This window comes from Lepidothrix coronata, unplaced genomic scaffold, assembly GCF_001604755.1.
Source record: "Lepidothrix coronata isolate B3197 unplaced genomic scaffold, Lepidothrix_coronata-1.0 Scaffold61, whole genome shotgun sequence".
NCBI classification, from domain to species: Eukaryota; Metazoa; Chordata; class Aves; order Passeriformes; family Pipridae; genus Lepidothrix; species Lepidothrix coronata.
This window is the reverse complement of record NW_016690241.1, coordinates 418,479-706,836: the sequence shown is the minus strand read 5'-3', so window position 1 is coordinate 706,836 and position 288,358 is coordinate 418,479. Positions and strand designations below refer to the sequence as shown.

The following is a 288,358-nucleotide window of genomic DNA, read 5'->3' as shown; positions in this document are numbered from 1 at the left end:
TCTACAGTGCAGAGAAGGGCAGAAAACCTACCAACAAGCCCCTGAAAAAGCTAAGCAGCGACTGCCTGACTCCATTGACATCCATGGGAATTTTGACATTATCGTGAGAGAAGACACAATTTCACAAAAGATGTTTATGAAGCGTCATACATGGAGGTCATAAACTAAGAGCATACCATAACATCCAACCCTATAAATGTCATGAATCTGCATCCACATTCTTTTAATGTTCTCTCAGATGTGGGTCAAAGTCAGAGCTGATCTGAGTACTAAAAAAAAATGAATCTTTATTTGTATTCAGTGACCTGCTTTCGATTTCTAACACCGAGGAAATCTCAGCTCCTCAGAAACTATAATAAACAGATAAGAAGAAAATCACAACACGTTTCCTTTAAATTCAACTGAGAGTTTGTAGAATTTCAAGGCAAGCATGAGGCTATTTGAACACAACCACCCACCTAAACAAAAAGAAGTTTCCAGGACCTGAGCTGCTTTAATTTTGTGGGGTTTGTTCAGACTACAAAAGTGGCAATCAAAAAGACTACTTAGTTCCTCAATCTGGCTTTTGTGATAAAAGGTCAGAGCTGAAAATGGCCAGACCACAGGCTATTCTAAGCGGTGAGCTGGGTATATGTTGATAAAACTAGAAATGAGTTACCTGATGAATCTAGGAAGTCTATTTACAACATAAATGTAAACAAAAATAATTTACAATTTTATTCAAAATGGTCAAGAAATAATACAATCTTAATTGTATACAGGCTGCAGGGACCTGAAGCATTTTTTTGTTTTTTTTCTTAGTTAAATTTTGCCTGGGGGCATCTGATTTCAGAATAAAAATGGTCATTGTAGAAAATACGGAAGGAAAGTCAGTGATCCTTGTTAAAGCAATGATCCTTGCAATGATTCCTCTTTTAGCTGAAGTATTTTGATGTGTGCTTCATTTACTTCAGTTTTGCACATAAAGAAGAAAGAAATCTGAGTCGGGATAGCAGGGGGGAAAAATCACTGGAGTGAAAATAAAAATAGAATCTTTTGTAACTTTCATGCTGACTTTTATTTTAGCAGTGTGCCAAAAACAGGGACTTCTGAAGATATTCCAGAAGAATGGCTTTTTAATTATCCTACTGTTATACTGTTCAGTTATGAATCTTTTTGACAGACTAAGTGCAAAAAGCTAAGAAAATGTATTTATAATCTGCACTCTTTTCCTTCTCTCATGCATATTTTTTTCCCATATTGGAGTAATAAATACTGGCATTATAACAGAAAGACACATTGAATTGTTCACTAATGAGCTGAAAGAGCTGAAGGCAGAGACTTGATCCAGAAGAAAGGGTGTCTGTGATGGATGAGACAACAACAGTGACTTGAAAGCAGGAGCAGGACTAAACACACTTAGGGTTTTTGGTTTTTTTGTCACTGCGTAATCTCTTCTGTCTCCAGGGACAGTTATTTCAATGGGATTCAATCACTTGTCCAGGTCCTTTGGAAAAACCTGGCTGTGGCATCACCTCCAGCAGGGCTTCTTGACATCCCACAGCCCCAACAAATGAAGTCTCTATAGTCAGGGAACTACTGTATGCACACAGTGAGTTCCGCACAAGCGGAAGGTACTGCTCTTGCCACACTTCATCAGCAAATCCACCTTGCACACCCATTCAGATCATCTGTATGGGACAAGGCTGGAACAGAGCACAAAGAATAAAGAAGGCTGGGTATGCCCCAGTACCGCTGCTGTACTCACCACATACCAGGGACATTTCTCCTGCTGTACATAGCTGAGCTATGCAGAGTCAGAATTGGCAATGGACTGCATGATGCTTACTGCAGGGACTTGATGAGTGTATTATGGCACCACAGACAAAGATGAAGTTCAGGTTAGTACACACATACTTCCCATTTATTTGTGATGAAGGGGACAAAATACCCTCACACTCTTCTAATAGGATTCTTTATAACCTTGTTCATGTTTGATTTCTACAGATGAATAGATATTATGTTTGATAACAAGCCTATTGACCATAACGCTACCTGATAAAATAATTTGAAAATTCTTTTGAAATTTCCTTTGCATGATTTATATGGGTATTTAAACAGTCAATGGTTTTCATCTTAAACATTGCAATTGCTTTTGAAAACATCCTTACCTCAATCTAAATCACATCAGACTGCTAAAGTTATTTTAGAGAGAATAAAAAGACTACAGAAGGAAAAACTCTCATCACTGATAAGATGTATCCACATTAATGAATTCTCACTCTTTTTCTGGGAGATACCATTTTATTTCTGTCAGTCAGCAAAGTATCGATCAAGTGCATTCAAGCAGTTATTACCAAAAAAGTAAAAAGCACTTACATCAAACATGAGGGCTCGTCATCTTACCAAAGGCTTCCGCGCATTTAATCAGGAGCAGCAGATAAAATACTGGTGTTTCTCATTCAGAATTTTTTTTTAACTTTCTGTTGGAATGGGGCCATGGGTTTAGGCTCATATATATGTACATATCTAATGAAAATTAGAATAAATACATATAAAATATTAAATTGAAAAAGAAATCAAGTAAATGTGCATTTATATCCTGTATTTATATTGTTCACATTATTGTAGATTTTACAAAAGGAGTATTTGTAACTTCAGCATTTTTTTTAATCAACCTGGACTTAGAAAGAAATCTGAAAAGGATATTACTTAATATTTATGTAACAATAATTAAATATATCTGTAGCTGCTGTTCCAACTGTTCTAAGGATGGAAATCCAACGTATTATTCCTTGAATATCTTTCATTCAGTGAACTCCCTTGAACTTCAAAATGTCTAATGACCTTGCAAATATTTAAAAATAAGTATGATCTTGACAGTAGTTGTTTGTATCCTGTCTTATGTGTCAGTACAGTAAGGTGCAGAATAAAAAATAACACCTTTCCCCCAAAATCTGTTCTTTAGAAAAGGTGACCTTGTTTTTCTCCAGTAACAGAGAAATTTTTTTCCTGTTTTCTTTTATGGTTAGAAAACATTATTTTTCATTCTGTTTTCATAAGAATGATTGGAATGAGTTCATCTATGCAGTCTGAGATAGGCCCTGTATTTTAGGTATTTATCAGCCCAGGAAATACTTTTTCCAGCCTGCCTGCCAGCAACTTACATTCAAACTTATCAGTGAAATAGACTACAAGGCAGTGAATAACTTTAGAGATCCTGACCAGGTTCTGTCCTTGCCTTATGTTCTGTCCTTGTATTACAGATAGGATTTGCCTTATGTTCTGTCCTTGTCTCACAGATAGGATCTAGGAAAATTTAAGCATTTTTGGCAAAAGCTAAAATACCTTTGCTACAAAGAAGTTTGGGCATTTTTTATTTTTTTTTTTAGACCCCACTGAATACCTGATGGGACCTGGGTCACTGCCTGTTTCGTCTTGTAGTTCACAGTGGCTTTAGCTGTAGTTTTTTTCCTAATTATATCAGATAGGAGTTTTGACCTGTGAGCTGGGCATTCAAACGTTTGTGACCCTTCAGGTCCCTTTTTCCAGGAAGTCCTTAAGGAACCCTAGACTTGAGTTTCTGGTTTTGCCTTTCTATTAAGGTTATCAAAGTGTGAAGCTTTGGATAAAGGTTTGTATGTAAGGCTTATTTTCTTCAGCCTTTGTTTTGCTTAAATAATTATGTATTGAACCTTCTGTAAACATTTTCATATAGTTTCCCAAGACTTAAGTCTTGATATTTTATCTTTTTCAGTATGTGTTTTATTGGCAAAATATATGCCTGATAAAAATTTACAGAAGTTTTCTGGTTTTGGTTTAAAAGACTGTTCAAGGCACTAATAAATTTGACAAGTGACTTTGAAAGTTTCTGTAGGTGTTAAAAGTCTGGAAATAAAGATACAGTGTCTCTCTGAGAATCTTGTAGGAATAATTGCTAAACCTAGTGTTTGTTTTGTTTCACACACCTCTTCATATCATCTTTGATAGGCACTATTAGGCACCCTGAATACTTTTTTGAAGCAGGCTCAGAAACCTACACAAGCCTTAAAAAAATTAATTTCCTAAAATCTTATTAAATTATGCATATCTCATCACAGAGCTGGTTTTACTTTAATGCTGAGATTCCAAAGGGGAAAATAAGGAAGCAGTAGAAATTTCAGAAATTCTTGGGATATTTTAATTTCAGCACCATGAAAACTGGAAAAGCAACCATGGTTTAGCAAGACCAAATCTCTGGCTTTTTTTGCAATGATTTCTCTATGTCTCCATTTCAGAAAATTCTTGCTCTGATGAAGAAAGTTGTACCACAGATAATAGTACCCTTTAACATTTAGGTGTTGTAACATAGTAAGGGTGGGTATTGACAGTGTTATCTTTGGATGGTGGCTTGGGGAAATATAACAGCAGCATCCGAGTACCCACAAGGAGGCCACTGATGAGATGGACCCACCAGTACATAGTGGAAGGATGAGAAATAACAGGCATAAGCTGAAATGAGAGATTCAGGCTGGATTTAAAAAAAAAACCAAACTTTTTTTTTAAAGATGCCTTGCTATCTCTGTCCTTAGAGATTTTTGATACCCAACTGGCAGCTGGCAAGATCCAAAGTAATCTGATCTGACTTGATGCCTGACCATGCTTTGAGAAGGAGTTTGAACTAGAGATCTTCTGAGGTCCTTTCCAACACAGATCAGCCTATGATCCTACAAAGACTCTCTGTGAGGTAAGTTAAAGATCATCTGGTCCAGTCTGTCCTATGGAATAATGTTGCAAATATGAAATGTGTTTCATTCTCTTCTTATGATCCAGAAACACAGTACAGCTGGTAACCACTGTGCTGGCAGGTCGAATGTAAATGTGTTGCAGTACACAATACACTGAAATTAAACCCAGAGAAAATAGTGCCTTCTGGCACCATTTCCTATTAGTCTGTCCAGGTATCTTCCCTCTTCTTCAGCAGGGTGAGAGGGCTCACCCTTCTGCCACCTCTTTCCCTCCAGCTACAGTCCTTTCCATCAACCCCTGACCAAAGCAGATTCCTTTCAAGGAAAGAATTCCACTTTTGAATTCTATTACTTTCCTCTTTCAAGTAATTGTAGTATTGTCTTTTCTTCCCTCAGTGTTCTCCCTTAGGGGAATTTGTCTAGCTTTAATTCTCATACCACCCTCTTTCAAATAGCTTAAGATTTAATGCAAAAAACCTGTTTGTCAGCTTATGTTTCCAGCTACAGTTTTTTCTAGCCAGGGTGTTTAGGAAGTCTTATGCCTTCCTTTGCAGATTGTAAAGTTTTGGGTTTGGCCTCCATGAAATATTCTTAATGTAATTTCTGCTTTGCCTAGAGCTACCCTCTATCAATTCCCTATGCATTTATCCTGGAAAACACAAAACCGTATTTCACACCTCTGAATACCTATAGTTCTCTGAAGAAATAAGTTTTAAGATCATCATCCTGAACTATTTAATAATCTTGGGTTTGGGTCTTCCATTCTTCAATCCTTTTTTCATTGGACCCTTCATACATTTTTTCCCAGTTTTTCTCCAGCCTAACTTTGTAGGAATTGCCATGTGATATATGCTTTCCCAGTGTGCAAGAAGGAGGTTTCTGCCTAAGCCTTTACACTGTGATAAAAACAAGTGAAAATATTGAATGAAAATATTATTGGGATGTATTCAGAGAGCAAACTAGCAATTGCAGTAGTCTTGCACCATCACCTATTTTCAGTTTACAAGTTCTCTGCTTTAGAATTTCTGTTAAACATCTATGAAGTTTTGTCTGCTTGCTTCTGCTGTAAACTGGACTTCAAACTATAGTTCAAATAACCCCATAAAATTTTGAGTTAGTTTTCATGGTCCATGTTTTTCAAGCGAACTTGATGAAATGAGACAAACAGTTCCCATCAAGTACCAAATGCATACTTTGAGCCTCAATACAAACTTNTCTGGGAAATGGCATGGAAGGCTATAGAATACACAGTTTTGGGTTATACCCATACCATGATGAACTGATCTCAGCTGTCCTAACTAGGACACAGGCATAAGCTGAAATGAGAGATTCAGGCTGGATTTAAAAAAAAAACAACTTTTTTTTTAAAGATGCCTTGCTATCTCTGTCCTTAGAGATTTTTGATACCCAACTGGCAGCTGGCAAGATCCAAAGTAATCTGATCTGACTTGATGCCTGACCATGCTTTGAGAAGGAGTTTGAACTAGAGATCTTCTGAGGTCCTTTCCAACACAGATCAGCCTATGATCCTACAAACACTCTCTGTGAGGTAAGTTAAAGATCATCTGGTCCAGTCTGTCCTATGGAATAATGTTGCAAATATGAAATGTGTTTCATTCTCTTCTTATGATCCAGAAACACAGTACAGCTGGTAACCACTGTGCTGGCAGGTCGAATGTAAATGTGTTGCAGTACACAATACACTGAAATTAAACCCAGAGAAAATAGTGCCTTCTGGCACCATTTCCTATTAGTCTGTCCAGGTATCTTCCCTCTTCTTCAGCAGGGTGAGAGGGCTCACCCTTCTGCCACCTCTTTCCCTCCAGCTACAGTCCTTTCCATCAATCCCTGACCAAAGCAGATTCCTTTCAAGGAAAGAATTCCACTTTTGAATTCTATTACTTTCCTCTTTCAAGTAATTGTAGTATTGTCTTTTCTTCCCTCAGTGTTCTCCCTTAGGGGAATTTGTCTAGCTTTAATTCTCATACCACCCTCTTTCAAATAGCTTAAGATTTAATGCAAAAAACCTGTTTGTCAGCTTATGTTTCCAGCTACAGTTTTTTCTAGCCAGGGTGTTTAGGAAGTCTTATGCCTTCCTTTGCAGATTGTAAAGTTTTGGGTTTGGCCTCCATGAAATATTCTTAATGTAATTTCTGCTTTGCCTAGAGCTACCCTCTATCAATTCCCTATGCATTTATCCTGGAAAACACAAAACCGTATTTCACACCTCTGAATACCTATAGTTCTCTGAAGAAATAAGTTTTAAGATCATCATCCTGAACTATTTAATAATCTTGGGTTTGGGTCTTCCATTCTTCAATCCTTTTTTCATTGGACCCTTCATACCTTTTTTCCCAGTTTTTCTCCAGCCTAACTTTGTAGGAATTGCCATGTGATATATGCTTTCCCAGTGTGCAAGAAGGAGGTTTCTGCCTAAGCCTTTACACTGTGATAAAAACAAGTGAAAATATTGAATGAAAATATTATTGGGATGTATTCAGAGAGCAAACTAGCAATTGCAGTAGTCTTGCACCATCACCTATTTTCAGTTTACAAGTTCTCTGCTTTAGAATTTCTGTTAAACATCTATGAAGTTTTGTCTGCTTGCTTCTGCTGTAAACTGGACTTCAAACTATAGTTCAAATAACCCCATAAAATTTTGAGTTAGTTTTCATGGTCCATGTTTTTCAAGCGAACTTGATGAAATGAGACAAACAGTTCCCATCAAGTACCAAATGCATACTTTGAGCCTCAATACAAACTTGAGATGGTACAAATGAAATTGCTACCAGGATAACTTTGCCTTAGCTGCTGAATTCTGGCTGCCATCAGACAATACTGAAGTACTGAGTTCCAGAATAGTCTCTCATAAACCAGTTAGTATAAGACTTGCTTAAAAATCAGTCCTCACATGCACTGAAAAAGCTGAAGGATTTTGAATATGTTGGAGCAATTTTCTTCATTTTAGGCTAAAGTCTTCCTTCATGTCTCATGCTTTGTGACTGAGCTATTGGTAACATTGTGTTGTTTCTGGATGATCCCACTTGCAGAGGGAGCAAAACCTCTATATGTACTTCTGTATAGCCATGTACTGCTGCTCAGCTTGTGTATGCGCAAACTTCCAGAGAGTCAAGGTGGCTATTCCTGCTGCCAGCCAGGCATCAGTGTGCAAAGATGTCCTCTCTGAAGCAGGCATCAATTGCCAGCACTGCCTCATAGTTCTCTGGTAGAAAGCATACCTAGTCCAGACTCCAGCTCTGTTCTTTCACTCTCGCTCTTTTCAGCAGATCAGCTGCAAAGAGACTCCATCATTTATCATCAGGACAGGATACTGCAGCCTTGTCTGCCATGGCCTTACACTCACATTAGTAAACAAATTTTTAAAGTAAGGAAGGGTCAGAACAGTCATCTTTCTTGTTTTCTGATGCAACACAGATAATGCCACTTCACAGAACAATTCCTAGATTCAAAATATCTTTATGATTCTTCATATTTGTGAGTCTAGAGATGCAGATGCACAAAAGGGAAACACCTGCTAAATTATTTTTGTCAGGAGACACCTACATTTGACCTCAGTAACTTCCCATTAATATCTTCTTGCAAACACCCAAAACTGTCTGCACTAATGAGGAAGCAGATTAGAAACACTATTTGGCACCTGTATCATGATCAGTCTGTAGCAGTTGTACGTGTGTCAGTGTGAAGGTACTACTGAAAGTGCAGTGCGGTACAGCTCCGAGCATACAGTAGAAATGGAAAATGTGTATCTCCTGTAGAAGGAATCCTTTATTATCTGATGCAGCAGAATGGAAAGTTATCACCTGGAATAAACTCACTCAAACATAAAAAAAAGGTCTTACCTAAATTTACTCTGAATATCACAGAGAAAAGTGGTGGATGAAAGAAAATGTGGGAAACTGGACAAAGTAAGGGATCTGATGCCTATTTGCAAAACTGATCAAGGTGAACATGAATCAGCAACGTGCCTTTGCAGCAAAGAAGGCTAATGGTATCTTGGGCTGCATTAACAGGAGTGTTATTAGTGGGCTAAGTGTTCTCTGAATACTCAGTACTGGTGAGGTCACCTCTGGAGTTTTGAGTCCGTTTCTGGGTTCTTTAGTACAAAAGAGATATGGACATACTGAAGAAAGTCCAGCAAATGACCACTAAGCTGGTAAAATGGCTGCAACATCTCTCATATGACAAAATGCTGAGAGAGCTGGGACTATTTAGCCTGGAGAAGGCTCAAAGACATCTCATCAATGAATTAAATATCCTAAGGGAAAGTAAAGATGGAGCCAGGTTATTTCCAGTGGTGCCCAGTGTCAGGAACACTGGTAGTGGGCACAAACTGAAACATGGAAGGCTTCACTCATGAGCAAACGCTTTTGTACTGTGAAGGTGACAGCAGTGGAACAAGTTACCTAAAGAGGTTGTGGAGTCTCCACTCTTGAAGATATTAAAAAATCATCTAGACCTGATCCTGGGCAACCAGCTCTAGGTGATCCTGCTTGAGCAGGAGAGTTGGGCTGGGTAACCTTCACATGTCCCTTCCAACTTCAATCATTTTGTGATTCTGTAATTGCTGAGTACAATTAGAGTAAGTTACAGTAAATTAATACTGCACTTTGAAAGTGGCTTGGCTAAGACAACTTCAAGCTCAGTCACTGCACTGACACAAAATATTTTTGATTTATCTACTATGTAGGGGGGTGATCAAAACAAAAATTGTCCCTCTGGTGACAGAAGAGAAGTCTTTTGGTTTTTTCACTGTTCATATTATCCTGTACTGCGCTATCAAAACCAGATGCATTTTGCATCTGTTGCTGGAAGTTGACTTGAACAAAAATGAAATTCCAATAGATTTATCAAAGGAAAAGAGCATTGTTATTTCTCTGAAATTTGTTCAATTCTTTCTTTCTGTCCGTGCATAACCATAAATCTACCTGGTGTATTGACAACCAAATGTTTTCTGACCTATGCCAAACACAGTCAAATAAATTTTAACTCCTTTGATGCACTGCTTTACCAAAAGTGAAGCCAGATGTTTCACAGGTGACCTGACAGAATACCATTACTTCCCAATTACCATAAATAAAAGACAAAGCTGTCACAAAGAGTGTGCAAAGATATATCATTCTAACATTCCTGAAGATTTAACCCTTCCTGACCAGTCACAAATTGAACATCTGAAGGATGTTCCTGGACTTAGTAATTAGACATAAGGATCTTGACATTATCAGTTCTCACTTTTCTCCATATTTAGATGCTTTGAAATTATGTGTTTGGGGGGATTTCAGTCATTTCAGAAGCTACAGCTGTCACAGACAGACAGGCAAACAGATCTTCAGCAGCACTTCAGAGTTATGCAGAAAGTACAATTTTGCCTCCTATTAGGCTCAATGAGAAAATAAATTGGTAAAATAGTGTGCCCCTTGATACACTAGCAATAATCCAGTAGTCCTTTCTAGTACAGATTTTTGCTAAGTCAGTGAGTTAGTGAACATAACAAAAGCTCTAAGGGTTCATATTTTGTATTTCTCTTTGTGACATAAGCTGGGATCTACAAGTGTTTTCCAAAATTATAGTTTTAGCTTCAGGCATGGGTCCATTTATCTAATTATACTGTGCTCATGGCATATACATTGCTGCAAAGTAGGTGATCTCAGTGGTGATGGGATAATACATAAAAATAAGCATAAGAATACTAGAAACGTTTATGTATTTTGGAAAACGCAACTCTTACTCTAGGGTGATAGACAGAAGAAATATTTTCCAGATTCCACTAAATTCATGGATTTATTCTGACTTTCATGGACTTTTGACTAGACCCAGTGCACACAAAATATTGAAGGAATATCAGATCCTAAAAGTGATTTAGAGTGATTACAGTGAAAAAAATAGATGCAAAGACAGATGCTTTGAAGGATGAGTTCTGTATAAATATTTACATAATCAAGAGCTGGGTAATAAGACAATGCAATTATGTATCACTCTAGCAATTCAGTTTAAGCTGTAAAGAAGCAGGTCAAGAAAATTTCCAACCAGTATCTGCGGTTAGTGTTTGAGATCCAGATGAAATTATCTGCTGACTAATGTAGCATAAGTGGTGAAAAGTCACCTATTATTTCAGTTGATGCCAGCTGGAATACAATTTGTAGCGGATTTTTCAGCTCAGATTCCCAAGGGGAAAAGGGTCATAATAGCCACTTCATGCTCATGTGCCCAGTGTGCTGTTCCACCAAGGAAAAGAAAAAATTTCTTCCTTACTCTGAAGTATCAAAGTTCACAAGGCCAAGGATGTACCGTTCACATCTGTACTTTTCCCAAGCAAAGTCTCTGGTTAGATAGTGGTCCTGGGGAGAAAAGGGTGATACCACCATTACTACTTCTGATCAGGAGCAATTTGTTCAACCTTTCATTTTTATATTAGATGAAAGAGCACAGCAAGAGGAGAAAGCAGATCTTGACTATCACATCTGTCCTCAGCATTTCTTACCATTTTTTTGACTTCCCACTTTCTGTGCTTCCTTTTGGTGTTTCTTTTTCTGTAGCACTTTCTGCCTCTTTGCAGTTTTTAGAATACTTGGGTGAATAAAATCAATGCAGTGGTCAATAGTGTACAGACATCTTGAACTCAGGCACATCTTCAGTGACTTCAGCCCTGTATTTCACTGTAGCTACCCCTTATAAATGCTTACTCTGACTGCTGGACAGATCTGTACTGTTGTGAATTAACATACTCATTTCCTATACTTTTTAGTTAGCTTTTAATAAGCAGCTAAGAATAACTGGGGTTTCAGCAAGAGGATGCAATAGAACTACACCATGGAAAAGGTCTGATACCCTTCATCCTCCTCCTGAATCTTAATGTGAACAGGCACAAAGTGCCATGCCACTCTGTACCCCACAAACACACACGTGTGAGTGTGAACACAGACAGAACTGTCTTTGAAAAAGCATCTCTATGACTTTGAAATCCCAATATCTGCTGCCCTCATAATCCAAGAAAAGGCTATTTGGAGCAAATCATTTAGCCACATGAAACGGATTCTGCCTGCTTCTGCCTCCATTAAGGCCTATTAGGCACAGAAGACAACTCACATCTAGAAATGCTCTGTGATTAGGTTTATCAGGCATAATTCATGAAATAGGAGGCTCATGTATGGCTTGTTAGCAGTGAAGCAGCAAGAATAGTCCAGAATTAGTTGCACTTGTCTGGATTTAAAATAAAATAGATGTAATAGCAACAACAATGACAACTGCCTTCCTTTTCAGCCTAAATACTTCACAGATCTCTGTAGCTTTGCAGTCACCACAGAGGAGCAAAGACTAATAATGCTGAAGACTTGATTATGTTTTAATTTGCCTAAATCCACAAACCTTTCATTTCCCTGTCTTCTCAGATCCTGGCTCACATTCATGCTCTTTTCTTTTATGATTTGGTATGCCCTTTTAGTTGCTGTAACACAGAGATGTATCCTAGATTTCAGAAGTGCATAAAGCCAACAAAATTCAACCCTCATGAAGGAATAAGAGATTGAGGTTTCCTTATATTTCTCTCACTAACACCACTCCTTATGATTTTGTCTTTCTAGACGGACATATTGCTATCCAAGTGATCTTACAACTCACTCATGGCTTCCTGCTACAACCATTGGCATTTCATGAAAAGTTTAGATATTGCCAAAGAAAGATTTCCCTAAGCTTTACTGAGCTCTTTCAGTACGGTTGTTCTTTACCTGACTTTTGTTTTACAGTATTGAATTATTAAGGTGGTCTTCTTCCCTTATTTAACTTTTCTGTGCAAAAAAATTATTTTGACCAGTTGGGACCATTGGGCTGTATATTAGGGTCATGAAGCAAAGAGTACATGATGATCCATTAGTACCTTCTCGTGGAGGTTCAAGGAGGAGAAACTGTTATTGGAAAACTCTAATGCAAGGAAAACATTCTTCTCATGCAGAAAAGTATGAAGTGTATATATTAATTTATGATTTGCAATTTTATAGCTCCCGTGAATACAGATTTGATGGAAACAGAGCTTCACCCTTCAGAAGTGCGCTGCTGTTTCTTCTTCTTTTTCTTCTTTTTATTTCCCCCCCCCCTTCAATGTACAGGGTTCAGCTTCCCTCCCATTCTCATTCCCTTTTCTTCAAAGGAATGACACACGCAGACAGCTTGAGCTTCTAGAAGACACTGGAAATGCCCATGTCCAACCAAGTTTTGCTTTTCTTCATGAGTATAAAAGGACAAAAGCAACAACCTGTAATTTTTCCTTGGAAAGGTGTTTATCCCATAAAACAAAAACCTTACTTGCAGACTTTTTCCTCTAGATTAAAGCTTGCGATTATCTTTTTTTTGGGTATCATTCTCACATCACATGAGGGTAAAGCTTGCCAGGTGTATTTTTCTCTTAGTATGCACTTACCAGAAGAAGGAAAGTATCATAATTGTGTCACATGCTATCTTCAGACCTATATCACCCCTGCTGCATAGTCTGGTATTTAGTATACTACATCATGAATCATTTGCTATCTCTTTTATTTGTATGTCATTACTTAAAATATATGTATTAAATTCTCAGTGCGTTTCAGACTCTCAAAGATGCAATTTCATGCCTGACAACTCCATAAAATATATTAGATATTTTCATTTGTTTTAAATTTAAACCAGAAACCTGGCTTCAGTGGATGTTTCAATTGGTTTTTTAAATCTCTCCAAGCTTGTGACATTTGTAACTGCTCAGATGTTAACCCAAACCATTCACCCATTCACCTTGGTAACAGCATACTTTTGGTTTTTATGCACTGGGCTGGACATCAAAGACATGTTTTTATTGCAGAGATTTTACTAGCCAAATCTGCATTCGTAACAGAGCCCATTCAGTAACAGCTGAATTGTGTAGACAGTTCTTCTTTGGGATAAAAACAGGTGAACTGCGATCAATCAAGTTCCAAATTGAAATCTTCCCTCCATCTCTGTTTCACTCCACCACCCCACTCAGATTTTGGCTGGGATGGGACATATTCTGGAAAGAAATACTTTATTTGCTGTGCTTCTTACCACAGGAAGGCTCAGTCTTCCTACCGGAAGACCAACACATACACACACACACACATCTTACCTGACTTGTTTGTGGAGACACTCAGGACCTCTACAGCTATGTTATCCAAAAGGAACCTTATTAATGATGGATGTCTTGAACAATTTTTTTTTTTTTTCTGAGAGAAACAGATGCCTTTAACACCTTGTATACACTGCCTTCCCAACACTGTTCATATTGAGTTTCTGGCAGTTCATATGTATAGTGCTGGCTTACCCTGTACTTACTCAAACCATTACCTCCTACTTCATTCCTTCCAGAAAGAAACAGCTGGCAAAATAATGGTTTCTCCCTTGGTATAGTCAAACCCTTTTTATCCACAATACATACTCACAAGGTCTCTACACAAATGTTTAAATATTCAGGTGACTGCATGAGTAAGACTGAATATGTTGCCTGATCTATGTAGGCATTACCTGAAATGCTTGTTCTGATACAATCAAGAGCTCTTGATGACCAGTAAGATGTGAGACAGGGATTCAAAAATTCTTTTGACAAAATATGGCTAAACTACATGTTCAGAAACATAAGCAATGTTCATTGTCATTTTCATTTGTCAAGCTTCATATAAGAACCCACTTCTGTCAAACAAGTCAGGATACCAGCTGTTTCAGTAGATGTTATCAACCAGCTTTTATGGTGAATATTATTTCCATATTATCTCTAAGAGAAAGAAATTAATAGAGGATGCTGTTGAATGACAGTTTAATAGTAATGATATCTTCAATTTATATAGTGCCTGCCATCCCAGAGCAATTTAAAAATAATATTCGTAAAAGAGTTACTCTGCCCATCCTTGAAGTACCTCCATGTCTCAGCTGGAGGTTGAGATACAAGCTGACAGCTGGCAAAGAACAGAAAGGAATCAGCAGGGGAAGGGCAATTTTGGCTGAAAATTCATGGGCTTGGGAAACAACATCTCTTATGGAAAAAAAACAAAACAAAACACAAAAAACCAACACCATGGAATCATTGAACTCCCCATAGAACAGAGTATTTTGGTCTTGTAAAAAGAAAGTTTGGTCATGCAGAAAGCTTCTTGGGAGTTAATTGTCTGCCACTAAAAGATGAAAGTGTATCCAAACTGACACTCGCATGCTGGAACATCAGAACCATGCTTAATACTGCAGATAGTGGTTGTCCTGAGCGTCATTCTGCTCTAATTGCCCACGAACTGTCATGTCTCAACATCGACATAGCTGCTCTCAGTGAAGTTCGTCTCCATGAGGAAGGCAGCCTTAGAGAACATGGTGCTGGTTATACACTCTATTGGTCAGGTAAACCCAGAACTGAAAGGCATCTCTCAGGAGCTGGCTTCATGATTAAAAACTCTGTTGTTCCTAAACCTGAAAATCTGCCAACAGGTCATTCTGATCACATTATCTCCTTATGCCTTCCACTACACAAAAAGCAATATGTTGTCCTCTTTAGTACATATGCCCCAACTCTCCAAGCTGATTCTGCTGAAAAAGATAAATTTTACATTGACCTGCGCCCCTCTAACCAAAAGGTTCTTGCAGATGATAAGATCATTATCCTTGGTGATTTCAACACCAGAGTAGGAAAGAACTCTGAAGCTTGGAAAGGAGTATTAGGCAAGCATGGTGTTGGAAATTGCAATGATAATGGTCAACTTCTGCTAGATCTTTGTGTGGAACAGCAGCTCGCCATCACTAACACTATCTTTCAGCAGAAAAATAGTCGGAAGACAACCTGGATGCATCCTAAATCCAAGCATTGTCATCTCATTGATTACGTCTTGGTGCAACAGAGAGACGTTCACGATGTTCATCATACCCGCGCGATGCCTAGTGCAGAATGCCAAACATATCATTGACTTGTGCGTTATAAACTTAACTTCAACCTCAAGTTCAAACCTAAAAGGGGCAGTATCCCAAGGAGGAGGCTCCAAATTAACAATCTTCAAACAGCTATAGTGAGAGACGGCTTCCAGGCAAATCTTCAAACCAGGCTTGAAGATCATTCCATAGATCCCTCTTCTGGAACACTTTGGCAACATATTAAAAATAGCATCCTGCAGTCCTCTGAAGAATCCTTAGAGTTCTCCTTCAAGAAGAATTGGGACTGGTTTGATGAAAACAATCAAGAGACCCAGGAACTGTTGAGGAAAAAGAGAACTGCTCACCAGGCACACCTTGGTCAACCATCTTGTCATGTAAGAAAAGCAGCCTTTCATCTTGCATGCAGCAAGCTCCAACAGAAACTTCGTGACATACAGAACAAATAGTGGATCAATCTAGCAGAAAAGATTCAATTATGCACAGATTCGGGTGATTACAGAGGATTTTATGAGACTTTGAAAACAGCGTATGGGCCTACATACTAGATCCAAAGCCCTCTACTCAGCGCTGATGGTCAAATGCTTCTGACAGATAAAACTTCCATTCTGAATCGATGATCTGAACACTTTCAGACTCTTCAGTACTAGCCGTGTAGTTCAAGACTCAGCAATTCAGTACAATACACAAGAACTGGTGAAAAAATGAATTGGATATTGCCCCTACTATGGGAGAAACTCTTAAGGCCGTACAGCACGTGAAAACTGGCAAGGCAGCTGGATTTGATGGAATTCCACCTGAAGTCTGGAAGCATGGAGGCCAAGCACTCCATGCTAAATTTCACGAGTTTGTGATGCGCTGTTGGGAACTAGGCGAACTACCATCAGACCTTCGTGATGCAGTCATCATCACTTTGTATAAGAAGAAAGGAGTTAAATCAGACTGTTCAAATTACTGTGGTATCACTCTGCTCTCCATTGCTGGCAAAATCCTTGTAAGAATACTTTTGAATAGACTAGTATCTGCTATAGCAGAAGAACTTCTACCGGAAAGCCAATGTGGTTTCAGAGCCAACAGGAGTACCACAGACGCAGTATTTGTTCTCAGACAATTGCAAGAGAAGTGTAGGGAATAGAACAAAGGTCTCTATGTAACCTTTGTTGATCTCACCAAGGCTTTCAATACTGTGAGCAGAAAAGGTCTATGGCAGATTTTGGAATGTTTAGGATGTTCCCCCAAGTTCCTCAAAATGATTATCTTACTTCATGAGGATCAAAACAGCCAAGTCAGATATGGTAATGCACTTTCTGAGCCCTTTCTAATAACCAATGGTGTGAAACAAGGTTGCATTCTTGCACCAACCCTATTCACAATCTTTTTCAGCATGATGCTCCAAAGTGCCACGGCAGACCTCGATAATCAGGATGGCATCTACATTCGATATCGTACTGATGGAAGCCTATTCAACCTAGGGCGGCTGAAGGCCCACACTAAGACCTTAAACCATCTTGTCCGTGAGCTGCTCTACACTGATGCTGCCACCCTTATTGCCCACGCAGAATTAGCTCTGCAGCGTTTAACATCCTGCTTTGCAGATGCTGCTGAGCTTTTGGGGCTGGAAGTCAGCTTGAAGAAGGCAGAAGTTTTCTATCAACCTGCACCTCAGGAAGTCTTCCATCATCCCCATATCACCATTGGCAAATCAGAGCTCAAATCAGTTCAGCAGTTTAATTACCTAGGTAACCTCATCTCCTCAGAGGATAAGATTGATGGAGAGATAGACAACAGGCTAGCAAAGGCATATAGAGCTTTCAGAAAACTCCATAAAAGAGTTTGGCGAAATAAACACTTGAAGAAAAGTACAAAGATCAGTGTGTACAGAGCCATTGTGCTGTCTACTCTTTTATATGGGTCCAAACCATGGGTAATTTACTGCTACCATCTGCGACTCTTAGAATGCTTCCATCAACGCTGTCTCCGTACAACCCTAAACATCCAATGGTCAGATTATGTGACTAATACATCTGTTCTAGAATAAGCAGAAATCATAAGTATTGAGGCCCTGTTGCTGAGAACACAGCTGTGTTGGGCAGGACACGTCTCCAGGATGAAGGACCACCGCCTCCCTAAGATTGTGCTCTATGGTGAACTTGCCACTGGCTGCTGCAAGAAAGGAGCCCCGAAGAGGAGATACAAGGACACCCTGAAACAACATCTCAGCCTTGGCCATATTGATCATCATCACTGGTCTACTCTGTCCTCCAGTCAGGAGGTCTGGAGACACACTATCTTTAACGCTGCTGCTTCTTTTGAGAACACACACAGGATCACTCTCGAGGAGAGAAGACAACACAGAAAGAACCGTGTCTTGTCAATATCACCTAAGGAGTCTTTCCACTGTGCCTTTTGCAACCGGACTTGTCTATCTTGCCTTGGCCTTTTTAGCCACCAGCGCGCTTGTAGCAAATGTGGGTAGAGTCCTTCCCAAATCTTCGTTCACGAAGCCTAGCCATGATGAAAAGATGAAACACCAAATTCTGCTAGATTGTGAGAATATGTTGTCAAGGAATATTCATAAGTCAAACATAAGACATGCCTTCTAGGTTAAAGTACAAATGAACATGTACTTCAGAAGGCTAGTCATTGATGTTTATGAATCTACTTTTACTTGCTTGTATTCTCAGTGCAGCACACACAGTTGTGTACCACACTCCCTTCTACTATGACTATAGCCAATTACAACGTATGCAAACATGCTGCAGTGCCTGATCTGAAAGCTGTGATGGAAGCTCTCTAAAACATACCTCCTCCAGCATTTGGGTCTATTGTTTGAAAGGAAAAACAAGAACTATACTCTACTGCTATGACAGCTGTACTCCATCATTGTTTTGGTGACTCAAGTCAGCTTTGGGTTGTTTGCAACAGAGCAATCACCTACCAAGGAGTTGGGGGAATCCTTTTTGTCACCTTCATGTTTCCCATGAGCAAATTGAAGGCAAACAAGTACATCCTTGATCTACTCAAAGTTATGGGAAGTACAGACGGAGTTTGGACATCCTATTCCTTCAGCAGTCAGGTAAACCATTTAGAATGTGTGCTCTATACCACCTTTCTGTGATGTTCCACTCTTAAGGGGAATGGAGCACCCAAGATTTGTAGATACTTGTGGTTTACAAGAAATAACAAAAGTCAGAGGGCTTGCAATAGCTTGCAAAGTTCTTTTAGTAAATTACACACCTGGCATGGAAATTGATATATTAGTCCCTGACCTCCTAGTATAAACATGTAACAGTGGGCTTTGGATAGAAAAGTAGGCTGAAAGGGAAGAGAGAAAAAGAGAGATAAATTAAAGAGGGGGAGAGAGAAAGAAAGAAAGAAAGAGAGAAAGAAAGAGAGATCACCAGACCTGGCTGCAGTGTTGATCCAGTTGGGGGTTGGATGGGGCTCCATGGGGCTACCTTTTTATCAATAAGTTTTCCCCATCCTGGAGCTAAGTTTCTTCCTTCCTATGCAAATTATGCGCAGTCCATTCTTCTAGATGTTTCTGGAAATGTGTTGGAGGGCTTTAAAGGGGTCCTTGGTCGATACAATCCTCACCCCAGTCCATGCCTACTTCTCAATCTCATTCATGAGCTAGCACTGTACTGTGTTGTGTTTATCTCCAGGAACTAGAACAATGACATTTGTCCCCAAAAAGTGCTGCCCTACCTCTATATAGCCCCCTTCTCCAGCCACATACCGTTCTTTCTCACAGCATGTTATTACCAACAATCCTTGGCTGTTTTTACGAACAGTCCTTGGCTGGCTCCATAGCTATCTGGCTATCAGTGTTTGAGACATACACATTAGCCCCTTATCTTCTGGGCTTCTACACCTTCTCAGTTTCTCACCTTTGAGAAGAGTAGCTTAACCACCGTTTTATGTGATTCTATCTGAAAGATTTAAACACGCTAATCTGAAGATGAAGCGTAGTACACAACCATCTGAACTACATTATAGTTTAATGAAAAATTACAACAGTAATAAAAAGATGCTAGTAAGTGTCTGAATCCAAAACGTTAAGCTATGAAAGTATTTTGATTCTTTTTCAAATCTGACTCTTTCCCCTCCTTCACCCATTAGTAGTTTTCCCAATGTAAAATTTTCCCACTAGCCATTAGTCTCTGGGAAAGAATTTGAGAAAGAGAGGTGATAAGGGAAGAATGATTTGAGAATAAAATGTCTGCAGCAGAGAGAGAAAATTAGCTGGTTTAGTGCTTAGTATGTAAACTAGCTTGGGCTTTGAAGTAAATTCATTAGCACAGGTTGACACTGTCCAAATGACAAGTGAGGGAACTCCTCATGGTAACATTTCTCATGGCTAGAAGAGAGCAGCAGGTTAACTTGTTACTGAAGGATTAACTGTTCATCAGTTACGTGCTGACATGTCTAAAAAACGTTTGGCCCCTTTGTCTGTGATTCACTTTAATTCTGCCAGCCCTTTATAACCCTAAAACGCCTAAGTTTCTGTGCTCTCTGAGCTCGCCTGACATGACAGTCGTTATGAGAAACACTGTGACAGTATATTTCATTTCAGAATTTAATGTGGGTTTTAAGAGAACACCAGCCTGAAAAGTAAACTTTGTCTCAGTTTGTAAAATAACTCATTTTGCTTTCTTATTCTCAAATATTCTTGGAGACATTACTTTGAAGAAGACATGCCAGAGTCATCATGAACTAATAGACTTGTTAAGGAATTCAGCCATTTGTACGCTGAGTTCTCATACTGAAAAGAGTACATAATTCTCTCTGATCTAAACTGGTATTAGAATTTGGTGATTAGAGTTCCCATTCCTCCTCAACCATGCCATGAAGACAAAGGCAGATGGGAAAGAGGTACTGTATAGAGTGTTTTGGCCAGTTGTGAGTAGCTACTAGTAGAGATAATTTTCTCTTCTTCCTCTTTCCGTCTCTAGTTTAATTTATTGGCACACCCATCTTTCATTTCTTGTTGTTTGTTGGTGTTTTTTTTGTTGTGGTGGGGTTTTTTTTGGTTGGTTGATTTAGTCTTTTGTTTGGTGGGGTGGGTTGTAGACTTCTTTTTAAAGGTGAAATATAAGACAAAATATAAGAAATACAAATCAAATAATGAACTTTACCAAAAGTTGACTCCAAAAAAGACTGCAAAACAGGCAGGATTTATGAAAACCACAAGCTAAGAGTTCTTACTTATCAGGAGCTGAAGCCTTCACAGATCTGTGTGCTGAAATGGAGCTTGAAAGAACTCAGACCACAACTCAATTAGTTAAGGAATTTCTCCATTACATGGACTTTTTAATCAGGTATCTACAGTGTCATTCCCCTATATCCTGAAAAATTTTCTTGCATTTTGCTGTGTTTAGAAATCAGTACTGTATGGACAGTACTGAGATACTGAGATACAAATCTGACCAGAAAGGTAGCTATCACTTCTTGTCTAGTTTTTACTGATACTCTTGCAGATATTTTTATCAGACAAATAAAAGTAGCAGTGCAAGACAAGTAGCTGAGACACATTCTGCTGCTGCTTTAGGACTATGAACAAGGTTGCCCGGCATATTTACAGTTTCTGGGTATGGGATGATGCAGTCAGAGTGTAAATTCAGTTAGTTTTGAGATGTTTCACTGGAAAAAAGATTTTCTGCCCTAACTTTGAAAAGATCAGAGGGATTATGTACTGAAGAAGATATTTTCTGAGTTATGCAAACCTACAGGGCTGCTATTATCTAGCAGGGAGGTCACTTCAGTAGAGATAACAAACTTTATCTGAACTCAAGCACATTTCCTGATAAAGTGCACTCTAGAGCTGCTAGGTGATACTTACAACAGATAGATTTAATAAGAAAGAGAAAAGACACTTTTTGTGTGTTATTACTAGGTGGGCTAGAAAACTAAGAATGACTTCAAGCCAAAAGACTCCCATCTTCTTGGTATATTTAACTCAAACCATGAATTTCCACTAATATTATCCTCTACTATTATCTCCAGATTCCCAGTATACTAGTTTATCAATTCAATTAAAATACTTGCACATTCTGATTTCAGTCTTATATTTGCTAGGACATTGACCAGTTTGGGTTTGTTTTTTTGTTAAAGGGAAAAATCAAATTATTTTCTGCAATATTTACTACACTGCTCTTATAAGGAACTTGAGATACATTTGTTTCAAAATATTGCCTCCTAGAGTTACTGCCTTTCCAAGTGTATACCCTAAAGAAAAATGAGTGTGATAACACCTTTAAAGATGTTATACTCCTGCATCAAGAACACCTGCTCTTACTATATATCCTTATCAAAGGCTCCCTTCCTTTCTTGATGACAGGGAGAGGTATTGTAAACTAATGTAATTTAGTGTCAGAACTCAGATTTACAGCTATCTACATTCAATCTGTATAATGGCAATGACATCCTCCACAGCAACGGAATGTAAGCAAAAGCAGTAAGTTATCTATTGCTCCTGGACAATTTCCATGTACTAAACAACATCAAATCTGGTCACTGAAAGGTAATAGTCCTTCATTGGTTGCTACATATTTCAGGTAAACCTCTGGATTAGAAATAGAACATTTATCCTAAATCTTCATCATCGATAGAATCATTACTCTTATTAAATCACTAGTAAATTCAAAACAATGTAATTCCTTTAATGATGACGACCTCCAACAGGCTAGAGTAGTACAGACTTAAAAAGACTACTGCAAAACTACTTCAGAAACAATTAAGGATATGGAACCATGGTTGTATGAAAAAAAAAAAGAAAGCAGAGGCTGTGGAGATGTTCATGAAGAGAAGTTATTTTCCCTCACTAAGTATATGATCAGACTTCACAAATATATGCATCTGTAAATGGAAAGCAAAGACTAAGACTCAAAATTAGGTTAAATGGGCAAACAGGAACCCTCAATGATACAATTATCCAGGCTAGTAAGTTATTCTGAAGAGATTAAAATCTTTTTTTGTTTATTTTTTTCAGTGTCCAAGTAGCTCTTTGTCTATTTGTATTAAGGTAAGTTCCACATTATTTGCATTATGATACCTCTACCTACTGTGCTTTTTTTATACTTCTGTTTTAGGCAGCTGGGACTTGTGGCTCCCAGAAGCTGTTCACAGCTTTTGCTGTGAGCTTGAAGGTGCTGGTAGAACTTGGACTTCCTCTCTTTCTCCTACCTGCCATCTTCAAGGGATAAAGGACTCATATTCTTTCCTGGTCTTTTCTTTCTACACCCTGATGTCCACTAGCAGGTTGACCTCTAAGTAAAAAGGTGAAAGGAGTTGTTTACATTAGACCCTTATCTATTATTCTTCCTCACAGACACAGTTCTCCAATAAGCAGCATACGGTTCCGCTAACAAGCTTTTATTCAACAGGAAGTTGGAGCCTCTGGCACTTTGAAGGAGATTTCACCGGATTCCTGAAGTACTGAGACCAGCTATAGATGGAATTTCTAAACTTACATGGTTAGTGCTAAAGAAGAGTTTTTGAGGTGACACTGAACTACCTTTTTCACAAAAAACATGTAGTTCTTTCAGTTTCATTTATTTTTACAGTGGTTTGGTTTTGTCTGTGTTTTTATTTTTTTCTTTTTACACTCTATGCCTTTGCAAAACATAACACCACAACTCTTTCCATTCAGGTCCTAAATTATTTTGTGTCTTCTCCATTTCTTCCCAGAATATAAGTTTTCTGTATTATTCTTGCTCTTTCCCCTTGCAAATTGATGCTAGCCATGTGAATTTGCATAGAATTATCTAGTCTTTTCTCACTCCCACCATCTCTTGGAATGTCTAAATCTTTTTGGGTTTTTTTTCATGATTGATCCCCAACATGATTATATACCAGAGGGTTCATTTTTCTTTTCTATTTCTGGGACTCTCCAAAAGGTACTTTAAAATACAGTTTACATCTCAACTCTAGAAATATATATCTACATTTTAGAATTCCTATAAATCATCTATACATACTTAGGCCAATGTTTATGCTAAGCCTTTCATTTCTGTAATATATTGGTAGGAAGAAAATAAACGCAGAGAAGATATCTCAAAATGATCTGAGCAATTCATCAAAATAGAGTTTTCTTGAAGACCTAAGTAATGAAAATCATAAACAGCTTCTGTGCACTAAACAACACCAAATGCTAGTCCTGAAGCTCTAAAGAATCATGGAAACAGTTCTTCAGTGCATTTCCCAGTATTGATCCATACGAATTTTCATGCTTTTAATTTTGCATAATTCTCAGGTTGAAATTAACTCAGAGCATGCAATATGAAACTCAGCCAAGAATTTTGCTTCCCATAATTCCAGCTCAAAACCATATATCAGCCTAACTTCTCTCAAAGCAGTTTTCACAAAAGGCATGAAAGAGTTGACCAAGCCCATGCTGGATTCCAAATTTGTAATATGGTTTGGGTTTCATTGTAAACATTTTGCATAACTTTGGTTTTCTATATTAAAATATTTTATTCAGCCTTCAGAGGGATCTAAAGAGAAAAAAACCGAAATGAACTCCATTGCCAAAAAGTCCATGACTTCCTTCAGTATGGACCTTGAACTCACACTGGCTCCATGGCTCAATTCAGATACTAAGGAATAGTTTTTGAGAAATTCGCGGATGATCTTCCAGGTTTTGCAGCAGACACTGCACTTCTTTTCCAGAACAAATGATCTTTTGTCATTTCCACATAATTACCTACCTCACAAGTAGTTCTGCATGGTCCTATCACTGCAGTGCAGAGCCTGTAGCTGCCTGAGTATTCATGCAGAAAACATCCAGAGGGTACCTTCCTCCTGAGTTGAGGATCTCTCAAAAGAAATCCTGGTACACAGACTGTATGAATGTAGAAAGAGCAGCATCACTCTTTAGTTCAGAAATTTATAACTGAAATGTCATCAGAGAGGCTATACCTTTCCTACTGTTTTAGCTAAGCTGCTTAACAGCTTGCAGCTGTATCTTCAAGTATCCTACAGAGCTCAAAGCTCCCTAAATTACCTTAGCTATATCTGCTCTTTCTAACACTTAGAAAGAGAAAGAAAGAAACAATACATTAAACCCAATAATTTTCATGGATGAATAACAGGACATTCAAATATCAGTTAAGCGGCTTTTCTCAGCTGTATTTAAAAACATCCGTACATTTTTGAGAGCAAATCAAAAAGGTTTGCTTGACCTCCTATTCATTTAAACTGACTTATTTCACTTTACAGTGAAAAGAATGAACAATAAAGTCTCAGATAAAACTATGACTTGGCCTGAGAGGCTACTATATCTCAACTATTAGATATAACCTTCCATGAAATGGTAGTGCTGTACTGTGATATATTTGCAGGATCATCAAAGTGAACTTCAGACCAGGGCTTACATATATGTATTTGTGTGGATACTTTTGCTACATTCATTGCTGGAACAGGTGAGTAGAAGCACACGTCAGTATGAAACCCATGAACAATTGCAGCTCATGAATTTTGTGTTCTGATATCCAAGGCTCTAGTGATAGCTTTGAGAAAATGACTACTAGTATTTGAAGAGGGAGGAAGAGGAGTTAGAGCATATTGATATAGAAGGACCATGGATAACTTATTAAGCCACAGATGGCATGTTGGAACACAGTCCTTACCCCCTCAATGGGCACTTGTGAAGCCTTAAATGCATTCAGGATCTGCTGCCTCTAAAGAAAGATGATTTTAGCAATCCTCAACCTAGAGTTTAGCTCACAGATTTTGCTAGAAGGTCAGTATCTAATTCTCCATCCTATACTATCTCACTGTGTAAGTGCTGACACATTTTTCAGCTGGGCTTTGCTGCAATTCTTCCTTCTGTAGAACGTACATTAAGTTCTTCAGTGGAAAAGGGATGTCGTGAAGCCAAATGAAATTTGTCCCAGTGTTTTACTATTGATAAGTAGTGTCAAAAGAGTGTGAAGTGGAGCTAGATATGCCTCTTACTCACCTCTTCAGAGCTGGAGAGGTGTTTGGGGCTTAGTGTCTCTAGCTATCTATTCACTCTTCAGTATTTATTGAAGACAGAATTAATGATTTAAAGTTTTAAAACAAAATTTAGATGAGGAAGTTGGACTAAGGCAAATAAATGAACACGTTTAAAATTCCCAGAGTGAAGGTATTAAGGAGAAAAAAACTGCTGAGAAGGAAGTCTTTCTTCCAGCTGTGCTTTCTCATGTCAGGTGAATTCACACCCTGGTTTGACTTTAAATGATTATAAAACATCTTCAACATAAACAGTATATTTAACAAAGATAGAAGTGGCCTCATTTAGAAGTGCAGTAGTTTCTCACACCTCGTCTGCTTTCAGGGAATGACTGGTAACTCTTCTCAGTGGATGTGCTACAGACACGTTCCAACTCTCTGATGTCAGCAGCAGCCATGCACGAAGACCTTCATATTGCCAATTTGCCAGAGCTTGTCAGATAAGAAAATAAACTTATTTCAGCAACTGTGAGTTATTCCACCTAAAGAAAATCCTCTTGGGCTCTGGTGTAAGGATTCTGTGAAAATCTCATTTCATTATTCTCTTTCCAAAAGTTAGGCTGACATTTCTTCAGATTTTTTGAGGCACTGACAGTAACTGAGGACAATTTTGAGGCTTATGTAACTGAGGACAATTTAGCCTAGAAGACTTCACTCTATTTATCAATTTTACTTTAAGAACTTACTACTTCAGTGGCTTGCACAATTGCAGACCAAGCTGTCTTCTGTTCTCAGACCAACTTTACATACATGTTGGTACTAAATATTTTCAGACTCTTCACTGTTCAATTATGTATTTACAGTACTTTCACATGTAAAAGTACAGTAAATTTAAATGCTTCCTGTCAGACTCCCTGAGATACTGAAAGTCTTTTAAGTTGAAGACCTCCTTTCCTGTTGGTTGTTCTGAGTTTTCTTGAGACACCATCTTCTCTTCCACTGAAGTCAGAATTAGTCTTCTTGAGACTTTAACAGAATTATAAAACAGTTAATGTTCGAAGACACCTTAAAAATCATCTAGTTCCAAGAGCTCTGCCTTGGGCAGGGAACACTCCACTAGAGAAGTCTACGCAGAGGCACATCCAGCCTGGTCTTGAACACCTCCAGGGATGGGTAGTCCACAATCTCTCTGGGCAACCTGTTCCAGTGCCTTACCACTCTCACAGTAAATTTCTTCCTAATATCTAATCTAATCCTACCCTTCTTCAGCTTAAGACCATTCCTGCTTGTTCTATCGCTACATGCCCTTGTAAAAAGTCTCTCTCCAACTCTCTTGTACCTCTGTTCAGGTACTGGAATGTTGCTGTAATGTCTTCCCAGAGCCTTCTCTTCTCCAGACTGAACAGCCCCAACTGCCTCAGCCTGTCTTCATAGAAGAGGTGTTCAAGCCCTGTGATCATCTTCCTGACATCCATTTTCTTCTTTCTAATGTGTTAGACTTGTGAATAGTCATCTATCCTCTACCTTTGTAATTGCTCCCTGATACTTCTCCGTTAGCTCCTACTCAAAACTGCTTAGTCTTGAGGGGCCAGACTCACCAGAGTCCTTATCTGAAGCTCAAAAACTTTAAGAGTCTAGGTATATTTTGAATTTTGCAGATGGACTATAGGAACTCCGCTACTAGTCCTGAAAATCATATCTGTTTTTTTCCTTTGCCTCTGCACTGTTGCAAATGTAATATTTTCGTTATCCAGAGTCAAGAGACTCAGTAGCAAACATGGGATTTATACCCAACCCCTGTATGAACTAAGGCAGATCCCAAAGTTATGTGATGCATAAATGACTATACATGTAAATACCAAGTGAAGCTTGGTATTCCTAAATTCATGAACAGAAATAAAAGAAGGTTTGTTAAAAAAAAAGAAAAAAAAATCTGTTTAACCAGATCAGCAAATATTGCCACTCTTCTATCCATCTTAGTTGCTCTGAACAGAGCAAGTCTTTACAGCCGAGTTTTGTCGGTGTGAAGCATGCTACTTACTCAGCAGAACAATTAAAATTGATGTATCCCTTCTAGCATTAGGTGTGTTGAAAGAGAAGGACTTTATTGCACAAAGAGAGAAGTTCAGGATTTCAACTTAAAGGGGAAGGTTGTGCAGATACCCTGATATGTTCAATTAAGATTCGCTAACCAATTTACAGAGCACTGGGAAAAGCAGGATATTTTGAAGTAAATGATACTAGAATTTGAGCAGATGCTTTGTAATTAAGACTACTACTATTATAACTTGTGATTATGATAAGATAAAATTCAATTTAAACTGTGCAGGTAGGAAATAAATCTTATTGTAGCCTAATGTTATATTGAGGTTGCCTTAGGGAATGTATATGTAGCCTGGAAAGAAAAAGACTGAGATTTTACTTTCTCTTCTTAGTTATTTAGCACTGAACTACCCTGTGATTTTAGAACTCTTGTACCATTATAAAAAAACAAAAGAACAAAACCAAAAACCAAACCAAACCAACAAAAAACAAAACAAACACAAAAAACCAACAAAGACCCAAACAAAAAAGTAGCAGATCCTTTCCAGAGTACTTGCGGCTTCTGACATGCATGATCCACAGTGATAATCCACTTCAAACTGACAATGTCAAACTTTTCATTACCTACACTTGCAGGTATTGTTTTAATTTCAACCAGTTATTTTGCAGGAATTTAATTCTTAAGCTTAAAGAAAATTCCAGTTTTTATGAGTTATTTGAATATTATTGTTGGAAAACTTTTCTGTTGCATTCTGAACTCACCGATACATTAAAAAGGAGCTTTCTTTGCTACTGTGCTCCTCTAGAAACCTTTAGGAGTCTGACAGCTAACTTTTGCCCTCCATATAAACTGAGTTGCTGGAGGCATCACATATAAAGTTTGCTGTAGTACATGCTGGAGAGGTTTCCTATGCTGCTTAAATGGTAACTATGGATTTTTAATACAAAAGAGGGGAATTTTTTTCTGTTGCATCAGCAAATATCAGATGAAAAATATGACAAAGGCCATCTATTTTATGTAAAAATAAGCTGAGCGTTAAATTTTGTTTAAAGGAGACTTAATAGTAATTCTGGGACCTGACATAGTGTGATTACATGCTTTCATATCTAGAAAGAGGTGGCCACTGCCAGAAAGGCTAGTGTCGATGAGAATACATGAAACAGAAGATATAGGGAACAACGGCAGGGAAATGTAAAATTTATATGAGCCAGCAGGAAGCAGTGCCTTCTTGAAAATCCAGTCATGAAGCTCCAAGAATTTAGACAGAAACAGTGGTGTTCCCTCACTTCTTTCATGATGAAATCAACATAATCACAGCTTATTATTCTTTAGCAGAAAAAAAATAAAGAAAGAAAAACAAAGAAAAAACAAAGAAAAAAGAAAAAAAAGAAGAAGAAAAAAAGGAAAAGGTCATTTTTGGAAAGAGATATAGAGAAGTATGAAATCCCTGTGGTGCAGTGTGGTAAGTGGTACCAAATGGCGAAACTTCCTTTTTCTGAGGCCTGTGTTAATTAGAATCAACTTTAAAATATATTTAGCTCTTTTGTATTTTTTTTTAATTTTTCTATTAGATGTGTTAAGAATACATACTTTTAGATATATTTACTCTTTAATTTTTGTATCTCCATCACTTCCATTTCTTTTAAATTTATACTCTCAAAACATGGAGTTCTCATCATTTCTTTCTGTATATTTTTATTGTCCATAAAGTGGAGATGTTTCAAAGAATTAGAATTAAAGGAGAACAAAAAACCACAACTGAAAACAGTTGAAAACACAACAGAAAATGTTTCAGTCAATTTTAATCCCAGTATAATAGATCCATGATAAAAACAACCTGAACTCACAGACTTCAACCTGCAAACTCTACTTGCTTGAGACATATTTATCTCAAGGGCCCCAGTTCTCCAGCAGGTATGTTCTAGCAGGCTAAACCCTTAGCTGATCCATTGCTAGACTTCTGGTAAACATGTTGTCTAAGTGCAAAGATCCGAGAGTACTTTGATATCGAAGTTAACATACAGTTTGACTCAGGCCATAGTATATCTTATTTTATATAAAAAAAAAAATATGGAGGGGAGAAATAGTGACTGCTGGGACTGGTTCTAGCCCATTTGAACTAAAATTAACAGAAAATCCTCTGTGTGATGAATGTTTCATTTGCTGTGATTGCTTCCCTATGCCTGTTCAGGTGTGCAGTCTTGGGGCAGAGGAAAACGTTGATCTCAGACACTTGATTGTTACCAGAGTTCAGGGAAGAAGCGGGGTACTTGTATCAGTAGCATCCCTCTGGCCTGAGACTTTAAATCCTCCTGCCTCACTCACATTGGAGAGTTGGAAATGTCAGAAAGAGAAGGAGGGAAGTCCTGGTGTTGGGAAGGTATCTGAAGAGTGGATTCCCACCCTGGGGAGTGGCTGACATGAACTTGTAAGATGCCTAGCTGTAGGCTTTTTGAGTCTGAAAATTAGTTTCTTGTACCTGTAGCCCAAATAAGACCAACCTACCACTGCAGGAGCTGACTTGCCTCTTTGTTTTACTACTGGAGTTCTTCTTGGCCAGAGGTCTCACCTGTAACTACTGAAGAGACCACAGAGAGTGGTTGGGATGCTGGAATGCCCAAATCCACTGAGCATAAAAGAGCTCCAAATTTACCCTGCTGTAGGCTCGGCCAGGACAATGTCTCACTGTCTGAGGTCGAACAAACACTTGAAAAACAGCCCAACTTTGCAAAGCAAGATCTTCAGGACACAAGAATCAGTGACAAGTTCAGCTGACATTTTATTTCAGCTGTTATTTCTTTTCTGCTTTCTGTCACTCCAGTAGCCCCTGCTGACCAGGCTTAAAAATAAACTTTTTGTCTCTGGAAAAATTAATGACATTCCCATAGAAAGCAGGTTAGTTGAAAGAAGCACTATGAAGTCCAAAAAATAAACAGGAAAGTATTATTAAGAGAAAAATAATCTTTAAGAGAAACTGATATAATTATTAACAGCTCTACTTTACTGCAGGCAGAATTCCTGAGGTGATATATGGAAACCCTCTGGGACTCTCAATTTTTACTAGACAATCCAGATTGAATGCTAAAAGACTACTCTATCCCCAGCGCACCACCTTTTAAACTATACAGGCATTTTACTAATTGACCTCAAGAATAGCTCTGGCCGAGACTGTCTGAGGGACATGACTGCCTGGCTTTCAACAGTAAAATAAAAATTTGGGGATTTTGTGGGATTGTTTTGAAAGTTTTTTTTTTAGTTTATCTTGCAAGCCTTACTTGAAAAAAATAAAAACAAAAACAAAAAACACACAAGCACACAAATGAGCAAAAACAAATAAAAAAATAAAAAAGCTAAAAAAAAACCAAAACAAAAAAATCCAAAACCAACCAACCAACCAAAAAAAACCAGAAGAGAGAGAGCAAGACAGAGAAACCCTGATAATCAATATCTACGGACCATGCATATTCTGTTTCTCCTAACTGTGATATTGCCCATTGCATTGTGCATTTGTTTGGTCACATAATTACCATTTATTCACAGTGCATTCAGTGCAGAAGAATCAAAGGAAAACCCTTTGGCATTTTAAATAAAATGAATTTTTATTTTTTATAGAACTTCTTATATAGTCAAGGAAAGAACATCCTATACCCATCTTTTAGAAGACACTTACAATGGGCAGACTAAAATAACTGCAGCCATGAAAGAACTTTAGTTCTTGTTATTCTTTGCATAGCTCTCTAAGTGTTTCTTAACAGAAGGAAAAAGCTATGTAGGTTCACTTTTAAGTTACTTGAATTGGCACCAAATTAGGCACAGGAGAAAGGCTGTGAAATGGGTGTCAATACCTATAAAAGCAATTGTTCTACTAAAGAGATATATCACAGTCCTGGAACCTGTTGGGAAGGGAAAAGATGTCCTATTCCCTTCCCTTCTAGAAAGGTGGGAATAAAATTCTGACTAATTAAAGCCAAATTAGGGCAGATAGCCTGCCCCGTGTATAGCTCCAGTCAGCATTTGCACAGGCGAAGTTATTCACTCCTAGATTAACCATGGGCCAAACCTGGGCCAACCACTCTAGAGACAAAGAAGGAGGGAGCCTCTGCCTGAAAGACTTTGAGGAAGAAAGTATAGGAAAACAAAGAATGAAGAATAATCCCAACATCCTTTAATTTTTCCGTTTATAATTCAGGTACAAAAGAAGTCAGCACTATCAATCAAATCTGCATCCAGTTTTAGAAATCTCAATCATAACAGAAAGCTACCACCAAACTTCCTTACTTCATTTCTTTGCTTCTTTCCTACTTTTAATTCTTTAATTTTTTATTTCTTTTTCACTCTTCAAAATACATCTTTCTGGAGGTATGCAAATAAACCATAACTACATGATGACACCATGGCACATAGTAGGTTTATGTACAACCTAATAGGCCATGGTTGAACAGAACTGGCCAGGCAGTGAGACAGTTCAGGGTTGGTCAGCACTACTAAGTCACACAACATACACATTTTTCTGTAGCCTATTATTTCTGATTTTCATCTTGCGGATTATAAAGACACAATATGAAAAATGTAGGCTGGATAGGCTGGATAGTATTACTGCTAAATCTTTGTCACATTTAGATTTCCGGAGTTCACATTTAACGTGTAGGCTGTCTTCTAAATTCCCATCAGACCTCTTCTGGTGACCCTGCTTCCTGTTTGTTTGCTTTTTTTTAATTCTGAACTCCCTGGAGGAAGAGACTGCCACTGCACAGAAAAGCGAAGAAATCAGCATGAGTATGTCAAAGCTATCTTGTATGCAGTAGAGCAAGTGGATACAGTCAGGATGTGACCTGAAGAGATTTCATAACTTATACTTTTCCCCGAAGGTTGGAGAAGGGTAATGTGACACCTGAGGGGTGGCTGACATGAAAAATCAAGGATGTTTCTAATGGCAAAGTGCCAGAAAAGTCAACAGCTCTTTGCATAAGTACTCTTTAAAGTACCAGCAAAATACTGATTTGGGCTGACCTTTACTCTTCAAGAGTGATCTAGAGATGGGGTGTTTAGCCTGAGATCTTGATACTAAAAGAGAGGAGTAAAGGAGCTGTTTAGCATGTCTCTAATCCCACATGGCAAAGGACAGAAATACAGAGGAGCTTGCTGCTTGTTTAGAAGAGCTCTTACCTCTACGTATGCTTACAGGGACAAGAAAAACCTGTAAGACCCAACTGCAGCAAATTTTATCCTGCCTGGGAAAAGATCTGGGAGTGTGGGAAGAGAAAGGGAGGTTACAGAGGGAAGGCATTTTCTCAGTTTAATGAGTGTCCTTCACCACAGTGCCTGCATAGCACCAAGCTGTTCATGGCAGAACACGTTGATCCTCAGGAGGGACATAATCATTTCACGCACCGCATTTTAAAATGTTTTTATTAGGACACTGACAGCTCCTGAGCCTTGGCTGTTGTTTTGTGGCTTACAGATTTATGTGTACGTGCATACCTGCATGTCTGCCCACCCATCCATGCTTCTACTGAGCTACTAACCTGTCAAAGAGAAATCCGTCTGATTGCTAATCCTCATGGACAATTTCCTCTCATTTCTGCCGCATACTTCTTGTCTATTTTGGGGTGTATTTCCTTCCCAGAAGGTGACACAGGCTGTGATCAGAGCTGTCTTCTTCACAACACAGCAGCTCTTGCAGTATACCCTTTCTTTGTTTTTTTTTACTTTTGTCCATTCATTCTAACTGCTTGATGAAATACACTGCAATCTTGTGCTGGGTGGCTTCATTTTCTGATTCAAACCAAACCACATTTTGAGTGTCCTGTGCAGGGGGTTGCATTTCAGTTGATCATACAAGGCACTGCAGAGGCAGTAACCTCACTCTGTGGAGCTGTGGTCTTCTCCATCCTAATCTGTGCTGGTTGAGCAGGCTGCTGCCCTAAGCTCCCCCAAGAGCTGTGCACTACCCCTAACTCTAGATTTCTGCTTCCTGCTATCTGCCTAGCAAGCTCTTTGCATGAGTGCTCTCTGACATGCCTAAGTCCAAAAATGTCAGCACAACTTTCAGATTAGATCATCTACTGTTGGCTACGGCAGGTTAGGGAATGCTGATGTGGCAATATCAACTGAATGGGGGTGATTGTTTCCAAGGCAGAAGAATAAGTAGAGAAAGATAGATTAATTCATCACCTAACATAGTCAGTCCTGAGGCTGGCTTCATGTTCTTCAGGAGTAAGAAAGTTCTGTGATTTAACAGTAATTTTTATTGTTCATTTAAACTGACTATTCAATGTTTCCTAGACAAAGCTACAAGATCACACTGCCTGGGGCATGTAATTAGATGTGCATTCCTCCACACATGTGTAATGACTGCATATTTGGTATGGAAAGCCTTCAGCATGTAACCACAGATGTATGGTTTCTAACAAAAACTCCATCAAGCCTCTGACTCTGTTAGAGGACATGTATGTACTCTACTCCCAGCAGCCATATGATATGACATCCTCTTCTCCTTGCTGTGATCCTCTATGCCAGGTAAACCCAAACTGGTGTCTCGCAGCTAGATCCTTAGTCCTGCCTCTAATCTCAGATCATGAAAGAGGCTCAGGTGTTACAGTGTCTAGTGTGATAAAGTTTAGGCTAATGTGAGGTGTTTCTGTAGAGCACGAGTTTTGATAAATCTGCTTACTGATCCTAATGCGTTAGTCTGAGTTTTCACCATCCATAGGAGAAAAATATCAGTGGTTTTCTGTGTTGGTGCTTCATTAACCATCAAACTTTTAGATGTATTAGTGTAAATGACGCCCTGACAGAAGGACATGTCATAAGAGGCATACAAAAAGATCTTAGACATCATAGAAAAAGATTAAGGATGCAGTTTCCCTTTTCGACTAGATACAGAAAGTCCTGTCTGTTACTAACAGACAATAGTGAGCAAATTCTTCCTGTCTGAAGGGAGTCTCAGTAGAAACTCATGGGGCAAATTGAGGCTAACTACAAAGGCATGAAAAAAACGAATTTACAGCAATTACAAGGGAGTATGTTTGACTGTCTGTGTCAGTGACTTCTGAATTATTCTTTTAAAGTGTTAAGTAAAAGAGAAACCCTACTAGGCATACACTGACTTGGCCAAAATACAGATCATGTGAAAAACTATTCAATATCTTTTGAAAAGAAAAAGCAGGCTGTGAACAAGTTGCTTCTTTCAAACTGAGAACTGAGCTACTAAGTCAAAACAAATTGCTTTCTCAGAGAAACAGGACAAAATTACTTCAGGATCCAAGTCATCCTACATGTTACTACATAATCCAAGTCATGTAATTCTGATCCAGACTTGAATCTTCAATTGGCTAGAGCATTCAGATCTGTGATATTTGTTATGGAGATACTAACATATACAAGAACTCTGTCAACTTGCACCTTAAAATATTGAGATTACATATGTGACAAGGGCTTGATGTATCACTTTTGACAGAGCTTAAATACTTCATTCAGTTTGGCATATCAGGTTCAAGAAAACTCAGACAGGAAGTTCCTCATATGACCCATTTTCCAATCATCAGAATCTTACATTTACTGTGAGCTATTTTTTTTTTTTTAGGTTGGGACTAGTGACTGGGCACATTGTGATTAAAAAAGCCAAAATATTATTCCGCGTTACTGAATCTGTTGAATTCTTTAATGCAAGCTAAGCAACTATACCTAAAAGAGAAGAATTTCAGTTAGAAGTTCAAGGATATAGAGGGATTTAAAATGTCTATACACCCTGTAAAATGCTAAATCAAATGGAACAATCTTATGTATATATACTTTACAACCCACAACAGCTTTCTGATCTCTTTCAGGATAAAGCCATAAAGCAAACAAAAGTTTCTTTCTCATCAGAGACACTTTTGTGTTTAAAGAGTTTCAACTCTGAATTCTTTTAAACACCTATCTCCTTCCCCTGCAGTTATTTATACCTCGAAGGTAGAAATTTACTCGCTGAAAAGTTCTGAGCAAACAATAAAATATTAGAGGACTGTAAATGATACTAAAATCTTATAGGAGGAGGAAGTTGGATAGAAAGTATGTTTGTGTTCCTTTCTATATTCTTTAATGCATAAATGCAGAAAAGATTTAATTATATCTATAATCTATATATTTATGTATGCAGCACTTCTATGTAAAGAAAATACCCACATTTGCCTTCTGACTCATGAAGAGCCATCATTAGAACTTACCCCATAAAGACAACTCATTGCTCAGGTATCTCAACCTAACATTTATTTATATCCCAAATCTACTTCTTGTACCCTGTTATAAACTATATGCTTAGAGACTGGTTTTCTATTTCATTTGTGTTTAGCTCGGGTACGGTATGGCTTTCAATACATGTGAGGATAAAGTCTCTACTATCAGCCGGTACCACTAATCATGATTTTGTTAACCGCCACGGAAGGAACAGCCCCCGCAGATGAGTTCATGAATGGAATAAGGGCAGGTCACCAAAAAACTTTCTTGACTGAAGTGAGAAGTTTTGATTACTGTATACGGCACTCTTGGGCGTCCTTCCTTCAGGCACTGATGCTTTCCCACCCTGCTACTGTAGAGGGGCAATGCAGGGACCCCTCTCAATCAACTGAGTGTTCACCCTGCTTAGGTGGCCTTATTATCTCCCTGTGTGCTCTGGTCATTGCATGGGATTATGGGAACACTTCAGTTTGTGCCAATATAAGCTGTTATGAGATATTGCTACCCACACAGGCATGAGCTGCAGGGCTGCAAGTCTGCAGTAGGCCTTGGGAGAATACAGAACATCTCCAGACCACCTGTCCTTACCTCAGCCGCAGGGTGATCTTAACACTCTATAATGTATGTATTAGCTTAAGCAGTCAGTATTTATTTAAGTGATATTTATAATATATACTTTCCTGTCCCCAGTGTTTTCTTTTCAGATCTTAGTGAGTTTTAAGACTGTGAGTATAAAGAAAATATAAATATGACACTCAGCCTTGACTACAGAATTATGACCAGTGATTTTGTAATATCCTACATCAAATTTTGGATTAATTTGGAGTTAATGTGATGTGTCACACTGACATTTGGCTGTACCATCAATGAAAGCTGGAATCTCTTCCACTCTGTGGGAGGTTTTGCTCTTTTGGAGGCCATTTCCACTCATATATCACCTGTGTTAAAATCTAAATGGCTTAAACATAATTCAAACACAGAATGTACTGTGACAGAAAAGAAAAATTGTTTTGATCAGCATAAAGCAGCAATTCTGCAAAACTGAAATGAAAGATTTCTACAGCTATGTTTTGTTACAAAATCATGCATCATGCAATCCCACTACTCTTGACATGTCTTTTTAAATAATAAAGAAATAATACTGGCTGGAAAAATCCACCAGATTCCAAATTAATAGCCAAATAACAAAATTTAGAAGTAATTTTTCTGATTTTAAAAATGGTCCTTTGGGATTTTCAATGATGTTAATTGAACTTCATGACAAAGATGTTCCAATAAAATAGATTTTTTTCTCAGGGGTAAAAAACCCTAAATACTATTTTCCTGTTGAATGTACACTTTACCCCAAGAGGAGAATTAAACAGTATACAATTGAAAATGCCGTATGTAAAGCAGTAATAATTTGTTACTCTCAGCCTCTCACACCTTGTAATTATTAAATATTTTTTAAGCAGGGCAGCCTTAACATTGTGTATGTGTATTAATTTGAGGTACTTTGGCAATGCAAACACTGATTTTTTTTTTAATTAAATTTACTGAAAAATTAATACTCTGCTTTTACTTAAACACTCAAAATATTATTTTTTCCAAAACATTCAAAGAGACTTCTTTTACTGAGTTTTTGCTAGTTTTTTCTCTGTCTTCTTTTACTTTAGTAAATATTATTGAACTGGTTTATGAACCTTTTCATATAAACTTATCCATGGATTTATTTGATTTACCAGAAAACAAAAGACTTAAATTTTTCATACCACATATATAAAAAAATATATCATTGGCTATTTAATGATCTTTTGGTCATGTAATATATGTGTGAAGGGCAACATTGTTATGAAAATGGGACTTTTGAGAAATAATGTCAATATTCTTTATCTTTGGAAGGGTCCTCTTAGTCCTTTCCACTTCTGCAAAATAAAAAAAAAAAAATTAATCTGTAATCCAAACATTTCATACAAAATTTACCTGTAATATTTTTCACTAGATGGGAAAAAAAATCTGTTTCTCTTTGGACTATCTCTATTCAATTAGAGAAAAGTCAACATATGTGAGAAAAGGTGACAGAATTATAAAAGATGGCCTAATTTATAAAGTTATATACAAAAACATTGCAAAGAAATACATAGAATTATATATAATACATTAAATGTAAAGATAAATTACATTTGAAAATGTAAGAGAGAGGTGTTAAATCTCATTTTACTGTAACTGCAATTATCAGGTTGTCACTTAAAAGACAGTGCACCCTCTAGTAGAAGGATAAGAGGTAGTGTTTGACTTCTAAGGGGATGCTTTTCACTCATTAAATAAAGTGGAAAGACTAAACTGATTTGCATTACATACATGATATTCATAAAATGCTCATCTAGGAAATTGTATGTCTGGTCTTGTAATGATGCATGGGCACATGCGAATAAGCAGTTGTTGAAGTCATTTGTCTGTTGCCTACTCCCAGAGAAAGGTGGAACAGGACCATTGCACTGCTGTTGCAAGTGACAGGGATGCTCTTCCAGGTTGTGAGAGACAAAGGAGAGATACAGGGAAAATTTTAAGGGAGAAGGAGGGAGAGGTTGTTATTATTTATTATGATGATGATGATTGATGATGATGATGATGATGATGATGATGACTTTGATTTTGGTTAAGAAAGCAAGACTTGTGACATTTCTTTTTTTGAGCGTGAAAGAGAAGCAGTAAACTTCACACTACAAACTAACACACTAAATCAAAACTGAGCTGTCATAAACTGTTGGAGGTATCTCAGTCAGGCTTTATTTGTGGGTGGTTTTTATATACCCACAGAGAACAAAGGAGGCATAGAAAGATATATGGAAAGATACACAAAGCAGAACACCATCTATTGCAGATGTATCTCATTAGTCACAGGTACTGATAGTTGAAATTAATTAACTAGGATTAAAAAATTGAAATCAGTCTTCTACTTGAACCTCAAACCAAATGAGAACAGTGGTCACATTTGAGTAAATCTACTGACTTCAATGGAATTGTGCTGATAAACACAAGTTGACTAGTTGACTTCTAACTCCACAGTTTTTTTGGGGTTTTTTTGTTTGTTTTGTTTTGTTTGTGTGTTTTTGGTTTTGTTTTGGGTTTTTTTGTTTTTATTTTGTTGGTTTTGTTGGTTTTGTTGTTTTTTTTTGTTTTTGTTTTGTTTTTTTATTTAGTTTTGGTGTTGGTTTTTTTTTAGGCATGGTAATAAATGGGCTACATTTCATGTGTATTTCTTTTTGTAAGGGCTATTGAAATGCATATTCTACAGGTTTCAGTGACTTGTAACAAACTTCTATAAAATCATGCAAGAAAATCTTCCATTCTCCTGAACTCCACATTGTCTTTTACGCCCCTATGGCACAAATATAATTTTATCATAAATACCCACTAAATCAAAACACTATCTGCTTTTTATGCTTATGTTTTTATATGTACAAAGATCATTTAGATGAAGAACAAGTTTCCTATTGAAAAAAAAAAGAATTAAAACATGGCAATTTCTAAACAATTTTGAAGACATGAAACGTGAAATGTCTGTGAATAGGTGCCTGGCAGCTAAATTGTCAGTGTCCCATTTAGGTACAGATGGCTGCTAACAATCAGATGATATTTTATGGTGAAAGCTCCTTCTGTCTACATGCTTAAAGGCACCAGAGATACTGCAGAGCACTAGCAAGAGGAACAAGAAAATCAACAGTGAGGTGGCTTCAAGTTGGTGTCTCAGCACAGGGGAGAAAACTCAATCTCAGCCACTTACACTTTTAGGCTGACAGGACATGATTAATTAGCTGAATTTGAAATATTTAGCCTAAGCTAGTCAACTAGGCTCTCTTAATAACAGACGAGACACAAAGAGGCGTTTTGTCAGGACCCACCCATTTAAATGTAAGAAAGCCTAAAAATCACCCTTGGCAGATGTCCACCTCTCTCTTTCACCTTAGGAGTGCAAGGAAGTGGCTTTGACTTGAGGCCTATGTTTTCAGTCAATGAAAGTTGAGTGAGCTGGATGTCATCATCACTCATGTTTGTCATGTGCCATAAAGAAAAGTGAGAACACTATAGCTGCCGAGAAAGATGAGGAATGTTACCTGAAGGACGGCAAACGGTTGATGTGTTTACAAAACAAAAAGAGATGGTTCTAATATGTTTAGGGTTTATTTCTTTTTTGAAAACGTGGAGACTATTACTCCCAAAATTTACTGCATACTGTTTAGTTCTACAGAAGGATTCTCTTAAATCAAATACAAAGACTTTTTTACTGATGTAGATTTTTTTTGTGCTCTTTTTATTTGAGAGGTTCTTTCCATAGTGAATATCATAGGAAAATGAAGAAAGACAAATCCTACAATATTTCAAAAAATGCAGGCAAAATTCCCATTGAATTCAGCCAGTGTGGAGAATAGACTGTGATATCTGGATGCAAATAGTGCTCATTCAAGCATCTGATGCTACTGATAAAAGTATTTGCCAACACCTTCCCAGTGGCTTGATCTACTTGGTTTTGTATATTGTTTTTGGGTTTGCATCTGTTTTTTGCAAATTTTAGCCATCGCAATGAGCAACTTGCTAACCAAAGAAAAGCCATGGGTTGTCAGCTGCCTCACAGAAAGGTACATACAGTTTACTGCAGAAGTGTTTGCTAGTCATCCAAATGGCACCTATTTCAATGCAAGTGATAGTATTTCAGAAAGATAACCCTATTTTTATCTTGCAGACTCTTTTCACTCCCTTACAGATATAATGGTCATCTGCTTTCCCTAGAAATTCCATTATTAATTAATTATTATTACTGTTTCATTCTCAGGGATAAGAAAATTGAAGGAAACAACCATAAACTCTAAGTGTATTTATATCCAAGTAGACGTATTCAGGCCGAAATGTACTTTCTTGTTTTCAAACCATTACTAGAGGATGGACATTTTCCATTTCACAGTTGAAGTGTACAAAATACTGAAAAAAAATCTGCAAATCATTAAACTACCCCAAGAGACTAAGCCACCCATCAGGCTTATATTTTCATCTGCACTCTCCTGTAAAAGGTAATGCAGATATGAAAATGACTATAGTTGTCACTTCATGTGTGAATTCAAGAACTAGTGTTGGAGCTGAAAAATGCTCAGTTATATATATCAAACAGGGATGAAGTGTCTATGCAAATCAGCTTTTTAACGTATCCAAGTACAACATTTTTCCATGCCTTTAATTACGTGCCATTAGTTACCTTATTTAGATTCCATATAGATCAGAAAAAAATACAGTTTTTGTCTTCTTTTTTTTTTCCTTTTAATTGAGTTTGAATATTTGAACGGTATGTGAATAAGGGATTAGAGCTACCAATTCATGAAATCTTTTCCAAGAGCAATGTGACAGTTCAATGCTTTTAAAAATAGTGGTATTCTCCTGACATGAATGTTTCTGGTGCTGCAATAACATTCTTTTTCATATAATTGTACCTCTGAGAACTTTGGCAGTTTCACATCCACAGGGTTCAATATATTTTTCTTTTTTTTCTTTTTGTTTCAGGTACTGGGGTTCACACACTTACTGAGTTTAACTTTAGATTTCTGGGCTCATGCAAGCCCTAAAACGCAAAGCAATACCCTATCATCATCATGAGTTTTCCATAGTTTGGAACAAAACAGTAAACTTTCTGTGTAGCTTAGAGACGAGATTAACTTGACAGTCAGTCTATACTTAATGAATTCAGACTAAGCTCTTTTCAAGGATCGGCAAAACTTGGAAAATCTTTCTGACAAATATGAAACAAATTGAAGATTATGAAGACAATTCAAAACACACTCATCTCAAAAATAAAGGCAAGTAATCCTTCCTGTGTCTCCTTTATCCTCCATACCAGTTACTACAGAAAAAAAGGAATTTCACATGACTGTGAACTTCATAAAAAGATGCACACAATTCATTCATATGAGAAAGGGTTAATTATTTGTATGCTCTTTATAGTTCAGCTGTTGCATTTGTTCCACATTCAGCTGAAATACTTTTAAATTATGCTTACTTTAAAGAAATTCAGGCCTATAATTCAATGTCAATCAAAGTGTATTAAATCCCTCTCAAACAAGTGAGTCTTTATTTTTTTCATATCTGAAGGCAGCTACCTACATATGAACGCATTCCATTTACATTTAAGTCCAGATCTCAAAGAAATTTACCTAAGTTTAAAAAAAAACAAAAACAAAACTGAAAGAGAAATGTTCAGTCTTTCATTATTTACATACTTAATGTTGTTTGATTCAGAAACCACAATATAAATATTTTCTTTTAAAAAAATCTATAAGCATCAAGATGTATATAAATATTCTACAAAACGATCAGTGTGCTCTCACCAAAACCAGATGCTTTGAAAATATTTGGCTTGTTTTAAAGAAAAACACTTAAGTCATTTTTTTAGGTCTAACCATTCAAAGAGCAAGTGCTTTTAGAAGAAATACTTCTAAAATATATATTTATACATTTTTCATATGTCTATATGAAATAGAAAGTCTTTACTTAATTTTAAGAAAATCCACTGTGGTGCAGGTGTACAGGACTTTTCAAAAATTACTTGGGAAGGAGATGAATTTACCCAAATGGCCCCTGTTACAGCAAAATTTATTCTGCTCTTCACAGCATCCCAGCAGCACAGTGAATGCCTTCAAGTTCCCAGCTTCTTCCAAGTAAAAAAATGTCTCCAAGCCCGCATTTCTGGATGCTCCCATAGCTTCAGTGCACTTGTGCTGCCATAGGAGCAGGATCCCAGGGGACTGCCAGTAGTGTAGCCTTTCAGCACAGGGTACAATGTTCAGACTGCCTGTCTGGGCTCACCACCACCCTGGGCTGCTGGGCATGGAGGTCAGCTCAAATCACAGCTGGTCCTTCCAAATCTGAGGTAGAAGCTGGCTTTGTTACAGTGCTTGGCCAAAGCAGCAAGTGCTCTAAAGGAAAAAAAAGATATGTACAAGCAAGCCTTCTGCTTGCTAGTTGTTTATCTCGGTCAGCTGCTCACTGAGGAGTACAGACTTGCTGCTGGCACATGTCCTCAGAGCAGTGTGAGTCTGCCCCATGCAGCTTTGCTTTTTACTGGGATAAAACATAGTTCCAGTATGGCAATAATTTAAGCACATGAGTTTAAGCTTTCATTACTTTCCCAAGTTTTCTTTTCTTTGTTTTTGTAGCACTCACTGATCTACACTGGAACATGGTCTTTTCTTTTTATTGTTTATCTATTTTCAAGGCAGCCATTTCAGGTCTCCTGTTAAGAAGCTAAAGCACAACTAACAGGGCCTTAGCCAGAAACACTCATTGACTGTGTTAGGAAGAAAGGGCAAAAATCACAACTAATTGTAAACAGATGGGACAGGATCCATCCCTCCTTAATCTGACAGCCTAAAATTTAGGTGTCTGGTCTAAATTAGTCAATCTTAACCCCTTCTCTCATCAAAGGAAAGACTTTGCTTTCTGCAAATAACTGTTTCACAATAAGCTGAACAGCTAAAATACATGGTCCTTAAAACGTCCCTATGTCTCTCCTTAATTTTTAGGGGAATTCTACACAACTAATGGAAACTGGAAGCCCCTTTTGGGTGAAGCCCACCATTGGTATCTGCATCTCACATAAACATGGCACACTGAAAAGTTATTTCACTGAAGGATTTCTTAATAGCTCTGCAAGGAGCAAATAGTCTGAGCTGGCTAACAGCAAGCAGCTCCCACTACATAGAGATTTTCAGTATAGTTTTAGTTATGCATCTCCTCAGCTGTTATGAAATATATGTCTATACAACAGAGCAATTATAAATGGCTTTCACACACAAATACAAATGTGTAAAAAAGATATGTTAAAAGCAAAGACAAATGAATACATAATGAAACAATTAGAAACAGATCACACTATATTGCTGTTTGAAAGGAATGTTTTTCACTTGGTTCTATTAATGTACAGACACCCACAAAGCACTTAAACATGGAAGAAATTTTCTAACACATAGTAAATTGTAGAAAAGAAACAAATAATTAAAAAAATTCTTCCATTGCTGTTTCAATAATGTACAAATGTTTCATGTACAGTGTTCTTTTTCTGTACTTCTCCTAACTTAAATCACATCACAAAGCATAAACAATACATTTTACATAAAAACATAATGCATATGCAGAATTGTTTTTACTGTGCAGGCAACATGCCAGTGCTTTCCATGTAAGTTTCAAAAGCGTTCTCTTCTAGTTTTGTTGGCAAAAGTGGTATTAGACACATACCAAGATTTAACCCTGTTAAGTCAAAACACTCTTTAGCCCAACTGCACTGAAGTCAATGGAGATTATACTTGGGGCTCCTTTATTTTCAAGGTCCTTTGATATTTCAGAAGATAGTTTACTGTTCAGAACTTCTCTTCCAGAAAATCAAAATCATGTTTTGCTATTTTCTTCTCTAACATGATAATAATCCCATATCCCCCTTTGTTAACACCCAAGGATATGTGAGGCAGAAGCCCCTGCAAGTGGGTTTGTCTATAGCTAATTTTTGCCCACTAAGATATCAATTTCTAAACATTACACAAAAATGTACATTTTATTGCAGCTTTTGTGTGGAAGACAAGCATGAGAGAGTTTCATGACCAGAAAGTCAGAAAACAGGCACAATAATTTCCTGGCAGAATAATGTTGTTTGGTTTTATATTTTAAGTTCATAATATGGAAACTCTTCAGCAATCTTAATTATATTCTTAGCAAGGAAAGAAAACAATCTCAGATACTTGGGTTAAATACTAGAGATAGACAGTTCTACTAATAAGTTATATAATCTCCCAAAAGTGGGGGAACTGTCAAACAGAACAGTGTAAGGAATATTACTGGGTTTTTGGCCACAGTCCTTTACCAGAATTTGTGATGTGTTACATGGAAAGCCCAAACCGCATGGCACACACAATCATTTGTAGAAAACTTTCCACTTCTTTATGCTTGAGATTAACGTTGGGATCAATTCTCATGGATTTCAGGAGAAAGAGACAGCTGACCGCAGATTTGGCTCAGAAATCAACTCTGTTTTTATATCAGGGGCCATTCTTTTCCAGAGGAAAAGTAAATATTTTCACAGAAATGAATGGAACTGGACACAAGAAGATCTGGGTCATCATTTAAAACCAAATTACTTCTTAAGCGAGATGCAGAAAGAAGATAAGACTATTTTGCTAATTGCTAATATTATGATGTGTTCTTGTAGAGCTGAAAGGACCTCATAACACCCCAGAAAGACTATCCTGCAGAGAACTTACAACCTAAGAGATAAAAAAGACTAAATGCAGAAAAACTCCCTAATATCAACTGCAACAGGACAAGGAATGATGGTCTGTCAAGAGTAAAGCATTTATACCATAGGCAACTCAGGTGAAGTTATCAAGTCATTTTCTTCATAAAAATTTAAAAAAGGTCTTCTTCTTTCCTGACCCCAATGTTTTCCACCCATCGTGAAAAAAAAAAAAACTGCTGTAATCAGAAACTGGAGGTAAAATACCAAGAGCATTAGGGTTTATAAATCTTTAAGAGGTTTGTGAACATCAACCTATTTCAAAACAACAGTTTTTGAAATTATGCAGATAGGTCACTATACTGAAACCTAAGATCAACAAAGTTATAAACAATAAGCTGAATTACTTTTAAACTGTTAACTCAGCATTTGTATCACCATTTTGTACTATGTACATATACTTGCTTTGTACTTCCATGCCTCTTTTGACAAGCCTGGTAATACAAAATCAGTTCTGACGTTCCTATTGGGCTGCCATTTACATTTCCAGACTCAGACATGGTCAGAAGATGTGCTTCACTGCATCATATTAAGTGTTGACCATTCATTTACCAAATGAGAGAAAGGCAGCTATCAATCATGACAGAAGATTCCGATACTGCAACCCTTATCTAGAAAATTTTACATATAAATTAGAGTTAATTTTGGGCTTGCATCTCTAATGAGAAGAAATGAGAACTTTGTCTAACACTTGTAAAGCGTAGTATTAAAACATTAATAAATTGCGAAATGTAATCATTCTATCTTCTTTTTAACTCAAATTCATATCAGAAAAAAAGTATTTCATGGTTGTGTATGTGTATAAGTGCATCAGTCTTAAAAGCTTCTAACACATAGAATAGCTTCATATCTTGAAAAATCTGCTTGCTGATTTCAATTAATTTTGTCAGGTTATAGGCTATCCAGAGGCTAATACAATCCTCAGGTCCCATGAAAGCAGATGTCTTCACAAATATTTAAGGAACCATTCATATAGCCAAAAGAGAAATAGAAGATAGAAAATAAGAATTATGTAATGATAGTGATCCCCAGATGTTATATAGGTGTTGAATGGCTTGAAGACTACAAAAATGGCTGAGGTTCATTTGGCCTGTCATGTGTAAGTTGAAAGCCAAGATGTGGCTTTACATAGTCAGTTCTTTGATTCCAGGATTCTGACTTTACTGATGCCTGTCACTCAGCATCATGCTTGAATCTGTTGCTTCTTGTCCAAACAGTGTAAGGCTGTTTAAATGGGCATTCTTGATCTTAGCAAAATGGAGAGAAGTCATTCCAGACCTAACATTTCTGTAGGCTGGCTGGTTTTGTCACTGTATGCTCACTTTATGCTAAGCATAAGGAATTTTGCCTAACCTGTATTTTCCTTGAAGGTACTCCATCTTCTGTGAGCATAAAGCTACAGTGTTACCTAGAAAATTCTCAATCACTGAGGTCAAATTTGCAGGATTTACAGTTGCTAGGAACCACCATATTGAAGATGTGTACTTAAAACACTGGGGAAAATGTCCTCTTCTTATACTACAAAGTTTATACCATTTCCCTCCCCCCTTGTTTGTATGATTCATACTCAGTTGCTGCTGTTACCAACTGCCTTTATGGGTGACATATTCAAGCACTGTGTGGGAAACAATCCCATGCAAGCAGAAGCAGAAGATAAACAAGATGACCTAGGCCTTTTTGTTCTAGCTGTGCTAGCTGACATTATTTGTTGTATGTCTCTGAATTCCAAACTCTCTATATGTGAGAGATCAATGAGTACACAAAACACAAAATCTAACAATAGCTGAAGTCTGCATCCTTAGGCTCTCTAAGTAGTCCATGGAGAAGGAGAAAGGTTCCTATGGGGGTTATTTGAAGTAGACAGCTGTCCTCCTGAACTTTACTGCCCTTAGGGAGTAAACCTAGGGAGAAAAGGTTCCCAGGGTGAGAATTCATAGAATCAGAATATCCTGAGTTGGAAGGGACCCACAAGGATCATTGAGTTCAACTCTGATGGCTAAAATGAATTGTTGTTTTCAGTTGTTGTGATTCACAGGAATATTTCAGTCCAAAGAAAACCACAGGTGTCTAGCCTTCAAAAAGCTACTGATTTAAGGACTCTAGATGGGTGCAACCTGTGTGACCTAAGGTTAGAGAGTGACTCTCTAGCAGACAAATGCTGTAAATCCCATGGAAATTCCAAGAGCAGCGTGCAGGAAATACACTCGTCATAAATATCCAAAAAATATATTTCCTTTTAAATCATTAAAATGTTAGTTATGTTCATTGTTTAAAAGAAATGAAAACCAAAATATGCTGATGCAAAGATTAACTTGTTAAACATAGCTTCTGGACGAGCAGGTGTAAAGGGCTATAATTCAGAAACTTTGAGGCCCATTGTGACAGTGCAACCTAGTTGTTGATAATAAGGCCCTTCTACACAAAACTGTGAAAGGTAGGGAATTAAGTCGTCTCCAGTCTCATGGGCAACTTACTGTTTCAGCTCAGGTGTATCCTATGCTAGGTTGGTCAGCCTGGAGCCAGACAGCAACATCAGTCATAACTGTCTGTAAAAGCAAACTGAGTTCACCAATTTTTTTTTCCAGTTGGTGCATGCAGAGAACTTGCAACACAATATTTAAGTCCAATTACCATAAAATGAGACTCTGGGCATTCTGAATGACACTCTCCATCTTTAACTTATTCTTTCACAACTGTGTGTTCGGTAGGTCTGCCACTGTCTCAGCAAGTGTGAAACCAGACACCCACAGAGGCATATACCTGGAGTGTCTCTCGTGCCCATGCCTGTAAATTGAGCAACACAATATTAAAGCTAATGGAGTAATGCATATATAAAATTCCTCTCTCCTGAAATAGGAAGGGAATTCAGCCTTGTATAAATGTTCCAATTTTAATGTATGTGTGAAACGTAATCTAATTCATAGAGCTGCATCTGAATGTGTAATTACCTGAGCTTGTTTATCATGTGCAATTTTGTGTTATCAGAGTGCAAAGCTCAGGAGAACAAACTGTGTTAAATAATATTTATTCTAAACAATATTTATTCTATCTCCTTCCATTTTGGGTAGAGTATTGGTGGAGTATGATGATAGGAACTTAGCACATCTGAGCTCTACAGGGCTGGAAATAACAAAAATAAGAGTTCTCAACCGTTAAAAAATACAGTATTATTTTGGAGGAAAAGTGAATTTTTTTGGAGTGTTGTTGGACGAAAATGTGCTTCCTTTTTTAACTTTATCTAAATCTATCTCTAGCAAAAATCAGTGCAAATGGAAGCATTAAAATGTATTTTATTTTCTGAGCGTTTTTGTTTTACATTTTGTATGTATTTCTCTGTACTGGAGCTAGCTTGAACAAGTACTTTTCCTTGTAAACACTTTCGATTGTTTAGACAAACTAAATGTCAACTAGTGCTAAATGTATTTGCAACAAGAAATATACCAAATCAAAATAATGGCAGATGTATCTCAGGCAGCACTAAAGGGCTTTAAACTACAGTGTATCCAAAACAAAAAATCTACATCAAACATAGAAACACATGGTTAATCCGTCACATCTGTTTAGTTAAGTGATGGCCTTAATTACTTTTAGTCACCCATGACTCTCATGAACAGACTCCACTTTAAATTTAGATTCAGACATTTTTCCATTTCTCTAATTAGAATTTATTCATGTGTAAACAAGTTCAACTTTGGTTTACCCACACGAATTTAAGTTTTTTGTCTGTGTGGCCTTGCAGACCAATTCCTGCATGTTTTAGGCCTATTCGTGTAGTTGGCCTCCTTGTTCCACATGTAAACCACAGCAATAGCTGGTTTACCAATGATTTTGATTTTTTTTCCCATAAATAGGCTTTGAAAGACACATCCGTAACTGAAACCTTGATTTGCAGAACCATCTTTATGGTAAGCAGAAAACTGTGCTTTCTCATGCATCCCTCATCCGAGTATCCAGAACAGATATATATCTGGGTTATTTTTTCCCTCCTCCTCTTTTCTGCATTATACTAGTAGTGGTTGGAGCATGTAGATATTTCAGCAGGCAAATGAAACTTCCTAATAAAATCTCCCACGTGACTGTGGCTGGCTGCTGACATAATGATCAGCATGAATTTCACAAAGGTTCTAGCCCATGTTAAATAATATCTCCTCCCTTCTGTCTTTCAAATATAATCTTTATGGACTACCTGTGATTATACTTTAGCCAGGTGATATCTGCTACAAGCCATTTTAACAAAATTAGAACTGTTCAAAACTAATTCTATTGACAATAACTGTATTATATGCATGTCAAATTGATACAATCAGTTTAAGACAGTTTTCTATATAAACTGCATTTATTTGTATCTGGACTTACACAGTACTTAGAAAGTTGAAATCTGCAATTTAGATTCAGCTATTATGCTATTTTTGAACTATTGATAGCAAATAATCCTTTCTATGCCATTACCACCTATTGATGTAGCTCAAATTTTACCTAGTCTTTCAGTCTGTACTAAGAATTTTCAAATCCAGATGTACGTATCCAGCTTGAGCAAACTATGACTATTGTTATTCTCTGAAATACCACTGACAGAAGGTAGCCTTAATTTATGAGATCAGAAAGAAGTCAGGTTATAAAAAACTTACACATCCATATGCTGGGCATTTTAACTGAGTACCATCTCTTTAAAGTTTGTTTAAGGAATAGAAATTAAGTGTTAATTCTAGCTCTGCTAAAAGTATTACTGCAAGACTCTTGGTAAGAGAAAGGGAGAAGCAAGGATAGTGTTTGTGGTTGTGGTTATCTTAGCATCGGAATCTGTAATGGGAGCACTTAGCATGCAAGATGGCAAAGTTGAGGAGGGCTTCTAAAAACATAAAATTCGAAAGTGTGGCTTGCAAATTAACATCTTTGTATTTGTACACGACTGGAGCCTTTTTAACCCATGTAGAAAATAGCACTCACAAACAGCAACTGCTCAAAACGGGCATTGGAAGGAACAGAAAGCAAATGCTCAGGTTTTGACCACAGGAGAAAGTAAGTTTAAATATTGTTGGAAAATCACTTAACAAATAAGTGAATAAATTTATTTTTTTAAATCCATTTGGATATTTTTTTGTCCTCCAGGTACAGTTAATACTGGCCTCCTATTTCAAAACAGAAGAAAAACTCCTTTCTCCACCCAATGTGTATGACCACATTAATCTTCTATATCCAAGAGCAAAGATGCCCTATTTTTGCTAGCACCTTCCACACATTCACTTTGCTTTCCAATTTTGACCATATTTTTGATGAAGACTGTGTCAAAATCCACTTTTGAGTGAAGAAGTCACAACTATACTTGTTGGTGAATGATTAACAATGATGCCTTAAGCCCCTAATGGTTTTTATTTTTCTAATATTTGTAAGACTTATGAGTTTTATAAGTAGGTTTAAAAGCAGAAACCCCTTCCTTCTTTGTCCCTTGTCCCTTTCCCTTTCTCCAGTACCCTTGTTTATGCATTCCCTAACCCTCTTACCCCATTCTGTGCTCCCCATATCAATCCTGCTTCTGAATACAGCAGAATTGTTTAGTCTTTTGTCAAGGCAAGGCCTAGACAGTTGACAGAACAGCATATCTGGGCCTAAACCACAGAATAGGTCAAGAATTAGGTAAATATGTACCCTTTGTGCTCTGATGAAGTTGAAGATGATGAAGTAAGTGGTCCCAAAAAGACCCCAGACCCAATTCTCAGGGGGTGGACCCGGGGCGGACCAGAGTAAAGGCCGCGGGGTGGACACATCTGGGATTGGATGGTGTTATAAAATGTAACCTCTCGGGCACGGCCGGCGCGCGCGTCGTATACCATCTACTGCCTTGGCAAATAAACCCTTTCTTATCTCACCCCTAATTAACTGCTCCGGAGATTTTTTTCAGCACCAAAATACACCGGCAACAACAAGCTATTCTATTGTGCAATTTCTTCTTCAGATTTTCATGTGTCTGCACAAGATAGTTTTGCCGATTAGCTCTCAGATGGCTGGTTTCTTCCATGTGTCCTAATAGAGCTATGTGATGATACTTTTAAAACAAGTGTGATTTTTCTATGCATGTAAACTTTTTTTCCCCAGGTGCTTTCTTTCTCTGATGTGACATTTATACTATGGGGGTTTCATTTGTTTGTTTTAGATCAGAAGTCTGGCTCCTCCAGAAGTGGTTCAGAGCATCTGGCCTCACTTTGGTACCATTTTTCTCCTGATCAAATCATCGTGTGTGTAGACCTGAGTGTATTCTATACAATCAGAAATGTGTTTCATTTTCTGGTGAATCACTGTGGCTGCCAAATACAACCCAAATGGCAGTTTGAAGAATAGTGACTTCTCACAGGAATAGAGAATGCAGAAATGTTTCCTTAAAGCACCTGCCAGAAACCTGCTGATGCACCATGTGTAGGAAAATAGGTGGCAATTGTAATTTCACAGATAGTGAGAAATGTTGCCTTTACAGAGAGCTCCATAATTTCTTTTGTCTGTCCATAAAAAAAGTCTTAGTCTTCTCTTTCTACCATGACCATTTAGTGTGCCTATTTGGCTAAGTATTCCAGTCGTTTTAATGACTCTTGGACAAAGTGTACTCGTTTCTTTTGCTTCAGCTTAAAACCAAAATAATTTTATTCAAGGCAGGAGTCATGTGCTCCTAGTAAAAATTGGCTCAGTAAACACTTTGCTGAAAGTTTCCTTGGTGACACAAAGACACCCTGTAATTTGTAGGGGGTTTTTCTCCTTCCCCTTTCAGGGAGTGTATCTTTAGATTAAATCATCAGATGAACATATTTTTAGCTTATTAATGGATACTTTTATAATATTACAATGGACATTGCAAATAACTAGCAGTGGAAACAAAATACCAGATGCAGCAGAATGCTTCTTCAGGTGAGAGCTGTCTATCCTGATTAGGCATGACTTATCAACAAATGTACAGAAGACCATCTCAGCACTCTTGGAACTACCTGCTCACCTAACTGGTTAAATGTGCTGATAGTATCTGTGAGGTTATGGTTATCTAATGCAACTTCCAGACAGGAGCTAACAGCTAACCTGGCCCAACATCTTCTCCCACTTACCCCTCAGCCATAATGGAATGTGACAAGGGTGGCTGACAGCAGAATCAGAATCATTTAGGTTGGAAAAGGCATGCAAGATTCATTGAGTCAACCTTTGACCAATCATCACCTTGTCAACTATACTGTGGCATTACATGCTATGTCCAGCTTTTTTTTTAACACCTCCAGGGATGGTAAGTCAACCACCTGCCTTGGCAGTCTGTTCCAATACTTAACAACCCTTTTCATGAAGAAAATCTTCCTAATGTCCAGCCTGAACCTCCCTTGGTGCAGCTTGAGGATATGTCCTTTCATCCTGTCACAGTTGCCTGGGAGAAGAGTTTAACCCCTCACCTGGCTACAACCTCCTTTCAGGTAGTTGTAGAGAGCAATAAAGATGCCCCCTGAACCCCCTTTTCTCCAGGCTAAAAAACCCCAGCTCCCTCAGCTGCTCCTCAGGGGACTTACCTTCACCAGCTTTGCTGCCCTTCTCTGAACTCACTCTAGCACCTCAATGTCCTTCCTGAACTGAAGAGCCCAAAAAGCTGGATATAATACTTAAGATGTGGCCTCACCAGTGCTGAGACGGGGACAATCACTGCCCTGGTCCTGCTGGCCACGCTATTTCTGATACCGGCCGGGATGCCATTGGCCTTCTTGCCCACCTGGGCACACTGCTGGCTTGTGTTTATCTACTGTCGACCAGTATCCCCAGGTCCTTCTCCACTGGGCCACTTTCCAACCACTCTTTCCCCAGTCTTCAGCGTTGCATGAAATTGTTGTGACTGAAGTGCAGGACCTGGTGCTTTGCCTTATTGAACCTCATACAGTTGGCCCACCAATCCAGACTGTCCAGATCCCTCTGCCCAGCCTTCCAAACCTCCAGCAGATCAACACTCCAGCCCACCCTACTGTTGTCCACAAACTTACTGAAGGTGCACTCAATCCTCTCATTCAGATCACCAATAAAGATATTAGGATATTAATAAAGATATTAAATGCATTAATCTGAGTGAAATGTAGGTAGGAACAGCAGCCAAATGATTGCATAACTCATCATCTTAGTTACTATTTCTCTGCAGATAAATTTAGTTTCACACCAAGATAGAATCTACTTGGTGCATGGTAGGATATGTCTAGGATGTGTTTCTAAAATGGTGTGACATCTTCTGCCATTTAAGGCCACAGATTAGTACAAGGAAAAGCACTGAGGAATCTTCAGAGCAGAATTACCCATTGATCTGAATAAGAATGGCATCTGCAATTATTCATGCTGGGACAAAAGTCACAAAAACCATTAATCCTCACGCTTCAGGACATAATTGAGCAACAACTGGAGTCAGAAATAATTTTCCTCTATGACAGAGCATTGCACAATTTTTTGTATTAGAGGGTTTTATGTCTACATTTGAGATGGCTGGCACCAGCACAGTTGAAGACAGAAGGTCAAATTAGATGGTCCTCTGGTTTGTTCTGTAGCACTTATTATGTTTGTACACTGATACAATCACTGTAAAAATTCCAAGCTGTCTTGGGCATCATGTAGGTGATAATGGCTGCTTCTTCATTCTCTTTTTTGCATCTGCTTTGGATAACCTGGAAATTAATACCAGTTTAGTCTGTGGTTAAGTCTTATACCAACAAGTAGCAAAATAAGGATATGGAAGTTCAAGAGACCATGAAACAAATAAACATCTTCCATATCAGCTTTACTTTTACATTATTCATTTTCAGCAAATATCCTCTATTAGGAAGACTCCTCTCAGTTAAAAAAAAAAAGTTCCAGTGGATTTAGCATCACTTCAGTGTCTCACAGTGAATAGTATCTCTACGACTAGCTCTCAGGTAAACTGCTTGCCAGATTTCCACGAACCACAAAATGGAAATGATGGGACTGAAAATTCAGATAATAATAAGTAATCTAAATATAACAGTTATGGAGGTTCAGTACTGCACTCTGCTCATCCTAAAAGAAAACCTTGATGATGTTAGTTGTTTGGCTAATTCAGTACACAACTTTATATGAGTTAGAAAGGCAAATTCAGAGCTAGATTATTTGATTCATACTTATAATGCAAGGAAATAATGAGAAAAAAGAAACAACAAAACAATCTCCCCCTGATATTTCCAATCTTGCAAACTGTGTAAGGTTTTAGGATTTACATTGCTGCTGTTATTGAGACAAGGAAGTTACAACTTGTTCTGAACACTACCACAGTAGGTAAATTCTTAAATTCTGTTCCACTTTGTGCTCATAACTGAACACTTCTTTTAACTTAAGCCTGACTTTTTCTCTGTCTTGCCTTGATGTTAGCAACCAGGTTCACTTGCTGCCCAGCATAAGTACAAAAAGGTGAATGAAGTCAGAGGAAAGCTCTGTAATCATCTAGTATAATTTCAATTTGACTGTTTTAGTCTCTACAGTTGCTTATTCAACTGTTACTTGGCTTTCGTTCTGCTTCTTAAGGGTAAAATTCAAATCTGTGTAGATCATAGAATTTTTCTAATAAGAAAGAATACCTCTGAAAATATTTATTCTTTGGAATATATATAATAATATATTATGGTATATTAACGCAGGGGATGTCTTTGCTTTTTCTGAACAGGGGAATTTTAATCCACAGAAAATGCCTATAGTTATGCGAAATGTACATCCTATTATCATAGTAATAGATATGAAAGAAAATTTATACTATAGAAAGTTATTTACTAAGGAGTTTCTGAGTAGCTTGAAGTGATAGAAGAACAGGGTAAAGTGAAGCAACATGAATTTAAAGATATTTATTAAGTCTTCTTGTATTTGACTATCTCTTTTCAGTGGTTGAAATGAATAGAAATAGAAGCAAAGAAATAAAGAATATTGCAAATAACATAGATGGTTCAGTCATAAATCAAGTTACTTTACATTTATATAAGAGACTATGTTCAAAGTATTTCCAGGAAAGCTACTCTGAAGGTCTAGAAATTGAGACTTAATTTGTATACTACTCTTCACATTTCCAGGTTTATGTTTTTCAGAATTGAATAGTTGATTGCTGGAGGAAAGACATTGAAAATTTAATTTTAGTAACCTTTAAAATAACCCATAGAGGGCATGTAATATAGATTATAAAAATATTTATACTATAAATTACAATTTCCAAACAAGTAATCTGCAGAGAAAGACTGACTAAATATAATAATATTTAAACAAAAATATCTTCCCCATTTCTTTCTTTTTATCAGAGAAAATTAAAATTAAGGCAGAGAAAAGGAAAATTAAGGGGAATAAAACTCGATAGTAATTTTTCTTTTTGTGTCCCCTATCCTCCTTTTTTTTTGGCCATTTGTGGGTATTCATGTCATCTGTTTTACATTAGATTGATATCTCTTAATATGTTCTCTAACCAGTTCTTATGAGAAATAAAGGGAGATTGCAAGTAATTGAGAAACATAAAGTCATTGGAAAGGGCATTATGTGGAAGGCAGGCACATTGTAAATCAAAAATTATAAGAAGTTTTGAAGATGTGGAAGAGCAAATCTAAAATGTTGGAAGTTCATTCTAAATGAAGTTTGGCTGTTTAATATCTGCATTATCTTCCTCAAAAAGTAGCAAAAGAAGTAAAGTCAAGTTTAATGAAATTGAAAGAAGTCTAATTTATGCCCAATAATTTATTTTATTTTTGCTTATGCTTTGGTACTTACCTATGCTGACTTCGCAACACCACAATGCATAACCCTCCATACTTTCCATAGTTCTTTTTTTGCTCCAGGAATATTTTTTGCTTCTATGTAGTTTCTAATTATAAGCTTTTAATTATAAGGTTAAGTTGCATCTCCTTAAAATGAGTTCTGGTGCATAACTAACTGCATTAAGTGATATCAGCTGGTTTGATTTAATTTATCTATCATAGACTTACTTCAGGGTTAAAAGGAGACTTAAGCAGCTTGTGTAGAAAAAGTCTGGAGTTTTCAAGGGGGGAAATTTAAAAATTTGACATTGAAACAGATTCTCAGGCTTTTTAGAATACTTCAAAAAAACAATTTCCCAAAATATTCTGAAACCCAAGCCAGAGAGAGAGATATACTAATGCTTGAGTGCCAGTTTCTCAAACTGACCAAGACTAGCTTATTATACCCATAGTTTATAACTTTAACTACTTGCATCATATTATTGATGCTAGCTGGAAGATTTCCTAACTACCTCAAATAAGCACGTACCTTTAAAAAATCAAAGATACACTTTATGTGCAAATAAATATTTGAATTTAACATTTAAATAAAATGAAAAAAGTAAACAAAGTAACAAATGATTTAGGCGTCTTTTTTTAATTCGGTTCTAATTATTTTCAGCATTAATAACTCCATTGTACTGAAAACGTAACTTTATTGAGTCCGACACTGAAATAAGTCTCTTGAAAATACTTTCTAATTATGAAGAAGCAGCCCTATAGAAATAGGGATGGCATCCTTTATTTAGCCTTGATTTAGCCTTGATCAGTAACACATTCCCCACAAGGCTGACTCTTACCTAAACCTGTACTAAAGTTCCAATTTGTAGTTCTTCCACTCTTAGTCTGTAACTCTTCAATGTGGTAACCCATGTCAGTCACATTCACTGGGAAAATCAATCTGGCTTTAGCACCTGAAAATCATTCCTTCAGGAAATTGGATTAGTTTTGTACTAAGGCCAGACAATAGTCTTAGAATTATAAAATCATGAAATGGCTTGAGTTGGAAGCAACCTGGATAAAGATCATTGAGTTCCAACTGCCCTGCCATGGGCGGGGACATCTTCCACTTGACCAGGTTGCTCAAAAGCCCATCCAATCTGGCCCTGTAAAAAATGTCTTGAATGAATGTAGTGAATAAATTTAAAATATTAGTTCCAATATATCTAAGGCTTTACATATCTACCTTCCTTCTTTTCCTAGGTCACTCCTACCTTGCCTCTCCCTATTCTGTAGTTCGACTTATCCTTAACCCCATGATTTGTATTCTGTATGTAAGAGATAGTATTTCATTGCTAAAATCAGACAGTTCTCTTTTGCCTTCAAACCTGCTTGAACTGGTTTGAGTAGACCACTGATGACTGCGAGCTAGAGTATAAACCAGTTGAGATGGTATTCTTTAGCTTCCTGCATACCAAACCCTTCTTGAATTAATCTTAATTGTAAAAAAAAAATAAATCCTAAACTGAACAAAAATGTCATAAAAACATATGGAGCACATGATATTGCTAACTCAGAGCAGATTCAGAACTAACCCAATACACATAAACAAGATGTCTTTTGGAACATGGTAAATAAATATTCCATTATATGGAAATTATTTAATCATGTGACATTAAACAACAGCCTTTTATGGAGTGGCTAATAGATGTGACAGTCATGCTAGGCCTCATTCAGATTATAGAAAACCAGTCAATAAAAAATGTAGACTATTCACAAGACAGATGATTTGGTTTCCTGTGTCAGAAAGTCAGAGATGTGCTTCAGAAGACTTCTGCTTGTCCTTGCTTGAATTAACACATGTAAGCCACACTAAGAAAAGACCTAAAATTAATTAATTATGACTCTAACTCTATGACCTTCTTTACAAAAGATGTTGTGCATATCTGAAAGAAGTATGTAAAGACAGCTTAATGAACTCTGTTATTTTACGTCTTGCTGTATCTCTGTAGTCATGTCCATGCTGAGCATCTTGTATAAGAGTTTTGTCATTGAAACAGCACTTCTACAACTGCTATGCTATTAGCCACATTGGTATATCAAAGGCAACTAGACTTTCATCATCTCTTCGTCTCATCCTTCTTGGAACCGGACTGGATGACACAGTGGGAAGGAGGAACAAAGATCACAGTTTTTATGTTCTTGACAGTATTTCCACAATTGTTTCTGCAGAGAGTGTTGTATTTCTAAATTGGGTAGAGAACTAAAAGCAGACAAGGATGTTCAGGTATAAGGGCCATATCATTTGCTGGACCTCTGAGCTGGCTGAACATGCACCTTTCTAAACTGGGAGATATATAGCCTCATCACTATGACACTGTTACTCTGAGCCATCCTGCAGTCAGGCACTTTCACAGCACTGGGGCTGGTGGTTGCATGTGTCTCTACTGACTTTGTAGGAGGTTTAGCATAAAGATCCAAATTTTGTGACAGAGTAACTTGCTTTGGTTTTAACCAAATTCTTGTCTCTGAATGTATTTGTTCAGAGAAAATGAAACCTGGACTCGTGTCTTAATTTTTCTGCATGTCCCATTTCTAATCTTTGCAAAAGGGACAGAATAGAGTAGGATTTTGATGAAGGAAAGGATGTTCATATAATTTCTTGGTCTCAGCTCTTAAGATTAGCATGCATTGTAAGGAGGATGAAAATTGTTCACACATTGATTCTAAACTGCAGGACAAGAGGAAAAAAAAAATGAAAACTGTGCTCTATTTTACAACCAACTGGCATAAATTTAACAGTTTCCAAATGTAATATAAGTTACCGATGCACAAACACATTGAGATTAGTCTGAGCTCTGTTTATTTCTGGTGGAATGATGAAAACCATTGAGTGAAGGCCAAGTATCAATCTTAGTCAGCCACACTGTGGAGAAATAATTGCAGCTTCATTGATCCAACTCAATCCATCAGTCACGTGTACTGTCCTGGTAATTAAACATTTAACAACCTTTGTTCTTCTGCCACAAAAGACTGTGGCAAAGCAAAGTTTGGATTAGGCTTCCTTGAAACAGAATAGAAAACTCGTTTTATGATTATTTGCAAAAATTAATTCCTTATTTTTGCAAAACGCGGTGAAGCAATTATGTTTTTCTGTGCCACTGCCAAAAATGCAGCACTTCATTTTCCTCTGTTTTTTCTATGTAGGCATTTTTAAGTGAGAATATCTCCATAAGGGTTCTTTGTGCCTGTTGTGTCAATGATTTTTAAAAAAATGTAGAGTATGTGGGGTGGGATGATTATTGTAACAAGGACATCTATTGGACAGATAGACTCAGAGAAATTATAGAATTCCCAGCATTCATGGTTATAAAACTAAAATGGACATATTCAAATATTCATATTTGAATATTCAAATATTCATATTTGAATGAAAGCAATCCTTCTTTCCAGGTATATGGGGTAGAGACACAGTTATACAGGGATTTTGTTTTAATGAAATTTTTCATGAACTCCTTCTGAAAATATTCTAATTGAAAAGAGCTACTATAACCTCAGCAGAAAAACATTTGTTTGTTTGTTTGTTTCTGTTGTCATTTCTGTCTTTACTTGCTTCCATTTCTATTAGAGAAAACAAAAAAAAAACAAAATAAAATGAAATTGTGAAGATCTACTTCAAATGCACTCCTATCTCCTGAAGATGGAAGGAGTGGAAGATTTCCATCCATGTATGAGTGCCGTGTTTATTCAAACCATTTTTTTCTTTGTGTTTCAGGTCAGTGCCTTCAATCAGACAGTTCTAACAGAGTTTGCATATGAGTCATTCTAAAAACTGGTGGCTTGGAAACATGAATATGGCTTGATTTTTCAAATAATGTCACATCATTCCTTTTCATAAAATCAGCAATGTGTGCGTCTCTCCCTTTTTTTATTTTTTTTATTATTATTTTGGTCAGGGAGGGGATGTTTCTTCATTTTTGTCGAAACAAAGAAGTGTGTGTTCAAAATATCATTCTGTAAAAAAGACCTTGTCTCTGTGAAGGAAAAAGACCTGGATGACCAAGCCAGTTTAGGTAGACTGGAAAGCTGAAAAGAATTGGGAAGAAACTACACATCAGATTTCATGAAACAAAGAAGCCAGGAAAAGGCTACAAAACCTGATGTAGCCATAGAAGGAGAAGGAAAGCTGGAAACTGACTGCTTGCTTTAAAAGGGTTACAATACTGAGACATAAAGACATACTGCATTTTAGTTTTTTCACGCTGTGGAAGAGCTGTGATGGTATAAATGCTCTGTCTCTGGCTAAGTGAGGATCCCCTTGCCAAAGAAGATGTGAGCCAGGGACTGAGTCGCTGAATGACAAACCTGGGGAGGTGAGAGCAAGCATGATCTGGAGAAGCATGAAACCAGGCATACACAGCAAATCTCAGCAACATGTGGGATGACATAACCCCAGAAGGAGGTTTCAGCTCAGTTGGCCTGGCTGAGAGATCAGGAACCAGGGATCACAGGGAGGATCTAAAGTTATTTTTCATTCCACTGGCCTGGTCTGCAAGCTCCTTGCAGTACAGTACAGAAGTACAGGATGAAGTATTTGCATAATTATGTTAACTAAATATATTTGTCAAATCCTGTTGATTCAGTAGGGTTTTCCCTGAACTGAGATAACAAAACACATTTTATTAGGGAGACACAATTTTTCTCTTGTTTTTTCGTTAGTGACAAGTCTATGCTAATGTTTGGAAAGCAATGAGTTTCCTTATGATTAATTTGCTTTGGAAATATGTAAAAGAGTATGCTGTTCCATTAGTGCAGAGGAATATTGTGTCAGTTGCAAATTCACTGATACTCTAGATATTTGCTACTGCTCTACTCCCCTGATAGTCAGAAAGAACCTACAGTAATACAAGCCTCCTCCAGAATCTGTGAGATAAATGAATATAAGCAACCAAAATACTTAGTCAACGGGCTTCATTTTTTTGACAAAGTATGGGTAGGTAGGGGTCTTCAACTCTGATGCTCAGCTTCAATGAAACACACAGTCATCTCCATTTCCATTTTATGCAAAGAGAGTTAATTGCTTCATTCCTTTCTCTAGATCACAGCCAGGGTTGTTTTCCTGGAATTGCTGAGTTGTAATGTTCTCTTCTGTCTAAGAGCAAGACCAAGGGCAATAGTTCTAGCATAATGATACTCTATTCTGTGGGAAAGAAATATGGAAAACACATTTAATTAGGATATTTTTAACTTGCTGTATCTAATACAGGATATGTGGCAGTATGTTAGTTCTCAGTTGCTGTCTATAAAACACTCTAAATAAATGTTCATAAAAGTTTTCTTCTTCCCCATGTCATCATAATCTGTCTACATATTTTATTGATATGAATGGATGTGTGTATGTACTTATGTATTCCAATGCTTTCAGCAATTGACCAGTACATTATCAAATAACTACTTATTTGGGGGAGTTTAATTTATGACACTTTCCACATACCTCATTTTCAGAAAATGCTGAGCATTCACTGTTCAAGGCTGTATGGCAATGTAATAAATTCAGTGCTGAGAATTGTCAGTCACCTCTAAATGTCTTAGCCATACATTTCCAAAAGAAAGTCTTTTTTGTTGGTGGTTTGTTTTGTTTTTTTTTTTCTGACTGAGTGCAAATAAATTGTGTCAGCTGTAAAAACCGACTGCAGAATGATTACAAGGAGGAAATGGGCACATTTGCTTATGTTTTGAAAACATAAGGGTATGAAAACTGATATTTGTGAGGGGTTTCTTGCAAAGGACTGAAATTTAGAAAATAATTGGAGTATCTCTTACATAGTAAGGAAAGAAGCTTTTTTGAGGGCTGGGATCTTTTTTCAGAATGTGTAAACGTAGAATGAAAAAGACTGACACACTGATTCACATGTCCTGTTGTACAGCAGTCACTATTTTTTTTCAGATATATTTCTTGCTGGAGGAATAAAGGGTTTGAGCTGATACTTATACATATGTCCAGAGAAGACTTGCACACTATCTCTCTCTTTCTCCTGTCTTTGGACTTTAGATTGGTCTTAAGTTTGTTGTGGCCCCTCTGTTGCAAAGTATTTCAGTGAAGTCATGCATCTTGCTGGGAAGACACAATCTAGAGTTCAAGCCCACCTCTCGTGTTTACCTCTCTCTACATTAGAGATTAAATCATACCTATACTTTTATGAGGCCAGTCAGGCTTTGGTGACATTCTGGTTTATAATTTTTCTCTTTCTTGGAGAATTTTAAACAAATTAGGCATTTCCCTTTTCTCCCCACTCCCCCCCTCCGATCTGGGTTCTTTCAAATATAACATATTTAAAAAAAAAATTGGAGCCAAATCATATCACTAGGCAGATGGGCTCCCTCTGGGTCACAGACCCCCACAGCCTTCCTGGCATTGAGGGCTCAGACTGAGTCATACCCCTTCTGTCTGGTACTGGAGTTTAGGTCAATCATTGCGTAGCTACAGAGTAAAAATTTTCCAAAAATATGCAAAAAAAGAAATAATTAGCTGCTTCTGAGCCCTTGAACAATAGGATTAAAAATTACCCATGGTTCATTCTCCCTGTATTGTATGTGTATCCTGGCAATAACTGTAGTACTGTAACTGTTTTGATGGCTGAATGCGGTATTGCAACAACTACAAGGTAGACTTAAAATCTTTGCATGACTCTATTACAATAACTATTAAATAGTTGACAGCATCTGTAGGAACAGTCTGTATTGGGGCAAATGTTCCAGCATGCAGAGGAGAAAGTATGTAACTATGCTCATTCTTACACTTAATTTATATATAACTGCTTTCAGGACTATCAGAGGCTTTCCACTTTGAATTTAATTTCTGATCCACACATGACATTACTAACATATTAGTGTGTTGTGAACTACAGTCAGAATTTCTTCAAGAAGCAATACCAGTGCATTCAGGTGGCTTCCTCTAGACTCTGTGTCTAAAGTCTCTGCAGTTGCATGTGTACTGGATTAGAGGAACAACCTCAATTTCTGTTGTTTTCCTGTCTGGCCACGGTGTTCTTGCCTTCTTCTCTTCAGTAAAATGTAGTGTAACCTGGGGGTCATTTTGATGCTGCTCTCACCACACATTCACTAGTGACATTTCCACAGTGTGACTCTGGATTCTGGTTCTCTACTTTGCAATGGAACTTGTTTACTTCAATCATTTGCAGTCCCTGTTGCCCAAAGAATATATTTTCTATTGATACCAATGCTTTAAGGACAAATAGGTACTGTGTAGGAAAAAGAGATCATAATTAAAATGAGAGTGTAATTAAAATGAGAGTATAATTAAAAGGAGGAGGAAGGTCTTTGGTTTGAGCCAAGTGAAATTGCTCATGCAGCTATTAAAAAATTGTCTTTAGAATGTTCCACCAGCACCTATAACAATTCTCAGGTCAAAGTTCTGGATAAAAAACCAGAAATAAATTATTACAGTACTTTAAAACGTTGTGCTAACCCAAGCACCCAGTATCTCATAGACACAAACAGATAAGGCTTTTGCAGTACTAAGAAGAGCAGGATTATTTCCTATGTCTTGTCTAGTTTATACATCCCACTGTGATGTTAGCCTTTCCACAACATCAGAACATTTCTGACTTATGTTCAATAATGTTTCAGTCAAATCTCAAGATAGGCTTCGAAAAAATGGCTACTTTCTTGTTTTATTTGATGCGGTTTTTTTCCATCCTGTACCTGTGTGGCTGATTTTCTTAAACTTACAACTACTGAATGCCATCCAGACTTTTTGTCAGATCATTTCTTCAGGTGGCTAAGGTAATTTTGATTTCTCTTCCTACTCTTCTTGTCTCCAGTCAACTGTAAATTTGATCAACACAATCTCTCTTCCCTTCTGAGGGTCAGTCAGTCATGAAAATATTAAACACACCTAGATCCAGGGCAGCATGCAAATGGGTATGTTCGGTCACTGACTGTGGACCATTGCTAGCAACTCTCTGGAACTGCTATATATTTGATTTTGCATGTAGTTTATAGTCCACACAAGATTTCCTTAGAATCCTCAAAAGGAGATCAAAAACTTCATTAAAACAAGAATATACAATGTCATCAGTGTATTTGTTACTCAGTTATTGTGTTAGAGAAATAAATTAAGCATGATTTGTTCTCGGCAGATTTCTATTAGATCTCAGTCTGGTGAAATAGTTTCCACTTTGACAGAAGATACTAAACAAAAACTACTAAAACTTGACATTTTAACCAGTGAATAAAGGTTAACTTGCATCAAGATTTTAAAAAGAGCTGGTTGAGTGTCTGTTAAAATTGTGAATATTATTTTCCAGTAAGTTTGGAAAGAGTAGGGAAGTTTGAATAAAACAGAAAAATCCTAATGTCATGCCAATATTCATAAAAGATAAATAAAATGAACCGGTTATAATCCTTGCCTTCCTAAACACTAGTCTGCCTATCTAAACAACTGATGAAGAAGTTCATTAAGAAAGAGCAGGAGAAAGTGATAGAATAGAAGTCAATTAAGATGGTCTTTACAGCAAATTGTATTGTCACAAAAGACTTTGCATTTCGATGGATTAAAATGCAAGAATTCATACAATATTGCCAAACTTTTGTGAAATGTTTGTCATGCTAATAGTTCCACTTCATAAAAATACCCAACAAATAAACAACATCAAAAAAAAAAAAAACATAATAGAAAACTAGTTAAATGACCAGTAATTGAAATGTTCACAGGAAGTCACCTCTGAGTTGGCAGGTTTCTGAGGAGGTCCAGAGAGGAAGCTCTAGCACTAAATTTTTTTCCATTTGTATTGCCTTTCTGAGGAAATATGTGAAGTTATTTCTGACAATTTTTAAGGTAACAAAATGATAATGGAAATACTGATAAGAAAGAGAAATTTACTATAAGCTGGGTACAAAGAAACCATAACATCTTTTAAAGATATAACCTATAAAATATTATATTTGAAAGCAAAAATACATGTCTCAGAATTATACCTATATGTCAAAAGTCATAAATCCCTGACTTTGACTACCAGCAAGCCGTGATGGTAAATGGATCATATTGCAAGACTATGGATAAAGAATGGCATGTTCCATAACTGCATGAATAAGAATATATTGAACTGAAATAAGGAGGTTATTATTTCTGTTAAATGAATTCCTGAATTTGACACAGTTCTAAAAATAGAAAGTCTGATTCTGGTCATTACAAGCTTGGTTAAAACATGGGGAAGCATGCCTTGTTCTTAAAGTCTCAAGATTTATTTTTACAAAGAGATAGCTAAGAAGTCACTTGACTGGAGCAAAATGTTAAAAAAAAGTCCTCACCTGTATACAGTGGGGATTTTAAGATGACGACAATGATGATGATGACGATTATTTGGACAGCTTTGTCATATTTCAAGGGTTGCAAATGGCAGAAGGAAAAATGAAAATGTGTAAGCATCTAAAATGTAAATATGTAAATAGTGTGTCTACATACTAAGGGGAAACTTTTTCTTTGGTTTAGAAAACTGGAAGAAAGTGAGGAAAATTAAAAAATAATTACATTTATATTTCTTCAACTTTCATATTTTGTTAGACAATGTGTAATAAAAAATGTCCGGATTTCAGTCTCTGTAAACTCTGAAAATAACCTTTAATTTCCACCATTTTTCTTCATATGGCCTTCCCTTTTTTCAATTAGTTTTGCTACAGATTCTTACCTGCTTTCTGGTATTCTCTTTTACTTTTCACATAAATAAATTAACACAGATTCTTTTGTTTTGTTTTGTTGTTTTTTCTTTAGTTTCTCAGATGGGCTCAGAGAAGTAATAAAACCAGCCAGGACACAAACTCATTGAGCATATAATTTGTATGTGACTAACATATGTATTGCGCAATCTCATACAGGGTGACCAATCACTCTTAAGTTGACTTCTGAGGTCCCTCAGGAACTAACTTCATACCTACCCATGAGAAAATAACTATACGGATGAATAGAGTTGGTATTTTTGCTCAGCCTGTTGGATCTTCCAGACAAGAATGAACAATAACACCATCTCTGATGAAACCATAATTAGTGCAGCCCATTTATTTAAATACACCACAATAAGTCATGCAGAAAAGTACATTCTTTGGAATCAAAAATGAACCTGCAGTGGTTTTTTTCTAAACTTTTTCAGACATAAACATTAGTCACTTTCTGAGATTTTCCTGTGATCTGTCATAATTATATATGTACAGCATGCTTTCATCATTAAGGTGAACTAAATTAGTGTAGAGGGATTTTTAAACTGCCAGTATCGAAAAAATCCCACATTGATATACAGTTTGATGTTCTGCTCATGCAAGGCTTATTTTTAAGGCTTATTTTTATAAACACTTACAACACGCATAGGATTTTTGAGACTTTTGATAATTTTAGAAATCAGTTTTTATGGCTTTCATCTCATCAGTGTACTTATAAGACATTAGATACCCAAAAGATACTTTTCTCAGTTACAAAGAGCTTTAAAACCAAAAGACTAGAGGCACTGGTTCTTTAAGAACTCTCAAAGGCTTCTGAGTCAGCTGTAGCTCTGGGAACAGGAGATATCATTTAATGATTAATCCAAAAGACCAATGATACTTTTTTCTACAATAGAAATAATACATTTCTGTGAATCATGGACAGCTGCAAAGGAGATGAAAGGAAAATGCAGGGTTGGACTATTGACAAATGACAAAATTTCCTATGCTGCTTGAATAGTATCCCATAGCTGTAATGTTAACCTTGGGATGCCTCTAGTAATATGTTTGTAGTATAAATGAAAACAGAGTGCCAAATACATGCCTTGAGTTAGGCAAATCCTGCTGCAGCTAGTACTTTATGGAGTCTGTTCTTAACAAATGATCATCCATTTAAAAACTGAAATCCGTCAGCACAAAAGCCCTAGAACACACTAGAGGATTTCACAGGAGATCTCTTAATTTTTATCCAGGAGCTAAAATTCACCACTAAAAATACGCTTAAAAATCTGTGGTCTAACCTTTGGTACATTTGAGATGTTCCAAATATTTAAAGTGAATGAACATGCACTCAGGTCATTTAAATTTACATTTATATCGTGGTATGCCCTGTTTGGTTACTCCCAAAAGCCTGACTGCTTTAGCAGATGAGAGGTCTCATTATATGTCTGTTGTTTGGGGAAATAGTGCATATACATGCCTATGCTGGAACAGCCAATGTATACTGTATTAGATTTTTTTTAAAAAAATATAGCTAGTAGCTTACAACTTGGATTGAAAAGTTAAATGCTAGGAAGCCAAGAAAAACAAAATTTACACATATCCATAGGACTTAATCACTTTTAATTGCATGTGAGGCATATAAATGTGTTTCCATGCAATTAAAATCAATACGTAACATGTATGTCCACAGTAATACCACTAACTTGACCATGTTGCTTTTGGTCCCTAGGGTCATACCTTCACAATATGTCATGTGGATATATCACTTGCAGCTGTTGTCAGTCTGTGGCATTCCTTAGTACTCTCCATTCAATTTAATATTTTTGGATTCTCATTCTTTTGCTGCTGCTGCCTTGAAGTTTTGTAAAACACAAATCTGTTACCGTGTTTTGTCTCTGGAAGGGATCAGAAAAGAAGTTAGCTTTGAGAGTTAAAGCTTGGTCTTATACTTAACAAGAAGGAGGTTAACAAATGTCAGCAGTAAGAGCGATACAGTCCACTTTTACTTCACACACAACTAATGACCTTAACCTGATCAGAAAGGTTTCCCCCAGTCCAGTGTTCATCAGTCTCCAAGCCTCACTAATGTCAGACTGCAGGTCACCCAGCTGTGCAATGGGTTTATTACCCACACCCATCCCTTTGAGACCTTCCACTTTTATGAGAATTTTTTCTTTTTTTTAAGAGAACTTAGTTTGTTCAGCTTTGCTGAGCTGTCTCTGCAGACAACAGAACAACTTACAAAGAGAACAGAGAGACAACGCAGGTGGCAGATGACTCCCACTGCAACTGCCATGCCCTCCTGCAAGCAGAACATTTGAATTTCTGCTGTTTACTTAGTTTACATGGCACCCCAGTTTGGTTTGTCCCCTTTAGATTGCATAGTTATTAATTCCGTTCCTCCCCTCCCCTCCTCTCCCCTTCCCTTCCCTCTTTTCCCCTCCTCTCCTCCCCTCCTCTCCTTTTACAGCAGCAGTTCTCTACTATCCTCTCTCATAAACAACAACAAAATAAGACAAAGTTTTGCCTTGTGAGGAGAGAAAACATTTGCCTTTAGTTGTGCCACCCTTTTTATTTCTGGAAGATTTTTTCTAAACCAGAGCAAAAAATTAACAGATTTTGCAAAAAGCCATTTCATGCCTACAGAGAGTGGTAGAAAGCTAGAATGAATTTGTCAGCATCGTATTGTAAAGTGCATTCCTGGAAGCTGCTGGGCCCCTAATATCACCATTTAAAAGTACCAAACTACAAGGGTGAAAGACTTCAATTAGATAGTTTAAAGCCGCAAGGTTTTTAACTGCTACAAACTAAAGTCTAACAACTGAAGAGAAAAACAATAATCCAAACCCCCTTGTGTTCACATCCTTTGTTATGCCAATCTATGACTCTCAGCCACTGCAATCTCACATTGGTTGAAAAGGTTTTCTGAAAATGTCTGCAATGAATGACTTTTTACTGTAGGAATACATTGAAAGATTTTTCTGATTTGAGCTAACCATATATACAAACATTTTTTGGAATGAACTTAAATATTAGTTGTCAAAATATTTCTGTTAAATTTTTGTTTTCCAGATTGTTTTTTTTATGCAAGACAGCCTTTATTTTATTTTCTACAAATAATTACAGTTTCAATATCTTCTCTCCTCAGAATTATAAAAGTTTAGAACTACTGGATCAATTTAATTTGCAACTAATAAATGTTCTTTTGTTAAATAAAAAGGGGATTGGAGAGGGTCAGGGTCAGTACGAAGACCTGAGGCGGGCGTAGAGGGAAAAAGAGGATGCAAGTTTGAGATCACCCCTGATTATTTTCCTTTACTTGCATTTGAATACTTTAAGATTTTGATTGGGAAAGAAGTGTTGAAATGCCATGATCAAAACTGAAATTGTAGCATTTTTTGACAGAGTGGAAACAGGAAGGATTAATAACCTCACAAAACAGTCTTTTCTCCTGGGACTTCCAGCTTAATTTTGTAGCTTCAAATTGCTATATTCTTTCCAACTTGAAGATATACAACAAGACTATCAAAAGGTTACTTCGTATTGCAAGGTAAAGCAATGCAGTTTTGCATAAGAACAATGCAAATGTGTATGTTCATACGTGTCAAGGGAAATGTGGCTGTTATATGGTAAAGCTCTGAGAGGTCACATCTCAGATCTTTAATTTGAGAGCAGATGCCTGCAGAAAATATTCAGGACTGCAAAAAGATGATCAAGTTTCACAGGGTCCTAAATGAATTGCAACTAAAAGATGAACTCTGCAGAAATTTTTCATCCTCGAGAATGGAAGAGATTTGGAACTTCTTTTTCTGCAAAAATACTTATTTGACCCAATTGTTTCTTTTAATCCCTGGGTCATACCTGTACCATGCAGCACTCAGTTGTTGGAAAACATCAAGAACCGTGTGGAAAAGAATGAATTTCAAGGGCATATGGATAAAAGTTTTCCTGAGCACATCTCTTCCTAAGATGTGTTGAAATCCAGAACTGAAGTTCTAATTTTCATACACTTCTTTTCTTCCTCTGGTCTTAATTTCTTGATTAGCATTGTCATTACAGCACTTGAGGGCATAGCTCAGCCTTTTTGTCCAGAGCCCTGCCTGGTTTGACACAGCCTATTTTGAGATGTTTATACATCTAGATGACAGAGATTTGAAGAGCTTCCTCTTTCCTGGACTCACAAAACTTTTGTAGCTACGTGTGCATTAAAAATTTAAAACCAGCTAGGTCCCATTCTTTGGCCCTGAGAGCAATTATGTTAGACAACCCACTCCTACTTCCCAAAATAGGCTGGCCACATCCAGCCTGGTTGTTTCTAGTGGTTGCTGATCTGTGCTTGCTCCTGATTGTGCCTAGTTATATCCCAGGAGCTGTTCTAACAATTTCTCAGGACAGATGATCAAGGTTCGTAGCTTGTGCCCATCCTTGTCTATGCCTTCCTTATATATCCGCAGTTAAGGAGACTCGGGTTGATCTTTCTGTGTTCTGTAAATCAAGAAGAGTGATAATTTTTAATCCAGGTTTGTCACGTGACAGTAGAGAGCCTTTATCCCAGGCTGTTGAAGCTATTCCACTTATATACAGCATTGAGATGTCTTGTTTAGGTCAAGGTGACTACGAGCAACTGTGTTCTGGTTGTTAGAATAGACTGCTGTTAAGAAGGCCCAGTTTGGAGTCTTTGTTCTAGATGGATATACAGAAATCTGAAATAGTTATTTTTACAGGTGTAAGCCCTTTAAAAATGGATTACTAATAATACTTTAATGCAAAAATTTTGCATTTACATGAAATGCTTTTCTAGATTTAATACATTTCTTCTTATTCCAATTTCTTCTGAAGATAGCATGAGCAATAAAAATCCTCCAGCATGCCATCTTAGAGACCATTTCTCTTCACTTTCCTGGTCACACAACATCGCTGAAGCCACTAGAACACTTGTTCTTGTGAGAACTAGTATGCCTTTACTGTGGTGTAAGAAAGAAGTGTTACAGGTCCAGGTGTCAAGTTATCAACATAGTGCAATTTGGCAGGTGGCCCCGGTTGGTTTCATGGACTGGGGTTCCTGTCTGCTATTCTGCATCACTGAATTGAACAGATATGTAGCTGTCATCAGCAGTGCACCAGTGGTAAACATGGGTCTTCAACAGTATGAGGCAACAGCTTTCTGCAGACCACTCCTGGGGCATGGGCTATAGTTTGGGAAGCACTGAACTAGCCAATGGTTACAAAGGACCAGGAGAGGTAATTGCAATGTCAGTGCTAAGCATTATTATTATTTTGCTAGCTAGAAAAACCCAAAAGATAATGATATGATACACAATACATCATACTATTGCGGAAGACATACTTGTCCTTGGTTATGGTTACAATTTTGTGGAATTGAAAATGGAGAGGAGCCAGATCTTTCACTGCCCATAAAATGAGAACAGCAGAAAGAGGGTTCAGATCTATTATACAACTGGTAAAGAAAAACACATGAAAATGTCAGAGAAAAGAATGCTTGTGAACAGTTATTTGGCCAAGATTTGGATCCAATTGACCCTGACTTGTCCTCCAACAGCACAGGATCTGGGGCATCTCCGACTTCCTTACATGCAGAAGCACTTGCAGAAAAATGCCATCCTTTGGTAAACATGGAATCTCTGCCTCCTCACATGACTGCTCCTCACCCTGGAGACAGTGACCTTCACTTTTACCAGCATATACTGACAGTGACCTTTACATTTACAAGCATATACTGGTGAACACATTTTTGCCAATTAAGTTAATAAACTTTGGATATAATTTCCATATAATATCCATAATTTGCATATAATTTCTATTACCAGAGAGGATTCCTGCACTGCTAGGCTTCATACCTAAACCTTTCCCAAACTATGTGAAACATGAATGGCCCGGAATCCTCACTTTGCAGAAAAAGAATTGCATCCCAGAAACAAAGCCCAGATTTTGAAACTGGATTAGGTGTCTCATTCCATTGGCTGTTAGGTGCTTATATATATCTGAAACTTGAGTGATGGGCTGGGAATCACACAGAAAGCTACTGGGACACCTTGGAACAGTTCCTAGATTTTCCAAGTCCAGATGGAACAATCTAAGCAGTGGGATATGTTCATTGTTCCCAGCTTCTGATCTTTCAAATTCATATTAGCAAGCTTTTATTTGCAAATGAACTCGCTGGTTTTAAGGCTGACAGCAACAATTTTACTGTAATCACAGAGCTGCATGCCCCAATGCTATAAGAAATACATAAAAAGGTATGACCTGTGATGAAATTATTAGTGTTGGCTCTGTAGTAGATATACAGGGCAATATCAGAAACGCTGGTTAAATATTGTTTTGTACACTGCACCCCTTCCTTAAGCACCAGCCTCTAATAATATATCACAAGACAGCAAGTCAGCATGCGGATGTCTAATAATCAGTTATTTCCTGGGTAGTGTAGGGCCTTGCTGAAAATGGGTCCAATCCCACGCAGGCAATACTAATCCTTGCAAATACTGTCCGAAGCTATTTGTAGATAAGGGCAGGAGCAGTCAGGACCAGTTCAGGCTTTTATGGTTATTTAAATACTCAGTAAAGAATCCGTAATCCCAGTCCCGCAATTTCCACCACATGAATGGAACTCAGTAATAAGGTCTCATTCTTAAAGCATACTTTTCAGCAGTGCATCTTGAGTGGCTTTAAAAAGGGAGACCCATATCTTCACCCTTTTTTACAATGTGGGAAACCAATGTACACTGAGATGTAATAGTACAAAATGAAAAGTCAGTAGTCTATTGAGGAATAAACCCCAGGCAACCTGAGCCTGATGTGCTCTTCTCCAGTGCATTGGGGGAGCTTTGAAAAACTATTCAGGTGTGAAGTCATAGCTTCTGCCTTCAAATATACCATAAAACTCATTGCAGTCATAATAATTTCATTCTGTGCATCATAGAGACTCATTTATGTCACCAGAATTGCTTTCAATCAGCAGTTGTGAATGTGTTTTACTTATTTTTTTCAAAATCTGTGTGTGAAAGAAAACAGCTACAGAGACACTGAAAGTGGAGAGACCCAAGTTATACCTTTCCTTACTCTTAGGCCCTGATTCTTAGATTATTATGAATAATCTAATACATGAGGAGTCATAAAGACTTTATTAGGGTGTTTCATGCTTCAAGCTAAGTCAGTGTGTAAATGAGGAATATTATTCTTGTAGCTGTGCTTACAATGGCATTCAAGTATTTCTGAAGTGACTCAGAAAGTGAGATGTGAAAGATCTACTGGAATTTGAAAGCTGTCCTCATAAACGCTTTTCTGCCATTTGAGTGCAGAAAAGCCAAACATGATTGAGTATGAGGTGGAAGAGCATGAATCATTTATTGCAATTACGTTGTTTTGGGTGAGTAGTGTAGATATGATTTGTTTTTTCAGAGGTACTAAATAGTGATTTCTGAAAAACCACATTACCCTTCCCCACCCCACCCCAGTGTTATTAGGATTTATTCCAACTGTCGTTGTAATGTCTGAGTGTTCAGTCTGGCAAAAAAAAAATCCATTTAGCTTTGGCTAGGGTTTTCAGTGGGAGCTGCGTGGCTCAGACTCCAGGGGAAATCTAAGCTCTTATTAAAGTACTTAAATTGTAATCTTTTCTAGGACTTGAAAGCGTTAGCTCTGACCCACTTCCCATGAAACTAGGATGAAGAGTCAGCTTTGTCTTGCACTTTTGCAGTAGCATCTAGTCATCCCATGTCTCTTCTCTGCCCAGTACTGCAGATAGGATATTTTGGTGATGGCCATCCTTCTGCATCTGGCTGCATCTATATTACCTACATGAGTTGACTTATCCTACTCACAGGTGTCAGCTCACTCCATTCCTTCAGTGCTTCCCATACCACATACTCCCAGCTAGAGGTTACTGCTACATCTGACTGTTCTCTTGAACTGTTTCAACAAGTAGTGACCTTTCCAAGGAAAATGAGCAGTTCTGGTTTAGGAGTTGTACACAGCTGTTCTTTGCTAGTCCCTGGCTCAAACAAGGAACAGAGCATTTACAACCATGCTGTCGACACAATGGTGGAATAATGGACTGGAAGCAGTAATTTTTATGGTTTGCACAAAATCAGCTGCAGGTCACCTTTCCCTTTATACTTCCCTAGCCTGGTTGTCTGTGGTTTTCAAATGTATATAATTTACATAGAATCATAGAATACGTGTAGGTATTTTCCACATATATATGGTGTGTATCATATATATAAGGTATTCGTGTGTGTTTATATATATATTTTATATATATGTATATTATTGTTTTTTTCAGTACAATAGTCAGGAAAGTTAGCCACAACAGAATGGTCTTTGCTTGATGAAAAGGAAAAAAAATTGAAAGATATTAAAATTACCAAGCAGAATGGAAAATCCTTTCAAAAGACAACAATAGTATAAGCCCCCAAATAAAAGGTTGTGTTGCCAGGAAAAATTACCTTTGAGCCAATGTAACAATAATAACAACATGAAGAAACCATTAAGAAGAAAAATACAGAGAGAGTAAAAGAAAGGGTCTAAAGACTCAGAAAGAGTAAGGGCACAAATAGAACTGACAAGCTAACTGCTGTTTTGTAAATCTCTGCACCTAATAATTCAAATGTAGAACTGCTGAAAAACTGCAAACATTTTAGCGTGGTTTTGTTAACCCTTACTTCTGCACTCTGTTACAAAAGATGCATAACTGAACCTGACTCCCTAAATTACCTGTATATTATCAGCTGCAGGGAAGATACAAAGAACAACTGTCTTCTCTGCAGGTTAGAGGTAGCTAGAGGGACTTTACACCAGTGTCACCTTGCAGTGACACTTGTCTACCCTTTGAAAGAAGGGTAGACAATATTCAAAGCTCCAGACTGAAGGGATTCATTGAATAAGGGGAGAAGTTCCTACAAGTCCCATTGACCTTGTACCCAGTTGGACACTGAAGACATATCTCCACAGGCATCTGAATTTCAGTCCCAGTTGGCACCGAGGATTTTGTCTGGTAGCTGGGAAAAAAGTGGCAACATTGGCAAAAAAATTAAGAGCGCCTTTTAGCATGGTGAGCTCCCTTCTTGCAAACAGGCTGCAGAGAGTTTGCCAAGCATCCCTATTGGCATGCTAACCTGATCAACATGCTCAGGCCTGCAAGATTCTGTGTGTGCTGGAGGGTATGTTTAAGCCTCTCCCTGTACAGACTATGAGTGTTATGCTGACCTATCCCTGGAATACTCTTTTTGTGTGTGTCTGTGTGTCGGTGAGTGTGTGTGTGCTGCCTTCCCTGAGAGGCCACAAAGGGGCACAAAAAAGGGTGCAAAAATACTGAGGGAATGTCCTGAAGGGACAGAGAGTTTCAAAGGAAGAATATGTTCCTCAATCACCAGACAGAGCTGGTGAGGCTCAGCAGCTGGTGTCTATCTCCATGCATTTCTGAGAGCCAGCAATAACTCTTCCAGAATTTTTGGCTTCTTCCATGTTAGAGCAAATATCAGCTTCCAAAGACAATGAGGAAAAAGACAGCTGTTGAAACTCCCTTATAGAAGAGAATACAAGATTTGGTATTCATCTGAAGAACTGTATTCCTATCTGAAACTCTTCTGAAGGGTCTAACACTTTTGTGTCTGCAAAACTGGTGTGGAAAGCTAATAATACCTTTTTTTTTCTTTAAATTCTTGGGGATTCTTGCTTCCCACAGGTCTGCATATAACATGATGTTGCCTCAAAAAACACTACTCTTGCATGTGTCAAATGCCTCCAAACCTCAGTAGCTCATATTGGTTTGGGGAAAAATTCATAGGGAGAGAGGACAAAAAACCTACAGATTTCAACCTAAATTATCTACTCGATGAATCCTAACTTCCCACTGTCTTCAGCCATTCATCATTTTGGTAAGCACAACTTGTCTGCATCAATGCCCAGTTCATTCAGATTAATGTTATTTTCTGTTTGCTTTTTTTCCAAGCTGTTCTAGATTCTCCCCTGCTCCACTATCTTAACCATACAAGTGGACACTTTTTCCTTCATGTTTTGGTTGGCAAGTAGTATGGAAATCTTACACATCCAACTGCTCCTGAATAAGCCTCCAGGATAGGCTGTCATTGCCATTGGTATTTAACTCTCAGTGGCAAGAAATGTGGAGGTACTTGAGGGACAGTAATACTTAATTTGACATAAAACTTTACTCCAGTAAGATGCTTGACATTCTGGTCCCTGCTAAATGCCTGTTTGTGCTCTAGTAGATGAAGGCCTTGCAGAAGTCTGCTTTTAACTTGGAGTCAGATTTAGGAGGGATGTCTGGCTCATAGGTTTGTTTTCCAGACTCATCCAGGCTTGTTTTCCAAAGTTAACTTCATGTCATTTGGAATGTGTTATTCAAACTATCACTAGTCTGAAAGAAAGGGAGTCTGAGAATGCTTAAATATTTTAAATAAAAGAAGACAAGTAATGTGAGAAACTACCAGTAGCCTGAATTTTACTATCCACTAAATTTCATGTTGGATGATTTAATTAATGAACTTGTCTGCAGTTAGTTCCATACAGAAAACATCATGTGTTTCATTATTTTTTGTTCATTGGTGTGGTTTCTTTGTTTTGATTTTTTGTTTTGTTTAATTTTCTTCTGTACCCCCAGCCCATGGAAGACAAAGCAGGATGTTCAAAAGGCTGTTTATATTAAAAAACAACAAAGCAACAGACCAAAACCACAGTCCTGTGCTCATCTATAGTTAACAGTTAATAATAGATAAACAAGGTCTAATAAAATAAATGCCTACATGACCACTTACTCAAAGTACAGAATAAGTCAGATTTGGAGGTCTGGAAAAGCTGAGCTGTTTCTTCTCCAAAGCACACCTCTGGAGCTAATGTAGTTACTAAGAAAGAGAAGTCACAGATCAAGCTTTGTAAAGAAGATTATCCCACAGGATTCCTGAATCAACCAGGCAAATGCAGGACTGATTACCAAGCAAAAAAAAAAAAAAAAGGAAAAAAAAAAAGAGAGAGTTGCTATATATTCCTGCTAAGAGATTTTATATTTATTCTTAAAATAAAAAATATTTTCAGAATTGGCTAAGTGATGTCCTAATTACAAATAGACAATCTGTTAAAATAAATGAAAGGTGAAATAGAAATACATAAAGACTAAAATGTCCTGGGCAATATAACCTAGTCAGTCCATTTTTTTTTTCCAGAATACATTATATTTTCAGAATAGAAGTCTGGGATTTGGCATACATAAAGTTTGAATACTGATTTAACTCATTCAGTCTAGAGTTTGTATGAGAAAAGTGAATCAAACAGATGCTGTGTGAAAACCTATTCTGGAATAATTTCCATTAGAAATGCTATTCTGAAATAAAAGCCTCTTTATTCCACAATCATTTGGATGCTATTGAAATGGAGCATTCTAGTCACATTCCTCAGTGACAAAAAGCACCTGAAAACCTTACTTTGTAACGTGCAAGAGATGTGAATGGAGAGGAGTGGTTTATTGCTGAAGATTCAAGACAAATTGCAAATATCAATCTTTATATGCTTGTTAACATCTAATTGTGTATAAAAGTATCACAGTCATTAAAAATATGCTATATTTTAATAGCTGTGGCTATATGGAATTGATGTTGAGATGGAAATGTGCACTTCTTAGTTTCTAGTACTGAGCCTAAACTACTTTCCTTCTAACATATAAAATTATGACAAGAGTCAGAGAAATTCACATCCATAACAGGGAACAGCTTAAACTAACACCACCAAAGGAATTAAACCAGTTCTGCAAATGTGCATAGGACTGTGTTAGGAAATATCTCACTGTTCCTATTCTGCTCTTGCTACTTCAGCTGATTTGTTCTTCAACCTTGGACTTCATATCTCAATATTCCTGTTTCATAAGAATGAACTTAACTGTATGCAGTAGTTTAAAGTTACTATAGGAAAAATATTGCAATAGGACAAGGTAGTCCATATTATAAAATCTTCTCTTAGTTATAGCCTAGGCAAATATCCTGAGAGTTCTGTGATTGCTTCTTATTATTACACAGGGGTGTTGGGAGGGAGCAAAAAATTTCTTAGCCCTGCTTTTCTCAGCATTTCTGTTTCAATGTTACCTTGAAACAAAACAAAGGAGGCTGTGAGCCAGGGTTAAACAAAGCCAGGCACAGACAATGGACTGTAGGTCAAGTCATGTCAAAGACCAGATAATAATAAATGCAGGAGAGGAGGAAAAGAATTTAACCTGGTCTAAAATACCTTATAACATAACACTGGGCATATACATGTTTGTCTCTGCTATGTGAACCACTAGGACCCATGTTCACATCACCTCTATACACAGTTTCCTGTAATTGATGTATTTATGGAGATGGGTTCTGAATTATAAAAACCACCAAGAAATTAGAGGAAAGAAGAAAAAGGACATGCCCTGTCCTTCCCCATCAGATAACCTTTCCACTATCATTTTATGGAGGTACTGCCTTTCTGTTAATTCACTTATTTTTTTGTGTATAGATGTCAAAGAAAATATTTTTGCAGACAGGAATGTGCTGAATTCACCAAAAAGTGATGCTGTGTAATGCAGAGCCTGAATTTAAAACTGCAAGGTCTAGGCTGTACCTGAAGGACAAATATCTTGTGTGTAGGTTTTGGAACAAATATTTGCTGCACCCTTGTGTCCCAAGACTTCAAAGTAATTAAAAATAACAGTCAAAAAGACTACTGACATCTTTTGCAGCGGGAGCAGAACTATCCAGGGAAATGCAATGAAATAATATAGTTCTAGTGAAAGATTGGAATATATTGTGCTGATAAACTACCAGATGATGACAGAAAGCAAAAAATCCAAAAGGAAGAGACAGAGGAGCCTATCTTGTGCCCTCTTCAGTATATCATGATAAAAAGAATACTCAGAGACCAGCATAGGTAATCTATTATTATTCATCCCTAAGAAGAGAAACCACTTAGAAAAATAAGAGGGAAATGACCATCTTTTGGACAAACAACACTAATTTTGGCTATATTGAAATTAATAGCAAAACTCTTATTGTCTTCCATGGGCTTGCATTTCATCCAAAGCACTCTTCCCCATCTTCTAAAGTGCAAATCACTTGGGCATGTAAGGAATACTTGAATAAAAAGCCTGTCTTTTCACATTACAAAACTTATAGTCTTGCTGAAAATAGAAGGAGGGTAAGATGAGAAGAAATGGGAAGTAAATTTTGAGGAGACATAGTTAGAAGCAAGTAAGGAGAAGAAAATGCAAGGTGGAAGAGGAATATTTAGTTATTATTAATGACAATACCCTAAGTAGATAAGCAGGTGCTGGTGATGGAAAAAAAAAAAAGTGGTTGGTAGAAATTTTAAGTGTTCAAGTGAGCTATTAATGAAAGTGGTAGAAGTCAGCACCTATGGTATCTGGTAGTTATGGTTTTAACTAATTTATCTGTGGTATTTCTTTCATTATATGATATATAATTATAACAGTAGTTGGAATGAACTTAATCTTCCCAGCATTTTTCCCATCATAGAATAATAGAATGCTTTATGTTGGGAGAAACCTTAAAGATCATCTAGCTCCAACCCCTCTACCACGGGCAGGAACTCCTTCCACTAGATCAGGTTGCTCAGTCCCCCATCCAACCTGGCCTTGAACATTTCCAGGGATGGGGCATCCACGGCTACTCTGGGCAACCTGTGCCAGTGTCTCACCACCCTCACAGTAAAGAGTCTCTTCCTAATATCTAATCTAAATCTATCCTCCTTCAACTTAAGGCTGTTTTCCTTGTCCTATTGCCACATGCCTTTATAAAAAAAAATCATTACTACTGATGGTTCAGCTCCTCTGATAGGAGCTCTGGAAAGGGTATAATGCCAGGTTACACTATATGCAACATTATCTAGTTACACTTGGAGGAAAAAAAAAAAATATAAAGATGTTAAAGTTCCAGCCCCAACCGGTGCTGCATCTACACTAGCACTCTAATGGAAGCTCTATGATAGGAAAGAGAAAAAATTATTGGCATAAAACCCCCTTTGTTTACACAAACCTTTGGTGAGTTCTGCAATGGTGACATTTATTTGTTATTCAGGAGACAAAATCAGCAGTGCCATTCTGGAACAAGATTATATACCAATAAGCAATAAGTACCAGGACCTAGAGACTGCGGTTGGAACTAGATATGCTTGTTTGGGAGATAGGGTGGAGAAATAAAAATTTTAGCAGGCCTCAGAAGTTAAAGTCTAACAGTCTGAAAGCTTGAAGAAAAAAGATTCATAAAGTGGTAGAAAAAGAGGATAAAAGGGAACATGAGATGATGTTTGCTACATCCCCTTGCCCAGTTGAGAATCACTCATGACTGACTTTGTCTACAATATGTACAATCTGCTCATTAAGACCCTCTGCACTAGCCTCTTCTGCAATCTTTAGCACTTAACTGTCCGTGCTAATGGAGAGGCTTTTGTGGTGTCAAACCTGAATCTTTCCTGCTACAGATCCAGTTCATCATTTCTGTCCCTTTCCTTGGTAGAAGGCAAAACCATTATTTTTCTCCATGGTAACATTTTAAGAATGTGAACATCATTACAGGGTTTCCCTTCAGGTTTTTTTCTAGTCTCACAGACAATAAATACGCACAATTCTAACAACCTTGCAGTCAATGTGCAACCTATTCATTTTCATTTAATGAGCTATAAGTAATTTCAGGTACTACATAGATACAGTATGACAGGTTTTTATCTGCTGGTTTTACATTCACATTTTCTATACTAAAAATAATATAAAAATAACAAACTCCTCTATCCTTGCAGTTTGACAGACCCACACAAATAAAAGAGGCAACTAACTGATTATTCACCAAAAAAAAAAAAGTTCAGCTGACTCATTCTGTACTGTTGAGATGTTGAAACTGGGAAAACTCTCTAAAAGCCTTTTACATCATTAAATTGTTTTAAGTGGGCTTCAAGTAGTGACTTCCCAGGTCTCTCATGCACAAGCCTGGACAGCTGTAGCCCTGTTGCCTCCAAGACTGGCTGTGTTGCAATGGGCAGCTTTGTTGCTGCCAGGCACAGCAGATGAAGGTGTTCTTTCATGCCCCTTTGACAGTTCAAGCTAGAAATGCCCAGGGCAACAGCATGAAATTTTGAACTTTGCAGATAGGCAGAGTCTCTGGGCCATGGGAAAAATATGCTACCACTGTGGTATTTAAACTGTCTGGGTCTCATATGTTACTCTGGTACCATATGAATTACAAAATTCTCCATTTCAGGCCTTTAAGAACCTATTTTTCAAAACCTGCTTTCTCCCTCAGGGTCCATATGTACCAGCACAGCAGAGCAAGTAAGTTTGTGGCTTTTTATGCCATTTTATGATTCTATTTCAAACATCATCAATCCCAGGTCTTTGCAGGGTTTTGCCAACAATCTTCTGTTTCCTTTTAGAAACAATTATTGAACAACTCAGGATAGAAAGAACCTCAAAAGCTTATCTGGTCCAACGCTTAAACAGCATGTCCTATTCCTCCTATTACCTTTCACAAGTATCTACCTACCATTTTGCAAATTGTCAAATGATTATGCAAATCCTAAAAACTCCCAAAATTAATTCTGAAGCCATTGTAGCATTTCAAAATAGATGTTAACAGTAGTGGAAGTTTTGTAGTAAAGCAACAATTTACCATAGTGCAAAAGGCAGTGATAATTCCAACTTTCCTGACTGCTACCGAAAGACTGGCCAGAAAGCTTTCAAATCCTCCAGCTCCTGGTCCCATTAACCCAGTTGGCAGTCTGCTAACACAGAAGTCAGTTGAAGAGCAGCTTCTGGCAAGTGCCAGGGACCTTGCTGCAGTACAGTAATTGTGCTTACCAGCTCTCAAAAATACTTGGCTTCATAAGCAACTGCTTTATTAAGTGCCTATAATTTCTCTATCCAAGCTTGGGCAGAAACGCACACAAATTGTGACATCATGACAAGTCAGAGCCCTACATCATATTGAAGAGAGTTTCATTTGGAAAAAGTCTTTTCCGCTGTATCACCTTGTGATCCTGGTCAAGAGGTTCAGTGGTCAAGAGGAAGCTCCTCTGTTAATCTCCCTAACTCCTATTCCCCTTTGAGCCAGACCTCCTACAGGCAACTGCTAAGTGCTGTTGCTTGATTTCCTTCATCAGGCTGTTCAAATGAAGCACACAAACAAAGGTCATGATGTCTTTACTTGGCACTTGAGGAAAAATGGTATTAGAAGATACTACGTGTTAATTTAGGGTTTTCTGATCTGATACCATGGTCAGGACTATATCTGAAAATATCCTAAATTCAGGTGAAAGCCCAAACATAAGCCAATAGATTCACAAAAATTTACTTGGATTTAGTTTTACTTAGGTAACTGTCCATACAGACTTGTTACCAAGAGAAGATATCATTTATTTGTTTCTGATACAGGGAAGGCCTGACAGATTTCACCAAGCCTGACAGATTTCAAGAAGCATTTGGACAATACTCTCAGGCACATGATGTGACTCTTGAGGATGGTCCTGTGCAGGGCCAGGAGTTGAACTCCATGATCAGCGTGGGCCCCTTCCAACTTGGCATATTCTGTGATATTCTATGATATTGTATTGTTTACTTCTCTCCTTGCATGGTAATTTTGTAAGCATTCATCTCAAACCTTTTTCTACACCTTCTCTCATTCTGGAAAATCTTTTCAAAGCTGTGAATACTCGTGCACAGCCCTGCTTTCCTACAAACTGTGTTCATATCAGAAAAAGAGGTAGTATTACCTCTCTGTTTGTCTTCACAGAAAAGAAGCCAAAGGTCCTTTTCAAAATTACTTTAACAAATATAAGAGGCTTATATTTGCCTGTTAGACAGATATACTGAAAGCCTACCCTGTGGCATTCGTATATGTTTGAGCAATGTGGTTTGAAACCCATATTTTCGCTTTAAAAAGGTGAATTTTGCAGTGGATACAAGGTCCAGAGTTCAATTTTTGAGTCCCTTTTATTCTGATGATGCTGTTACTATTTTAATGGTGACAGCCTGAGGCTTCTAGACCTGGCAAACATGAACAGCTTTTCATCTTTGTAAAAATAAGCTGAGATTGTTCACTGAGTTTTCCATTGTTTATCAGCCCTAGTAAATATTTGTGGGTGCCTCTATTCATTAGCTGTTTCAGATTTGCAAAGAAATATTTCCAAAATAAAAGAGAGAGGGAAAAATGGGGGGAAATATCTGGAATGCCAGCAGCAGGAGCAGCCGGTGTAGTGGATGCCAAGGCAACTGTAACCTTCCCTGTGCCCTGGGTCTGTTGCACCTTCCCCTGGGTCTGTTGCTTCTTGCTATTCCATTCACATTGTCTTTTCTGCATCCTGGACAACACTGCCAATTAAAACAAAACCTTTACCTTGCAGCCTACTTGCAAACAGTGTTGACTGAGGTTTATTACTGGAACAGTTTAAAGTAGCCAAGAAACATACCTCCAATCCCAACTGTAGCAGATAGCGTTTAAAGAAAGGCTCAGAGTCATTTTTTCTTGGTCATGACCTTCCCACCCTGTAAAGAAGAGCTGAACTGCTTCAAGAACATGCTTTTGTCCTATATAGAGTTTCCTGAGCATCTCATTTATAGTCTTCCAGTATCTGACAGAAGTTTGAAAGCACTGATGTTGCCTTTACTGAGAAAGTATCAAAGGACTCCCTCAAGTCTGTGCTCATTTCTGGGGCCTTTCAGACACAAGTGTTATGTTGTAGGTGAAAAGAGAAAAAAAAAGTGTTGCTCAAAGCTTTGATGCTCATTCTAGTTGAAAAACCCCTTAATGGACCTGTATATTGGGTTTTTTGGGGAAATTTCATCTTGATGTATTACTTTCGATATTTCATTTGCTTTCATCTTTAGTGGCTAGATTAGATCTCTCAAAACATAAGTGGTATGCTTCATACAGGGTCCATCTCTCATGCTGCAAACCTAATGTTGGCCAGAAAATACAGAAGTAGCTGAACCACACCACCTACATGGTGACAACTCCAAATCTAATCTTATAAGATTTTTTTTTACTAGAAAATTCATTTTTCCATTAAAAACAGATGCTTTTGCTTCATCTGCTCCAGATCACCTTTTCTCCCCTCAATTAATTCAAACAGAACATTTTCAGATAGCCTCTACATTTTGCAAAAGCTTTAAAAATACTTAATCTTACTCTTTTCTGGTAAATACAGTGAATAAATTTTTTCCCATTCCCTTTTGTCTGTTAAAATTTATGTGCTATTTCTTTTAATTTCCTTTTCTAATTTTTTATTCTGCATTCCTACTTATAATATTGTTCCAATGGGGGGTCTAACAAGAATTTATTAAGCTAAATGAATTATTACAGTTATCTTAGATCTTGGGTAGTTAAACTATTATTACTGAAATTTCTTTTAATTCATTTCAATAAAAATTATTCCCACTTATGAAAAGAAAACCACTAAAACAAAACAAAACAGAATGAGCTAGAAAGATACTTCAAGAGGTGAGAATAGAAACTATTATTACTTTTTGACTCTTCTGTTGTTTAACAAAATCCCCAGGTTGTGCTGTCCAGTAGTGGTCCATGCTGTAAGTATTAACACACCACTTCTACCAACTGCTTAATAGTTCAAGTGGTTCCAGTTTATGCTACAGATTTAAAGGTCTTACATTCTTTCTTCTAATACTGTTCAAGTTGGATTCAGCAAATTTTTTCCCAAGTGGAAGTGCTGTTTTCCACTCATTTTTTACTGACTAAAAAGACAAAGCAAGAGATCCATTTGGAAAAAAAAAAAAGGTATTCAATGGGTATTGTAAATTAGAATTAATTACTCTCATGTCTTGACTGTGGGACCAAAACATGTACTTGTGCGCACACATGCGCAATAATGTAATGAGACACATTTGCCTCTTGGAAAACTGGTATTATCCACTGCACAGACATAGGGCAGAGGAGAACGTAATAAAATTATTATTTTATATAGCATATAAATATTACTATTTTAAAACATAGCTTTAATACTCAGATGAATTGTGCTCTCTTTCTGGCACTCCCACAAAAGCCCTGTTTAGCAAGGCTATAAGAAGGCCATCGTTTGAGGATATCAAAGTAACAGGTTGAGTACCAACCTCAACCACAGTATTTCCCTGTTTTGGCAATCTGTACATGATACCAATGCTTGGCATTTTTGCATGATTTTGGGGAAGGTGGGAAGGAGGAAGGAATTTTGGGAGACAGAATTTTGGCAATAGGTGTGCAAATTCAAATTCAGAAACGTAAAAATGAGAAGTTCTGAGTCCCACTGCAGGTCAGAATGGAAATAAAATACATGCATCTTAATCATCCTGTCCCTTTTCTATTTATGAAACAAATGTAAGTCTCACTTCTAGCTGCATACTCTGTCTACTTGGGAATATAAATTATTGTCACAGCTTATGTTGGCTTAATATATTTAGGTTGTTCCTGATGTAAAGGGTCCTTTTATAGAAGGCTAGGTAATATTACTTTTGTTCATTATGTTCTCCTCCAACCTGTTTCCCAAGTTGATAGTATTTGTAGTAGAACAGTTGTCATTCTGAGCTTTTCATTACTTCCCTTGAGATACCTGTCAATGCAAACAGCCAAAATCATGTAGCAGAAACTGTGCTGCTGTTCTCCAAGAGATCCCAAGTCACCAGCATGTGGTTCTCATTTGGAAAGATTGAGAAGGAGTAGTGTTCTCATAATAGCTCCAAACAAAAAACATTTACTTGAAACTGAAGAGTACAGTGAGAGGTGATATCCTGAGGAATACATTTTTCATATTTAAGCCAAAAATGGTACAAAAAGTACATTCATTTGTCAGTCTCACTAACTGCCAAGATGTAGAGAAAGGTCACCTATATAATCCCAATTAACTGAAGAAGCACAACTGAAAATGGGAGCATTTGCATCAGTGCATCAGGGTGTCAGGTTCGACTCCCATCCCGAGTGAAACTGAAGTTTATTTAAAGATTGATGAAAGCATAATATAAGTCAAATGTTTTCCAGGCTGCTGCAACACACAGTGACATTAAAACTATACTCATCTAATTACCTTACCTACAGCCATGGAACCACTTACAACATCTAAACATGATGAAAAAATCATAATAAATTTTACCATTCCAATACAATGGCTTCTTTCTGTTGTACTGTTCTGGTTGTACATAAAACAATAATCATAAATCTGAAACTTCCTCAGCATTACTGTTTAGTATAAATGTAAATTCTATCAAATACGACTCTGCTACAGAATATCACAATACAAGTTATATGTGACTAATCCTTTTCTAGAATAACAAATATACCAGGTCTGAGTGAAGAGGAATTTATTGGCTAGTTTCAACATCTGAAAATATTCAAGTCACAGACCTAATTTATGTTTGGTTTCTTCCTAAGATATAGAACTCAGAAATCAGAAATTATATGACAAAGTAAGAAGACAGAGAAGTTTATATCACAGGTAGCTTACCCTTAATAGAAAAAAAAATTTCAAAGGATACAAAGTCTCTTAAAAAAGTTTGGCTAAATAAGAGGAACTGTAGAACAGGACAGAAATCATGGGAATTAGGTCTAGGACATGGTATTGTCTTAAGCTTACAGCACTGAAATGGTTGAAAGAGATTGACTTGATAGACAAGAGATTGACTTGTTAGATTAACTATGATTTTCTGATAGCCAAAGACAGAATTAGGGAAATATTTGTGGAGTAAAAGGAATGATTTATAATACAAGGCAAACAACTGAGCACCTTATGGAAAAAAAGAAAAAGACTGTCCTGAGGTAAGTAGAAGCAAGTCATATTATTCTTCATGATGCCTTAGAGTCTTTTTGATTTTTCTAATTTTTATAAGTTTTATAAGTAGCTATGTAGAAAATGTAGGTTTTAGAAGCAGAAGCATTTATTCCTTTACCCTTAACACAGTAACTACACACATATCCCAACCCTTTTACCCCAATTCTCCATATCAGTTCTCCTAAATTCCATTAGAATATTTAGTCTTCTGTTACAGATAGGCCTATTCTACTTAAGAACACTTGTACTCTGACCTAAACCGCAAGATACAGCCAAGAACTGGGTGAACATGTGCCCTTTGTGCTCCGAGGAAGATGAAGATGATGAAGAAAATGACCCCAGACCCAATTGCCAAGGGGTGGATTGGGGGTGGACCAGGGCAAAAGCCAGAGGGTGGAAAAACCTGGGATTGGACAAACAGTATTATAAATTGTAAGCACCTGAGGCAGAGGGGCACGTGCATTTTGTAACTTCTGTGCTTTGGAGGCATGATTAAATCCTTTTCTTATTTCACCTCTAATTAAATTGCTCTGGAGTTTTTTTCCTCAGCTCCTTAAGGCATCATTCAAAAGAGACAAGTTTTCTGCTTTAAACAATTTAGAAACTCAAATAAGTCTAACTTTTTTAAAGAAAAATTGTATTTCTTAGTAGATGCCTCCTTCTGCAGTGAAATTAAGTTCAGCTTTAAGGAATTATTTAATAAAAAAAACTGCCAAGGGTATTTGAAAAATTTATATTTTTTTCCACAAAGAGAAATTGTTTTCCATACTTTGTCCTCGTCCATGGTTTTTGTCTAACTGGAGTATTTTTAATTCTCTGATTATTCTGAAAAGGAAAGACTTTGAGCTTGCACAGAGATCAGAGTTTGAAGTGATCATATTATCAATATTGTTGATTATTCAATTGATTAATTCTTTTTGGCACTAGTACAGGTTATTTGCCAGGGCCATAGCTTGAGATGGGGAGTCAGAGCACATCATATATGCCAGCAAGAAACATATTTTTATTGCATGAAGTTCCTAAGAGAGGGGACAAAAAATAGTTCCCAAAACCTTTCCTGAACATGCTGAGATTGTCTAGTCAACCACCCAGAGCTCAACTTTCAAACATCTTTTAGAGGTTTATGGAGAGTTAGGCACAGGCAAGGGAAATAAGGCAGGTGGTGCAAATTAAAGAAGATTTGTAGGTACTCTGTCTACTCTGTGTTTGAATTAACTAAAACAAATTTCTAAACACTACAGAACAGCTGTGCAAAAAAATGAATTATATTAGCTATGAGAAAGTCCAGGATTTCCCCCTTTAGATGGATTCAGTAAAGTATTTCTTGTTCATCCCATTAATTTTGCTGTTTGGGACTGTTATAAACTACAATGCACGTGCTAATACAGCATGTTTTTATTATTGATTTTTCTCTCAATGTCTCAATGCAATGTACAGTCATGACTTTATTATGTTTCTGCCCCCCCACGAGACAGTATAAATGCAATCATCTCAGTGGTATAAAAGAATGGGCACAGAAAGCACCTTTGGACTAGTAAACATGTATTCAGAGGAGAAATCTGGACAGGGGGAGGAAGTTCATATTACTGATTACAGTAATGATGATAAGAAAACAACCCTCCACATAGGTTCTATGGGAACGTAAAAAAGGATGTGGTAGAAGAGACTTCTGCCAGATGTGGAAAGCAGAGAGAGGACAATGCTGGCTCATGGCAGGATGCCTGTTTTCCTCCTACCAGTTTTGAATGACTTCCAGAAAAAGAGTACACTATAGAATATTTCTCCCTTGAGTGCCTGTGCTCCTGACAAGTATGAAATATAGGCAGGAGGGCTTGGCTATATCTTCAGAATGTGAAGCAGAATTAGTCAAAAAGCTCAAGTGTGATCTTTGTGCTAGTAAAGGGGATTTTGTCCAACAGTTACCATGAAAAATTGCCTTGTTATATTTTTAAGGGCTCCAGCAGAAAAACAAAACACCAAATTAACTCACATAGACACCAAAAGTAGAAGTTGTTTTGGTTTGGTAGGATTGACTTTTTTTATTGTTTAGTTGTTCAGTAAAATGCTTGAGGGTTTTTTTCCCTATCCTGTACTTTATTTTTTCCTTCAGTGTGATTCCCCCTTTCTTGCGTTCTAATAGTTAAAACAAAAAAAAGGAGAATAATTCTTTAGAGTCAGAAAGACTTTTTACGTCACCTCCACTCCCAAAGAACTTCAGATTAGAAAAAAAATGCTCCATTTTATTATTTGTAACGTTTCAAGCTGAGAAAAAACAACTCCCTAAGAAAGCAATGCTGTGACTAGAACAAGAGGAGACAGTTTGTCTGCTTCTTCGTAACATGAAGAGAGCTCTTATAGGCTACCGATGCTCTTGTGCCATTGCCTTGCAAGAGAGACGAGGAAAGTGACTGCAGCCTTCACCCCCTCTCACACTCCTGCCACCCATGGTGCAGAGTTAAGTTATGCATCTTCAAAGACAAAAGGTTCAGAGAGAGGGACAATAAATCTCTCTGAAGTTGTTCTTGTGGTGGTAGGTTGTTAGCTTACTGGCACGACACTGTGTTTGGCTTTGTCTAACAGCTTGGCATTCTACAAAAAAAAAAAAATCAGGTCTTTAACTTCAACTCTAACTTTATGCCTTCAAGTTTTGATATTTTCATCCAAGGCATTTAGAATGTACCCATTATTTTTGCAGATCACATAATCAGATAGTATTAATAACAATAATACCTAATTGGCTTTTTTTTTTGACTAGAGTATATTTCTCTCATCCTAATTGTTATAATAAAATATAATATGTGTTGATTGTTACACAAGAATTAAAGAATCTTATTACTACAATAGAGTTTTGTTCCTGTTTAAGTATGAAATTACTTATTCTGACAAAAGTTTGTGGAGCTGGAGTTCAGTATTGTCCCAGTTAAAATAAACCTGCCAGAACTTCAGCAGAGAATTGTTTGCAAGTGACAGGCTTTTCTCCTTTGAGAACAAACATGAAGCAGTATTTGTCTCATACTCAAAGTCTGTATTCGGCTCCATACACATTTGGTTTCTGTGATTATTGTACCAAACCCGAACCTGACTGAAGTGGAAATTGTCAATTTCTGTGCTAGATCTGAACCACAGGTCTCAGATTAGACTGGCACTCTGTTCCTCATATATGTATATTGTATCCCCACAACAACATAAAAATTCTTTGCAGACTAGTAATAAAAAAAACACACTGTGCAGGAATACTTCTTTAAATGTGTCTTGGGAGAAGATCTGGTAGTTAGAGGCAAACACACAGGAGGAAAAGATTACTATCACTATAATACCAATGTAGATGGTATCATTCCTTTGAGAAAATACTATGCTCCTCATGGTAGCATGAAATGAAAAAAGGCTCCTAAGCAGTTAATTCACTGCATTTCTAAAATTTATCTTACAAAATTCCAAACAGAACAGCAACAGAAGAATCGGGGCAACTGTTCAAAACAAGATATGAAAGAAAATATGAAGATCTTAGAAAGAATCCTTTTGTTCAACAACAGTCTGTCCCATCAGAAGAAGGCTAGCATGAAATTTCTTGAAGCTTGTTTTGTCTGGGAAAGAATAATTGTAGTGTGTTCTCCATAGTCTGATTATGCTTTCAAATTAGTTTTCATGTGTTTACTGCTCCCTAAGCAAATCTATTTACAGAAATTAAGCAAACTACATACAAAATCTATAAATTAGAATTTTCCAAGAATAAAGATGATGTTTTCTAGCTCCACTTAATTATTGAAGTGCAGGTGGGGAGGAATTCAAAGTGGACAAAAGAAAACCAGGCTTCCATTTTATGGTGTTGGGCAAATTCCATGACTACTTATTCTTTCCTTCTATGCAGAATGTAGCTTAGCTGTGATTTTCACTTAATTCTGCTGAGGTGCTGCAGAGAATAATTTGTTTCAAAATGCATTCAGATTTGCTGATGATATTGCAGAATGGCATGCATTAAACTTGGTTTGGAAGTGCACATAAATACATGCTTTCAGCTTGTTCTCAAGTGCCTTAAGACTGAGCAAAGACCGGAAGTGAGGTAGACCCACCTCCTGGCAGACTCCAGTTAAGTTGTGCCTGTTAATGTCATGTCTGAATGTGGTCAGATATGCAGAGACCTTTGGTACACTTGGCTAATTATATTACAAAATCATAAGAACAGCACCCTACCTGTAATGCAGAATACACTCACCTTTTCCATGTTATGGGTTGATGAGCCATGCCATCAAATTTTGTTTGAGGTCTGGCCAGACACATCTAACACAGATAAACAGGTCTCACTGTGAACTAAAATCTCATTCTTCCTTTCCTCTGGGTCGATCTTGTTCCCCTTCTCTTACTCTTAAACCTGGAAGCTTTGTGGTATAAGTTTTCCTTAGTGTTCAGTGATGAAATGAAGCTTGGAAAAGAAAATGAGAGTCACAAGTATGATTTATTTGTAGCAAGGAAACCACTCATTGACCAAGTCAAGCATTAAAGTTTGTTCCAAATTGTTATAAAATACTCACCTTTGGAGCCCAAATTGACACTTCCTTGTCCAGAAAGTCATTCTATGAATTGACTTGAAATTCCTAATTCTGTCTAGCTCCCTTTTCTTCTCAAGCAACTATGTTCTCGGATAGTCCTTACTGAAGGGACATATATAAAGTGCAGACACCATCATTTAAAGAAAATTACTTATTGTTATGTAGAGGCTTCTCTTCACTGGAACAAACATATTGCTAGAGTGGATACCAGGCATAGGATCTGTCCTTAGTAGTCATGGAGGGTTGAGATTTTTTTCTTCACGAATAGAATTAGATACAGAAGAATGATCAGGCATTCAAATTAAACCTAAGGTAAAGCTTAGCTGAACAGCAGAGTTCTGCTGTTTTCCAGAGAGTAGAAGACAAAGGACCATTTCAAGTTAAAAAGTTTCTCGCGTCACTGGCTCAGTACCTTTAACCAAAACTATAGTGGCATTGTGATGTTTCTTATAATTTAGCTGAGCAGATTCCCTTCACTCTGGTTTGACAAACTTCTCATAAGCTGTTAGGAAAGGTAACAGTGGCAGTGATCTTCTATATATCTTTTATAGTCTAAATGCTTGCTGATTTTTCACACCTGTGGGGTGGTAGGAAAACAGTCATTTCCACCAGTTTAACAAGATTTAAGAAGAGATTTGTTATCTGGAACTGTTTACAGATTAGTATACCAGATGTAAACATGGAATCTGTTCGTGAGGTGCTATAGTTGAAGCACAAAAATGCTGCATCCAGCCAACTCCTTGATTAGTTGACTTCATAGTTAACACAAGCAGGATTAGAAACTAGATCTTACTCCTGCTGAAAGTAGTGAACCTTTTCTCTACTGAGCAAGATGAATAGTCCAAGATCGAGGCATTTAGCACACAAGCTGAAACTCAGTTCTCTGCTTGGACAGGTAAAAGCTGTGTTTAAGCCCTCATTAAACCCTTATGGATTTTCATGAGATCAAAGTTGTTCATATACCTCCTGTCAGTCCTGAAATCCTTAAGCCTCAGACAGAGAACAATTTTGACTCTCCTGGGTGTAACACAGCATAAATTTGTAGATATGAGCCAGACACGGCTACATGAAATTTAGGAAAATTAACCATCTCATGCTCCTCATGTAATTCACAGTGTTCTTCACAGCTTCTCAATAAAGTCCTGTGCCATGGCTCCACTGCTGTCATGGGAAGAGAATGGGATATTCCATCAAACATCTGGATATAAGGATGTCCCTTCTGGTTATGTATATAGAAAGTACACATCTTTTACACACTCATGTTTGGAGTTTTAACACTGAAGAAACCCATACTAGTGACAGTTTCTCTATTTTTAAGGGTAAAAAAAGAGAAACATGAATGTTCCAAAATAACCGTGTAATAATTTTGCAGATAATGCATTGAACAGAGCAGGAATGCATGTTTTACTAACCTAAACTCATCACTGTATGTCAAAATGAGGAAGGAAAAGAGAAATACAGAAAAGATAATAGTTTTCTATTTTATTTTTCTTTTTTAGTTGAAAGGTACCTTTCAACTAAATTGTGTAATTATATGTTAGTATTGGTTAGGAAAAATATGTAGGCACTTCAAAAGTATATGATTGCTCCTAGCCAGAGAAAAATAATAAAGTTTTACTTTAGAACAACATATTTCTTCCACCAGAGTTGCTAAGTAATCATTACAAACACCTCTGCAATGCTGGTTTTTTACTCTAATAAGATCCTAAGCAGTTTGAACCAAGTGAATTTTGAAGAACTGTTGTGTTACTGTTCCCCTACAGCACTAAAGTAAGCTCAAATATAATACACAAGCTAGTTCTCATTTATTAGCCTGTTTGAGAAATTTTACTTAATATTAATAAGTGAAACAATAACCTAACCTAAACAGACTTCTGGTTTCATTTAACACAATAAAAATCATTTGTGAGCTAGTGATAGTGTATTTTATAGACACTGGCACACCAGCAGGAGGACAGATGCTTCATCTGGAGGAAAGCTTTGAAAGACGCTATTATCAGCATTCTCTGGCAAGCTGAGCTTTGATATTTTTCTATAAAATCAATCTGTGAATGTGATTTATGCTTTGGGACAAAGATTTCATATTCGTGGTGGTAGGCACCACAAGAGGAGATCTATTTTTTTCAGAGTACTCAATCATGCCTTCATGTACAAACGGTTAGAGCATCAGAGCATGTTTTTAGACAGATATTTTAAAGTGTCTAAGTCTGAAACTTTTTGTCCCTTCCTATGTGTTGTTACCCAGGACTCCTAAGCAAGTGTGATGTCTTTATGTGTATTTCTAATAAACTTTGAACTCTCTAGACAATTTCAGAACAAAGGAGTGAGGATCTTCAAGATATTGTTTCCACAAGTCTATTGTATCTTATTAGATAACAGGAAATTAAATCATATATATCAAACCATCAGAAATCAATTCCCATCCACTGCTCATAGAAATATTTTTTTTTTATGCCTGCTTCCAGTACTTACTTCTCTCTATGTCTATTTATATTAGCTTCATGAAACTTGTTTAAACTTCTCCATCAAATGTCAGGACCTCTTTGCATTCCTGGAAAATGCTTAAATAAGTTAATGTAACATGAAGGTTGAGATTCCCAGCTAGACACACTTGGGTGAGTCAAGATCTAGGCTCTCTACTGTTTGAACCTGCAAGACTTTCCCAAGAGTGTCTTGCGTAGAAAGTGCTTCAATAAATTTCTGTTTGGTTTGGTGAGTTTCATTGATAGGTAACTCTCAGTAGGATCAAGGGGAAGTTTGACTTCTTACGGATAGGGAGCAAGGGGACAAGCAAAGTTTCTTTGGCCAACTCAATTTCTGCAAGACAGTGGGTCCCAGGACAGTCTCTCAAAGCTTTCATCCCAACACAGTTACATTTCATTGTGCAAAGACAGATAAAATGAGAAACAGACTTAAGATTCCCAGTAACAGTCAAAACAAGAGTGCTAGTATTTTTTTCCCCCACTTCTACTTTTTAATGAACAAGAAAGAAAAGTGCTATTGGGCTTTGGTAACAACCAAATGGCTCAATGTTGTGCAAACTTTTAATCTTTATTTACTTTAAAGAGAGGATAGAAGAAACTTGAAATCTAAAGTAGCATGCCTGAAATTAGATATTGGAGCCAGTGTTTCCTCCTGGAAAACAAGCATCAGTAAAGTTTGACAGATTCGAGTACTACAAGTTAATCTCAACTCTAATTAAATGTTATGTGGAACAGTTCTTTTAAATGAGTGGCATTAAAGGTACTTCAACTTTCTTTCTCTGTATTGCACATCTATTTTGAAATTCACAAGCTGTGAAAGCTAAGAAGAGCCACATAATCCACAGTCTGATTTCCTGTCACAGGCATCTATCTACATAGACCCTCACTCAGTCACTATTCCTTCAGGCTCAGAATTCTGTATGAGTCAGTGAATATCTTCAGGGATGCACCAACCATGATTTAAGAAGCGAAATTCTGTCCCCACAGAAGCACATGGAAGGTCTTCCCTACATCCCACCTATATAATTACCAGCTAAACATTTGGATATGATAAACTTTCAGTGAATATGGAGAAAAATCACCCGAGGGACCTGGTGATATTTGCTTTGCACATCTCTGTGTTTGGGATCTGCAGTAATGTTATTTGATGAAGCGGTTGGTCTCTAGAGCTCTGAGGAATTCTTCAATTCATTACATGTGACCAGAGACAGATTCAAAAGGACATACAAACACACTGTAATCCAGGCAATCAGCAGCACTGCTACAGATACCAAAACACAAACGAACAAATTTGCCAGGCTGTAATATCGGTTGCAAACCGGGAGAAATCAGATTTTCCAGTTGACCTCATTGCAGAACTGATTTTTTCCCAAGGTGCAAGAACAAGTATTAGCAGATGAAACTAAGTGGTAGTGGATTCATATGTAATATTATACATACTATCAATATTCTCTCACTACAGTGATAGCCTCAAACTGTGAACTGTATCTTCTGATGGTCCATGGACTGTTTCTAAGAAATCTGCAAAACATGGTCAAGAAAGATCTACTGATAGTACCTTGTATTTACTCAACAAGAGAAATCAACTGCTTTGAGAAAAAAATAGATTTACAAACTGAAAAAGGTTAGGAACTACTCCTTTAGGAGTCTCTTATCCTGTTCCCTGCATTAGCAAATTGATAGGACAGTTGATTTCTGAAAGAGAAGACAAGCTGAGAAAAAAGAAAGAGTAATTGATGTTGTTCTAATAAAGACATTTCAAAAATACTCCCATAAAAAGATTATGAAAAAATAGCATTTCTCCTAAGAATGGTACAGTGAAATTAAATTTCATTCCCTATGTTTTCAGGAAAACTGGTACTGCCTGAATCCATATTTAAGTTACCAGCCTGATGAAGCATATGGAATTGTTATCAAGTCACAAGTCTATAACATTTTTTGACACCTGCTGGTGCCAAGACATTTGACTCCAATCTAGTGAAGGGTTTGTGTAATGTTGAAAGTGTTGGAATTAACTATATTATTTCCCATGCTTGGTGGCCCTAGTGACCAAGGTAGGTGGGAGTTTCTATACACTTTTGAAATACAGATTATAGCCTTAAATTAGAAGAACAATAGATTAACACTGAGGGTGCCAGTATGTTTCCCAGAGCAATAGAAATGGTAGGTGTAACTTCTAAACCTGCAAAGAAAATGCATTTTCACTGCAATGGCTTGGCTTTGCTTCTCTTTTTACATGTCTTGACTACACTCATAATCCTGTTTGAAATAATTTCTGGTGTTTTGCACACCACTTCAGGTTTCACACCCCTTTGCAACCTGGAAAGTTACTGAGAACTTGCTGCTATACATCTTGTATTTCAGTTTTTACCAGACCACAAAAAGAGAATATAACCAAATATGAATCTTCTGTGTGATGCATATGCTTGTCAGGCAGGCAACAAGTTGCTTCAAGTTAGCTGAGACTTAAGTTAGTGATCCACTTTTGTTTTCTATCTTCTGGTGGCCAACAAGCTTTGTCAAACACGACCAGAACTTTTGCACAGAACTATTCACAACAAACTTCACCATCACTCTATGCAGTCAATAAGCTTTATGGTAAGACTTCAGTCTCTCCGCTTTTGCTGAGAATTTAATTAAGTTTCTGTTTTCAGAGTAACTAACTAAATTAAACCTGTAAATCATTCTAAAACAATCCATATTAATTTTTTTTTCAGAGTCAGTGCTCAAGACTTTCTAGAACATGTGCAATCCAGTTTGTGATGCAAACTACAGATTTGCCACGCTCTTGGAAGCAGATGTGTGAATAGTCTGGGCTGCCAAACTTGTTCTATTACTGAAAATAGGTTCTCAGAAGACTTGTACAAGGATGGTGAAACTCAACTAGCATATAATCATTGCATATAACTTCTGTGATTCTGTTTAGCAGGACAGATTTTATCCACTATTAGAAACAGTGCATAAAGCTAATTTCCTGATTAACTGCTAAATTTTATATTATGCACTTGTTCCTAACTCAACTTTCTTTAGATCCCTCACTGTAAAACTTATAATTTGCTGACTTTTCTCAATATGTGGACAATGTTTTTTTCCTTCTGATGATGGTCTAAACCATTACATCAGTACAGATGTCTGTATTACACATTAGGTACTTTGATCCCAGCTTCACCCATGAGAAAAAATAAAATTAAACTTAACAAAATATATCTGGTCCATAAAACCAGCATTGCCTTGTTCTTGAAATCCCTATCTTGGATTCATGCTACTAATTACTCAAAGTCAGCCAACAAGCACAGATATATTCCTTTGCATCTGGGGCTAACTATGCCCTTGTCTGATGTCTTATTGTGAATTAAATTCGAACTACTGGTTGCCCTAACTTAGTCCTGGCAAATGATCATTTCTCCTCTCCACTCATGAAAGCCAACCCTTAAGCACTTCTGCAATTCCGAGTGTGTCCCATCTGTTTCATCTGTTTATTTATGCCTATACTTATTAAGCGTAATGGGAAGGCTGCTCTGAGCCAGGCACCATTTGTAGGAATGGCTCATGCTGGGGCTTGTCTGGAGTCTCACTCCATGTCTGAGCCCACAAAGCCATGATCTGAAGGGATGGTGCTGGAGCCCTGCTTTGAAAGCACCACACTTAAACCTAGCACCTAACCAGATATGCATTTAGTCCATCTAGCAGCACCCTCCTGACAGGTTTTTAAGACAAAGAGCATGAGAAACTCCACAGTGAATGGAGTATCAGAGCGTAACACACTCACCATGCTGTAGGCTGAGGTGGAAAGGGAAATTGCAGCAGCACTTTCCAAGCAGGTTAGCTCCCAGCCTGCACTCACTTCACTGGCAGCCCCTGGTTCCTGGGCATACTTTTATTTCAGAATATCTTAACTCACTTGTGAGAACATTTGTATGTTGGCTCTCATAGGAACAGGATGTGATAAAGTGATGCTTCCATTACCCTCTCAAATCTGGCTTACTCTTTAAATCCACGCTGTGCTCATTAGAGATCCAGGCTCTGATCCTGAATACTGCTTTAACGTTCCCAGGGAACCAGAGCACAGCTGGTCTGCACAATGTTTTAGAGAAAGGTAGGTTTCTTTATGTGGGAATAGAAATCTGCCTGAATGTTAGGTTGTCTGAATAAACAAAAGTTTTGCTATTAACTACAAGACTGTTTATTGGAGGCAATTCTCAAAGGCTATTAGACAGAGGACATTATCTTTATATGCAGAAACATCTGTACACATTTTCCTGTAGCAAACATATCCTACTTTGCTACCTATTAAGTATTGTTTTTCAAAAACTGAGTCAAAAATTCACTAAAAGGCAAGCTAACAAATACTCCAAAAAGGCATTTTACAAGTTTCCACATGTAGTTTTGCCTTTGCACTTCCACTTCAATCATTTTCATTCCACCTCTTGCTGACTTTGAAACAAAGGTTGTCAGCCACATATATCTCTCATGATTTTATGATAGACTACAAACACAGGGGGTTTAGGACAAAAATAGTCAACTCCCTTATATTTATGGCAGACACTCAAACAATGCAGAACTCTTCTGTGAAATCCTGTAGCATGATGAAAACAAGTAGTAGATCAACACGAGCTGAATTTTGCTAATGGAAATGTGTGTAAATGATGACAAACTTTAATAAATTTCAGAAACAATGAATTTCCTGGCAGAATTTAATTTTGGTTTTCCTAATGTTGCCTAAAACATAACCTAGATTTTAAGGCATCACTAAAATAGGTGATTTTTGGACTCTTTTCATTGTTTCTTATTTAAAAAGTAGTGATTAAACAAATTATAATGAAAGATAATTATAATCTAAATTCACAAAGAGCAAAATGTGAAAATACCATCAGCAAAGCATTGTCACCAATATTGTCACCATGTTGCATGATCTGTCCTCTTAGTTTTCTTTCAGCTGTGTTTTCTATTGTCCAGAAGAAGATTAACAACACTACACAGTATAGAGATCAACTGGTACAGATGTGGTGTTTCATGATGCAAAAGACTGTTTCAAGCCCCAAAGGAAAAAACACAATAAAATAATAAAATAAAATACACACTAACAGTTGTAATTGACCAAAGTTGCTAAAGTACCCATTACTGACTTCTTTCCTGTGATAGGGCCTATATACCAACAATACAAACTAAAGCAAGACTTATCAGGGAAAATTAATCTGAAATTTACTGTTTCATTTCTATGGTTCAGGCTGTAATAAACAATTTCTTAAGCAAAATCCATCAAAAGTGATGTTGAAAATTAAAAGGAAGAAAGGGGGGGGAGGGGACAGGGTATATGATGATTGAGTCTCTATGCTCTAGTATTCATTTATACATTTAGCTTCTAATTAAAAGCAATGTTCAATGTTTCTGACTAAAACGCCATAGCATTTGGACCATCTCTTTTCAAAGACATCTTACTTATAGTGCTGTCATGATCCCTGTTTCTCACTGTGAAGACGACACTTAATCCTGGGAAATTGCATCTCATGGATTTCAGAAGAGAATGAAACTTTCTATATTTAAAAGTAGACATACTAGAGTCTAAAGCAATCTTTCTGTCACTCCACCCTCTTCCCATCTGTGAACACTGAAAGTAACATGAAATCTGTGCCCATTGTCATTGTCTTCCATTTTTCAGTTGTAATGCCTGCTTCATGTGAAAACCTTCCAGCCAGAAATCAATAGAGACTGGCTATGCTACCTGCTGCTCAGCCATAGGTTCTGTACAGTTAAAAGACTCTGGGCTTTAAGTGGTGCAGCAGACGCTGGTTGTAAGACAGGATTCTGGCCATACTTAGAGCCTCCTCTTCTTCACCTGGTCCTTTTTCTCTATCCTCCTCAAAGCTGTTTGTGGGCATGTAGCTGGGTCTCTCCCTCAATCCCAGCTGCACCAGCCTTCCCAGCCTCTCCCTAGAGCCCTCCCAGGCTATGCCAATTTGCTATTTGCATTAGGACACTGTGTGACTTGTTCCTCCACCTTCTTCACTGCACTGCTGAAAATCTGAAGTGTGAGATATTTCGTGTCATTAGCTATTTTCCAAGTAATTTTCCAGATGACTATTCAAAGCTAATTAAGTTAAACTCCTTGTCATCAGGTCATGGAAACATTTGGTACCATGATAGTACTTTTAATCTGAACCTGTGATATTTTCTGTGGGCTCCAAAATTTTCTTGAGCATCTTTCTTGCACTCTGTTTGTCTGCCTTTTCCTCTCTCACAAAGACACGCACCTTTAAAGATTTTGAGAAATATTTAAATAATTAGCTTTTAGCCACCCCAAGATTGAACATAAAGGCAACCACAAAAAAAAAGAGAAGCCAGAACTCTATTGCAATCCTTTGCCACCAATGTGTTGATTAAAGAAAATGTTAAACTGTAGGGTATCATCCAAGCCTGTAGGAGATCTACTGATACAATGAATGAAATAAAAAGAAAAAAAAAAAAATTATCTGATTACCCTTTCCTTGCATCTTTACTGAATAAGAAATAAAAAAGGAAATTTATCTTTGTTGTGGTTCAGATTTCCTCATCCTGCTCAAATCTGCTCTTAATTTAGAAATATGCTTGTTTCCTCTTTCACATTTTCATTAAATGTTGCTCAGACTTCCTGGATCTAAAGGAAGCCTTGAGACATGAAAAAAATGTCTTTTAGAACAAAGCACTGGAGTCACTGCGATACTGAGGACCAAATTCAGACCTTGTGAATGGACAGGGAAACAATCCAAAGGCAATATGGACCTCTTGTACTGGTCAGAAAATGATGCTGTGAGAGAGATGCTGTACCCAGGAAGAGGAAATCTGCAGTCTCTGTTTCATCTGTGTCCCTTCTCTTCTTTTTCTCCCGTGGACCACTCTGACTTCTCCTCCTCATGGAGGCCTTATTGAACATTCTATTTCTTTCTATCTTTGCCATTTTTCTCCTTGCTTTGTTTCCATTCCACCCATTTCTACCTGCTATTTCTCCTTCCTTACTTGTTCTCTCTCTTTGTCTGCTCCTCCTTCATTCCCACATCTGGCTTCAGCAAAGAGTTATGGCCATCTTCCTCAGTTCACCACTCTGTGGTGTCTCCATGATCCTCCTTTCACTTCTCTCTTCTCTCTCTTCCTTTGCTTATTTTTTTTTCTTCTCTCTCCTTTTTTTTTATTTTTTAATTATCCTTTTTAAAATTGCATATTCTTTTTTTTTCACTTCAGCACCTCTTTCGTCCCGTATTTTGTGTTGCAAAACATTTCTTGAAACCTCTACAAAGCAGCAATGATGCAATTCAGGTTCCTGGGATAACAGCAAGAGACAAATATAGAACAAACTTCCTTCCTCAATGCTGAGCATTCAACACAAAGAAATATGCTACAGAAGGAGAAGCACACCTCTCATCTCCAGAGCACTAAAGAATGGATGTGTGCAGGCACTGCTCCATCATATGGTGCTGAGCAGAAAGAGGAATTGGTCAGTGGGAGTTAACTGAGCACATGAAACCATTGAGAGGCCACAGTATTTCTCGAATGCCCTTCAGCTAAGACTGACATTGACTCTCAGTTGAAGCATGACGTTCTGTCACTCTGAGTATGGATTTGATGGAATAAGAAGCAAGTTCTTAAAGTTTGTCGTTTATGATACAGGGCAGGAATTTTCAGTGGAACACAGCCAACCAGGGCAAAAAATCTGAGCTATGGAGTAATATACTGTAATTTACAGTATCTCTCATCATGGTTTTTCTTGTGTCCTTTGTTCTGGGTCTTGGTCCCACTAGCATCACAGCCTGAGGGTCTCAGAAGACTGTACCTGAGCTGTGGATCAGGAAGACTACCTGGGAAACTGCACACCAACAGAGCTAGAGGTGTTCCTTGGGTAGTGCTGAAAGTGGAGTGTGGTTCACATCGGCCTTTGAGTGAAATGAGATATGCTAGATTATTTTAGGTTTGAGGGTGTTTGCAATCAGACCCATGGCAGGCTTATTTTGCAAGTTGGAAAAAAAGTTTGTCTTTTATATTTCTAAGGGTCACTAATCCACACTTCTTCAACTGTGCTGTATAGATACAAACTAATATAAGTACCCTTACCCATACTGAAGTTATCTTCATGTTTCTTGTGCATACAGTGCTAAATCCATCAGTTCATCAAGCCCCAGTCCTGCTAAATGAAAATTTAGCATTTCTTTGCCTCATACAGGTATAGCGAGGTACTCAAAAACTCAGATGAAGCATGGCAAATTAATGTTTGGAGACCTGACTTCTTTTAAATAAATATGATTTTTTTTTTAAATTTGTGGAGAAGCAAGAATGCTGCTGCTTTTCAAAATACCTAATTTTGGGACAAAACTGGTGTTCAAATGTGCCTTTTCTGTGTTGACACTTCATGCTTGTTAGACAACGGAAAAGAAGTTTCAACATAAAAATAACCATCAAAAATCCTTTAAAAGTGAAGTTTCACAGAAAACCTCAATTACATGAGATTAGTCAGTCATGGTTTAGTGAAACAATCTTTCTCAATGGAAACTTCATTCACCACTTTTTTCATTTTTTTTTCCTGATTGAATATAGGCATCTTCATGGATGTACTTCACATACTGAGTGGGCTTTGTAAATCTTTATAAACTGTTTTTTTGGCTTAATAAAAACTTACAGCTGTCCACCTGCAGTCTCATAGACTGTGCTGATCATTTATGAGTGATTTTCTTCTACTCATTTAGACATGAGTAGATTCCATGCCTGTGCAGAGAAGGATTCTGTATCTGATATGAAGCAAGCAATCCTATGCATTGAATTGATAATGAGTAAAGAGAGTATCTAGGGAAAGGATGACTCAGATGACTCTATTTTATGGAAAAGATTATACACATGCACAGAATGGACTCTCATTTCACTATCTTCCCTTCCAAAAAGCTTTGTATACCAGCAGTGAGAGGACAAAGTGCATGATGAAAAAGGGAAAGTGGACGTATACACATACACTTCTATTGTTAACCGAGATAAAAATAGAATTGTCTTCCTGTTATCCCCCTCATTGGATGTTCTAGAGAAATGTGTTTTTCTGAATGCTTTCTACATGAGTTTTTGATTAAAGAAAAAAAATAAAATGTATTATTTATGCCTTTTAAACAAAGGGCATATTTTCACTTATAAAACTTGAACTGGAACAATTAAATGGGACAAAGAGTACGGTTTGTATCAATAATTTATTACAATCATTCTAATGTTTAAGACATCATTAAACTTAGTTGGTTCCCATTTAATGTCAAAGTAATTACCCCAAAATTACATCAATTTGCCATCCTAAAGAAACAAAAGTAATAAGCGTTTCACTTATTGTACTAAAGACTCTTCCCATTAGTTTCTATAACTTAGCTATGTAATACACTAGTGTAAATATTTAAAAGGGACAACTGCGTTATCTTTGTGAGCAAAGATTTCTTAACTTCCATTAATCCATCTTTTATTACTACTATTAAAGGAAAATATTAGTTAAATATATCAAATCTTGGACACAGTTTTTAATGATTTAATTTATATTTTTGTTTTCCTTCCAGCTTTCTAGGAATGCCTCCTTTCTCCATAGCTTATGGCACTTGTGAAGGGCAAAAGCCTGGTTCAAATAAAAAAACTACAGCGTATTCCTCTATTTATATGCAGTGAGTATTGTTAAAGTCTTCTCTCTTTCACTCTTTTAATATCTGAAATGACATTAGCAAGAAAAATTTTTATTCAGAGCCATCATCTAGGTCCCAGTTCTACAAAATGAGTATCTGAAAGCTAGGCATTTTGTTAGACTGGAAGAAGACTGAGAATTAAGTAGTTTTGGTAAAACTTGCACTATGAAATTGGCCTATATTTGGGGATGGAAACAAAATGAGAAAGTTTTTCAAAGTGTTGACAAAACACAGAACATTTCTCGCTGTGTGGCCTGTTAACTAATGGATGTTGCAACAGGCTGGACAAATCACTGAATAAATACATATTTTTCAAACCTTATAGTCTTCTATTTACAACCTTATAAAAGCTCTAAACAAATATGCTCAGCAATAGCTGGAACTAGAACAAATATTGGTCAATGAGAAGCAGAATATAATTTGTGTTTTCAATAAGAACATAATTAAAATTGAAACTAAACTGTTGCACATGGAATAGGATAAAAACTAGAACTAATTAATTACTGTGTAACTAAATAAACACTGGTACTGCAGTGTGAGCCTAAAGGCCTATTCACATGGATTCCTTTTTCGTATCAAGGCCATGCTTGGTTACAACTAGAAAACCAAATTTATGCAAGTTTAACTTTCCTGTGGATATATGGAAGATACAGGAACCCAAAGTGAATTTAGCAGGCTTTCAAGTGTGATCTCATCAGGGATATGGCCTCTAACTGGAACTATGAGAATCAGTACTACTTATATTCAAGTGGCGTAATTGCTGGTAATTGAAATAAACTATAAAAGTGATGAGACAGAAATATGTAAGAAAAGGAAACACCTCATGTTTCAGTCATTGTAGAGTTATTAAATGACTCTGTGCTATAGAAGTCTTTGAATACCTAAGAGTGCCTTTAGCATTTATCTGTGTTTCCATCAGTATTTGAGGCTACTCATTATATAATCACATGGCTACTCCAAATCTGCCATCCCACCCACCCTCTTAGTTTAAATGGGGTGCATTTTCAAACCATGAACATGGCAAAATATTTGTTAACCTACATTTATATTGTCTCCAATAGACCACAGTGGTGGAATTAGATTCTTCTTACAAAATGATGCTGCTGTTAACCATACTGTGACCACCTAACCAGGCGCTGAGAATTCTCAGGGTTTGCCTCTCTCTCACTGTTTCAAGCCAGGCTGAATGTTGCCCAGCAGCTCACAGTCTCATCAAGGGGAAAAGGTGTCATCACTCACTTTGCTGAGAAAAGGCAAGAGGCTAAACTGAAGCTATATGGAGACAGTACCATCAAAGGGTATGGCCTCAAAATTACTATTTTGAGAAAGCAATGGTATGAATAAGGCATGAAGAGAATTCCACAAAGGGACAAAGAAAGAAAAGAAGATTGACACAATGTGCACTCAGGAGGTTTCTTGTAAGCTCGATGCAGTGGTGAAGTCACCACTGTGTATTTGTTTCCCAACATGGCTCGCTACGTTGCAAAATAAAAATCACCAGCATAGTTTGATAGCATACTGACCTTTAATCTATAAAGAAGATTAAATTCAAAGTTTAACAGTATCAAAGAATAACAAATACTTTTTAAAACAAAAATACAAGATAACACACAGGTGCATCTTGGTTTCTCCTGCTGCCAAAGCTTAGAGTACATAATTTCTGGGGTAGGATTCCATTTCTTACAGTGTTTCCTGTCACTTCAGTACATGTCGGAATTGAAATGAAACATTTTTATTAGCAAAAAAAAAAGCTTCACCAGGTACAAGTTCAAGCCAGGGTGCTATTATGATTATCTAGTCACATGTGAGATCCCATACATTGTTTAAACAAACCAGAATGAAATCGCTGCTTGTTGCAACATTCCTGCCTTCCCTTGTCAGCTCTTAGATGCCAGCAGTCCTTCTACCGCTGCATTGATCAATTCAGCTACTTGTAACTTACAATTGTTCAAAAGCAGTGCCTTTTTTCACTTGGGTACCCTGCCCTAAATTTATATCTGCCAGTTCTTATTCCCCTCAGACACAAATACAAAAAAAAAAAAGCATCGGGGGAAAAAATGACAGAGAAGGTATGAGAACTTGTGAGAACTTCTTTCAGACAGCAAGGAAAAAGTCTCAGGCAGGGATGATGTGAGTAGCCCCTCCTGAGGGTAACTGCTGTTCAGCTTTACCTCTAGTGGACTCTGAGGCAAGCTAAAGAGTTGATAGGGTATAGGGTGAAAAAAGGTTGAACCATCTGCTTGACATTCCCCATCTCTATAGCAAGATTTAAATTCTGACCCATATAAACTCTGCTGCTGCTTTGCACTGACCACAGAAACATGCTTTTAGGCCCATGCTGAACCAGACAGGAGTGACATTACAATCCAATTCACTTTACTCCTTTTTGATTTGCTGTACTAATAACCCAAGTGAAAGCAAACAGGAGAAAAATCCTACTAAAATTTATAATAAAAGGAATTTTTAAAATGGATAAAAGGATACATTTTTCTATAAACATCCCAAGTAGAATAACTGTTTTTTTAATCCATTAGTGGTAGTATTCTCATTGCATGATCTTTGGAAAGCCTAATAATTACGATAAAAACAAAACAAAATAAAATATTGCCACTGATGAAAAAACTGCAAAACTAAGTAAACAGCAATTTACATAATTCTCTCAGTCCTACAAACCTGAAATTTTCAACACCGCTTGGAAAAAATTGAGAATACAGTAGACTTTTCAGCATAACTCTACTTAAATGACATTTTTAAGAAAAACGAGGCATACTATTGAAATCAAAATACATAGAATCAGGTTTCTAGGCTACTTTTTACCAAAAAGTTATTTTCTAAAAAATGATTTAAATGCAAACTTTTACATCTCCAACATGTTTTACATATTTCAGACAACAAAAGAATACACATACATTGTATGTGATAATTTTTCAAAACTATTCATTACATTTTCACAGATTAAAAAAAAGTCTGCTTAAATATTTCATTTCTACAAAGTGAATTTACATTTTTAAGTACAAAGTGCAAATACTACAGTTGTTTTTATTGCCTTTTGGTGAGGAAATCTCCCACATGTCAAAGAGATCTGCCTTGGATGGGTAAGGTGTTCACCCTTGCTTCTTAGAAACTTGCTGAAAGAAGTCAGAAAAATTTGTGTCATTAATGATATTTTTCATTAATACAGTATAACTATCTATCTCTGTTTCTCAACAGTGTCCACATGACGCTATCAGAAGGCGAGTTCTGCACAAATATATATGGGGAATAAAAAAAAATCCCTTCCCTTCATGGCATCTATGAGCAAGGGTATGAGCAACATCTTTACTGTTTCTTACCTATGGTCCCTTTAAATCTATTACTGTTGAACACACAGTTTTAGCAACTGCCTGGGCTAGTCCCTGGTCCGATATACCTTTCTATAGCATGTGATGTATATGGAATGGGCTGCTGGCCAAAGTCTCCTGAACAACCTATAGTTTCCTTGTAAACTTTTTGCTAGGCTGCAAAACACCCTCTGGGTCTCACTGACAGCGTGTGCATGTATGTGTATGTTTGTTGCACAGGGCGGAGCTGAGCAAGGGAAACATACCTGGCTGCTACCTTAGTTCTGTCAGACCCATCACGTTGTTCTTTTGGAACAACCCCAGCTGATGTTCAGTTAGCATATTAGTATATGTTTCTCTATCTGCTTTCTTTCAGTAAGCTTGTATGTGCCTGTACGCACACAGATGTGCATATAGCAAAAAAATATATTCAGGAATACACCCCTAAGCACACATAAGCACATATATAACTAAACTGCTGCAATAAACTAGTAGAAAATGAGCTTTTGAGTGTGTGTCTCCTGAGTGGTGCAAATCTTATCATGCCCTCAGATGGGTGGTTTCCTTTGAGTGGTTCCTATGTTCTTCAATAACTTCTTTTCAAGTGAGAACTTCTGTGATGAAAACTACCTTCTGCATTTGCAGTCATGTATTGTTCAAGTATGAAACTGCCAACAGATGGTTTGCTTAGCCAGCCTTAATTTAAGGCTATCATTTGTCAGCAACAGCTCTTAAAACAATTGATGCTGAGTCAGCAAAATTATTGGTCAAAATTAAAAACCATAGCTGTTCTAAGGATACATTTATTACAGATTCTGCAACTCAGGATCAGATTACAAGAAAGGGGAGAGGGCTTGTCATGCTTCAAGTGAAATGCACGTGTGCCAGTAATATAATTAAAATAACCCCTTTGCATGTTTTTGAGTTCTGGCAGGATAATATTTTTCAGGCTGCCTTGTTTAAAGGCATAAGTAATTTGTGGGGAAAGCTGGAAAAATTAAGACCACAAATATTTGTTTAAACAAACAGAAACTTATCACATCCTTGTAGCTGTGAGAATATTTTATATTCCATCAAAGTTTTGTAGGAGGTCTCTGGTAAAACCCACAACCAGTGTTGAGCTTGCCTTAGGAAGTGTGAACCTAACATCAAACAAATGAGAGATGAAAAATGGAACAAACTGATGAGCAACGATGAGAGGAAGATTTCTCTTGGCTTGTGGGGAGGTTCACCTTGAGTTTAATTTCTAACAAACTAATCTAGCTTTACAATAGATGGGACAACATTTACCACAGCTATGATTTTGGGATATTTTTAGTCAAGTTCCTATTTTTACGGGTGCAGGATTACCTGAGCTGTTCTTATAATATGTTTTCATGAGTGTTTTTTAAACCAGTTCATAATTTACTGATGCTTTCATGGGAATTAATAATTCAATTCCTCTAACTAATACAATGGTGAGGTAAGATCAATGTGAAGATGACTCTTTTACTAGACCATTCAAATAACTTACAAGTCTTTCTTCAGAAAGATGCAAAAGTACTAGGAAGGTATGCCTATGTAGCCCAGAAAATTGAATCTTTAGAACTAATGATTCTAAAAATAGACACATACAAATGAGAAACCCATTTTTAACCTATTTTCGTGAACTTTCACTTCAGTCCCTCCTTTTCAAAATGTACCCGTCCTTCATTTAAAAACTCCACTTTTGTGACTTTTGCAGCTCTGAATGCCTTGACTAGCCAAACCTCCAAGGATGACATACACTGGTGCTATGTATACACAATCAAGTATTTGCAGAAAATTGATACAAACCCAAATCACAGATTATGTTGTCAGGGCATCTCACATTTTATTTGCTCCAATCATTCTGCAGATCAAGCCAATTTTAGTTTAAATGTACACTAGCAGACTGATAAAAATCCTAGTTCTTCAGCATTCTTTTGCACAGGTAGCAAAGGCATTTGAAAGTGACAGCTCTTTTCTCTGCCCTAAGATTTTAAAAGGTGTTTAAAGTCACCATTTAGTAATTCGGTGGGGTTTGTGAAATGTACAGATTTTCACAGGGCACGCGAAATCCACGGCTTTGTTCACAAACAGTAATTTCAGTGAACGTACGTTTGTGTCTACAGTGTGACACAAAGAAAAATTGACAAAATTCAGTTAAAGCAAAAGATAAATGGAGACAAAGCAGTGCCCTTTTAAAAGTGTATTGGAATGCTGTCATTCAGGAATGCAGAAGACTCACGAGGGCTCAGTTACAGTCATCAAATTATCATAACCTATATGTCAATTTACACTTTCCTAGGAGCTTTCAAATGCAAGCCTAATCCACTGTGCACATTATGTACATTTACTTGCACCTGGAATTGACTGATTCAGCTTTCCCCGGATAGAACTTAAGCCAAAACTTGTTAATTGGGATGCTGGTCTACATTTTTCTGGCAAGTCTGCAGAATAGCAGATTAATGTAGTTTGAAGCTGAAATGCTAACTGCTAAAACACCAAGAAAGTCAGCTGGTCAAGGCAGAAATGGAGATCTTTCTCTCCCCAGTACTCACCTGCCTGCTGGATGAAGTGCTCTCAGTGTTGGTTTTAGGGGCCGCTAAAGGAGGGAAAATAAAACATTGTAAGTGTGGTTTGCAAGTTGTATGCAACATCCCCAAGAACTTAAGGTCTCATTATGAAAAGGTATTTTTTAAGAGTAGCTTTCAATAAATGAAATAAAATATTTCAGATCTTTCTTTGAAATGTCTACCTTTTTCTTTCCTCATACAGGTGTTGCTTCTTTCATGGAGTTATATGAAAGTTAAATGACAACATCTCTTGCCAGGTAATATGTGACATTTGCTTAGGAGATTGCATCTAGTCATTGCTGAGCATTTCAAACTTGTTAAATCTTTAGTAGTAAATACAGTCTATTATCCCTGGTGAGAAAGAAGCGTTGACAAGCAGACTGTCTGGAAAGCATTCATTTTGCTTAAAGATAGTGTAAAGAAACAGTTCTATAAGCCAAAGATATTGTTCATATTTAAACTGCAAAACTACAAGATTATCACTGGGTTTTTTAAGTTTCTTAGTGTTAAAGTCCAAGACAGTACTCAAAATGGGGAAAAAAAATCCAATAAGCTTCATGAATCTGTTGGCCCATTCGACTTCACAAGCAAATTTGAGAGGCTAGGGAGGAGCTCGCACTTTTGGTTTTCCACGTCAGTTTGCGAGTCAATCAAGCTGTAGTGGGACAAGGGGGAACAACACTGGACCTTGAGAAATACTGCAGCAACTAGTACTCCACTCAGAAGGCATGCTTTGCAACTGCATGGGTTTTATATTGCTTCAAATGGTTCTCATACCAGACACCTGGGATTCAAACAAAATGATACAGAACCACCTCCTTGTCTGAGCTCTCACACCTCAGAAAACGAGGGTCTCATCTTTTCCTAGAAATGTAACTGTAGCTGCAGTGAAGTGCCAGTTGATTTCTTTTTGTGCAAGTGAAAGGATTATCAGAAAGGAAATTTTAATTATCAAGTAAGGAGAAACAAAACAGAATAATGATATTCCAACAACAGTAATTTTTATTGTCTTGTCCTTAAAACTATGTATTTCCAGTAAAGCAACCCAATGATTTTTAGAACTTTTTTCCAGCTGAATGCCATTAGTTTTTCAATGTAAAAGTTCTGAGATATTTTTTTCATTCCAAAGTTGAATGTTCTCATTATTGAATGGATTTTTTTGGAGAAGATCTGTTAAAAAACTCCTGTTATAGTGAATATAATTTTTACTTGAGCCAAATCTCTGTGTAATCTTTATATGATTTCATGCATCTTACAACTTTCCTTTCCAAAACAAGCAGTTTATCCTAATCTTTGAGGTTTTTTTCACTGGAATGTGCACCAAAAAGACTGGGGTTTGCCTTCAGTCTTGCTATGGCTTTCCTTTACCTTCTGGGCAGTGATTTTGGACCCAAATTTTATTTAAAATTAGCCCAAGGAGTGCCTGTTGCAGCAGGACAGAAGCATTTTACTTTCCACATTTTTAGCATAAAGATAACAACAGTAATCCACTTCATATGCTTTTTTTTACCTCCATCATCTAAGTGAAAATTGCAAGGTATTATGATTAGGTCCTCAAAAAAAAAGGCATCAGAAAAAAACTTCTGGATTTGATTGATACTTGTTTTGAGAGATCTGTTTCTGTGAGTCATGGACAATTTATTAGTAAAATGTAGAGCTCTTCTGTCTTTCTGCAGTATTCCCTTTCTGGACTTGAGTAAAACCAATGACACCTTTGTTTTACTGTCCTCCATTCATTTTAAGGTACCAGACAAACCAATTTGCCTATATTAATTGTTCTACAACTTCTTAAACTATGGGGATCTACTGCTGTTGTTTACAATTTTTTTTAGATTCTTCTTCGTTTTCAGGAATTGCATGATTAAACTCTGCAGAGCCTATTATACTCTGTAGTTAGTTGTTCCCCTTTCTACCACTTTGGCAGCAAGGTAAGGTGGCTATGTATCAGCAGTTGTTCCACCTGTTTGGCAGATGACTGCATTCCTTGCTTTATCTCTAAACCACATTTGAGAAATGAGAAGTCATTAGAAAGTTCAGCGATATGCTTCCTTCCAGGAATCCAAAAAGCACAGGTGTGATACTTCCATTCATTCAGAACATAGTACTGTAATAACATTAAACTGGCTTTTTGATGACTGTTAATGTTATCATATCCTCTGAGGTTTCCTACTGTAATACATTTAATGGTCAGAATCAACAGGAAGTTTTTGATTCTGCTGGAGCAAAGTGATGATTTGCCTACACAGAAGCAACTTTCCTGCCATCTGCCCTTAGCAACAGCTGCATTAGCTACAGAGAGGTGTATTCTTTTATTTTGTATGATTCTGGCACTTATAAATATCAGGCTCCATCAGCTTTGAAGTATTTAGTGAAAAAGACAGATAGAAAAGTTTCTTACTATGGCGTTTCTTTGTTTCTGTTTTACCTTCTTCTTTTGTTACTCCCAAGCAGCCCATTAATTCTTGAACTGACAGGGACTTATCGTTGTTCACATCACAGTATTCCACAAACTTCTTCACACACTTTTTGGGCTTTGATTTCTTTCTCAGGAATCTCTTAAAGGGCTTGATTTCTTTCTTGCCAATATCCCCACTGGAATTTTTATCTAGCTGTTTGAAATACCAGTGGACCACTCTCTCTTCCAGAGTATGATTTGGATCAGGCTCTGAAACCCTGAAACAGGAAAAAAAGAGAGTTTAGTCTTAATTCTAAGATACATAAACCTCAGTTTGTGCCTTTATTTCAGAATAATTACATCACCATCAGATGTATTGTTACACAAACTTCCCTGCTTTTGGACACTAACTTCTTGTAGTAAATCCCTCTTTTTTCTCTTTGGCCAACTGTACCCTAAATTTTACACTAAGGGCTGGAATATTAGTTAACTCTCTGAAACCCTGTTGAGATCAGCACCACATTGGCAAACAGTGCTTTCCCCTTTAATTTCCTGAAAAAGAGAAAAATGAAGAGAGAAATAAAAAAAGAAAAAGACAGTTGCATAGACAGCAGATGCATTAAATGTGTAAAGTAATCAACTGAAGTAGATCAACAATCAGCATCGCCAAATACCTAGGCTCCAATTACAACCCATGATGGATACTCTTAGAGATGAAACACCTGAAGGTACTGAATTACAGGATAAGTTATAACAATAAATGCCATCTCCTCTTCAGATGATAAACACCTGACCTGCAGATGCCCAAATTTTGACAGTACTTATGCGTTTTTAATGATACCTGTGACTGTTGATAGCATTGGCTTGTTTTGCAAACAACTAGGCAAAATACAAATCAGGAAAGTAAAACATATTCCTCAAATAAAGCCTAAGAGGAGAAAAAAACCTGACAGACAGTTGCACCAGCAGCTACAGATAAACCCTAATCTGTGCTGCTGAGAATTCATCTATCAAGTGCATCTCTGTTTAGTGGATATAGTCTACAATGATAACTTTGAAGTAAAGTCTCCTAGTTCTTGGAAATTTACCCTTTGTGAAGGCTTCTCAAGCCCATCAACAATTCATTCACCACTGCCAGAATCCTTTTAAAGACACATAAAAAGGATCTGAAACCCACCGGCTAGAAGACAAGGATGGATCAGAGACTGCGTGCACCATATCTGTGGACAATGCATCCAAAACACTAGTCAGGAACTCATTCTTCTTGGCCCCAGGACAACCTAGAAAACCAGATTTTTTTTATTTTCTTGTTAACTGTTTTTACAAGATTCATATTCCAAGAATATTTCAAACTTAAAGATAGATGTGACTCCATGTACACAAATTTCCATAAATTGTGGACAAGTTCATGATTCAAATACACATATCTAAATTCAGGTATATATCTGTAACAGAGCAGGAATAAACAACCAACCATTTGAACTCAAGCAAGTGGGAGTCTATTTTGCATACCTGGAGTTCCTTTCTTTAAATTTTGGCCATTATTTTTCCTTTTATTGAGATATCTTTAACATGGGTGTCATTTTGAAAATAAAAGCTTTGAAACAACAGAGGTTTGTACCTAACACAGACTGTTTGAAAGATGGTCTAGAAACTGTTTGAAACATGGTCTAGAAGCTCACAGCACAAGACTTCTTTCAGATTTCTACTTTTGCTCCTCTGAATTTGCACTGGCTTTCTCAACACGCATTCTTTCAGTGCATTGTTTTTCCTCTCTGTAAAATGACAGTTAACTCCTTGCCTCATTCCCTTTTCTCTTAGACAAGGGTTAACTACCACTACATGGCACCTAGCCCAATCAGCTGTGCTACTTTGGTTAATACCGAGGGATCTTATGGTGATGCTTGATCATCCTCATGACTACATTCCCAATGCTACAAAGTTTTCTCTGAAAGAAACTGCCAGCATGTTTCAGATACCTAATACATCAGATAAATATATACTGAAAGATCCCCTCTTCGAGCAGCACAGCTGGAGCACATAAATTCCTCTGACAAGTGCATGAATGTTGACACATGGAGGTTTGCTTATACAATACACCTGTTTCCTCTTCCCTAGAGCCCTGAGCCAAACACCAGGTCTTCCCCTAGCCCTCTATTAGCTGAGTTAAACTCTAGGATGATCCATGATCAGCGACATAGAGATTAGAAACTTGAAACTGGAGTCCATGGCAGGACTTTCAGAGACAATTCTATGCTGGCAGCCACTTACCCACAGTTCTGTTCTAAAGCAAAAAAGGGAAATACTTTGAAGTGTTGTGGATAAAGATTAGTCAGCCAGTAGGGATTTGTTATTTTATTACACTTCTCAGAAACCTCTGGAGCAGGCAGCAGGACTATATGAGCCTGAAAAGCCTCCTTGGCCAGAAAATTATTTTTTAATATATCCCATGTTAATCCAAGGAAATAAACCTGTTTTATATTAGCCCTTAGTTGTGTTGCAGTAAGAATAGCTCAGCTGTTATGTACAGCAGGAGCACCCACTACATATTATTGTCTAGCACATTCATGTAGTTATGAGTTCCCTGTCTCTTATGTGTTTGCTTTTCACATCAGAGACATTTTATTCCAATAACTGTAAAAGGTGTATGGAATTTACTAAGGCAAGTTTCACTGCACTAAAAGTACACACACAAAACTAGTTGTCCTTCTCTTAGATATGTTCCTCTTCCCTTTGTCTTTAACCAGTGTGGGTTTTTTTCCTGTCACAACTGGAAAAAAGAGAAAAAAGAAAGGAAAAAACCAAACCAAAACAAAAAATCCAACAGCTATGACTTTGAGTTCAAGTTCAGTGAGGCAAGCACTTGATCTTTGTAAGGAAGAAAAATGAGAAGGGTGGCAAGAGATTAATAGGTAAGGACAAAAGACTATAGCAACAGGTTCCTGGCAGCATTCAGTGCATAATTTAAAAGCATATTCTCTACTGCAAAGAGCTTGCTGTTAAATAAGGTTCAGGCACTACAACCGCGTAAATAAATTGTGCATTATGATTTAAATGAGGTCGCATAGCTTTGCAAGCCACAAAAGCACATTTGTGCAGAGACAAGCAGGCAGATGCCAAGAAGTTCCAAAGCAGAAGGCACATTCAGTTGTGTTAGCTTGCATGAAACAAGAAACTAAGTCTCTGAGCAACCTACTGAGCGCAGTGCTACATCTTGCTACCAAGGATAGCACTGTGGACCAGAGCTGGTTCTCTTCAAAAGACAGGTAAAAAGAAGTCTGTCGGAGGCTCTCCCATATAGACCTATCTTGAATGATATAAGTTTTGTCCATTTCATATTGGAGCTGTGTTACCATCATCAGTCAGAAGCCTGAATTCTGCCACAAACATTAGTTGTGAATTAATACAGGATTCATGGAAAATGCAGGAAATAAGACCTCAGCATGTAACAATGCAGCACAACACTGAGAAAAGGAAATTTGAGTTTTTTCTTTCTCTTTTTTTTTGATAGATAATAATATTAATACCCTATTTGATTTAGGAGCTCCATATGAATTTTTCATGTTATTTATGACTGTATTTCTGACACATCTGGAAGAAAGAAGAACCTATGCTTTAGGTAGTTTCTACTGCTCTCCAGGGAGCTGCTGAGTGTACATATGGTACAGATGTAGAGATCAAAATCCTGACTTAGCTTGCTCTTTATGAGATACAGCTAGGTAGGGGAAAGTATCAACTTCTAAATTCACAAGAAATCACGGGGAGAAAATTCCACAGTTTAAAGCCCGTCTCTGACAATTTTCCCTAAGAAAGGTTTCTAAACGTGTATTTCATAAAGTTGCAAAAGCAGCTAACAGTAATAGAAATCTTCTCATAGAAAAGAAAAATTTCTGTTAAAATAAACACAATCAGTTGCTGTGAAACATTCTAAATTATAACTGTACTACTTAATGTAAAATGACACCCCGCAAAATCCTCATCAGTTAAATACAGAGAAAATACTCAGTTTCTCCCAATTACAATTTTTGCTGATGTGTGGGCAATCACACAGCAATTTACCTCACAGTGAAATCTCTGTTCTTTACAGGTGTTATTAACTCAGACTAATTCTCTGGAGGCTTCACACTGAGCTTTAATTTTCAACAAATCTGTGGATGAACTGGTAAGACTGGAGGGGCTTTAGCTTGATTGTAATGAATAATTCACTCTTGCTGGGCTAAATACAGAAAATGAAAGACTAGTCTCTTGTGGGAGCCTTATGCTTCTCTCTATGGTTTATACACTTCAGTTTCTTCTGCGGCTGGCTGTCCCATGTGGATTTGACAGCTTACATAAATAGTAATTTGTTGTTAAAGGATGGAAGTTGAAATCACATGGAGTTAACCTGCAGGTTCAGAGATGTAGAGCTGAGTGTTTGCTCTAAGGATAGTTTTACCCAGAGTAAACCTTAGACCAACAAACACATACAACACATGACAGGAACACACAAACATCTCATTTAAACTATAATATAAAGGAAATCAAAGAATCATCATTATGCATTATATATCTCAAATGTACACATCTCACTATACATATGACTACTTTTAGTACTAAGAATGGACTTTTAAAGTTAAATCTGCGGGGAGGCTTTCCATAAACCTTTTAAAATATGCACCCAAGTGCCTTGGAGCTCCCTGCTTTGTCCATAAAAATCTATTACTGTCAGTCTTGGAAGATTATCTTTTACAGCACATCTGAAGCCATGGTTAGAAGAGCATTTAGTTCATTTCTGTAAAAATGGGAATACAATAGATAAGATTAAGCACTTTAAAAGGGATTTTACATCAATCTTCCTGCAAGAGAAGAAATTGTCTTCAATCAGTTACTCAAGTTACTAAAGACATGACAACTTCCAATTAGCAAATCTAAAGCTTCTTTTTTATTCCCCATTTGTTAATATGAACATGAGGCTTAGCAGTGATCTTAAATACAATGACCACTGAAATACCTCTGAAAACTGTAAATAAGCTTTTGGTTTGCTAAAAAACTGAATGATCAGAACTATTCATATTCATGCTTCTTTTGTACCTTTGACTTCACTGAAAAATAGTGGTATACAGAAAAAAAAGAATTTAACTAGGTGTTTCAGTGCTACTGGTTATCCTGGGAGAATAGACAATACATGGAAAATATTTTTTCTTGAACTTTTATTCTATATGCTCATATAGGTACAGTTCATGAGTTTATTCCTGTTGATCCATATGAACCACAAGTTTGTGTTTGTCTAGACATGTTGAGAGGTCTCTTCATTTTTTGGAGGACTTCCTGAGCTTTTCCTGACTCCCTTTCCAGGAAAAAAAAAAAACAAAACTCAACAGATGAGCCTGGGAAGTGAAATTTGTAACTGATGATGACTAAAAATCATGGTTTCAACAGTCAGCGCTTTTATAGTTTTATTTAATGATTAGCCTCCATGACCTTAGAGGTCTTTTCCAGTCTTAACAATTCTATGATTCTATGGTTCTATGGCTCGTTGCAATTTTCCGCTCACTACAGCTCCTGGTAACCTCTCACAGACAAAACCTCTTAGTCTCCATTCTAAAAGGGTTGAGGACATAATCATTTCTCTGTGTACTCAGATATTACCTATTTTTAAAAAAAATTATTTTATTTTTTCTCTTAAATATTCTTACTATTTGAAATAAATACGCTCAGAACCAAATTCTCTTTTATATGTCCTTACCCCAGTTCCAGAAATAATGAAATGGAATAGAACAGATATTAGCTGTAGAGGAGCTACAGATCCATGCCTTGTAGCCCCTGACCTCTATATCTTACAGGGAAGTACTATTTCTTGAGAAGGGCAGAAAGCAGATTTCAGTTCCTAACATATATTTAACTTCATTTTTGTTAACATTTTAAAATTTTCTGTTCCAATGTCAGGACATGCGCGCACACACACACACACACACTAAAGAGTTAACAAAAGTGTGCTCTCCCTAGGCCCTACCCTTCAATCCAAGGCATTTATATCATACCAAAGTGCATTGAGTGGGATTTGTTGAACTTGAGCCTGCTGAAATGAGATGTCTCACCCATAATAGTTATTTAAGCTCAGTATAAAGGAAACCATTCAGAAGGCATTATCCCAACTACCTGAGATCTGTTTTCTAGGAATAGAATAGGATCTCCCTTTAAATGTTTCTCTTCTTCGCCATTAACAAAGGAAGCCCAGATAGCTAATTTATATTCCCAATTAGTGTAAAACCACTTGTGATTAATTCTATATGTGTATGTTCTATAAATACATTTAGGCATAAACTACTCTTTTATTCTTTGGGTAAATGTGGAGGAAAGAAGGGATAATATTCATAGCAGAAACACATGACCCTACAAACAGTTTTTGCTGGCAACTGAGTGACAAAGTTAGATTAGGGCATTTGTTCATAGGAAAAGCAATCCGTTACATTTATTTCTGTTCCAGTAATATTACTGCTAAACAAGAAAAGGAAAATCAGAACATCAAAGTAAAAGATAGGCAATGTGAAATGGCTAACTTCTGATTACCACTTCTTAGTTTGGTTTTCCCTCAATGAGAGTTTGAAAGGCTTTTGAGAAGTGAAAGTCTTGCTACTAACAGCTCAGAGATGTCACTGTGAGAACAGGCAGGGATGAACCAGCTAGAACACTGTAACCCTTTCAGGGGCCATCCAAAAATCAAAACTGAACTTGAGAAAGTCTTTGGACCTTACTTGACATTCTTAAACATTCTCTTGTAGACCTTTACCATTCTAGTTTTGAGTGGGAACAGGAAAAAGGTCTAAAAACTGAGATGATAAGGTCTTGCCTCTTTGCTGTCCAATGGACACAAGGCAGCTGATGTTTTTATCAGTCAGTCAGTACCTACGCAATATTTAATCCACTTTTGGAAGCCAGAGACATTTCAGTATGTTGAGAAGGATCTGAAATTCTGAGCATTTATGTTCAGTCTGTGCCAATGCAAACTTCTAACCTTCAGAGGCTTGTAGCCTTATGTTTACCATGACCTACAATACAGTCATGTGGGTCCAACTCCAGTGAAAGAAACACAATATATTTGACTGAAGTGTTGGCCCAGTGACAGAAGTCAATCATCCGACTGATTAGGACACAGAGACAAGAGTTTCAAAATTAGAAAGGGGCCCAAAAATGTCTAGAAGAGAAAAGCAACTGGGTCTGATTTTCAAAAGGTTATACATCTGCTTTAGATATCATATTTCATGACTGCCTGACCCTGAGATATACAGCTGGTACTTCTGACTGCAGTAACACTTTCAACAATAGCTTATTAAACTGAAATATTTTCGAATCCAGCTTTATACTCTATTACAAGCATCTGAATCTCCACATTATCACTCTGAGAGTCTTAACAATTAGCAAGCAGTCCTGCTTAAGGAGTAAAAATGCATTTATTTTTAGTAGACATTTATTACTTCCCATTTACTTTTATTTTCATCATGTTGTTATGTTTCCTCCCAGGAGATGGGTATGAAAAAAAACCATATTTAATTACCTCCATTTAAATATCCATTAAAAAGGAAAAGCTATTAAAAAAATGTATGTTGTTGCAATTATGGAAATGACCTCAGAAATAAGGTGCATAATTCTGGTCTCCTGATGGAAAAATTGAACTGTGGGGACTTGCCTTAGTGGGGATGTTTTTTACATTATTTAATTAATCTAAGCAGCCTGGTCCTTGGAAATGTTCATGAAAAACAGCCTCTTCTACAAACTGATGTTGATTTTAACCTTTCTGGATATCTCTTACTGAGCCTTTTTACCAATGGAAGTATCAGCTGAAAATCCCAAAAGCATCCACTTCATCTAAAGCCACAAAAAAAGTCTCTATTTAGACGTGAAGAACCAATGGTCATTAAATCAAAAAGATGAAGGAAATTCAGAGCTATTGGGCCAACAGCACATATTTATGTGAGGGCAATTTTCGAAGAGTTCCTGTGCACAGTGTTACCTTCATGCTAGTCCACAGTCATAACACAGGACGGATGGAAATCTAAGGCCAGCACCCCTTAAAGATACCTTTCAGTACCTCAAAGAGCATTATATACATGATGGATTTTTTCAAATACATCTTTGAAACACTGCATATTTGTTGATTTTTTTGTTTAAATATAGATGGTACAGAGCAACCTCAAACTGTGGCACACAAATGGAGCATTCTATAGATGCAGTGACTTGGTGTCTCTTGATCTTGGGAATAAAAGCAGTGGCAGAATCACCAACTGCAAATCTATGTCACTGCTACCAGGGCCCAAAGCATGTTGTTGGATGGTAAAGGATGAGATGGAAAAAAAAGATGGGGGGGAAGGAAGGAGGAGAAAGGAAGTAGAAGATCTAGCTACACCCGAAGCAGTCAGGTGAAGTATCAGAATCTTTACCCATGCTTTTGTTTTGTTTATACAGATACCTATAAATTGTGAACTTGAATTAGGAGACACATTTTCATCATTTTTATCTGATTTTTTTTTCTTCCTCCCTTTCATAACTGGCAAGTGAATGATTTGGAAATTGGATTTCCAACACAGAGGGAAGTTAGAATTAATGCCAGGCAGGCATGTCTATTTCTTGGAACATAAACTGTATACTAAATTTTAACTCAGAATGGATTTTTACAACAGTGATTGAAAGTTTATAAAATGTAAATTTTGGAAGTAACTGAAGTGAAACAAGAATCAGAAAGAACCACTAAAACATTATTTGAACACTATGGAATGAACCAGTCCTTGGAAACCTGGCATGACAGAAATCTCCCTTTCTCTTTATGCAGTATTTAATCTGGGATCTGCAGTTGTTTTGCCTTCCAGGACACTTTCCACTATACATGATAGATTTCCTCTGCAAATAGCATTTCAAATCTCACTGACTCATCCTCTGCTAATTAAAAAAGCTGTAAAATGACTAATATAAAAACATAAATACAGCCTTACAATTGCTCAGTATCAAAGTCTTACAAGGTATGACATATGTAAGAATTAAATGCCCTTAGTTCCTGCTGAAGGAGCATACTATGACAGACTGATAAGGCGCAGGCCTTAATAATTAGATACTATTCATTTAAATTAAAGATGAAGGTCCATTCCTAATTGACCATTACCCAGCTCACTTTCCCAGAGTCGACAGAGATCTCTGTAGCTACAGCAGGTTCTCAAACCAACTTTCTTTGCAAATAGAACAGATGCCCCAAGCCAAATATAGTACTGTGTTTCTCATTAAACCACAATAAACTAATGTTCAATTAATTATGAGTTTGACTTAATCCCACAAAAAACAGGGCAATTGAGAGTTAATCATGTCACCCTTAATTTGCAATTTACAGTAAGCACTGAAGAAATGAACACATCTCTCTTGGTAGCAAAGATCCTGCAATGACAGAAGAACAATGGAGCAAATTAAAGATGGAGATTAATGTAATTATGGTTGTACAGTGTCTGCCAGGAAGGATGCAATGCAGCTGACTTCCTGTAATGCAGTTTACAGTGTGAGGTTTGATTACAAAGTACCTTGGGTTGTTTTACAGTAGGGAGATCCAATTCCATGATAGCACTCCATTAAGGATTATGAGGGCAGTTTCCTCACTGGATCACTACACTGTATGCTAGTTTCATTGTGTTCAGTGTGCTCTGTTTCCCTTGTGTGCTGCACATCCAGCATTTGGTCAGGGACCCAATAAGAACATCCTGCAGCCATGCAGAGGCCTGGATTTCCTTGCATTTGTGCAGACATCATGTCAACTTCAGCAGACATCATGAAGTTAAATGCTAACCAGATTCCGCAGAGTCAGTCACTTGGTATTAATAGGTGACATCAGAAAGGGCTGAGAGGCTATTGAAATATGAAAACCATCTCAAGCTTACTGACCATGGGACTTGAGAGGAAATAAAGAGACAGAGAAATACCCTAACATACTTCTCCAGAAGTCTGGCATGGTATGCAAAAAAACATGACCCCATTTTATACACAGGCTGACATGACATGCCATGCTACAAGACTGAGCACGTGTACGCAATTATGGGAGTGTGTGCATGAGTACAATTTCTGGAGCAGGCCATGGAATCTCATTTGTTGATAACACAGCAACGCAAACACGAGGGAAGTTCTCATGCATCTTACTCTGTGCTGCTGAGTGAATGGAGGGAGATGGGAAGAAGACATCACATTTTATCTTTGTGCCCTGGGTATTGCAGGGGATAGGGAAAAATGCAATCTGAGTGTACAACAGCAGCATCCCAACTGCTCATATCCAGCAAAACTGAGTCCATCTTGGGCACGTATAATAACCTGATTTCCAGGCACGCGTTTTGCAACAGTGCTTGCTTGTTGGTGAATGGAACTGAAATAATGACTCTGATTATAATTCATACACCCCACATTTCCACTCTAACTCTACTGTGAATAATTCTTTGGTATAAATATGCACATTTTAATGATTTAGCAAACAGTGGTCATTTTCCATTACAAGTTAATGAATGTAAAAGACTCTTATTCTGAAGTAGAAGTCCACACTTCATACCTGGAGATACTCAACACTGCAAATTCCAACAGACACAGACTTTCAATCCATGAGCTTCACATGACTGAAGTAAACAAGCCCTCTGCAAATGGCTATAAAAGGGTTCACATGCTAGATTGTCAAAAATCAATAGGTGGTCTACTGCTAGCTAAAATCAGGAGGCGAAAGAGAAGGTAATGAGCAAAGAAATCCACTTAAACCTTTAAAAATGCCTGGGATTAGATTAAGAAATTCAACATATGTGTGTGGATTACAAAGACAAGATAAACAGCTAAAACCCATTCGTTTCTGTCAACTGATATAAGCACATTCGCAGAGGATTTTGCAGCAAGGTTCAACTATGCAAAGTTGAACTATGCAAAGACTAAAGCTTAAGACGGTACAATTTCTTTGTAGAAAGCAGAAGGACATGAATATATGGTAAAGGAAATGAAAGGAGAAGAAAAGTATGGAAATTAGAGAGACGCAGGTAGAAAATCAAGGGAGAGAAGAGAGGCATGGAAATCAGTGGAGAAAAAAGCTACTTGAAGTTTCAAGCAAACTCACAGGGACAGCCTGTGCTCTGACACAGACACCTCTGACAGCACTGACAGAATATTAATCTTCCTCCCCCATTTTCCTCCAAACAAAGCTGTGGTTCACTGAGATAGCTCTGGCATTCACATGAACTGGCTTCTGGTGGTTTTGTTTTCTCTGTTTCTGCCAAAGTCATGTGGATAACATGGCTGAATCTCTTCATCTTTAGCTGCATTTGCAGGGACAAAGGGGGTTTATATCTTCCTATTGCTTCTGGCACTCTCAGTATGTGACCACGAAGTAGCTCTCCCTAGGACTGGCCAGGAAACAACAATTCTGTCATGTGGAAATAGTCAGGATTGGGTAGTTTAGATTTTACTCTGGTGCAAAATGAGCTTTTTAATGCTTTTTCTTCTTTTTTTTTTTGTTGTTGTTGTTGTTTGCTGTTGTTGGGTTTGTTGTTTGGGGTTTTCTTTAAGAACATAACACCCATCCCATCTTGGCCAAATAGCTTGGTGATGAGGGCACGCAGCTGAGATGGAGGAGACTGAGGTTCAACTCCCTGATCCAAACCAGACAGAGCAGGGAGTTGAAACCTGGCTTGCTGTTATCCCTGTGGAATATCCTAATCTCTCACACTAGAGAATTTAGGTTCAATTCCCTGCTCTGTCTGGTTTAGATCAAGGATTTGAACCTAGGTTCTTTCCTCTTCAGCTGAGTATTCTAATCAGCGAACTATTGTGTGTCCACAGAAGGGTTCCTTTTGTTGTAAGTAAGCTCTTAAGAACAAAGAGAGTGTCAGAAACCACTTCTGTTTCTACATTAAAATATTTTTCTTTAGAAGAATAACAATAGCATCAGACTGGACAGCATGTTCTTTAGGGCAGAGCTTGATCCCACATGTCATATAGAAACGCAAAAAACATCTTCCAAAAAGCCTGGCAAGTGTGTCAACAGAGTGCTCTCACTAGATCAAATGAATTCATGGGCTTAAAGAAAAACATGGGCTTTGGTGCTTTGCTGGATAAAGGCCACTGCACTTTGCACACCGAAGAGTGGAATTCTCACTAAAAAGGTATTTTGCCTTGCATGTTTTGGACTCAAGGCTTTCTGCCTTATGAAACAACAGAGTTATGGGAACTGATGTTTAAGCAGCACTTTATCATTCTGCCATACTATAAGCCACTGTTTAAATTTTTTTCAGCAGTGCATATACACAAGAGAAGCCTGTTGTTTGATACAGAAACTCATTAAGTCTGTTGGATTTTATTTTCTAACTTTAAATCCATTCTATTGAAAACTGAATCTTTAGCTTCTCTGTTATTCAATATAAGTGTTTCACTTAGGAGACATAAAAAGTGTAGACAATGCAACTTCCAGTGGAATAATGTTGAATTCAGAGCACAGTGGAAAAAATAGGGCAGCTGGAGGGAATCAAACGTTCAGACATCATGGCAAAGTGAAAAAATAAAAAAAAAGATCATTTATAGGGGAAACAAAAAGCATAGGGTACTTTAGTGGTTCTGTCTCGATCTGACAGCTACATTTCCATTCACAAGCTTCATTTCTGTCACTTTTTTATTTTCATGAGAAAGGTTTAATTCACTTGTCTAAACTTTTAATAGGAAGGAAACTCAGACTTCTCACACAGTACCTTCAGAAACATCCCAAATTTTATGCTTAATGACTCAATTCAGTAAAGCATCTAGGTTTGCCTGTAATATCAAGTGTATTTTGGGTTGTTCTGACGGAGCAGAATCAATATGATCTATGAATTTCGTGAATATTTAAAGATACAAATATCTATCAAGGAAAGAGGAGAGGATGGGAGTTCCAAATTCAAGTTTTACAATCCTTTTTTAGTGATCCTTAGTTAATATGTTTTCTGGTTTTTCTGCATGAAAAGAATCACTTTTCATCTCTCAAATATTTGAGAGATTCTATTAATGTCACTGATGTGTTTGGAAATGGTTACCAAGAAACACTAAAAAAGAATATAAATGCCTGCCTATCAAAACACATTTTAAGAATAAATTGCTCTTCTTTTATGACAGGCATTTTTCTGTTGACTCTAATGAAAATATAATGAGCATAGAACGCCCTCACTTTATCTGTCCTGTCTTACAGCCTTCTGCTTTATCTGTAAACAGAGATAAATCACTAAAAAGGAAACTGGGGCTTGGGAAATTAGTCTTTTGCTGTTGAAGAAAGAAGTACAGATTTTGGTTTGGTTACAAGCAAATTAATCCAATCAATTCCTACCTGTCTCCAAATTAAAAATGTTACTAAAGGAAAGCGCTGAAGCTAAACACCTGAGAGAAAAAAAATCTGTGAGGAGAAACTTAACTTCAGCCTGTGCACAATCTTTATTTTAATATAAAATTCATTTGTAAAGAAATACTTTAAAAAAAAAAAGTATTCCTCAAAGTTAGGACTGAAAACAGACCAACCTAGAAGTTCCATCTAAGATACAAGGCATACAAGGCACCCTTCTCTTACTTCATAGTTGAACAACTTCTGAAATTCAAAGTAGAAGAAGGAAAAACTTCAGCAGCAAGACATTCACTGTATACCCCACAATCAACTCACTTTCTGTGTATCAGCTATATCATTACAGTTAGAGTAAGATCCAGTGGGTCTAATCTGTTTTTTTTTTCACATTCCCTCCAGACTACCAGGTTTGATTTGAAATGAGGGGTCCAGGTTTAATAGACTCATTCAGGTAACTGTTTTATGATATGAAATGCATGCCTCTCATATTAAACCAGAGTTTTCTGACCTGATTCCCAGGGTAACTTTTCTTGGCCAGATTTTAAAGAATTAGAGCAGTGTATATCTGTTCACATTCCTCCTTCCCTCTCTGCCTTCCACATGAAGTGACTATCAAGTGAAGCCTGTCTGCAAGATGCCCTACAGCCAGATATGAACGAGAGCTAGCAACAACAAAGCATTCACCCAAATGCTTAGCTAGGCCTCCAAGCTTAAGGCTCAAGCAGCTAAGGAATTTGACAAAACAAGGTTTCACTGTAGAATAAACCATACAGTTTTCACTCTCCCAGAAGAATCTTGCCTTCCCAAATAACCCTTGTTTCACCAAGCCACCTGCCTATGTCAGGGAAATCAATGAACTTCAAAAGTAAAAACAACTCATGATGAACAGCAAGCCCTGTTTTTCCAAACATCAGAAATGCCAGCACTGTAGCAGTGTACCTTCTTTTTTTGCCAAGCCATCCAGAGAACTGTAAATTAAAGGCTGATTCCTGGACCTTACATGTCCAGCCACTGCACTACACATTAATCTCTTTCCTCAATTTGGTTGCCAAGTTTGTAATAAGGTCGTGTGACGCATGCCTGGAACTACGAGCCAACCACATGTGCCAACACAAAAAGTGGGCTGGTCCAACAGAACCATGCACCCCGTTAATGCAGAAGTCAAAATACCCGTCTTAAGAAATCAACTTTTTATAGGAACTTCAATTAAGTTATGTTTTTGGCAATCCCTTATGGATTAAACTTTTCCTATTGACAATCACACCTAATTGTGTGTACACCTATGTAGTGAACAAAATGCTACATATAATCCTGGACAGCTCATAGAATTAATGAAATGGGCTTGTAAACATGTGAGACATAGATGTTGTGGCTCTGTTTGCCTTCATCTTTTTTAATCAAGAAGAAGGAACAAACACACAGCAGACAAAGGATGAAATCGTCATTTGTGTCAAAGAAAGTGGACAGTCAAAACAGAACACATGATTTCAAATAACTCATAACATACTGGCATTTTAGTGTTTGGAAAAAAAAACAACTTGCAATAGGAAAGCATTAAAGTTTCATGGAAAAATTAGTAAAACTTCAAGGAATTTAGAGGACAAAGTATTTTTGTATAAGAGAGACTAGCTTCCTCTGATTCAGTAGGAACCAGACTAAGTTCAGCCAGAGAAATATATTTCTTTTTAAAATCTGACATTAGGATTGTATATATAGTATTAATTGATTTTATTCACTACTTTGGTTCAAATTGATATGACAATGTCAATGACACCTAGAGCATGAACTCCCTGTAGGTGCTGTTTATGCAGATTAGATGACTTCCAACTTCTACGGCCATTAATAATGCTTCAGCATAATTAATGTTCTAATTATGCTGAAGTATGCTTTACACAAACCTGATAGGAAAACTTGGATCCAGCCTGACTATTAAGGAGGAAAGGAGAGATTTACCAAAAGTTCCTAATTAACTAAGTGTCCTGGCTTGCCAGGGGGTAAAAAACCTCACAGTATACAGAAAGAAGTCCTTTGATATACATACAGCATAAGATGCATCAATTACATTTTTTCAGAAGCAATCTTCCCATTTTTCTAAGACAAAAGATGCTGAGACACAGTTGTAATGGCTGTAAAGTTAAATTTTCTCTCCCACTTAAGTACACTCCAATTTGTTAATAGGTCTGCATGAGAAATCTGAAAGGTAAGTACACAGAGCAGAGACAAAGAGGTGAAAAATACGGCCATTTCTAGTGCTGTACATGGTAATCTGCCACTCAGTGGCTTTAAGATGCATGGAAATCATTGATAAATGGAGAGTGTGGATATGCTCAAGGAGTCACATCGTATGTGCAGTGAATCCAGCATGGTCTGAAGCTGTTGAGCTCATCAACACAGCCTAGAGTAACTCTACTCTCCCAGAGGAATGTGTCACACAACAAACTCTAGGCAAATAATGGAGGCACATACATGTGCCAACACAAAAAGTGGGCTGGTCAGAGCAGTTCATTCCACTTCTGTTGGGGAAATAGTTCAAAACCCCTGCTAGGTCTCACAGACAGGAAAATATAAAAAGAACTTATTCATCACATCTCAGCCCCAGCCCAGACTCATGTCTGAGCAAGCCAGCCTCTGCCATGTGTGGAAGGAGTTGATAGTCTCAATTTATCTCAGCACAGTGGTGCACACAGAGTGTCACCCCAAACTCCTGCAACCCCACCAGAATCTAGGGTCTGAACTGTCTCACTCTGGAGTAGGAGAGCAGAGGCAAAAGAACAAATCTCCACTCAAGGGAGTTTTGAGAGCAGAGAATGTGACATCTTCCCTCCAGGTCCCTAGGACATATTAGTATTCACGATAGATTGAAATACTGACACTACATGAAACCTTCTAACAATACCTGCTACCGAATCTCACTTATTTCTTCCCTTCTGTAAAATAAAAAGCAATAAAAATACTAATGAAATATCAGAGTTCTTTGTATTGAGCTCTTCGTAGGGATTGGTAGGCATCCTGTCCTAGTTATCAGTGTCCTTTGTACCAATTCAAGCCTGGTTACAGAGAGATTTGCGATCAGGAAAATTGTGATTGCCTTCTCTTCTAATGAATTAAGAAATTCATTACAAACATAGATAGGATACAGATTGCAGAATGGGTTCAGTTCAATTCAATACCTGAGAAAACTATTGAGAATATATATGGAATATTTTCATAAGTAGAACCTGTTTATGATCCTTGCATAAGAGGGTAAGATTGAGAAGCATAAGAGGATCTCTGTGTGTATAGGTACATGTTAGTACAAACACAGATTCAAATTTAGGGCTATGTTAGCTATCATATAAACAATTTCAATCTACAGGAATCAGACACACATTATTCCTGTGCGAAAATTGTGAGCTGCGGGTGAAATTACAAGCACACATTTCCCCCAAGCAAGCACCAGTAGAAACTATTCTACAACATACCATCACAAACCTCGTACAAGTACACATTATTTGGGGAATAAAGAATCCAAAACTCTCTTGTATAAATATTTTAGAGAATTTGTAAACTTTTTATTAGGAATATTTTTGTATCCTTCCAGCTCTTTCTTTGATACTGTGAATTCAGCTATACAGATTTCAGCAGGAGACAAAAATTCTAACTAATAAAATCCTTCTCTAATTAACTTCAAATTGACTTTCTACATTTAAGGCCTAAAAGACCAGTTACCATATATATTGAAAAACATAGTGTATAAACATGTGTTACATATCCTAATGGAAAATCAGGAATCTTTTATTTTCAGTAGTTCAGAGATCCTGTTTCGTGACCATTTAAATACCACTTCTCTGAACTGAAATTACAGGATGGAAATCTCCAGCATATATGAAGGAGTCACTGGTGATTGTATCTAGATGCACATATATACAAGTAGGTACACAACTGATGGAACTTTTTATGATGCCTTCCTGCTTGAAATGGTGAAAATAAGAGAGACACAGCAATAGTAGTAAGTGAGATTGTAGAAACAAATGTCAAATGCAATTTATGTGTTGAATTCAAAATGCTGTATATTCTTTTCACCACTGGATGTATAGTAGACAACATACAGCTAACTACATAGTTGAACATGCCAGTCAACAGCTGTTCCTAGACTCTGTTTTTCTCTTCAGTGAGCTAGGCAGATTTTCAAACTCCGGGTTTATTTTCTGCAAACAAATCTGTCCAGCTCTAGTAAACATTTTCCATTAGAACTCTGGATGGCTACAAAGCCTAGAAACTCTGCTTATCAGTACTTTTCCCCATTATAAAGTTCCCAGCACAGAAGGCTCTGTAGTGATCAAGAAATCATCAAAAAAGCTGATGAATATTCACTCTGTTCCTTAAATGAACTTGATTCAATAACCTTTTCTTTGTATTTAGCTGTGCTCCAAAGCTAGTTTCAAGTTGGATCACTACCAGCAAATCTGAATTATGTATTCAATAACCCAAAATTAAGACTTGTAAGGATGGATTCTGTAACTCTCCAGTTAGGGAACAGGAGTAATACCCTGGGACTGAAAAACCCTGACTTTGCACTGGTTTTGAGTGCCTGCGTCTCATTTAACAAACAGAGACTACATATCACGTAGAATATCAAGGGTTATGGAACAACCTAAACCTTCGTCCTACAAACACTTATGCCTGGGCTTAACTTTACAACCACATGTAAAAGTTCCTTGATTTTAATGGAACTAAGCACAAGAAGAATGTGAGTAAGTGTTTGCAGGATCAGGGTTCAGCAGGTCATGGATTGTATTTTAGGGATATTTACAATGAATTGCTTGTGGATGACTTACAGAGTAAGAGGCTTTACCAGAAGACATTTCTAGATAGCAAACAAATTCAAGAACATTGTAAGTGTAAAGGGCAAAATTTGTGATTAATTCATGTCCCAAAATTACTCATGGATTTTTGCCATGTGCTAACATCAGGAGTCTATGAACAGTAGCACTCCTGCTGAGCTATAGAGAAGAAAATTTCTGAACCTTGTGAAGCATTCTGAATCCTTTGAAAGAATTCCCAGATGTTTGTATGGAGTAATTTCATTTCCTCCTTGGGGGTCTCAGTTGTGAAGGCCTAGAATTTGTATTTAACCAAGGAATAACATCATTTAAAAACCACTGAGTTAGTCTGGTACACACTGTCATCGTTGTGAACAACAGTATTTGTTCTACATCTCTTCACTGAGTACAGAAAAATGCATTCTCTGCTGTCTAAATACCTGATGCGAAAAAGGACCTGGAGGAAAGCCAGCTGGCTTAGGCTCAGCCAGTATGAAATGGAGGTGACACATGCTGGCAGACTGAAGCACTTTGAGGAACTGGAAGAAACTTTCACTGCCTCTCCAGTTGATGGCACCTATCCACCCATTGTCCAAGTGGCTTTACAGTCAGCTAGGCTGCAAATTTTCCAGGCATCATTCTGTTATTATGTGTTTGCACAGTGCCCAGAATGCCGGGATCCCAGACTGTACAACTATAAACTACCAAGATACAAACAATTAACAGTATTAACCACAGAGACTTCCCAAGCTCATCTCTGGTTCCAGGTTCTCCATGTTAATAGTAGCAGATATGGCATCCTCTATCTGTGGCTGCACCAAGGCTGCAGCAGTTCCTCACAAAGGCATGGTATGCAAGGTTAATCATGTTTTTGATCTAATATTACTAGGGGGACATAATTGGGCATTACCTTTGAGCCTGACTTGGAAATTAAGTTCAATAATGATATTTTACTTTGTAAAATAAAGCTAACGTCAGTGAGAACATACAACACTGACTTTGCCTCTTATACTGGTGATCAGTTCCACTGGTCTTTTTAGGTAAGCCGTGCTGATATTTAGAAAACATGAGCATTGAATGGAAACTGTGATTGTCAGAGACAGCCTTTTTCTCAAAAGAGATGAACAAAGTAATCTCTTTTTTTTTGCAGACGGCTAAATATTTTGCATGACAGTGCATGCAAGACTCTCTCAGTGGTTTTCAACATTATGTTATTCCTTAGTTGAATAATACATCTAGGCCTTCACAACTGAGAGCTCATGAGGAGGAAATTTTTTAGCCTTTTGCAATAGGCTAAAATAAAAATATTTTCTTCAGAAAAATATACTTACTGATGAGAGATCAGAGTATCAACAATTTTGACTACACGTTGATAATTTTCCTTGGCAAGTGAACTAGACTCATTGCTTGACACTTTCAGTCACAACTCATCAGCCAAAATTGATGTTATTTCTGTATTATGCATGAAGTTACTCAAAACATTAGGAAGTGTGAACTCTTGCAGTGGCTTAATTTTTCACAAGCCCTACCCTCATAACGCTGCATTTCAAAAAGTCACTATTTGATACAAAACACAAAATTTCTAGGGTGGTTTATTATAAGTACAGGATATTTTCAAAGTTGATGGGAACAGAAAATCCCATTGAACTCACTGTGAAAATTGGAACACTTCTCCAAATGACTAAACACAAGGAATAAATGCCTAACCATTGCTGTTCCCTCTCAAAAACATAGCTGCAGATATATGTTCAATCTGAAATGAAAATATTTGTTTTTCCCTGTCCAGAAATTAAACATGAGAGCTGTTTCTGCCACATAATAAAGGAGAACTTGTATCCAGGTATGAAAACACAACAAAACAAGATATTCATTTTGAAGGGAACGGTGTTACAAATCCACCACATGTTTTTATTCAGATGTTTTTATATCAGATTATAAAGGAGAAGCCCCATACCATGTGCCTTTGAGGAAATAGTGTCTTATTATGCGACTCCCACTCACTGTCATGATAAGGTTCAGGTGTCATTTTTCATTATGATTACAGCCCTGGCAGACTAAAAGGTTTTTGCCTTTTCCGTTCAGTCATATGAGTTTTCCCTGACAGCTTTCAGATTGCAAGACGATAATGATTGTAGGCATTCTGGCAGAAAACACTGAGGTTATTCTGTATCAATCTTCCCCTCTTAAGCTGGTTTTTTTCTGCTGCTCACCCAAGAGCTGCAATCCAGTTGCTTCAAGTTATTATGAGATACCTCTCCTATGTCTTCACTGTACCAGAGATTATTTCAAGATTTTTCAAAAGCATTTCTTGAAGCTTAATAACTTTAAGAATACAGCATCAAAGTTTATTCAGTTAGGACAAATATTTTAATCCCTTTTAGGTTTCAATGTGATCAAAGTTTTACTCTGCTTATGCTACAATTTTATGCTGGGCGCAGACAATACCTCAGTATCTGCAGTCATGAGAGCTGTTTTAATAGAGTCTGTGGTATTTTCACTGTAAACCTTAGATTTCTTTTAGAGGACAGTAAGTATCTTGATTTTCTTAGTAATGACATGTATTTTCTGCAGAGTCCTTGTTGAAAGAAACAAAGTCATTTAATATGTACTGTTTTGCTCTGTTTTTTGGATTTCTTGATTTGGTTAATCTCTGCATTGAAACATTTCACATAAATTCACTTCCTTCTTTGTCTTTTTGGTATTAGAGGAAAACCAAAGATAAAAGGAGAGTAAATATAATATTATGGATTAAATGTATGAATTTAAATGTATAGAGAAATTAAAAGTAGGAAATAAAATATATTTCTGAAATGTAATTTTTAGCTTTACCAAAGCTTTATGGTAAAAAAGCTTTCATAGTTTATTGCTTCTTGTTGATGGGAAATTAAATATTTTTATGCATATGTATTTTTACATATATATATATATTATATATGTATGTATGTATTCCCTCTAAAATAATAATTTCCCTGGTAAAGTTGGAAGAAAAGGGTCCATCTTTATCAGAATCAATGGCAAAATCATAAAGTGTAGAGAGCAGCATTTCTCTACATGTTTGCATCATTGACAAGTGAACCAAAACACCTTCATGAGGGTCAGTGGAACTTTCTGACATACACTCAGACTTAGGAAAGGCTTAGATGGGGGAAAGCATCCTCTCACTTATTCACTCTCTGGCCAAGAAGGCATAAAACACAATAAGAAACTCATTTCAAAAACGCTGGAGCAGACACAGCCATGGTACGACTTTTGTGTGACAAGCTCCTGGGAAGCCAGCCAGACACAGGAGAATGTTCTCCCTTTCTGGGCATGTTCTCTGGGAGATGCCCCACTGCTCACGCTGACAGTAATGGACCCAATGGAAAAGAGCAGCACAACAGGCAGGGCTGCTGTCCTTAAAAATGGGTTTGTCTGGAAAAGGACAGTAACCAGTGAGGTGAGTGATGCCTAAAGGCATCACGAGAAACAGAATTTATATTCTTTGGCATAGTCAAATGCTGAGAAGCAAATTACGTCAGTATTTGTTAGTCCTAATACAGCCCTTTAAAATAAACATTAAGTTTTTGGTTAATACAAACTAGAGCGATGAATGAAATGCTACTGCTGAGCCAGTAGCATCACCTTTAATTAGCAAGCTTTTCTCTTGTTAGCTATGAAACAGCTGTGTCTTTCACTGGCATTTTACTAGCAGCACAGATGCTTTTACTGTAATTTTTATAGACAAATTCACACACGACTGAAAGATACAGCAGCTCTTAGGTTGTATGCTTGAGATTTTTTCTTGTTTCAGATATTAATATTTCTGCTTGGGTTTGGGGGGGGCTTAATCATTTTGATAAGAAATTACTACAAACTGAGGCAAAAATAAAGCAACAGTTGCCAGACCATTAGTTGTTAAATCAGGATGGGGAGATGGACAGAAGAGGGTGTGAAGGAAATAAATATGATCCACATAGCTTGAAAAATAACTTTCAGGACTGGAGCAGGCCCTCTGGAGCAAAACTGCACACCAGGAGACTAAAATATGCTCATACAGTCAGACAATAGGGTACTAATATTGAAGTTACTAAATCCAAAAGCCCAAGGAAACTCTTGTAGGTTTAAGAGACAGAGTCCTCTTCTGAGTTTCAACTGCTCTGAAGCCATACTAGTGGCTCAGTACTTAGAGCTGCAGATCTCCCTCTTTGTATGGAGGCTTGACCCATAGAGCTATGTAGTGGTGAGGAGTACTGCCTCTGCCCGACCCCCTCCCCAGGCCACCACTACGTACACTAGAGGAGACAGCAACTGTTTTAGGAGGGGAAGCAGCAATTTCCCTTCCTCCTCCAGCACCACAGAACTGAGAAGGAGCATTCCTGACCCTCCAGCACCCCTCTGCACAGAACCACAGCATCATCAAACTCAAAAGAGACCTTCAAAACCATCTAGTCCAACCATCAACTTATCACCAACCTAACCATCCACAAACCATATGCCCAAGTGCCACATCCAGACACTTCTTAACACTTCCAGAGACAGTGACTCCACCACCTCCCTGGGCAGCTTACTCCAATGCCAAAACAGTCTTTCAGTGCAAATTTTTTTCTAATATTTAATCTGAAATTCCCCAGATGCAACATCAGGCCATTTCCTCTCATCCTCTCGCTTGAGACACGACAGAAGAGACTGACTTCCACTTCACTAGAGCTTCCTTTCAGGTAGTTGTAGAGAGCAATGAGGTCTTCCCTGAGACTCCTCTTCTTCAGGCTAAACATCCCCAGCTCCCTCAGCTGCTCCTCATAAGACTTGTGCTCCAGACCCTTCACCAACTTTGTTCCTCTTCTCTGGATACACTCCAGCACCTCAAAGTCTTTCTTGTTGTGAGGGGACCAGAACTGCACACAGGACTTGAGGTGTTGTCTCACTACTGCTGAGTACAATGGGACTATCATTTCTCTAGTCCTGCTGGCCACATTATTCTTCATACAGGCCAAGATGTCATTGGCCTTCTTGGCCATCTGGGCATACCGCTGACTCATATCCAGCCAGCTGTCAAACAGCACCCCCAAGTCCCTTTCTGCTGAGCAGATCTCAAGCCACTCTTCCCCAAGCTTATATCGATGCACAGGTTTGTTGTGACACAAGTGCAGGACCTGGCACTTCGCCTTTTTGAATCCCATGCAGTTGTCCACAGCCCATGGATCCAGCATGCCTAGATCCCTCTGCAGAGCCTTCCTATCCTTCATCAGATCAGCACTCGCACCTAATTAGGTGGCATCTGGGAACTTACTGAGGATGTTAAACAGGACTGACCCCAATATTGAGCCCTGGGGAACACACTAGTGACTGGTCGCCAACTGGATTTAGTTCCATTGTCTACTACTCTCTGGGCCCAGTCATCCAGGGAGCTTTTAACCTAGTGAAGACTGCACCTGTCCAAGCCATGAAAAGCCTCAATTTATCCAGGAGAATTCTGTGGAAGATGGTGTCAAAGGCTTTATTGAAGTCTAGATATTCAACAATCATAGCCTTTCCCTCATCTACTAAGCAGGTCACCTTCTCATAGAAGATCAGGTTGCTCAAGCAGGACCTGCTTTCATAAACACACACTGGCTGGGCCTGGCCTCCTAGTTGTCCTGCATGTGCTGTGTGATGGCACTCATGAGAACCTGCTCCATGACCTTCCCTGTTACAAAAGTTAGGCTGACAGGCCTGTAGCTCCCCAGATCATCCTTCTGACTGTTCTTGAAAATGGATGTTACATTACCAAATTACCACTCAACTGGGACTTCTCCAGTTAACCACAACTGCAAGTAAATGATTGAAAAGGACTTTACAAGCTCTCTTGCCAGGTCTCTCATTACTGTCAGGTGCATCCTTTCTGGGCCCGCAGAATTATGGGTGTCTAACTGGCATAGCAGGTCACCAATCCCTCTTGGATTATGGGGGCTTCATTCAGCTTCCATTGCTAACTTCTAGCTCTGGAAGTTGCACCTTGCTGTTGAGCCTCACGTCCTCTCTGCAGACCTCACCATGCTCCAGGCAGGTCCCCTCCAACTTGTCATGCAGCTGTTCAGTTCTGCCATCCCTGCCATGAAACTTCACACTAGCTTTGCTCCATTTCCTGGTCATAGTTTAAACACTTCACTAGGCAAGTCTGATCCATAAAGAGTCTTTTTGCCAAGAACCTTTTGGTACATAAAGCAGCGCAGGGCTCAGGATGATGGTTATAGACTCATTCAAAACAGCTGCAAACTTGAAATTATTGGTTGACAACTTGGAGCTTTAAGATTCAATAGCAGAAAGGGGTATTTTGAATATTAGCTCATGCAGCCAAAAAGCTGGTTACATCATAAAAATATAATCCTTTTAAATCACAGCTCAGCGGAGACAGTTACATGCCAATTGACCTAACAATTTGAAGCTCATGGGAAGGCAGGCATGTGTATATAATCTGCACTATACCTTAACCGATACCTTTAAAAAAGCACAAAGTTTTAGTCATTCAAATGTTTAAGAAATGTGAAGTAGGGTAAGATTAGTTTCTACTTGGTGCTGGTACCAGACTACACAGAGGAAACAGAGAAAGCAAGATGAGGCAGGGCAGTGGAGGTACCTTAGCATTTTAGCTGAGAAATAGTCTGGTACCTTATGAAATCTGACACGCTAATGGTCAAAACTGGAACCACTATATAACAGAATGTACCTCAAAAGGAAAAGCAATTAAACCTCTATCACTTTCTTTTTTTTAAAGGTGCCTTTAAGTGAAATACTTCGCATGATGGTTGTTTGGCTGTGGGTCTTGCATCATCGTGGTTTGAGTGTTTCCAACTATTTGTCTTTAACTTTGGAAAAAGAAGATGCACTGCCAACAACCAAAAGTAAACAGTACTTATCCATACATAATTCACCCATACCTTATATCATGAGTTTTGCTCCACGAAACATAAACTGTTCAGAGTCAGTAAAGGATTACCCAATCAGAAACAACAAATAAAGCCATTACAATAGGAAGAAAATTGGGCAGTTAGAATACGTTTGTTTCTCTTAAGTAACACAAATATGAAATAAACAAATGAATTAAACAGCTCTCATGCATGATTTGCAGCAGAAAATATTAACTGCTTGAATTACAAGGTTAAATCAAGCTTACAAAAGCCCCTAGGACAAAACAGGAGCTGACTCATTAGTAGGCTATGAAATTAGAAAACAATCTGCAGTTCACATTAAAGGAAGGGGTTTAAGAGTTGGTTTTTTGGTTTTTTTTGCTGTTAAGTAAGTTGATTGACTATTCAGGAGGCCTGCATTAAGACATTTCAACTTAGTAATGTATTTTAAAGTTCTAAGCTTGTCCGAAACTGTAGACCTCCACAGTACCAACACAATGATTAGCAGAGTTTAGGTCCTTCATGCAAAGCACTGTGTTTTGGTTTTGTGTTGTGGGGAGGAGGGGGCATGGTCTATACTCTTGTCCAAATATAAGATTCAAAATCTGTCCTCATAAAGGCTGTGCAAACTAATTTGGATCCTTCTTGTGCCACTGACTAAACCCTAGAGAGTAAAAATTGAATCCTTTCAGATACTTATTAACTCAGTGCTATCAAAACCCCAAAATACTACATCTTGTTTTGAGAAATGCTCTAAAATCAAAAATTGTAATGAGAAGCATCTGAAATAAGGAATTGCCAGAAAGGACAAAAATAGGAGTGAAGCGCTGATTTTATTTCACCAGTAGAAATCTACAGTAACTTTAATGCAACGGATGCATTCTACTGGGTTCCAGCTTGGTAAAAGGAGATCAGCATTACGGAAAACTAAATATTCAACAGTGAAGAGCTATGATATTTAGAGAAAATAGAAAAGGGAGACTTTCAGGGTTTTAGTAGAATGACAACAAATCTGCAACCAAGTCAGTAGATTGTATTACTGTTACAGTTTATGAGGCACTGTCATTTCCAGACTATAGTTTCCCCTCTCAAATTATCCCTTTATATGAAAGGAACTATCACAACTGTAGGGACTTAAAAAAAACATATTGTGTTAAAGAAAGGGAGAAACTTAAACAAACCAAAATGAAATGTAAACAAAATTAGGAATCTGATTCAAAGCCACAAAACTATAGCAACACAGTAGAGTCTGAAAGTCTGAAATGCCAGCTTGGCATTGTGTCCCCCACTGAAACTTTTGAGCCATTTACTCATTTTTTATTGGGTTTTGGTTTTCTTTCCTTCACAAAAGATAAGGGTACTTGTAATTAAAAAATATTGTGTGAGCAAAATGACATTTCCCATAATACTTGAAAAAAATTTTCAATTACTTCTCAAATTTCAGGTCTGGGTAATGAAAATTATATTACAGGAAAAACAGATAAATTCCCAGGTTAAATAAGCATACAAAAATCTTAAATGATATAAAGGATTATCCAAAGTTTATCCAGCCCTCACACACATAGAGGAGCCTAAAACACACTTCTTGCATTCAATGCATACTTTTTAAATAAGAAGATTTGCCCATGAGGCAAATTATCTGAGTAGTCTGGCACTGTCTCAGTATGCTATCATGTCTTGCTCTCCTACATATCAAAGTCCCTTTATCCAGATTGCTTATAGCAGAGGCCAGACTAGCTTTATGAACAGGTAGCCTACCCACTGTATCCAAACTGGGGTGCATGTACCCCAGGAGAAGCACAGTTGAAGTGCAGGAAGAAAATATTTTTTGCACTATTAATAGATTACATTAAAAAAAATAAAGTTATGGTTATTTCATCCTTTTTTAACTTCTGTATTTGCATATGTTTTACAATGTACTTAATTTATTATTACAGTAGTACATATATATAATTTACCAATAGATATACACTTATTGAGGATATGTGTTTAAAAATATTTTACTGATTATTAAAAAGTAGTGAATACATATAATGCTTGAGAATACCTTCACCCACAGACCCAGACTGAAAAATTACAGTTTCAGCAACTGATGCTTCTTAAGCTTGGCTGAATTTGACCTATCACCACTCCTGATTTTAGGAAAATACAGCGGCACCTACACCTCCTTCCATCATACTATATGTTTAGCTTAGCTAGCCTTCATGGTATACCTTTCTAAATGCTCTTGTGTATAAAGCTGATTATTGAAACAAGTAATCCAAAAGTATGAGGAAAAAAATATTTAAGACTCTTTACAGAATATGTCAGTTCATCATAGGGCTCCCATTTTACTGTATAACACAGGAGAACAAAAGATCAAAATACGAGTGTTTGAAAACTCTGACTATGAGAAAAGTAAAAAACCCTTACATTTCCCCAGTATGTGACGTTCTCTAGACTCCTTTTTGAGTTCATTTTCATTATCTTGCAATAACTAGTTTCTCAGAAGGACCATAACCACAAGTAACCTCAGAAAAATGCTTTGGCTTTAAAAAAACAACTAGAAATCTAATGGGAAGAATTATTATTGTGTAACTTCCAGCCCAGATTAAGAGATACAGGTGGCTTGGATCATCCTTACAAACATCAGATTAGCCTCCAGTTTCAGATGCTTTATATTAGGTTAGCCTTAGGATATGAAGACATATTCTTAGCTCAGTTTAAATCAGTGGGAATTTTGCTGTAGACTCCAAGGTGCCCTTACCTTCCACAATTTTGCCTTAACAAGATGTCAGTGCTTGCCAAAAATTGTATCTTGATTTATTTGCAAAATATTGCTAAAAACATTTGTCTTAATATGTAATGGGTTCAAACTTTCAGGTGGTGTAAACCAGTGTAGCTCAAGAACTATGCCAATTTAACCCACTTGAGGATCTTCTGGTGGGGTTTATCCCATTTAAGATCATTCATAACAGTAAAGTAATTGATTTTAAATCTTTCTCATTTTACACAGCAGGCAGTCACAGCGGTTTCACCCAGGGCTACTACATTTTTTGTGGCTATAGTCTTCCAAACAAGCAAACTCATCCTTTCAAAAACGTAAAAATAAGCATCCAATTAACCTATTTTTTTCTTTATTCAGTCCTGGCACCACTGAGAAATTATATGTTATATTTAAATATAGACAATGCAAATATGCTTTTGCAAGACTGTTTACAATAGAATCTTTGAGTAACACTGGTTCATTTCTACTAAAAAGTTGATTAATATTGGCTATTTGCACAAGTTTGTGTTACTTGTTATCAACGAGACACACCTGTGCAAGATCATCTTTCAACCTCCTTTTTTCAAAAACTCTCTAAATTAAATTCAATTCATTTTTACTTGATGCAGTGTTCACATGTTAAGAGAGAAATTTGCCACTTGAGGACTTGTACATTTAGGCTTAGAAAGAGGGAAAGGAAAAAAAATAAGCATCTTAACACAATTGTGACAGGGAAGTAGCCTCTTTCCCCTGTTACTTCTATAGGTATGTATTTATTCTGTGCTACTCCAGACTAGAAGAAGGAGGTTCTTCTAGCTAGCCTGTAAGTATTTAAGAAATGTTAGAAAATTTTGGTATTTGCCTTATTTTAAAATAACACAAAGCATTGGAAAGTCAAAGATTAAGCAACGTAAGATGAGGGAGAGCAAATCCATGTCATACATATAATTTATTATAATTATGAGCTTGCATTGCTGTAGTGATTTGTTGGACTAAAGCTTAAATAATGCAAAATACCATAATGTAAAAAAAGAAAATTAGAATATCACTGCCTAACTTAATGAAAATTAGTTATCAGATAGGAGTTTGCAACGCTAAAAATTCTTGTTAATTGTTTCACTGGCACTCTATCTTAATTTTGGATAAATATTTATTACTGTACTGTATAAAAGCATTACCAATTTAGATAAGAAATAGAAATGTGAAATCTTAAAAACCTTCACCTGCCCATCCTCTCTCTAAGATTCCATCTAGCAAATGCTTTTCAAAATTTTTAGCAAAAGGTAGGAGTGTCCAGAAAGTGATATCTTTTACTACAAAACTTGTTTCTTCAGCTTCTGCTCTGCTATAGTCTCTTCTGAGTTAAGTCCTTTTCACTCAGAAAAAAACACATAAAATAAAGTAATTATCCAAGCCTATAACTATTCAAGTGCTGTGTGAAATAAATTGTCAAAGATGGTTAACTTTCCATCGGTTTCCATGGAGTAAGGATTGTAAAATAGCATAAAATAATTTAGGTTGGAAAGGACCCTTGAAGGTCATCTTGTCTAACCCCCCTACAAGGAGCAGGTCATCTTCAACTAGATCAGGATGCTCCAGCCTGATCATGAATGTCTCCAGGGATGGGGCATCCAACATTTCTCTGGGCAATGTGTTCCAGTGTTTCACGACCTCCATCATAAAATATTTCATCCTTATATCTAATCTGAATCACCCTCTTTTGGTTTAAAACCATTACCCCTTTTCCTATCACAAGAGGCCCTGCTAAGAAGTTTGGTTTCATCTTACCTATAAGCCCTCTTTAAGTATTGAAAGGCTGCAATAAGGTCCAAAATATTTTCTCAAATTATCCCTGAAATTCCTGCTAACTTCCATGAAGTTACAACAGCAGTAAGTAACTTCAGTAAGCAAGTACCGACTGGCAAAATGATGGATAAACATCATCACTCTGACTGTCACCAAAGATGCATTTGCCACTAAGTTTCACATGTCTGAGGATTTATGTGGCACATATATTGCTGAACTCCGTGCTTATAAAAAGTGTAACATTTATAAAAATGTTAATAAACAAAAAGGTTTTTTTCTACAATAAAGAAGAATAAAATTATTCCAAGGTAAACTAACAAGGATACTCTTAGAAAAAAGTAAGGAAGATGATATATCTTTTTGACTGATTTGAAGACAGAGGCCAATTTCCCATGAATTTTGCTAGAACAAGGATTATGAATTGTGGTCCGAGTTATTCTAGATGTATTTGCTGATTTCCCTAATATGACAACAGCAAGGAATAATTCCAGCAAGTAAATGTGACTGCCACTAAACTAGAGAAAAATGAGCCTTACTTTCTCCGACAACATCCCAAGACCCATATTGACACACTTTGCTCCAAAGTTAAAGACTTCAGTCAGTGGCAAATCAATATAGTGATAACTAAAAGATACATTGTTTTGATATAGGATAAGAAATTGTTTTTTAATTTGCTACAGTGAATAAACAAAGTATCGAGTGCACAAACCTAAATCGATTTCACTGACCTTGAAGCTGGCGTCCTTTGTACAAATCCTTTGTTTTTGTTGGGTGAGCTCTGGCACCATTATCACATTTAGGTTGTTCATACCTAAAGAACAAACAGGGAGAGAATAAAACCGGCCAAGGTTAATTTGATTCAGGAGGAATTTATTTCCAAATTTGTAGTACAAACAAAACTCGTACCTTCTTATATTCAGGGAATTACCCTGCTTTTCATTTAGAAGGGTGATGCAATCTACCCATTTTTCACTTACCTCAAAGAAACCACCACATCTTTGTTCTCCCAGGATTGATGTCAAAGTAAAAAAATATTATCTATTCCAAAGGTCATTCTACAGGGCAGAAAACTAAGGGGCTGTTACAAATTAATTCATAATAAAAAATTATTTTGAAAAATACACCAAAGAAAACAAAAAAATCAATAAAAGGTAAGGCTGTCTCCCCCACCTACAAAACCTACACCTACAAAAAGACATAAATAATATGTCAAACAGTATTTATGCTGGGAAACACCAGAAAAGCAATTTCAAAATCACAGCAAGGCAAGTACTCTACTTAGATACTACTGCAGCTCAAAAACCATGTGCTACTGTATCCTCTCAAAAAAAAAAAAAAAAAATTAAGTAAGAAGGACTAGCCATAAACAGCTAACTTTTTGAACAAGAGTGAAGAATTGATAGGATTTCTACCAGAAGGAAATTGGCCTGGAACTGCTCAAATGTATGGTGAAAAACACTGAATCTCCACCTGCTACTGAAATATTCTGGTTCTTCTACGCTAAGAGTTTACTTAAAGTCACTTTGTTCATTGAACTGGTAACGAGAAACTGTGCTATTTGTACTTCCAATAAATGTTGACTTATGCAACACCACTAGGAATATCTTTTATGCAAGACTGGGGGACATGGGAGCATCTGATGCTGAATCTCACCTTTTTGTTATGTCTCACTGTCATTGCATCACAGTTTTTAAGTCAGATCGACAGAATCTCTTTCTGAGAAATTTTACTGTCGTATTCTCCTATTGTGGCTGGAAGTTGCAGAATTTAGCATGCAGCATTTCAGACAAAGTTTCAATTCTGAGATAAACACACTTACTAATATGAATTGCGTCCACATACATGTATGTGCACATACATGCCTGTTCACTGATTCTAGATTCTTTCATATTTTATATAACTAAAATTCTACTATTCTAAGTCTATCAAAATGACATTTACTGAGTGGCACACTAAAATTTCTAATTAAAATATACTAATCCAAACTTTTTAGAACATAATATTCTTTCTAAAAACATTAAATGGCAGCTGTGTCCTGGGTCCAGGTCAGACTGCTCCTAAGAGCAATGCCTAAATATTTTGATCTTAATTATCAGGCAGCATAAAAAAACCCAATATTATTTTTCCGTTGAGGGCTTAATATATTTCTACATCATCTGATGAAACTGACCACTGGTTCATCAAATTCTATCTGCTGCAAGAAGGTACAGTGCTGCTTTTAGGGACATGGGAGAGCTAGAGACTCTTTTTTTTCCCCTTGAGAATGGCAGGAATAGAAGGTGCTTTGATAGCATGGGTGGGATTCAGATACCTGATGGACGACCACTTCAATCAGTCAAGGAAACAGTGAAAGGGAAATTAGTGAGCAATACTCACTAATGCAGTATCTGGCAAACAGCCTGGTCCCCGATTAATCTGAAACCTGACTACATTCCCCCCATCCTCTTCCATTACTGTTTCTGCTCTGTGCCTACATTTTATTTTTTGACCTCTACTCTTCTACTCTTTTGGCTTATGTTTTTGTTAAATACACATGTAGTCCATAATATACAAACTAAATTTATTAAAGCCCAATAGGTGTTAAATCCTTAAATGTCAAAGGTTTACGTTTAATTCTTTAAAGCAACTGAAGAAAGAAAATGAGTCATTAGAAATTTACCATGCAGTAACAGCCATGGTAAAAACAGATAAGAAAAACAGACTTGCCCCAGTTTTCATGGAGAAAGAATGGGAAAGGGATAGCATGTCAGAATGGAGCACTGTCAGGTTAAACTGTAGTCAAAAGACATCCCAAGTTACTCTTTTGAATTTTAAAGGGGAAAGAATCCCTACAAGTGAATGTATATCTCGTATTGGCAAGGACTTACGAAGGGTGTTTTGTACCTCTGATCAGTCTGCTGGGAAGTATTGAGATTTACTGATGTGTAAAAGTAGTACAGGATGGAGGCTTTCACAGGGATTCTACAGTGTAGGTAGCCTCATGAAACAGATGATTTACAATCTTTTTTAAGTTTAGAGAATCTTGTGCAAGTGGATTGGGGATTACTTTTCATATGGTCCTAATTGCTAAAAAGGCCCATATGAGAACACAACCTCATGGCCCCCACTGAACAAAAAAAGGCTGAGAATCATGCTGTGATATCCAAGAGGCATTCAGAGCCAGCTAGTGAGGACCATACTGATAAGCCTTTCGGGAGGATAGTTGTTTTTACCCTTTAAATGCATGACCTCCTTTTAATTAAGTGGATGTTTTCCCTAGGTTTTCATAAAATCCAGACTTATACCACAACTTCACCTATTTCTTTTGAGCTTTACAGTCTTAAATGTCCGAGCATCGTTCTTCATTGACATATCTTTATTTTAACTCTAGGATGAGATTATTTTTCTGAAAAATAATTACTTGTCTTTTTTTCAGATGACAGTGCATTAGAAGTTGAATGAGTATTAATAACTTCTCTTCATTTTGGAGGTCTTATTTAATGTGACTAACTTTATTTATTGTGCAATTCAGAGCCTTAGGATTTGACAAATATCCTCGTGAATACTTTCAAAAGAAACAACATGCAAAATGCTAAGCTGTTCTGGCAATATCTTCCCAGATCTATCTTTCATTGTTGTCCCTTAGTGATTTAATCCATGGTTGCAGAACAGAGATTCCAGTATGCTATGAATCCATATTGTTACCAGGAGTGTTTATGCTATCAGTTCCTGCAGTACCATTTTAACACCTTTTAATTTCTATTTTGCAGACGAAAACTGAAAGATAGTACACCCAATTTTGCACAAGCCCCCGGTTCTTTAAACTAGAAAAGACTCACATGTTCACTCTTTCCGTTCCATAAAAAAGAATTGCAAAAAGACAACTGTATAATCCTTATCATATTCTGATCCCCCTTTACTTCCCTCTGCCAGAGAAAAAAAGTTTAATTTTATCAATACAGAAAAATAAAAAAGAAATAATTTATGGGATTCCAGCCCACCTAATTCTTTCTCAGAAATGAGGTCTAGACATTCCTTTTAAACTCCCGGCAGTAATTCCACCTGCTTGTTTACCAAGACTGTAGATTCCTAAATACACCAGTCATTCTTTATTTAGTATGAAATTCTTTAAACTGAGTACTCTACTTACCCATCTGTGCTCAGAAATGTCCTCTCCGGGGATATTATTAAATATTACTTCCTCAGAGCTTTATTGAAAACTGCCCATAAGTCCAAAAAAGATGAACAAATTAGGAATGGTCAAGACCACAGCAGCTGATCTTTTTAGTATAAGTCATCAAGCAGAACACTTTTGTGTCTGAACCATATGCATGGAATGACTGAATCCAATTTTCCAGCCTTCCAGCTTTGGAGGCATGCAGCACAGTGAAAACACTCCTGCTCCCTCTTCTCCCACAGCTGAGTGGCTGTGTAGTTGAGAAATACAGGAGGCCAGCAGACCAAACAGGAAAAAAGAGAAGACAGAGGGGGTCCATAGGGGGTTCATCAAGGGGTTGGGAAGACCTAGAATTCCAGCCTATATGACAGGAGGAGTCACATGGCACATAGTGCATTCACACTATACATATGAATAGGAAAGTGAGCTGTTTGATTTTCAAGGATCACCACCTCGTTTCATAAATAGTTCATCCCGATGTGCAGGATGTGACAGGAAGCCTGCTCAGATGAACAAAGAGCACCTAACAAAATGCAGATTTATAAAGGAAGGATACAAAGGGTAGAAATAGAGTCAGGTGACACAGGAGGTGATACAGACACTCTTCAAGTATTCAGAGATAGGGTCAGGAAAGCTAAAGCCCTTTGGAGGCAAATCTAGTAAGGAGCATGAAGGCCAACGAGAAGGACTTCTTACATGTGTATCAGCAGCAAAAAGAAGACTAAGGAAGTGTGACCCTGCTGTTAGGTGGGACAGGAGAACTTGTAACAAAGGACATAGAGAAGTACTTAATGCCACCTTCTCCTTGATCTTTATTTTTAAGAGCAGTCTTCAGGAATTCCATGTCACTGAGACCAATAGTAAAGTCTAGAGCAAGGAAGGTCGAGAAGGGGTTATTTGAACAAACTGGACATACACATGGGACCTGATGGGATGCACCCACCATTGGTGAGGGAGTCAGCTGATGTCATTGTGGGGCAGTCTCAATTATATCTGAAAGGTTGTACTGACTGTATAAGGAGACTGGAAGAAAGCAAATGTCACTTCTGCCTTCCATAAGGGCAAGGAAGAGCCAAATAATAAACCAGCCAGGCTTATGTCAGTTCCTGAGAAGGTGATGAAGCAAATCTTCCTACAAGCTATTTCAAAACATATGAAGGAGAAGAAGGTAGTGATTGAGATCAGCCAGCACAGAACTATGAAGAGGAAATCATACTTGGCCAGCACTGCAGCTTTCTACAATTCTCTAACTTGCTCAGTGGATAAGATGAGAAGGGCAGATATTATTTATCTTAATCTTAGCAAGGCTTTTGACATTGTGTCTGATCACATTCTCATAGATAAACTGATGAAGTATGTGCTAGAAAAATGAACAGGGATATGTGTTGAAAACTAGCTGAACAGCCAGCCTCAAATAGTTGGGATCAGCAGCAAAATTTCAGCTGGAAGCCAGTCACCAGTGGAGTTCCCCAAAGCTCACAGAGGCAATATTCTTTAACCTCTTCATTAGTGACCAGGATACTGGGAAATAGAACAACTTTAGCAATTTGCAGATGATACATAATTGGGACTAGTGACTGATACATAAGATGATTGTGCTGCCATTTAGAGGGACTTCAACAGGCTGCAGAAATGAGCTGGCAGGAATCTCATGAACTTCAAAAAGGGCAAATGCAAAATTCTTGCACCTGGATCAGTATGGGATGGGGCAAACCAGCCGGAAAGCAAATTTGAAGCAAGAACCTGGTATTTCTGATGGACACTAAGCTGTGCATGAGGCAGCAACGTGCCCTTGCAGCAAAGAAGGCCAACAGCCTCCAGGGCTGTATTAGAAAGAGTACTTCCATTAGGTCAAGGGAGGTGATCCTTCCCCTCTCATTCACACTGAGAGAAAGAGACATATCTGCAATGTTGTGTCCAGCTCTGAGCTCTCCAAACAAAGGAGATGTGGATATACTGGAAGTGAGTCTAGCAAAGGGTCATGAATATGGTCAAGGGACTGAAACATTTGACATAATAAGGAAAGGGTACTGACACTGATCGCCCTGGGGAAGAGAAGGCTCAGGCAGGATCTTATTATTCTCTATAAATACCCAAAAGGAGGAAAATAAAGAAAAGGTAGTCAGACTCTTCTTGGTGATGTCCAGTGTCAGGAATCGAGGCAATGGGCATAAAATGAAATAGAGGAAATTTTGTGTAATTGTAAGAAAAAAAAAAAATTTTAACCATAATGATGATCAAACACTAAAACAGGCTGCCCAGAGAGGCTGTGGATTCTCCATACTTAGAGATAATCAGAACTAACTGGACATAATCCTGAGCAATCTACTCCAGATGACCTTGCCTTGAGTAGAAGGGTTGGACCAGAGGATCATCAGGGGTCCCCACCTATCTTAGCTATTCTGTGACTCTATAATAAAATTATACTAATAAGAACTACAAAAAAAAATTAAAAGAAAAACAAAACAAAATAAAACCAACAACAAGAAAAGCCAATCAATAAACAAAACCCAACAAAACCAAAACCAAAGTGGAAGCCTCATTTCTTGATGAGCACAAGAAGATGATTTGGACTCAAATTAGGGAATAGGAAATAAAATTATTTAAACTATAATTCAAAGAAGAATTAGCACTCAAAGGAAGAAACAGTGAACAAACCTAGGGATGGAGAACAGAGCAGGAGCATAAAAGAGAGCCTCTGGAATCTCTAGAGGACATTTCTAGATCCTAACACAATATGTGTACTCATCCTGCAGTTTCAGGAGCAAATTTGGACTATTTTGTTTTGACAGTTTATGGACTTCAACTTGTCAGAAACAGTAGATCAACAGTAACTTAAGTCACAGCATTATAGAATACTTAAGGTTGGAAAAGACATCTAAGCTCATTGAGTCCACTTCAGATGGTATTGTAATTGTCATGGTCTAGACTGTGGTATAAACAGCTAGCAGTAAATCAGCACTTGAAGAATATGTGAAAAAACCCTCCCCAGTAATATAATATTTTACAGCAAGTGGCTTATAATGTGTGTTTCTTTCACAAACCTTATATAAATGATAAAAAATGATTTTGCTTAAGCTTGAAAAGATACCCATATTGCCTCCTAGTTTTGTATGAGTATCTATAGCATTTCTACAAGGGCCAAACCACAATAACCAACCTAAATAACATCCTCTGGAACCTGATATGTGCCTTGCCTACATCTGCTCTATGTGGCTTACAACACTTTATCATGTATCTGGCTCAGCTGAGATGACTGAACTCCAAGCTTCTATTAATAACACACTAAAATGATATTTCCTCTCTATGGGTTCCTGAGCAGTTGTTCCATCAAAATCTGTCATACGAAATAGTTGAAGAGGTTGCTGGAAAAGTAACTGAACATTTCAGAGGCTGGAAGTAGTTTCTGTCATAGACTATCTTACTTGGCTCTTTTATATTCAGGCTGAGTGCGAGATTTCCTCTGGGATTATTCATTATCTGCTCCAAGTCTTGGTTTCCCAGCACAAAATAGAAGTAAAGAAGATGACTAGGACAGAACATTGCCTGTGACATTGCAGCGAAAGGGTCCATGGCCATCTGCCCTTAACTTTTGATATCTCTTAAAATATTTCACTTTATAGTGGAAAAAACCCATATGACATAATTCCACCAGCAACAGAAATCTACATGTTAGTATATTGACACTAAGGCATCTTCTCATTGCAACTTTTGAGAATGAACGTGTAGTCTCTTACCTTGTTGATGTACCAGGGATGGGACGTCCCGTATCTACCAGGACACACCAGCAGTAGCCTGTGGAAGGATGGCACTGCACTGGTTTGTAGAGGCCGCCCTGAGCACACTCTGGAATGAACACATTGTCTTTCTGGGGCTGTTTAGCTTCCTCCAGGGCTGACTGAAGTTCTTGATCACATGATGATGCTTTCGGACAGAAAAGAAAAAGTACTGAAGAAGCTAGACTGGAAGAGCCTACTATATTTATCAAACAGTTTTTATATCTTTGATTGCATATAAGGATTGTGCTTGAAGAGGCGTGCTACAGCTCAAATACCAGCTACGTTTGTTTAGGCTGTATACTGTAGAGAAGCTTTAGTTTCCTTTTTTATGCAGCTATTCCATTTTATAGTCCTAATAATATCTTGAACACCCCATTTCCTATACTTGATCTATGGATAAACAAATACTTTCTCTGTGACCTTAAAAAATCCTCCTCCACTCCACAGTCCCTAAATTACTGATTATTTTCAGAGGGAACAGTAAAAATCCAACATCTTAGGATTCCTTAAACGGATTGTTCATTTAGATTTTTATATTCTGCTCTTTCTTTCCAGTTTTGGAACAACCTCTTAACACAGTGAAAATTCTTCCACATTCTTTACTGGTGTTTCTGGTACTGGCAGTGTATCATTTGCTCTGGAGAGAAAAGACCCACAAGAAAAAGTAATACATTTTTATCTCATACTATCAGTATGTCCTAGATCTTTCTGAAAGTGCAAAAAACTTATGTATCTACACATTCCCAGCCTTTATATGAAACTATGAGGCAGCAGTGAAAGAGCAGAAACCACAGGGCCTGAGAATACCTGTCAGTTTACACCAGTAAAATAACATCAGTAAAATAACACCTCTGCTGAGGACTTTTGCTCATTACTTAACTGGTACGTGTGACCATGTAGAGATAATAAATGAGACAGGCTATTTAGTCAAGCCATTATTTCGCCAAGGATTTTAGAGTCAGTCTCTTACTATGTGAATTTAGATGGTTAATAATACAGCTTCTGTATAATTCCCAAACTATCCAGTGAGGAAAAAAAAATCAAAGTATTTGAAAAACAAGAATGTTAAGCACTCTGCAAACACACAAATTACTCATAGGAAAATTTGAAGTTACTAGAATTTCAATCAATACAATATTCTCTTCAGATAAAGAAAAGTAATTTTAATGTTACAATAATAAAAACAATCTGTGGGTAATATTTGTTTTTCATTCATGTCAGTTAAAGGATTTGCTTCTTGACTTTTCACAGTTGAACCCACAGAGGAACAAGTTGAATCCTGACTGAATTTTCTAGTACATTTTAACAAATTTCAGCTTTAGTATAATCTCATTTACTTTTATTCACAGGGTTCAGAAAATGCTTTGCAAATTGTAGGCATCAGCTGACAGAAATTCACAAGTTATATCCAGAATACTACTGCTCCTTGCTAGCTTTTTGCAAATTCAGATGTCCAGAATCAGTAAAACTTCTGCTGCAGGTGAAAAGGTCATAGGAAGTTAGACACGTTCATATTTTAAATGGCACATAATTCCATCTATACAATGTCCTGGTTTACAAAACAGTGTGTTTTGTTCCAATACATGTAAAAGGTTTAAAAGCTAAGCATATTTAGCATATGCTAACTTGATTATAAGGCACAGATAAACATGTTTGGCTGACTTCTTTTCCTCTTTTGTTTCACATAATATTTGAACAGGACATTTAGATAAGTTGATTGATTTTTCATGTTTTTTCTTGGTTGATCCAGTGCATAAACAGAGATTGAACAGCACTCAAAGTGCCAGCGTTTAGATAATAAACTGTACTTAGAGAATCAGTGTAGTGGGGACAGAAATGCTCCTTTAAAAAAGGTAAATAAATAATTATTTGCACATTGAAACCTTCGCAGAAATAGCTATGGTTTCACAAATTAGAAATCTGTCACCAACATCGTCTCAGAGTAGCCAAAATAAATCTTTCTCTCATTGTCTGGATTATGATGATTATCAAGTAACAAGGTATGACAACCCTGGAAAACACATCACTTAACTTAGTTGTTCGCTTTTAGCATTTTGTATATAATCAAGTAAAAAGGAGCAACCTGGGTGAAGTAACTGCAGTGAGAGGGAAGAAATCATTACTTGTCTTTAAACTCTGCTAAATTAATTTCTCTTTCATACTGATAAACCTTGGAACCATGCCATTAGCTACTATGACCTTCGTTTGTTGTACATCCTTGTAACCAGCAACACAATCTCGATGTGCCGGTATTATTATCTCTCCCAAACCCAGAGGTACAATACATTTTCATGCTTCCAGCTTTGTTTAGAAAATACATTGGTGTATAAAGACTACATAGTCAGGTCATCCAGGCAGATAAAATGTAGCAGAACGGAGAGGGTGTGATGGAAAAGTCCCTGTGCAGGAGCAGATATGGACTGTTTCAGCTGTGAGCATAAGATACACTCCCTAAAGCTCTAATTTCTACTGATTGAAACAAGCAGCAGAGGACTGCAATGCTGACTCACAGGCCAGTCCAGTCGCCTGAGTTCTGGTGATTTAGGAGCTAGTGTAATAGACTTACATAAATGGTCTTTACTGATGGACTTGCTGAGGCAAGGTTTTCCACAAGCTGCTGCTCAAACTAGAAATTTGTATCTTTTGCACTAAGTCAGGTTTATTCTGGTGATTTTTCTCCCTTATGTCTGGTTTTAAATCTCACAAGTACAGAAACGAAGCACTATGGGAAACATGTCACAGGAGGGCTGCAAGTGTGACTTATGGCTTTAGGAGGGACAGTCAGAAGACTGGTTGAACTTAACATTTCAAGTGAGACTGGAAACAGAGCAGACAGTGACAGTAATCAAAGGAAAGTTTAAAGATAAAAAGGAAGGACTTTCACCTTCTTGGAACTTTTAATTTCTTAGCCTTCCCCTACAGATGGGAAATTGTAACAAGAAAAGGAACTTCTCATTAGGCCTAAATTAGTTGTCAGATAAAATCTAGATTATTTTTGAAAAAATAGAAAAAAATAAATTAATATGATGGACACCAGGCTTGTCAGTTCTCTATGAGCCAAATGACTAAGTCTTATTACAAATCTGCTGAACCCAGTTCATTCACTTTATCTAACAAAAGTGCAGAATAGTTTATCATTTTTCTCCCTTCTGCAATGGCTAATTAGCTTCAGATCAGCTACCAGGCAATGTGCCTTGTGACTGCCCAAGAGAGCAATTTCTGAAGTCTAATGGTTTTGTACACTTTTCACATGACCATTTGTGCCACCATTACTACTTCTTTGTTTGTTTTCCCCACTAGAACACTGTTCCTACCTCAAAGAAAACTGCTTTAAAGTGCTTATCTATAATCCTGCCTGCCAGAACCAGAATATTCGTTCTCTGTGTAATTTCCTCTCTGAGGGAACCATTTATTCCCTTTCAAACTTTTCGTTCAATTATTTACAGCAGGAGTAGTGGAAAGATGCAATTGTAGTCCTGTGATGCTAAGAGCCCTTATCACAAGAACTACCATATCGCTGCAAATAATTGTCTTTGTAATGTCAGAGGAGTCACGGTCAACAAATGTTCATTTCCCAGGAGAACCAGTGATAAATGTCATTAACTTAGAAAATGCCTGACAGTTTGTCCAAACAATCTGATGACAACTATGAACTGGAACCATAACAGATGGATGCCAGAAGTTCATAAAGTGAACAGTATGGAAAAAGATCTATGCCACAATAAAAGTAGCATAAGTACCTGACTTATTAAAATACATTGACTTTCTATGGCATGTATTACTACAATAACACTCCCTCTGGGAACAGAAAAGCACTGACACTCCAGCTTCTTCTTCTCAAGAAATGTGCTTACACTATTGTTATTTCACTTAGTTCCTTCGGTTTTGTCTTGCTGGAAAATAAAAAATGTTTTCCAAGCATCTTAGTGAAAAAAATAATTAGAAATGGTTGAAAAATCCTTTCTGCATAGCCTACCATGTTAGTCAGCCATACTGTAGCTCAGTTGGGATAATTTATTTCAGGTTAATAAACATTTCTGCATTTTCTACCCAAAACTGTATTTTATTTAAATTCATAAGCATTGGTGATTCAACACAGACATTTCGATCATGTAATGAAGTATATCTTTTTGCCCTGTTTTACACCAAGAGCCTTTGTACCACCATTTTTGAATGAAAAAATAAAACTCTTGCTCACTACTAAGAGTGAATTTAAAAAACTACTTAAGATATAATGTATGTTACTCTTTCTATATCACAGTGCTATTCTGTTTCTTCCCTTTTTACTTGAAAGGTTAACTACTAAATACTTTTTTTGGTGTTCTGGTTCAAGATTCCTTTATAGTCCATTACAAACAACCAGCTGAAATGCTGCATCTTCTGTCAATGAGAAACATACTTCAGCTAATGACAAACTCTGTGGATAAGTTTCATATTTTGTGTAAAATATGTGGTCAGTTCTTTTTGTCAGTTATTCCTAAGAAGACAGTCTGCCTTTCAATGTATCGAGTTCATTTACAGGAACAGAAAAATGCCTCAGTAGTAATAACACCGTAGATCCTTATTTATGAAAGGCTCTATTTATTCATCTCTGATGGACTACCTAAACTGTTAATTAATGTTTACTAGGGAATATCCTAGAGGAGAAATGCAGTGACTTTTCTGGAAAAGTCATCCTGAATAATATATGAAACTGTGCATTTTTCTGTTGCACATCTAAAACACCAAGTGCTGTGTTATGTAAGTTATGATAATCACCTTGTTAGTCTTGTAATAGGAGATGTTTTGGCCCCTTGTTTCAGAAATTCTGGCAGTTTTTCTGCTGTGTCTTATCACAACTTCTCCCAAAATGTGGACTTTCATGATTACAAATGATTTGAGTTGGCGTTTTTTGTGTAAATATAAATCGCTGTATTTATGTCTAAATTTCAGTGTGTTCTGCAGAAACAACTTGTCAAATCTGCAGAAAATTATAAAGGCATCTGTATGGTACTTTAACATTTCCTGCCACTATACAAACATTTCCTTACAATTTCCTTAACCCTACAGTGTGTATATGACAAACAGAATCCATTCCAAGAAATTCTGTTTTCAGTTGGTTCCTTCTCCCTCTTTTTCTCATTACGATAAATAGGCCATGAAAGAACAATATAGAAAGCCTGTTTTTCAGGGTAAATGGATCTTTTATTAAGGCTTGAAGCTCAGTGTCTTCTAAAGAAATCAGGTAACGAGAAACCTGTGAACAAAAATACTTCAAAAAATGATAAGTGTGTTCTAGAGGAATGGAGTGTAACATTACAGACAGTTAATACTGCAGTTCTACCACATTTCTAGGAGGATATACAGACAGAATATAATCATGCCCAAATTTCACTATACAGAGACTTAAATTGTATGACAATTTCTGCTAGTCAGAATGTTATCTCTCTGTCCTAATTAATGAAGCCTAACTTAAGCACTCCTTTAGAACACTTCAAATACTGATTTACAGAAGCTTTGTGCTAGTTAATTTCAATACCACCATAATTAGTATGGCTAAATAGTCATCCTATTGACAGCCATAAAACCCTCCAAGACAGCCATAAAACCCTCACATCTCATGAGAATGAGAGTTTGATTAATTTGCTTAGGATGAACCCTCCTTGAACCAGTAAAGTTAGTATGCCCCAAGGAAACGGATCACAATATGTTTTTACATTTTTAACTAGTTTTCGTAGTCTTCAAGTTTCATTGTATGGATTTCCACTTAGATTAAGCCAAATTGTATTTCCAAATATGACCAAAACGTTCCCTTTAGAAAGGCAGTGGGAAGAGGGATAATTTCTATTCAAGGTATGCTCTCCCTGCAGAGGAGTTTATGTTGACTGAATGGCAAAACGGTCCATTAGAGAAGTGGTCCCGTTATTCCTAACTCCAAAAAACATGCACCTTCAAGGTAAACTAGAAGGTTCTTTACCTGCAGCTGACCAATTTCATCACCCAGAATCCATCATGTCTGTTCCTGCTATAAGCACAGCTAATAAAAATAACAAAAAACCCCTAAACTATTTTGTTCTACTGAAGGAGAGGTGTAATTCCATGGCTTCATATTCTTTCAGGTTTTCCAGGTCTTGAGATGTTCTCTAGCATGACAGATTCCTTCTCTGAAGAGATAGATGAGGTGGTATAATGCTGCTGAAGATACTAACTTCCTACCCTTTGTGTACAGAAAGTTATTTTGTCAGTTACTTATGGCCAGGGTATGGAAACCTAACACCAATCTTTCTTAAGACTTGTTCTTGCAAGAATTTGTCTGCCTGCCCCCTCTTGACAGTTTCAAGTAAGCTCGACTCTGACAGGAATCAAGTGCAGCTCAATGTTACAAAAAAATGCAAGAAGTAATTTGCTCATGCTACTAGTTTCTTATAAAGACCATTCATTAACCTGAATCAAACAAGGGGTATTTATGTGGCCCAGTCCTCCCTCAGTAGAAATCCATGGAAAAATACCCATTAAATTCAATGGACAATACGTCATCTCAGCTGAATATATTCACGTGCATATATATTTCCAGTTAAACCTAATACTTCTTCATGGACCAAGTCCTGCTTGTAAGCATATAGGTAATATTAATAAACACTCAACCTTAGACCCAACATCTAAATGGCAACCAAAACCTAGGACTAAATTACAGTACTAATACGCATCTGGCGCCATGTGTTTTGATTTACATTAGGTTCAGATGCGCATCAGCATGAGGGTTCTCAAGGACTGGGGAAAGCTGGCAACATTCCTACCCATATTTTTTCTTGTTTGTGAAAAAAACTTGTGGGAACCAAATATTGCAGGCCCCTTACGTGCATTTTCAGAGAGTTCTCGATGTATAGCTGTACGCTATTTTGGACTTTTGGAGCTTGGGTAGATGATTGTGGCTAAACAAAAAGCTCAGAACTTCAACACAGCCTTAATAATTAATTTATGTACTTTACTCCACTGACCAAAGCAGGAAAACACAGAGACAGATGCTCTCATTTATCTATGTGGTTTCATATGCAAAGATATTGCAGGACACAAGGAAAACCATCTGGAAATGCACTCAGCCTGTCGAAAAAAAGATCCAAAACACAGAGACCACCAGTTCCCATTTAGCTTTACCTGAAAAGAACATTATCACAGTCAATTTAATCTACCAGTATATACCAAGATTTTCTCAACTTTTACCCTGGGTTTGAGTAACCAGGTAGCCCTATGTCAAATCTAGATTTCTGTAATAAACAAATTCTGGTTCTAAAAACAGGAGAAATTTTGAGAGGCTGTAAGACAGAGGTCTGAAATGGAATAGGATGAATTGCTCTTTAATCTGAATACAATTAGTGCAATTTTTTTTAAGTTTCTGGTTTTGCACATACCTCTGTAATTCTTTATTTTCTTAGAATCTGAAATACTAGGAATACTGTGAGAAACACTGTAATCACAATACTGTAAAAAAACCCCAACTGTTTTGCCACAAAAAAAATGCTATTTTAGCATTGTTTTGTTGTTTCTTTGCTGCATATTTGCTTATTTTAGCCCAACTTCTTGGTTAAAGAGATGAGATATATTATGCAAGTACTCAAATTTCTCTTCTCTCAGAATTATAACTGATTTAAATTACTCAGTTATTCATTTATGATCCTTTTTCTCCTCACTAAGTTCTCACATGGTCGTTCAACAGATTAAGGGATCAAACTAGCTACTTCTTTTAAACAAAATATAATTACATATTTTGCCATTCTTATTTAAATTGAATAAAACAGTAGTGTGAGATCTGTCCACTGACTTGATGAAAACTCACAGAAAAATTAGTCTTCATTTACAAATATGATATAATCTGATTCAAAATGTTACAATATTAGCATTTAATACTACTGTAGATAAGTAACAGAGAAACATTAAGTTAGTATATATTAGGTCATAGATCTATGTTATTTCAAAGGTAAATTTTGCATTAGAGACAAAATTTGTATCCTGAACATCCCAAGTCAAACGTTTTATAATACTGTCTATGAAATGTGAGAGAGGAGTGAACGGAGAGCAGCATATTTTTGTTAATCATTAACAGCCGTGTGTGAAAGTGACAGCAAGCCTTTGTGAAGTGCCAAACATGATCCAAGGACTGTTTACACCCTACCCCCTCCAATGGATCTTTAAATATGACCTTTACACAAAATAAAAATCATTTAAAGACAACTGGTCAATCACTGGTCAATGACATCAGGCTTCATAAGGAGAGTGAAAAACCTGGTCTTCTGAGCAGATGAGGTCCCGTATCCCCCTTTTGTTCAATTAATGGAAAGAGCATGGATTATCACCTGCGGGTGCTCTGGATTGACTTTGTTAACTTGACTTCCCTAAAGTCAGCAGGGATACTGTGCAAAAGATTGTCCCATCCTGTTAGGATACATCTGAAAGCAGTTATTTGCCAAATGGGATGAAATCTGATTTTCCTACATAAGAAGAAATATCGGTACCTATTATTGCCACATATGGCTGCCTTCACTCTACCAGAGTAGAGCAGCACCATTGTGTTCAAACTGCAAAATCAACCAAACGAAAAAGCCACCACCCAAAATTACAGCAAATGAAAATCACTGACTTTTCCCAAACACAGTGGCTAGCTAGCCAGCTTGTTATAGAAATCTGAAAGCTCCTTCATTAAACAAAATTGCGCAAATCTACCATTCTTGCTTTATGAGTATGTTGACCAGCAAATGTTAGTCTCCTGCCAGTGGAAAAATCTCTCATTTTTAAAGAAAGATTTGAAATGAAAAGAAAGCTAGTTCACTTTTTCCACAGAGCTGTGAAAATGAAAGTCTTTGCCAGGTTAGCTGAGAGTATTTGTTTGAATAGCTCTACTAAAAATTAAAAAAAAACAAAATGGGCCAACAGGTACCTAAATTCATGATTTGACACTTAAATAACCCAGCCAGCTTACAGGGATGTTTATCAACGCAGCACTTCCCCAAAGTGAAACAGAAGATGTCTCTCTTCACGATTTGGGAAACTGAAATATTTACATCAGTGCATGGATATGACTTTGAAAGGAAAATTACTTGGATGCCTAGGGTCAAGTATTCAGAGGTGTACGGTGGCATCTCTGGCTGCAGCCTCTGTCTTGTTCCTGCCACTGGCCCACAATGTTAATGGTGTTAGCACCATGAGTTTTCCAGCCTTATTGCTTAACTCCTGCGTGAGGTGACTGTACTCCAAATACACTTGATTTTCTAAGTATCAACTCTTTTCCAGCCACCTTACAGATAGAACCCTGACTACAGCTGCAGAAGACAGCAGGAGCCAGGAGGACTTCTGACTGTTTTATGGGAATGTGATCTGAGGTGCACGGTTAAAAAAATGTGCAGATATGTTCAAAAAAATAAGAAGATGTTATTTTGCATTTAGGTAGTTCTCTTTCACGTGTCTCAGAGTGTCTTACAAAATGGTCAGTATTGTATACTGTCTAGTTCACAGCAGACTGGATGGGCATTACAGAATGGTAAGGATTTGGCCCTCTGACACTGAGCAGGAATGCAGAGATTAACAGGCTGCAGAAACAGAAATCCTCCTTTTTTCCTTAGTGTTTCAAGGACTGTTACTTTGATAGCCATAATGCAAAAGTTTATGCTACCATCACTGCCTCTCACCCTTAAAATCTACGTGGTTTAAACAATCTCAACATTAAAAAATTGTAGTAATACTAAGAACATAGTTACACACTTAAAAGCTAATTTATTACAGATCAATCAAAATTGGCCACTTTTATACTGGCTTGATCTTGTTTTTCTTGTCAAAGAGAAGGCAAGAAGCAGGTGGAAAATGAGTATGTGTATTGTTGCTTCTGTCTCTAATTACAAGAATTTTGTTGTGCAACGAAAAGTCTTTTAACAGAGCAATAAGCAGATTCGGTAATGTGCTATCATCTGTTGAGTCACACTGCTCCCAGAATGCCTTAACTCTCGTCCTCAGTATGAGATTCAACTACATGAACATGAAACCTAGTCAAAAGAGAATTGCATTGCTTAACCCTGCACAAATCCAAAGGCTCATCTTTGATAAAGTGTTGTACAGGTCTTTGCTCCCTGGCACATTATATCCAAAGCACACTATTTATGAAGCATTTGGGATGTCAATATTCGTAACAGGAGAGGCAAAGGAATCAGACAGAAGTCTGTTTACTGATTTTGGCAAAGTTTAGTGTGCAATAAAGCGGATGAGCCAAAGAAGAGTAAAAACCAGTGAAAATATTCTAATACTAATTCTTTTGGCTCCAACAACTTTTAATATAGCTTTACTTTACTCTTTTCTCATATTGCCATGGTTAAACAGCTCAGCCGATGCTTTGGTTTCAAGAACAAAGTCAAATCATTGGCTTGGCTTTACCTTCAAACTTTGGAGAAAAACAAGTGCAATCTGAACTAAAAATAAAAATGCCAATTCCACTCCATTTTCGTCTCTGTTTTCAAAAAGAAGTAGTTCTCTGAAGTATAGATAATGCTAAATATGGTGTGATAGTGAAACATCCCTGTGCTTTTGAAGAATGAAGACCCACTATCATTAAAATTCCGGATCAAAATTTCTGTTCCTGTAAACTGGAACCATTTCACTGTACACAGTAGGGATCACCAGCAGAAAACTCAGTCCCAAGAATATTCAGAACAATTGTAAAGGCTTCTTAGATGAAGCATGGTAGCAAACTCAGACTTTTGAACAAGTAAAATGAGAGTTTTAAAGTGTGACTAGCAATCCTTAATCCTTTACAAGGCATGATTTCTTTAAGTTTTCAGAAGATTATTAGTTTTAATTGTTTAACATGTCACACAAATGACCTGTATGAATGGAATAGGCCTTGCACCAATACTTCCCAACAATCTATTGTGTGAGTAAAGAACAGGGTTTTTTTTCAAGGTGTTTGCTTAGCTTGTTTGCCTTTCAGACCTTCTCCTATCTTGTCTCCCCACACAGACATGTACATCTACCTCAGGTCTTATTTATTTTGAAGCTCTCTAAAACTAAGGGAGAAAATTCAAAATATTGGTTTTGTCAGTACTGTTCAAATAAAACAGATTCTAAATATTTAACTTCACCAGAAAATGAGCATCACAGGAAAGGGTAATGTTGGCATTCAGTCACCTAATATGGAAACATTCTTATTATCGCTTATGTGAAGACAGTTCTGTTATTGTTTCTACATATAATACATTGTATGCTTTGGGTTTTTTTAATTTGGGAAGATTAAATGTTGTTTGATGACTTGAAAATAATGCAAAAGGAAGCTCAGTGCACAATGGTCCCAGGAGGTTGTGAAGCTATTGCAACCAGAGCTGTTGCCGATTAAATCTGCCTATTGTTATAAAGCCTGCTGTGACAAACCAATCAACCACTGGCATAATTAATGAAGTCCACAAGGGCCTTTAGTTGTAATTGTTTTCAACAGTCATAAGGAGCAAATGCAGACTAAAGAAGAGTGGGAAAGCCTTTGTATTTACAAACCTGCTTGCCTTGGGTCACATTTGAGAATAACTGCAGTACAGTCCCATAACAAGTACCCTTGAAATACCAATAATTTTGCCTCATACATGTGTGTTCATTTTGATAAAAATAACACAGAAGAGAAGACACATGTTCTCCCTTGCACCAAAGTAATGGGTATCCTCTTTTTGTTTGTGTTCTACATATGTACTTTACAATCACACAAAGGTAAGTATAGTTTGCAGAATGAAGGGGAGGAATCTTTGAAGTTGTCAATCAGTTGCAAAGAAAAGGAGTGTTAATCCAGTGTCAGGATTTCCATGACTAAAACACAGAGGCCAATGAACAAAACAAAAGATAAAAAGTCTACATGCAAAATCGAAACTGATAAAAAGGGTTTAGGTTGTGCCTTTTCATTTAGAAAAATGCAACTATTTCAACTGGTCAGTGCAACACCTTTTTCTTCAGTTCCACCTCCTGTAATATATAAGTCTGTAAAGCTCATTATTGTATTCCATAGTCCTCTACTAAACACTATGTCAACTACCTCTCTGATGAAGCTTTTTGTTCTGCTTGCATTGACCTGTCCAGACTGCAACAGCCCTCCCAGAAGCAGAGTTGGGGGTTGAGCCCTGGAGTTTCTGGCTAGCTTCCCCGAATGCCAGCAGTGAAACCATGCTGTCTCCCTCCACTAGCTGACATCAGGCACTTTCACATACAATACTTTGCAGGTTGCTTAAGTCTCCACAATGACATCTTGAGGAAATAATATGGGCACAAAATACAGACCAAAACAGAGACTGAGCACTGGTCAATCAGACCAACAACGTTGGTGTTATGACACTTGTATTAAGTTTTATTTTAAAAACTCAAATGAATTTCCACAAAGAAAACTTATAGCCTTGACTAAGGAAACCTTCTTAGTTAGAAAAGCACTGAATTAATACTGAAAAGGTACTCTACTATCTTTAGGATCAAACACCAAGTTGCTCCTGCATTTTGGTATCCTTCAGTATTCTGCAGTATGGATGCCACAACCAGACAAATTACCCCTGAAATGGTCTCTGAAATCTCACACAGATAAGACATGACACCTTTCCTAGCTTACTCAATCTAGGAATCAAACTCTCTCTCCTATTCATTGCACTGTTCAACTGGATGCTCCTAAGAACTCTCAGCTTGGGTTTGGAGCCACTGTATTTTCAGAGTGCAGCCTGCAAAGTCATAGCAGGATCTACAGCCTTTATTCCTTGATTATTCTCCTCATAAAGCTTCCTCCACTTTATGCCTCTGGTTGTTATAATTAAAAAGAGAAGGTGTAAGAAAGGAGAGATGAGAAATCGGCACTACAAAGAAAAGTCCATCAGCATTTGAGATTGAAGAATGATATCTAGGAAAAAAACTGAAAAATATGCAGTCAAGATCAGCTATTGACAGAAGAGAAAGACTGCAAAGAAAGGACTGGAAACAGAATATGGACTGTGTGTGCAACCAACATTAAGGATGAATAACAGAGACTATAATAACATTGCACAAGGCTCCAATAAAAGCATGTATTAAAAAAAAGGTAAACTAAGTTTAAATATAGAGTTCTGACTCACAAAAGTTCTTAATTATATGGGGAATAAAAAGATCTGAAGTACGGCATTTTTCCTCCTGCCTTTCTGTGGACAGGGGATGTTCTACAGTCACAAATTGAAGTCAAACAGGCTCATTTTGACAAGTGTATTGACATCCTTACTTAGACATAGCTAACACTATGACTAGCTATCTGACGTATTCTCAGACATGTGTGAAGGTATTAATGAATATTCAATGTTTCTGAATATAAATATGTTTCAATGTGCAAAACACATCATCTGGAGACAATTAACTTGTATGTAAACTAATAAAGAGAAAATACTTTGTTCCGCTTTTCAGCTGGCAATACAAGTGGAGTAGAGAAGCCCTTGTGCTGACAGCACATTCATCAAAGTATTCCAGCTATGCAATAGGAGCTGGATTGATGTGGACTGTCCTATTATCACTGATTCCTACTAACTACATAACTACTACCTTAAGAAATGAGTGTGCTTCCAAGAGAGGCAATGGCACAATCATCGGTGCCGTACCACTAATGTTCCCATTTAAGGGAAAATTAAATGAAAATTAAAAGAAACCCTCCAGGCTGGATTCACATCTCTCCTCATAAGACTTCCAGTGGCATTGTCCTTCTAACTGCAGCAGAGTTAACCTATTTGCACTGATCTGAATGAAATGAGGTTTCATGTCTGCTGAAACTAAACTATCTTCTCCTACAATCATTTGCTATTATTATATTGGATTGTTTAGTTAAAGGGATGAACTACAGGATGTGTTACTATGTTAGAAGTCACTGTTTTGTACTAGAGAGGTTGGTAGGGAAATGGAGAGAACTGACCTTTCAAACCACTGACATTTATACCGTTATTTTTGGTTTTGCTGGTTCTCTGTTGCATCAGCTCATAGGAACTAAAAATCATGTCCTAAAAATGATCTTAGATTGCTTTTTAAACCTGATTAGAAATTGCTAGAACACTAAATTTGTAAGTCACTTAAGCTGAAGGACCTTTATTCAGCCAAACAGGAGAGCAACGAGATTAACAATTTTCTCATTACCTTCTGATAGTTTGACTTTAGCTGGGTGGTGGGAGTTTTGGGAAAGTCAGAGAGGAAACAAGATCAGAATTTACTTACAGATCTGCTTCCCAAAGCAGTTAGGCAAGTAAACAAACAGAAGGGGTCCCTACCTTCTTTCCAGGCAGAATAACTGGGCAGAGTGCTGTCCTGAAAGAAGGGTAAACTGCATACGACAATGTGTTGGCCATGAGCTTCTGCAACTAATCACACCCCTGACTCTGTTGAGACTCTCCATGGTAACAGAGTATGTGGATGAATTAACTAAACCACAAGTAAACATGACCATCGGGATCAGTCTTTGTCAGCTCTTATATCTTTTAGAATTCACGTCAATACAGATGTGAAAATTTGGCCAAGTGACGGAGGAAGACACTCAACCCTTCCTACAGTTTCAACCTGAACAGATAATGCAATTCTGAACTATTTTCTATCTTTCTTGCTAAAACTATCTCAACTTTCAGGGGCACTAGAGGCCTTAATTTGACTTTTTACTCCTCTGTTTCCTGACCTAACCTCAACCAGTTTGCTGCCTTGGTCTAATCGGGTGCACTGGAAAAATTTCAAGAGCAGTACAGGTCACTCACATTTGAGAAATTTATGTATTTATAATGCATTTAAGTGCAACAAAAACTGCACCTAAGCATTAATTCAAATAGAGGAAATAAAAGTCCTTTCATAGGTCATCTTTATTCACTGAAGAACAGAAGTGGTAAGTTTAAATGACACTAAGATCTCACTGGAAAACAATGGGACAAGGTAACACAGTTTAAGTGGCAAAAATACAAATTTTTTCACAGCTTGTTATGACTATAATATAGTTGATTGAAAAATTTCCTTGTGACTATCTTTGCCAGAAAACCAAGTCTTTAAATGAAAAGACTTTTTTCATTCAAAGTGTTTGGTTTTGATAAAAAGGTGATTTTTTAAATGAGAATAAAACAAAACCCCACAACAAGCTGTTTCTGTGTGTTGAACTTCACAGAGAATCACAAAATCCAAGATGCCTACAAACTGGCTGAAGTATCTCCGAGTTTATAGAAAGGGGACCCCTTTATGTCCTGCATGTACTGTCACGTTAAGGACCCCAGTCCTCAAAAAAGAAGGAACTAATGAGGTTTCAAAATTACTGATCCAACAAGACATTACAGTGAACAATCAAGATTTTGAGTTTTGAACCAAAACCACTAAGCTTTAGGAACTACTCTTTTGTTCTTTGAATTTTTGTCTTGAAGATACTTTTTTTTTTAAGTGAACATGCTTAACTTTTTTTAAAAAGTTCCCTATTAAATCTCATGGTTCCATGGAAGGCTGCATTTTCAACTAGTTCGGTATATTAAGCTTAGTCCTCTCTTTTTTCTTGTGTTTTGCAACACACCAAGAGAATTTAAGATCTGAAATTTAATTTAAAGTCTTAATCTTATTTAAACATAATTTTATTTGTGGCTAAATGCAGACACTTGACCTGCTGTTTTTAAACTAAAACAGGTATTAAAAATAGCTGAATGAAAAACAGCGATCTGTCTTTTAAATCACTGCTTCTTTTCCAGTAGCATAGAATTATGGCAACAATACTATGCAGTGTAACAATACAACAATGTTACTCCTAAACAGTTATTCCTAGGCAGTACAGAGTGCAGGAAAAAGGTAACGTCTAGCATTTATCTGTAACAATCTGATTTGAGACACGACAGAGCATGATGGACAGAGTGCGGTGAAAATGAAAAGCAAGCCAGTAATAGTACAGTACTTGAGGTATAGACAGACCTTGCAGATGAAAAGATCTCAAAGTGGGTTTATGTACTTGAGCAATGTAATTTGACTAGAGCGAGTTCCCTTGCTCTGATTATGACTTTTAGTGTGTCTTTTCATGGAAAGGAGACTCTACGCTGGAAACAAACAAAAAACCCACTGCATTGAATTAAAGGCAGGCAAGGGTAAAGGATCCGTGGAAGACAGCATTAACCTGGGACCTTAGCAGTTCCTAAAAGCAGATACTGCTGTAAAGAGTTGGACTGATGCAAGAGCTTCATTGCAGACAGGTGGCCAATGCACACTCATTGCACAAAAGTAAGTGCCTGTAGGAATTGAATTTCTCTTACTTTTGTACCAAGTGGAAAACACTAAAATTAATGATGAAGCCTTGTAAGTTTCTGCATGACATGGAAATTTTTTCAAGATTTAAGGAAAAAGACAAGAATTTTTTTTAAAATAATTAAGCAATGCATGAACTGTAGCATGAGCTGTCAGTCTCTTCAGGAATTCTGTTCAGAGATATATTATTTGGCAAATAAGAATGCTGGAAGTCATACATGATAAATCATTCAAGTAAAATTCCCTCCAAATTTAAGCCACTGTGACTAGCCATAAGCTGATCTACCAAGCAATAGGTTACGTAACCACTGGTCCTTTCATGGTCTGTATTTCCATTAACAGCAGTCAGAGATTTTTTGTGCAGATCAAGCAGCAGAATTCCACAGTTCACATAACTGGTTTTGGCTTCTTTTTCAAACATTACTTGCTTAATTATTGGAAGGGTGCACAATCAGTTATTTGACTTAAAGAAGAGAAAACTGCATCTCTGCATGGAACACAGGCATTTTCTCCTAACTATCAGTTCTTTGGGATGATGATGGAAGGTCTGGCAGCTCTTACTGTTTACCTCATTGGAAGATCTATCTTCTATATACCACACAACAATCATAGTATAGCCATAGCCAGATCCAGACTGTCTTGACTGAAAGTTTTATGTATTTTCCAGAAAGATTATGGCATTAGATATGATCCAGTCTAATATATTTCTGTGCATTGATATGATTTATGTGATTTTTTTTTTTACATCTGTCATTAAAATATAGACAGGTTGACATCCCTCTTAGGATTTATGGAGCTTATTTATGCTTTTCTGATTATGCAATCTGATGTCTGGCAAACCATAGAAAGCTGCGGGTAGGTGGGGGAGTGAATGTCTGAAAACGAAAGAACTTCAAGGAGGACTTTTATGTCATTTACTTGCTGCAGAAAGTAATGTGATGTAATTAAAAATGGTCAGGAAAGATTACTATCTTTTGGCATCAAATTTTAACACACGCAGTAAAATAGAAATTATCAACCTTGCATAAAACAGATTTTTTTTTCTTCCCCACAGTGGGGGTCTAATGAAACCCTGGAACATCCTGAGCATAAAGAACATCAATTGGATGTAAAACAGAACTCTATTTTTTAATGGTTTAGGATGGGAGGATCTTCCCCTGTAGTGGAAGGAAAAACCTGGAAATGTCACTGCTTGATCTTTCTAAAAGTTTTGAACTAATATGTAAAAGTAAATGAAGATAAATGGAAATTCTTGTGAAAAGGATTATTAAAGATAGGACAGTTCTATAATAAGCATGATCCAGCAGCCTACAAATTAAGAATGAATCATAATATACAAGCACTGTCAGGAGGTCAGGAGGTCTGGAAAGTTTTACCTTCTTGGAAGAGGCTGAAAGAACTGAAAGAAAACAGTAATTTTCTTTTCCCAATTTAGGACAGGCAAAGCAAAGCAAGGCAAGGAAAAGAAAGAGAACCAGAGTATGACGAGTAACTTTGTTCACAGGTGAAGAAGGTGAAGAGGGTGAAGAGTATTGTTCTCTCTTTGCGTAATACCTAAATCAAGAATAGGATATTATCAAAAATTGCTGCTGAAAAGTAAAACAAAGTTCTCTATTAGGCACGAAGTCAACCATTTACTGGTTAGCCTTAATGGTGTGAATTAGTAGTTTCAAAACCTGGAGTTTTTCAGCTGCCAAGGGGTATCCTGCCACCAATATTCAAAAATAATTCTACTCTGAAACTATTGTGGTACTTGCCAGGAAAACAACAACAAATGAAAGAGAAGAAAGAGAACTACCTCCTACTCTTCAAAATATTTAAAAATAAGACTGTAGCGGATATAAGTTGTGACAGTGCCTTACACATCTCCCTCCCCAGCAGTTTCTTAACAGTACTGGTTTAAGAGTAAAATACAAATCAGAAATTATCATTCAGTCCAAATAGTTGAGCTCATTCATGAACTCTAAAGTGAACATCTAGTGAATTAGCAAGCAGAGCCAACCCATAGAGTCTGAGAAGGCCGTAAGACTGTTGTTCTGGAAGCTTCCAGTCTTCTTCTTTATCAGTTTTTCTTACTAAACTCCCTCATAATGCTTTTCTCTTTGACTTCCATGTACAGGTTGCTGAGGCAACAGGCCAAAAAACAAATGTTCTATCACCAGCTGATGTCTTTCAGCACCTGCGGATTTTACAAGGCCCAAAAGTCAGATCTGTGGTTATCACAAAACATTCAGACTTGCTGTAGATGTCATGAAAAAATGCTAGTGCCTTTTCTTGTGTAGAGAGTTGACCTGCAGATGAGTCCAAGTTATGAAGTTCACAGCAATAATATATAGACTTGAACTCATCTAAAATTTGGTAGAGACTGATTGCCCATCTGTAATGGACTGAGTTCCCATTGACAGAACCCGTGTGTGAACTTAATAACCATTTGATATGTTTGAAGACATTTAAAATCAATACTTCTTTCCTTTCATGACTGGAATTGAGGTTTTTAGAGTTCAAGTCAATTCCGTTTCAGGTGCTCTGGATTATTAAACCTCCATGCCAGAATATCACAGATTTACAGTAGTCTGTTGTAACTTTTAGACCATGATGATATCAGATACACTAGGCCCTATGAAGGCATGAGATGGATATATTTCAGCAGCTTATTACCATACTTCTACTTCTCCAGCTACAGCTAGTGGCTGCCCTTACAATACAAGTTTGGAAATGCAAATCCCATGTTTGAGTGTGGCTCACACCTCACTAATTGCTGGAAGGAAACACTGTCTTTACAGCTAAAATGAGGTTATAACAGGGAAAAAATTCTGGTTTTCCTAGGTAAATCAGTGGTTTGCAACTAATGGAGCACTTTTGCTCAGGCTCTTCTCCTATGCAAATATATTTTATATATTAATTTTAACTCAATTTCTGAGTGTCCAATATATGCTTAATGCAAAAGCAAGTAGGACTTCTCCTTGCCTGTCCCTCCTTTTATGCTAAATACAATGAAATTTGAGAACGGAAGATTAGCCAGGGTTCTGCAGGCCAACACACAACTTCCTAGGAAACCCTGCTGAAACAGAGAGGCAACAAGCTTTTAAAATATTTTCTTCCCCCTCTTGCCTGTGTTCTTTTCTCAGTTAAATATGATATCCATTTTTATTTCCTTCTGTTATAACTGGTTTCATATCTCAAATCTTCACATTGCAAAATAAGCCTGATTCAAAATACTTCAAGAACACTTCTAACTATTTTGTAATAAATACTTAAGTGGAAACACACAGTCGGATCTTATTTTTTTTCTTGCTAGCTCACACAACTTCAACTGCATGTAGTTTATCTTCAGTCAATACTAAAAGCAACATCTGGAAAATGCAACAATTAATGAGAATAAATACAAAGTCACTGAGCTGTTACTCAGTGTTCTGTCTCTAAGTTATTAATTTTCCTATGCTCAGAAAGGAATGGCTATTAGAATTGATGTAATTGGGCAGACACACAAACTCTTACATTTATTTCCTTTGAAAGAAAGATGTTGGGTTTGGGTTTTTTCATGAAGATTTTTTTTTAACTCCAAGACTGACTTCTGTCAGGATAGGCACAGCAGGAGGAAGTTAGTCAGGTTCAGTTTGGAGTATGGAACAAGGTTTTTCTTGGTCCTTTATAAGAAGGTAACTTTCAGGGAATGATCTGTGCATGGGGATCCCACTGGAACAGTTGCCTCTGAGAAACAAAACATAGCAAGATACCAAGACAGAAACCTCATTGACAACGAACATAGTTTCCATGTGAGAAAAACTCTTATGTACAAATGCTTTAAAGTTGTCAGATGACAAGGCAAAAAAACAGTGTTCAACTCTCAGAATGTCATTCTGTCATAGTAGTCAGTCTCACTTGCAGGTTTTGCCAACAGATTCAGACTATACAGACAGATAAATGCAAGCAGCTATTTGGTATACATACAGACATAATAGTTATTTACAACATCACTTTAAATTTCACAATTTTAGTCTACTAAGAAGGTATTCTCAGTAGACATTATACCAACTGTTTTCGTTTGCATTTGCAGGCAGTCCATACCACATTAATGTATGTGCATGTCAGTGTTTTCCCAGATGGTATTTTGAGAATGAAACTCCTGTTGGATCAAGCTCACTGGGACTAATTGATAAAATCTTGTAACAGATTTTTAAAGCCCTGAAACTGATAGTTTGTATTAAAAAGGCAGCAACAAACAATCCATTGTGTCAGAAAATTAAACAAAAAGCTAAGTGTTCCTTCCATGTGTGCACAGCTGAAGTAAAAATGATGATGATTTTACATTACCAGAATATCCAGATCCAGTGGCTGAAATTTGGGCATCTGTGAAGTCACTAAAGCCATAGTTTGAGGAGACATTGAATTCTGAATCCACTGCTCTTTGCATAGATGTGTTCAGAATTTTTACAACCTGACCTTGCCTCACAAGTCTTAATGGCAGACCAGGTTTTCCTCTGAGTCAACCTTATTTTGTGTTGGATCATGTATGGCTTGCCCTCTAGCATGTGCTTAAAGCACACAAGCATAAAGATAGCAGAAAGCATGAAGCTTGCACAAACACTGTGTCACGTGTCTATGCCTGATCCAGATGAAATGTGATCTATCAGGTGATAGTAGCATGTAGTCAGAGTATGAATGGTTCAAACATGGTCTGGGAGTTCTGCTCTTGACTGACAGGGACATTCAGTTTCTCCCCACTCATTTAATGTATTTAAAATTTAACACATGAATCCAATCAAGTACAGTAAACTACGAAGAAATGCAACAATTTCTTCCTCTCTTCTATTTTGCTGCTCATACTAGATTATCCACAAAACAAATACCGATTTTGCAATCGCTTTATAATGCTCATTAAATATACAATCAATAAATATGTGATCAATGAACATATGAATCATTAGTGCTAAGAATGACACACTATTAAATTTTTAAGGAAACAGAATACTAAAGTGTTAACAATAAGAGAATAGAACTGAATAATAAATAGATGCAACTGTACCTTGTCTTAGCCAATAATACATTATTCAACTCTGTTTCTTTATCTTGAATTACATTATCACCAGAATCTCTAAAGTCCTTAAGCACCTATGTAAGTATATTTCAGATTATGGATGACTTTTTGTATCCTGTATTTGCAAAATTAATGAAATTTTACGCTAAGTATGATTTGTTCTTTGGTGTACAGATTCTACTTAGAAATTACTCGCACTTTAAGAATCTTTTTGAACATTAGAAATATTAACAGTTAAACTCACCTTATTTATTTTCATGGAAGTGCTTCCACAACAGACAGAAAATAATGGCTCTTAAATTCAAGCTAAGAAAATTAATCTGAAGCTTCACTGGGAATTGTGAAAAGGATTAAACTACACTTTCTTTGCCTATATTCAAACTCAAAAAATGGCATACATCCTCTGAAAAAGTCACACTTAGTTCCCAAGAATCCCACAGGTATATATACTGCTGATAGAGAAGATGTAGCAAGGAAAACCTAAGAGTTCTACAGTCCAACCTGAGTTCTCCTCAGGGAACAGCACTTTCCCTGTTAGGTAATGGGAAAGTATCTGCACTGTCTTCTCCATACACATTCAAGTTGCACCGAGCTTTGAAGCCTCAGAAACTGGCAATTGCTAAGAACATAGTCCAAAATATCCAGTTTCTTCAAGGCAAAAAACTTTCTGTCCTCTGGTCTTTACAAAATACTAAAGCTCTGAAAGAATAGCATCTGGATTTTCAAGTGATACCAGTGTGTGAATAAGTTCATCTAAAGCATAGACACCTTTATATCGGCTAGGGAGCTAAACTAGTCACCATACTTAGAGAGGTCCAGTTATCTAGTTAGCTTTACAATGCTGTTACGACCTGGTGGGTGGCTCTCTAGGCTACACTGACCACACTGGTTACATCTCCTCTACAACAGGAGTTCAGACACTGAATACACATAAAGCCAGCAGCGTGTAGGCTGCTACCTTTTAATGCCTTAATTGGAACCCATATACTCCCATATTCAATGTTTTCTGTTTATTTGTGATAGCTGTTCCTATAATTCTTGTTTGTGTCAATCTGATGTGACCAATCCACAATATTTTCTGTGAAAAGGAGAAAGAAATGAGGAGTGTGGGGATATTCACAAAATATTTGCAAAGGCACTAATGCATATGTATAAAACATAATCTCAGCAAAAACTACATTATTTTAGCAATGAGGTGCATACTTTTTCCTAATTATGGAAAGAAAAAGTATTCTGAAAATCATCTTCAATGTACAAAAAGAGCAAAAATGGAGATAAACCACTTTAAACAGAGTTATTGTACCATGACCCAAAGTTGATGGGGTTTTTGCCAGGAGTGACATTTTGTCCTCAAAAACTAATAGATTAAATACCACTCCACAAGTGCCTTTAGTGAGCAGCAAAGGCTTATTTCTCTGAGCCAACAAAAAGAATACACACTAGGAAGTCATTATAAAAAATGGATATATAATACACTAATTCCTTGACTTGCATATGTAAATCTTGCAAATGCCATTACTCCAAGTTAAATTAATTTAGGCTGATTTAATCAAATGAATGCACTGGATAACTAATATAAACTAGAATTTCCTGAGCCATTACTTTCTGTTTTCGAAAGCCTGAAAACTTATGCTGATTTTACTGGCTACTTGTAACTGGCAGGTCATTTGTAGTGTAGCAAAAGCAAACCACTTCAGGATGGGTACAATAAATTTAATGTATTCATCTGTGATATTTAGCTCACAAAAAACTTTCTCGGGTCAAGAGAAGTTTTTTTGTGACCATGATATATTGATCATGACATACTAGATCATATATTCAGGTAAAAACTAGAGAAAAAAAAGCAACACAGACTAAAAGAGACAGCTTTTAAGTAGGATATTTGTAGCCTGCTTGAAATTGTTAGGGTTTGCTTTTTTAGTTAAAGTTATGTTCTATAGGCAGGGCTAGGTGATAGTGTTATTTGTAGCCCAAGAATTTCTTTGAAAGCACTTGGGATACTACAAAACAACAAAAGAAAATGTAGCCTATTATAACTAAATTTGGCTTCATTTTTTTGTCTTATAAACACAGTTCCTATGCAGACAAAAATTCTACTCATTTTACTCGGACAAACACTTTTCAATAAGCTTTCTGGTGTTTTTATGACCAAGCCTGAATCAGAGTTTGCTAAGCAAACTGAATAAAGAAGACATCTATATTTATCCTTTATATTGAAGCTTGGAAGTGGGAAGGTAGTTAGTTTACAATCCACTGGATTCAGTGACAAAGTCTTTCCTGTTATGTACACATAACAGTCCAGAGTTCATTCCCTATGGATGTTCCCAAAACCCTTGGCACAACTCTGAGAGGTAATAAAGGAAAAATCTTGGCTTTTTGAAGACCTTAAAAACATGTTTACTGAATATCAGTGCTGTTCAGCCAGCAAAAACTACTTGTAAATATACGGTCACTGACACACATTATACCTGGGAGTCTGGAAGAGAGATACTGTCTACCACAACTGTTGAAAACAATGTTTTTAGCACGTAGATTGATTAAGTCATTTTACACATACAAGAGAAGATACAGCAGAGAGTGCAGTAGTCTCTTCTGGCACATCAGGTACACTCACAAATTACAGCAAGTTTGGCTACATAGTGTCTCTTATTTCTGCTAATCTAGGTACGGCACTACAGTTGTGAGCAAGTCCTGTTAGCAAGTCCAACACGATGCTTTTGATGCTAATGCACCATGGGCTAGCAGTCATAAGACAGATAAACTGTGCTTCTGGTTTGTCTCCTTTTGTGAATATATCTTTAGATGGACTGGAGGTAACAAGTTCCCAGAAATAAACCCAACTTTTATTTTGTGTGTGTGTGTTTTGAAGATTTGGCTTCCAGCAGCTGCATCTAGAAGTCTTGCTTTAGATCAAGTCTCTAGCACTGTAAAAATTAAACACTCCTAAAAGTGACTAATTTCTATGCATGAATTTTACACAACAGAAATCCCAAAAGAATTCTATTCTTGCTTACTCTGGCAAAAGAAATGACAGAACAAATCTCCAGCATGAAAAGTATTTGCTTCAAACTGTTGTCGACACTGTGTTTAAGTACCTTCTTTTAAGTACCTTCTGAAGAATCAAAGAGAGGAACAAGTATTAATAATTATTGCTCTCATGTTAAAAATAGCGCTTATAAAGGAATCTGTAAATGTCTTAGTAAGGATATGCCTTGCTTTCTTTCTTATGATGACTGTTTGTCTTTTTTTAAATCCTTTTAGGCCTCAATTCAGTAAAATACTTCAGTGTGGTACTTAGTGTAAAGCATAACTTAAATTTCTACTGGATTTCAAGCATGGTTTTGGGTGATTTACTGAATATTAGCCTGCATCATTAATGTTTCTTTTCAAACTCAATATTTTTCAAGAGAAAAAGAGACAAGGAAGATTCTCTAAAGTTTATCCCACTGAAAGGAAGAAACAGTGATGAAGGCATCAAAATTTATAATCCACCAAAGTACTGAATGCATCTGAATATTATAGAGACTTCGGTCTTAGGACGTTCACCTGACATTCCTAGTCCAGGTCTACAAAGCTCAATTATGAAGAGTGGTGAAAATAAGTAAAACCAGAATTCAACAATTATTTTTAAAAAGCAACATCAGTAATTCACTCTAAGCTGATGATCCGTCTGTAAATAACAGGTGACTGATGTAGCAAAAAGCTGATAGCACTGTCATTCCAAGTCCTGTTTGCTGGCAACTGGTTTCTGATGGAGTTTGTTTTTTTCCAGTTTGCCTCCTAAGATTTACTGCCAAACAAATGTAACCCACACTGTCATTTTACAAACACCTTCTTACTACACATCATCCAAAAAAAAGGAGATAACAAAGAGACAGGGAACTAAAGAGGATGCAAAAATTAAATGTCAAACCCACTAACAGGTGCAAATAGATGTAAGCCAGAGACTTTAGTGGACTAGTATCATTTTAGGCAAATAAAGTCTGGACAAAAACACTCCTCTCTAAAAAGAAGTTATAATGCTTACTAAGTCATCATCACGCAAATCATTAAGTCACTATCCTACAATGAGAGTGTCTTCACAGGAGCTTTACAAAGTAAGGGCAACATAAGTTTCTTACCTGAGCTTTTATTGGTTTTGTTTTGTCTACTCTTTACTTGTTCAGTCCACAGTGTAGGATAACGAGAAGCTATATCTAGAAAAAAAAGGCAATAGAAAATAACTTATAAATGTTAACATTTCTTAAAGGCTAGCAACTAAATAAGTGGCTAATTTTATAGCTACTTAGGTCTAAAAGAAAAGGTACACTGGTTTGTATTAGGACAGTCAAAACTTTTATACATACAAAGGCATGAATAGTCCCTTCCTTATCCTATTTGTACAAAAGGTTGAAAGAAAAATTGTAGACTAAAATTATGTTAATCAGAATAAAAATCTCCTAGTGTGGACCCAAAATATATAATAAATTCAGATTCTGCAAGATTTGCAGAGCGTCGCAAGGCAGCCATAACATAAAACTATTATTGCATTTAGGCCTTGAGCTTTACATTTACTGAGCACCAAAATTCTGAAGAGGCAAGTAAGCCTGACAAAACATCAACCTTAACAGTAATACTACTAGGCAATATGTTGAGAGTAGAATTTACCCTTTAATTTCTTTATTTGAACATACAGTTTTAACCTGCACTTTGGCTCAAGTTTAAAACCTGTATCCGCCCTCAGTAGTGACAACTAAATTTGCTGATGCTGGTCTCCACAGCTAAAGTGTTATCTCAAATCAATCCCACAAAATTCACTGTTGTAAGTAAATATTCTATTGTGCTTGTTGTCTTTGCTGTTCCTGAACAAGGTACAGATGCTTGCAATTTCTTGCAACTAACCCAGCAATTGTAAATACTCTTAAGGTAGCATTTGATATTGTGGAATATAGTCCCTAATTACATAGTTTAGTACCACACTGCTAAGTTTACTCACCTTCTTCATCACCTTGAGGCTGTGTCTCCAGTGCAGGAGCTGAGGCATCATCTGAATTCAGAATGGAAAAGATTTGCAAGGAGACTACAATTATGAGAGTAAGCTAAATAAGTGTACATATATGATTGATAATAATGATTTGCACATAGCCCCGGCCAGTAAATAAACAATAATTTAAACATTTTTTATAGGCACTACACAGCATAGATTTATTACATATACAGAATCCATTTTACAAAATGATGGGTTTTTAGGTTGTGGATGAATTTATTGCAGGGTCTTTCATGATGCATGACGTGATCAAGTTGCTCTCTGGAGTGTAATTCTTAATTTCTAATACTGCACATTGATACCTATAGATTTTAGTGATAAATCACCATTTATAAAGAAGTAATTAGATAAATGTACAGAATAAGTAAAACCTGTGAAAGCAAAAACAGTCTGGGGAGAATGAGTGGCTGCAAACCACTGGATGCCTTAAAATAAAAGGTTTTTTTAGCACAGAAGGATCTATTTTAAGAGTCAAGCAGATTCTATAAGCAGGATTTGCAGATTTTATAAGTAAGGTTCACAGATTATATAACCAGACTATTGTTTGCACAACCGTTATCCTCTGGTCATCCTTCTCCATCCATCCACTACCAACAATTACTGCAAGAAAAGAGGGAGGAAAAATTACAAAAATTACAAGAAGATGTGAGAAATCATAAGGTCAGTAAAACACAGTGGACATAGTGCTGGAAAAGAAAAATTCAACAAAAAAAATATTTAAATTAACATTTACTAGGAAGAACAGTACCAAAGATCCATCTTTACCTTATTATGTTATTGCTATTTAAAATTATTGTCAATATTGAGTCAATATGACTCAGGAGGCCATGCTAGTACAGATTTTCCAGTCATTACTGTTTCCTGTAACATGAAGCTAACTCCAAGACTAAGGTAAACAGTATATGCAAAGATTTTATTACTATTTCTTGCAAGTTCACAATTGGATCTTGGACCAAAATAGTTACGAGGTTGTTTTCCTGTCATTTTCATAGAAGGTAGAATCAAAGGCAACTGAGAAGCTTCTTCTATCATATAGCCTTACCAGGGTAAAAGAGAGTAGCAGCTTTAAGGCTAACACACTATCTCTTTCCATTTCTTGCTACTGCAATTCAGAAGAGCCTACTGTTCTCTTTGTTGTCTGCATTTCTGTTTTCTTAAATCTGTGTTGTCCTTATGCAAATCATTCAGAGGATTTGGGGGCACTCTGACCTTCACCTCTAGAGGTCACAGCCTAGTACACAGCAAATATAGATACCAAGTAAATATTGATAGCAGGTAAAACTGAATTTCCATCCAAGGAATAGTGACCTCCATGTTTCTCACAAAACCAAAGCAGCAGCAACAAGAACTTATTTTCAGTGTAAAATGATTTAACCAAGGCATAAAAAGATTTCTTTTAAGAGAGCTCATTCTTCATGTCCACACAATGGCAGGGTTCTTTGCTCCAATACCATAAGAGACTGACACTTCTCAGTAGTTTTGCTGGCATTTTTGTGGTGTCCTCTGGGTGGTGGAATAAGACCATTGATTAATTTCAGAAAGGCCATCGAGTATCCTAGTGTACTGAAAATCAAGACATATATTTAGATCATCAATCAGTATGTGATTCAGAAAACCCAGAATTCCAAAGGGTAATTTATGGTAGGTAGATATTACCAAGAGCCAAGCCAGAAACTCAGACCTGCATTTAAATGACATTTTTCAAATCGCCTTTTGGTACACAATTTCAGTTTGTGACACATTTGGTCTTATGTTATTACCTGAAATTTAGACATAATGTGCAACTTCAGCTATTATCAGGCCAATCAAAACTGGCTTCCTGAACTTTGTTCAAGGAGTATTTAAAACAGTTTATCAATTTTATTTTTTTTTTAACTCAACAGATATTTCATGATTTATATGAACTAGAGATCTCACAGACTAATTGCATAGGCCTTCCTGGCTTTCACAAGCATACCAGTCCATATATGCATACATTCAAACAGAAACCTGATTAAATTCTGTTTGCTGTCGGCGTTCAGTTACCAAGAACATAGTCCTGCAGTCAGCAAAGAATCAGAAAAGAGGGATGTGGTCCCAACTCTGACACCAATGCTTTTCAGAGAGTCTGAATATTTTCCTTGGATAGAGGAGAGAATTGTGGAGCCAGAGGAGATACTTGAGGAATTAGCTTTTAAGTTTCATTTCTGTTCAGTTTAATGTTTAAATTTACAAACATGCAAAGAAAGCTCCTGAGCTCTAATATCTGCAGCTGGAAATTTTCTTTAGTATTGGAATACCCAGAGAAAGCAAGGTGCACAACTGCAACAGATGTGGCTCGCCAGGTCCATATCTATGAGACATTTTGGTACATGAGACTGTCACGTTAAGACTATTCAGTGTCTTGAGTAGAGTTCTCCAGACCACACCTTGGAGGTCTGGAGCATGTCTTCGGGAGCAGTGAAAACACTGTGAACCTGCCTAAGTTTGCTGGGCTACAATATGGGCAGGTACTCCCACAGAGGCACCCCTGGTTAGTCCACCGGAACATGCAGAGGAAAGATAAGCAGAGAGTTTCATGGTTATTTATACCCTTGCAAGCTGAGCTACAAAATATGTTTTACTACACTGATTGTGAAGCTGAAGCACAGGTAAACAGATGATCCTGGTCTCTACAGAGTTTGAGATGTCTCTGACAACATGACTTTATTTAAAGCATAAGGCAGTGGAAGAAGGGTGGAGAGAAGAAGACAGCAGTATTTAAGAAGAACCAGGGACCACCTGGGAACCCGGTCAGAGGCCCTTTGTGCTGCAGGCTTGTGCTGGACAATAAAAACAGGGCATGAGTAAAATGCAGTCGTGTCACTTGAGACACAAACATATGTGATGAGAAGGGACAGTTGATAAATTGTGTTCATTTCCTTGTTCTGTGACTGTTCATTCAGGGTTCAGAACTCAGCTATCACGGCCACAAACAAAAATAAAGGATTCCAGATAAGTTTTATACATGGAATAGTTCATTCAGTTCAAAGCTGAAAATGAAAGTTCTGACCTAAAGTAAATAGGTAGCCTAAGGGTACTGGAATCCACAGTGTGTCTGGAAATACATGAAGGAACAATTTCCAGCATTTTGTAATTATTAGCCTTTAAAGAAGTACTCATTTTTTTAACCTAACAGCACTATAGTTTATTTAAATGTTGGGTATATTGCAATACTGCAAAAGCTCCTGTAAGCATAAACATTAGAACAAAAATGAGTAGCTTCTTTAAAATTAATTTATGCAGTGTAACTGACAGAACTATTCAGTATTTAAAATTGTTTCAAGTGTTTGGAGAGTGTAAGCTTTAATTTTGTTTAAAGCATAGACAGTTCCCTCATTTAAATCTACCAGCTATGTTAGATGCATCTCAGATTTTGTTCTTCCAACAAGATATACGCCATGATCTGTATCTAACAACAACAATTATATGGCCATAAAGACAAGACATCAGATGAATTAATCGCAATTTAGAACAAAGTGTTGGGTACAAGATGACTCAAGCATCAATTGATATGGAAATACACTGAGGACTCCGTTTCCCAAGATTTTGATACTGCAGAATGTTATCTTTATGAAACAGACAGAATAATCTCTCCTCCAGAACAAGAAAACAGTATGGGAAAATATTTCAGAGTACAGCTATGGGAAGGAAAGCTACCTTCCAAACAGTACAGAAGTGAAAATTCTGTAGGACTGAAACTAGAAAAATATAGTGCCTATGTATATATATAAATACATGCATATATATATATGTTTATACTCATAAGTTTACTAAATTTCTACAATGCAAAAGTAAAATGAATAACATGTATGCATGTATATATACTGTATGTGCAGTTATAATACATTACAAATATGTGATGATTTAGATCTATGGAAAATCACAGTAGTTTACCCAAAAGCTATTTTAGTTTTTGTTTAACAGCCAACTAAGATATTTACCTGTTTTGCCTGCACCTTCTCGTTGTGGCAGCTTCTCACTCACTGAACCTGCAATTGGAAAAGGGAATTAATCGAAAAATATTACTTTTTCTTTTAGTATGTTATCTAAGAAATACAATTCAGATCTAATGATTCATTTTTGTATATTACAGCAATAAATTTCAGCAAATTCTTCCCTTGCAAACCAGAGGTTTTAGCTTTGCCTGACTTCTACATTTGTGTACGATCCATACACTGTCAGACTCTACTTCTTGGCCACCACAGGACTTGAAAAAGAGATAATGTTAAACACTACATAGACAAGTGCAAGAACATGCTCACATGCTGCAGAGTCACCATTTCCCTTCCCCACTGCCCCAGCAAGGACAGGTTCTGCAGTAAGAAGCATCACCCCAGAACCACCCCCTTATGCTCCCTTAAAGTCTTGACCACACACCTCAGCTGCTCTGAGGGGCTTCTTCAGCCTCTAGCCCAGCCCTGGCTCAGATTAAAAACTGCCACTTTCTGCTTTAAACACCTTAAACAAAGCCTTGTGGAAATCCTATGCTGATGCGGGTAAGTACATGTGTTTGCTGGGGCGGCAGAAACACAGCACCTTATTCTGAGTTTGAACCTGAACTGTTTTCAGGCACATCCCCAGAGCTGTGGCCCTTAGGAAAAGAGACAGCAGATGTGAGAAGGGAGTCAAGAAGATTAGAAGAGATGGGTTTTAACAGCTTATTCTACCAGCCTGGACTCCAACCAAGAATCCAGTCTTGTTTTCAGGTCATCAAAAAATGGAGACTCTACTAGTTTTCTTAGTAGTTTTTTTCAGGAGGCTTTAGGTTTTAAAACGGAAATATTTCCTTATTTCTGGCTTATGTGTCATTATTACACCTGTTTTTATGATTCTAACTCCTAGACACTTTTTAACAATTTATTTGTCTCTGTTACATTAAAAATCACCTTTAAAAGTGGTATTTTTCTCTCTGAAGAGCCCACGTGGAGTAATCAAAATTTAAAAAGCATGAAGTCTATAAATTCTTAACACATAGTCTCTTCTTACATACACCTGCTTTAATGAAACAATAAAAGACCCCAACACACATCTGGCACATGTTTGTATGTGTGTGAAATAATTTGGTTGCCTTAATTTTCCTAATTTATTCCCTTTGAAATAATTACGTTCACTGTGTTTAAAACAAAGTAAAAGAAACCCCAAACCTTGTAGCACAATAAATCTGTTCTAAAAGGACAATTTAAACAAGAGAACCCACTAAATCACAGGCTTTGCCTACAATGCTGAACCAATGGTTACTTCAGCAGGAAATTTAGACAAGGAATCTGCCAGAGGGTAGATGCCTAAAGTCACAAATCTGCTCTGATGATTTTAAAGCCTCTATAAAAGAATACTGGCAATGCAGCCAAGCTGGTATTACCTTCTGAAGGATTCACCATATCAAAAATATTCTTGTTTAGACGTGTTTCCTTTTGTGTCAATAGTGTATTTTTATTATATTATCTTTGGGTCACCAGAAATTCAATATACTTAGGGATGCATCAGTATCAACTCAGGCAGGAAAAATAAAATTGCTGTCTTGTAGGAATTATATCCAAAGGTGTTTGGGATAGTTTGCTCAGAAGAGATTGCAATACTAATCCATATTATTTACTCTGAAGAAGAGGCAGATTTTTCCATTTGTGCTGAAGCCAGTAGATCTGAGTTTTTTGGTGCTTGGCTTGCATTTGATAAAAGGTTCAGCTTGAATTCAAATAAGATGTTCCAGTTTTCGGAAGTACTACATACAAAATTACAGGTTTTTCTAATTGCACTAAATACCAGTGATCCAATCTTTCCTCAAATTTCATTCAGCTACAATTAACTCTGTAGTATCTGAATTTCGTTTTGATTCACAGGCTTGTAATTATAATTTTCTTTCAAATCCAGAGATTTTAGGCCCGATTCTCACCCACACTAAAGCATTTAAACTATTTTTTAGTTTGTTGACTAGAAATGAGGTCTCAGCAGGGGGGAATACGTGTGATGAATGCCACTAATACCCCCCTGCACCAAAAACAGCATGTCAAGTAAAGCCCCAGTTTGGCACCAGCGTTGTCTCTCTATGTACATTCAGAACTACTAGTGTAAGTTGAACTTTAAATTCAGTTCATGCCTAAGTAATTTAACACATTGGTGAAACATACATAGTATTCCACATCTTAAACCAAAAGGAGAGAAATCTTTCCAGATACATTCAGGTTTGTCCCTCTATATGTGAAACGGTGAGAATGACTATGTGATATTCATGTACAGTCAGGGAGAATTAAGTTCTTTTTTCTGGGCTTGCAGTTTTTTACCCTAAATTTTCATGGAAAATTGATAAATGGGGAAGACAGTGGCATTTACAAAGACTAACTTTGTCATAGTGAATCTAATTTCATTAAAAAATTAGTTTAATGCTAAGAAAATTAGGTTTACTGGGCTAACATTTTTTTAACAGTCTTAGGAAGTTAACAAAAATATTCACAGAATTTCCTACAAAGAGAAACGTGCCCTTCACATAGTTTCACCTGAAATTTTCAATTTATGCAGCATAAACAGTTCTTGTTGTCTCCAAGGTAAGGAGGAGTTATTGCATTTTTATCTTTTTTTAATCATTTTCTGAATATATTTATGGTAGAAATACTTCTAGCTTCAGTGGTGATAAGAAGTTGCATTTGCAAGTTTTTAGGAAATTATATCTTCAATACTCTTGACAAATCCTCACATTTGCCGCAAGGCAAGAAACAAAGGCAATTTCTAAAAGTTGGGCTATGCAATTGGCTTCCAAGTTTTCAGTACACTGTAAGCAACCAAATCACCACATAAATAAATATGTTATGGAATGGGAGAGGGTAAGGAGAGGTATTAGATTCAGCAGCATTACTTTAATGAAGAATTTAGTACCATTCTAGCTTGCAATTTGCTTAGCCATCTATCCATTTATGACCATGATTAATTTAATTTCCTTTTTAAAAAGAAGACATATTCATGCCTTAGGTTATTGCAAACCCCACAGTTCCACCCAGTTTCACTCTACCAGCTTCTGAGGCACAATTCCCTTCCAGGGAACATGATATGAGTTTTGTGGTTTGTGATTTTAGCATATCTATTTTCAATTGTTCTGAGCATACAAGACTGGGCTTTAAAAGAGAAGGTGAAAGTCTATTATTCTCTGGTTTAGATAATGATTTCTGATCTCCTACCAAGGAATATTTGATATGTGATAATTGAATGAAGATATCAAGGTAAGTAAACTTCCCATGCTATCTTTTATCTCATCTATAGGTGTGTCTGAATGTGTATGTATAGACAAAGTACTGTGTATGGGGAAAGAATGATCCAAGGATGGATATTTTTCTCCAGCTAACAAAAACAATATACTGTATATTTTAAAAGTTCATTCCCTTCCCAAATATATTTGTTTTCATCATATTGTCTGATCATAATACTATACAGGCTGGAAGAGTTCTGAATTTCTAAAGGGAAATTCAGGCCATAAAACATGATTATGTCATAATCAAAAGGTAGCAAAACTTCTTTACAGGGAAATAAACATGTCTCCATACCTCTGCAATCTCACTGGCAGAAGTTCAAAATAGTTAATAAGGCATAAAACCCCAACAATAGGCAAACGCTGTATTTTCCAATGATAATTTAACACCTGCTTCTCAACTTCTGCCCCATTTCCCAGGACTCAGTGACTATGGAATTTCTGTAGTTCCCTGAAGTGCTGATAACAGAGATGGAGAGTTGTAAAAATGTCTTTTTTTATGTCTGGTGTTCTTTAGTGAAAGTACTAGGGGACATTCATCATTTTTAAGGAGCTTTCTTTTAAATGCTGTCATGGGAATGTGTTTGATTTACTCTCCTTCTCCCCATTGCTCCTGCAATAGTGAAGATTATTTCCATGGAGTAGAATGGCATTCTGAGATTTATCATGTGCGTCTTAGCAGTACCAAGTGTTGGTGTGGGAAAAACTGGAAAGTATGGAAGAAGAGCCTCTTTCGGGTAAAGATGTAATTAAAGCAAAGATTCACATAAAACAGTTGAAGAGTCCTTCATTTTTTAATGCTGCTTATGACTTTCATCCTTCCACATATTTTGTCTCTAGCAGAAAAGACAGCTTAAATAAGAGCAACCAAAACAAACCAATGAGCAAAAAATGGCTCGTTCAGCTATTGTTGATGCATAAAAAATATACATGATACTTTTCAGACTTGAGCAAATTTTAGGAACCATCACATTATGCAGCTAACCAATATTAGCAGTTAGAGAAATGTAGAGACTGCTTCACATATCTGGTATCACACCGTAAATGTGAAGCATGGATAAGAGATGGAACTAGTAAACCAAAGTCTTAACTGCCCAACCTAATTCTGCTGCAAATTTCCTCTATTAAAATCCAAACTCTTACAGGCTGTCATGCTCTTCTTTCTTATTTCTGAGTATTCACCAAAGTCAAAGGTAGTTCCACTGGGAGAAAATGAAAGGCAAAAATTATCCCATAATTTAGGAATAGCACAGTTGATTGGATGTATATTTGAACCTTATCTGAAGTTACTGAAGAACTAACCTAGAACCGAAAATTAACTGAACATTTTCATTAAAATAAGGAATTTTCCCACATTCCATGGTAGCACATTACCAATGACAAAATAATTACAAAAACATCTTGAATGTCTGTACACATTCTCCTCTTAAGGGTAGAGGTGGCAAAAGTAATCCCAGGAGAAAAAGGTATGGTGCATGTAAATTGAAATATTTGCATAAAAGTTTTTAAAATAACTATAGCATCAAGCCTACAGAATACATGGAAGCATGTGAAAATGCAGAAACATACTGGTGTCAGGATGCCACCATTGCAGGAGGTCTGCCTGCAACATCAAAAATAGCAAGGCAATTCCTTCATCAAGACTAGAAATGACGCAGTGTGTTGGACTGACTAGGGACAACAGTATTAGAAGAAATGGCATTCCTAAAATACTAGTTAAAACAGGAGTTCATCTACTTAACTTCAGTTGAACCACTGAAGTTTTGATCGTAATTCCTGTGCATAGTCGTACTAAATACAGGAACGGGAATCAGTGGTGATCTGGAAAACATCAACATTCTTGGGGGAAAAAAACCTGAAAATTCCTTATCCTAAACAGATGGCAATTTTGAATATATAGAGGGAAATGGGAGAAGGGTGCAATTGTGTATCAGACTTTCATTCTGCGATATAAGAACAAAGTTTTGCCTTATTATACCATAATAAGGTTCTTTCTGAGAAAATCTGTAGCTGTCTTCTCTGCTGAATGAGAAGGTTTTTCCAGATCTCTCAAAACTGATTTCTTAGCCAATACCACTGCAAAATCCCCTAGCATTTCAAGTCTTACTTCCAAACTCTGCTGTAGCTGGACTTCTTTCCTGAGGGACAAAGGAGAAGTAGTGAACAGTAAAACACTGATACAAGAAGGGGAGGAAATTTGCAGAGGTAATCCCACAGGGTGTCATAACAACTGAAAAATTACCCACAGTCTTCCATGGAGCAAAATCAGACTCTGCATACTCACCTGGGCCCTGGAGCACTTTATTTATCTCTGAGCTACTAAATTCAATTTGAGTGCTACTATGACCTTCACCTTGCATTTCTGTAAAATGTAGAGATAGAATAATTCTCATATTAATCTATTAATTAGATTGGAACTACACTGCAGCTTCTCCTCAATAATATCAGGTACAAATAGAAAAAGTGAAAGTATTGTAACTCAACAACATTTTGAGCCAAAAATAGCGGTATGTGTTATGAAACATCTGAAAAACAACTATTTATTGAACTTTCAGCATCAGCATAGCCCTTTTTTCACTGATGTCAGTGAAAGGACAAGAAGGAAGGAAGTTACAAATGGATTTTGCAGAGTAAGCAATGAAAGCCTGCTTTCAGAAAGCCCTGGCTATGGGAATGTAAAAGCACCTCTACTCAAAATTACATTGAAGCACAAAAGCTTTACCCTAGCTATAGAATCAAAGAATTATAGAATAGTTTAGAAGAGACTTTAAAGCTTATTTCTTTCCAGCCTCCCTGCCATGGGCAGGGATGCCTTCCATTACAGCAGGTTGCTTGGAGCCCCATCCAACCTGGCCTTGAACATTTCCAGGATTGGGGCATCCACAACTAAAGAAGACATATCCATGGGTCTTCTGAAGATGCAAACCAGTCATAAGCAATAATTACACTAAAATGAATGTGCATTTACCTCTATTTTAAGGTTTCTGAATATTTTATATTATTTTTCACAATTGACTATCATTCCACAGTGACTTTTCAGACTGGATCAAAAGGAATATTCTGAAGAGTATTCTTTCAGGCAAAATGCACGGAAGATTCAGCAAGTCATTTAAACAAGAAAGACCTTAAAAGTGAAATTAACATTTTATAAACTTTATTGAAACTTTCTCAATGGTCTCTACCTTCCTCCACCTATTCATTAAAAACCTCAATGAATGATTGAAGTAGATCAAGCCAAATGAATTCCCTCAAAGGCCTCAATCCACTCTCTTTTTCAATGCCATTCTCATTACAGGATTGACATTTTAAAGCTATTTCTCTGGCCTTCTGACAGAGAATGGTGCTGCAGCACAAACAGTAATGCAATAGATAGAGAGCAAATATTTGTAGAGTTATTTTTGTGCAATTCTGTCAATCTCAAGAGAGTTCAACAGCAATTCTGACAACTGTTCATACTCTTGGGATTTATATTTATTTTCAATTTTAATGAAATAGGGTCAGAAACAAATCCCTAAAAGACTAAACCTGTTAATTGTCCTGAGGAAAGACAAAAGGCAGCACTCAAGGCAGTGCTTTCATTATGCATTCATAAGACAGTGATTTCATTATGTTCTTAATGCTTTTTTTTTGTTATTGTTCTAATTTCTCCTCTGGATTTGGTCATTCATGGAATCTGTTGTAGGAGTTCTTTCACTGGGCTTTGCTACAAACACATATTCCCACTCTATATTATTTGTTGGCATGGGTTTTTTTCCTGTACTCTAAATATCTGAAAAAGGCAAATTCCTCTGAAATTTTTTGGCAATGAATTTATGTGCAAGAGAGTTTCAACGTAAAGTACTATATCCATAAGTCAGTTGCATGATTTCATATATGGACACATAAATATGGTACAAATAACCACTGCAGAAAAACCCTTCAATAGCTAGATTAAAGTACAAATAAAGTAGAGGGATGTCAAAATCATAGGGAGGTTTAGGGTGACGGTGACCTTAGATTTCATGCAGGTCTACATGAAAAGCCAGACCAACTTTCTCAGAGCCTCATCCAGCTGAATTTTGCCACTAGGGATGGGCCATTCACCAGCACCTGTTTCTGTGCTTAACCGCTCTTCCAATGAAGAATTCTTTTCCTTAAGTCTAGTAAGATGGTACAGATAAACTCTGCTATTCATGACACACTGTCATATCCTGGCCAGCCAAACAAGATTTACCTGGGCAGCGGGGAGTTTTGTGGGCCACAGCAGTACCACTGATAGGACGACCATTGGGAGTGACACACCAGCAGTATCCAGTGTAACTATGGCACTGAACCTGTCAGAAACAACATGAACCACGTGCAGCTCGTCAGATATCCCACAGCAATCACACACGTGAGTACAAAAGACTAATCCAGCAAACTATATTGACAGAACCTAAAACAGGAAACCAAATTGGACCTAATCTCAGTCCCATATATGATTTTTTAGCATACAGCATATTTCAAGCAAAGTGTGGTAGGTCCTTCAGAATCAAATTGAAGAGAAAACTATTGAAATATGTGGTTGTTTACACCCTATCTTAAATCAGTGAGGTGCAGGTGTTATAAAGACCTCACAAGGAAGTTTCTCAAGGGACACAAAAACTGTTCCTGAAACAAGCAATCTTGAGGTTTTTTCCACATAAAGAACATATTGTTCCACCCACTGAAGGAGCATGACAGAGTGCTTCTGCCAGCATTATTCATGTCTCAAGCTGTCAGAAAGGAAACTCTTGGAATTCCACTTAGAAATCAATTGCATTATATTTCCTAAGGGCCAACATCACTTCCCTCACCGTCTTCTGCACAAATCCACAACTGAAATGCAGTACAGAGGTGGCAGAAGGTGATCTTAACTGGACTATGTATCATAGGCTAAGCTTCTAACTGTGTCCCTTCTGAATTCCATGATCTAAGCTAAGTAAATTAGTCTCAGAACATGTGCTTGGAAAGAAATTCAGTTGAGAATAGGGAAGAATCTTGTATGATTCATGCTTTAGCACTAAGACGTGTACTCTGGTCGCAAGATTTCTGGTTCAAATCAGGAACAGATCAGAAATTCCAAGTATTTTCCCATCTAATCTGTATTCAGGGGGCTGCAAGAATGACTCAGTTGCCTCATCCTAGAAAAACAGGGAAGGTATTACACAAACAATAGTAATGTTTGGCTCTTTTGCTGGCCAACTCTGAAAAAAAGAACAAGGACTCTGCACATAACATGGATTTTCCTTCAATTTTTTTGATGTCAGTGTTAGCACAAATTACATTTAAATTGAAATTACATTTCTCATCATTGCATTTGTCTCTTCTTTACCCTTTTCAAACACACATATTCTGACTTTATAGCCGTGCAAGATACTAAATGAAAAATTTTCAACCTGACTATATGTGCCATCATCATTGCATTCTGGGATAAACACTTGTTGAAATTCTTTACGAGCTTGTTCCTGGGTATACTTCCTCTCAGCCACACATCTGGAAACATCTAAAGAAAAGAAAAAGACAAGTCAGTTGAATGATGCAATATGAAGAAAAGAATCTATATTGTGAAAGAATCTATATTCTGAAAAAGGAAGAGGGCTAAGAGATTCATGTAAAGAGAAACAGAATTTTAATCAGGGAAAATGTACCAACACTTGCATTGTTTTTAGGGAAGAAAACCAGTGAAGGATAATAATTTCTGGACAGTAATCCATAACTGGGAAACAAAATGGAGAGATGTTTAGAGATATAACCTTTCAGTTCTAAATGCTGCCAAAGAGCAGAAACCCAAACAGGGTTTCTCCTCTCAATTTAACACAGCAATAGCTGCCACATTGCACCCATTGCACAATATTCTTTCAGAGCTGATGGCAGCACCAGTTTTCTGGTGCTTCAGGAAAGGCAAAGGAGGCAGCAAGAGAATAGCTTCCTTGTACTTCCTACTGAGAATTTACACACTGCTTACTACAGTTAGGCAGCAACCTCAGCTATGACTACAGATGTCCCTACCAAACTGGCAAAAAAAAAATAAATTATACTGTACAGCACAGGGACTTTTTGGGATGGTGATTCAATAATAATTTTGGACATGATTAATTTATAATTTGCTAAAATTTGATGATTTAAACATGGCTCAAGTCAAGTCTAACACATGGTCCTTTTTAGTCCACTATGTGATTTCTTGCACCATTTCCTTCATTACCTGGTACTGGTGTCCACCCAAGACAAGTTAGCAAACAAGCCAGATTTAATTCAGTGGGGTTTCTATTGTCTAATAAATTATATTGTCTATTACATGTACTTTATTTCAATTAGGCAGCCAAGGGCTGAAAAAGACACATAACATAAGCTTTTGTATCTTTTTTATGTTTAAAGACACTACAAATTTTAGCATGTTGCTGACGCAGAATCAGAACTGCTGATGCAAAATTGCTTGAGCTAAGCAATTTCAGGAAAAATGAGAATAGTAAGTGAGCTTAAGGTAGTATTAATGATTTCAAGATGTGACTGTAACATCCAAATTAGAATGATCTCAAACATACAAGCAGAGAAATTTGCTGCTTCTGATCCTTGTTTTGTTTAAAGACTGTTTGACAGAAACTATCCAGTGAATATCTGTGAGACAGGAGTATTGGGGTGATTCGTTAATGCTTATGAAGTTCTTTGAAAGCACAGGGACAGGCTTTCTAGTCTATGCAAGATGCACATTGAAAAGAATCTGAACAGTGAGGCAACAACACTTGACAGGGTTTTGGCATTCCCAGGAGCACACAGCTGAGCCAGCTAAATTCTCATCCCCCAAACACCCTCTCTGTGCCAGTATGATCCAGACGTACAGTCGCAGAACCAGCACAGAAACTTGTTGGAACAGCAGAGATGTTTTTTACAGGATAAATCCTTCACTGGTCATCTCTACTAGCTTTTGACAACTCACCTGGTAACATTAGCATTAAAAAATCCCTTCAAGTCATAGGCAATCTGGTGTGGAAGTGTAGCATAATGAGGACAGAAACTGGTCCTCAGCATTTACATTTTGAAAACAAAATTGGGGCCCCTTAATTCTAATCTTCCTAATTCCCTCCTGGTCTCGGATTCATGTGCTTTACTTCTGTGCATTACTTTACTCTTCTCACAGGAGCATTAGAGAGTTCATGCTGCTAATACACCCAAAATACAAATTGTTTAATTTTGAAAAAATGAAAAACTATATTTCAGTTTTAGCAATCTTAATTGTATAATGCTCTTTCAGGAGGGATGCTTACAGAGATGCAATGATACCTAAAATGATCAGAAAACTTCAAGCATCCAGAAATGTGAGAAAGAAAAATAACGAGGAACTGAATTAACTTGTACTCTGGTACTTTAATAGCTTGTTTCATCAGGGGAAAAGTACAGCCAACGTACTGTGCAGCTCAGGTAAAGTCTTTTAATGTGTTCACTGCCGAAGTTTTTTGGGTAAAAAAAAAAAAAAGAAACTTTTTATGCAAGGTTTGGTGTCATAAGCCTTCTTCTGAGCATGGTTTGGTTATACAGTACTTAATAACATGTGGTTTTAATGTAGCTAGTATTTTAACTGAAAATAAATCACTCCTTTGTTGGACCTCTGTCCTCGTTTTTCTAGAATGACATGTGGTTTAAATGTCTAAAAGGAAAAGTGATATAAATTCCATCACATAAGGTCTCTGGTACAGTACCAGCAGGGTTGTAAATTATCTCCAACATTTGAATTATCATGAAAACATGCCAAGGAGAAAGAGAAGTTCTCCAAAACTGTCCACAAACTTGTTCCTAAACAGCCCGATGCTCTAAAGGCCTCCTATTCATGGATGATCTAATATGCTTTAAAATCAACAATTACCAAATTTATTGGAATATAAAATTCACATTTGAAGTCTTACTTTGTATTTTATAACCATGGAAACATTTTAAAGCTGTTGGGCATTACTATACTTCAGTATGCCGAAAAAAAACCCATGAGGAAATTCTCTTATCAAGCATCTGAAACTGTGTAAAGTCAAAATATTATTTCCAGTTCCATTTTTTATTTTACCAAGATATTACCACAGGAGAATAACTATGGCACAGAAATGAGGCCCAAACCTGATAGAGGAAATGTAATAGGGTGATTAAGATAAAAAGAAGACATAAAAAACATTGATACTCAAAATATTAATAACCAATTAAATTATTAATTCAGAGGAGCTAAATCCCTTCCAAATAAAATAAATCACTGAAGACAAAAGAAGTTATAATATTTTTTGTAACAAATTTTTAAGATTACACCATCTGAGCATCTGCCTCTGTGTCCTGGTTGCAATATCTTCAAAATCTACTGTATAATTACAGACAATTTTTCCAAAGAAAAAGAATTCAAGATGTTTAAGGACTAGACAGTTATATAAATAAGAGTTGAAAAAGGATGAGGAAAATAAATTTGTGACATGACTGGGAGAAAAGCTGAAACATAAGCTCACATCAAAATACCAGAAAAGAGATAGCTGTAGGGAAATCTTGTAGCTCTTAACACACATAGGGAAACAAACCTTTCACATGGCCATTGCTCGTGACCATTCAGCAAAGCCAAATCTGGGATTTGTTGTGCAAAGTCGTTTGAGGGCACCCAGATAATTCTTGTCTACAGGCCCCTCTGAGCACCTTGCAGTAGTCTAACTAATGAAGATGACTCACATAAATCTCAAATTAGTAGGATGAGTGTAGGTTTATATGGTTTGTCAGAATGGGATTTATATAAATAAATAAATAAATATACATATATATATACATCTAAGGGGATACCAGGAAACTCTCTCACATATGAATTCAACTTCGCTCTTTATCTAGAACAGGAATCATTCAGATCAGGATGGACCCTGATTATTTTAAAATGAAGACTTAGAATGAAAAATGGTAGGATTTACCTGGTACCTCTGTGCTGATTAATCAGCCCACAGATTTTGATTTTTCATCATGGACCGTTACCAAACCAGGCTAAACTCTTTTGAGGTGAGCAATGTCCCTCTGGTAAGAACCTGTGAGTAGAGGGAACTCCAAGGCTGCAAGGTGCTGGAAGGTTGACAAGCACTGTGCAATGCTATAAACGTATTTTTTTTTAAATCTGTTTTTGTTTAAATCTTTGGAACTGTCTAGTGGAAAAATAAGGGCCTTGAATCTGTTACTAGAATTCCCACTTTATTTCACTCCCTAGCTAAAGTATTAAATAAGGGAGCTAGTAGGCTCAAGCTGGAATCTGGTCCATGAACTTGTGAAAAGACCATTAAGTTCTAAGACCTGTTAAAAGCTGGCTGAAATGAGGCCTTAGTTCCTTATAGTCATACAATGTGAAGAACTAATTTTGAAGATATGTATGTCCAGCTGTAATTTGGAATTATGGCAACTCAGTGAGACTTTATCCTCTAAAATCCAGGTAAATGGGTTTTTACATCCCAGAACCTTGTGGGGAATGGGGGAAAAAAAACAAAACAAAACAAAACAAAACCGAACAAACAAAAAACCAAAATAAACAAAAAAAAACCTCTCATGGCATAGAAATTGAGCAAGAATTTTACCTTAAATCAGTTCTCCGGGACAGTATTACCTGTCAGACTGGTTGGTACAAAGCTCAATGCATTGAAGCACAGTATGCTGGTTAATGTGATGATTGTACCCTCTGTGACTTAGCACCAGGACTGCAAAGGCAGCCAAAGGTTTGATAAGACAAACAAATCTTGGGGTGTATAACCGAAGACAAAAATAGTTGTATGGGAGTGGACAGAAATACACAGAGCTGAGGAGGGTACAGAGTTATAGCTGTTTGGGCAGGTCTTTCTGAATTGCCCTGGTGACAATTTTGGCTTCCAGGGGAGACCACTGAAGAGAAAGCACAAGCAAAATATAAAGACATCTTAATTTTGTGCTAAGATTCTATATGCAACGGGGAAGACTTTCACCTATGAAGTGAAGTGAATGTTGGTACATTACTGCAGAATCTTCCCAAGATAGCACTGAAGTCAATAGGAAATTTTGGAAACAGAATTAATCTCACAAATAGCACCAGACTGACTTGGAACCAATCTCATTTTATTGGTAGTATTTCCAACAGTACAGCACCAAAAACACTGAGCTTCGGGGAAAAAACATCCATCAAATTCAACTCTGCTGGCTAATCCTTGAATAATATATCATACAGAGAGAAGTTTATTACTGCAAAGTAGAAGTTTATCTTTAAAACAATGACACAAACTCATCAAAGTGTAAGCACCATCTCAAAAGTGACATTCGATACTACTGAATTTACAGCAATTTTGGGGCTCTACAGGGAGATCTAACCCAGATTGTCTCTGGGAAAATAAACAGCTTGCCAAAAGAATAGATAAATCTCCTGCAAAAATTTCAATTTAGTTCATCTGGTATTTCTTGGTTTGCTATGTATCTCAGTAAGAATAAAAGTACCTTTCTCAGTCTCAATTCATGGAGCAAACTTTGTTTGCTTTCAAAGAGCAAAGTGTGTGACATGACCTTGCTATGTATTTATGCATAAAATGCACTTCACAGTTTAGTATTTTATTATAGATGAAATATTCTGCTGAATAGATAAGAAATATTTACTACTTTGTAAAAATTACATATAAACTGGTTAACTTATTCATTTGAAGAAAAAGTTCCCTTGACAGCTTTCTACAGACACTCAGAAGTTCTTACGCTAAAGAGAAAGCTTTTCTAAAGTCACATTGACGTGAACAAGCAGACCTTGTATAGACAGACATAATCCACAAGCTTCTCCCTATTTCTCTGTAGGTTTCCCTTGTTGCACCTCGATTACGCCAGAACACCTTTATACACTTACTTGTCCTTAAACTTTGAAACATGAAGTGCAACAAGCTGTTTAAAGTTAGCTGTCCACCTGAGCACTTTACAGAATTGTCCTAACAATGAAACAGAATTCACTTCTACTTTTGTGCTTCTTTCCCACTGCTATACCCTTTTGCTAACTTGTAGCGATGTGACATAAGTCAAATGGTCTTAATTTGTAGTTAATTTAGCACAAAGAAGTTTAATTCAGAACACAAGACACCATTTGGTTTATACGGCATACACTACTCACAACACAATAATTTCCCAGGTCAGTGTATATTCTGCAGAACTGATCATGTTTAAAAACAAAGCAGATAAATAGCTGTAGCCTCTAGTGATAGATAAATGGTGAAAGTGTCAGTTTTAAAGATGCAGAGATATTAGTCTCTTGGGTTGGAAAGGATGTCAGCACAGACATTTAGCCTGACAGAGCCATAAAACAAAGACTTGCTGCTTCGTGACAAGGGTTGGCCAACTACTTCACTATTTATTTTTATTACTGCTTTCTGGATTCGAACAAAACAGCAGAGCAATCTTAGCCTAAACTCTCCTCTATTGGCATCTAACAGACCCAAGCAGTGTGAGGTTTCTTTGTTGTTTTCTTTTTTTTTCTTTTTTTTCCCCCCGCATTTTGCAGCCACACAGCAATTTAGATAGCTAAGCTCTAAGATAAAATAAGGAATGCTGTGCTGGATTTCCTCTTGGCACACTATTTCTCTCAGTTTTCTCTCAGTCACATTTGGAGAGATACAGTCTGACTAGAACTGAATCAAATGCTTGCAAGAGAAACTAAAGTTACAGCTTTCTGATTTTTTGCGTACCAAAGGCTACACCACACTTTCTGAGCAGAGCAGAGCAGAGATTTGCTAATAGCTTAGAGAAGTCTTATGAGCCAGCTTACTAATTCTTTTACTGAAAGCCTGAGAAGGCTTGCAACTGTTGGTGGTTCCTAATCTTCAGTGCAGTATTGGTTTTTTAGCACTTTCTACTTCACTTCTTTTAAGAAGTTCCTTTTTATGTTATCTGAAACTTAAATGGAAAATACATGAGCAGAAATGAAAATTTCACAAAACAAAACAAAAAGATTCCTTTCTTACAATTGTAGTAGTGCATATTTGATTCTAACAAGCTACATTTCTTGTGCCCAAGAATGTTCTTATATGCCTTACTTAGCAAATTGTGCTCGGTGAAATATTATCCAGAAAAATTGAGTATTTTAAATTCCACTTGCTTTCAGAGAAACATAAATTTTAACTTTATTCACTGAGTTGTCAAATATTTTGTTTCTCAACAATTTTAGTACAGTAGCTTGATGTGTATGTAACAGCTTGACACATGATTTAAATGAAGACTCAAAACCAAAATGATGTTGCAGCTGACAAGTGTTTCTCTCATGATTGCCAGCATCACAGTCTGGAAACTTGCAGTCTTCATGCATACTAAACACAGTGTCTACAGTGAGAAAATATGCCTGAAAAATGAGGAGACAGCTCCTAGATAAAAGCATTTTAAGACAAAAATCTGCCCTATAATCAATTTCCCCCCATATGGTTTATTTAAAAAAAAAAAACCAAAGCCAGTACCACTTCTCAATACATTCTCTTTTCAATACTTTTTTTTCCAAAATAATGAAAAAAACTGCATGACTTTTGTTTTTTTTTCCTCATAAACTATGAGAACAAAAAGAAAAGGGAGAGGAGAAAAAGGAGAGGTGAGAAGATATGAAGACATGTTCTGCTTTCAATCTGCAGACTGCGCAAGATCTCAGTGTGTTCAGGATTATGTTTTAGAATGACACCTTGGCCCAGTCCAACTGTCACTCATTTCAGCTGGAAAAAGAACCAAACCTGCTCATTACATTTTTCTCTCTCCAGACGAAACATCCTGGGAGCATATTCTGCCTCCTAAACACAACCCATAAGGCCGCCTTCCAGGCAGCAAGTGCACTGGCCAAGACAATGTCCCTGCCCACACACTGAGCTAAGGGACATTCTCAGGTGCTGCAAGCAAATGCCAAGCTCACACCTGGCTGGCTCACAGGTAAACCTGAGCTGGATGGCAGACTCCATGGGAATACTAGATAAGGTGTGCACTCGGAAGCCATGTCCAGAGTTTACAACCCAGTTCTTTAGCTAAAAGGCAACAGTAATGTTTTCCCAAATTATGCTTGGATTCATGAATTATGGGACCAAGCTTAATTTGTGAGCTCAAAACAACTACTGCCCAGCAATGCCTCCTTTCTCTTCACAAATGGAAAATCGTATCAGCATGTTTGTCCAAGGACAGAAAGGTACCCTAATTCAGATAATTTCAATTTGTTTAAGCATGTTCTTAATCCATTCATCAAATCATTGTACCCATAATTCAAATGGGTTAAACTTCTCACTATTTCTGAAAGCCCTACTTTAAAGAAACAAATGCTGAGCATTTTTTTATTTTAGGAAAACAAATAGTAAAATACCTATTTTATGAGAAATCTCACTCATATTTTGATGTGTTTCAGTTCTTTATGTGAACTGCGAGATTGTAGATAGTACCTTTCATTATGATAGCCCATAAAAGTACAGCATTTTTAAACAGTGAGGCTCTTTAACATACTATAAATGAATTAAACTACACATGAGCTATCTGAGGTTTCCAATGCAGAAAGGGGATCTACATAGTTATAGAATAACAATGACACTACTCTGTATGATGGCTTTCCTTAGTGTACCCACAGAGCTGTAAGTCACTGTTGGGGCCACCTCTGCAAATACTGAATACATACTCTGAGTGTCAGCCAGGCTAAATTCCAAACCCCTCAGAAATTAAATATCACTCTGTAAAGCTCCTACATTGTCATTTTCAGTTGAAGCATTCTCTCTTTTTCTTTTGTAGAGATAATGCAAAATTTTCATAACAATAGAAAATTCCTACAGTGATATAAGCAAATTTTACAGAGTTATTTTGAACAGTTAACAAAGAAAAAGAGGGGAAAAAATCCCAAATCCTTGTACAAATGCACAATGAAAAAGACCAAACTACTTGTTTCAAGTAGTCTTATCTATAGCAATTTGTGACATATTCAGCTTTGTTTTGTAAAATAAAGAAGCAGATCTTCACTTAACAACGCCTTTCCCCTGCCTGCTAGGGAAGACGATTATAGCTGATGTTTTGTCCATTCCAGTTTCAATACAAGCACAGCCTTTTGGAGTAATCCATACTATGTTCCAAATCATGTAAAATCCCCCCAGCTACTGGCCCTACGGAAGAACATATTGATGGTCAACACTTCCTACTCATAAGGGCCAACTGCATCATTTGGGGTTTTTTTGTAGACATGACACTTCTGCATGGTTGGTCCTATTTTCAAGACTAAGGAACTTCAAGATGTACTTTTTGCATGCACTAACAAAGAATATCAAAGGATTTATTCTATAGGTTACAAAGCCTTCCTTTTGTGACATTCAGAGCCCTCCAGTCCCATCCTCACCAGCTGTAGTGGTAGGAATAAGGATGAGTGCTAAAGAACTCTTCCCTGAGTTTATATTACTCATAGGAATAAATCCTCCCTGGCATGCATCAGGAGAGTCCAGTAAAGAGCACCTAGGCTCAGTTCTCAGGCTGAACAGTCTGAAGTCCCTGAAAGAAGGCACCTCTGTGCATGCTGTCTGCTGGTAACAGTCCTTCACCCATCTTTTTGCTGAGCCAGACAGATACAGTCCTCGGGAAAGCACTACCTGGCCAGGTCTCAAAGCGCAACAGTGAGCACTCTACCACCTTACATGTGTGGGTGCTTCTACTGTGTTCTTGCACTTTTTAATTAATTTGTTAGACATAGTGCCTGTGTTTTTATGAGCAGTTTAATAGCAATCATATTGCTTTTCCACTTCTTGTATGTTTTGTTTCCTTGGCTATGCTGGTCCAGATTTGGACTGTGAAGCATTTGTGTGTGCATGTAGTTGACCCCCATCACAGGTGATATTTTCACAGTCCACCTAACACAAATAGTATTTCTCAGCTGTCAACATACATTTATTTTTTAGATTCATAATCTTGTTGCACAGTAAACGTCTGTGTCGAGCAAGTGGCAAAACTCCAGAACTTCAGAGTTAAGATTTTTTTTGGAAAAGTATCCAAAAATGTGTATAGTCATCTACAGTGTACACAGATTTTTTGAGACCTTGGAAACTGCAAAAGCAAGCTAGAAATTTTATAAGATTTTAACTTCTTATAGCATTTTCAAGCTTACCAATGGATTCCAGCATTGCCTGGAAGTGGAGTTAAAAAAAAAAATTACTAAACTAATGTCTGCAGAAAAAAACACTATCAGAACAGTCTATTTTGATGCTTTTTTTGTCAAAGGTGAGTTTTTCAGAACTGAGTGGAAGGTTTCACAGTTCATTCATTTTCAGGTTTGTTTAAACTGTTTTGATCTCTGCTATAGACATCAGGAACTAAAACAGAAGTGCAAGGGGGAAAATGGTTTAAATGCTACCAGTTTATTGTGATCTTTTAAGGTCTAGGATGTTAAAATTGTTTCCTTTGCAATGCTGAAGAATTACCTGGGCTGAGCACTCTTACTGTGAATGAAACTTGAATTAGAGGGGAAAGCAAGCACACATAAAGCAAACTATCCCTTTGTGATTTTGGTATTTAAGTAATCAAAACCAAACAGATGAGAAAAATGTTGAGAACAGGTGAGAAAGAGGAGAAAGAGTCAATCTAAATTTGGCTTTCTAGGGAAAAAAGAAACAGAGAAAGCAGACACCAGTCTGGTGCCTGTTCAAACTTCCTTATGGATATAAAAACAAACCACAGTTCTGTATATATAAACAAGAAATGATGGACTCAAAATTATTACAAAAGGTTGTCAACATAAACTGTCAAGGTCTTGAGATTTCTTTTGAATAGACTGAACCAAACAAAGAGCTAGACACCATATTTTCAACTAATTAAAATGGAACCTGGAAATATTTAATTTTCAGAGAAGATTTTTGTGAGCTTAATAATGATTTTTACCTCAAAAGAAGAAAGGAGGAGACAGATACAGATTTAAGACTGCCTTTTCTGCCTTTTCTGAACAATATCGGATGAATATCAGACATGGTTTTAAAGTTATGAGACCTATACCAGGAATAATCTCTTTTCTCCCTTCAGAACTTACTCATGCAAATGCGTGTTTCTTTCCCTTTTTCCTGCACTAGTAACCTCGAAATCTGCTTCAAAACCAATGCTTTATTGGGGACTAAGGGTGGGTGTCTGTTTTTTTAGGGGGACAGATGAACACTTTCAGCAGCATCTGCTTCCATTCCAACATGGAATGAAAGCAAACTCTGAAACCTTGAAAGTTGTTCTGAAATGAAATCATCACTTTTTGATTAGCTCTACTAAAACAGCCCTCTGCTTTTTCATCAAGCATCACCTGCAACAACAAATTTCACCACTCAAATGTAACTGGCTCAAAAGACGTCTTAATCTGAGGATTTAGCTTTTTCAGAATCTTTGATGAGACTATCAGAAGTAGCTCTAGTAATGCTAAAACTGAAACTGCAGCTTGGCCAACAAATCATCTTTCTCTTCTCTAAAACTTGTTTTTACAGCTTGAAATACTTCTGATGATTGCAGCCATGGGTAGGAATAAAGATATTGGTCACTTCGAAATTTAAGACTGCTTTGACTGAATAAGAAATACCATGAAAATGTAGAATTAAAAGAAAACCAGTCTCTTACTGATATTGACCAAGTATATTATTGGCAAATATGTGTCTATTACCATGCAAAGGAAAAATATTTAAACATTAGGGGGATGTTTGTATTAATTTAATTGTAAGATTAAAAATATTTGATTGAGGAGAACACAATGAGTATTTGCTATTAACAATGCACTGCCTATGGTGTCTAATTCAAGTTCTACAATTGTACTGGCACTCTATTCATTAATAATAAACAGCAAAAGAGCAGTTCTCCAAACTGCAGTTACTGACTGCGGAAAAATTTGACTGCACCACTGAGGACACATTTAGTAGAGCAATTCACATCTTTATGAAAAAAAATTCTTGCAGATGATATTTTCAATATGGTATAAAAAAAATAAAGAAAAACTCTCAAAACTAATTTCCATAAAGATGTATAATTCTCTAATGTATAAAATGAACAAATACAAAGTGCACAATAATTCTCTCTGTCATTCATGAGTGTAATAAAAGCTTTGGCTCAGGTAGCTTCATTATGTTATCCTTGTTCACCAAAGTAAATAGATCCATCAGGTAATACAATGGTTTACTATGAAAGGGCTGAAGAATGAGGATACTATTTCATCTAGGCAGAAGATGAGACAGAATGTCTCTTTGAAGCAGTCTTGATGCTTCAGAGGTTTTCTGGAGCTAATGGAGAGAGATGATGTGGAAAATTGCCTCCTACAGGTTGAATTGGTGTGGTCTCTGGGGTTTTCCTCCCCCCAGCCCCTACGTCCACACCCTGCCCCTCTCTTTAGACAGAGAGAAAGGGAAAGTAAATCTTTATGATCACTGCTATTATTACATTTTAGAAAGAAGATCATTGCGGTGGGAATCACCTTACACTTCAGTAAAGAAATGCATTCTCTAGCACCACGCTACTCTAAAAGTGAAATGATTTGACAACGGATATTTTGTAGGTTTGCGTGTCATACAATTTCTCTAAACAGAGATCAGAAGTAAAAGAATGGATGATAGGAATGTAGGAATGGCCTGCGAGAGCTCTGTGCATTACAAAGCTTTTTTTTTCTCCTTCTTTTAATTGAAACCCCCTCACCACCACCCCCCTCTAAAGGATTGTAGTCTGGAAATGCAAGACTTAATTTGACTATCTCTAACTCAAAATACCAAAGTGCCGAAACCTTGCAAGATAACAATCTTAAGAGTTTCTCTGAGCTTGCTGGTAATATGGTCCTTCAGAACAAGGACCTAACCATGCAGTTTTCTTAACAGTAACTAACTATAGTATAAATGGGTGTGGGCGTCATAATTTTGATGAAGACTCAAGATTAATTTATCTTTACATAGCGTAGTGTTATAGAAATAACATGGTGGATTTCAACCTACTTGTTTTAGAAAAATCTTCAAGTCCAACACTCCTAGTCTTCAATACACGGATATTTCCAAAAAACAATTTTAGCGTCTATTATTTTTCATTATGATCAAGAGAAACTTTGATTTCCTCACCTTTACAATTGCCTCGGTAGGCTATTTCCAGCTGAGGATCTTTGCATTTTGCTCGTTGAAATTCGCACCGGGACAGAAAAGTTCTTCCATCAGATGCACAGAGTGATTTCTGAGGGGAACCTGCGCAGTCCAGGCTGCATTCTCTGTCTTTATCTTGGTCCACTCTCAAAAACTAGAAAAATAAAAAATTAATGCTGTAGGAATGCTATTCCCATGTGAAAACTGTTCTGTGATTTCCTTCCCCAGGGAAGACACAAATATTACCCAAAACTGAAAAGAAAGCTCTGCCTTTTTAGTCTGCTGCTTTGAAATGGCAGTTACTGCAACATTTCCATAACATACATGAAATGCAGTATCACAATTAGGAAGTCTCTGAATCTCCTTCCATCAGTATTAAGCTCATAACAACAACAACAACAAAAATGGTTATGGCAGAAACATTCTTCACAACAAAAATGAGACAGCAATGGAAACTTGTCTACTTTATTAGATATGTATTAACTATTCTACAATAAAAACCTGAAAAGTCTGTTCTAAGACTCAAATAAGATTTAACATACATATTCTCATTGTGAATTTCAATGCTCTTCTTTTTAGTTCTGCCTAAAAGCCACATTGAACCAAGACTAACTGTTCATTTCTCCACCCCCAAGACTGCAGACAAGGCTTGTGAGTTTGGTATCATCCTTGGCACCGTGAAAAGCAGGAGCTCCTCACCCTGAAATATGCTGCCAGAAGAACTAATTGGTTCTGATGCCATTATGTGCCAGCCAAACACAAAGACAGACAAAAGCAAAGACAGTACTTTATCTTCTGAGCTCTTGAAAAGCAGGGATTAGGAAGAAGGTGAACTCAAGGAAGTCCTCAGATGAATCTCTCTATCCTTTTGCTTTTTCTGAACAAGTATGACATATAGCTACCAGGAGGCAATCATTCTCCTGAGCCTTAAAAGTCGCCCAAGAAAAGGTCTTCATCTAGCTGAAGCACTGTTTTCATTGGTGCTACTTCATCATCATAAACCTCAGACACAGAAAATTTTGAACTTCAGATAAGAAACTAAGACAAGTAGGTGGAAAATTTCAAGAAAAAAAAAAAAAGGAGGACAAAGAGCAGTAACTGGGCTAAAAAAATAGTAAAAAAAATTGCTATGTAGTTTTCCTGAATTTTATTACACACAAAAGATGTATAATGAGAGTTATAAATCTCCATACTCTTCATATTTAAGCCATGGTCTATTTGCATTTCCTATCACTTAACATGAGAAAATACAGATGTCTTTCTGGAGAGCATGCCCCAAATGGAGAGATTATCTCAAAGGTATCCCCTTAAAATAATAGTCATTCTGGATTTTTACCAGAATTTTTATATTTTAGTGGTACACTAAGATAAAAAAGGAAGCTTCCTTTTCCCAATGTTTTTCAGCAACTTTTCATTTTTAAGAATAATTAGCTTCAGAAGCAAATTACTCACAAATTACACACAAACCCCAAATCTTTCTTCACAGAATTTAGCTACAGGGTTCCAAAAGTGAAGGATAGATGCTCCTTCTCCCCATATTTTGGTGTTATTTTGCAGATCCTTTTTGCTGACAGAAATTAATAATTAGCTGAGCAGCACGGGAAGGGAGAAAAACTAAAGTCATCTTCCTTTACCCACAAAATGAGCAACAGTAAAGACAGGCACCCATGACTCTCAACAACCTACAAATCATGTTGGTCTCCAGGGTCTGCGTGGGTGCCCTTATGAGCTGCAGTGTGGGAGCCCTGGTGAGATCCTCCAAGCCTCTCATTCTTGCCTGGGAGGCATCTGGAGGACTCCAGGTTTAGGCCTAGCTAGGACTACAAAAAGGACTTTTCAACAAAAAAAGGACCACATGGGGCCCCTGGCAGAAAAATTGGATCCAGTCCTCTGCTTTGCCTTGGATTTCCTCGGTGGATTTGGTGATGGCAAGTCAAGTGATCTCCCTCTTTCTGTTTTATGAAGTCAGGATCTGAGTAGAGCCTTTCTGTATGTATACGACTACCCCTCTGTAGCGGCTAGGCACTTTGCCACCCTTAATTTATCCTCAGTAACATCCCTGTTGAGCAGAGAATTATTTTTCAAAAGCACAGGAAGGCTTTGTGACCCACAGAAAATCATGTAGTAGACCGGGGAACCAAACTCAGGCAGCAGAAAAAAAATCACATACCACAACAGCCTAGTCTCTGTAGCATTTTTCTCCCAGAGTTTCCTCATCTGTTCTGTTTTGAGCTGCTGCAGGAGTTAAGATGGATATGTCTGATCATGGTGGACAAAACACAGTAACACACTGGACAGAAAATCCCCTTAATCATCTGAGGAACAAAGTCCACTCCCTTGAGAGCATGATAGTTCACAGATAAAGCTATATTTTAAAGGGCATTTATCCAAAGAGTTTTATTTAAGTATTTTATTATTTCAAAGCCTTAGAGGAGATTAGGGCAAATTATAGGTTCAAGGATATTCAAGCAACCTGGAAAAGCAGAAGATGAAGACATACCCGGGAGACAAAACCACTTGAATAACTTGCTGGTTAGCCAAACCTCACTGGAGAATTTGGGTTATACATTTAAACAATTTCCATCAACCTAATGTAACTGCGGGATTTAAGAGCAGGAAGGACAAAAAGGCAAGCAACTGTGAGGAACGATAACATGCAAGAGAGACTAGCAAATGTACTTAGAAAAAGAAACAGATAGAAAGTACGTGATTGACACTTGGAAATTACTTCTTATCATCTTTACTACAGCAGTATAAGACGATAAAAGTGCAAATCAGTATTGCTTGCTCACATAACCAAAGGAATCAACAAATACATCAAAACTAATGCTGAAACAAGCAAGGGCTATGAAATTTCTCATGAGATTTGCTATTTGTTTAAACAGGAACAAGCAGAGTCAGTGACATGAAAACTGGGATCATACTGATGAACATCTTAGAGCTGTAGTTTCCAGTGAAAATATTCCCTTAGATCAAAACAAGACAGTTTAGAGAGAAAGATGGTTCAGTACAGACCAGAAAGTGACTCACCTTCAATACTGGTTCACCTAATTCTGTCTTTGAATTCATTTAACAAATAAATCTGTTATGGTACAAACGTGATTCACTGAAAGACAAGCTTAAAGAAGCACTTCTGTTGAATGCTGGTAGCAACTGAAATTAAGCCAACAATAGTCGACCAAGGTGGAACTATTTTGAATTAGAAGTACAAACTGGACAATTATGGTTAAATCCTATTAAAAAGCAAACCACTCTAACAGAGGTGTGTTTTTGCTCTAATAACACAGAAACCAGCCTAGTCCAGTTTCAAAAGATTGGTTTTGACTACAAATTATACCACAGATCAACAGGAATGACTCCTTAACTCTAGTTGCTTTAACTTATCGTCTGCTTTACATTTTAATAACATTTATTTTAGCCTTTCCAAAGCACTATACTTGACAATACACAACTTCCAAAGGGCTTCCTATTCTCTACTTGGCAGTGCTTTATATTCTTATGTAGTATTTCTGAGAAGAATGAAAATGGGACCGTATCAGAAAAATTTTTGATTATTTAGTTTACCTCATTAATAAAACTAAAATAATTAGATATGTGTACCCACTTGACAGGTATAAGCATTGATGAAATATTATTTACTTTCATATGTGTCAGGCATCATGGAATCTCAGTATTTTCCTTCAGTGTCTCACTCCCCAAAGACTCAATACTGGTTGAAACATGCCTCCCTATATCACCAATGGCCCCAGTGATCTTTCATCCCTCTGTTACTGAAGTTCAGAATATGAAGTAGCGGATATCTGAAACCTTGCTTAAAGTGGAGGAAAACATTTATGCTCCATTTTTGCTCTGTCTTCTGCTTGGTTTATCTTTCAGTTTTGTTTTTATCACTGGTCCCACATCTGGGCTGTGGACAGCTTATTTCTTCAACCACAAGCAACGTGTTGCAGTCAATGAGCAAGTTTTTCCAGTACCTCAAGAGTAGATATTCAATCATTTTCTTACTGTGATATTAAACTATTTACCAAGATAATATGCATATATAAGTTTATTCACTGCTATGGCATAACACTTATCTCCTCTTTACCTTACACTATCCGCTTTTATGCAGGGATTCAGTGCCATTCCCTCTGGTCTACATCCTGCAGCTACATCATTGCTAGGACAGAAAAGGTCTTCAGATAAACCTGAGACATATCCACATTTGTGCATTGGAAATGCACAACTCTGTGAATCCACACTGTGTAGCGCAGAGAAACTCTTCTTCCACCTAAGCAGACGGTGGTGTACTGAAAGAAAAAAGGTGCTTGGCTAGAGAGCAAAAAACTGGATACATCTACAGGCTAAACCACTAGTCAAAGAAAGAAGAAGAGTCAAGACCAGTCTTACAGTCTGATCATGGGGAGCATTGATGTCTCTCTCCATTGGAAGAAAAGCTGACGACAGATGCACTTAGGCTGAGGGGGTAGAGATTAGTTATCGAATCTGGCTCAAAGCCTTTAAAGCAGTAATGTTCTATTCTACATTTCACAATATAATGTACAGCTGTGGATTGTCTTTGGTCACAGGTTATTGTCTGATTAATCTGAGCAAGGTAGGGCAGTGTTCCCCAACTTCTTTTTTTTTAATATTTTTTTTTTTTAATTCAGGCCAGTTTGCCTCTAATTCTTGCAGTTCTTTAGGGATATCCTTAATACAAACAGGCTGCACACAAAGCATAACTCATAACTATGCTAAACCTATTTTTCTTTGCCCTAATCTAAGTTCTCTTACTAAAGCTAAAGACCAAGAAACTGCTTTTTCTGTCTGTGGATAGAAACTCCATCCTCTTCTGTGGGACCAGTTCGAAGTCTGTACACTAGGAAGAAGACAGACCTTAAGGTTCATGGATTTGGACAGTTCTTCAGAGGTTTTCAACCTTTCTTCAGTTCATAGACTCCTTCAATTTTCCTTAACCTATATATCCTTTACTGACGCTAGGTATTTAAGCACAGTGACAACAGGTTTTTAATTTGTTACTTTTTGTGGACCCCTTATATATGGAGAGTGTCCCTCTGATGAAGTTAAAACTACTGTTTCAGAATATAAAATGAAATTCAAGACTGCTTGCAAAACAGGAGACTAACACTTCATCTTGGAGTGCTGAAGGCCAAAAAGGCCTGAAAAATAAGCAGAAGAGAAAAGATGGATGTTAGACATCACTGTTTGGCTCTGAAAAGCCTAGTGAAGACTATAGCTTTGAAAGGCAATTTCTTTATTCTGCATCTGGTTACTGTGAGCTGTTGAATACAACAGTCTGACTTCCCTGCTGCTGGCATGGGAGGTCTGCGAACAAACTATGGAGCAGTGTGTTCTGAAGTGGCTCTGTGCTAAGAGCTTTTTGTTGTTGAAAAATGTGCTGATTTATAACGATTTATGTAGCCATGCTGTTTCTGTCTGAGAGCGGCTTGAAAGGCAGATGTGGAAACCTCCAAGCTAGGAATATTTTGTTCCCTCCAGGCTTATCTACAATGGGAAAATGAGTTAGACAATAATAATACATATGTATGTGTGTATATATATATATACACACATACCACTGTGTATATATATATCCACACATGTAGGCTCTAACATGCAAAGTCATATTCCCATGTGTATTTCAAACAAAGGCAATGATGCTTAAATATCCACAAGTTATAGTCTGCCTTAGAGAGCACCCAAATCAGCTAGTCTTGTCTTGGTTAGTCTGCTTCATTAAAACACCACTAATTTTTTCAATAGTTATTTCATCACTCTTCTCCCTAAGAATGAAGTAGAAGGTGGTCCTGATGAGTCCCTTCAAACCCAGCATATTCTGATTTCAAGGTACATTTACAGAACAAACTCCACTCTCATCCCAATGCCATAGGAAAGCATTCAGCCCTAGCACTGAATGGTATGGAAAACCTAAGTTCTCCTTATCCTTGTTGTTATTTACAATGGTACCAGCAGATACCTTCAAAATGACAACTCTGTATAACTGCTGTATTTAACCTATCTTTAACAGATTAGTTCATCTTGTGCTGTCCCACTGAAGCAAAACAGTCCTTCATGACTGTTTCATGACAAACTCAGACCTGCCTACTTCAAATTGGGACTTCCTTTTTACAGACATACAAGACATCACCATTAAGGTTAAGCTTCCTTAAGTACCTTCTGAGACACTGTTTTATTGAAAAGGACCCTGTTAAACCTTTGAACAGACATCCCCCACCACCACCTTTGCCTCATTATATTCATGTAACTTTTCATGTGTAACTTACGATATCAGACCTCTTTCCCTATAAACTTTAACAAGGATGGTTGAAATCAGCAACTAGAGTATGCAGTTTCACTAAGTGGAAAGGTGGGGTTTGAGTTTGTTGTTCCTGATGTAGTGGTGTTTTTTATTTTTTTTAATCACTAATGGATCAGTACTCAAAGTCAGCTTCTAGTTACCTACCTATCAATTAGAACAGTGTTGTGCTTTACTTAGTGCCCTAGAGTGCTGCAGAGCTTTTGGAGCCTCACTGCCAAAACTACAGTCTCCTCTTGTTATGACCAGCACAGAAAATTATTAAACAGAGTTGTGCTTTGATTGATATGTTTTGCTTTGGCGTGTTATTTTTTAAATGTTTATTGCTTTAACAGGTGTTTTTTTAGTGACCTCTACTTTGCTGTATTGATGGAGGGATGGAGGAGAATGAATGCCAGCACATCCATCATTTCTTTTTACTGCTGCTTCACAAATTACTAAAAAAGGCAAAACTTCTAAGTTGTTCAGCCATGTAAACTAGGAAGGACTGAGCTAAGATCGAAGCAAACTGTGACACAGGATGGACATCAATTTATTACATGTAAATGCCAGAAAATGCTACAAGAACAAGCAGTCAAAATCTACTGTTTTTTCTCTCCTTTTGTCTTAAAAAGAAACTTAAAGGTAGTACATCCTATCTCTTGAAGGGCTATTCCCTTGCGTAGCTCAATTCTAGGATCTGGTTCCATCTCTACTGAGGTAAATACACAGACAGCAATAGAAGTAGGTTTGGGTCCTATTTAGTAGCACTCAGCCCTGGTGAATTACCCTTTCAGAAGAACCTTTCACTGATTCATTTGACTGCTTCTACCATATAGTCTTTGCAAGCACAAAGCACTCACTTGAAATGAGTCATGCCAGAAGCTGCAATGTCTGAGCACTGGAAAAAATGTATGAACAACTTGTTGGCATTGACCCCATATAACTAAAAATAAAGTAATAGTCTTAATTTTCAAAACATGACAAAGACCATCAGTGACACTAAAACACCCTTTATCTGACTACATTCATTCCCCTCGAAGATGAGGGCTCCTCCATATTTCATGAAATCGCTTATTTTTGCAAACAGAGCCTAGTGTGGTCACAGTAGAAAAAAACAGCCAACATATTTAATACTGTAGATATTCAGGAGTAATAAAAGTGCACCACAGCGCAAATAGACTGCATTTTTTTTCTTTCAAAAGAACAGTTTATCTGATTTTTCAGGGATTAAATAAAAATCTTCATGTGATATTTATTATAATAATTTTGAACTCCAGGTTAACATAAAAAGCTGGTTTCTTTCATTTTACAACATCAAAAAAGTTAAACAGTATCTAAACTAAGGGTATGCATTGCCTGAAAATTGAACTGTAGATTGGGATGGAAAACAAGACAGTCTTAGTACAGTGCTGAAAGCAACAAGGTGTGCACCACTGCTAACTAGACAGATCTCAGCCATTTTATTTTGTCAGTGTCCAGTGACATTACTTCTCTCGGTTTTGGAGTATTACCAGCAAAGTACAGTGGTTCAGCAGAGCCAAACACCTACAGATATACACACTTTTGGTTACCAGAAACAAGACAAACTTGCATAAATTTAAATTGAAACTCGAAAGGGTTTCTAATCTGAAGGTATTCTGCTCTGCATGTACTGTAGCCCCCTAGTTGCTAAGTGTGTCATGAGTCCAGTGTTCTGCATTTTTCCCAAGTCACTGGTAACTTTATGCCCTTTATTCTTGTGGTATTGTTATTCATAATCTTTTCTTTGGCGGGTTGCTGTCATTTATAGTGTTTCTTCTCAGTTGCCAGAAGTCACACAGGGAGAAAATAAACAGAGAAACAGTGGGATGCATTGTCTATGTATTGAATTATCCTCTAGTTTACTTAAGCTTTTCATAAGTACTGACCCATCTTTCAGAATACAAGTGGACTAGCACAACCATCTTGTTAGCTAGTTTCCTTACACACAGCTAATCTGTCTGGTTGGTGTCTTTTATAACCTCAGCTACAATTTGGGAAAATAGACATATTTACTTTTTAATGTAGTTCAAAGACTGCTTATTTGAAAAATATTTTGGCTTCCAAAATGTTGAAAAACTATTTTAAAATGCAAAAAAAATCTAAATCAGATCAACATTTCTATATTGAGAGGTTTATTTTAGGATTAAAGGATATCAGCACACACCCTTTAAAGTGTCTGAGGTAGCTTAAAACAGTAAAACTAAAGGCAATGATCTATAACTCAAACCAAAAAGCATTAGGTTGAACCTCTGCAACAAAGGCCAGAAACCTCCTCAACCAGTACATAGGACATGCAAAACCCTGAATATGAGCTTCTAGATGGTCTGAAACGGTCATCTCCAGGGTAAAATTCCTATCCCTGGAATCGTGAAAGGGGGACTTCCTTTCCAGCTCACCTCTGATCTCCCACCACCACCTGCTGAAGCAGCTACCAGCTCTCCACATCAGTCCAGCTGCACTGGGGGATGTCAAAAAGAAAACTTCATAAGAACCACTTACCTCAGTGAAAAGGAAATAGTTTATTAAAGGAATAGGGGGACCCCCTCAAAAGCTAAAGTTAAACAGTACTGGACGTTGTGTTGCAGACTTCTAGGGTACAATCTCCCTTTGTGGGGGACAGAAAGGTTCAGCTAAACAGGCTGAGTTTCTGTGCAACTCTATTTAATGCCTATCACGATTGGCAAGCAACTGGCCACCCTCCATATGGCTTGCTGCCTTCTCTTCCTAGGGAGCTAAAGAACACAGAGGGCATCTCAAATGACGAAGACACAGTATGAGACAATATCACAACAGAGCATTTCTTTTTAGAATTTAAATCAAGTAAGCAACTGATTCACGCAGTGCAGAAACTCGATAAGACATCAAAGGTCTAATCCCCAAGCCATAAAGCTAACTTGCTGACAATAACTACAGAGCTCTAACTCTCTTACATTTATCACTGCCATCAGCTCCTTCAGAACAAAGTATCTGGGAAGGAAGGCAGGCAGCTGAGTCTGGGAGGCAGATTTTGCTCTTGTGAAACTGTTGATCTTAAAACAACATGTTGCTAGCTTTAAATACTGTCATCTTTAAAAAGAGGAATCATGCTAAAAGCAAAAAGTTAAATAGTACATATTTGGAATATATAAGGGTTTAACAAGCTAGTCTAATGAGAAAAAAACACTTTCCATAGGGACATAAGAACTGGTAAGTGGTTTTCTCAAACCACTGGCAGTTCTATTTCCTCCCAAATTTGGGGTTTTATGGAACTCTTGTATGTTTGTTTGTATGTTGAGCAAAAACAGTTTTCCTTTAATTTAAACCATTGTTTTCCAAGGGAAAAAAGCCATTAGGAAGCCATTTAATTCTAATTATTATGAGGACTTTTTCAAAACAAAAAACCCTTGAATCTGAAAAAAAAATTCTGTGTTTATCTAGTAGTGGATAGAAGGGGTCAACAAACCATGATCCAAACCAGACAATTTACAAGAATAAACCAGAATTTTTCCAAGTTCTGTGTCACATTTTAAGTGGCTTCTTCTTTCTTTGTAGCAGAACACATGTTCCTTGCTGTTCTTTGCCTTCCACACCAGCTGGCTTTTAAATATGTCCTGAAAGACTACCCAGTCCAAGTTTCACTGACATGGGAGGAAGAAAAGAAACTGTGAAGCTATTTTACAAAAAGTTTAATCTTTTCTCCCTGTCCACTGCCTCACAGAGAGGAAGAAGAATATATTCCACAGCAGATGCATTTTTATCTCCCTTTGTGTTGTTGCCTGAGGAAAAAGAACATTAGGTGACCGGATTGAGGGCAATTGTCATTCCCCACCCCTCTTTGTAGGGAGAGTCTGGCCAGCAACCTAAGGAGAATTACAAGCTGCCCACCACAGTCTACTGATGCTCTCTGCGAACAGTGCTTGACCACATTAAAAAACAATCTGGATAAGTATGACAAATGTCAGTGCAAATATATTCAGCCACGAATATGGCTTGGAATAGACAAACAAGGGTATTTTTCAGACACCTTGGCAAATGTAACTCACTGTTTAACTGTTCAGAAAACAGGAGAGCAAAAGTTTTATGCGAATTCGGTGTGCCCATATTTAGTACTGGAGAGGTCTTCTTCTCTTTAAGATGTAGGCTTGGGGACATAAAAAAATCTGTCCCGTATCAGACCTAGAACAGATTGCTTTTGATACCTGGACTAAGTTATCCTTCTGTCATTGCACGGTCTGTCACTTGACCTGTTGGATGTCATCCACTAGGCTTGTATCCCTAGTCACCTCTTACAGCACTTGAGGGCCAGGCCCCTCTGTTAAATTAAAGTTCCCTGAGGTCCATCACTACTGCAGTCTACACCACAGCTCCACCCACAATGTATTCAGAGCAGCGTTATTAGCTGACTGACACATCTGTCATAGGTTTATTATCACTGGCTAGGACTCAGGTTCACAGGTAGGAAAGTATGTTGTGCTGTGAAGCCGTCTGACAGGAAGAGGTGCCAAAGTACCACAGACTGCTGATGCAAACAACTCCAAATACTCTGTGGCATTTTCCCATTATCAAAACAACCCATAGAAACTGGCTACACCTTTAAATAATTCTTTTGGATTCACATGTTTTAGAAAGTTAAAAATCTAAGTCCTCTGCAGCTGCAGTTGATACCCAAATATATGTTCTCCTCACAACTTGCCATTAAAAGAGAGAAATTCTACTAGCATCAATTTACAGACAGTGAATTTAGTCACAGAGATGTGGTGGCTTGTTCAAAGTCACAGAGGAAGTCTGTGGCAATGCTGGGAACTAAACACAGGACTCCAGAAACTCATTCCTGTTTTTTTAACCACATATGTCATCCTTCCAAATGTTCTTTCCTACATAAGATTTAGTCATGGCTGAAATAGGCCCAATTCGTTAACAAAGCAAGAACCCAGCAAGAGAAATGGTATGAATCCTTCAAAACTGGTATGTGGATTTTCCTGTTAAAAACATTTGAGGATGTTTTGTAAACTAAATTATGACCTTTTTTGTTTCCATTAAAAAAAAATCTTCACTGAAGGTCATTTTTAATGCAATCTAGGATGATGTTCCAAGGAAAAAGCATGGGTTGAGCTGTCTTGGCTCAGCACACTATTAGTTCTCCCGACAGCATGGTACTGATTGATTTTTTAGCTCTTTCAGGGCAAGTCCTGAATTCAATGTACTCACACAGTTCTCCTCCACTTCTGAGTCTAGAAGAGTAGAGGAGAACAATAATACATTCAGTTGTAAGAGGTATATAACTGCAATGCTCCTTTTCAAAATAGCCATGTCTTCCTAAAAATCAAGGCAATATTTGTAGTCAGGACACTACTCTTTCTACCTGCAATGAACTGACTGAATCACAGACTTTGTAAAGCATTTCCTAAATGCTTTGTAAAGCATTTCCTAAACCACAAATGACAAATGCAATAAGAGCAAAACATTAAATAAATGCCAAAGTCACAAAATCAGGCTCTAAATGAGGCCACAAACTTGACTTTCACTTTAGTTCACTTGGGCTTATTTATTGCAGAGCATTGATTACTTGTATTTTCTATGTCAGCTTAGCATAGTGTTTTATTTAGTTATGGAATTTTTAGCTTTAGGAGCACCTCAGTTTCCAGATACTTCTTTACGTAGCTGTCAGACATATAGAAACAATGACATCACTGTTAATATATCCATGAAAACACAGAATAGATATGATACATTAATATTTCTACAGCAAACCAACACTGTTAAGGCAGAGGTGTATTTTTCAAGGTTTATCTAAATATTTTTCCTTACCACTAATTTTTTAAAAGCTGTACCGTAATGTTTCTCCACAGCAATATTTCAACCAAGTTGCAAACTTACCTGAGAAAAATAGAAAATATTCCAATCAAGAAGGATATGTTTCTTAATAAGGTTTCCATACCTTAACACTTCAGTCTTTTTTGTTCACAGTTGGAAAAGCAGAAACTATTAGCACGACAAGGAGCTGATATCATGATTCATCTGCTGCACACCATGCTTTTAATATCAAAACAGCTATTAGATAATCAAAATAAATGACAGTGGAAAGTCTTGACACAGAGTAGGCAAGATGTACGTCTGTTAGCTGCTCTTAAAGGAATGAAGCTGTAAATTGACTAGATTCTTTGCTCTCCTTGCACTAAAAGTTTTATTAAGGAAACTGGACTCTGCTTGAAGTTGAAAATGTTTTGTTTCTGTAAAATATTGTTGAACCACAAGAGGATCCAAGCTAACTAAATATGGAGCAAGACATGTTTTTGTATACCAGCCCAAAATACCCTGTTACTGATTCATTGGTAACTTATGACTGGTTTGGATATAATCTTAACCAACCATCATTGGTTTTGGGAGGTGAAATGACATGAGTCAACTGTAATTAATATGATAAAGAACAGCTCACTCTTATTGCTTAAGTTAGTCCAGTCAAAGCTTTGCTTCTTGCAACAATGTTCCAGTCCCAGCCTTTCAGAAAAGGCAAATCCAAAGAGCAAGTTCCATTTATCACACAATTTCTTTCTCTCTAGCTCAAAAGCATAATAGTCTTGTACAGATGGAAGTGAAACATAATATCACGTTTTCATGTGCACAGAACACCCAAAGAAAAAATAGACAAATGCAGTATTTTTTCATATGGTAGATGTGTTGCATACATAGCTTCTTAAATTGTTGCTTCCCATTACTAAATATTCTTCTTTCTTCCCATTTCTAGATCTAAAAATCATGTCAACCAAGAGATATTCTGAGATCTCTCAGCACAGCTGACATAATCCTGAACAAGAACCCAACAAAGATCTTGTTCTTTGGCAATAGTAATGTCACACACAAAAAATATTAAGAGAAGCACTGGAAGTGACAGAAACTATTTAAAAAGAGAAAAAAATGGTATGACTAAATTTAACTAGAAAATTTTAAGACTATATCTAACAATTCCTGCAGAAGTAGTACGGACAAATGTAGGTTTTAAGATGAATCTTGAACTCCAGATAAAGTAGGGGATGATCTGGTGCGGACAATAGAAGGGAGATGGAGTCCAGAAGTTATCTACTGTTAAGTATATATAAAATTGCAGTAGACAGAGAGTGAGTAGTAAGTCTGGGGAAAACTTTATTCTCAGTAACAAAGATTATGCCTTTACACTTAAACTTGGTCTGCCTCAGTTGTCAGTGGGAGAGAATATACACTGTTCTCTAACTATAAAGGTGTCTAGCTTTAAAGTTTTGGGGTTGTACAAGTTTCCCTAACCACCATGTAGGTTGACTTTTACCTTTGAGTTTTTCCTAGTTTTGTTCTGCTTTTGTTTACGCGTAATGTATAAGCTGAACATTTTATATAAAGTTATGTTCTGGCACAGCTTAAATGGATTGTCAGCTTGAATATTATAGAATCCTAGAATGTCCTGAGTTGGAAGAAACACGCAAGATCATCAAGTCCAGCTCCTGGCCCTGTACAGGACTATCCCCAAGAGTCACACCATGTGCCTGAGTGTTGTCCAAACGCTTCTGTAACTTACAGCAGGCTTGATGCTGTGACCACTTCCCTGGGAAGCCTGTCTCATCCACCCTCTGGGTGAAGAACCTTTTTCAAATATCCAACCTAAAGCTCCCTAATACAACTTCAGGCCATTCCCTCGAGTTCTGTCACTGGTCACCACAGGGAAGAGATCAGTGCGTGCCTCTCTTCTTCCCCTCCTGAGGAAGTTGTAGACTGTTATGAGGTCTCTCCTCAAATCTCCTCTTCTCCAGGCTTGAATAGACCAAGTGACTTCAGATGCTCCTTGCATGGTTTCCCCTCTAGGCCCTTCACCATCTTCACAGCCCTCCTTTGGACACTTTCTAACACCTTTATATCCTTCTTATATTGTGGTGTCAATCCACATCTGATAAATCATTCATAATGTATTGTGAATATCAAAAAAAGAGTGCTAAAACAGATTTGGTTTTTCTATGATGTATGTTTGAGCTGCTTTTAAGAGGTTGAAAGAACAACCGACAACTGTTACAAAATTTACCTATGCTCTCAAAAGGCTTTACCTAATCATGTATTTTTGTACACAAAAATAAGATCCTCACTGTTCATTCAAGGATTCACACAGTTTGCAAGCTTTGAAATACTGCTATTCTCAAGGGGAGGCAGTCTATTATTGCTCGTCTTTGCCTGCCTCAAAGTTACAAACTTGAGTGGCAACTTAAAAGAAAGTGTCAGGATTTGTATGTTCCTTAGCCAAGACCCAGTACTTCGCTGAAGAAGAGCTTGTAGATCTAATCATCTTCCTGCACCCTAATTTATTATTTGCCCAAAGTACCAGTTTCTTCTATCTGATAGAATATGCAATGCGACATTTTATGGAACTCATTGTTTTCTCTCTTGCTCCCTTAGTGGATTATATTTTCGTGCTAAGCATTACTGAACTGGTAACTGCATGGATCTTACCCTTGATTGACCCTGGTTTATATTGTTCTTGGCTAGAAGAAGCAAGAATGAACAACCCCCAATGAGAAGTCTGACCATCCTCCTCCAGGGGGATTGCAGCTGTGGAGAGACCACATGTCATCTTTGGAAAATAAAAATCTGTAAGGTAGCTTTTCCTTGCTGGCATAATATGATACGAGTCAGACCACTTTCACTAGCACAGGTAAGTCACATCCCCTCCTTTGATGAAACAGAAAAATAGCAATTGCGTCCAAATAAAGCTACAGGTAAAGGAATGGTAATTTATTTTCATGCAATGTGAATCTAAAAACAAAGATTAGATTAAGTAAGTCAGGAAATCTACAGGGGAACACTCAACAAGAGGATTTTTCACCAATGCTTCCCCGAGTTCCTATCTCTGGCCAGGACAAGAAATACCACATGAACAGCCACAGTTTAATCCGAAATTGGATATGCATGCAAGAATAATGAAGATAGAGGGATAGGGAATGACAGACACAAAAACACAGGACTTTTGCAAGCCCTGTCCAACCTAAAGAAAAGCTTAGGTTTCTTTACAGCTCAAGTTCGGTTGAAACCTTTATGTAATTCAATAGGGAAAACTGGAGTGAAAATCAAGACTTGATCCAGCTCTTATATTCTCTTCACCTCAAATGCTTGTATAATGTTAGTTCCAAATAGCTGATGAGTGACAGCCTTAAAGATGAGAGGCAAACAGCACAATGGCAAATCCAGTGATCTGACAGGATGCAGCAGGACATGGCTATAAAACATGTGAAGAGAATGGATTGGTTGTAGCAGAGCCTGGAAGAAACTAGTGAGGTGGGAGAAAGACAGCAAGGAGGATGCAGGAATGGCACTGAGCACTACCTGAAAAAAAAGGTCTCAAATGTCCATTGTAGAGAGCGGCCATTCCAACCCATTTGTGTTTTGTGTTTGCTAGCACATCTGCATTGTGCTCTTGCACATGCAAAGACTTGCAGACAGTTTCTTCCCAAAGTTGATGCAATAAATACATGTAATTTCTATATTAGTAGCGTAGAGACACATCATACGAACGGCACAGACCTTTCGTTACACATCATCTACTGGCACCGGTTTCACTGACTTTAGCAAAGTTACTCCTGATTTACATCTGTGCAAAAATAAGTCCAATGTGCTCAAGCAAATACTCTACACAGCTGGGAGAGTTTAGAAACATGAAATAGATGTTTGTAACACCATGTGATTAAAGAAAAACCCAAACCACAGAGTTTAGAACTGAATCCAAATCCTCCTCAAGTTTGGTGTGTTTTAGATCCAAGATTTTGATTCAGACTCTTGTCTATATAAATTGTAGCAATTCATAATTTGCTGTAATTTTAGCTAATATATCACGCCAAATACATCGGCACCTACTTTGGATTTTAAAGGCTTTGTGGCAACTGGTAAATTAAATTGTGGAACATGAACAGTAATGAGTACTGGTCTAAAACAGAAACATAGAAAATAAACATTAACAGGCAAGTGCCAACTTGATGTTCCATTGAAATTATAAATTCCATTGACCATAACTCAGATGTGAACATTAATTTACTGTATCAACAAATACCTGATCATTAGAAGAACTCACTTCAAGTTAAGCTGTAGGGACACTTATGAGACAACCCAAAAATTTCCAGCATGAAAAATTTTTTTATGGTTCCAAAACCAGTTTTTCTTGAAGTTATATCTCTGTTTCTATGAAGATTACCCATCAACCTCAGCTGTTTCCTTGCTTAGATATTTGTGGGGGGTATTGAACTCTTTTTAATGTCGTTAGCAGCAGTAATCCCATTAGGACAAGTCATTGAATGCTTATATATTAGAAAGTAGAACTCACCCAGTCTGAATATATTTGCAAGGCAAGAAAACTTTACAGGAAGTAATAAACAAAAAAAATACCTTTCTTATTCAAGAGATCTGCCTTAACTTCCAGCAAAGGCAAAGAACAAATAACTTGAAGATAACGTTAGAAAAATTGAAAACACAAACTACTTTTGTTTTTAAAAGCTGAATCTTATTTATCAGATGGATTTACATACTCCCCAGTATGAATGAAAATAGAAGTGGCCCAGTTATGAATATGTTCACGCTTAATACTTACTTCCCTAATAGCCTAATTTTTGTGAATTTGGAAGTGTTCATTTTTTAAATGTATATACTGAAAACGGTTGTATAAGAAGTAATTAACCCAGTAATAAAATTAAATCATCTTCCCACTCTTGAGAATCAGTATCCAAGCCAAAATATGTTAACTATGAGTCAGTTGTGGGAAAAAGGTTTCTTTCCTAGAGCCTAGGCCAGTAATTTCAAGTTTGAGAAAGTGCTTTCAAATGAAGTTAAAGGTCTACTGACTCCAGCCACAGATGTTTTCTCTCAGAGGTGGTATATGCTGCCAACCAAGTTGACAATTCAGAAATATTGGGAATATGCAGAATAAGCCTTCATTTTTCCTTTCACTCTAAGTTATGACAACCCAGTAATTTGAAGTTTTCAAAGTACTATAGTCAGACAGCTTGAGATTATCTTCTTTATCAGGCAGTACTGAAGAACAAAAATCCAAAACTGAAATTCTATGCCAGATGTTAGTACTTATCATTACTAGATGCCACCCTTATTCTCAACACAACTTTTTCACAACTAATCAGTATTTTATCTTTCCCAATGTCAGAATACCCTGCCTACTTGCTCCCACTCAACTGCTTTCACTGTTTCCATAGATTTTACTTGGATAACAAAAGGAACAAGTGTCTGGGGGTACAACAGCAACCTTCAAAGCAGATCTCTAGCCATATGTCAGCCAGAAAAACAGAATCACTTACAAGAACATGAGCTGATTTTGTCAACCCCATCTGAACCATCAGATAAGACAAAACTGTATTTTGGTTAAAAACAAGTAGTAATATACCTATTACAGTCATCTAAGCACAGAGCATGAAATGTGTAAACAAAAATGTGATTTCTTGAGTCTCCACATCAACAGTGACACCATTCATCAAAAGAAAGTTACCAAAGCTGTATTTGTTTCCAAACATCCATAAATTAACTCCACTGCCTCGGAGTGATCCATATTGCAACACCTGTCACAGCTTCTGTAGCAACAAACTCAATGCTTTCACAAGAGGAGAAAACTGGTGGTTTTGGTTAAATGGGGACTTTCGATGCAAGTCGGTTTATGTGCATATCTTCATTCTTATCTGCCTGTTCAGAATTAGCTTACATGTGAAATCAGAAGTTTGTTGGTAGTTTTGTGGGATTGGGCACTGTTTCTTTTCTTTATACAAACAATACACCCCACTACAGCTGCCTTTTTGAGTATCTCAGAAAAACTCAAAGCCTGGAAAAATTTAGAAATAAAACTATTTCAGTTAAAGGGTATCCGAGTCAAGGTCACATTGCCAATGTAGTGCATGAGAGATTTGCCTTACTACTGGTCATACTGTGATTCTTATGTTAAATACAAGAAAAACATACAAAGTCAGATTTATAGAAACAAATTATATTATTTCACTGACAGTATGCTGAGATTCAGTCCCATTAAAGAATATATGGCAACAAGGACGGGGGTTATTGTTTTACCCAAAGAGTGGGTAAAGTTCAGTAAACAGAATTATTAGTATCTTTCTTCAATCTTGTAGCTAGAAAGTAGGAAGCAACTTTTTTTCCATTAGACAGGAGTGGGAAAATTCACCTATATTTGATCCACAGCGGCAAGTGACACTTATTGCTTAATTAAAAGGTTCAGGTCAATACTGAAATAAGTGGGAAAATGTCAACTGTTTCCAAAAATACCAAGTGATCCTCTGTCAGCCCAGCTGTCCCTTTATCAGCCCAGCTATATCTTAAGAGAATATACACAGACAAAATACAGGCTTCAGGAAGTAGTTGATTTTGATTTTTCTGATCTCTGGCTGCTTGAAATTTTCTTTCTACATTTAAGGGTGATAAGCATTCATTATGAAAACCCAAGCATGTCTGCAAACATTCTTCTCTCTGACACAGACAGGAGACTCAACTGCTTTTGTGTGAATAAAGCTACAGTGACGAGTTCACACACTAACGGTAACTGGCTGAATGAAAATTTCTGTGGTCTTTTATTGTGGCTCAGAGGACCAGGGAAATGGAGTCCCAGTTATGTCTGTGTCTGATGGGTACAAAACAATTTTTCCACACAGTCATTGTGCCATCTGCAAAAACACAACTGAGAAGTGGAATAGTCCGTGTGTGTTACCCATGTGAGCGGAGAAGAGTTTTATACACCACAGCTACCTGTTATACTTGGAAGACCCAACTCTATCTAAATATTTTTTTGGCTATTTGTCAATAAACAAGATAACTCGTGCAAGTAAAATGTTTTAATACACTTGAAATTATTTTTCCAAGTAAGTGACTAATTTCATCTTGTCTTTTAATTTTGGTTTTTGGACTCTGTAAGAAGTGATTGTAAACTACCATCAGCATACACAGCTATGTCTTTTTCTTGCAAGTTATACAATTTAGATTAGCTGTACTTAAAATGCTTGAGTCCAGAGCATTTTTTCCTCTAATTATTATTTTCCTCTAGTAAGTTGATAACCTTCCCCACACATATTGTCTCAATAGAAATATACCTACCTACAGGTTACAGGTTAGACAGATTTGCAGTTTATGTTTTAAGCTCATTTGACTCCCTAAAGAGTAAATCATTAGCTAGATTGATCAGTACATTTATGGACCATATTAATTGGGACAAATAAAAGTAAAACAAACATCCCTTTTTCAGCATGGTAAATCGAAGACACTTCCTTATGAGACCAAGACCTGAAAGTTACCAGGTAAGATAAGAGTCCAAGGTTTTTTGCCCAGTGGCTAACTGTTGTATTTACAAGGGAAAAGCCCTAGCAAGACACAGTACACTTGCAGAAAACCAGACCCGAACACAATAAATTATGCATCATTTCACTCTGAGATTGAAATCTTCTCTGATCCGTAGATTCAGCACAGAAAGACATCTTCATATATATTTGGCTGAACTTCTAACAACTCATAATAAAATCCTTTTTGCCTTTATTTTGCAACTTGTTATTTCTAAGATCCAGGCAGCACCTGGAATTTTCATTAACTGTAAGCCTATCCAGGAAACCTGAAAATTACTTAAACTCTATTACAGCATTTCAATTGATGTGTTATAGTGCAGGTAATAGACTTTGTGTGAAAATATTCAGCTTCAGGAATTTTCCTAGCAGACTAAGAAACAATTTATTTCTTTATGCTGTGTTTTATCCCTTTTAGATTCTATTAATTGAAAAGCTCCAAGGTTACAATCTTAGTTTTTCTAAACTAGTAAACTCAATCCAGTTTACAGGAGTCAGTAAAGTGTTGCTAACTATGGTGTTTTTCTTCTCAAACAGGTAAGCTCTTCATGGTTTCAGAAGCCAGTTGGATGAGAGACAAAAAAATGGAGCTGATGAACTCTTGCAAGGACCTATTTGTAATACAACCTTCAGTAGGGTTTATTCTCTCAATCCTGAAGTGAGCACAGACTGGTAAGTGTCATCTGTCTTTTCCTTTTGGGAAAGATGCGAGCTTCATCTGCAGATACCTTAGAATATTTTAAATTTTTTCTTATAATGAAAGCCACCATTTCATACAGGATCTTCTACGGTGTTTAATTATTTTAGATTCACTCTTGTAACTGAACAGCTTCACTACTAGCTGAATAATATGGGCACATCAAGAGTCACTGAGGAATGCTGTTTAACATCACTAAATACAGCAGTATCTCACACAAAACAAAATAAATGGCAGATGTCACTGATCCATCACTGCGTTCCCCTATGTAAAAACTACAGGTCAAGCTCTTCCAAGTTGCAACTCTGCAACAACTTGCATTTGAATAAGGATTCATTGCTATAGTAAGGAAAAATTTTCCTCATGCTGTCTAATGTACATATCCCAATAGCTTTTATTACAACAGTAAAATAGAAGGTGGAGGGCTTGAGGTGTGTGTGAGGCTGGCATTCAGCAGAATTCCCCACAGTTCCTTTTGGGAGATGTGCTGCAAATTCACTGATGCAGGATTCTGCAGTATTCAACAAAGGCTGTGTAACTTAGATACACAGCAGTACCGTAAGTTAAGAATATTGGCAGTGTGTCCACAGCAATTTTGAGTGAACTCACAGAAACATACATAGGGCATATAATGGCTTGAGAAGTAACTCTTCCTTTTTCCACTGTTTCTCTTATGTGGTTTAGAGAACAACTTTTCAACATTCTTCACATGCTCCCCTTCCCACCACCTCCAGAAATGGGGGTAACATTTGGTTCTCCAACCATGAACTTGTGGAATGAATCATACACAGAGCTACTGCAGGAAAATTACTTTTTCTGAGAGCAACCACAGAGCTCTGAGCACCACGCTTATGTTATGGCATGCTAGCTGGCATCAAATCCAACCTAAAATTCAGTTCATGTAAGAGTTCACCACCATGTAAGATTTTCCTGGTGGTTGCTCAAATTGAGTGACACAACCTGCCTAATAAATCCTCTCCTCCCGCCCACTGTTCCCCCTGAGGGAGGACTACATGGGCAGAAGAGCTTTACCTTCAGAATAATTCTAACCAAAAAGTCAAGGTTGAAGGATTTCAATTTCCTCTGGAGAAATCCTCAGTTGTTCCTGCCAAACAGCTACAGGTTTCTGCTGCCTCTAGGCAAAAACAGCTTGACAGAAGCACTTAGTTTGGAAGTGCCTGGGAAGATGGGATGTTTCTCAATTCTTCTTTCCAATGAATTCACGTCTCCTCCATGTCCCACAAGCAGGATTACAACAGCTCCCTCCACCAGGTTAAAATAGATCAACAACACAGTTCACCAGGATCCTTGACACCACTGCTGCCATAAAAGGGGTACACAAACCACTCCACAGCAGCACTTTTAGGAGTCTCACAGTTCACAATCTCATATTTGAGAGTCCTACCTCACAAATAGACCCACAGATCTTTACTCTGAAGACACTAGATGTGAACTGGACTGGGTGTGGAGGCTACTTCAGTGGTACTGCAAAGTGAGCTGCTCCCTCTGAGATGTCACTGCTTAAATAGCTACTCAATGCTTGTATAGTAACAGAAGCAAAGAAGAGACTGAGCCTACCAAAATGGACATTCCCCTCAGGGAGACTTCTGCACAGTAAGGGGACAGAAAGACACTGGCTGGTATCATGAGAAGAGTTTAATTCTCAGACAGGATATCGATGTAAATTTTCAAGGCTCCTGCACTATAAAAACACAAAGTCTTTTTTGACCCTCAGGATTCCCTCCCTGATGAATTAAACTGTTTCCTAAATTATGGTTCATCAGTGTTGTGCAACAGATTATAGACCACACCTACAAAAGGCCTAATAATATGGAAGGAACAGAAACTACTATTCAGTGCTGTAGTACCCAGGGTGCTTTCAGCTGTGGTGAGCAGAGGGAGAGCTCGTGCTCCTTTCCCATTAGGGAAAGAATTATTTTGAAGTCACCTCAAGAAGAGCCCTCATTAGGGATGGTCTCTCTACTAGATTTCATGTCTAGCCCAAACACTTAGTTCAAACCGGAACATATCTAGTATTGCCTTGATGGTTTAGGTAGCAAGCATTACACACTGTTGTTGGCACCATAAGAAGCTGCCCCCTTAGCAGAGGTAACCTGTCATTCACAGAGAAACAACTCATTAAAAGTCTACCTGAGAAATCCCAGTCTGTTGTCAGAAGCAGCACTGTGAAAAACACCAGCTGAGAGCCAATACCCCACACAGTATTTAGGCAAACAGGCACTGATAGTCTAGACCCTTTCCTACACCTCAGCTCCACCAACAGCTCACTCAGACCCTTCCCAGTCTAACATATCAGATTCCCTGACACCACCAGCTATAAAAGAGCCAGGGAGAGAGCTAGCTAAATGCCCAGCTGCAAAATATCTCCATTAAATAGAACTGGTGCAAAATGGAAAATAGGTTTTATTCCTCCTTTCCCCCATTAAATCCATATCATCACTCCATTTGATGTGCTACCCTGAAGTTTATGTTGGTAAAATGTATACCTCTAACTACATTATGTCAAAAAACAAAACTACTGCAATGAGGTGACAAAATCTCCACTACTTAAAGAGAATCTCAGTGAGTAACTGAATAGATTACTCAAGGTTAACACATTTATTGTGATGGCAGATAGGACCTACTGATGCAATTTTTCCCCCACATGTACTCTTAATAAGTTGTTCCTGTATAAAATTTTAATTATTTCATGAGCTAATGCCTATCCTGAACAAAGACATCAAAGGAAGTCAGACAAGCCTTCTGCCCCAAAACCAAGTAGTTAGTAATTGAAATTTCCAAGAAAATTATAAGACTCTAAAATTCTTCCTATCATTTTATTCATTCAAGTTGGTCAAAGGTATTAACTATGAATGGAAAATCATCTCCAAATCCTGTAAGTGAGTTTGGTTTAGTGTCCACACTTATGATCAGATATAACAGTAAAATAAATTAATTTGCAAGTGCTTTCGGAGTACAGGTTTCTCCTAAAGTTCAGAAAAAAATCCTGATACAATAAAGTAAAAATATCATTTCTGTTACAGCAAGAAATGAGAAATTAAGACTTCTTTCTTTTTTTTCTTTCTTCAGTAAGGAGAAAATGTTTTTCAGAGTTTTCTTGTTGTCTCAGAAAAGCTGATGCTGGCAAGTGCCTTTAGTTTCATAACTGCAAACACCAGGCATGACATTTGATCTTTTGTCAACATGAGATCAGTTCTTGTGGTCTAAAGCTATTTTTGACTAGACCTCGTAATATAATAGAAACTGATTTCATTAAGGCATTTCTGGTCTGAACATTTGAACGCAAGCCACATGTCTGTTAGTTACCTGCAACTTCCTAACTCAGTTTAGTCTTCTGAAATTTGAAAACAGTGAAAAATGTGTCTGACACTTACAAGTTTGGTAATCTATGGCATCCCTGCCCTGCCTGGTGAAGAACTGTACTGCCACATTAGTGTTGATGCAGGTGGGTATGGTTACTCAATGCTGCAGGGCTCTGAAAGCCATAGTAGCTTGGGCACTGTGCCATGATAACATAGTTACAGTGAGCTATGTGGTCTCCTACAATCAGGAGTGTTTGATCAATACTTAGTTGTGCAGTGGAGAAAAAGTTATAAAACACCCATCCTGCTTCCTTCACTTGTACACAGGCATGCACATAGACATATGCCTCTGCAGCTTCTGTCTCTGGCAGCCTACTCATGCTCCCACGAGGTTTACTTACACATCCCGGTTTATATGGCATGGAAAGCAGGGAAAGCAACATGGAAAATAATTTATTAATTTCTTGTAATAGCTTGCTCCTCACGCCTGAGGAGATTGTGGATGGGGGAACTTTATCTACATGCTCGCTGTCATGTCATGAGTTGCTAACAGTCTGGTTACTGATGTCTTGCAAAAAATAGTCAATATGATGTGGGAACCTACAAAGCCTAGTGTTCCCTAGACATACCGAGTGATTAGCTGTAAGACTGCAGGACACACATTGCTTCCACAGTCTGCCTGAAACAGTACTCTATTCAGAGAGCTGCATTTTTCTATAGTTTTCCCCAGATTCTCCATTCAGTCTTTTCATGACTTAGGGGATGATGAGACCCTTAGGTTTTGTATTGGGCTAGCTTCTTTTTTTAATTCTCCTTCTCCAAGGGAAAAGTCTTCATTCACAAACAGCAAAGCAACTTCAGCATAGCATATGTGATCAAATCAGAGGTTAATTGTCTCTATTGCCTGTGTATTTCATAGCAATTTAAAGCTGTATAAGCTGTTCTATACAAGGGACAATGCTACACAACATCAACTAGAATGCAGAGGTGGTTTACTAGGGCTCTTATGCAGCCACCAACCAACGCAGTTCCTGTCCAGTAAAACTGGAAACAAAAGCTTGGCCTGTGCTTGCCTTAAGTTGGTTTCTGTAACCTTTCCCAGACCAAAAATCTGGTTGCTAGGATTTTCCACCAGAAGTACCACTTCACAGATTATTCAGATTTTTTTCAGGATGTATTTTGAATTTTAGCACTTAAACATAATGTTGGATCTCCATGTACAGGTCCTGAGACCATGCCCTTCATAAAGGTTTGGATGTCTGGGCTTAGGGTCAGTGAAGAGAAAGCACAGTCCATAGGCAGCCCCTCTTCCCTGGTGTCCCTGCAGAGAGGCCCCCATGCATTGCTGGAGAGGGGACAACCCAGCTGGGGTTTTCTCCACCTATGGGACCTGCTTTACAGCTACAACCTTGCTGCTTGGCCTCTACCTAATCCACAGCTCCTGCCACATTCCATCTTCACCATAGGCTCTGCTCATTCAGACTCAGACCCCAAATTATAGGTGACTTCCCACCTTAAGACCAGTCCATACCCAGAGAGGTGCCTGATGCCTAGGGCTGGGGCAGCCCCAGGCCCCCATGCCTGCCCTGCTCCTGACTTCGGGGTGGACAGGCTCTACCTGCCCACAGAGAGCCCCCACTGTTCCCACTCCCTGGTCATTGCAGCACCTGACACTCTAGTATAGACTTCTTGCCTTTTACATTACATTTTTTTACCATATTAAGAGGCATTCGTAGCGGTTCCAGTAGAAAGGAATTGGTCCCCTGGGAGGGATGTGTAATGATTTGCTTTGGACTGAGGAAGGGGAGTTCATTTTTAATTGAATAATATGAGAAAAAAGTCTTACATGTGCTAATTTGTTGGATTCAAATATGTTTAGACTGGGTTACAGGGATGTTTTGACATTGGGTAATTAGGGTAATTGGAGAAGACTATTGGACTATTTTGACACTAAAGATTTTTATATGGATAAGGTCACTGTGACACTAAGATCATGCAAGTGATATAAATGTAAAGGAACAGTGCTTGTCCACTGAAAAAGAAGCAATTTTCTATATAACACCAAAGATACCTTTAAAAATACATAAATTAAATAGCTTGGGATTATTCAAAAGCATGTTTGGATAAGGCTTTTTTTTTTCCTGTTTCTGCAAGGGTAAATCTGCAGCTGTCTGTGAACAATTTAATATGCCTGGTCAGAAACAAATTTAGCAAAAGTAACAACAACTTGACCTGTCTTATCTCAGTCTCTTGTCAATAATGATTCAAAATTCAAATATCAATTTTGCCCATATTTCAGATGTACCTAGGAGATTTTCCTTCATTTGCATGACAATTAAACAGTACTCATTATGTCTTCAAGTGTTTCCTGAATAGAGTCTGGTTTTATAAGCTATGTCAAGGCTGAAAAGTATTCTGTAAAATCTGCAAAATCCTTGGTTGTTTTTGCTACTTTTTATTAAAGCTATAGTTTTAGTACACAGTTTTTTAAATAAGCCACATTGTTGATGCACATCAAATCTTTCATCAGAAATGGATATTATCATATTAAAAATCATAAAAGAAATTCTCAAGAGAAGAAAAGTAATTCTCAAGAGAAAAAAGGTAACAGTGAGTGTTGTCTTCAATATTGAAATAAGATGGTGTGATCATTAACAAGGAGCTAAGTCTGAGAAGCTGAAGAGTTTGCTAATTTTGCAGAATATCTTTCAGGTTAGAAAAGGTTCACAGAAGTAGAATCAGTTTATGAAACTTTTATTTGCTGTTTAGCAGATATCATGTTACTGATACACCACAAAACTATAACTATAGTAACGTGTAAATGCATTTATGTTACACTGCACATGAAATACTCCAGCTGCTAGAAGCTCCTTCCAATTAAAGACCCCTTCTACTAAAAAATTGCTAGTTTTCCTGCATTTTTGTCTTCTGCTAGCTCTTTTAGGAAACAAAATTCTTTTGCATTACTACATATCTCTAGAATACAATACAGTGACTGCTTCTAAATCTCTTTAAAAACATTAGCATTATAAACACAGGATTTCAATAAAATCTACAAAGTTTACAGACAACTTTAAAAAAGAAGAGATATTTGTTAAGAAATGTTCTCTCAAAAAATGCAACATTTCATAGGCAAATTGCTCTTTAAAAAACTTGCAAAAAATGGCCACATTTCTTGTTCCTTCTCTCTTTATGCTAACATCATTTTTAATCACTTGTAGCTTTGCTTTCATAATTCTTATCATGAAAGAAAACATTTAGTCATTCAGCTAATCAGATTGGGTACCAAAGATTTCACTTGTTTTGTTATTGATAACAATTTTTTTAAATCTCAGATGAGAAGCCATCTATTCATAAATGAGGAAAGTAGTTAAAAACTAAACAAACCAAAAAACAAACAAACAAACAAACAGAGGAATCAGTAAATGGAGGTACATTACTGGGGCAAAAAGGGGAGCATTTTCTCTAGGTTGCCAGGAGGTAGATGCTTATCTTGTATGGGATACTGACTAAAGCCTTCTTCTTTTGTGCTTTTCTTTTTTGATCTTTCAAATATATATGTACCTATCTTTGGATATAAGTAACTCTTCTATTTCTATTTTTTCAACCCATCTTATAGCTGATACCACTTTTGGCCTTTCACAAATGCTCTTTGACTAGGTGAGGAAATCATAGTTTTCCCCAACTCAGTTTCCAATGGCTCCTAACGAACTAGGCCATCAGTCAGAAACACAGCAGTGATTTGCTAGTCACCTAGGAATAAAGCAGAAATATTTGCTCAAATTTTTTTGAACTAGCTGGTCTCCTCTAGTTCTGAGAGATATTGTAGGCACACTGTCACCAATCTGGCCTTTATCAGAGTTTCAGGACTAGCTCCCAATCCCTAATATATATTTTCTAGGAGGAGGGGGTATCCAGACAAATTCCTAAACACCCTACTACATACAGTGGGACTGCACTTCACCAGACAGATCAGCCACTCTCAGCAGGGTAAGACAAGGGTCTATAATGAAGTTGAGTGCTGCTGATAAATTATCCCCAGGGTAACAAGTACTGGATATGTATTTTATTAGGTGATGCATAGAAGAAGGATAACATCTGGACTCACAGGCCATCGAACTAAACCTGCCAAGTGTTCAGTTCAAGCTATAGTGTATTTGAACAATACCATAACAGTTAAATGGATTCCCATGGCACAGATCCTAATGCAATCTGGAAAATTAAATAGCAATAATACAATGGTGTTTACCTTTGACATAAAAAACACGATGAAGAAAAAAGTCTATCTGAGAGACAGCATATAGTCAACAGCTATTTGAGAAAGCAAAACAGTAAGCAGCACAGATCTCTGAGCTACAAAAGGCTTAAACTTTGATCAGTGTGCTGCGACAACAGAAGTGACCTGCACACTGAAAGACCAGCCCTTCTTCTCATAGCACCATTCACAGCTTTGGGTTAATGGACATGGGGGAGTACTGGCCACATTTAACTGAAATACAGTATTAACTTGTTTCATGCATCATACAGTTGCTAAGATAGAGGCTGCCTGCTGAAAACACAAACTTCCATGTTCCACGCTTTCATACGCCATCTGTAGGAGTTCTAACACAACGAGTAAACATTTCTGGACAACATGGGAGCTTCTCAACTATGGTAGCAGCAGGTAAGCAGCAGGAGCCTCACCTGATATACTCAATCAAGCTCAGGCAGGATTTCAGGCCATGAGGGACAGCAGGACTGATTGAGAGGTATGAGCTTGGAAAACAAAGTGTATTGTGAAATCAATGCACACTGAATGGGCTTGCCTATATAATGCAGTCAGAATGAATAACAGATATCTTAGCACTCCCACTTCTATGAGCTTTTCTTAATGATTGTGTTGATGAACCATACACATACATAGCTCTAATTTAGCAAGAGTTGTATGTGCAGATAGTCAATGTGACTGATGTAATATGAATCCTTTTGAGATTGCCTTATAGCTTGTTTACAAGAAAAGAATTTAATAAAAATATGTCCATGTTATTTACAGCCCATTTTATTTATAACCCATTTTATTTTGAAACAAATCCACTGTTTTTGGGGGGGAGAAAGAGAAAAAATATTGAGACACAAACTTTTTTCTTCATTCATTTTTGGCATGAGTACAGCTTCTAATTCTGTTGACTTTGATTAGTGTCTTTTCCAAGTTCTTCCACCTCTATTTCACCTGAGCCAGTGCTTCCACCATGTTCAGGTATCTTTCAGCCAATCTTTGGCTTCCAGAAGTCTTTGGAGCCTTCATAGAGCATGTCATTTAAGAATGGCTGTGTCTATGAAGAGATTCTCCCTTTTGCAGCCAAGATCGAAAAAATCATTTTCACCAAAAAAAATAAATAAAATAAAATAAAATAAAAATTTGACTGGTAGTCTTAAAATAGTAGCTTTGGGATTTAGCTCCAACTTATCAACCTCCTATTAAGAAAGTGAGCTATATTTGCCCTGTATAGTGAAAGATAGGATTTTAACAAGTTTAATTCCACAGATTGATGGCTATTTCAGCAGAACTTTAAGTCCTTTGAGTTCTGTAATCACATGCGTTTTCCAATGATATGTAAGGACGAATATGATGACAGGGTTAACTCAAGAAAGTAATGGTGAAGTAGCATCTGGTAGCAGTATAGACTAGGAAGAGATGTACTCTATACAGTATATGCCCTGTGGTATCCTGTTGATCAACTTCTATCTATATGTACAAAAAGCTGCCAAGGTGTTTCTGTTATGAACAGTCTCACCACCCAGACACATACAGACTAACAGATTTCATCACGTCTCCAAGGCTTACATATGCAAACGTGCTCATTGACAACATCAGTTTCAGGTGCTTCCATTATATCCAAGCTTCTCTGCACACTCCTGCCCTTATGGAGTAGACTCACAGTCAAGTTTATTCTTCTTATTTACTTTCAAGAGAACAGATAGTTTCTTTTTCCAGACCCAAGAGGACAGAGACATGCCCAAATTCACCTTGCTCAAACTCCCACTGGACTCAGGAGGATGTTGTGGAGAAAGCTGGACACACCCATTATAAAGACTCTGGAATATTAGAATTGCCATTGTACAAACACTCTGGCACCTACGTACAGCTGAACCTGCAGCCTCCTATATCCATGACACACATGACATGACTACAGATCTCCCCTTCAGCTGAGTCTCTGTCTCAGGCATTTCTGCTGTCCAAGTCACATGAGGGTGCATAAAAGCAAACTGATATTCCAGAGGGCCAAGACAGAAGCTGCAGTCGCGATAACCCTATTTATCAAGGACTGAAGCATGGTGAGGCAGAATCATTTCTGATTTCTCAAAACAGTGTACTAGGGGGGGCAAACCATCTCATTTCCCCGCATCCATGCTACTTTGCCTTGCAGACACCTGGCGTGCATCACACCCCTTTTTAATCAATGCAGGACACAGAATGTGCACATATGACATATGAAGCCCTCAGGCCATTTCAGAGTCACAGAGAAACTGATAGGAAATTAAGTAATCATCTCCAATTATACTTTGACAACAACTTCTAAATCTCACTCCATTAAACAGTGGTTTTCTAGCAAAATGAGAAACATTAAAAAATAATCAAAACGTTTTAAAAGATGTTGACCTATATTCAAGCGAGAAACATCAGGTATGAGAAAGAGAAAGCATGTAGTTCTTCCTCTCTCAGACACACTCGCACACCTGCTTTGGTGCTGTTGACAGCAGATAGCTGCGGGGCTCTTCCTGAGAGACATCCTGCATACCACAAAATAGCTGCAGAACATGAACTGTGACCCCCTTCAGCTTTGATAGACTTGTCATTTCTCTCAAACTTTTCCATCAATCATGAACACTCATTCTAATGTTTAACTCAGTTTTATGAAGATCCCTGGAGGGAATTTCATTGCGTTTCTGACACTGCTTTAATTGCTGTCAGGTGGAAATAGTTTTTACAAGTGATTAGTCCTATTCCTAACCTCCTAATTTCATTGGACATTTCTGGTTGCTTCTTACTTGTATGAAAAGACTGTGATTTCCTGACATGCTTGTAAAATGAATCTCACCTGGGAGTTTCCTCACCCTCAGGTGTGCTGAGAAGGCAGGACAGCAGTTTTAAAGAAATAATTTACTTTTGTAACAAGTAGAGATACTGTGTGACTTTTTGATTGCTCCTGTCATAATAAGCAATTCCGACAGTAAAAGCTCTCTCTATTCTCTTCTCATTGTTTAGGATGACAATCAAGAGAGCTACTAAAATAAGACCAAATATTGCCTGTGGCAGTTCCTGAAGTGACCTAAGATTTGAAGGGAAATGGTGTTCTTCTTGTTCTTTTCAGTCTTGAGATAACACAAATTCATCAACTAACAAACGCAGCTGTCCTGCAGCATCTCCAACACAAAAAAGTTGTTAAGTAAAAACCTAACAATTTAGAAATCTTGTCAAATGAAAACTAATGTGAAACTCCTATGCATCATTTCCTGTTTTAGAGCAAAACACATAAAAGAATAGCAGATAAAAGTGATCATATCAACTTACCTAAAGTTCAGGGGGAAAAAATCTCATATTCTGGTTATTAAGCCCAAAAGAACTTTAAGCTCTTATGGGGGCTTTGTTGGAAAATAAAAGGAAGAAAAGCTTTTCATAGAGTCTACCCCTGCATAGACATATATGACTGACATGAGTAGTCTTAAGATAGAAGATGGCAATCTAGGGAATTTATTGCACCTGATGGATAACATTTTGAAGCCCCAGGAAGCCTACAGGAAGAAGATCTGTGCTTCTTGATAATGCTTGGCACCTCTTTGAGTTTGTCAAGAGAACCTTTGGGCCAGGTTTCCCAAAGGGTTCTTGGTGCTGCTGCTATAGAAAAAAAGAATATATTCAAGAGATGGGGAATGTAACAGTGAGAACAGCTCTCAGTTCTTTCACAAGAAGGAAGCATCTTGCATCCAGACCCACCTTCTTCTCTCCTTCAAGAAAAGGTAGAGAAGGGCACTGGTTAGAGAAGCTTCAAGCTCCATGCTGACCTATGTGAAAAACTGGGAAGAGGCATCCAAACGTTCCCATTATTCTTTGCAGGAAAGAACAGGCTGCATTGATTCAGGTCTCTTTTTTCTTTAGGGGAGAAAAGAGTTTTGCAGTATGAAAGGAAACACATACCACAGCCTGACAATCCCAGCTTTAGTGCAATGATAAGGTTGAAACCCTAAGCTCTCATAAGTCAGGAAATACCAACCAGATGACACTTGGCCCTCTGCACTGTGCAAAGCCCTTTTACCAGCAGCATGACAAGGCCAGGGAATAGACAATTTTGCTAATTGCTTCCTGTAGTGTTGAAATAATTCCTTCGATTTTATATATATATATATATATATATTTATATATGAAAGTCTATACAGAACAGCCAGCTTGGATGCTATGCAGAGGATGTAAAAAACCAGACTGCAGCCACAACTGCCTGATGAACTCTACTATTTGTATATCATCCATTATTTGTGTTCAGCCTCCCCTGCAAGCGTCATTCATGATTTACACTTGTTTATTACTGAATTTGATAATGATAGTAGACCAAGAAGGCTAACCAGGAAGGAGGTTCTTTTGCCCAAAACACTGTACAAACCTTAAGAGCTTACAGTCTTTACACAGAAAAGGCATATGCAAGCACTGGGGAAAAAGATGTACTAAGGAAAGATCAACTATATGGAGAAGAAGAATATTGGAGAAAAATCTGCAGAGGCCAGAGGGAGCCCAGTCACAACTACAAGTCCCAAAGGACATCAGCTTCCAGGTCCTCTGGGCTTTCTCCTACCAGCAGGGTTGCAGCTAGCTCTTTTCTTTGGTTTCACCTCAGTACTACATGTATTGTGAATCTGTGATTATCTCACCAGTCACTCTATCAAACCAGCAGGGCTGTGTCTACTGAGTTTCTGTGAATTTGTCACCAGCCACGAAGATGCATAAAGCAATCTCTGTCAGCCATTGAGTCTTGGTGTCAGATCTGGCTTTGCTATCTAGTAGGAAATACTCCAACTCTCTTATTGCCATACATCTCTCCTGGTCTTGCATCTAATGAATGTAAACACTGATACGTCATAAGAGCAATATCTGATACCTATTTTGCACTGGAGAAAATTGCTGCACTAATTGCAGATAAGTAGAGATTTGAGCTCTACTTTTTGCCATTTTTCCTTCAGAATGAAATCAATTATCTTTGCATGAGTATTGCCTTGTAATTTTATTGCAAATTGATGGAAGTCCATCACAAAGCAATGACAGAACTTTAGCTCTTGAAGTCATTCAGCACCTGGAAAAGGAAAAATTAAAACAGAAGAGCAATTTACCAAATGGACCCTTTTTTCAAAAAATCTTTCCCTTTTTCTCAGAAATGGACTTTCCCTTTTTCTCAGAAATGGAATTTATGGAACATTTCAAGGAGGAAACATGATGGAAAGATAAAGCCTCCTGTTCAAAGTTCAGATTTGCAACTAAATCCACTTAGGCTGAAATCTATCAAAAATTTGGCATATTTGAAAACTGCCTTCCCAGGAGGACATAGTCTGAAATACAATCCCATTAAATACAGTGTGAAAAGTAAGTTGTTCACTTTGTTTTGTCTTGCTCACCAGAATCCATGTAACGAATTCTGTGAAAAGAAACAGTATGGATGCATGCAAAGGAATTACAGGCCATATGCTTTCTGCAGACTGAACCCCTCCTGGTGTTCCACGGCCAAGAGCAGCTCATATGTTAGGCCATATATTCCCTCTTGTCCACACCATCCGGCTCTGAGCTCTTACAAACGCAAAGGGTTAATTAACGTCAAGGCAAGCCATGTTATTAAAGACACTTTAGAGAACTGCATTCTACCTTTCAATAGTTTCTATGAAGAATTTTTCCACTTGAGATTTTTCCCTTTTGAGTGCCTATCTGATGGGCAACTGAATGTCAAGTGCTGAAAAATCCAGGTCCCCAGCTCTCTCCCTCCTCCCCTCCGCTCTAACGCCGCTGGGCAGGGAAACAAGGGCTTTCCCTCCTTTCAGCCCTTCCCAGAGAAGACGGTGCAGATCGCGCTGCTCTTGCACTCCCTCCCGTGGTGGATCCCTGAAGTGCCGTGGAAGAAGACAAGGTGATCTCCTTGCCAGGATGCTGCGCAAATGATGCCACCCCTTTATATTTGCGAGGGAATGGAGAGGGGGAAAAACGGAGAAATATCTGTAGAGATCCCTCCCTCTTCCACCCTCGCTTTTTATTTTGTGTTACAGTCTTCGGTGGCTCTCTACCCCAAAAAATCAGCCTACACAACAGAGTTAATTTACAAAACAAATAAGTCTAAGATCAAAGTCTAAGTCAAAGCCTTATTTAGTTTCTTTGTTGTCAATCATTTTTTTATTCCTGTACTCTCTTCAAGGTATCTTTCAATACGTGCTATTCTCCACTACAAAGTAGCATACTTATTTCAGGACCAGATTTCACTTATTTGATTTCATTTCTTTGGTAGAAATTTTTATTTTAAAAAGTGACATTTACTTCAGTGATTTTTCACTCTAGCAGGCACATCAGATCACAGGAAGACAGCTCTCTGGACATGAGCAGTATTACACAGCACTATTGGCATAAAAAGGTGGCAAATAGTAACCACGGCACTTGACAAATACAACCTTACAGTGCTTGGGTCAGCTTCACTGGCACCCCTTTTTCTTCACTAAGTGGCATCAATATGGATTCTAAAGTGAAGAAGAAATGATTAAAACAGTGAGATTAAATGCATTAAATAATTCTTCACCTACACAGATGGGCATGAGGACAAATACATTAACTGGGACAACTGAAGCAGAGACAGTTGTAAGGGGGGTTCAAAATGTCCTCCTGTTTCTAATAATAACTCTCTTTTTAAGACCATGAGGTTCGCCTCACAGTCCCAAGAAGGAATCCAGTGTGTTTGGATGCCTATAGAAAGTCAGGATGAAGTCAAGTGCACTGATATCAGCATGACATACACGTATCAACTTCACTGAGAAGAGATTCTCACGTTTGAATATCACCATCTTTCTGAGATGCTGTCAATGCCATATGTCCACCTTATGTTCTCTAAACAGACTCTAATATTTACCTTTAGCAGAAATATGCCACTGTGGAGAGCAGCACCTAGCAAAGAAAAAGGTTTGGGAAGCAAGCATGATCTAGATCCCAAACAAATCACGTACTTTTTGCTCTGTGATACTTCAGAACACGTGGTCTGATTTAACAGCAATTCTGTTCAAGTAAACATGTTATGGTTAAAATATAGTCTGTGTGGTTATGGTTAAAACGGTCTGTGTATTCACCAAAATGTCACCATCCCTTCTAACCCTACTTCAAATTAGTAATGACACTCAATGGCAGACTTTTACTCAAACTAAACTCCATCACTCTTCTGCTTTACTCCAGATAAAAGCAAGAGAAAGATAATGAAACTGAGTAATTGCTTTCCCGTCCTGACATCTACAGTGCCTACAGTCTGCAGGTTTTCTCTGTACTGCAGCTTGCTACCTGGATCATAGTGAGTCCATCCTGATTACCATTAAAATTATTCTTTATCTGTCACTACTTTCATTTCAAAAAATGTACAGATGTCCCCTGAGCTCTTACACTGCTTATTCACTGCCAGTATCTTGCTTTAATTCAAAAAAAAAAAAGGATATTGATAAATGTATGATAAATCTAGCCCAAATAAAACAACTGTGAGTACTTTATAGCAGCAATTTTATCCTAAAAAAATCTGTAAAATACAGCATGCAACCATGACATAAATAAAGAAAGAGCATTCCAGAACAATGGAATTTTTCTTTGTTTTCATGTAAGTACTTTTTAGGTGCTCTAGGAAAGAGCAAAAGATTTATAGTATATGTATGACAGCTAATTTGTATACAGTTTAAAAAATGAACACCTAAAAGACAGAAAAATATATTATTACATCCTTAGAATAAATTTAAGGTAACACAAAAGAAAAGAAGCTCTTTACTCAGTGACTCAGAAGATGACAGAAGCAGCAGCCTAAAGTAAAAGAAGAAAAAAAAGCTAGGTTTTGGATAAGTATGAGGTAAACATTCTTGAGTGAGTTTTCTAGCAGCACACTGAGCAAGCCAGGGAGAGAGCTGGAAAGGATTGCCTTCAGGAAATGGTTTGTCTTTCCGTCCCAACAAGAATTCTAGGTTGCATTCTCTATTAGCCTGGATTTTCAACAGCTGATGAAACACTTAGTGGTCATTTTTAAAAGGTAATAAATTAGACAGGGGGGAAAAAAAATCACTGAAGGGCAGTTACTAACTCATCAAAGTGATTTCTTCTGCAAGGACTGGCTAAAACTTCCATTTGGGACACTGACACACAAGCGACTTCACGGGTTCTGTGGTAAGAAGTGACACTACATTAACTTTGCTGCTTGGTGACCACTGATAATTTGGTAAAGTCATATTAAGAAACCCTGTGATACTGAGCATTACCACACTGATATAAAAAACAGTCCATATGCTTTTGGGTGGCTTTCACCTCCCCATAACCAAAATTTGTGTCATCGTGTTCCATGAACACCACCACTACAGCAACGCTGTAATTCAGACCAATTTGCTCTGTACATGGGGTAGCTAGACAAAGATTGAGAAAGTGAAGGAAAAAAATGCAGGTATTTGTGCTATACCTTCTCTTCTCTGCTTAGTTTATTTGCTTATGGCAATATCTTGCTACATCTTAAGTTATCCCTCCTTCTCTTTTGTCATAAACTATTCTGTGTAACATTAGCATAGTGCAAAGTGTAAATTTTTCCTGAAGCATTTCTTCTTTTCAGGCTCACCTCCAATGTTGCACTGGAAAGTGTTTTATCTCTCACTGTAGATAATATTAAGGTGGTGATTAGCAATTAATAGCCAGAAGTGGATAAAGAAATGTCAACAGAAGCATATCCCATGAGACTACAGAGGGCCATTGAAACCAAAATGATTGGCATCACCAGGGCAGTATTCACACAGTCAAAAGCTATTTTGACTTCATAAATTCTGAAGAAGGCATTCCAAATTTTCATTGTGAAATGGCTTTTATCGTGAATCTATTATGTCAACTCCTTAAAAATATGCCTCACATAACAATATTGAATCAACCAGAAAATTAAGACACAGTTGAATTTTGATTCTAAAGAAAACACAAAATGTTTGGAAATCCCTGAGTCATTTGCAAGGGTAGCCTCCATTCACTCTGCAAATTGTCCAAGAACATGGGAATTTGTTCAGATAAAAAATGTGATTCCTGAACCAAACTCAGACCTTCATTTGCTGTTCAAAAATAGGTCTTCGATTCCAACTCTTTCTTACTCAGTTTTTAATTTTCAGGCGCCTCTGCACTTCCTGGTCTCAGGCCTGACAGGAAATGGAAGTACCAAAATACCATGAAAATGGTTGTGCCTGTGGTGAAGCTGGTCTGGCTGAAGAAATGGAAACATGAGCAAAGTCCTGAGCAAGCCAGATCTTGAAAAGATCCATAGCCCAATTTCCAAACCAACAGGGTTCAGATAGGTTTTGGATAGCAGCTGAACCTTTGGAGGCTTCTCAAAATGAACCAAACCCTGAGGTTTGCCAGCTGTCAAGGAATACACATAGATGTTCCTCGAGGTATTCAGCAGGTAATAGGGAATGGATGAAAGCATCAAAACTGGCCACAATATGCATGATCTACTTCATTTTGTTTCTTCTGTCCTGCTCTTCCCTCCCCACTCACATTCATTTCTACTCTCCACTTCTAGTTTTAAAATCTTACGAGTGTGCAGTCAACTTGCCATCTCCATTAATGTCTCCTACATTTTAAGATGCAGCTTATGTTGGCTGCATGCACAAAAATTACTTCTGACCCCTGATCAAAAGTTTGCTGACTTTTTCAATAACAACTCCCACAGGTTTTGGGTTTGTTTCTTTAGTGAGAAATGTCTTGAGAGTTTATTGCAAGGAAGCATTGTTGAAAGTGTTTTATTTTCAGAGCTGATGTATCCTTGGTTGTACCAATGCCCATTCGCAGTAACAATGTTGTTGGGATCTGGAGCCATTTACAGTTTTATTTATGGTCTTGGTTTTTCAGTCACAATTAGAATAACTTTTCCAAATGTTTTGGTTTGCAGACGCCATCCAAAGGGGTCCTTAACTTGGAAAGCCGTGATCCCTTTACTGAACTACCTTAGTGGTCCATCTTATATTGATGAGTGTTGTGGAAGCTATCCAGTGCATTAAATGCTATTGAATACTCATAAGCATGTGCCAAGGGAGAAAAAGAAAACAATTGTTCCCAGAAATATTCAGATTTCGATGAAAGGAACTATTAACAGGCAGAGGTGTTCATTTCAAGAGGTGATTTCAAGTAAACTTTTTTCCTTTTTAAGATCTATTGATTGTATTGAGGGAAACACATGGTTCAGCAAGGCTTTGAAAGAATAAATAGTTTGTGGTATGTTATAAGTCATCAAGATTTTAAAATAAGAAACACTTGTGTCCTATTGTTTATAAAAGTACATCCACACACACAACACTGCAACTGAGATAAAAGCTAAGTTGATGGTTTCAAAAATACAGTATTAACAATGCCAAAGTAAGTGTGTTGGTAAGTGCAGTGATCATAAACATACTTACTGAAGGAACAAAATGAGCTTTCTTCAAAGCACTGTGTTTCAAAACAAAAGTACCTATATCCTTGATATGCCCATTGTCCTAATACAATATGTCAACAAGGCTCAGGTCTCATTGGTTTCATACATCCAGAAAGAATGGGTGCATCTCACAGAGCAGAATAAAAATACAGCATTGCAAAAATGTTCCTACAATGTGTTACAAGAATTGCAAAGTTTTACCTGGCTTTCCATAAACAAGGTAAAAGGACAAGGCTACTTGAGATAGTTTCTGGAACATAAGATTTGTATTTGACACAAGGGGAGAAAAAAAAAAGGAGCAGCCAAATTGGCTACAGTCCCTCCAGATCTCATAGTTTCTTATGAGACAGCTCCCAGTCTACCTTTCCAGAATGAAAGCCATTGTTCTGTTGCCAATATTTGTTCATTTGAAACAACAATAAATATAACACTAAATAATGCTCTCCTCTCACATACATCCCTATGGTTCAGTTAGAAATTCAAAACAGGAATATTATGTTTCCCTTCATTTTGTCTATTATTGCAATATGGTCCTACTCAGGAGATGAGAGTCCAGAAACAGCTTCAGCAAAGTAACTTTTGATGACAAGAGGCCAAGATTGGTACAAATTCCAAGTAGTTGTGGCCTATCTCAAACCCAATGAACCCACAGAAACTCTGAAACTCTTAGACTCTTGTGCATATCATGGCTCTCCAGTAAAGATTCAGATGTGCATCTGCCCACCTCTCATGTTCCTTCTCTACCTTTGCACACAGTCAGGGAGTCAGATGAGTTCTGGCTGGGTCCACAGTTTTGGCAGAGATGGACATGTTACAACACTCACATTTACTTTAAATATAGCCATAAAGACCAGGGTACCAGACTCTCGACTGCTGGTGCATTTCAACTACCTGCTGACTACTCTGATGCATCTGCCTGCAAGAAATTGTCCTGATGGCTATTATCAAGGCTGTAGGAAGCCATATGCTCATCTTTCCTTGCAAACCTGCAGTCAAATAAGACTGCATTGATAAGATGGCAATCAGAAATCTCTCAAAGCTGTTATTTTTGTGAAAACTCTGTAATTTCTTGCTATTGGACTTTTGTAAAGCTTCCAACATCTGAAAATTACATATTCACCTGGACTACAGATATGGGTGGTTGTTGCGCCATTTCTGCCCAAGAAAAATGCAAAAATATTATTCCTAATTAAATGGAGATACAGCTCTTTAAACTACTGAAAGTCTTCTCTGAAAGTAATACTTGATCTTCTTCTGGAGCTAGCGAGGACATAAAGTTAAAACAGGCCAGAGATATGTTTAGACAGATGAAAAACATAAAAACATAAAGACTGATACCCTCCCTCCCTCCCAAACCATCATGCAGTTTGTTGCTTAGAGCCCAGAGCTGTTCAACACCCAGGCAAGGAAAAAATATCTCATCCATGTATTTACCTTTTGGAAAATGATGTTCACTTTAAAGTTGCTTTTGCTAGAGGGAACTTTAATTTTATTATCATGTCCTGCTAAGGTTCATCTAATGTCAGATTTTCCACTGCAGTAAAGGAGACTGTCACGGGTGTACTAATCTTTCCTGGTGGTGGCAATATCAAAGGCACAGTGTGCTATCATTAGGAATGAGCACTCCCCCTCTGTAATCATCCCGTAGTTTTTATGAAACTCAGGTCCAAAGTGAACCACGGTCTGTTCCCATGGCCTCTGGTTATTTATGAAAATATCAGCCTTTATTTGTTATTCTTCACACCACAAATAAAAATAAAATCTTCACCTGTTGTGTAGAAAAGAATGGCCATTCTCAGTCATCACACACTGGCACAGCAGGTGAAAAAACAGCATATATTTTCTTGGTCTTTCCACACAGCCTGGGTTTGTTGTTCCTTATAATTATGAAGCACATATCCACGAATATTTGAGAAAGGCACACGGAGACAGGGGTTATACAGTCTGTGAGCTATAAGCAAAATGGCTACAGGAGTAAAGAATTATTCAAGGGTATTTGTGGCTGTAATAGCACCGCTTTTTTGTTGTTGTTTAAATAGGTAAGGACAGAAATAGTAGACATAAACCTGCCTCATTCAAAGTGTAGTCTTGTGGGAAGATGTAGAATGTATATGTGCATCGTGTGTATGTGTGTTGTTTTCTTCCTATGAGTGTCTGCCTGTTCATTACTTGTTTTATGGAAGGATTTCTAATGTAGTCTAGTATTTGTATGGATGAGCCATTTCTGTAAGAAGAGCATAGGCAACAGAAAAACTAGCATGGGCTCAGTACCTACAGTCCTCTACTGACAAGGTTAGCTATGCCTACTGAAATGTCCAAGTTAAATTCAGTCTGAATGCTTAAAGTCTTCAAAACCATTACCTTTTTGGTAGCAGAGGGTGGGGATTTCAACAGGATTGACTTTTTCTGGTCATGGTTCATAATGATGTACGCTACCATAAGGTACAGAAATTAATATTGTACACTCTGGATGGGTGAAAGAAGGAAGAGAGGGACTTCAGATATCACTCAGATAACAGTGAAGTCAAATATATCCTCATGAATCTATGACATTTAATTTTTAAAGAGTTTGCCAAAGTGCCTTTGGCCAGATTTTTGTTCCCTTTTGTAAGGCAGACGACCCCTCACTGAATGACAGTTAATTCAGCATTGATTTATATACATATGTTAAAAGACTTTGACAACATTTGGGTTATGTATCATCTAAAGATGATACAACAATGCCAATCATTCTTATTTTACATTTGGACAAACTAAGTTTTGGTAGCATTTTCAGTTTACTTCCATGCTGTTATTTAAAACTCCTTTTATGTACAGAAAAGAGAATATAATATGTACTGTCTTGTAAATTCTGTTTATATATTTATGAAAGCAAACTTGAAAGTAAATTGCAATGTCAATCTGTTAACTAGAATAGTATGTATTACCTGACAGTCTAAGGATGCTTCATATTAGGGTCTTAAAAAATAAAACAGGAACATCAATTGACTTTACCTGTCCCACTCTTTCAAATGTTATACACAATAAAATTCATGGAATAAACTCATTACTTTAAGGTTTTCAGTTAGCAGCTTCTAATCTACAAATCACTTAGGAGGAAAAAAACTAGACAAAGAGGCAAAACTTCTTCTGAAGAATTTCAGGTATGAACAGCTCAGCTATCCCTCACTGCCATCTCTCCTTGAGCTGTCCCTATAACACCTTATTCAAAAAGAAAAAAAAAGGAAAAAAAATAAAATCCTAACTCTAAGTATTTACAGAAATTTTCTGAAAGACTGAGACAAAAATAGGGTCTATTTCACTTTGCAACTGCCTGTAACTTTGGCATAATACACTCTAAGGGCACAGCCTTCACCAAAACACTTAAAAACAGCTTGAAAGAGGTACTTGCTGCCCGTTATGTTTACTCAAGCACTTGTTTAAAAACACATTTAAGGAAAATGTTTTTATTTCTACAGATTGCATTAATTATAGCTTTGCAAACACTGCAAACTCTACAAGAAGATTGAACTGAGCTATTAGCTGCAAACCTCAGGTCTTGGCTAGAAAAGTGGTTATGGTTTATTTAGCAAGCCTAATGAATTGGCTCACCCATCTCTACACAGAGTTCCGTGTTTAGCATCGTGGAGCCTGGAATAGCCAGAGAGGCTTGTTTCACGTCGCTTTATAATTAAAAATAAAGTAAAATCTGTCAAACCAAGACGGTCCAAAAGCAGACCTCACTTCAGCATTATTCCTCTTCGGGAAAACAAAAGCATTAATACGGACATTAACGCCGCACCGAAGCACTGCGGGGACCCACACTAAACTTCCATTTGGCTGCCGCTGGCAGTTCTCCCCTGGCAGCGCCCGGCGGGGCGGCGGTGCCGGCTGCTCCCCACGCTGCCGGACAAGCCGCGGCGGAACTCCCGCCCGGGATGGGCTCTGTCCCCCGCCCGAAGCGGGGCTCAGCCCCCGGCCCGGCAGCCGCGGGTTGCCCCCTCTCTGCCCGGGCGGGCGCATCAGCCCGCTCAGGTGAGCCCCGGACACCGACCCGGCGGGCGCTCGGCGCCCAGAGCCCAGCGGCGGGGCGGCCTTACCGTGAGGGCGGAGAGCTTCTGTGCCGGCACGGCGGGGAGCAGCTCCGGCAGCAGCAGCAGCAGCAGCGGCACCCACATCCTGAGGCGGCGGCGGGCACGCAGCGACTGCGGGGAGCGAAGCAGGGGGACTCTCCTTGGGATGTCACTGCCCCCCCCACCCCCGATGCCTGCTTTGGCTCCTTTTCAATCGCTCCGGCTGGGAAGTCCCAGCTCAGGTCCTCAGTTTTCTTTTTCCCCGCCCTAATCCTTAAAATTCGGGGACGGGTGTATAACTGAGAGGCGGCGGTTTCTCCCGCTCTCTGTGTCCCTCCCTCGCTCCTCGGGAGTCAGCCCCGGCTCGGAGATGCTCCCCAGCCTCTCCTCTCCCGGCGCCCTCCCACTGCCGGGGAATGTGCCGGACGCCGCCGCCTCCCCTGGGGCGCCGCGCCTGCCGCCGCCTCCCCTGGGGCGCCGCGCCTGCCTCCGCCTCGGGTGGGCAGCTGTCTAGCCCTGGGGGTCTGTTTCTTTCCCTTCCAGCCCCGACTCCTCTGTGGCAGGGGAAGCGGGAGGAAACGATTGGGACGGGAAGGAAGGACCCACCACCAACACCGGGAGCACCCGTGAAGGCACTGCCGCGACTAAGAAGGCTGACGGTGTGGACCTCATCGAGCCGCTCTGCCCCTTTTCCTCTTATCCTGCCCCCTCCCCAACCCGGCCTCCCCTTTCTCCTCCCAGACCCACAGATCCTCGCTGATTAACCCTCCCCGATGCTCCGGGGGGACGCCGCTTGCTTTCCCTGCAGGGTTCATTCCCCCCACACCCCCTCACGCTAAATCAACATGTACAAATACCGGCAGCCCCTGGTGGTCCCGACCCCCGCCCTGGTGAGCCCTGAGCTCCTCTCGGAGCGCCCCTGCCCTGGACCCGCCTCCCCGCCCGCCGGGCACCGCACGGGGCGGGAGCCAGGGCCACAGCATCCAAGTTTCTGGCCGGGGCAAAAGCCAGGCAGCAGCTCCCCCGTGGGGCAGCCGGACAGCGCTGGGGGCTGAGCCAGGCGCTCCGGCACGGCGGGGAGCGCGCACTGCTGGCCCGGGGGTACCCCGGTCAGATGCCGGTGGCTGCGGGGCTGCCGCTACGCGTGCAGTCAGTGTCAGGCGAAACCTTCCATCCCACAGTTCTGCGCTCCTTTTGCTCTTCTCTTAGGAGCCAAATAGAAGTATGTTAGTATTTTCTTGCGGTGAAGGATCTCCTCTCCCCGCCTGCCCGAAAGAAACCCTTAACTGCAATTCTGTCGCTGGAGTCCCCCGCTCCTCCCCAGGGAACCGCGGCTCACTGCCAGCCTGCAGAGATCCTCACGGTTAAGTAGTCTCTACTACCAGAGACGCTGAAGCTATCAGGGCTTGCGTCCTTGCGGGAGAGGACCCTGGCACGAAAGGGCTTTAGGGAGGCTGCAAAGTGGCATGCTCCCAGCACACAAGTGGCAATTTCCTCAAGCATTCAGATCTGACATCCCTGTAGGCTTGGAAATGGTCCTGTGCAGGGCCAGGAGTTGATGATCCTTGGACTTTATGATCCTTTTGGGTCCCTTTCAACTCAGCATATTCTGTGATTCTGATGGTCACATGTGGCTCAGCCAGGACTCAGGACAGAGCATGCTCTCTGGAGAACTAGCTGCATGCATGGTGAACCAAGGTGAAGAGAAGTATTGATTACAGCCAGAGTTGACTGCCCTACTTGAGACTGACCTACTGCTGACCTACTGACCTACCTACTGCTGACTTTTCCAGGTTCTACAATGTTCAACGCATGCAGCCAACAAAGTAGTTGCAGCACCTCTTGGTCTCAGTGAGTGTCCACACTCACAAGAATTTGAAAAGCCCCCTTTTCAAAAGGTTTTGTTCTATATGATGCAATTATCAAAGAAGTATTCACACATATCTATGTGTGCATGGCCTGCAATATCTTCAGGACTTTTTAAATGCGAAAAAGACTATAAAGCTATAATATGGTACTGCCCAGGTCAGAGCATGTTTGGGGCCCTTCAGTGCACCAGACCTCAAACTAGCAGCATCTCACACAGAGACAGCAGATTGCCAGTTGCTGTAGTAGGCAGTGTAGTATATTTTTCTAGCCTGGTTCTTCACAGCCCTTTCCTCTCAGCTGGGTGAAACTTGGCAATGTTCACATCTCTGTCAGAGGCAGAAGGAGCTTTTTTTCTTGTGACTATGACTAGCCTCTTTCCTACCTCAGAGTTATTCACCATATGTAGAGAATGCTGTTTCCCCCATCAAGTCTCTCATTACCATTGCCTTGTCAATGCAGTCAGTCTCAGCTCCCTAGAATCATCTTTCCAGTCCTGTTCCACCTCCTCCAGTCCATCCCAGTTTGTTTTCCCAGTTCAGGTCTGGTCCCCCTCATCAGAAGCCCGTGCCCGCTCTCCCTTCTGCCATGATCTTAGTAGCTTGCTGGCCCCTCAGTCCCTTTGCCTTCAGCTCAGTGTCCTCCTGTGCACTGCTGGTATGCAGCTGGGCAAATGCAATTCATGGTCAACTTGGTTTATCTATCAGGACCTTCTTAATGACACAGCAGTTTGGATTTGACATAGTAGGAAAAAATCCATGCTCAGAATTGATAAGAAATATATCTAATAAAAACAAGCTGCAGGTTTTTCAGGGTTTATTACTTACTTGAATTTGGGTGGACTTCCACAGAGTTATCAATAGCCAAAAGGCCAAAATTCTGCAAAAAGGCAAGCCTAGAGCCCAGAAACTGTTGGCATTATGGTTTTAAAATAACTATTATTTTCTGTACTCTAATTTTCCTGGCTTTTTTTTTTTTCAAAAGAAACTTGAAAATGCCACTTAAAATTTGTTCTTTCTTTTCTTTGCCCCCTATCCCAGAAGATAATTCAGCCTAAAGTAGGTATTTTTAGAGGAAAATGGGAGACACGTTCTGAGTCACGCACTGGGGTCAGTTATGACCCACCTGCCAGCTCACACCAGGACCATGTCCAGACTTGATCTGTGCTACATTATGCCTTGTACAAAAGTTTCCTAAGGTCCTACACTTCTACTCTTGTAATGAGGTCAACATATTCATCTCTTCACATGAGTCTTTCTAGAGTTGCTGAGGAAAGCAATTCACTCCTTAGATGAGGGAGTCTCATGAAGCAATCCTATATAATTTAACAGCAGTGGATCCAAACACACAGGAAATATTCAGCAGAATTTACTAGAGTATGAATGCTTGCTTTTCTTGTTTTTAATTGTGTCAGAAAAAGCAAAAATCATCTTTCTGCTGTAGAACTGTGCAGGCTGCTTTAGAATCCTGTGGATGGTTGACCATCCTGCATTAAATTCAACAGGATTGTTCCATTAAGAATCTTGGAAACTCTAACTGTGAGAAAGGAAGACTTATCAGTCTCTTGACTGTTAAGGCTACAGAAAGTATATCCTTTTATGTTTCAATATAGTACTGTAAAAACAGGGATGGACTGCTAGATCCAAGCCAAGTTACTTAGTGGGGGTATGTAAGCATTCAGGAGTCTGCTTTTCATAGCAGGATCAGGTGATGTTTGGTAGAGGATAATGCAATTCTTAGACAGAGATTCTTTTTCTCTTATGAATTTCTGGTACCCTCCTTCAAAGAATTACCAAGCAGATTCTCTGCTCTCATCTGCTTTTCAAGTTTGTTACTTCTCAAGAAGCAAATGCATTCTGTAGTTTCACTTGAGGTGTACCAAACACTTGATTAACTTTTAAAATTTGGAAAAATAATGGGAAATTATATTAAAACTCAAGCAACCAGTTGTTGCAATGATTAGAGAATACACAGGTGCTTACAAACATGCAAACAAGTACAGAACAGTTATTTCTATGTTGTGTGTCTAGGATCTACCTTTCTCTTCTAGTTTTCTACGTTATTGAGCACCATGAAATCCCAGTCAGTGACAGAGACTGCACTTGTAGTAAATAATAACAAAATAGTAGTAATTAATTTTTTTTACTTGCAGAACATTATTACTTAGCTTCCTTTAAACAAAGATACTATATCAAACCCAACTGACATCAATGACAAGTGTTCCATGTCTTTAAAATGAACCTGAATTAAAAGCTCACAAATAGAAATCTGAGTAACTCCAGCCCTACTGTACTTGTGGTATCATCAAGCTGTATTCATGGGTTTTCATACTTGATATGGGTGATATCCCACATATACCATATGTTTAGTTTAAAGGAATAATAAAATCCTCTGCTGTCTTACTTTGTGTTTGCTGTGAGGAGTAGGGAAGATGGACTCCAAGAGATAAGTAGGGGTTCGTGGGACTTCTTAAAAAAGTTAGAAATTGCTCAATAACTTAATTAATTTTTTAAGTAGAAAACGGTCTTTGCAAACCTCTTTAAGTTTTAACACAGCTATGAGCAAGCAGCTGATGACTGACTGAGCTGTGTTCTGTGTCACGAGGAACTTGGAGTGAAATTTTTAAATGTTTGTGGGAACCAGGGGCTGAAATCTGTTTTTTTGAGAGCTACACAGGTAAGTCAAACCCTCGTCCCAAAACACCAAGGCCCACAGATTATTTGGTCATTAAAAATAAAGTTAGCAAACCAATCTTTTAGAGAGGAGATAGACTGTAGAAGTCAAAACTGCGAAGGAACAAACTAGTGTGTGTTACTTTGTCCTTGGGGAAACAGAAAGCTTTGAAAAGCGTCATCCTTCAGTTAGACTTTCTAGTTTCAGCATGCTGCATTTTTCATTATTAGAGCTTACTTTGTGGAGTTTTATCACACCTTAGTGAGCAGTCAGTGTGAGGAAGAGACCTTAAACCTCTTCAGGGCAACAACAACAGCAAAAAAAACCTTGTCTGCATCTTGTGTGATGAGAACAGTGCTAGTACCTTTCCCACCTGCCAGAGACACAGTTCTTCTATGCCATCCCCACCAACCAATGCCAGCACACTCTTTAGACTTCTCAGAAGGCTGCTTGTTGCAATGTAGAGAAAGGCTTTGCTGCTGCCTCACTTACTCACCATGCATTAAATCGCCCTCCTGGATCACCACAACTCTGTGGCCAGAGGTGCAGTGACCTGGGATGGTATGCTTGGGATCAGGACCAAACCCTGAAAAACCATCTGGCTGCTGAGTTAAAGGAGCACCTGGGTTGGCAAGAAGGATGTGAACACCAACAGAGGCAAGAAGGAAAAAGAGAAAAAAATAGCCTTTTGGAAATGTTGCTGACAAACCTAGTCTGCTACTTGATTGTCTGGAAACAATCATGGGATTCTGCATGATTCTTGGAGCAAAAATTCTTCAGGATTCTTGGAAACAAACCATAGTGTGGAGAATGTCAGCTGGAGGAGCTCTGTCTGGGGAGGGGTAAATTCATCCCCTACATTTCATCTAGATTTGCACCAACCATGAAAATCATACAGGAGAAGAGCTATTACATGAAGTGAAATACTGGCTGTAAAATGCTTTTCTGAGAGTCAGGGGAGTAGCTGACATAGATGACATAAGATGCAGTAGAAAATAAGAACACAAAATAATACCAGAAGGTCTAAGTCATAAAATAGCTTCTAAATCATTGGGTACAGAAGTAGTATGTATTTATCTCATATTATTATTATTCCCTTTCCTTAGACAAACTTATTTTGCTATCACTACCTGTTTGCTATATGGCTTTTCATCTTTTGGAGGCAGTTTTTTATATACACAAATAAAAGAAGGAGCAAGCAGTTTTAATGTGAAAATGTAGGATGTCTTCTTGCTGGGAAGATCCTGAGCAATGCTCAGAGATGTGCTACTTCAGCATCCCATATGCACTGCTTCTCAAAAGAATAGGAAGAGGTCCTATTCGCCTAATCCTGATAGGTTAAATGGAAATGTTTTCGCAGGAAAATTGTGGTATTTTACCAGTGGAAATTTCATGCAGTCCTATATGTGGAATAAAAAACTAGACAAAATTCCATGAATATTTTTTTTATTTCCAGTCCCTAGTATTGATATTTGTATCGTGTACCAGCTTGCTATTTCAGATTTGTAAGCCTGTTGTAACCCAAAACCCATTACATTCTCATTCCTCTTCCTCAGCCCTATGTAAAGAGAGCTCTGTGGTCCCAAGCCAGCCGTCTGTGGGTACGAGGTGTTTGTGAAGCCTTCACCACACCGAGTAATCTCAGCCCAGATGCAAAGGCCCAAATAGGCCAGAGGCACACCGTCACCACTGGCAGAGATCAACCCAGGACAGGATGGAGGCGAAGCTGCCTGAGCATGCAGGGCAGCCATCCTTGTCCCTTCCCACACCATTCCTGCCTCCTACATGAAGAGAGGGCTTCCATCTCTAGGGCTGTTACTGTGGCACCTTGCAATGACATTAATACCTTCTAAGAAATGAGGAAGTAGAAAGCAAACAGGCATAGCCTAGTTGTTCCTTACCCCTTCCCTTCCCTCCTACCCCTCCTTATAATGGGCAAACAGGGAAGAAAAGTGCATTTTCTCCTTTCTGCTCTCAATGACTGTCCAAGGAAAGCCAGAACAATCTTCTGTTCTAGGTGGGAAAACATAACTCATGACTACGAACAACAGTCCCATCTGCAGAGGTGAAATACTGGAAGTATAAACGAGAGGGTGCAAAGGACCTCACAATTGGCGGAAAGCAGGAAGGGCTACCCAACTGGCCTTAGGGAAGGTGCAAGTCTGCAGCAGATTTCCGCAGTCAGTTTTTGAGTGTTCCTAAGGGTATGCAGAGGAGCAGGCATTTCTGGTGGGAAAGTGGTATTAACATCAAGCTGTGCAAAAATTTCTATGCTTGACCTAGTCAAATTCTGCTTTGCAATGGGTAGAAATGGCCTTTAGTCTATTGATAGTCATCTTTTCTTACCAAGGTCCCTTCAGAAAGAGTAAAAAATTGACAAATAATGCAAGAAGCTCAGTTAAACCTTAAAGAAGGAAAAAAAGCACCACATGTTGGGAAAATGCCCATTTCTCTTCATGGTTTTGATTTTCATTAACTGTTTTTGCCCAGCTGGTAAGTGCAGGTACATTCTCACAGTCATGGTGCCAGCAAAACAGTAGGTTAACATGGCAATGGACATCTTTTAATCAATTCTTTCCTTCAGGCTTTATTCAGTATTTCAGAAGCTGTGATTTTCACAGACTTCCCATTGCCTTACCAAAAGCCACTAGTTGCACCTCCTGCCATCAGTTTGTTTTTCCTTATGCTAACTACTAAACTAATTAACAACCATACATTTTGGAGAACGTGTTGGTAAGTGCCAAGGTTTCTTCGAAACCCTTAAAAAATCCTGTAGAGTAATGTCAAGAACTCATTTGGGTGTGTGTTGCTTTACCACTTTAGAGAAAAGACAATATTATTTTTTTGTTTAAAGGTGAGGCAAAAAGTAGCAAGTTTTATGCGTTTTGGCAGGCTGGTCTTTGTTGCTAGCATTTCTCCTTAGGCTGAGTTAGTGGTAAGCTGCTGGGTCTGCAAGTCTCTGGGGCAGGCTGAGCTAAAGTGTAAAGAGTGTGGCAAAGAGGCAAATTTATAGCAAGAATTAAGTGGAAAGACATCATGAACAATTTAATAAGGACCTGTCTGCTTAGACAAACAACCTACCAAGGCTTTTTCAGTGTAGGGCTGACGTTAGACAAAAAGTTCATTTCTTAGAGCTGAAGAAAACCTTTCTTTCTCTTTGTGGTTTTAAATCTCTGACAGGCTCCATAAACATTAATCCATAAGGTGTTTAAACTTTTGTGTCTCAGCAGAGATTTGTGCAGGTTCTGCAGCTTATATTTATTTCTATGGAGTGACTATGGCATGAGAAAAAAATTCTTGCTTTTGAAGTGTAAACACTGGCCTATGTGAGAGACAGAGATAGGAATTACACTAAATATTTAGTAAATGATTGGTTTCAACTGGAAGAGCAAAGTATTTTGCATTGGAAGAGATAGAGAAAAAAAGTAGGGAAAGAAAATCCAGTAGTTTCCTAACTATTTTTCTAAGAAAGAATGTGAAACAGTATCTGTAACTGGCACCTTATAACCCTTAGGTCATTTGGCCTTTCCTGAGCTCACAACAAGAGTCGATCAGAAGTTCTTCAGTGAAGCACAACGTGAATGTGCTTGTGTCAGTACACATGAACTTTTAAAAAGCTGTGCTTTTCATGGGGGGCACATCAGTCACAACAATATCCTTGTCAGGAAAGATTCCTTGAGCCCCCAGCAAGCACTTCGGCTGAAAACCAGAGAACTCTGCCCCTACGCCAGCCTAAACACTGCTGCTTGAGATGTCCAGAGATACAGGACATCCCCTCTTCGACACCCTGTGTTGCCTGAATGACACCCACGTCTCCCACCTTCCATCCTAACCACAAGTGGGTCAAACTGTTCTGGAGCAGCTCTGACAGACAAGCACAGAGGGACAGTAGGATCTTTTGGCAGTCAGCAGGGCCAGAGCTGGGAAGATATTTCACTAGGAGAGGGATTAAGATTTGATGTAGCTGATTTGAGCAGAGCGGAGATGCACACCTTTGTCTCCTGTGTGCCAGGTGAGCATCCCAAGAAGCTGGCTAATGTAGAGTCACTGCTTGGTTTCTCTGGAGTAGTTTTTGCTGGTATCCTGTCTAAAAAAAAAAAAAAAAAAAAAAAAAAAAGCCTTGCAGCTCTACTGGCGAAAACTGCTCGGGTTGCCAGAATGTGTTATTTCATCCTTGGAACCAGTGCACCGTCAGGAGTTGCACCACCCCTCCGGGGTTTATTGATATAAAAATTCCAGCACAGCTATACTTGCAAGCTCCTTCTAGTGTACACTATGCCTGTGAAAAAGAGTATTTGAGAACTTTTGGCATTAACAGATTATTTTTTTTAGCACATTTTTACAGAAATGTGGGATAAACAGTAAAAATAAGTTAAGCTAACAAATTCAGTGCCTAAGCAAATATTATAGGGTGCTTTGTTAGGCTGGGGCTGACACTGAAGTTAGGGAAGAAAAACAAACAACAGTGTTACTTTTCTTTGAGATTTGTCTATGGTCAGTCCTTTTAGATACAACGAAAATCTAAGTATCTTCTCAAAAAAACCCCAAGTCATGCACTATCCTTAATTTCTGTAAATCATATTGACATCTTTTACATTCCTCTGGTGTAACTGAGAGCAGAATTTGGCCAAGAATTATTGGTACTGCTCTTTTGCCCACAGGTTTTACGTATTTCATGTGGAGAAACTTAATATCAGATAGCTCATCATCTACTACCTTGGCAGTCAGCATAGGCCTCCAAGGCCAGACCTAGTACTGCTGATACAACAAATTAGAGGGAAAATGTACAGGGATAATCTGAAGAGAGCAACAGAGGGTAGGTCTGGTTTTCCAAGTCTTGCAACAACAGGTCTTGACTATATAGATGTCCCCTGACAGCATGGTCAATTTACCTTCTGTCTGAGAAACTATGTTTGCCCCATGGTTTAGTACATCAGTGCCTGATTCACATCATTAGGATGGGTCCAGAGAGCAAACTTGTGTCCAGGAATATCTTCTGTCCTTGAGACATCGTTTGTTCCCCAGTCATCATGAAATTTTTCCTGTTTCCCTCCTACACAGCTCTGAGGTATTGCTTTTTCTCAACTGTGCCGCCTTCTGACTGGGAGGCAAGACTTGGCTTTTCTCTCCAAGATGCCTCACTGCTGCAGGTGCCATTACAAATATTTTATTTGTTCATTTCCAGAAACCTGGAGAGTGAAAGAATCTGAGGTAGAGCTGAACACTACTTTGCAAATACTCTGGAAGGTATGTCCAGCCTGGCACTGAGCTTAGTCAACCCAGTTGGCAGGAGAGCAGAAAGTCCTTTTCTCACTCAAAGATGAAATCTGAATGTCTGCCAGCTCCCTGTAATTACAAGCCCCAAAGAGTGTCTACTCTGGTGTAACCAGAGCTCTATGGGTTTTGTCATTTTATGTATCAATTACCACTTAGTGCTACATCACCAGGCCAAGTTGGGAATTTCCTTTGTGGGGAGACCTCTTTTATTAATAAAATACGAACCACATTCATTCTCCATCATCAATCTCAGCTGGCTACTTTCTTTTTGTCCCCTAATGTAGAGCTTCAGTTGAATGCTCCTGGGGAGTATCCTTTCTCTCTTGCTTGTCTCTTTGCCCACATTTAATTCTGCATCAGTGTACACAGTCATCTTTTTTTTTCTCTGTGATAATTATTCCCACTCCAAAACAATAAATACACTTTCTGAACAGCCTTTTAGAGCATAGAGTTCACTATGGGTTGAAGCAAGGTTCAGGCTCCTGGTATTTGCCATGCCTGCCCATGACTACTAGTACCTCAAAGTCACACCTGACCATACACTCATTGCATGTGGGAGTGAGATTTCAGGAAGCTCCTGACCAGCTGGAGTCAGGAGTTAGGAGGAATATCACTGGCTGCAGGCTGAACCTGAATCAGATTTTTTCAAAATCTTCTGAGAAGCTGTTAAACACTCAGATGACTTGCCAGTGCTGAATGTTGTCCTGTCTGCAGATGGTTCTGCACCATACAGCAGGTAGCAACCAAAACATATTTATATTGGAGTGTTGGTGATGTAGATGTACAGGTTGTGTCTGAAAATTGATTCACCAGGTATGATGGGGAACTCTGACTTTCATGAGCCCTTATAGAAGAGTCCTCAGAGGCTTGTGTAATGCAGGTAATTACTGCCCCATGTTTTCACCTTTCTCCATTCCTATCCCTATCAGATATGGATCCACTGCTGGAAGACAAGTCTTTTCTTGCCTGTGGCTGAAATGTTGTCACAGGAGATTAAGAGAGAGGAAGATTATGAAAAACATTTTGCCAAGCATCTTCTTGTCTCCAGGAGGAATCTCTGGGAGGGTTCTGCCCCCCTAGAGGCTTACACTGGAGCAGTGACTGCTGCAGATAGGGGGAATATGCTTTAATTTCTTACTTTGTTGGTAGAAATACTGAGGAATAAAGAACTCCTGGAAGGTGAAGGAGAAAGCAATACAGCAGCTGTTACAAAACCATCTGACTGCCCACATCCTTGTGCCCATAGGTACATTTGCTTAGCTCCTGTTCTTTAACTTTTCAATCAAGATGAAGCTAAAGGAGAGAAAAATGAAAAAAATAAACCAACAGAGTAAAAGGAGACCTGACAGCGAGCAGACATTCTTTCCCCAAATAAGTGACTGATTTTGGGGAATCACACTGCCAGCAGCAGACTCTGCCTCTGGCCTCAATTCTGCAGCTGAAACACCCCATGTCTGGTGATCTGTGAGCTCCAGCCACAACTTTCCCTGCATGCACCACCACAGGTCTCATCTCTCCAACGTTCCTAGTGGCAGGTGATGCAGTCAATCTCCCACCACAGCTCTTCTGTGCCTCTGTTTGAGCCTCTCTCCATCCAGTACCTGGGCAGTGACATTCACAGGCCATTTAGGACCACAATCAGTTCAAGCCTCTAGCACTCTGTTAGCCTGGGCTGGAGTTATCCAGTGGAAAACAGAGAGATTGAAAGGGCTGAGAAATACAGTAATATTATATAAATCTTGTTTTCTTATGAGTAACTTCAAAAATTGTATTCAAATAAGCCAAAAGCATGGAGAAACAGCCTTCATGTGTTTGCCACTTGCCAGTTAGAAACCTCTGTGTGCAATGATTTACAGTTTATTGCCAACCACACTGTCATTGAAACTTGAAATTATTTTATACCAGAAGGTTTCAGCAGATTTTGAAAACATTTGGTTTTGGTCTGATGGGACTTCTGAATCTTTTGTAGTGTTGTTGGTTTGCTTATTGTTCTTTGCTTTAGAATTGCAAGCTCCATTCCTTCCATTAACCTTCCTCACAACTTGTTTTCATCATTTATTAAAATATGAATATTATTTTCCATGCTTATAAACAATTTTGTTTTTAGGAACCATAATCAGAAAGTATTTCTCTGGCCTTTGAGGAGTCAGCCTAGGTGGGTTTTGGAGCCTGAGATACCCAGCTAATTTTGAACAGTTGGAACTTAGAAGGAAAGTGCAACTAAAATTTCAGTTGGTTTGGGTTTTGAAGCAATCACAGACAAGCTCAAAAACCTAGTAAGGCAATTCCTACTTTGACTATTCAAAGAAGGCAAACTTTTAATTACCTTGTTCAGTCATAGCTTCAGTGTCTATCCATGAGATTACCTATGTGGATTTATCCCCAAAAAGAAAAGCTTCAGAAAACTTACGTGAACATCTAAGAATATAGCAGGAAATAGAGCTGTAATCCTGTATATTATCTTATTTGGATTGTGCATAATAATTTTTACTATGAAAACAAGAATATTTTTAAAGGTTGAAGAGAGCAAATATAGCATGAAAGAAGCTTTCTTTCAGGAAAAGTTGATCACCACTAGTTTCATCACTGGAATAAGTATTTTCATGTGACTACTGTAACACAGAAAACCATTTTGTTTCTTACATTATGTGTAGTTCAGTCAGTCACTCATGATAGTCGGTGACAAAGCTTCTGCTGATAAGAACTAGCAAAAATAACAGTTATTCTTAGAAGCATAAACATACATTTTCTATAAAATATGTCTCATTTTCAGTGATAAAACTAAGAAACATGACTGTTTTGAAATTACATTTTTTATTGTTCATCTCAAAACCAGAATACCCCAGGAAATTTCAGTGGAGTTGAAAAATTCACAGCAAAATGTTTGATTTGGTCAAAAAGCCTCTTCAAGATCAGATTAAACTATTTCAAGCAGTTTTACTGTAGACTCTAAATTATGTCTTTAATCCAATAAAAACTCATTTAATGAAAGCCATATGCAAGTTGTATCATTACTACTCCTCACCCATTCCTATTGCTGCTTGAAGCTTCTTTGTATTGGCAGTTACCATGAGTGGCCATCAGTTTCCAGCAGAAGCCAAGTAGTTCAAACACCAGTCCAGCCAATTAGGACTTTCTGCTTCTTGCTGCCTCTCATGTTGGCTCGTGCTACATGTCTGAGCCAGTCATGATCACTGTGCAGCTCATTTTGCCCATCTAATAAGAGGATACTGTATTTGCCTGCCAGGTGTGTTGTAGGGACACACTGTTTGCAAAGAGCTATCGTGGTACTTGAATTGAAATCCTGCAGAAGGGCAAAATTTCATAATGGACTTGCAGCAGAGACTCATATAACCACACTTTATGTTTCTCCAGTCTAAAAATTGTACTCAGGCTGCAGTGAAATGAAATGATGGCTAAACTAATTTGAGATATCTCAAAGTCTTTGTTTCCACCCCTGTGTTACATCTCACAGTCCACTTACTTGTGTTAGGATCTGTTTTTGGGACCACACTGTCCTTATCAGTACATTGACATGAATGAGAAATTATGTTGGTGAGGAGAGACTTATTTTTAACTAGATAAGTTTCCTGATATGCTTTCAGCATCTTCTAGGAAAATTCAGAGTGGAACAACTGGCAGGGCAGTGAAATGCAGCACACAGGCAGGGACAAGCAAGTGAAACGGGCAGAAGTCCTTAAAGTGAGTTCACCAGCAAACCCCTCCACTGAACTGCACCTCAGAGAGGCCCTCCCTCCGTGCCCGGTGCTCCACAGTAGTTACTGCCAGCACAATAATAAAATGTCACATTGCAAAATATGCAGGAAAGATGGGAGTAAGGAGTCAGAGTGATTCCCACTGTGGAGCTGGGACCCTAGAGGGACTAGAAGTAAATCACTCACCAAAAGTGGATTGGGCAGCAGTAAGAGAGCAAATCCGAGTGCAGGTGTCCTGCACCTTGATTAGAAAGCTCATTTTCATGGTGCAGTACACATTTTAGATACCTATCCAACTATTTTGCTCTTTTTGCATCTAAAACACAGCTTTGACTCCATTTTAATTGAAATTTCCCGTGAGTGAAGTGTGCATGTGCCCTGGAGAAAACTGACTTACAAAAATTGGCGAGTCATGTATGGCACAGCGGTATGAAACAAAGGATGGGCAGTTTGATTGAAAAATAATTTCTTTTTGAGTGTACTTAAACTCTCACAATGAAAAGAAGGAGTTTTTGAAATACTTATCTCTATATATGTTGCCATTATTACAGAACGCTCACATTAAAAAAAATCTATTAGAACAGCTGAGAATATATGAGCATGCCATTACTGTGTCAGTCTTGTAAAGGAAGCTTCAGATGTGTCCCTGAGGTACTCTCTGGAAAAGTGAGGATCTGGCCTGTGTGCCTTTTTAAAGACACTCCTCCAAATTTTTGGAAAAACTTTTTCATGTTGTTGGAGATCTTATCTTATCTTATCTTTCGATTTTCTGTATTTCAATTTTTCTGAAAGTTACTTTTGAATTTTTTTTATTTTATTTTCTTTAAATTCAGGTAGATCACATATCTGAAGAGGTGACTCTAGGGTCACTTATGTGTGTTTTAGTGCTTATGCAAAGTTGTCTACCTCTCAACACCATTTTCCAAGAGTTTTTTAAACAGAGAAGGGCTCGTATGGCAGCAGCATAAGGCAATTCTCCTTTTTTCCTTATCCCATCCCTCAAGTGAAAAGAAAAAAATAATTAATCAAAGAAACGAGTGTGAAATTCTTCATTCTCACTACAATATGCTGTTGTCAAGGAGGTTTACTCTTCTTGGGGAAGGGGAGTGCCTTCCCCTGACTCAAAATGACAGCTTTAATTACCCCATACATTCGTGATTTGTTTTGGAAGCTTATTTTGACACATGGAGAGCCAGAAATTGGAATAGCTTAAGGGAGAAAGGAAACCTGTCACAGATGTGAGTGACAGAGGAAGAACAAAAGACTGTGAATTTCCTCTTTGCCACCACAAGTTACCATCTTTTTTCATAGCAAACCAGAGAAGAAAAAATTCCTGAAAGGAAAGCTTTGTCTTATCAAGTGCGATAACATCTGACAAACTGTACAGATCTTCCCCTCTCCCTTCCCCTCTCTTTTGTAAAGGTTGGGGCTGGGCTAACAACAGAGTAGCAGGTCATTGACCTATTAGCCTCTGCGATCATTTTACCCCAGGCCCTGAATGATGTCTGCAGACAGGTCCACTGGGAAAGAGAAGCAATAAGGTCACCACCTCCCCATTTCCTTTTCACCACTATCTCTGCAGCAGCTTCTCCGGGCTTGACTTCTCCATGAGTAATTGATGCGTTGAAAGTTAAGCATGTGCTTAAGTGCTTTGCTGGAGTGGGGCCAGCATGTGCAGCACCTGGAAAGGTCTAGTCCCGGGCAAAGGAGGGGCTGGCTCAGAGCAGCTGCCTGTGTCTCCCCATGAAGCTGCTGAGAAGCTAGGCTTGAAAACCACCATTTCTCTTGGGCTTCTTGCTGCCAGTCCTGTCCAAGGAGCTGTATCCTACCCATGCGGAATCTGCAGAAATCTAAACTCCTTTAAAATATAACATGATAGATGACTTTCTCTACTATGTCTTAGAGAAATGAGACATTTGTCATAATCTGCATGTCTCTGGTTGCGTCTCACCACTCCTCCTGCCCTATCTCCTTTGAATCCATTGATGAAATTGATAGAGTAAAAATAATCACTGAAAAAATTAAGATCTTCCAAATTTCATTAAAATAGATGGCCAGAAATATATGCTAAGACGGAGAAAGGGCCAAGGGATCCTCCAACTACTGAAATATTTAAATCATCTTTGATTATACGACATGTTCTCGGGAAGACAGCCAGTCTTAGTACTTCCAGAACAACTTCTAGGTACTGTGTGTCTTTTATTAGAGTGCATTATATATTGACTTGATTCTTAAACCTGGGACTCTTGGGGAAAATAAAACTAAGAAAAAGGTACTTCCTTGATTCCCCAGGGCTCCCAACAAAGCCAAAAGGAACCACTAGGATTAATAATCAAAGCAAAACAAAGAGGGGGAAAGTATATAAATTCTTCCTGTTTGACCACTGCTCAGCAATATTCCAGATCGTTCTTTGCATTGTGCTAATTGAACAGCTTTTCCGAATTTGAATTATACAAAAATTTCATTCAAGTGCTCAAGTGCTCAAGGCTGAAAAACACCAAGAGTAACAGAAAGATTGAAGTTACTTCTACAGTAAAGCAGTCTTGAAAAAAGTTTCACTGATCTTTTAATTATAGAAATTATAGAAATTTCTATGCAATACAAATTCCTGCATGCTGCTGAAAAAAAAAAGAAAGAAGAAAAAAAGAGAAGTGTTTTAAACCTCTTTGAACAGATCAAATGCAAACTCAAAGTCTATGTTACTCGAGGAATTGATAGTCAAGTACTTATATTGTTCTCATATTGTCTCTTCTTAGAGAGAAGATACTCAGGATGGTTTTGCTAACCTCATAACTTAGGCTTCCGTGGAAGTACAGAAACTTTTAATAGTGCAAATGGTAAATGAAATGTGTCAAAGAAGCTTTGGCAATTTCAACAGATGGAGTAGTGAGAGTTGATGCCTCTGCTGTCTCACATGGAGCAGGACATTACAACATTAGAGCCACCTTTCCAGTTACAGACACCAGCACCATCACTGTATTTAGATATGTTTCTGTGAAAAGTCAAGTGCAAGGCTCCAAAGGCCCTGGAAGGCTCCAGATGCTCCTGCAGACACCAAGTGCAGTCCAAGAGCCAGTACTGTCTTTAGCAACATCTCTATAACATTATCTGTACCAAACAATGGGGATTCATTCAACCACTTGGTCTGTGAAGCAAAAAGCAGGGGCAGAAAGCTTGTTTTCTAAGGTTTGCTGAATACAACACACGCTTGAAATAAACTGTAACCTGTCTCTGGCGATACTGCTTTTAATTGCAGATGTGCTGAAATGAGCAACTACTTCTCTTCCTCTTGAAAGGAAGAGAGAAATGGAAGCAAACACAATAATGTTTTCTTTTAATGTTACTTTTGTATTCCTACTAAATAGATAAGCCGGGCTTGGACTTTGATTTCATGGCTAGGAGTCAAGGGAGATAGAGTTCTAAGGTAGATAAGGGCTTGGTCTGAAGTTCGCTGAAGTCGATGGCAGCATTTCCACTGCCCATGGTGAATTCCAGATCAGGTTGCATAGCTGTAAATAAGAAGATTCACTTGAAGGTGAAATATGAAAATTCATGTGAAGTAAGTAAGCACAAAAGGAAAAGGTGAAAATATTATCACTACCTCATAAAGTATTAACAGGAACTTGCATTTTAAAAAGCAGTGGGCTTTGTTTTGGTTTTTTTTTCCTCTAATTTTTCCCTCTGTGTTGTGCTGCTCTGCAGAGCACACATGGCACACTGCAGTGATTATGTGTCTTAAGCCTCTGGTACCACTCACTGACTGATAAAGAGGTCAGAGGGGGAGTCTGGGTGATGATAGTGGAGAGAAATGTTCCAGAAGAAGACTTACAAAGGGCTGTGAACTGTGGAAATTCACTCTCTTACTGTCACCAGCTATTAGCAGGGCCATTAATAACAGCTTCCAATGTAGAGGTGCATTAGCTGTTGTCATGCTCTAGTGATGGACGTTCTATCGGACAGAGAGATCAGTGTCTTTATACTATAGGATAGTAATAGCCCTGTACTAACTTCTCTTCTCCCTTTGCTCTGACTTGTAGAAGGGAAAGACACACACTTTTCTGTGGGTTTTTTAACTCTTTTATGCGCCGGTCTTTCATATTGTTTGGGGCAAGTGCTGTACCCAGTGATTTTAACACTCCTGCTTTCAATGATAATATGTTACATGTTCTCCACTTAGAAATTTGTAAATACTTGCTGTTGGGTTACTTTGGTTTGAAACTGATTCATCTGATACTATTTCTATTCTCAACTGCATGATTTCTGTCCCTGAAGAACTTGTACACTTTGTGCTTGCACACTCAGTGGACACTTCTCAATATGTTGGTGATATTTCAGCTTAAGGCTTGCAAATAGGCCAGTTTCAAGCTTCATAGCAGAACACCAACTTTTGAAACTTTAAAGCTTAATTTATGTGAACTGGCAACACTGCAAGTGCCTTACATGTTGACCTGGATAGAAAATTGCTGTCAAATTCATGTGAACCTTTAAAATGTATTTTTATTCATTATTTATTTTGGTTCATAATTCAATTAATTCCTTTTTACAGATTATAGTCCGTTCTCTAACCAAAGCAGGTATTTTAAAATTGTCATTATAATGCTTTCTTTTGATGGCTTTTAAAACGTTCTGATGAGAAGTATGTTTTCTTTATAAGAGAAAATTTTCATTTGGCCTCTAGAAAGAAAGGGAAACAAGCAAATTGGAATGAGGTAATGATAAAATGCAAATTTGTGGTTTAAATACAGAGATGTTTGGCATATTTCTTTGTACATCTAGTGGACTCAGCAGAAAATCTATCAGTCTTTAAAAAAACCCATGGCATTCCTATTTCCGTCCTACAGATTCTAGTGTTGATAACCTGAGATGAAATATGAAGCACCAATTAAATCTGTGAGGGTATATTACAGTTCTGTGAGCAACTAAAATGAGATTTTATTCTTTGTGGGCATGTACCAATTCATTAATCTATTTTGAATTCCAGAAAATCAGAACTGAAAAAATAATCCAAGAATCTTTTATAACTGCAATGCCATTTTCTATTTCCCTTTGACATTTCAATCTTTTCTTAAACATTGAAGTGATTGCATTTCACTGGCACGAATACCAGAGAAAAGGAATTAGTAAAGCTGGTTGAATATTCTCCCATGAGACTACTCTGAAAAATGCCTGTGCAACAGTTCTTGCAGGAAATGCTTTCCTGTTTATCAAACCCAGATAACAGCAATGATATCATATGATGCCAGAAGACTGTCACAACCAGGCTCAAACTTTGCAGATAGGCAGTTTATGGAATACAAATTTTGAAGCAAGTATATTCACTGGGAATTATCAGTGTGAAAACTTCAATATTTCTGTGGATGGCCTGACAATAAGAGAACATGTCCAGAACAAGAAATACTTTATATCCTGACTTGTTAGCAATGGTCTAAAACACAGAGTGACAGAGGAAACATTAAAAAGGAATTTTTCTCAAAGCCTTTCCATGATGTTTGTACAGGTATGCCTGGAGCACGTCTGAACTTATTGTCACTGTAGTTTCAATCTATCATAAATATTGGGAATATCATGTTTGGCTATGCCAGAGGCATAGGGTTGGCACAGCAAGACAAGGCAGCAGATAGAATTTCTGTGACTAAAAGCAGAGGAAGCCTTATGGAACAGCATTTACAACAAATAAAGCTTTTGTGCTTTTATTAAGGAGGACTACGATTTGCTGAATAAGAGAAGCTAAACATTTCCTGTCATATTTTCATTAGATGTTCTATTGACCTAGGAACCTCAGAAGAAACTTTCTATGTATTAATTAAAATGAATCTAAGCAAGCAAGACAAATATGTACACCTGGTGACCTGATGGGTAGACAAAAAAGAAATGGGGATGACTCTGGAAGGAGCTGTGTCCTGAGAGGAAGTCAAAGGAAAGATGGTACATGTGTGTGCTTGTGCCTGCTCTTTTTAGGTTTTTTTCACAGAGAAGAATATGTTGATATAGGAATTTTATTTTCCTTAACCTTAGCTCACCCACTTATTCCCAATGACAGTGTCTATTTTTCTTTGGAAAGTTAGTGTGGTAGGGTCTATTCATTCCTACTTTCAGATATGCAGCCATTAGAAGACAGAATCATGTCTGTCTCACTGCACTTTGACCTATATCTTCTCAGCTGCTGTGCTGTATGTTATTGAAAAGGAGTAGGTTAAATACTCTATAACATGCAGTACATGATAGTGTACATGATAGGAGGCTCATCCTACCTAGTAAGGAGAGAGCTCTGTTTTGCTCCAAGCTAGAGGAAAGACAAATATTTTCCCTCTTATCCTGGAAGAGAAGTAGACAGTGTCTTTCCACATGGTCTCTTTAACCTTTGCTGTTCATCTTTTGGTCCCTAGGCTTATTATAACAGTTCAGTGTTTCTTATGAAATCACTGTTTATGTCTTCTGTTTGTCTGGGCATGTGTAATGTCAGATGCTTTGACACTGACTTTCAGGCTGGCCAGGGTGAAATCAAATCACAACTTTCTCAAGCTACTAGTTCAGACACTGGCTGACATAGCTGACATTAAATAACTGTTCTTTGTGAAGCTGCTAGTCCAGTACCAGTGGTTGGGGAAAATCAAAATAAAATAACACTAAATCCTGTGGTTGTGGAATGACATCACATGTGTTTGGTGTCATGCTGGGCATGTTAAGTCGAAGTCTGTTTCCATTCAAATGGCTTCTTTGGCAGTCAGGATGTGCTGATGTGCTGTTGGAAATGATTGTTCAAGAGAAGTCTGTGGGGATATTAATCAGTGATTCAGCAAGACTCAGACTCTTACAGAATTGGGTCTGGTGAGGGAGAGCTTATGTTTGAGGAGAGAAGAAAAATGAGGAAAGAACATGAAGTTTACGGAAAAGACATGAACATGACCAGAGGAAAGAAAATAAGCTGAGAAGAGAGGAAGTACGGGACAGAAACGAGAAGAAAGGAGAATGATGGGATGGCACCAAACACACTACTCTATACCCTACTCTATACTAAGAATGTCAGAAGGAGAATTAATCTGTTTCAAGTTGTCTGTGAAACATTTATCTTACTTAGGGAACTGGACCCTGATTGTAGGCCTTGACATAAAAGACCACAACCTATTATGAAAAACATTGGTTTAAGCTAAATTAATGTTAACTATATGAACTTCTCTCTCAATAATTATGCACACAGTTGTTAAACCCTAAAAAATTCCAGCTACCTAAAACTTTCCATTCACTTTTAAATTTTTATTTCCTTTTTTTACAACATCAATAAGGAAAATGCATCATCTGGTATTAGCTGTGTGTCAGAGATCCTGTTATTCACAGCTTATGAAAAATTGCCTGTCATCTGCAAGCTTACTTCAGTTATGGTCTGGACACCTACAGAGTTGATAGATTGTCCTGTTGGCAGCCCATGTGGCATGTAAATGCCTCTCATCAGGCTTGACTGAGGATATCTGCATTTATCAATCTGCAGCTCTTCAACCTGCTAACACCCATTCTTAAGAGGATAATTTTACACTTGAAGTAACTGGGTGAAAAAAGACAAAGTTTCTAAACTAAACTAGAGCAAATTTGGTAGGCCATCATGAGGTCACATTCTTTTCTTAGAGTGCTTTGATCCTACTACAACATCTTTGAACTCACTGTTTTTTCTCCTCTGCAAAGGTTTAAACCAGAATCCAAACTTCTCTGTCTTTTCTCTGTAACATAACCTATGAACCTAGGAATTAGAAATGGAAAAACTTTCCGGATCACAGCATAGCTGAGATGGGGAGTTGCAGATGTCTGTAGTTCAGCTCCCCTACTCAAAGCAGGGTCAAGAGCAACTCACCCAGCACCTCAAATCTGTATCCTTTCCTTGCAACTGCAAAATCAACAGCCCAATCCTGTGATTCACCTCTGCAAGGAACCTTTGTGGATGCATAATTACCCACCTACTCCAGTGGAAAGTACTCCTATCAGTGGGTGAATGCAGAACTCATCTTTGAGCCCACTGCTGGGAGAAAGCATGACAGATACCAAACTACCTCCCAGTTCCCCTCCCTTTCTTTGCAGAAGATAAGCAGGGATAGTCCTTTACCTGTCATTTTTAGCAGGAATATTTGAGCATGGAAATGCCTCCTACCTATTCAGCAGTAGGAGATGTCTACTTCTGAATATCATTTCCTCCATTGCTCTGCCAGTATCCCAGACTGTTGATTTTTTTGGGCAGGATGCATGGTTCATCTGTTAGCTCAGGCCCTTGCCTAAGGACATGGTACTGAACATGTCTAGTTTATCCTGGAGGGGACTCTGAGCTGAGTTGACACAGACCAATAAGCTGTCTGTTATATTTCTAATGGTAGCCAGAGACTGTCTGGACACATTTAATAAATTTTTTAAAAAGTAAATAAAAAGCCACTACATTTCATTTGAACTTAATTGGCACAGGAAGGACTCAAAAGGGAGCTCTGTAAGGTTTTATGGGAGGTTCTTTTGACAGAAGCCAACATTTGCCAAAAGACAGAAAAAAACCCAAACCCATTGCTAGAACTTTGTTTCTCATTCACACTGCTCTTCTACATTACAAATCAGCAAAGAATAAAAGCCAGACATAAAGAAATACAAAGATTCACTGGCTGTGAGTATAAATTTGTATTGCTTACTTGTCACTCTCAATTTTGCAAGTCACAATGTCTGCAAATATTTCAGAACACATTTAGGTTGTGACAGTAGAAGAAATAAGGATATTTAGGATGCAGAGAGAAAGTAATAGGGGGAAAAAGGTTAAAAAGTTTAAGAAATATGAGTGAACAAGGAAATTTGAGGTGTTGGAGTTGTATGGCTGTTTTCCCATAGGCTTGTTTATGGTTTAGTATGCTCTGTACTTACATAATGGTGTTCCTTAATTTCTTGTGCCCCACTTGTTGTTTCATTTGTATTATATTAGTTATCCAAAATTGTTGCTAATTAGGGAAATAATACTGACCAGTTTCAGTACAGCAGATCTTTTCAAGATGGGAGTCTTCAGCTGAAACGAGATGAGAGTTCTATCACTGTATGCTAAAAAATACGATCACAGAATAGACACCAATTTACTATATGAATCATCTGTTTCTCTTCTGAATAAAAGATGCTATTCACATAAAAATCATATAGTTATACTTAAATTAGTATTTATAACATGTTTTTATTTTTCTTTTATTTCTTTGCCATCATCAAAATCAACTTTTTCTGAAATGTAAAAAAATTACTTCTTCCCTGGCAGTTTCTGAGACCCTTGGGATGCTGCCTTTTCCTTGGGCTGCAGTGACACCTAGCGCTTACACCTTTAAGGCGAGAACATTCTGTGCTTTTGGCTTGTCAGGTTTCAAATGTTTTCTCATTATTACACACTGCCAAACAACAATGTCAAGATCGTTAATGCAGTCACACCACTTTATTTATAATGGTTTAGGTCTGCGGGGGGCTGGGAAGTTCTTCTAATGTGAACATTTGTATGTTATCTGATAGTCTCTGTTGAGGTAGTACTGGCTGAAGGCAGGACAGGGGCAACAGCACCTTTGTCACGCAGGTGGGATGTGCCCACATCTCATCTGAACATGAAAGCAACACTTGGGTTCCTGGCTTAGGGAGGCTTTCCAAACAGCATTGCCAAGGTCTGACCTTCCAAATGGCTATGAATTAAGCCCTGAATGCAGGGCTTATAACGTCCAAAGGCTGCCACATCTGAAGGAATATCCAATCTTTAATAACAAAAAATGAAAATTTTGGAGTATATCTAATTCAATTTATCATGTAGTCTACAGAGTAGTAGCTCCAGTGGAATTCACTATGTTCTTGGTCATGACTTTGCTGCACTGTGTATGTTGGACACTAGCTAGTCAGAACGAGCCTCAGAAAAAGCAGGACACCACTAACCAGCTGGTCTCTTCTAGCTTGCATCTCTGTATGTTTGCAACCACTGTCCTCAGTGCTGTAAAACCAACGTTTTCACCTCTCCAGACCAGTGCATACATTTCCGCAATTTCTTTTCTGTCTATCTCCATCATGCAATGGTGTGTAAGTTACCAGGAATCTGCCCAGAGCAGGTAAAAAACAGCAGGGTTTCTACTCTTCTTCCAAAAAAACATCACAAACAAAATCAGGACCTCTACCTTTTCACCTTTGTTTCCTGCTATTAATAGGTGGCTGGTATCTTAAAGATGAGGAAGGCAGAAGTGTATCCTGTATAAAAAAATCATATAACTACAGATATCCCATAGAAAGCATCTTCCATCTGACAGAGCTGGAAAGTCACCCTGCAGAGAAACTCTTGGTGAGACTACATGCATTTACCTCACTAATCTCTGCTTCTCTCCCTTCCATAGAAACAAAATCTCAGTGCAACATGTTATCTTCAATCGTTAGGTGCCATTTCTTCTGATTCGTTTGGGTTTTTTGAATTACAATCACTCCTTTCCCACAAATTTCCCCCAAAGTATTGTTAGTTCATTAGTAATTTTTGATTGTGAATAGATTGTGAACCTAGTATGGGCTCTTGCATTACCTGCACAAACTTCACAGAAGCAACCATGCTTGCCGGTTGCCTGACATTTTTTGTAAAACTCACCTGTGCTCAGATCATTTGCTCACATCCCAAACAGTCTGAGAAGGGTACACATTGCCTCACATCCAAAATGGGACTGAGCCCTGCAAGAGGGCTTTTGTACCACACTCCTTGACCACTGGCTCCAGAAAGTTGGTCTGAGTTTGTAATCACCTTCTTCTTTCACCTAGGTTGAGATGATGCCATTTGCCATTGGTGAGACTGAGAATGATGGGGGGGCTGTTGGCCCATCATGGCAATTCTGAAGTCTCAGAAGGGCCCTGGAGCCCATCCACCACTATCATGATACTCCTGGTCCTGTCTGTAGGACTTCTCACCCACACTACCCATTCCCCCACCACACAAGTGTGTAGAAGCATCTGAATTCAGACAGAAATACCCACTGCTCTGCCTCACCTCTTTTCATCCTTGCAGCAAGGGTAAAATTGAGTACAGCTGTGTGAAGCAGACAGCTAATCCAGACATCTTTCACCTTCAACTGATAAACCATCTCATTGGGACCACTCCTTCTAATGCAGGAAGACCTACACATCTGTTCTTAGGTGGTTTATGCTGTTTCAGGTGGGTATCAAAAGTTTCAAAACAAATTTGAAAGCCTTTTTACTATTACGACACTTGTAAAAAAATCTGTTCCTTGTTAACAACCTCAAAGCTCAGCCTAGGATCTGGAAACAAAGCCACATTCCCCTGAGCTTGGGACGACTGTCTTAATGTTTGGCAGGATACTTGCTGCTTTTGTGTTAACCTCTACTGCTCAGAGCCCAGTTGCTTCTGTGCATTTCCAGGCAACAGCAAAGATTGAACATGTGTGATAAGGCACAACTTCTATTAAGGAGCAGCACCAATTGCTTCACCAAAGTCATGTAAATGACACCTAAATTGTGGTACTACAAAACTTAGGACATCCTGAATGGGATCCTCAAGCCATATAAGGGGGATGCTTTTCTTCCAGTTGCCACTTCCCCTGAGCACTGCAGTGTCTGCCAGGGCCAGGAGGGACTGCCATGTACATGGAAGATGTCTCCAGCCTGGTCAGTCAGCCAGCTAGAACCCAGACACCTGCACTGAACATCCGAGCTAGAAGCTATGTGATCTGAAAGCAGCAGAAAGATCCTGTTTAGTTTCCATGTTGCCCCTGAAGAGATAGGGACATTTTAAAACTTTATTCCACTAACCTAGGGAAGTAAAAATGATACTGAGCCAGGTGGCTGTGACAATCTTCATAGAAATTGCCTTTTCCAGAAAACCCTACTTCCTTTCTGAAAGGGATTTCAGCTCTCATTCTCGCCAATAGCAATGCTTCTAATTCTAGTGGTTGTGGAGAAAAGCTAAAAATATGTTTTAAGTGTATCATACAGGATCAAAAATTGGAAGGTAAAACACACAAATACCCTTTTAAAAAGAAGAACACAGTCTTTAAAACAATCTCCTTCTTTCTGAAGCCTGAAAAATTAATTTCATGAAATTATGCTTTGTGTTATTGGAATTGTCAATTGCTATTAGATACCTATAAGAAGGAGATCTGAGAAGAAATGTATTTCCCTTCTCATTTTATTGCTGTAAAGCACAACACCTCTGTAACCCTGAACTGTTTGCCAACTCCTCCAAATTGGAAACAGTAGTTCCACAAAATGATGTTACGGAAAATAAGATACGGGCAGGTTTACTGCTTGACTTGCTTGGGTTCTGCTTCCCTCTTGGGCATAAAATATTTTTTTCCCAAGGGCTAATTGCTTATCTTTCCTGTGCCAACCTCCTTAGATTTAAACCATGGATAAAAATGCAATAATGTTGTGAAGCTAAATACATGTTCCAGCCTAAATGATTTTACAATTCTATGATTTACAGAACTCCATGAAATCTTCCTTGAGCATCACAGATGTTCAAATTTATGTAAAATACATCAAGTATTTTTCATACAATTGGCAGCACTCTTTTAGATTGTCTTGCTTTGGCCTTAAAGGTTTTCAGTCGAGCTGTGGCAAGGACTTGTCACACAGAACATCTGGAGATGAAACAACATCCATGATATACTTTCTCAGCTCTTGGCTGAACAGGCAGTACAAATGGCAGGCTCCATCTATGAAGTGAGAGCCACCAGCTGCCAATGGTACAAGTCTGGCTTGGAGAAAACTCATTTTGCCCTACAAAAACTCTGGTTTAGGTATTACAGATTTATAAAGCACTGCATTTTCTGTTATCTAATGGTACATAAGATAATCAGATGTGGCTACAATTTTTCCTCACATGTACCCTCCATACATCCATACTTGTACATACATGTACAAGTATGAGATTAAAAAAATCAGACCTATCATGGCTGAAATTCTACATTTTCCATTGCCAACAGAATCAGTTATTCTTGATGACAATAATAGCACAGAAGAATCTTCTTGGTCCTTTTGGCACAGCAAATCCTGCCCACATGTTGCACTGTGGTGCAGAATACAGTGCAAGGATATACCCAAAAGGCTCTCCAACGTTTCTTTTTGCAGAGTACCCAAAAGTGCGAGTAACTAAGTGTCTGCTCATAACTGTCTTGGATAAAGAAAAAAAAAAGTAAACATTTGGAAAAAAGGCATGTAAATACTTAGTGAGGTTAGTAAAAATAGTACAATCTGTGATTGCTACCCTTGTCAAAACTTCAAAGGGAAAATGTACTAATTTCTTTTTTCCCTGTAAGGCTATTTAAAGCTGCCTGATTGTTTATCGAGATGCATCTAACAAGTAGTTTCATACTTGAGTGACTCTGACAACACAACAACATTTATCATGCCACTTGTTGTATTTTGCATTTTTAACATTTTGTATCTATAACTCTTGCACTAAATGAAGAAAGAAATGTCTGTTCACTTTGGGAGGTACCATCTGGTTTGAGTTTAATCACGAGGAGGTGAGGGAGGACCTGTCTCCAGTGCAACGGTAGAGAAGCAGCTCAGCGTACCTGCCTGGAAGAGGTCTGTCCGTGCAAAGTCACCCCACTGGCCACATCAGCCTCATCCAAACATAGCTCACGCCTGGACAAAGGGGCACGCTGGGCTCCGCATTCCTGCCAGTCTGGCTCTGGAAAGCAGTCAATCATTTCTGCCCTCTGGTGTCCTTTTTGAGACATCGCAGGGAACAATTTAGGAGCACAGGATATCTCTTAAAAGCATCGACAAATGTGCAGGTTATTTTGCTACTGCTAGAGCACAGAGAAGGCAAGCCTTTATTGAAATCAAAATGCCAGCAGGTTATCAAAGGATATGGAAGTGACACTAAGGGCCTCTGCCTCTCCCTTTTGAAACTAATGCAGATCCCTGAGACACAAACGGGTGTTGCCTGTAGGTAGAGTAGAAACAAGAGCATGTTACTCAATCTTTAAACGAGATGAAACTGCAACTCCTGTGTAGAACTGCCCAGCTCTTCTCAGCATGCCAGACAAGCAGCAGCTGAAAAATTGTACTCAGACACAACTTTGTGGAAAACATAGGCTGGCTTTCATAACTGGCCTTTAAATTAAGTTTCTGTGGGAAGTCTGTAAACTTAAGTTCAGAGAAGAAAATGGGAATTTCTTTTTTTTTCCCCCTTGAATATTTTTGCAGAGAAAACCGAAATTATGCTGTGCTATATTAACCAACACATAAAGCACTGTTTCATATGCCATTAGCTTTCAAACGTTTTCCCCATAGAGCCTTAGCCTTCTGCCAATGTTTCCCTTCAGGCCACCAGAAGACCCTACTTCCCAGGTTGGCACATTTCTCCTCAGCCCAATGCCAAGGACTTTGAGCCAGGTTGCAATTACTAGAAGAGCTGTTGTGAGCCTTTCAGCCTCCAAGTAATTCCGAGGTGAAGAAAGCATTTTAAAAGTGACAGGCTAAATATACAATTTTAGCAAAATAAAGATTGTTCTTCTGGGCTTGTGTAGGCAGACCAGAATTAGCAAGCATTTTATTGTACTGAATGCTGTTCTGGAGAATCAACACTACATGCTTTGCAAAAGGTTTGTAAAAATTGTTAGCGTTTTCAGCTGTTTCCATCTGGAGAGGTCCAGATGGAGACTCATAAAGAGCACTCATATTTCAAAAGTGCTGAGTATAAGGGAAAGATGAGATCTAACTGTGAAGTTCAAATGAGCTGTATATGATTTCAAGAAGCCCCAGGGCTCAGAGCCTGTTAAGACAGAAATGTTCTGGGGCACATCTTGAAGAAGAGTTTGGGTGTCTAGAGACCTTTAAGACAAAAATGGAGTTGTATCACCTCTGGGGTTAGGTAGCACCTGAGCTGTGGTTTACAGGATGAAAAATATTACATTTGTGTACTTTAATTCTTGCTTAGACTCCATTCAAGATATTAAATACTTCTTCTCATCCAATAAGGCACATACAGAATCACAGAATATGCTGAGTTGGAAGGGACCGACAAGGATCATTGAGTCCAGCCCTTAGCCCTGCATAGGATCATCCCCAACAGACACACCATGTGCCTGAGCTCCATCTAAAAGCAAACATAACATTCATGGAGTAAATGGAATTTCTCAACAGGATATAAAAATCCAAGTGATTTTTCTTTTAGTTCACAGAAACTTTATGTCATATTTACCAGCAGACAAAATGGTAAGATTCCAGCTTGCTCCACCAAGGTCAGATAGAGCAGGTCACTTGTGCTTAGCCTTGGTGAGGAAAACATAGAATTAATATCACTAGGAATCTGCAGTAACTGGTCTGTATTGCTCAGCTGACTTTTTATTTTTAAATATGGCCTATTTTTCCATAACATAACCCTTCAATAGATTGCTCTTAAATAAGTGATACAGAAATTGTTGTAATTTTGAATAAGACTTCCTCAGAGACCAAAACAGTCTCAGGGAAGAGTGGGTACCTCCATGAGGCAATACCCCAACACTGATGTCTAACAATAGAGTAATGAACTTTCTGCTGCATTTCCCTCTTTCCATTGGGAAGACACATAAATAAGTAGCATAGATATCTAACTTTTAAGTAGCTGAACCTAGGTAACCTCAATGGTATTTGGTATAATTTTGTAAATGAATACACATATTTTTCTGTGTAACGTGAGTTAATAAGCACAATTGTGAGATATATTAGTACTAAGAAATAGCTGCCTACAAAGAATTGTCAGCTCACCTTTTCTGAAAAAAAATATTCCCAAATGCTTTTGGGTTTCTGAGGGTTTCTCTTTTATAGCTTTGAAACTGATCTTCTTTGCAGCTGCTTCAATCTCCACTAGTCAAGGAAACCCAGGGAATTTAGCTACTCTTCTGATTCCCAGCATTTTTTTCTGATGCAGAATTTATACAGAATTATATTTTAGCTCTACCTTTGGCAGAGTTTCAGTAGTGTTACTGTAGGCTTCACAGTTTTCCCTGGGCTTGCTGTGCACAGGTTTTGGGTCCCAGCTCCACTGAGGAAATCTAAGAGGCAGAATAGAGAGGGAAGCAGTGGGCAGACGTTTCCCCTCATGCAAGGCTATATTGTCCATACAAAATGATGCAAGTGGGAAACACTGTACTACTACTAACTTCCAGGAAACTGGTAGACTCATTGACACAGCTTATGACTCCATTTTTGTAACAATGAGTTTTCTGGGATGATATAGGGTATGAGCCAAAAGCACACTTCCCAGGGAACTGACCCCAGTGGATGGGGAGATACTGAACTAAGGAAGCAGGCTATCTGATGGTAGGGTAGCATCCCCTATATGTCTATCTATTTCAGACTTCTTGAAGAAACACTTAGAAGACATTTTTCATCTGGAGTAAGACCAATAGGAAAGGACACACGCAAGCAGTAGCTAAGCACTTTTGCCAAATGTATAGTATTTCATGCTACTGCAATGGAGTTTTCAACTCCATCTATAGAATATGTATTTTATAGTTAACTCTTCAATTCAGTCCTGTAATTTAAATTCCATGACAACATACTGGAACTATAAAAAAAATAACGCTATACTGGGCAAAATTTCTGCCCAAAGTATCTTTATGCATCTTTATGATGATGTTATCGAGTCCGATTTTAAGAGCTATTCCATGCTATCACCATCTACTGATACCCATGGAAAATAAATGCTCCGTAATTTTTAAAATTAGGTCACTGACTGTATTCATACATGGCCAACATATTCCAGATAATTTAGGAATAAAAGTGAACCTCTAAGTGTTGTTCTGATTCAGTCAAAAGACTGGGGATTTACATCTGTGTGTAGGTATGCATACTTTGGATGCCAAGAATCATCAGAGAGGGCACTGGACATATGGCTTGTAATATAAAGTGCTTTTGTTTGTAAAGCCTAACTTCTTTATTACATTTTTGTTGGCAAAATTCCTCTTTTTCCAAAGGATTTCATTAGAATTATGTCATATCCAAACCTAATTTTTAGTGTTTCAAAATGCATTTCAATGTATATGGTAAGAGCTCCTGCCAAAATGTTTTCCAAGAAGAAAAAGGCTTTTTGACTGAATAGAAATTTTATGCAAAGTTTTCATTTTTTTCCCCAAAATTTGTTATTTCAAGTTATTTCAAGTTTCAATAAAAGCCAGCATAAATATACATGTATACTGCATAAATATACATTCTTTTAATGTTACTTGCAGGAACAGCAATTTCCTGACTATTTCTGTTTTGCAGCATCATTGAACTGATCTTAATGGGTCATTATGACCCTGCTGTACATGATTTTAGTAATACTCTGACTAAAAGTTGAAATATGCTTTACTTCAAATAATTAACCCCACTACATTTGATTCCTCACAGCTTATTGACTTTAGATATTCAACATTGAAATGCCTGTTTCACTCAGTTGCAGAGTGAAATCAAATCCACAGCCACTGTAGAAGAAAAAAAAGTCTTAAGCAACAGTTAAAGCTTCCTCTTCTCATTCTCCTTCTCCATCTCCTTCTCCTTCTTCTTCTCCTTCTCCAGCAGAAGGATACGCAGGAGGTGCTTTATTAGATTTCAATTCAGGAAGAACCTTCCAAAAGAATACTTCAAATATTTTAGCATGTATGTCTGTGAAATAATTATCATCATCTATGCCTGTAAGAACATTTTCTCTCAGAACCTTCCATCTCTGTATATTTGAATGTAGTGTGAGTTTTTTCCTGATAACAGTCTTTCTCACTGTCATGTTACACCTTATTCCTCTCAAAAAAATTGCCACTCAAGAATTTTACTGCTCCATTTTATGCAGGATATAGTACTCAATATGCCTTGTCTTTGGAATTTTTACAAATAGCAACAACAAAGTCTCAAAGATAGGTAATTGATATTTTATTACAAGCAATGAAAATGAATGAATGAAACTGTCCATACCACAAGCCAGTCTTAGCTTGTGAAAATTTTTCTTATGAACCCAAGACTTTAATAAACTTTTACTGAATCATACATAACTAACATTTTTTATGGGGTTGGTTTGTTTGTTTTTGTTTCTATTAATATAAGCAAATGTCCAGGCAATTATGCCAGTCTGATTGCTGTGATGTTGTGCTTTGCACAGGTTGTAAACAGTTACATGTCTGCAAAAAATAAGTCCTACTCATCAACTGTCCAACAAAAAGTCTGAGGACTACATCCAACCTGTTTCAGTCCATCCTTCCCTTTTCCCTTGGATCCCAGGCAGAGTAGTTCTCTGATAAATGAACATTGCTCAGGCAGCCCAGAGTTGCTTCTTGTCAGCCATCAGAATGTTGGATAGAGGTACAGAGGAATCACTGAAGAGGGTACAGTGGCCTCCCTCCACAATTCCCTTCATCAGGTTCCAGCTGCAGCAGCCAACATGCACTGCATTAGTGGGAGTGAAGAAGCCAAATGCACAAAACTAGCCCCTGTCATTAAACACTGGCTCAGTCACCTGCTAGGAGAGGTTCACTGCAGAACCTCATCACATCTCTGCCTTTGGAACCTTAAAAATAATACATGAAGTGTTTTCATACTTTTCTGTTGGAAAGACATAAATAACACCATGTCGAAAAACAGAGTTTCTGCCAAACACAAGGTCAAGTCCTAATTTGTTGTTAATTGCCAAAAAAAAACTAGGCTCACTTTAGCTACAACTATTTTTACCTGTACACACTAATAATCAGAATATCTTTCTAGACAATGGAAAGTACCCCTCCCACGAAATACCTTCTCACATAAGGATGTGAAGTACTCATCCTAGCAGCACAAGTAAAAGTAGACGTAAAAATGGCTTTGATGTTCTGGATGTGAAAAAAAACTTAATTATGCAACTCAGCGGCCAGAAAAAATATGTTAAATACTCAGAAAATATATATTTTTAACATTTTTTTAAATTGTCAATACTCTTTTGAAAAATAATTAATGTACACCTTTGCTAGTAAGCTGTTTCTTGACAGCAAAGATACAAATTCTTTATTTTTCAATTTCTGAATGTGTTTCTTCCTAAAAAAACAAAGGGAATGCAATAAACATGAAATGATCACCATTGGATTTTAGGTCCAAAGTTCCTCTTAGAGAAACAAGTCCAGTTTCCCTTCTAGCCAAAATACTACGACTTCCAGCATATCTACAACCACTGCTACCCCTGTCCAGGCATGAGGGAGAGGGAGGTTGTATGTCAGTGCATGCATAGAGTGCTGTGTCTACCCTGTTCCCTTTCAGTGGCCAGCCAGGGGGTTGCCTGTTTGCCTTGCTGTGCCTGCCCTGCTCTGGGTGAAGGAGAGCCTTGAGCTGGGAAAGTCTTCTGAATTTTCTGGAGCATGGGGGCATGACCGCATAGGGAGGAAGCCTGCAGCAAGGGCAGATATTAGGAGATGCCTGAAAGAAGCAGAAAATGACAGATCCAAGTCTCTGAAGCAATAGAAAAATTTCTTTCTTAGTGACTCAGAGGCACCAAGGGTGAGGTTGTGCAAGACATCTGGGACAATCTGACAGCTTGCTGCCACTGAAAGTGTGTATTTTGTGCTTCAAAAAGCTGGGGGCGTCAGACAAACACAAGAGCTCGTGCAAAAGAAAGAGCAGACAACTGCAGTCAGAAGAGGGAAGTAAGCCTAGCCTTTGGAGCAGCCATGAGCTCAAATTTTTCAGGAATATTGAGCCTGTGTGGGGCCTGATGCAACCCAAAATGCCACAAAATATTGCTAGACTGAGACAAAGAACTGTGAGTAGAAAGGTCTGTTATATTATTATGTTCTCACTCAGTTGAAACTGAGTTTCTGTATCTTAAATATTGATTACCCTAGTTTAGCTAAAGGTAAATGTAGCCTTTAGAAGTTTATAGCCCTCTAAGCGATTATGGTGTGTACGCTGTAAAGAAACAGTCTAGTTAGGCTTACATCTAAGCTATGGACAACTCAAGATCCTTTCACAGTTATCTTAAAGATATCCTAGTCTGGATTACTTGGGATGAAAAAGGCCAGGGAGCAGCTCCCCAAGGAAATTTGAGGGAATGTTTGTCTTTTGCAGAGATGAGTGAAGGCAACAATAACCTATGGTGCCTAAAGAGAATGTGTGTCCCTAATCCTTATAAACAGCAATTATCACTTCACATTCAGAAATGTATAATTACCACTCTAAAGCCTACATACAGACTCAGAAAAGACACACGGGAAATTGAAAACTAATCTGTATGAAAATGATATAAATAACTAGTTTCAGATTAAAGCAAAATTTTTCCCCTTAGTCTTGGTTTGAAAAGGTACAAATGGGGCAGGACACGAGGTTGATATCAATCTTCTGGAAGATAATTTTTTCCTTCTCTTTAATGGGATTGGAAGCAAATACAAAATAAACATTTTACTAGAAACAGATAGTTCCATGAACTATAAATGAAACTAAAAAACCAAGCAAGGAAAAATATTAAGAATTGTGTGTCTTAGGAAGGGACTTTTATTATAGTCAAGGTTTCCAGCATGTAAACCCAGAAGCACAAATAGGCTGAGAGGTCAGAAGAAGGAAATCCTTTAAGTAGGGTCAGGTAACATCAGCTGAGAAACTAGAAGATCTCACAAATCAGAAAAGACTGATTACTATATACCTAGAAACAAATGGATAGTAGCCTGGAATGACAACCTAGTCAAAAGAAAGTATAATTTATCAATTTCTGAAAAGAAAATATTTTAAAAATTGGAGGAATCGGTTAAAAGTGACAGTCTTCACAGGCTAAATAATTCAAGTCCCATCCAAAGCTTTTACTGCTTTACAGAGGTATTTCTGTGCAAACATTATCTCCTAATAACCAAAACCAGTTTTGGCCTTTTAACAATCAGGAGAGTCTGAGCTCATCTCTCCAACTCATATTGCAATAATTTCTGTGAAAAATGTTGTTTTAGAAGCCAGAAGTCCTTTCCCTCTGTTGAACTAAAAGTTAGGCTGCATCTCTCTAAGCTTAGTCATCATTTACCATCACATCATCTAATTAAGTGAGTTGAATGCTGGCCATGTTACATTTAAAATGAGTCACATAAAGCATTTTCTAACACAGTTCTTTTAAGATTGGTTGAAACTTTGAGATGTTACAACTCAGAGATCAAATTATCTTTAAAACACTTTTGATATTTACATAGGACTTCACAATTTTATACCTTTCCTGTGTGAGAAAAAAAATTTCAAGTTGAGCGTTAAGTGGATGTAATGCAGATCAAATATAAACTCCTCTTTTTTATTTTTTCTTCAAATGACCTGTTAAGTTTTTTCTCTAAGTGACTGGGAGAAAACATAAAGGTAACCAGTAATCCCAAATGCTGGGATTGAAAGGCATCGGAAAGGAGAGGAAAAGGGTCCAAGAGTCTGGGTGGCAGGTGTGCCTGTACCTCCAGCCAGTACCTAGGAAAGACCTACATCCTGCAAGAGGAAGTCTATGGAAACACAAGTCCTTCTGCCCTCCTTCATAGAACAACTCCTGATCCTGTGCCTTCGCAGCAGTCTGAAGTCACCATTAACCTGTCATGGGCATTATTTCTCTGTCATGTGCAGTTACACACTTCTGGACTGCAGCAGCGGACACTTCATCAAGCAAGAAAGATTTATTTTAGGAAAGCTGGTGAGAGTCACATCATCACTCCTGGTTTAAAAGCATTTCAGAGCTTCCAAAGTTTCTGGGCTGCTAAGGCCCCTCAGGCTGGAAAATGTCTTTGCAGGGAAAAAGCCCAATAGATCTTGAGATGTCCCCTTTTCATTTTAGTAAAAGCCTTTTGAATATTTCAGGGATGGTTTCCCGTTTTTTGTCAGTCTTGTTCCTTTGTTCGACTCCTTGTCCAACTCCTTGCAGACACTGAGATTGCACACTGCTTTCTGTTATCTAGATAGCTTTGATATCACCATGTAGTAAATAGAAAAGGACCTGTACTAAGTATTAGGTCAAAATGTTATTAATTCCAAAATTATGGGTCATGGTGGCTTGTCTCTTTTTATCCACAGAAGCCCAGAATAAGATGAAATCCTTCTCTTCTGGAAATGAAAACCTACAAACCCAGAATTGTCAAGTTCAAACAAACATACCTCTCCAAGCAAAGCAATTTCACATGGGCAGCTCTTGCACAGACATTTAGAAAATCTGACTAGGAAGCAGGTTGTGAGTGGCCCATCAAAGATGAATCTACAGTACTTCTCATTATTCCTGCCAGGGAGGCATGAGGCAGGGCCCAGCACTTAGTGCCCATCCCATCCTCCAGCTGGGTGCAGGGCAGCTGGGAGCACCAGGGCAGCAAGCCTCAGCCGCAGGCATTGAACACTTTCCTGGGAAAAAGTGATGGGCTGAGGATTGGCTGGCATGTGGGTCTGTGGATGGGTTCAGCTTGGCAGGGCTGGTGGCCAGACAGCACAGACTGTGAGGAGCTGAAGTCTGATTCTGCTGAGGCATCACTGGAGCAGGGGATGAGAGCCCCAGGGGCTGATATGGGATCCTGGGTCATGGGCATGGTGGGGGCAGTCCTGAGGACCACTTGGACAGGGACTTAACAATTTTCAATTTTTTAAATTATATTTTTGGTTGCTGATTGCTCTGTTTTTAATCTTAGTTCAGTGTAAGTGTCCGACAGACAGGTCTGTCTGGGAATATGTCAGAGAAATCCCTCTTCCAAGGAACTGAATTCCCTTTGCCAGACAGACATTTCCTTAGTTTTTCTGGTTTCCCAAAAGAATAGTTGTGACAAGAGGTCATGCAGCAAGTTTTGCGTAGATGTAAGCAAGGACACTGACATAAGCAAGGAGGGTGTGGAAAACATAACTATGTAGTATAAATGTATTTATTGTTGAATAAAGCCACTTCGCGCTAATTTAGTTACAGGATCATCAAGGGGCTTCTTTCCCCTGATCCTCTCATTTGAATGTCATGGTCCTTCCTATTTGCCACTTACTTTCCCAGAGAGGGCAATGGGAGCAAAACACTTCAGAAAACATATAGCTGTTCGTTGCTTAAGAGTTCATGACTGTAAGAGCTCAAGTCCCACCCTTCATCAATGTGTGAAGCCAATGTGCCAAAGGCTTTTCTGACCTGTCAACACCATGGTAGCCATGTCAGATCTAAAAACAGACTATCATGTTCTCCCTGTACACAGACATTTGTGGGTTTAGATCCACACCATATATCCATGTAAAGTCCACTGTGTGTCAGAAGGAGAGACTCTGTGTTGGTCTCTCCACTGAGCACTGCAGGGGCCTTATTAACCATTTCGGGCCATGGAGCAGACACAGGGAGGCCACTACACTGGTGCTATGATATTTGTGCACCATATCCCTCCTGGAAGAACACCAGGCATTCACTCGAGGTATACACACATTTTATTTGGTTACATCAAGCAAATCACATGCCCTAGCCCCAGGACCCACCTAAGAATTACCACCTAAATTCTTGGAGATACCACATAGTCCTTAAAGGGGTTTTTCTGTTCTCTCATGGGAAGGAAAAATGGGGACTATCCACGTTTGGAGAAACATCTTTGGAACATGACTTGCTGTCATGCTACTCATCTGCTTATTTTCAGGCCTTGCAGTACACATCATATTTTATCTTTGCTGCCATCTTTGTTCCTCCTAGGGTATCTTCAAATTTCCGGTACATTTCTTCATTCTGAGCCTTAGAGAAGAGATCTTTCCAGCTTCCAACAACCCCTGGGTAAAACAAGTACAAAAAACTGAAGGAAGATGCTCCTGGGAGAAAATAATACCTACACAGCAACGGGACAGAGTCATTGCCTACACAAGGCAGGATCTGATTTATTCCCCTGAGAAGTCTGATTGCCTGGGAGAAGCAAGGTAGCAAAGATCAGAATGAAAGGCTATAGCCAGACCACAGGGAGCACTGCTGGTGGGCTGCCTGCATGCCAACCCTCCCCCTCCAGAGGGGCTTCCATGGTGGCTTCATGAATCTTTTACACAGAAGAGAGGAGAATCTGCTTTTGTCACAAGGGAAAGCTCATTCATGAATGGCTTCCTCTGAAGAGGGAAGTTTCATGTGGTAGGTGGTAGAGAGGAGAGTGACTAAATCCCTCTTCCTCCAAGGAGGGGTGAAGGAAAGGGATTAAAGCAAGCCCATACCCGGAGTATTCAGAAACCAGAGACTCCTGATGCCACAGGGAGCAGGTGGGCTCCCAGAGCTCCGACGCTGGCCCCAGGTCTGCGAGGGACCATCTCTGGGGTCACCACTGACACATCCATTGAGAGGAGACATTAAGCTCTCACTGAATAGGTAACAATAAGATGCCTATGAGGCCAGCAGAGCAGTGAGCAATGCATTCCCTTGAGGTTCAAGAGACTCTTGTCCCATTAGCACACCTCTTCCCGAAGGGGCCTTTTATGAAGTGACATGTGCAGCCTTATCACCTGACCAACAAGCAAAGGCCACACCACAACCCCTCTGCACAGAGTAACCATAGAGCCCAGGCAGACTTGGTGCATAGTTGTTGGCATAACCTCACCAGCGTTGGCCTGCACCTTCACACCTCACGTGCCTAACTAACCTGGGCTACACAAAAAAAAGCAACATGGAAGCAATGATTGAGAACACTAAGCCTGGCACTCTGATAAATTTCTCACAAACAGCCCCCAAATCCCATCACTGGCAGAAACTTGTACAGGTGCTACAGGAGAGAATTTACACAGTCCAGTGAGTTCATGGCTAAGTGAGGAAACATATTCAAAACTCCTTCTAGAGTTATACTTCAGAAGGTAGATTCTCCATTTGCAGAGACTTACCCTTCCTGAAGAGGACATCCCCAAACTTTCCGTGGGTTTCACTGGATTTCTCTTTCATAGCTTTGAAACTGGTCTTCTTGGCAATTCTCAAAAAATCTTCCTCACAGAGGGAGAATCCAAAGAAGGCAGCAATCTTTTTCATCCCCTGTACCTGGTCCTGCCCAAAGGAACATAGCACAGAGTTGAAAACAAAAGATTTGACAGTGTGGCTGTGGCATGGAGCCAGAATCCAGTGGGAAGTGCAGCAGAGGAGGCTGTCTCCCACATATGTCACCAAGGAATTCTAAGAGCTCTAACAGAGAGGAAATCCACACATACTGCCCTCAGCTTCAAGGCTTTTTCTTCTTTCCTCAAAGCAGGTGTGCCTCTGGTAGATATGACTCCTTTCACAAACAGGCAAGAATATCCTCCTTCTAACCCACATAGGCCTCCCCCAAACATAAAAGAGTATCTCAGAAAGGCACACCCTTCCAAATGGGCTGACAGGCTTGACTCAAGAGTTTCTACTTCCCCACACACATATATACCAGAAGGGTTGCATAGTACACTCATCAAGGAAGAGTTGGATGAAATGTCACACCTCTTTGAGTTCCTCGTAGCTTATTGTCATGATCTTCTCATTGTCGATGTATTTGTTCCATTCCACTAGGTGGTCAAAGTAGGATCCCCAGGCCACTGCAGAGAAAGAAGAGGTATAGCTGAGTAGAGTACTCCCCAAAACAGGCCCTAAACCAAATCAGTCAGTCAAGACAGCTCTCTAAGCATGGCACTGGGATGGTGAAGTAGTGACCAGCTCAACATGTCTGTTCTTTCTCCTAAGGTCAGTGCAGAATGCCCCACCTACGACCATTTGGTAGCACCAAACCACAAGCTCTGCTGTGGGAATGGAAAAGTTAAGTTAAAACTTTTTCATGATCTCTGTTCTGAGTTGAAGGCAAAACTGATTCTCTGGTACTCCCTGTTTCTGCTATAATATGGACTTGTCTGTCTGTTCTGGGAGTGCCTTGGCAAGGTATGTTAGAGTAGGATTCCCATGCACAGGTCTCTGTGTATGTCCCTCATGTAAGGAGGAATGGCAGAGGATGCAGGGCAAAGTACATTTCCCATTCATGAAGTCTGGAAAGTATTCATCCCAGGAGGCAAAGGATGGCAGCAGTGGCAGGTTGTTGTAGAAGTGGTAATAGGAGACTGCTGTGTCCTTGGGGTTCCGAACTAACACAAGGATCTAGAGGAAGAAAACACATAATGTGGTTATGATTTGATGGCTGACCAAAACACCATCTTCTCAACACATCACATAGAGTCATAGTATCACAGAATCATTTAGGTTGGAAAAAACCTCTAAGATCATTGAGTCCAACCATTAACTAAGCACTGCCAAGTTCACCACTAAACCATGTCCCTAAGCACTTTTTACATACCTCCAGGGATGGTGACTCAAGAACTTCCCTGGCAGCCAGTTCCAATGCTCAACAACCTTCTATGAATAAATTTTTTCCAATATCCAATCTAATCCTCCCCTGGTGCAACTTGAGACTATTTCCTTTTGTCCTGTCACTTGTTACTTGTTACTTGTGAGAAGAGACTAACCCACACCTGGCTGCAACCTCCTTTCAGGCAGTTGTAGAGAGCAATAAGGTCTCCCCTGACGCTCCTTTTCTCCAGGCTAAACAAACCCAGCTCCCTCAGCTGCTCCTCATAAGACTTGTGCTCCAAACCCTTAACCAGCTCTGTTGCCTTCTTTGGACACACTCCAGCACCTCAATATCCTTATAGGATAGTGAGAGGCCCAAAACTGAACACAGTATTCAAGGTGCAGCCTCACCAGTGCCAAATATAGAGGGATAATCACTTCTCTTGTCCTGTTGGCCACACTATTTCTGATAAAAGCCAGGATGCCATTCGCTCTCCTGGCCACCTGGGCACAATGCTGGCTCATGTTCAGCTGGCTGTCAGCAAGCACCCCCAGGTCCTTTTCCACCAGGCAGCTTTCCAGCCACTCTTCTCCAAGCTTGTAGTGCTTCATGGGGTTGTTACAGGGTAGGACCTAGTACTTACCATAATGAACCCCATAAAACTGGCTTCTGCCCATTATCTGTCCAAATCCCTCTACGGAGACTACCAGTAAAACAACACTCCCACCCAAACTGATGTTGTCTGCAAATTTACTTGCCCACCAAACTATATAATACTGGTCTAATTTCATTTTCTTGAGAAGAAATCAGAGCTTTGGCAGGTTATTTGCCACTAATGTGAGCTTCAGGTTGAAAACGAAGCTTTTCAGTGACTCCTTGAGACAGTTCTGACCTACTTCCACTCCAGAAAAATGAGCTCATGTGCTACTGAACAAGAGAGCTACAAGTAGGCTGTAGAAGTTCCCTAGCTTCACTCTGCAACAACTCCCATTTAAGATTATCTTAGTCTCAGCCTGTGGTGGCTTTTCCACAAGTACCCTGTCTTGGAAGCAAGTTAAAACAAAAAGAGTAACTCCTCATCTTGCTCAGTTGTCTGACACAAACCTGGAAGCACCTTTCTGAAGGAGATCTGAAGGGACAGTTAACCCAGAGACAAACCCACCAACAGCCCTCTTGAGCCAGTGTCATGGGTTTAACCTGTGGCTGGGTTTTAGGGGAGGTGGGGGGAATAGGGTGGCTTCTGTTAGAAGCTACTAGAACCTTTCACTGTCCTATGAAAAGCCAATGGTAGTCAGTTCTGGGAGGGATTTCCTGCTGCTGGCCGAGGCTGAGCCAATGAGATGCACTTCTGTGATAATATATTTAAGAACGGGGGAGGAGGAGGTTCTTGGGCAGAAGTTGTTCCATTGTGGGAGAATGAGCAGTCACCAAGGTCAGTGCAGCCAGAGGGGGAGGCCTTCCCCCCCCTCCACCAGAAGCAGGGCAAAGACTTAGAGCTGAAGGCCCTGCAGCCCATAAAGAACCATTGGAGTGCAGAAAACCGTCCTGCAGCCTATGGAGGAGTCCATGCTGGAGCAGGAAGATACATGAAGGAGTCTGTGACCCCCTGTGGGAGGCCCAAAATGGAGCAAAGTCCTGCTGAAGATCTGTGACCCATGGAGAGGGAAGCCCACACCAGAGCAGTTTTTTCTGGGTAGGACTTGTGGCCCCCATGGGAGACCCACATCAGTACAGCCCAACCCATGAGGAACTGCACCCCCTTGGGGAAGTAGTCCACGGGGCAACAGATTGAAAAGAACTGTTGCCCGAGGGGTGGATGGACTCACACTGGAGAGGTTCATTCAGGACTGTCTCTCGTGGGAAGGACCCCACGGGACAGGGAAAGGACTCAGAGCTTTAGCCCCCCCATAGTCTGTGGTGAAGACCATGGTGGAGCAGGCTGCTCCCTGCAGCCCACGGAAGGGTGACCCACAGGTGCAGCAGACTTGGAAGACTTGTTGCCCTATGGGTAGACTTCTCTTCCTGCACTGATGCAGGGGGAGGAGGGAGAACATGGAAGGAAGGAGGGGTGGTTGGAAAGTGTGTTTAAGACTTTTATTTCTTACTCTTTAGCTCTTATTCTGTTAGTAAAAAAATTAAGTTTTATCCTCACTCTGAGTTTGTTTTGCCTGTTAACACTGCCTTCTCTCAATCCTTATCTCTATTCATGAAATTCCTTTGCTGTTTTTTTCTTCCTCTCTCCTTGTCCAGCTGCAGGGGGAGGAGGGAGGGTAGTGGAGTGGTTTTAATAGGCCCCTGGCATCTGGCCAGGGTCAAGCCATAATAGTCAGCAAAGATGCTGCTGGGAGAGGATGTTTTTTCACAGCCTTAGCTCACAGAGCTGTCCCTTCAACCTTGGAAATCTATCTGTGTATTGACCAGCCCAGGTGAAAAAGCAGAAAACCCATCTCACACAGAGGGAAGTTAATTTGAGGTGAAAAAGCTTTTGCGGTGTCCTGCAAAGAGAAGACTCACCTTGGCCTTGCTTTGGAAAATGGATGGAGGCAAGAGTTGAGGTGTCAGATGGGTTACTATAATTCTTCTGGAAGGCAGTTTCTTCATCCTCTTTAAAGAAAGTAGGGAGAAAGGTGACAAGACAGAAGTAGCTTATTCAGTGATGTGCCTTTTCAGGAACTGTGAGTCCAAAGAATAAGGATCTTATCCCTTGGAAAACTCACAGGAATGCATGCACTGGTGGTGTAGGCTTCTGCCAGCCTCTGCCACCAAACATCATTTCACATGAGACAGGCCTGAGGACAGGACACCCAAAAGAAAGGTCTTAGTGATCAAATCCACTGGTTCCAGGGCAGGAGCACCCTGTGGCTTCTCAGCCCTGTGTGCCCTCTGAATGCCTTTGTATTGAGACACCAAGGGCAACAGCACATGCTACTTGTGTAGAACATAGCTGTTGTTAAGGCTCTAGGCTCTTCATTACCTCTGAGATCAGCAATTCTCTTTCAGCTATTACTACTTGTAAGTAGAGCAGTGCCAATATTTTCATTTCCTGCTTACCTCATATATTCCAGGATCTCCAAATTCTAGACGCTGAAACGTCTCTACCTTCTTTTCAGCATTTATTATCTCTTTTCTTTCCTCTTCTGTATATTTGGCATCTGCCAACTCCTGCACCATTTGTTCAAGCCAGTTGGTTCCTGAAAGGATAAGGACACCAGAAGTGCATTCATTCAACTGCACTTTTCCATGTAAACCTGGCTGACAGGATATATTGTCAATCTGGTTCCATGTGAACCAGTTTTGTTCTATATTGTACTTTAGCCTTTCAACAAGTATGTGTGCTGGTTTTGCTGCAATGGAATTAATTTTCCCCATAGTAGCTGGTATGGGGCTATGTTTTGGATTTGTGCTGAAAACAGTGTTGATAACACAGAGACATTTTTGTTACGCCAGGCAATGCTTACACAGCACCAAGGCCTTTTCACAATGAGCCACCAGAGAGTAGATTGAAGGTGCACAAGAAATTAAAAGAGGACACAGCTGGGACAGCTGACCCCAACTGACCTAAAGAATATTCCCCAAAGGGGAATGTTGAGAGTCATGGCACTTGTCTTACCAAGTCACCGTCACATGTTATGGAGCCCTGGAGATGGCTGAACATCTGTCTACCACTAAGAAATAATTCCTTATTTTGCTTTGCTTGCACACGCGGTTCTTGTTTGACCTGCTAAACTGTCTGTATTTCAACTTATGACTTCGCTCACTTTTACCATTCTGTTTCTCTCCCCCATCCCGCCAGGACTGAATTAGTGAGTGGTCCCTGTGCAGCTGAGTTGCCAGCTGAGGTTAAATCACCACACTGGGTAATAATAAACAAGGGTATGACAAAAGCCAACAGGGACAGAGCTGTCAAGCAGATACTGTGAAGTACCACCCTGCTTGCTTCAGAAACACATCCCGTCCCTCAGTAGAAGCAGAAGCACACCTCCATTGCTCTTATAATGAAGACAGTGCCTTTATCACAACAAGGGGATGTATGAATGCATTGATGTAAAAACAAACAAACTAAATCCCAACCCCCCACTCCCCCCAAAAAAATCACTGTCATAGAAAAGCACTGTAAAAGATTTCAGTGGGTGGTGAATCTCCACCCTCAAATGTTTCGAAACTCTTCTGGACAAGGCCTTGAACAACCAAACCTAACTTTGAAGGTTAGCTCTTTCCCTGGCTTTGAACAGGAGGTTGTATTATTTGACCTCCAGATATGCCTTACAACTTCAATTCATGATCCTATGAACTCTGATGTTACCATAAGCTTTTCTCGGGAATTACTACTGTGCTAAATGATGGCTCAAACTTCTAGATTGCAGCACTTTGTATTTGACTACTGATCAAAAAACCAAGACTCACCTGATTTCGGATAGCCTACTAGAATCACATCATCGCTCCTGGCTTCAAAGGATTTCAGAGCTTCCAAAGTCTCTGGGCTACTAACTGAAGCAGGGAATAAAATATCTCTGTAGGAAAACAGCATGTCTTCTGGGGCAATCTTTTCACCCTCTGAAAAATATTTGTCCATTAATTCAATGTTTCTTTCACTATTTCTGGTCATGTTTGTATCCTTCTGTAACTCTTCCAAAACAAATACAGACTGTCTTTCCACAATGCAGGAAAGCTTTATGCAACACCTTAGCAAATCAGACCGGGTGTTCACTCAGGGTTGAAGGTACAAGTCACTGATTAACTCTGTACTCTGTTAACCCCTTTGTACATTACAGGACTGGAGACTGACAATGGAGGCATGGGGTCTTTGCTGCAGCCGATATTAGGAAGAGGATATATTGGGGCAACAACTAATAACATTCAAAATGTTAAATGAAACAAAAGCAAGACCTATAAAAGGTATTCCCTGAAATATCTTTAACTGTTGAGCACTGCAATGCAATTTGCAAACTGGACAAGTGGCATGTAGTGCACATGGGGATAGTGAATCTCAACCTGGCTTATCGACTACTTTGGTGGATACACATCCACCATAGCTTCCTTACAGATGGTGGCTCTGTCCTGAAGCCAGTCCTTGTAACATCATCACTTCAGGTAGTATCTACAGAGCTAAGGACAAGTACCATTTAACCCAGAATTCTCATGATGAAATACTCACATTTGAGACTTTTGCATCACCAAATCCTATCCTACAGGAGGGTCACTTTCATGTGAAGATCAATACTTAGGTTCTGCATTAATGTGAATCAAATTCTACCTGTATTACTTCAGTTGCATTTCTCTCTTCTAACATCCATAATTTAATCTTTGGGCGAAATTGTTCTTTATGTGGCTGTTATTTGTATTCTAGCTGATACCTTTTAAGAAGATAAATAGTATTGAGGTGCAAAAATAGATACCTCCACAGATCATCCAAACAGACAGACAATATAGAAAGGCTTAATTGCCCTGCCTTTCACTCTTCATGCCCTTGAATATAGTATGAGTCCTGTTCACTATCCATATATCAAACCCTTGCATCACATACTTGTCTCTTTCATCATAAATGGCTGTTAGACACTCACTTAGGAAATCTAAACACAAGTTTAATTAAGCATGAGGAGGTGTAAAATCAAAAGCATAACTGTAAGACTTGGAAGATCGATAAAAGTTACTTACAAATAATAATTTAAAATTTTTTTTCTCTCAAAATGCAGAACCATCAAAATTGACCATTTTATTGGAAATATTTTCTCTAGCAGTGCTATTTTACTCATAAAAGTTTGAGACTGTTCATACATTATATTCTCTGCCAGCTTTCTTTTTGTTATTGTTTTCAGTTTTCTGTCCATGTGTT

General features: G+C 38.0%; 2 protein-coding genes across 6 annotated transcripts; both read right to left on the bottom strand.

Annotated features, from left to right (window-relative positions):
* Nucleotides 1-104,559: 104,559 nt before the first annotated feature.
* On the bottom strand, nucleotides 104,560-243,702 carry SMOC2 (SPARC related modular calcium binding 2). 5 transcript variants are annotated; one of them, XM_017817597.1, is made up of 14 exons: nucleotides 243,686-243,702; nucleotides 242,856-242,960; nucleotides 200,423-200,594; nucleotides 187,784-187,890; nucleotides 186,601-186,700; nucleotides 179,095-179,142; nucleotides 175,082-175,165; nucleotides 174,228-174,302; nucleotides 148,794-148,980; nucleotides 141,629-141,711; nucleotides 112,522-112,624; nucleotides 111,348-111,622; nucleotides 108,935-108,978; nucleotides 104,560-106,181 (listed from the first exon to the last, which is right to left on the bottom strand). In XM_017817597.1, exons 2-14 carry the CDS (start codon nucleotides 242,931-242,933, stop codon nucleotides 106,158-106,160), a joined length of 1,380 nt encoding a protein of 459 aa, XP_017673086.1. In that variant the 5' UTR covers nucleotides 242,934-242,960; nucleotides 243,686-243,702; the 3' UTR covers nucleotides 104,560-106,157. The 5 variants fall into 5 exon arrangements, with proteins under 5 accessions (XP_017673086.1, XP_017673088.1, XP_017673089.1 ...); XM_017817599.1 differs by lacking the exon at nucleotides 243,686-243,702 and having other exon boundaries at nucleotides 111,375-111,622; nucleotides 242,856-243,264; XM_017817600.1 differs by lacking the exon at nucleotides 243,686-243,702 and having other exon boundaries at nucleotides 104,560-106,178; nucleotides 111,375-111,622; nucleotides 242,856-243,263.
* Nucleotides 243,703-279,674: 35,972 nt separating this feature from the next.
* LOC108498622 (sulfotransferase 6B1-like) lies at nucleotides 279,675-287,218 on the bottom strand. The gene is made up of 7 exons (XM_017817543.1): nucleotides 286,930-287,218; nucleotides 285,577-285,716; nucleotides 285,040-285,129; nucleotides 282,209-282,335; nucleotides 281,691-281,785; nucleotides 281,111-281,267; nucleotides 279,675-280,027 (listed from the first exon to the last, which is right to left on the bottom strand). Exons 1-7 carry the CDS (start codon nucleotides 287,129-287,131, stop codon nucleotides 279,897-279,899), a joined length of 942 nt encoding a protein of 313 aa, XP_017673032.1. The 5' UTR covers nucleotides 287,132-287,218; the 3' UTR covers nucleotides 279,675-279,896.
* Between the last annotated feature and the right edge of the window lie 1,140 nt (nucleotides 287,219-288,358).

What these genes read in the sequence shown, in the direction of transcription:
- SMOC2 (XM_017817597.1), bottom strand. Translation starts at nt 242,933, where the DNA reads ATGTGGGTGCCGCTGCTGCTGCTGCTGCTGCCGGAGCTGCTCCCCGCC. An exon ending in CAAAACTCCCCGCTGCCCAG is followed by an intron (nt 179,143 to 186,600) that starts GTAAATCTTGTT and finishes TTCCAATTGCAG; the next exon opens with GTTCAGTGAGTGAGAAGCTG. An exon ending in CCATCCTTGTCTTCTAGCCG is followed by an intron (nt 111,623 to 112,521) that starts GTGGGTTTCAGA and finishes TTCCTGTTTCAG; the next exon opens with GGTTTCAGAGCCTGATCCAA.
- LOC108498622 (XM_017817543.1), bottom strand. Translation starts at nt 287,131, where the DNA reads ATGACCAGAAATAGTGAAAGAAACATTGAATTAATGGACAAATATTTT. An exon ending in GAGATCCTGGAATATATGAG is followed by an intron (nt 285,130 to 285,576) that starts GTAAGCAGGAAA and finishes CTTTCTTTAAAG; the next exon opens with AGGATGAAGAAACTGCCTTC. An exon ending in TTTTCCAAAGCAAGGCCAAG is followed by an intron (nt 282,336 to 285,039) that starts GTGAGTCTTCTC and finishes TTCTTCCTCTAG; the next exon opens with ATCCTTGTGTTAGTTCGGAA.